At 33.7% G+C, this 251,210-nt stretch overlaps 9 protein-coding genes and 1 long non-coding RNA gene across 15 annotated transcripts; 5 read left to right on the top strand and 5 right to left on the bottom strand.

The window, feature by feature from the left end:
• The first annotated feature begins 8,966 nt into the window (after positions 1-8,966).
• LOC145328033 (uncharacterized) lies at positions 8,967-12,445 on the top strand. The gene is made up of 3 exons (XM_080171584.1): positions 8,967-9,022; positions 9,880-9,960; positions 10,662-12,445. Exons 1-3 carry the CDS (start codon positions 8,981-8,983, stop codon positions 12,117-12,119), a joined length of 1,581 nt encoding a protein of 526 aa, XP_080027710.1. The 5' UTR covers positions 8,967-8,980; the 3' UTR covers positions 12,120-12,445.
• Positions 12,446-18,769: 6,324 nt separating this feature from the next.
• pns (DENN domain containing pinstripe) lies at positions 18,770-118,447 on the bottom strand. Of its 2 annotated transcripts, XM_080171583.1 has the most exons (50): positions 118,299-118,447; positions 117,069-117,229; positions 116,757-116,837; positions 115,279-115,356; positions 114,589-114,646; positions 114,094-114,205; positions 113,356-113,422; positions 112,824-112,864; positions 112,073-112,113; positions 111,357-111,434; positions 110,125-110,182; positions 106,912-106,986; positions 106,241-106,311; positions 105,122-105,214; positions 103,435-103,571; positions 103,013-103,050; positions 102,481-102,548; positions 101,432-101,509; positions 101,214-101,278; positions 100,740-100,804; positions 99,406-99,491; positions 95,050-95,088; positions 94,458-94,523; positions 91,509-91,596; positions 90,379-90,479; positions 88,193-88,230; positions 64,607-64,665; positions 64,096-64,189; positions 63,213-63,336; positions 62,492-62,579; positions 61,751-61,795; positions 60,798-60,900; positions 59,445-59,529; positions 54,324-54,423; positions 51,109-51,180; positions 50,515-50,577; positions 48,217-48,308; positions 47,208-47,312; positions 46,784-46,862; positions 46,200-46,266; positions 39,309-39,381; positions 39,087-39,178; positions 38,279-38,341; positions 34,117-34,210; positions 33,820-33,891; positions 26,544-26,656; positions 21,556-21,644; positions 20,750-20,876; positions 19,394-19,501; positions 18,770-19,177 (listed from the first exon to the last, which is right to left on the bottom strand). In XM_080171583.1, the coding sequence occupies exons 2-49, from the start codon at positions 117,149-117,151 to the stop codon at positions 19,399-19,401; spliced, it is 3,807 nt and encodes a 1,268-aa protein (XP_080027709.1). In that variant the 5' UTR covers positions 117,152-117,229; positions 118,299-118,447; the 3' UTR covers positions 18,770-19,177; positions 19,394-19,398. The 2 variants fall into 2 exon arrangements, with proteins under 2 accessions (XP_080027709.1, XP_080027708.1); XM_080171582.1 differs by lacking the exon at positions 18,770-19,177 and having other exon boundaries at positions 19,387-19,501.
• Positions 118,448-121,716: 3,269 nt separating this feature from the next.
• On the bottom strand, positions 121,717-195,466 carry PolE1 (DNA polymerase epsilon catalytic subunit 1). Its single transcript, XM_080171579.1, has 70 exons — positions 195,340-195,466; positions 194,457-194,539; positions 193,956-194,067; positions 192,935-193,012; positions 192,645-192,701; positions 192,164-192,259; positions 191,721-191,853; positions 190,902-190,989; positions 190,435-190,557; positions 189,855-189,930; positions 189,106-189,192; positions 188,656-188,792; positions 187,788-187,916; positions 187,167-187,227; positions 184,634-184,760; positions 184,229-184,266; positions 183,849-183,920; positions 182,832-182,911; positions 182,410-182,469; positions 181,542-181,617; positions 180,895-180,998; positions 180,370-180,438; positions 178,854-179,004; positions 178,263-178,337; positions 174,800-174,895; positions 174,144-174,310; positions 172,680-172,765; positions 172,302-172,377; positions 171,392-171,501; positions 170,989-171,078; positions 170,536-170,603; positions 170,216-170,372; positions 169,562-169,673; positions 165,669-165,770; positions 165,250-165,348; positions 164,782-164,863; positions 163,401-163,510; positions 162,688-162,831; positions 161,844-161,938; positions 161,280-161,364; positions 160,582-160,687; positions 159,611-159,736; positions 157,898-158,007; positions 157,167-157,250; positions 156,627-156,757; positions 156,318-156,395; positions 155,795-155,906; positions 155,202-155,310; positions 154,908-155,080; positions 154,300-154,384; positions 153,426-153,530; positions 151,803-151,880; positions 151,125-151,241; positions 150,318-150,433; positions 147,707-147,808; positions 147,332-147,396; positions 145,124-145,236; positions 144,724-144,815; positions 144,077-144,211; positions 143,740-143,807; positions 142,807-142,891; positions 141,698-141,754; positions 140,289-140,352; positions 139,283-139,366; positions 138,824-138,958; positions 136,638-136,766; positions 134,710-134,769; positions 123,881-123,956; positions 122,804-122,921; positions 121,717-122,403 (listed from the first exon to the last, which is right to left on the bottom strand). Exons 1-70 carry the CDS (start codon positions 195,415-195,417, stop codon positions 122,358-122,360), a joined length of 6,828 nt encoding a protein of 2,275 aa, XP_080027705.1. The 5' UTR covers positions 195,418-195,466; the 3' UTR covers positions 121,717-122,357.
• Positions 176,483-177,896, top strand: LOC145328031 (uncharacterized). Its single transcript, XR_013882314.1, has 2 exons — positions 176,483-176,687; positions 177,694-177,896. It is a non-coding gene; the product is annotated as an uncharacterized LOC145328031 (long non-coding RNA).
• On the bottom strand, positions 195,466-205,858 carry LOC145328030 (mannose-P-dolichol utilization defect 1 protein-like). The gene is made up of 9 exons (XM_080171581.1): positions 205,764-205,858; positions 204,371-204,407; positions 203,630-203,749; positions 203,079-203,173; positions 198,291-198,348; positions 197,854-197,947; positions 197,192-197,361; positions 196,667-196,759; positions 195,466-196,168 (listed from the first exon to the last, which is right to left on the bottom strand). The coding sequence occupies exons 1-9, from the start codon at positions 205,808-205,810 to the stop codon at positions 196,106-196,108; spliced, it is 777 nt and encodes a 258-aa protein (XP_080027707.1). The 5' UTR covers positions 205,811-205,858; the 3' UTR covers positions 195,466-196,105.
• On the bottom strand, positions 205,827-209,057 carry LOC145328029 (methyltransferase-like protein 22). Its single transcript, XM_080171580.1, has 3 exons — positions 208,920-209,057; positions 208,052-208,181; positions 205,827-206,787 (listed from the first exon to the last, which is right to left on the bottom strand). The coding sequence occupies exons 1-3, from the start codon at positions 209,009-209,011 to the stop codon at positions 206,167-206,169; spliced, it is 843 nt and encodes a 280-aa protein (XP_080027706.1). The 5' UTR covers positions 209,012-209,057; the 3' UTR covers positions 205,827-206,166.
• Positions 209,058-213,033: 3,976 nt separating this feature from the next.
• LOC145328027 (uncharacterized) lies at positions 213,034-216,200 on the top strand. The gene is made up of 4 exons (XM_080171578.1): positions 213,034-213,231; positions 213,774-213,836; positions 214,557-214,658; positions 215,111-216,200. The coding sequence occupies exons 1-4, from the start codon at positions 213,064-213,066 to the stop codon at positions 215,153-215,155; spliced, it is 378 nt and encodes a 125-aa protein (XP_080027704.1). The 5' UTR covers positions 213,034-213,063; the 3' UTR covers positions 215,156-216,200.
• crim (QVR superfamily protein crim) lies at positions 216,173-219,181 on the top strand. Its single transcript, XM_080171577.1, has 5 exons — positions 216,173-216,316; positions 216,813-216,904; positions 217,447-217,516; positions 218,215-218,285; positions 218,739-219,181. The coding sequence occupies exons 1-5, from the start codon at positions 216,205-216,207 to the stop codon at positions 218,874-218,876; spliced, it is 483 nt and encodes a 160-aa protein (XP_080027703.1). The 5' UTR covers positions 216,173-216,204; the 3' UTR covers positions 218,877-219,181.
• Positions 219,182-219,466: 285 nt separating this feature from the next.
• LOC145328025 (stress-induced-phosphoprotein 1-like) lies at positions 219,467-229,255 on the top strand. 3 transcript variants are annotated; one of them, XM_080171576.1, is made up of 13 exons: positions 220,277-220,329; positions 220,453-220,618; positions 221,244-221,324; positions 221,848-221,919; positions 222,361-222,480; positions 223,308-223,393; positions 223,890-224,025; positions 224,649-224,720; positions 225,344-225,433; positions 225,679-225,780; positions 226,246-226,293; positions 227,844-228,290; positions 228,885-229,255. In XM_080171576.1, exons 2-12 carry the CDS (start codon positions 220,460-220,462, stop codon positions 227,931-227,933), a joined length of 1,056 nt encoding a protein of 351 aa, XP_080027702.1. In that variant the 5' UTR covers positions 220,277-220,329; positions 220,453-220,459; the 3' UTR covers positions 227,934-228,290; positions 228,885-229,255. The 3 variants fall into 3 exon arrangements, with proteins under 3 accessions (XP_080027700.1, XP_080027701.1, XP_080027702.1); XM_080171574.1 differs by having other exon boundaries at positions 219,467-220,618; XM_080171575.1 differs by lacking the exon at positions 228,885-229,255 and adding an exon at positions 228,731-228,840 and having other exon boundaries at positions 219,467-220,618.
• Positions 229,256-230,770: 1,515 nt separating this feature from the next.
• Positions 230,771-246,257, bottom strand: LOC145328024 (compound eye opsin BCRH2-like). 3 transcript variants are annotated; one of them, XM_080171571.1, is made up of 14 exons: positions 246,092-246,257; positions 244,881-244,971; positions 244,100-244,174; positions 243,595-243,698; positions 243,124-243,228; positions 241,991-242,094; positions 241,351-241,427; positions 240,793-240,893; positions 240,550-240,635; positions 238,824-238,944; positions 238,148-238,258; positions 237,762-237,850; positions 231,956-232,055; positions 230,771-230,851 (listed from the first exon to the last, which is right to left on the bottom strand). In XM_080171571.1, the coding sequence occupies exons 2-13, from the start codon at positions 244,945-244,947 to the stop codon at positions 231,962-231,964; spliced, it is 1,134 nt and encodes a 377-aa protein (XP_080027697.1). In that variant the 5' UTR covers positions 244,948-244,971; positions 246,092-246,257; the 3' UTR covers positions 230,771-230,851; positions 231,956-231,961. The 3 variants fall into 3 exon arrangements, with proteins under 3 accessions (XP_080027697.1, XP_080027699.1, XP_080027698.1); XM_080171573.1 differs by lacking the exons at positions 244,881-244,971; positions 246,092-246,257 and adding an exon at positions 244,744-244,795; XM_080171572.1 differs by lacking the exons at positions 244,881-244,971; positions 246,092-246,257 and adding an exon at positions 244,522-244,569.
• Positions 246,258-251,210: the final 4,953 nt, after the last annotated feature.

The following is a 251,210-nucleotide window of genomic DNA, read 5'->3' as shown; positions in this document are numbered from 1 at the left end:
ACCATGACGTTAGTATGTAAAATAAAATATCTTGTCTTTTTGGTAAAATCTAAATATTTTTCTCCCTCTCCCCGTTCTCTCCCTTTCTCTCTCTCTGTGTCTCTCTCTCCCCCCGTTCTCTTTCTCTCCCCCCCTCTCTCTCCTTCTTTCTCTCTCTCCCTCTCCCCGTTCTCTCTCTCTCTCTCTCTGTTACACGTAAAGATTTCTACAACTTTAACGTATTATAATATCTGTGAACTGATTTATTCAGTAATATGTTTTATATAACAATGTAACAATACACGATTTAACGTTTTGCTTCATTTTTATATAATTTTTTAAAGATTAAAATCCTAATATTTTTCATTTCAAATTTTCGCCCTGAAAGGGTTAAAATGATTAGTTTAATATCTGACCGCATTACGGGGAGTGTCGCACGAATCAATTTATTATAAAACTAAGTTTTCTTACGTTTACTATATTATAAACTTAAGTTTTTCTGTTTTATAAATACAAATCAAATACATCAATGTTATTTAAATAGCAACATGAATATAAAAAATACATTTATGATGCAAAAAGTAGAATAATGGGTCTTAACGTTCTGGTCAATGAGAATTTAATAGGGATTATTGGAGCACTATGAGTTTTATACACAATAAGCTTGGAAGATTCGAGCTCGATTATAGACGTTTATTTCCTATATAGATCTGTCATGGATCTTGATGCAATACCGCAGGCCGTTTTGTACATGTTAAAAATTGGAAGATTTCATTAAATAAAAGTAATCGCAATTATACTTAGTAAATAACCAGTTTTATTTAATACCACGAAATCTACAGAAAAAAAAGGTGTCAATGAATCATGAATGCCATCAGTTTGACTGATGCCACATAGAATGGCGGGTTTGGCACCAAAAGAATATAAATAAAATAAAAGTAATTTGAATAACATATGCAGCATTTATTAAGAATAATATTTAGAAAATTTGTATTTTACTATTATTAGAGAATATGTTAAACTATTGGTATGTTGTTAATATGAAATTGTATTGCTTTATATCGACAATAAATATGCATTAGAAAGTTTAAATATATAGTATTTGTAACTTTAAAAGCAACAGGATATCTTTAAATGTGTCGGTCTGTATGTAACGAAGGATCTCACTAACCCTGAATGGATAAGGTTTTCGATTATAATGTAGCTCCATATAGGTCATGGGAAGCTTTATTACTATTTTGGGGAAGGGTACCACCGACCTCCCGACCTCTCAAGAGAAAAAATACCCTCCTCCCAAAAAAAATTTGAAAACCTACCTAACCACCCCCCACCTACCTTAAGTGCCTCAGCTGCTAGTTTGAATACAAAATATTTAAGAATTAAATATTGTTAAATTGTCATATGTTTGGCTTAAGTCGAGGATACATAAATTGTTTTATTTTAATTCTATATTATTTAGGAAGGGAGGGGACATTGGACTGTAAATTAAAATTAACTCCGAAATTTTTTACAAATATTAATTTTAATATTTAATAATAATATCATTACAATAAAAAAATTCAGAATGCTGATTTGTAAATTAATATTTATTATAAAAAGATTTTTAAAGAAAAAACAGCAATACAATAATAATAATTGCAAAATGTAAAATATATTTTCTGCTGAGGTTTCTGCTTATTTCAAGGATCAAAGAATTATTCAATAAGCTTTTAAATTATAACTATAGAAATTTGTAGATTATAAAAAAATAACCATCATTTAGTCAACTAATAAAATTACCATAAATTGGGCTTTTGATAAAATGAATATATCAGATTGATATTTTACTAGCGGCTAAGCCCCTAGAGGCCTCTAGGGACACGTAATATTGTTTCTTTTCAATCTATTTTAAATTCAGCTATTTTTTTTGTCGATTTCTCTGGGGAGGGTGGTGGTAATTTTCCCTAAAATAGTTATAAACTTTCCAGGGACCTATGAAAAGCTACCCTGTTTAGGAAAACCCGATCAATTCAGCGGTTAGCGAGATCCTTCGGTACAAACAAACAAACAGACACACAGACAAACAAAAAAACATCCTGTTACTTTAATATAAGAATAGAACTCAATTTTTATAGTAAGATTTAAGGCTTTAGCATCTTAACATTTGCACGCCACTAACCCTTTGATTGCATTACCTTTATCTAAAAGTCCTACCCAGGTAAAAAAGTTATTATGTCAACAAAAAGTAGGTAGTCCTAATGTCATACCATCGATATGTTGATACTATGTCGCCATGACCATATTCATAGTCGACAACTAGTCACAGGTCTAGTCATGTAGGAAGGGAGGAAACAATGGGCTGTTTATTAAATCAGTCCCCCAGGGGCGACCAAGCTTTTTTTTGGGGGGGGGTAAAAAATTTAAGGGGTGGGGGGGTAACTGGCGCGCGAAGCGTGCCGCAGATTCCCCCCCCCCCAAAATTTGTTACCCCGGGGGTAAAATTAGCTTGGGGAGGGTAATTACCCCCCCTGAAATCTGTTGGCAGGGGTAAATTTTGTTTCCCCCCCCAAAAAAATTAACCCCGGGGTAAACATTTTTTTTTGGGAGGGGTAAAAAAAATTTGCGGCACGCTTCGCGCGCCATTTTACCCCCCCCCCCCAAAAAAAAAAAAAAACGAATTACCCCCCCTTAAAATTTGTTTACCCCCCCCCCCCCCCAAAAAAAAAAAAGCTTGGAATTGTTTGGGGGGGGGGGGGTAAATACAAATAGCATTTTTATTTGTTCCTTTATTCCAGACTTATTCTAATAAATAGTAGTATTCATACAATAAAGTTTATTCGAAGGAATTAAAATAAAAAAAGGACAAAACAAATTTATCTATGATATTATTTGCATTAAATCCTTGCATAAAAGTAACAGGTATCTGTTTGTCTGTTTGTACCAAAGGATCTTGATAACTGCTAAACCGATATGGTTCTCCTTTACATTGTAGCTACTCATAGGTCCAGGAAAGCTTTATAATTAATTTGGAGGAGGGTACCATGACGCTCCCAAGAGAAATTGGTCCTAATAATAAATGAACCCCACTATTTTTTTTAAAATAATTTTTTAAAACAAAAATGTTACAACACTTTTCAAATTCAACAATAGTTCATTTACAAAATATATCTAAATTCATTTTAACTCTTTTATATAGTTTGTATAAACTCCTAACAATAATTGCTTATTTTTTTGTTGATCTGCAAATCCCTATTGCTGAATAAAGAGTTACAAATTAGATTTACAATTGTTTAGATTTTCTGCATTGAACGTTGTTTGTCATTCTTGAAATGCAATTCTTTAACCCTTAACAGTGGGGCCCCTTACCGCACCTTTATCCTACCCCTATTCTCTCAGCTCCTAGTAGAGCTAGAGGGCTGAAAGTTTGTGAGCATGTCCCCTGTTTAATAAAAAAATTTCCAACTACTTTCAGTAAAAGTATTTTGCTTCCTTCACCCTTCTATTTAACAACCTATGTTTTCAGGTTCATTTTACTTAATTTTTTTTTAAGCTAGAAAACGGCAGAGGCGGATTTTCATGAAATTGCAGTCACAGAAGCCATTTAAAGATAGCTAGAGACCTGAAGAATTAATACCTCCAGCAACATACCTGGAACCTAAAATTAATTTGAATGCCTATGTTTTAAATGTACTACAATATTACTCTCAGTTATGTGTCATAACCATATTCAAAAAGTAATATAGCCCTCTATCTTTCAAACACAGAAAACCGGTATTTTTTTCAGACCTCAAAAAAGAAGAACAGGTTTAGAGCCACTTGTTTTCAAGTGTCATCAAACATAAGTAGGGGGATTTTCAGTGCTCAATAGGTTCTTTTAAAGAAAGCACCAGTATCTGCGCTAATTTAAAATTTAATCTGCAAGACCAAAATGATTTAAGAATCTAATGTTTTTGCTGATAGGTGGTTTAAATAATAAAAAAAATATTGCTAAAATATCATAAATTAAACATTATATTAATAGTCGGTTATTGAGATAAAGAGATAAAAAATCTCGCATACGGTTATAACACAAATAAATAAAAAAGCTACAAGTTTAAAACATTGTTTCCTGACTCCCTAATAAACTAGAAAGGGAATGAACATTGCGCTGTTTGTTACACTAGTCCACAAAGTTGGCTCAACAACTTTTAGCATTTTAATTAAATTTTGATTAGTTGGTTCATTAAGTTCAGTGTCAAATCGTTTCAAACACTAACTGTAATGTATAGAATGGACATTTTTGTAAATCATCTTTGGAGATGTACATCAATTTATCTGCCTTTTTCTTATCCCTTTAGATCCCTGCAAATAAATCTTGTTTACATGTTCAGGAATTTCAATAACCTCCCTCTTTCTTAATTTTGGGAAAATTCAAATTTGAGAGCACAAAATATATCAATAAATGAGTTCCATGTTAGCAACCTAAATTTACAACAATTTTTCCTTTGTCATAATTACCACATAAATTAGATTTTGTTGGATTTACATATTACATTTTCTCTAGATAAATTTTATATTTTTAAGAGCGAAGCTTTTCTATAGTTAGGGTCGGTCGGTCCGTACGTCCGTGACGGATAGCTTTTTTCATTAACTTTTAGTAACTTTATAATCGTTACCAAAATGTCCGTATGTCCATTTTAATTTTTTTTCTCACTTTTTCAAAAACAAATTTTTAAGTGGCTTAATTATCCGATTGATCCGGTTTTTGGTATCCAGATTCCTGGGACAACAAAGTACAATATTATAAGCAAATCATCTATATAATTAAGTCATAAAAATTTAAGTATGCCATTGTCCATAAACATTATCCTGTATCAAGCAGTTTTTTAATAAATTTACTTGCAATTTGTTTCGATTTTGGACATTTATATTCTGATTATTCATTTCTGACACTCTATAAGTTTTAACGTTCGTTTTTCCTATCAAATCAGAGCTTCGCTTTTATGAATGTTGTCATTCTTGTTATCTTATTCATTATATAATACCATTACTCTCCTATATATTTTTGCCTGTTTGCAATAAAAAAAAATATAAATATTGCAAATTTTTTAGTGCTGATTTTATGGAGAAAAAAAAACTATTTTTATCATTGTTAGAAAAGAAGATTGCATAATCTATTACAAAGCAAATTTCACATAGGTCGTATCAGCTTGAAAAACAACAGTAGTCTGTGTTACTACACCCACCTAAATGTCAAAACTCAATAATTTGATTTAGAGGGGGGGGGGAACATTTCCACACCCTCCTGGCAAAACCCTGTGCACGCTATATAACTAACATTGATATTTTTCAAAGCGAAGCTTTTCTTTCATTAGGGTTGGTCCGTCCGTCCGAAAGGATTAGCTTTTTTCGTTAATTTGGACATGTTAAAATTATCCTATCGATTTCAAACTTTGCATTATGATTCTACTAGCGGCTTCGCCCCAAGAAATTTGGTCAAACTAATTTTTTGTATTTTAGATTTAAAAGAAAATTTTTTTAAAATTTTTTTATAGGGGGGGGGGGGTTAGTCGACCCCACTATTTTAATTTTAGTTTTAAAAAGTTGGCCGGTTGGGGGTGTCCCACCCCCCGAGAAAATAGTTATAAACCTTCCCGGGACCCATGAGAAGCTACCCTGTAAAGGAGAACCCGATCGGTTCAGCGGTTAGCGAGATCCTTCGCTACAAACAAACAGACACACAGACAAACAGACAAACATCGTTCTACTTTGTATTATATATAGATCACTTTGTCCGGGTTTCCATTCAAGTTTTTTTGTGCCTCGCTAATAATGGATGCTGTCAAACTTGTTACTTACTAAATAAATACAAAAAAATTCCAGAAAATTGCGACACTAAGATTCTTTTCAATTTATATACATACTAGCAGCTTTGCCCCATGAGGTTTGATCAAACTAATTTTTCGTGTTTTAGATTTTAAAGAAATTTTTTTTTTTTGGGGGGGGGTTCATTTTTTTGGGGGGTTAGAGGTGTGTCACCCCTTAAGAAAATAGTTATGAACCTTCCCGGGACCTATGAGAAGCACCCTGTAAAAAAGAACCCGATCGGTTCAGCGGTTAGCGAGATCCTTCGCTACAAACAAACAGACAGACAGACATCGTTCTACTTTGTATTATAGATTGTTTAAACACAAATATCACAATCAAGTTTTTAAAATACGACACATGTGGCCTTAAGCAGATTGAGTAAAAATACACACACAATTATTTATTACAGTAACATCAAAAAAGTGAAGAAAAATTTTTTTAAAAATAAACATAAATTTAGTTATTTAGTTAAAATTATTGTGCCATAATTCATTCTAAATAATACAACCACCCAATTTTGGTAAAAAAAATTATTTATAAAATCTTATATGGGGGTGTACTATGTTTTTATGAGAATTTTCGGGTTTAGTTCCTTCGTGACAAGGCCTCTTAAGGGGCGTTTCATCGTATTTTCACATAGTTTTTCTCCTATTTCTAGCCTATGTGGGGGCTCCAACCCTGCAGGGCCAATTGCCTAACCCTGCGGGGCAATCACCTCACCTAACATAAAATAACTATCAAAGGCTACTGTGAAAATACAATGAAACGCCCTTAAAGAGGCGTTGCCATAAAAAAAAATTACTATACCCGAGGTATCCTCATGCATTAAAATAAAATAAAACTTTTGAGAAGCTTCTCTGCAAAGAAGAGCTTTATTTATCCACTGGTTAGCTCGTAAGACTATTTAGTACAAACAATCTTGTTTCTTGTACATAATTAATCTAAAAAGGATGAAAACAATAAATGTTTGAGTATAGATGTATAATCCAGAAAGATTCCTTGCCCAAGTTGTGAAGGCCCCTTTCGTCTGTAAGCAAATTACTTTTTGTTTTTTTTTGTAGGGAATCAGCGATGTTTATATTTCCGACGCTATTAGCTAATTTCAAGACACAATACAAAATCGGGATTTAATATCTAGATAGGGTTGATACAAAAACAAGGATGACAACATCCATAAAAGCAAAGCTCTGAAACGGTAAGACAAACGAACATTAACATTTGTAGATTGTAGACTGTCAGAATTGAATAAAAGGAATATAAATTTGTATAAAAGTCGAACGAAACAAAATTGTAAGTAAATCTGTTGAAAAACTGCTTAAATGCAGGATATTGTTTAAGGACATACTTCACTCATAACATTGTACTTTGTTGTCCTAGGAATCAGTATTTCAAAAATAGGAATCATCATGCAAAGTTTGAAATCAATAGGTCAATTCTAACATGCCTAAATTAACGAAAAGAGCTAACCGTTACGGAGGTATGGACGGACGTACTAACCATAATTATAGAAAAGCTTCGCTTTAAAAAACTCACTATGTTTAGCTACAATATATTACACTAGCGGCTACGCCCCTATAGGCCTCTAGGGCTAATTGAGGAAGGGAGAGTCGAATTTGATAACCCAATTTATTATTTTAGATTTGAAAAGAAAAAGTAAAAGAATTTTTTTTTGTGGGTGGGGGGATTTTTTTTAGGGGCATTTTCTCATTGGAGGGTGGTTGTATCGTTCCCCAAAATAAATATGAGCGAAGCATCTCTATAATAAAGTCCTTAAATTGTAAGTATGTCCTTGAACAATATCCTGTATTTACGCAGTTTTTCAACAAAGAAGGTGTATCAACTTTTTTTTATAGCTAGCCGGTTCTTTTAGTAAGTAGTAGATGTAAAATTTTTCATAGAATTCAGATATGCAATCGGTTTTTTTGTAGACCTCTTATTTTTTAAGTAATTTAAGTTTAAAAAAAAAAAATTAAGTCGATTTTAAGGTACTAAAATGCAACAAAAAAAAGAAAGAAAATGGCCATTATGAACAAAAATAGTAAGATCTTTAATATGACACCTTACTTTTTCAATTCTGTCAAGTAATTATTGAAAAAAATCGATTTTTTTAAACCCACGAGAATAAAAACTTTGAACTTAATTTTATTATTTCACAGATAAAAAAATATGGGTTCATATATACCTTTAGAATCAGAAAAATATTACGAATTCATTGTAAGCAAAATTGAAAAAAAAAGTTTACAATATAGTATATAAACTACAATAAAAGGAATTATATGAAAATATCATATTATATTGTACAGGCAACGTCTTAATTCTTGAATTGAGTATAAAAATGGGAAGGGGGTAAAGAGGGGGTAAAGAGGGGGTAAAAAAGGGAAGACGATAGTGTTGCCTGAACAAAAAATACAATTGGCCATTTGTTTAATTTTTTATTTTTTTACTTTTTTTCAATTTTGCTTACAATGGATTCGTAATATTTTTCTGATTCTAAAGGTATATATGAACCCATGTTTTTTATGTCTGTTTGAGAAAATATTTAGGTCTAAAGTTTTTATTAAACCGAGGTTAAAAAAATAGATTTTTTCAATAATTACTCAACAGAATTTTAAAAGTAAGGTGTCAAATTAAAGATCTTACTATTTTTGTTCTTACTGGCCATTTTCTTCTTTTATTTTGTTGCGTTTTAGAACCTTAAAACCGACTTAATTATTTTTTTTAAAAACTTAAATTACTTAAAAAATAAGAGGTCTACAAAAAAACCGATTGCATATCTGAATTCTATAAAAAAATTTACATCTACTACTTACTAAAAGAACCGGCTAGCTATAAAAAAAAAGTTGATACACCTTCTTTACTTACAATTTTGAAACTACTTTTATACATTTATATCCTTATTAATAAGTTCTGACACTCTACAAGTGTTAATGTTTGTCCTACTGTTTCAGAGCTTCGCTTTTATGGATGTTGTCATCCTTGTTAATATTAATTTCTTTTTAACTGAGCTATTGGTACAAATCCTCAAACAATATCTTCTCATAAGGTTCTGTCTGCATACAAATTACTATGAACTAACTGACTATAAATGTCAAAATATCTTATTTAATTTTTTTTAATGAATGCCATAAAAAAATGTTTTAACAAATCTAAATTATAGTTTAGAAATCTAAAGAAAATGGGGAGTGGAGACACTATAGGTGGTCTGCCTAAGTATAAGGTATTTTATAGACTTTATGGTGGAGGGCTTTTTTTGTTTGGGGGGGGGGGGTAAAATTTTTTTAAGGGGTTGGGTAATTTGGTATTGGGGGGGTAAACCCCCTCCCCAAAAAAAAAAAATTAATCCAGGGGTAAAATTTGCTTGGGGGAGGGGGGGGGAATTACCCCCCCTTCCTGAAATCTGTTGGCAGGGATATATCTTTTTTACACCTCCCAAAATTTACCCCCAGTGTAAATTTTTTCTTTTTTGGGGGGGGGGTTAATTTAATGATTTACCTACCTAATAATGAAATACTATTAAATAATTAGTAGCAAAAATGCGCGCAAAGCGTGCCAAAATTTTTTTTGATAGGTATTTTTTATTTGAGGTGGTGGTATTTACCCCGTCCTAAAAGGTTGGGGTAAATTTTACATAGTGGGGTGGGGGGGGTGAAATAAAAAATAGTTTGGGGGGGGTTAATTACTCATTTACCACCTCCCCTCCTTAGACGTCCTTGGGGTGAGGGTATTTTACATAGGGGGGGGGGGGGTAATCACCCCTTCCCTTCCTTTGGACGTCCTTGGGGTGAGGGTATTTGTGTTATGGTTCAAATATCTGATTTTATATTGGTATATTAGGTAACATTTTTTCAAACAGCGCAAATAGGTTCTCAGCCATAGGGAAAAACTGTCTAGCATCATATTATATCCAGTTTTCTACAAATAAAAAATTATACATTCATGAGATTAAAACCCGATTTTAAAGCCCGTGCCTATGGCATCTCAGGGCTAAAAAATGGTTTTAATCTTATAACTGTACATTTATATATCCGCGGAAAGTTGTTTATAATAAGATTAAAGAAATAACTATTATTTTAGGTTCACCAAGGATTGTTTAGTTTGCAACCAAGAGCATCCATCAAGTTTCTTATGATTGCCATTTTAATGGTAAAGATTCAGGTACATAGGTTATCTATTACTATTTAAATTATCTTATTACACTTATTTTAATTTAAATAAGAATTTATTGATATATTTTCAACAAATATTGTTTAACTCCTATAATTTTTATTGGTAGGAGGTTACAACGTAGGGTTACAATCACCATCAAAATGGGCCTAACCCTCTAATTTAATTTACATTTGAAATATAAAAATAATTTTAGTTATAAAAAAAATAATGACACAATTTTGTCAGTGGGAGGGTGAAAAGTATCAATGGGGGGGGAGGGGGGGTGATGGCATTTGTGTATAAACCACTGAAAAATTTACTTAATTTATATGGAAATTGTATAGAGGAGGTATGCCTGTTTAGTACTTCTGGGTATAGTTGATAACAATATAGAGAAAGTCATTTGAACTAGGTCCAAAGTCCACTAACATCCCCTAAACTATAACAGGCAATCAATACTTTGGTATTCCCAACAGTGTGTAGTGATGATTGTGCCAATTTTTGGCCAATGCATTCTCCTATTTTTACTATTAATATTGCCCATCTGAAATAGTACCAGAATAGATAAAACTTTTAATGTCTTAAAATACAACCCAGATTTGGACCCATTATCAACACCATTATGCTATAATAATAACACAACTATGTAGATTTAGTTGAACATTTTATTCTTTTAAATGAAAACTGTGTAATTGCATACCCTGTTTCAGGAAACAATTGGAGTAACTGTGGGAAATGGAAATGTGTTTACTGGTGAAGTTAGAAATCATGTCCCTTTAGGTAATGGTACCTTTACCATTGACCAGGGAACTAAATTTACAGGTTATTTTGAAGATGGAAAGATGACTGGTCAGTTTGTTGTTGAATATGTTAGTGGGGATGTCTACAGAGGAGATGTAGATGAAGATGGAACAAGAGAAGGAAAGGGTGTTTACAACTATGCTAGTGGAGACAAATATGATGGAGAATGGAGGAATGGTAACAGGACTGGCCAGGGAATCTTTTACTATGCTGATGGAGACAAATATGAAGGACAATACAGAAATAATGAGAAGCATGGTAAAGGCATATTCACCTGGGGTCCTAGATCAAAGTGGGCTGGAGACAAATATGAGGGGGAATGGAGAGGAGGTTACATGACTGGCCAGGGAATCTATTACTATGCTAATGGAGACAAATATGAGGGGGAATGGAGAAGTGGCTATAAGAATGGTCAGGGTGTGCAAACTTGGGGTTCAGAAACAAAGTGGGCTGGAGACAGATATGAGGGGGAATGGAAAAATAATTCCATAACTGGACATGGCATTTACACCTGGGGTCCAGAATCAAAGTGGGCTGGAGACAGATATGAAGGGGAATTTAACCAAAGCAAGATTAATGGCTGGGGGATTCGCACATATAAGAGTTATAAAAACTTTGCAGAATTTGATGGAGAATTTATCAATGAAATTAGAACTGGTTATGGAAAGATGGTTTACACAGATAAAGGTATTTATAATGGCCAATGGAGCAATTTCAAAAGAGAAGGAGAGGGATTGCTGTTATGGCCTAATGGAACCTGCTTCTATGGACAAATGAAGAATGATGAAATTTATCATGGACTGTCAATGACACCAGACCTAATTTTTTCCTTTCCCCCATACAAAAATGCAACTTTCAATAGAAAAGGTTTCAAAGTTGCCAACTTTACTGGTGGTGAAATTGAATGTTTTCAAGAAGATAAATCAACATCTTGTTACAACAAACCTAACAGCACTGACACCATGTACTTTGGTAGTCCTGTTCACTATTATGTAGGGGATACAATCACAATTAGGAGAAGTAGGATAATGGATGGATTTGGAGAATTTGGACTTGATGGTAGCTTCTACATTGGGGAGATGAAGCAAGGAATTCAAACTGGCTTTGGCCTCAAGAGTGAACCTTTCTTACCTACACTGATTGGAACATTTGTAGATGGTAAACTAGAAGGAATAGGAGCTTCCATTTCTTATTCAGCCAAGCATAGAGTTGTATATTTAGGGGGGTACAAAAACGTTAAGCCAGATGGTCCAGGTATTTTATCTATCCAGATGGTGAAAAAGTTCTTGGATACTTTAACAAAGGAAAGCTTGATCATACCAAGAAGCCTATATATCTACATGCTGATGGAACAAGAGATAGTCTGATTACAGTCAACCCTTAAACAAACTGCTTAGTCAGTAGATCATAACCTTCACTATAAAACCCACCACTTGATTCTGATGGCGACCCTGGACCAGAATATGGAATATGAACAGCCAACACAACTACATCATTATACCTTAAGCAATAGAAAAGCAAAATAACTTGAATGAGTTAATTATCAACTTCTATCAAAGAAATAATTTTTACTGTATTTTCAAACATAAAACAATCAAAAGATAAAAAAAATACACCTAATTTAAATTCAAATTTAAAAATGGTTGGTCTTTTTGTCCTATTATGATTATTTTGCTTCTTCATTGCAAGTACTCTAAACATCTAAACATAACTATATAGTAATGAATTTAACTTTTTGATTATTTTGTAATTCATTTTATCATTTTGCATATGATTTAAAATTAATTTCTTAAATTGTTTTTTCATATTAATTCTTTGTCATATAAATATCAACTAAGTTTTGAATCTTTTGTTTTATGCTTTCTAAAATGATGAAAACTAAAATTAATTGGTCTGTCTGATTATGTAAATATTACATTAAACATATAATTTAAATCTTGATTTTTTTCTTGCTTTTGCTTATCATCAAACTTTTTAAGCAACTTATATTTACTTTGCAAATTGTACTAATTTTCTCTATTTTCAGAATATTTACAATGACTGTATGATGTTGTTAATGATTCTATGAAAATGTTACAGTTTAAATGGATAACATGTGAAATAGTATTTAAAAGGTAGGACTATTTCTTGCAATCATTAAAACTTACTCACTATTCAGGAAAGGTTCCTCTATACAAAATATACTATTCTTCTTTTTTATTATCAGGCAATGATATTTTGATTCTTTCATTTTCAGAAATTTTCTTGAAATTACAATTAATGTTCTAAAAATTGATGGATCTTTTTCATCTACATATAAAACAAAGTAGAAAAATGCCTGTCCGTACAACTGTCTGTCTGAAGCTTAAGATCTTGGTAACTACTGAACAAATTGGGCTCTAATCTATGTACTGATACTGATGATTTTTCAGCTATTTTCTTCGGGGTGTTTCACCACCCTCATCTAAATTTTTTTTTTGTCTGTAGCTTAAGATTTTGTTTTCTACCAAGCGTTATTTGTGGAAGCTTCTTATAATAATTATTATATCAAAGTTTGGCACTTGGCTCCTAGATGCTAGAAGCGCAGCCGCTAGTCTATAATACAAAGCAGAAAGATATTTGTCTTTCCGTCTGAAGAATAACCGCTGAACCAATTAGACTCTACTCTTATATACAAACTATTTGTCTTAAATTGATTCATTTATTTATCTTTCAATGTACATTTTCCAATATTTCACTACATATAAATGATTAGTGATAAAATCTAATTAACTAGCGGCTACGTGGCTATTTTAGGTTGATTTTTTTTTTGGGGGGGGGGTCTACCCTCCCCCTTACCATATTTTTATATTTTAAATTTGGGGGGGAAGGTAATTTGTTTCTAGGGGCTATTTCTCTTGGGCGGATGGTGGTAACCTCCCCCCCCCCAAAAAAAAAATATTTATAAACCTTACCGAGACCTATGAGAAGCTACTCTGTTATGGAGAACCCGATCGGTTCAGCGGTTAGCGAGATCCTTCGATACAAACATCCATGCAAATACATAAACAGACAAAATCATCATGTTACTTTATTGTAAGGATCTAATTAATATTTATCTTTCTAGATGTTCTCTGCTTGCTGCATGTGGCTAATTTTATGTCTGTGGATGGATAAATAACAAACATGATAGTCTGGAGGGCACTGTCTATTAATAAGGTAGGATATTGACATTATTTTTAAAGAACATGTCCTAACTTTTGTGATTTTTTAAAAAGTCGGTGCCTTTAGTGAGTAGTAATTGCAAAATGATCCATAGAATTTAGATATGCAATCGATTTTCTATAGACTTTAATTTTGAAGTATTTTAAGTTTTAAAAAAAATTATGTTGGTTTTAAGGTACTAAAACGCAACAAAAAAAGAACAAAATTTCCTTTAGGAACAAAAATAGTAAGATCTTTAATTTGACACCTTACTTTTTTTAAAATTCTGTTGAGTAATTATTGAAAAAAATCCATTTTGTTGAAGCCAGTTGAATCAAAACTTTGGGAGCTTGTCACGAATGGGTTAAAAAATCACAAAAGTTAGGACACGTTCTTTAGTTAGCAATTTGGAAAGCGTAGCAAAATGTATAATCGTTACCAGAAAGTCTGTGCGTCCATTTAAAACATTCTGAATTTTTTTTAACATTTTGACATATTTTTTATATGATGTATCCTATTCATCGGATTTTTGGAATAATGATTCCTAGTCTAGGAATCCTAGAACAAAAAAGTACAATTTTTAATGTAAGGCATCTCTATAATCAAATCTTAAAAATGAAGTATGTCCTTGTACTGTCATTAAGTTATGACACTCTACAAGAGTTATTGTTCGTTTGTACTTCCTTCTGATTTTAGAGCTTCGCTTTTATGGATGTTGTCACCTTTGTTATTGAATAATTTTAGCTGGAAATTAAGAAAAATAATATAAAAGTTGACTTGGCTATTAATTGATCGATAAATTCACAAAATTCAGGAGTGGACATTAGAAGATGAGAGTTTAAGATCTAGTTCCCATGTGGCAACTCGAATTTCTCAGTTGAATACATTCACGCAACTTCCCCTGGTTGTGTAAGAAGGGGATTATTGAGTAAGTTTGGATACTTGATAGTCAAGTACATAATATCAGTACTACCCTTATCCCAAGCTCCTCTGCGGAGAGCGTCATTCATTACGGTGACTTAATTTGGGACACCTGCCATACTCGGCGAGGGTGAGGTAATAATGAGTAGCGGGTCATGGCATAATGTGCTTGAACGTGGAGCTTGATAGACCTAGTGGCTATACAAAAGTGGCTCAGCCTACTCCATGACTACTTAGGTCCAAACCCTAAGAGACTATGGCTAATCAATCAATCAATCGAGAAGATGAAAAACTGGAAAACACATAAAGCGATGCACTATGACAATAAGAATGTAATAATGGAAACACACACACCAAGTCATAGAGCAGCTGAACTGCAAATCAAAAAATAAATTAACATACATTTATTACATATACAATTAATACAAGATAAACACGTACATACATAATATTTCTAAGTATTTTCTACTATTAATTTTATCATTTAATCTAAAGCATTATTGCCCTTTTCAAAATAATTTGATTCATTTATTTTAATGATTTTATTATTGCATTGCAAACTATTGATAAAATTAAAAATATTAAAACACTTCTTTGTAATCTTAAATAATTTGAATAATAAAGGCTGTTTTAAAAGATTAATTTATATTCTTTTTACATTAATATTGAAATAAAAAGACAATAGTTTTTATAAATTTTTGAGATTCAAACAACTCCATAAATGCAAAAAAAACATGATATGAATACTAAAAATACTGTTTATATCATTACAATAAAATAGAATAAGTGAAAAATATCAGTTTAAGGTAATTTAATCTTTTTATAATTGGAGAGGTAGGTTGTGCTAAAATTCCGTAAAGGTGTGAGTTTTAAGGCTAAAACAGTAATAGACGCTAAAATTTATGTTAACTTTAAAAAAAATTTGTCTTTAGTTCTTTTCAATAAGGAATACACATATATAGTTAATATTATCATTCTACTACTGTTTTTAAGCCTTAAAACTCACACCTTTACGGAATTTTAATACAACCTACCTCCCCCTTTATAAGATTTAACGTCTTAAATTTATAAAATAAAGAAGTAGACATTTCGCATTATTGGGTTTCTTAGCCTTTTCAACCTTTTAAACCGTTGAATTAAAACCTGTTCCAAGCCTTACTTAAAATCATGTATTGTTTCGCATTGTAGACAATTTTCCACGTATATTAAAATAAAACTCAAAACCAGTTTAATTGCCCGGGCATTTGGTCCTTCACGGACATCAAATTTAGAATTAATTCATTGATTTTTTTATTTTACTAACCGTGGACAGCTGTACAGTCTTTCACACGACAGGGCAGGAGGGACGGGGAAAATGGGCTGCTTATTACACTGGTCCCCAAAGTTTATAATAAATATTTTTCTTATTCACAGACAACTTTGGGAACTTTTAATGAATTTGATTGGTTAGTTTCTTAAAATAAGTGTCCAAACGTTTCAACCACTAATTATAATCAAAAGAAGTTACAATTTTAGTTATCATTAACCCTTTACAGTCGGGCCCCTTGCCGCACCTTAATCAGTCGGGGGGGGGGCGTTCAACGCCCCCCCCTATTATCTCAGTTCCTATTAGAGCTAGAGGGCTAAAATTTTTTGTGCAAGTCCCCTGTGTTATGATGAATTTTCGACCTTAAGTAAGTCAAGGTCAATTTTCGCTTCCTTCACCCTTTTATTTAACAACCTTTGTTTTTAGGTCCTTTTTTACTTAAAAATTTCAAACGGCTGTAATTTTTTTATTTTTGAAGCTAGAAGAAAATTTTTTTTGCAGAAAATGTTTATTTTTATGTAAATTTTATGTTTGAAATATCAAAACATAAATTTCAGCGGCCGCAGCTGTACTTGGCAGCTGCCAGCCGCCGCAGTCGGCGGTCGGCGGGAAAACGGCGGCGGATCTTTATGAAATTTTACTACATTATGTAGACATGTAAGAAAAGCTTAACTTTAAAATTAGAAGTCTCTAAGTCAAAAATTGCGGCCACAGGAGCCTTTTAAAGATTTCTGGAGACCTGGAGGATCAGGACCTGCAGGATCATACCTGGAACCTAAAATTGACTTGAACACCTGTATTTAATATGAGGATGTACTATTAGAGGATATTTTAGTATTTTGGTAAGATAAAATGCTTTGTTTAAGTCAAAAAAATATTTTTGATCTTTACCTGGATGACCCTGCCAGGTTTGCTGGAATCCTGTGCCCGCCAGGATGGAGATATTCAAAAAATTCCAACTCTCAGTTATGTGTCATACCCAAACTTAAAAAGTCAAGCAGTTTGGGCTCTTTATCTTTCACACACAGAAAATGAGATAGAAAAAACCGGAGGGGGGGGCGTTCAACGCCCCCCCCCCCCGACCGTTAAGGGTTAATGGGGATATACAACTATTAATCCCCATTGACTTATCCATTAAGATCCCTATTCTCAAAACTTTTCAAGGTTTCCATAATAAGAAAAACAATAACACATGAGTATTCAAAAAAAAAAAAACAGTTACATACCAGTTTTCGTCTAAATAGTATAAAAAATACTAGCGGCTACGCCCCTAGAGGCCTCTAGGGACACGCAAAATTGTTTGTTTAAATCTTTTTTTTAAATCAACTATTTACTAAAAATATTTTTTCGCCGATAGATGGTGTTAGTTATGTTGTTAGCTAATTGCAATAACGTCCACAGGGCGGCGTTTTTTAATATTTTTATTTTTGTCAATTTCTCTGGGGAGGGTAGTGTTACCCTTTTCCAAAATAGTTAAAAGCCTTCCCGGGACCTATGAGAAGCTACCCTGTTAAGGAGAACCCGATAGGTTCAAGGGTTAGCGAGATGCTTCGGTACAGACAAACAGACATCCTGTTACTTTATTATAAGGATTTTTAGGAATAAGCTGAAAATAATGCATAAGGAAAAGACATAAAATAACAAAATGAAATAAATCCAGCACAAATACTTAAATATTGTACATTCTATATCCGCAGAAAGCTGTTTATAATACGATGCGAGAAATAACTATTCTTACATCTTTTGAATTAATTGAAATTAATCATAATTGAGACAAAAGTTTAGTTTTTCATATCTTGTCATTCAATATTATTAAATCTTAGGTACAAGAGATAAAACAATCATTTTTTAACTGACTAAAGACTAAAAAACAAAATAGTTTTCTAGAGATGTAAAAATCCCTTATTGGTACGCTTTTGTAAGCATTATTGTCCTTGTTATTTTACTATTATTATTATTATAAATACATAGCAAAATATTCAGAATAATATTCACACAAAAAAATATATTTATAATTTTCCTTGTGATTATTTTTGAAACAAGATATTTTATTTTTGATTGAATATAAATCTAACAAGGACAATTTACTCCAAAAGCAATTATCGCAACAATAAAAAACTAAGAAATGGATAGACGGACATGGCATAAATATATAGCCCTTGCAATTTACGAAATCTTACTTAGATTAAAATATAACCAAGGAAGAGAATATCCAGAATAAGCGTAGATCTTAAACGTAAAGTAAAGCAGCAAAGCAAATGTAAGGAAAGACAGACGGACGGACATTTTTCTTTAGAGTAAGGACAAAAATTTTAGCCGTCTATCTTGAATAGAAGCTTAGAAAATTACGTTTCTCTAAATATAGCTGACAGACGAACCGACAGACATTTTGAAGTAGATTCGTTACTAATAAAAAAAAATAAAGCAAAATTGATAATTTTTCAACATATTCTAAAACATTCTAATCTTAAATTTAACAAATGAAACTTTTTTTAAAGGAGGGAGAGGGTGGGTTTGTCACTTTTAAATAATATCAACACATAATAAAAAGAGTTACTGCCATGTGACTTGGCATGGCAGTTGTTGAACTGTAATGTAAGAAACGTCGGTGTAACAATCGCTGCCACAGAAAGCAGTTATTTATTGAGAAAAAAACTTTCGGCGGTTCAGTACAAGTTAAAGAAACTCCCAAGGAAAATCCCGGGTGCTCTAACTCTCCTTTGGACTTTGTGTTGGTTTTAAAAAGATTCACTTCACCCCCTCCCCCCTTTAACAATTTTCTTCAAATCAGAAAGAAATGTGTTTTAATCAGGGCTCGGCAGCCGCCTGTAAGCCTTAAGGAACCTTTTTCAGTTTTAAAAATCAGCTAGACTCTAAACTTTACCAAAATATGCCAATCCATATTTATAAAAAATTCAAAGCATCCAGACGAGCTTAATTTGAGTCTTAGTCGCGGATGCCGAGTCCTGGTTTTAATGCATTTATAATTAATAGCTTTTTTTTTTACATATTATTGAATAATTTTACATAATAACACTGAGTAAAATATATGACCCTATTGAGCAATTTACTGATTTATTTAAAAATTGCTTCAACTACTTCTATTTCAGGCGCGCGCCATCAATAGAGATAGTCATAGTTGTAACTTAGTTTTCTGATTTTTAACTTTGTTTTTTAAAGTATGTTACCTTTCGTATATTGTAAATCCGTATTAGACACTATTTTACTCAGTGATTTATGGATAATACCTACTTAATTTAATGAGTTTCCAAAGATTTTGTGAGGGCTGGGTCAACAGGAACTTCAACTTCGGTGAGTGCCTCCAGAGCTAGTGTTATTGACTCAGCTAGGGCAGGGGTTCTACAAATATTATAATAATATTATAAACAGCTGTTTTCGTAGAAAACTGAATTTACTACGATGCTAGACATAATTTTTTAGTATGTCTGAGAACCGGTTGTAATCCACCGGAGATTAATCGGTTTTAGATCGATATATACGGGAATAATAGTATATTAACTCAGCTAGGGCAGGGGTTCTACAAATAATATTATCCTTTTATATAAAGGTTTTATTGTCTAAATCTAAAGATCTCGGAAATTACTGGTCAGAATGGGTTGTATTTTTAAGGTGGGCTTTATAAATGTATTATGGGGATGCTAGGATATTTTCATCTTCCGCCCTTCCTCTAGAGACTAGGGGCGAAGAAGCTTTTGCAAGCTAGGAATATCTCTGGGTAGGTTGCGTGATCAAAATTTGACAAATTGCGACAGCATTTCTCAACCAAGTGAAAAGTCTATAGGGGTCTTGAACTTGGTGTTTCCCGACCAAAGCATATATAGTGATCTATTCCAAGGGACACCATCAAGTTCTTAAAAACACTCTGTCCAGAAAAAAATACAATTGCTTTAAAGATTGATTGATTGATCAACCTAAGTAGTCATGGAGTAAGAATATTGTTGATTGATGGTAATTCTAACTTTACTCTATCTTGACAATCTAACGTATTGCGACTCTCTTTGCTGAATGTTGAATTCTATGAATCAGTTTATAAAGTAACAAGAATGAAACCTAGGTTTTCTAATTAGTAATTAGGAATTTTGAGTAGCGAGGCCATCATATAATTTAATTTTTCCGTCTGTCACGCTTGTATGTTTTAATGAATTGCATAATTCATTAATTATAATTATCTAGTAAGTAACAGTATGTCTATATGTCTAAAGACAATCTTTTACTAATTCAACCTTCACCTTTCTATGATAAATAATCTCCCTCAGAAAAAATAATTTCAGCACCCCCCCCCCAAAAAAAAAAAAAATATACCTAATAATTTTTATTAAAATTTAAAATTAGAAGTTGAGGGTCAAGTGTCCCCCTTTCCAGAGGTTCCCAAGAGGGCTCTAGGGGGCATAGCCGCTAGTCTCTATTCATTATTGTATTCAAATAATTACATTATCACTATTTAGTCTTATATTGATAAAAAAAGAACAGCACTAAAATTTGACTTGAAATAAAAATGATCATATTTCATTATGATACAGAAAAATATTAGAAGGTAAAAAAATTTCTTTCTTATCAACCTATCTAAGAATTGTTCAAACTCTTTACCTTAAAAAGCTATGTTCCTCATACAGCTGTATAGCGGCCACAGCTCGCGTCAGATCTGCCACAATCCGCTGGAGCAGGCGGTCATGAACGGCCAGACAGACAAACAGCTGGAACTTGTCGTCTTTGCCTAATAATAATTTGAAATTAAGACCCTCATGTTATATGGAAGTTCTAGACTCGCCTAAGTTGCGTTAAGACATCAAAAATAGGGAACTTGGACAAAGTAGCCTCAGAGAAAGTAGCCTAGGACAAAGTAGCCTCCTTACAAAGTAGCCTCTAGGACAAAGTAGCCTCTGGACATTTACTTAAGAAAAGTAGCCTCCTAAGGAAAATATATAGGTGGTTTTGAATTTTGTGGATTTAACAAAAATTAGTTGGTAGATTTTTACAATTTTAAATTTTGATTTTACAATTTTAAATATTGTTTTTATAATGTTTAGGTTAGGTTAGGTTAGGTTAATTTATTCTAGGCTACTTTGTCTGAGTCTACTTTGTCCATGAGCCAAAATTAATAATTAATACTTTAATAATAAGCTTGTTACATTGGAATTAAGAATAGTGGGCATGCCTTGACCTAAGAAAAAGCGACTTTCAAACAAAGGTTGTGTTGTGAGAGGGCTAGAATTAAGTAAAATCTGCTTTTTAAAATGATTGAGAATGATAAACTTTCATTTTATTAGCCATTAAATAATTTGCTTATTAGAAAGAAAATTGTAGGAACCCTTACGCAATACGCATGACCCTCCGACCCCCCCCCCCCCCCTCCACAATTCAATTAATATAAAGCGAAGCATCACTATAATTACCTAATCTGGAGCAAGTAGTTTCTATTCTAGTGATGAGTCTTGTGTACATTATTCTCAGTTGGGTTGTACGCGGCACCGTGCTTGTATTTCTGAAAAATATCATTTTTTAAAGGTCAGATTCACAAAACTAACTTCTCAATGAATAGGGTATACTAGAATAGTAAGAGGGTCATTTTTTTCGCATATTTTTCTGTAAAATTGTGTGTTAGCGTTTAGTCAAATGTAATTATTAAGTAAATGTTCTTAATTTTAACCAAATGTATGTACATATATATAACAGTGTTCCGGATTGAAAAAAATTTTGTTAAATTTTTGGCCCCCAGCCAAAATATGGTTGATTTATGCAAAAAATTACCCATGCAAAATATTTTTTCTGTAATGCAAAAATTGCGACGGTGCAAGCACTTTTAAATTTTGAGGCCCCCCCTCTGTAATATATATGTATATGAAATAGTAAAAGTTAAGAACAGTTTGACATAATAAGCGCATTTGACTGAATGCTATCACACAACTTTAGCGAAAAAATGTGGAAAAATTAACCTTTTTATCGTATTTTTGTAATATTGATCATGCTGGAATGAGGATTCTAAATATTCTTGCAATGTGTGATCACATGGCAAAACTATAAATTGCTCTTCCCCCTTCATAGACGAAGATGGTAAAAATTAAAAATTTGACATATAATCAATATATTGACACACAGATTTTATTGTTTAGTTTTACTATCCTTAGAAAGCTGTCTGTAATCCGATGTGATAAATAGGTAGGTATTCCAGTATCCCTGTCGAAACTTTCTAAAGTGTTCATTTCATCCCCATTTCTAATTAAAGGGATAGTTGCACGAAGTGCATTTAAACTTAAATTTAGTGAACTGCATATTTTTATTCAGTTCAATAGTTTAAACTACATCTATAGGACATTATATTTAAAAGAATTTAAATTTTCTACCAGGTAGTTTTAAAAATATCAAGACTTGAAAATTATATTTTTTGAATTTATGCAACATAAATGGTTGTCCTGTTTTTACAAAAAAAAACAGCATGATTACTATTTTGTTGGTGCAAAATTGATTTCTATTTATTGTAAAACAGAATTATATATGCTAGATGGTATTCTTGTAACTTGAAATCAAACTTGTTTAATTCACTTCATGCAACTATCCCTTTAATTTATTAAAGACATTTCAAGAATTTGTCCATTTTATTTGATTAAAATATGCTAGTATCAGCACCACTCAAACTTTTTAACAGGTCATCTTCATGAACAAGCTCATTTCTCTACAAACTTTTAACATTCTGGACTTTTCATTTTTATGGGATAAAGGAATTTTGAAATTTAAAGCAAGCAAGATAGCATTCATGAAAAATTATTCCTTTTTGAAATTGAAAAAGAATACCTAGTTGTTTTTCTATTTACCAGAATGGTTTTGTGCTTTTATACTTTTAAATTCAAGTCTTGAAAGGATTTGTTTTACTGCCCCTTAGATTTTAATGGCCCAATCTCTAGTTTTTTTAAACAAAATAATACAGTAAACACCATTTTTTTTAGTATTTTTAGGTGTATTTACATAGGAATTTTTATTTCACCAGTCCCTAAAGTTTTATAATAACATTTTCTTATTTGTTGCCTTAACAACTTAAGGAACTTTATAAAATTTTTATTGATTGATTCATTAAGTTGAGTAATAGTATCCAAACGTTTTAACCAGTAATTGTAATCTACAAAGGTACAATTTTGTGTTTCATCATTGGGGATGTACCTTAATTTATCGGCCATTGTCTTATTCCTTTAGAACCATGGTTTTTATGTCACATTAACATACATGTGCGTTTGGTTATCATATCGAAGCCAGATACTGTATCTCTCCTTAAGAGCCATTTTCTTTATATAGGATCTGTACGTCCATGCTTGCGTAACGGTTAGCACTGTTAGTTAACTTAGGTATGTTAGAATAACCCTTTCAATATCAAACTTTGTCTAATGATTCTTGTAACAGTCAGAAATGATATAGAAAGCTTAGCAAGTCTATATTAGTCACTGCCAAACCTAATCATAGCATTCTAATCCTGTTCTTAGGTCTTAGTACACATTTTATTAAGGGCTCTCAGCAAATTGCCAGTCTAAAATAGTGACTTTTCTCTGAGGGCTTCTTTAAAAGTGGCCAGAGCCACTAGTATAAAATAAAAAGGGTTTTCTGTCTGAAAGCAAAGATTATGTTTTATTTGTCTAGAAACCTTAAGATTAATTAGGATGTTTTTGTCTATTTTTGAACACTTCATCCTCGCCCTCTAGATTGAAGGAGCGAAGCAGCTAGGTATGTATAACGATCACATTGTGTTAATTAACCTGTCAAAAATCATCATGCAAATCTAATTGACGGGTGCTAATCTAAAATCTAATTAGGTTGCTAACATTGTCCTCATTTATTGGTTAGTTTGTTCAGCAAGTAGGAGGGGCAGGGAATGGGGTAAAGGAGAGTGTTGGGGGATATCGTTATTTTAGCCATCTGGGAGTATCATTTCTTTAGAGTTCACGTAAATCTGGTACAAGATCAAAGATTCACAAACTATTCAGCCAAGCAAGGTAAATCCTAAGAAATTATAACTGCCTCATTATATGAATTTATTAAAACTGACCAATCAACCACCAAAGTTTTTAATTCAGCTTCGACAAATCTCAACAAGATCTCATTTAATTCGCTGGATCAGCTGCACCATCGCAGCAACGACCAGCTGCATACTCACCAACATGGCGGCAGTGATCTTGATCAACTGACTGAGTTAGATCAGCTGGCATTGCGCGGGGAGCTGGATAAGCTAGTGCTACGTGGCAGCAACACTAGCGCCACAGAGGATAGCATAGCGGCGAATACCACAACTAATAACACAACAACAACACTACATACTAGTGATACTATCTTATAAACCCAATTATGTGGACGGAACGTTCTTACACTGTGCTCCTATTGGTCAAATTACATGGTTGGGGATCTAGACTTGTTGTATTTATTATTCTACTACGAAATAGAAAAAAACGTAATAATATCAGGGATCTAAGGGGATAAGACAATGGCCAATAAATTGATGTACAACTCCAATGACGATACACAAAACTACCCCTTCTGTAGATTACAAGTTTTTGACACTCAATTTAATGAACCAACCAACTAAAAATCCCCAAAGTTATTAAGCTAACGGATAAAAAAACGTTCATATAAAACTTTGGGGACTAGTCTAGTTTACAGTCCAATGTCCCCTCCCTCCCTGTAATAATATATTTTTGTAATATTTTTGCTGAGTTGAATATTTCTTTTCAATCAGTTTTTTTTCTTTTGATCAGATTAAATTAAAAACAAGGATGACAACATTAGAGTATGGGGCAACCAAAAAGTTTATTAATAATTTAGATTTTCTATGTTGATATAATATGCAATACTTTAGAAGTAAAACTTTTTTTCAAGTCATGATACATGTGTAGTAGGGTGAAGCGTTTCAAACCTACAATCGCGAGTTCGATTCAAACGAGCCCCTTGCCTTAAAGATTCTATCAATAATTAACTAGCAGTAGTTGCTACTAAAAAGATATCTTTTAAACTGAATACATTTACAATAGGATTACTACTATATATACACAATTAGATGATAAAATAGGTTAGGTAGAAGGGGGTGTGGGGAGCTGAGAGCGGAGCCCTGTTTCGGTGAATATCTGTGGGGTAAGCTTCAGCAAGGGGAAGGCAGACATCTCCCGGCAAGATAAGGGACTGGGGCTTGGGGTTGTAGAGGGGCCACGCCCCTCCTACTATCAGAGCTGTCCAATTTGACCGCTGCTTGTGAGGTGTCGGCAAGGCCCCGAAGGGGCCGGGTGAAGTGGTGATAAACTCGGATTAGCGCTGGGTTGTGATTTGATAAGCCGAAGCATAGCAACTCTATGAAAGGCTTGTCCGTATGCTGCCGCCCTACTACACATGTATGTAAAATCGTTATACATTAAGAAAGTTGACTACGCTATTTAAATAGCTGAATGTGTACCTCGTATTCCAAGAAACTGACACACAGTCACGGAGAGTTAAGATATTGGAGCAATGGATAAGACAATGGACAATAAAAATTGAATGTAAATTTCAAAGGTTGACAAACAAAATTACCCCCTTACAATTACAATTAGTGGTTGAAAAGTATTGACACTCAACTTAATGAACCAACCAATCAATATTTAAGTAAAGTCCCCAAAGTTGTTAAGCTAACGAATAAGAAAACGTAATTAACTTTGGGGACTAGGGTAATAAACAGCTTATTCTCCTCTTCCTTCCTGCACTGGAATGGATAGGAAATAATATAATAATTTTGTATTTTGTGGCCCTTATGAAATATATAGCAGTATTTTTCTTATGTATGAAATATAAAAACACAAAAACGTTTTTTATCTTAATAGAAAATGTTTTTTTTTAACCTATTTTATTAAGTAGTAAGGGTTTAAGGGTTTATATCATTAACTACTGAACTGATTGAGTTCTCCTTTTGTGGGAGCTTCACATAGGTCCCGGGATGGTTTTAGGCTATTTTTTTTTAGATACAAACATCGAAATTGAACTAGATTAGATGCTAGGGGCGCAGCCGCTAGTTAAAAGCTGAAGATATGGAAATATGAAACTTTATAAAAAGTAACAATACGGGGAATGCCTTGGCCAAAAAAATTTGCAATTCATCAACCACACTCAATTTTGACTTTAAGATTTTTTGGATAGGCCTCCTGGAGGCCTGGAGCTTAGGAACCTGGAGGCCTATCCAAAAAATCTTAAAGTTACGGGTATTTCATCATATAAGAATGATTTTATCTTTTATTACCTATCCTCTCAGTCCAAAGATAAAGCCTATACTCCAGGTTTACGCAAATGTGTCAAAACTCCCCCCTCCCCCCATGGTTAGTTGTAATATTTAGGATGTTATTTTCTTAGGACTTACTTGTAATTATTTTCCATCTTTAATTACCTGGGGGACTGAGTAGCTGCCGACTGGCGGTCAGAAGTACCAGCTCCAGGTCCAGGAAGACCTCCAGCAGCTGTTCCAGGTGGCTGGTGGAACTGGTTGAAATCATAAGTCACCTAAATACACAGTCCCTTTTAGAGAAAGATATATATAATATATACGTACAATGTACATAACATAACATTTTTTAACTTTAGCAAAGTGATACCTACTCGATAACCATTCGAGCTAAATTGAGCTAATTTCGGATTTAATCTTCTGTAGGGTCAAAGTTACTTTTAAGATTACCGGTGACCGCCGTTCATAGCCGCTGCCAATTTTGTTTACATTTCTCGCCGAATTAGGCAATTTGGAATCATTTGAGACCATGTTTTTTTCTTCAAAACTTAGAGATTTTGATAGTTATTGGTAATGGCTTTTAGATCAAAGTGATATATTAAAAATAAGATAAAAACAACAGTTAAATAATTATCCCTATAATAAAGTAACAGGATGTTTGTTTGTTTATTTGTCTGTACCAAAGGATCTCGCTAACCGCAGAACCGATCGGATACTCCTTAACCTGGTAGCTTTTCATAAGTTACGGGAAGGTTTATAACTATTTTGAGGGAGGGTACCACCCCCCTTAACAGAGAAATTGACAAAAATTAAAAAAAATAAAAAGAAACAAGTTTACGTGTCCCTAGAGGCCTCAAGGGGCGTAGCTCCTTGTAGAAAGAAACACTGATGAGATTTTAATTATGCAAAAATTATAAAATTACTGAAATGGCTTCAACGTATGAATTAGGGGTGTCTACCCGAATCCAAATATCCGCAATTCGGAATTTAAAATGCAGATTCTGATTCTTAATTTTTATGACTTTTGTAGTGCTTAAAATTTTTTCTTTATCTAAAATTTTGGATCTACTGCAGTTCACGGTAAAATATTGCTGGTAACGAATATTGCTAAAAAATTATAGATTTTAAAGGCTGCTAGCTGCCAAACGGCTGAACGTACAGATCATGCCCGCACATAGTTTTAAGCGGCATAAAAAGGCCTACAAATAATCTGGAATAGCCATTAATCAATAATTCATAATTATCTTGCAGTGCAGAGAAATGCGCGAAAAAGACCTATTTTACGCGGTTTTTTTTCAGTAAAGCCTTCCCTGTGCATCATTGGATCTTGGCTATTCCAGATTATTTGTAGGCCTCCTTATGCCGCTTAAAATAGTGTGCGGGTATGATCTGTACGTTCGGCCGTTTGGCAGCTAGCAGCTTTTAAAATTCATAAATTTTTAGCAATATTCGTTACCAGCAATATTTTACCGTGAACTGCAGTAGATCCAAAATTTTAATAATTACTAATATGATGTAAATGTTTTAGTTTTTTTTATTTTCAAAGTAGATTTTTATGCTTAATTTAGGTTAGGTTAGGTTAGGTTAGGTTAGGTTAGGTTAAGCAAGGGCTAGAAATAGGAGAAAAGATACTGTGAAAAAAACGCTACTTTAGATTCTTTCCAGTAACCGGTAAAGAAGAATTCGATCGGTTCAGTGGTTACAGAGATCTTAAGAAACAGACAGACGGACGGACATCAAGCTACTTTGTATTATAGATAAAAAGGCCTTTCACAATATTGCTTGAATCCGCGGATTAATCCGTTTTTTTTGGCGGATTTTGTAAGAATCCAAATCCGACCCAAAAATTCGGCGGATTGACACCCCTATTATGAATTTGAATAAATTATTTAATTAGTTTCTAATTATAACTACAGTAGTAAGAATTTATGTCTAGACTAATTTTAATAATTCAAAACAGTTCAATTTAACCTTATAATTTACATTTATATATTTTAAAACAATAAAACGTTTACATTAATGTTAAACATTTTTTCTCAAAATATTGAGATTGAAAATAGTTGTTGTCATGTCGTATTATAGACAGTTTTCCGTGGAAATAAGAATAAAAAATGTTAAGATTTTAACCAGTTTTATTATCCCCACAGGGCAGAAGGTCAGGGCGTACAAAACTGGTATTATTTTCTGATTTCTTTTTATTATTTGTTAAAAATTGTCTCTAATACGATCATATACAAGATTTTTCAGTATGGCTGAGAACCGGTTCTAGTCCAGCGGATATTAATCAGTTTTTAAGGCATAATGGAAAATTTTTCTTGAAATTATTCTTAGCAAACAAGGATGATAACCTTCTGTGATGCATAAAGATAAAGAGGAGGGGGGGGGGGATAGGTTGTGCTAAAATTCCGTAAAAGTGTGAATTTTAAGACTTAAAAACAGTAGTAGAACGATAATATTCACTTAATATGTGTATTTCTTATTAAGAGAACTATAGACAAAAATAATAGTAAAAAATATCTAGTGAATATTATTGTTCTGCTACTGTTTTTAAGCCTTAAAACTCTCACATTTACGCAATTTTAGCACAACCTACCTCCCCCTTAAAGGATTTGGTGTTATGCCGTAGTTAAATTCAAGGCTCGGCAGTCGCATGTATGCCTCAGGGAAATTTAACCTATTGCAATTTTTAAAATCAGCTCGAAGTCCAGACCTGTCCCAAATATGGAAATCCGGGTATATAGTCCCTTTCGTTGTAACGCCTCTTAAGGGGCCTTCCGTTGTATATTCACAGTAGATTTTGTTAATTTAGGTTAGGTTAAGTAATTGTCCCACAGGGTTAGGCAATAGGGTGGGTTCATATCGGAATTAGACAAAGCGGGGATATGCAACAGATAAAATTAACCTTAAAAACATTGCTGACCGAAAAAGAATTTTAAAAAATTTAGTTTTAGAACACGACCACTTAAAAATACAATTCATTACTTATTAGTATGCAAAGACGACATTCAAAATTTTTTTTGAATCAGAACTATGGCTTCATGGTGCTCCCTGGAAAGGCCTTGAGAAGCTGAATCAGTAACTTTTGTCCGTTTCAAAATATCTCGTTCCTAGCCTTAGAAATCACTAAAAAACCAAAAAATTTTAAGGTTTATTGAGAATTGTCCAATTTGTAGAGGTTTTTTAGATTTTCTCAGGCTAGGAAGAATATTTTTTGAAACGGACAAAAGTTCCTGACTCAGCTCCTCAAGGCATTTCCAGGGAGCACCATGAAGCCATAGTTCTGATTCAATAAATTTTTGACTCCCATTTACAAATAGCTATACAATTGAATGTCTGGTCGTCAGCGGTTTTAAGACTTAGGATAAATTTTAAATCATCCAGAGGTGTATTATATCTATATAAATTGAGTGCAGATCCCCGCTTTGGCCTCAGAAAAAAAATGTCCAAAATCGACCCACCCTATTAGGCAATTGGCCAAGCAGGGTTAGAGCCCCCAGCAGGGGCCGAAATAGGGGAAAGGCTACTGTGAAAATACGACGAAACGCCCCTCATGAGCTATTGCCATGAAAGGGACTATACAAAGCAATTTTTTTTTGAAAAAATGTACATCTCTAAAAATTCAATGGGATAGGTATGCTTCGTTGTAAAAAATATATTCAGGGAACCTAATCTTCAAAAAACACGGTTGGCGCATTTTCAAATACATTGAAATTATATTTTCTTTAATCCTTTCAAAACATTTTATTCGCCTTTCAATAAGTTTTTTTCTTTTACATATTTTTTCTTTAAATTTAACAAGAACAAAAAAACACAAATTTCCAATCCAAATGTATACTAACTAACGGCTATGCCCCTTAGTTGCAAAAAGAAAAGATAAAATCCAACCCCTGCTATTAAACTTTCCCAGGACCTATGAGAAGCTACATTGTAAAGGAGAACTATACCGGTTCAGCGGTTAGCGAGTTCCTTCAGTAGAGACGGATTTACAGAGATACCTTTACTTTAATATAAAGATAATTCGGGTATAGTCCCTTTCGTAACATCGCACCTTATGGGGCGATTCTTCGTATTTTTCACAGTAGCTTTTCTCCTATTTCTAGCCCTTGCGAGGGGCTCTAACCCTGCGGGGCCAATTACCTAACCCTGTTGGACAATCACCTAACCCAATATAACCCCTTAAGAAGCGATGTTACGAAAGGGACTATTCCCGATAATTCACTGTTTCTTAACCTTATTCCTCGAAGAAGGGAGGAAACTTTGACATTCCCACAGATAAAGCAAATCAAATAATTGCTACGCTTTCGAGATATTTCAAAAGAAAAGTTTACAAAGTAATTTAAAAGTTGCCATTTAATTTATTTCTGTTGTAAGTTTTGGGTCGGAATTAAAACGTTAAATTACTTTTGAACCCTGAAAGAAAGGAAAACATAAAAGAAGTAATTTCTGGAGACTAAAACCGATAAGATCAGCTGGATTAGAACCGGTTCTGAGCTAAACTAAAAAATCATGTATATTTTTGACAATTTTCTACTAATAATAAAATAAAAATCATAAAAATAACAGTTTTGTTAGGCCTGAGGTACATTAATCTTATTGGTTTTTCATTTTACTATCCGAAGAAAGATGTCTATAATACGACGCAAAAATAACTTTTTTCTCTGATAATAATGGCTATTATAAAGAAACATATTTTTTTATATCCAGCAGAACAATTAAATGCTGTAGGTATTTGAAAAGCTAAATATGAAATTCCGCCAATTCGATCATCAAAGTATCAGAAATAAGTAAATTAAAAGAGTAAAGTTGCCCAATTTGCGGAAAAGTTTAATCCAATATTTTTTACCAGTTGATACGCTCCTAGAAACCTCTAGGGGCACTAAAAAAGGGAAAGCAGAGATTTAAAAAAAAAAGTAAAAATTTCTTTTTTGTAAGGGGGGGGGGGTCTATTGGGAGGGTGGAGGTAACCTCCCCCAAAATATTTTTAAAAAACCTTCCCTTGAAATATAAGAAGCTTAACTGTAAAGGAAAACCATATCAGTTAAGCGGTTATCAATATCCTTAGCTACAGACAAAAAAGCTTACCACTTTATATAATAGGATGATAATTGAAACTTTTATTACAAAACTTATTGAATAATAAAATTTTTTATTTGTTATACATTCTTTTATCTCTGATTTTAATTTAAAATTTAATTTTAACAGTGTCTCAGTAGTCAAATTGTTTTTTTTTGTTTGTTCCAATGTTTTGATGTTTAACATATTTAGGTATAAATGTTTTATTTAGATTTTTTTTTTAAATCCAAGTTTATATTATAAGATTTGGCAACTTATTTATTGAATGGCCTTGGCCCAAAAGGCGCAACTCATTACCATGCACAGTTAGGACTTCTGAAACAAAGGTCGTGCAATCAAAGGAGTTGGTTGTTGATGGGTGTTACTTAACATAATAAACCCCGGGTGTTTGGACAGAAAAGGAGACATTTTAGCTCCCTTTAGTTATCCTTTGTTGTTAGACCTGGAGTTCACGTCATACCAAAGACATTAAAAATGGTACCTATCTGCTCTGTTCGGCACAGGACATCAAAGAGTTTGAGTAGGGGGAATGCCTTGGCCCCAAACAGGCGCAACTCACTACCATGCACAGTTAGGATCTCCAGACAAAGATTGTGCAATCAAAGAATTGGTTGTCTGTAATGTACTGTACCATGGGTATGAGGTGAAGGACCAAGAGTCTGGCCTTGAGTTGACAAGTTGACTGTTCAGTGTTCAGTCCAGGTGCAACTCACCCACACGAAATTAACATATCATAGACCTGGAGTTTGAGTGTCATGGACAGCATACCTGCATGTATGAGGTTAAGATATATTAAACACTTCAATTTATAATATATTTTCATACGGACGTAGGAAGTTGTAGAATAGAAGCTGTACAGTAGTCATATGAATCTTCACACAAAAAATAAGCATTCTATCTTCGATAACAGCTGAGAAAAGGCATATGTTCTTATTTTATCTTTATCTTATTAAAATCTACATAAAATATAATTAGATGCTTTTATTATAAAAACGTGACGAGACAATTCTAAGGTTTTCTAACAAACAGAAACCTTTACAAATATTCCCTTTTTAATTAAATATATATTTGGAATTTTCTCATAAATGCATTTTAATATTCGTAGCCTAGACAAGGATGACAACATCCATTAAATAAAAGGTCTATAGACGGTGTATTAAAATACAGGATACTGTTTATGGACAAGTTTACATTTTCAAGACTTGACTATGGAAATGCTTCGCTTATAACATAATATTTTGTTGTTCTAGGAATCAATATTCCAAATATGTTTAATATGGACGTACGAAACTTCTGGTAATGATTATTGAGTTGCTACGCTTTCTAAATCGTACTTAACTGTTACAGGAATCATCATGCAACGTTTAAAAACGACAGGACAATTCTAACATGTCTAAATAAATGAAAAGAGCTATCCGTTATGGACGGACCGACCCTAATTATAAGGAAGCTTTGCAAACAAATGAAAAAAACACATAATATTCCTATATTATAAAGTAACATATTGCCTAACAAGATCTCGAATCGGCCGGACTGACCGTCCGAAAATTTTCTGGCATGTTTAGTATTGGTCAAGAGGCCGTTTTCAGGTTATTTGGTGGGGTAAGGTGAGTGCAATGGGGGGTTGGGGGGATGTTAGATATCTCAAATAATATAAGAGGAAACGGCTTAATGTATAAAAATAAACGAATATTAACAAAGAAACAATTTTCTAGATTTTATAAAAAAAAAATAATTAAATATTAAATAAATATTTCAAGATAATGCAAACTGTTTTATTTTAAATATTAACATCTATTTAGTTTTTTTAGTATGACAATATACAAATCTACTCTATATGTTTGGATGTTAGTAATCTTATAATATCGCTATCGCCAGTATATACGTATGTAAACAATCAATGGCAAAACAGCTATTTTTTCCAATAAGCAGCAAGGTGTCGGGTTCGTGTATAGACCACACCACGCCAATTATAAACACTAAAAATGGTACTAACAGCTGATATTTCCGGCTTGTAACAATAAAAGTTAGAGTAGGGTAAATGCCTTGTCCCATAAACAGGTGCCACATATTTCCCTCTACAGTCAGGACTTCCAAACTATAGTCGTTCAATCAAAGGGTTGGTAGTCTGTTGTGCACTACCCAACGTAACTTTAGACGATAGAGCAGCAAACGATTGGTGCACAAAAGCCTCTAAAACAGTGACATGAACAGCGATTCACCAGAGGGGTATGAAAACATTAGTGGGTGTTACACATAACACACCCCTCTACCGCACGCCACTATTAACGATCACTGAAGACAAAGAGGACCTTGCCCTCACAAAGTTAAGGCTCCCTAGCTGAAGCAAGACTGTTAAGTTCCTAACCTTGAGAAAAAAGTCCCAAACGGTAAGATTTCTTCCAAATAGCCTGGCAGACTTGAAACCATAGGAGAACACCTAAAAAAATAATTATATAAGAATTTTAGTGTTTCGATTATATTATTGAAAAAAATTTAAGTATAGATGTGTAATCATATGACCCAAGTTATGGGACCCTTTTCGTCTGCTAGCCAATTGCCTTTTGTTCATTTTTAGGGACTCGGCCGTGTTTGTATTTTCGACGTTATTAGCTGAGTTACATATTATAGCTTATGCCCCCTATATTCTTTAATATCATTGTACCTGGAAAAGTGAATGGACCAGTCCATTTTGACCGCACATCAGCTGGGCCCATGACACACGTTCTTTTAAGCTTCTATGCTGGTGTTTTATTAACCTAAAAATAAAATATTATCAAAATGGAAAGTTTTTTAAATGATTGATTGATTGATTAGCCATAGTTCCTTAGGGTTTGGACCTAAGTAGTCATGGAGTAGGCTGAGACACTTTTGTACAGCCACTAGGGCTATCAAGCTCCACGTTCATGCACATTATGACTTGACCCGCTATCTCATGAGAGCTACTCATTATTACCTCACCCTCGCCGAGTATGGCAGGTGTCCCAAATTAAGTCACCGTAATGAATGACGCTCTCCGCAGAGGAGCTTGGGATAAGGGTAGTACTGATATTATGTACGTGACAATTGTGCATCTAAATGATTAAGAAGCGTGCTATCGATTTCAAACTTTTTCAAAACAGTAATAGTTATTTATAGCATCATATTATAGACAGCTTTCCGCAGATATTAAAATGAGATATTATTAGATTACAACCATTTTTGTTAGCCCCGTAGTAAAATGTCTGTAATACAATGCTATACATAATTTTTCAGTATGACCAACAACCGGCTCTAGTCCAGCGGAATTGTATCGGTTTCAAAAAATTTTAAATAGTCTTTTTTACTAAAGATTGTGATGCACTGAAAACATGTTTAAATAAAAACTTGCATAAAAAAATTGACAAACATGTCACCAACAACATAGTAAGTGACGTAACTTCTTTGTCAAGCAATCTTTGGAATAAATATGTTACTAAAATGTTTCTATATTTTGTTGGGGCCCTTGAGTAGGATGTGGGGTAAAGTCGACCCTCTATTTTAACATTGTCTTATACTTTGAGGGTTTTTTTTATTTTTTTGTGGGGGGGAGGTGTCTTTTTTTCTAGGGGCGATTTATCTTGGGAGGGTGTAGGTATCTTCCTCTAAAATAGTTAAAAACCTTCTCTGCACTTGTAAGAATCTCCAATTAAAAGGAGAACAATATCTGTTAAGCGGTTTTCGAAATCCCTTAATGCTACACACACACACACACACACACCATGACGTTGAGAAATACTGTTACTTGTTAAAGAAGAGTGTGACTTTTTATCTTAACACCCCTCTTGGCTGGGGGTGTACAGGGGCTTAGTGGGGGTGTTTCCACCCCTTAATTTTGCGGATACACCCACTTCTGCATGTGCACGATTCTGTTGACAAACTTTTAAAAATATATGATGAAAAAGCAGCTATGTTGTTTTGCAGTCACACTTGCATAGAATTGGTCCAAAGAATCCAGGAAATTATATTGACGAAATTCTTCCAATATTCTATCTAGGATATTGCAACGGATGATAATTTATTCCTCAAATTTACAAATTGTAAAACAAATATTTTTCTCTACGATCATTGTACATAAGTAACAGGATCTGTGCACTAAAAGATCTCTATAACCACTAAACTGATATAGTTCTCCTTTACAGTGTAGCTCCTCATAGGTCCTGCGAAGGTTTATAATTTTTTGGGGGGAGGGTTACACCATCCTCTCAAAAAAAATCGCCCCAATAAAAAATGACCCCCTAACAAAAATTTAATATCACTTTTCCTTTTAAAAACTAAATTCGAAAGACTTCCCCCCCCCCCTCCATTCACAGATACACCTCAAGGAACCTAGAGGTCTCTAGGGGCGTAGCCAATAGTATAAACAAGGATGACAACATCCATAAGTAGCGAAGCACAAAAAATCGTCGATTGGAATACGTATAAGTAGATTTAAAAGGTTTTTACTAAAATCAAGAATAGATTTATTGGATAAAATAAACATGAAACCTTGTTTTATTTTGCATGATGACGATGGTCAAAGTAAATTATAATGGGAAAATTATTTTGATACAGATATCCCATAAAAGTTTGAAAATTGCATCAAAATATACAAAGATATGGGGAAATATGTAAAACATATAAAAATAGCCAAAAACCTGATAAAAGGCAGTCTGGCCGTCATAGTTGTTTTATTAAAACGACAAAAAAATTAATTTTTAAATCCTTAACTTAAAAGATTTGGAAAATCGGACCATATACACTGAAGATATGGAAAAAAGTGTTAAATATATCAAAATAGCCTAAAACCTGCCAAAAAGGCAGTCTGGCCGTCATGGTTATTTTGTTTAAAAGACGGGAAAATTAATTTTGATATATAAAACTGAAAAATTTTGAAAATCGGACTATAAACACTGAAGATATGGAGAAAAATGTTAAATATATAAAAAACAGCCTAAAACCTGCTAAAAAGGCAGTCTGGCCGTCATGGTTGTTTTCTTTAAAAGACGGAAAATTTAATTTTGATATCTATAACTAAAAAAATTTTGAAAATCGGACCATAAACACTGAAGATATGGAGAAAAATGTGAAAAATATAAAAATAGCCTAAAACCTGCTGAAAAGGCCGTCTGGCCTTCATGGTTGTTCCTTTAAACGACGGGAAATTTAATTTTGATATCTGTAACTGAAAAATTTTTGAAAATCGGACCATAAACACTGAAGATGTGGAGAAAAATGTGAAAAATATAAAAATAGCCTAAAACCTGCTAAAAATCGGTCCGAACGCCAATGATGTTTTATAGTCAATTTTGCTCCTTAATGATGGGAATGTTGTCAAAAAATTTCAGCATTCTATCTTTTATAGGAGCTGAGTAAATCCCATTTCCCCCATAGCGTTACGGACTGACGGACTGACTGACGGACGGACAAAGTGAATTATAGAGTAGCTTCGCTACTAAAAATGTAATATCTATGTATATAAATGCTAACTGTAAGTACAGAAAAAAATTATCCCATTATGTAAGTAGTTAGAATTTTTTGCCTTTAGCTTAAGATCTCAAAAAATGCTGATCCCAGTGGAAAGTACTTTTAAGGAATGCTTTATTAATGTCTTTTCCAACCTTTGTAGAGGCTAGGAGCGAAGCAATAATAGTAGGGTTTTTTTCTTATGCTAAATACGTAGGAAAATAGTTGTCCAACTTTATTGTACAAATCAATGAAGATTTTTAATTTCCTGGGCTGGTTTTAGTCTATTTTTCTGACCATTACCGCCCTCCCTTCAGGCTAGAAGCAAATCAACTAACTATAATATAGTTAAAAAATAAAATCTAAAGATAGGTGCATTTTTTAAACATATGTAGTAATCCTTTTATTCTGCATTGGATTCATTTAAACTCTTTACAAGGTGAACACTTTTAAATATTGATTCGAAATTCGATAGTACGGTTATACAACTATCTAGTTAGAAACAAGGAACAAAATATGAATGCAAGCGAAGCAAAATAATATTATTTTCTCGTATTCATTCGAATCCGGTGGATAGGAACCGGTTCTCATCCATACGAAAAAACTATAATGTCTAGCATCGTATTATATCCAGCTTTCTACGAATATAAAATGTACAATCATAAGATTAAAACTAGTTTTTTTAGCCGGTGCCTTTGGCACCTCGGGGCTAAATTTTGACTGACAGATATTTCAAGGTATTTTATTGTTCAAATTCGGTTGGGGGACAAATTTTTATTTTAGCTACAAATAGACAGACAAACACACACACTCACACACACAGAAAAGAAAAAACGATCTCTTTCATCATCCCCTTTACCCCATCCCCTTCCATACTACTGGATGAACCAATAAATGACTGGGGAAATAGCAAGCAGACATAATATCCACGTACTGTAATTAAAACTAGCGAAACGGCCTAGGGGCACTTGAGTAGTGGGGAGTTGAATTCGATAACCCATTTTTAAGAGGGGAATCTTTTTTAAGGGGCGATGTTCCTTGGGACGGGGGTGGTAATAAACCTTCCAAGGACCTATGAGAAGCTACCCTGTAAAGAAGAACCATATTGGTTCAGCGGTTAGCGAAATCCTTCGGTACACACAGACAGAGATCCTGTTACTTTATTATAAGGATTAGAAGATACGCCCCTAGCATTTGGAGACTTTGTTTTCGAAAGGTCAGTCAAGCGCTCGATAAATAGTTTAAAACAATCCAAAGACTTAAATCTGAACACCACAGCAGAACAAATCAAATCGGTTGAGTAGTTAATGAGATCTTTAGCTTCAGACAAAAAAAAAACTCACTACTTTATATAATAGGATTACCTGTTTATAGATTCCCTGAGTGCCCCCTCAATCTCCATTTCATCTGGTTGCGGACCAACAGATCTAAACAGTAAACAAACATACCTTCAACAGGGTGCACACAGATTTGAAATAAATTAAAAATAAGGGATGGGGTAGTTTTTCATTTATTAAGTCAGGTAAGGTTAGGTTAAATTAAGAACTGGGTATACCCGCAGGGTTAAGGAACCTCAGGATAAGGGCCCCCAACAGGTGTTAGGCATAGAAAATTAAGAAAAAAAATAACCCCTCTTCTTTATATTAATTTTTTTTTAGGTGCAGAAGGGTATCAGTGATTTAATTGCAGGAAAGCACCAAAATATAGTTTAAAATTCTTCCATCGTCATGTAAAAGTTTCTCTGAAAGGCATAACCAATGTCTTGGATCATATGCATAAAACATTTCAATTTCTTAACATTTGGTCAAGATAAAGACAAAGCTTCCTAAAAATTATAACTCAGCTGTTTTCGATATCTTACTGTATGTATATCGACAAACTAACATCCAACTTCTTTAGTATTTAGGCCATAATAATTCTTTTCGCGTCGAATTACAGACAGCTTTTCGCGGATATTAAAATGAAAAATTATAAGGGTTAAACGAGTTTTGATAGTCTTAAGGGACCGCAGGCCATGATAACAAAACTGATATTGATTCTATGATTTTTATTAAAAGAAAATTTTCTGTTAAACTATGCTAACCACGATTTTTAGTATAGCTGAGAACCGGTTCTAATTCAGAGGATATTAATAGGTTTCGAAACCATACTAGAAATTAAATAGGACAATACCTGAAAACAATAGGTGGGGAGGCATACTGAGGGGGGTGAGCACACTCCTTCACTATCTCTCTAACTGCATGGACACTTGGTACCCCTGGTATCTAGATAGATAGATAGATAGATAGATAGCTAGGTGGGGAGACATACTGAGGGGGGTGAGCACACAATTAATCTGTCCTATCTATCTTGTACCTGGGTAGTGACTAGATGACTATCTATCTTTTATTGTACCTGGGTAGCGACTAGATATCTATCTGTACTTCCATCATCAATGCTTTTGCCCAACCACCTTCCACATCCAAATCTAAAAAACAAACAACAAATAATTGGAAAAAAATTACAAGATCTTGTAAACAGTCATCTTCCCTTTTTCCTATTAATGGAAGACATTTTGATCATTATTTCCCCCCACCCCAAATTTTTAGTACCTGTCAATGTACCTTTTATATTATTAGGGATTTTAAGGGATGCGAAAATGCACCTCCAATTATTATAAACAATATTACCCTTTCTGTAATATCATTGGTGAAAAAGTTTGAATACTGCCAGTATGTAACATGCCAATCATTTTTTTAATATATGTATTCAAAGTTTTTAAGGCAAATCAATAAAAAGACGTGCTTATGAAACTTAGGTGACGAGTATTATTTACAGTCAAATGTCCCCTCCCCCCATAAACATTGTCCTAATAATTTTAGCAACACTATTATGCCAGTATTCTAAACAATATCCAAACCTTCATCAGCCCAATAATATATTCAATTAAATATTTTATCTAACATTAAACATTTAAACTATTATTTATTATAGTTTACTTTTTATATTGTTCTATGATCCTAAGGTGATTTGATCTTTTTTTACTACATGTTCAATGTTCATAATGTTATCATTCAATCATAAAAAAAAAGCTTATTATGTTTGAGTTGGATCCTGCCTCTAGGCAACATATATATAATTTTCATTTTAATTAAAAAATATCTTTATTATAAACAGTATTATCTAAATATTCTGATCTTATATATTGTGCTTTAAGGGGGATGGGGGGGGGGGGGGGGGGGGTTAAATGCAACCATCTTGTAATCAATGTGTAAATGGCACTTAGAATTCGAATTTCGATCTGAAATTTTGCATGAGTAATCCTTGGTATGTCTTTTTTTCCTTAAATCGAACAAAAATGAAAAAGTAACGGCTAACAGCTCTGCCGTTTTTTGGCTATTTTTAGGGCAAATAATTTGTCATAAATTACGTAGGAATCAACTTTTTAAAACATATTTTTGCTCTAAATCATGTGAAATGATACAAAAAAAAACATTTTTTTTATATTTCTAGTACCAGCAACTACCGGCTAGAACAGTTTGAAAACGTTTTGGAGCGGCAAAGAGTATTTTGTGGAGATAGGTTTCGTGATGGATTTGCCTTGAAAATAGCAAAAAAAAATGGCTAAACGGCTAAGCCGCCATCCGTTAGCCTTTACTTTTCCCACTTTTTGTTTGATTTAGGGAAAAAAGACTTACCAAGGATTACACATGCAAAATTTCGGATCGAAATTTGAATTTTAAGTGCCATTTACACATTAATTACGAGATGGTTGCATTACCCCCCCCCCCCCTTATGTCGACTAAGAAAAATATTTTGACTTAAATTGATTTTTATCTATAATTTATAATTATGATTATGTACTATTTATTTCCGAATACTATTACATAAAAGGATAAGTTTTTAAGAAGCTTAACTGTGATTGACAATTCAAACACAAAAATATTTTCATCTAGTACAATTTGTTTGTTTGGCTAGAAAGAAAGAAATATATAAAAAGGTTTAATAAAAATTTTTTAGTTATAAAATGGATTTTCTTTTTTGGTTAATATTGAAAAAGTGAGAAATGATGACACTGGACTGTAAAATAAACTATTATCCAAAGTTTTATCCCTTAAGATAATTGGAAAAACGGATTAGGTGAAACTTGTAGCTGGCTAAAATAACGACCCCCCTCCCTCCCATACACCCCATTAACTCGACCCCTCTCGTCCTACTGGATAAACGAACTGACCAATAAATTAAGTCCATGATAGCACCCTAAATTGCCGACCATTTTTATCCTGGCATAATATCCACGTATAAATATATCCATTCTGGAAAAGTGTTTAAAAAAAGAGAGAATAGCAATTTGTTCAAACCTCGTCTAATTTGTAAAGTAGTAACGTCACTTCTTACCAAAAAATATATAAGGCTTCAATTCAAAGAAGATAAAGTATAGAATAGAATCCAGGTAGAAGATTCTGCCTGGCTAGCCTGAAGTAAAATTGGAACTTTTGAAAGATCAAAACGGCTATAAGGCTGTTAGTAAATAACATGATTTCAGTAATTATTCAGAAAAAATATTCAAAATAAATTCCTTTTGCAATAATTTACTAACAGCCATGTAGCCAAGAATCCATCTTTCTCTTCCCTAGTCACAATGGATTAAAATGGAATTTTATGTGCAAAGACTTTTAAAAATTTAATTAAGTAAGAAAATTATTTTTAAAAAATGTACCAAAAATATTGGTCTTAGTATTTTTATTATAGGTTGCGCTCCTATGTTTGATTTCAAAACAGCTGATTATACATACTAGCAACTACATCCATACACGAACTTGAGGTAGGGGGGGGGGGGAGGGTTTGACCCATTAAGCTGACCCTTAAAAATTATAAATGTAGTCAATCATATTTATCAAAATCAAAACAATAGTATGTACATTTACATGTAACATTTCATCTTTGTCTAAAACGACCAAGCATTATCTGCTGCTTTCACCCTCAAATGGTGTGTATCAGACGTGGAACTCTCTTAGTTAGACACTATTTTTTAAGGGTCATTGATTACCTTCCACTCATTGAAACTCGATTCAATATTTTCTAAATATAAACAGATCACGAAATTTAAAAGCATGAAAATAAAACAAACATTTAACAGTATTTATTAGAATTTAAAACAAAATATATAATTCTAGTTTTGTCCAACTAGTCTTTGTGATTTTTACTTTAGCCTTACTTTACTCACTGGTGTCCTGGATAGAAAACAGGTTTTTTTTGACATACGTCTCACAAGACCTATGTAGTCATGACCGGGAGACAATGACGGTTCAGTACATGACTTTCATTAAATCACAGCTGATCATTTTTGTGGATTTTTTTGAAAATTACTTTTTTATCTAAAATTTCATAGTTTTTCCCCAAAAAAATCTCAATTTTCTCACATTTGCTGCTTAGTTAGCCTGAATTTATGCAAGAAAAGTATGATAAGTAACAGCTGTACTGAAGATTGTGCTATCACCTATAACAAGATCTTTCAGAATCAATGGAATAAGATTTGTAGTCCAGAAATTGAGTAAGAGTTAATTATTTTGAATTAATGTTCAACAATAAATTTGCACGTCAGAACTGCTTCTAGCCTCCATAGGCTTTCACCTGGCTTTAACATGATTCAATCTATCTGACTTTGCCTTTGACTCCACAACATAAAGTTATTGCCCTCAAATTTCTTTCACTAAAACATTATCTCCTATCAATCCACATGTTAAACTTCTTGTTTAAAGATGTTAAAGTTACCATCCCTGTCCTTCAACTTTAACAAGTATGCCTCATAATACTTTCCACTAAACAGGGTACCTCTCTCCACCCTGGTATAGCCAGACCTCTATTCTAGCCGGCTGACATGTTTCACCCAGCCTATAAATCTTGATGGAAGTCAGTTTAGAATTCTGACCTTGTTTGTTAATCAACAATTTCACACACTTTTGACTCTTTCTTTATGGCACTTGTTTGCTATTGAACTTGTGGCTTGACTTTTGCCATATAAAGGGATAACCTCAAGATTCAGAATAAACTTTCAAGTATTCTTACTTTTTTCTTCCTTTGGTTTCCTATGAACCAACTACTGTCATGAGAGATCTTTCCATAATTGAAAGCCAAGACATCTAGCCATGCATCTAGCTACATGGTCTTTAAGACTCCCTTGCCTTAGTTATTTCAGCTAAGAGCTCATATCCTCTCATTCTCTATTACTCAGAAATTCACCATGGTTTCCGCCTACTCTGCTGATTGAAAGTCAGGTGGGTCTATGATTCCAAATTTAACACCACTTGATAGACAAACTACCCTTTAATTTTGCTTTGCTAATCCTACATTTTGGTCTTCCTGTTCAACACCTTCCTAGGTCCCTTTACTACTGGTAGCTTTTAGGAAGGGTAGTATTGATCTGCTTAGGACAAAGAACTTGCCTGTGTTTATTTTCAAATTGGATTTCAAAGTCGCCATTAGAAATCACACTTGAATAAAATCCAGTTATGATCATGTAACCAGCATTCACATTCACTCTAGTAATAAGCTACTATTATTTTCTTCAAGCTATGAGCCAAGTGTTTTCCTGTCAGTTAGCTGCTCTTACACTATCATGAATTATTCATCCAGAATCCAATATGTATCTATAATCATTCTGTAGGTTTACCTATGTAAAACCTTCCATGGTTCTCACTATGACATTTAATCAGTAGTAAAGACAAGCTTTAAAAATATTAACCTTCTACTAAGCTCTTTTGTACCAAGGACTGGTTGTATATTCAATTATAGCCTGGTATATATGGTAGTATAGGACTTTAAACATGGCAACTGTAGTTGTGGATATATATGTTATACTCCAAGCAGATATTGTTTTGATGTTGAGACATCAAATCAGCCAGGAACCAATATTGAGCATGATAACTTGTTAATATTTCAAGGAAACTTGTTTTAAAAATATAATATGTCATGAAGCATGCAACAGGGACATGAAATATTTTTCAAAAATTTAATTACAAGAGTTGTTTCGACATCAATTCAAATATTTACTTCAAATAACTCTTATTTCATTTCTAGACTACAAATCTTAGATTATTCAAGATTCTTAAAGATTTTGTTATTAATGATAACACAGTCCTTAGTTCAGCTGTATTTATTATACTGTTCTTGTGTAAATTTAAGTTAACTAAGCTGCAAATGTGAGAAAATTGTAATTTTTGAAGGAAAACTATGAAAATTTGGGTATAAAAGTAATTTTTAAAAAAAGCCACAAAAATGATCAGCTGTGATTTAACGAAAGTCATGTACTAAACCGTCATTGTCTCCCGGTCATGACTACATAGGTCTTGTGAGACGTATGTCAAAAAAAACCTGTTTCCTATCCAGGACACCGGTGTACTGCGCAAGTCAAAGATTCCTTCAAATTTCCCAAAAATATATAGGTTTTTCATTTCTATTCCTCCTTATTCTATGCTTCAATTATTCAAAAATTTTAATATTTGACTTTTTCTTTCAACTTGTCAAAACAACAGATATAAACTTACATAATGCCATTACTTAGATAAGATTATACTCAGTAAAAATAAAAATATTTTGACTGATTCTTAGGGTTCATGAGGCGTAGATTAATGGATTTATTATTACTGGATCATACATCAGATATTCGTAATAAAATGAACCATGCAGCAGGATAAAAAAAAGTATTCGCCCTTCCACCCCATTTACCACTTCCCCCACCCTCCTTCTTCATGAACGATTTGACCAATAAATGACAGGGGAAATAGCAACCTAAATTGACGACAATTTTCCCCTATCATAATATTCACGTATATTCTACATAAATTTTAAGATTTTGTATAAGTTTTTAAGCAAACTAATTTAAAACCGTGTTTATAAAACTTTGGGGACAAGTATAATTTACAGTCCAATGTCTTTTTCTCAACACTCTGCTCGTATAAGATTATTTATACTGCAACTTTAACTGTTTTACATACATAATTTCACTCAAAACCATTGTATAATAGTATGCAGCGTGTCGGAGCCGTTTAATTTTGATGCGGCTCCGGCTCCAGCTACTACCTTAAAATTAATATATTAATCTTTGTTCATTATTGAATTTGATAAAATAAAATAAATTGTATAAAATATTTTGCTTTTATTTGATTAAATCTATATAAAAGTAGAAGGAGTGTCTATTTGTTAGTTTTTCAGTTCATTATATAGAAATAGACCGTTGCCAAATTATAATATTACTTTAAAAAATCATTTTTAGGTAATCTGGAGCCGGAGCCGTTTTTAACGAAAAATACAGCTCCAGCTCCAACAAAAATATTGCGGCTGCGCGGCTCCGGCTCCGAAACGCTGATAGAATGTGTCAGGGAACTAAAGGTAAAAGACAATGGCCGATAAATAGATGTACATCCCCAATGTTAATACACAAAATCTACTCCTTCTTTTAATTATAATTAGTGATTGAAACTTTTGGACACTCAACTTAATGAACCAACCAATCAAGTTCAATAAAAGTCTCAAAATTTCCAGGACAACAAATCAGAAAACGTTATTATTACACATTAGGAACTAGTGTAATAACCTGCCCAATGTCCCCTCCCTCACTGTACTACTTAATAAAAAGGTCCTACCCCAAACGTAAGAGTCCCAAACGTCAGAGTGGACAAACGCAAGAGTCCCAAACGCAAGAGTCCCAAACGCAAGAGTCCCAAACGTCAGAGTGGGACAAACGTCAGAGTGGGAAAAACATCAGAGTGGACATTGCTTAAGTAAAACATCAGAGTCTATGCTATTTTAATTATATGACAAAAAATAGACAGTTAGGCCCCCTAGCCTGCCTAGCCGCGGGCGCTCGGCCCCCTAGCCTATAACCTAACCTAACCTAATCATAAAGAAAATGACTCTGGCTGCAGCACTCAGCACCCAGGCCTACCTAGCCGCAGCGCTCGGCCCCCTAGCCTGCCTAGCCGCGGGCGCTCGGCCCCCTAGCCTATAACCTAACCTAACCTAATCATAAAGAAAATGACTCTGGCTGCAGCACTCAGCACCCTGGCCTACCTAGCCGCAGCGCTTTAATGATTATAAAATCGAGACTCATACGTTTTACTTATAAAATGTCCACTCTGACGTTTGTCCCAAAAATCCTGCGTTTGTCCACTCTGACGTTTGTCCCACTCTGACGTTTGTCCCACTCTGACGTTTGGGACTCTTGCGTTTGTCCACTCTGATGTTTTTCCACTCTGACGTTTGGGACTCTTACGTTTGTCGTGGAACCAATAAAAAAATCCTTACTTGTAATAATGACCAGTAAATTCATTTCTAATCAGGATATGCTCTATTAACCAGTTCGGACTCAAACCTAAATTAAAAACTAATTCAAAACAAGGGTGGTGTTAAGACTCAATAAAGCACTTAAACACCTTTCACCTCCCTTGTACGTTTTTCCCCCAGGTAAAAAATTGTTGCGCTATTTTATCCCTTCCCCCCTTTAGAGATTTTTCACCCACCCCAAAACAAAAAGCTAGGACCTACCTACACCAAAGTGTATATTTAATGCAACCTAAACTATACTAGCGAGTACGCCCTAAAAGCCTTTAGGGCATAGGGGGAAGTGGGGAGGGGGTGGGAGTGGGAGAAAGACGATCTAACCATTTTAAATTGAAGTTTTAAAAAGAATAAGTACAAGATATTTTTTTTCAGGAGGATGGGGGGGTATTTTTTAAAAGGGACGATTTTTACCCACCCCCAAAATTAGTTTGGAAACCTTTCCAGAATCTATGAGGAGCTACATTGTAAAGGAGAACCCTATCGGTTCTGCGGCTAACGAGATCATTCGGTACAGACAAACCTACACATACACATCCTAAAATTTTTACCTGAGCTGTCGTGGCCAATTCTGAGTGAGGTTAAAACTCCAAGATTCCGAGTCCAAAAGGAAAAATGAATAACACCCCTGTTTCAACAATATGATTCATAGAATAACAAGGATGACAACATCCATAAAAGCGAAGCACTGAAACGGTAGGACAAACAGACATTAACACTTGTATAGTGTCAGAACTGAATAATAAGAATAAAAATATAAAAGAGTCGAAGCAAAATTGTAAACAAATTTGATGAAATACTGCTTCATACAAGATAATGTTTATGGACATACTTACATTTTTAGGACTTGATTATAGAGTTGCTTTGCTTATAACATTATACTTTGTTGTCCCAAGGTTTTGTGATTACTTTTGAAAATGAATATCTTACATATTATTTAATTCTTTTATTTTTATTCAATAAATTGTGATTCCTTGGAATATAAAGGTACTCAGATTCAGAATGGCTGCCAACCACGTGGAGCCAGACATTAGCTGTACTCATACCATTACCACCCTTCTGAGACGGGAATATTAAAACCTAGAAAAATAGTTAGTTAAATGGCGCATAGATTTTACGAGCCATGTTAAAAATAGGCTTTTTGCAAAATCAGTTCATAACAGTTTTGGTGACGTTATGTTGTTCAATTTGTTGATACAACAACAAGGAGTCAAGACACTAGCCATACTCATACCATTACCACCCTTCTGAGACGGGAAGATTAACACCTAGAGAAATATATAGTTAAATGGCGAATAGATTTTACGAGCCATGTTATAAAAAGGCTTATTTCAAAATCAATTCATAACAGTTTTCTTTGCAATGATGCGGCGCAATAAGATTATTTAAGATGTGCTGATACAGACACATGGAGTCAGACATTAGCCATACTCATACTATTACCGCACTTAGAGATAGATGACACATACATTTATTTTGTGAGGAAAAAAGCTTACTTCAAAATAATTCATAACATTTCTAACATGGTCACAATCAAGGGGAGGGGGGGGGGGGGGAGTTTTGACACATTTGCGTAAACCTGGTGTATAGGCTTTATCTTTGGACTAAGAGGATAGGTTATTAAAGATAAAATCGTTTTATATGATGAATTTTCACCAGATTTAAGATTTCTTTGGATAGGCCACCAGGTTCTGGAGCTCCAAGCCTCCAGGTGGATTCTGGACAGGTAAAAATTCATCATATAAGAATGATTTTATCTTTAATAACCTATCTTCTCAGTCCAAAGATAATGCCTATACACCAGGTTTACGAAAATGTGTCAAAACTCCCCCCCCCCCTTGCTTCCTTTCAGTAATGGTAATATTGATATTTATCAGCAATGATAATATTTATTGTAAGTTGATAAATACCTACTATAGATAAAACAATATATAAAATATTAATGTGAAGAAGGTCAATTGTACTAACATGAGATGTGACAAACCTGGTATAACATATAGGAATTGAAGTAAGCATTGGTAAAGCATGAGAACTCCACAGCATTTAGATCTTGTAGGTAGTATAAGGTTTGCTCCTATCAGTGCATCAATACAATTACATTATCTGTCAGGGTTCTTAAAGAGAGTCATTTTTATTGCGTAATTCTGTAAAGTTGGATGTTTGGTTGTAGTCGAATGCTCTTATTAAGTCAAAAAGTTCTTAATTGAGGACCATTTCATACATACATTTGGTTATAATTAAGAACACATTGAGCATTTGGCTACAATACCCAACTTTACGAAATTGTGCAAAAAAATTAGCCTCTTTATTCAAATCATATACTGCAAAGCTTTGGATCCCTCAATATGGTTGTCTGCCTGTTTAAAACCAATTCATATTGATTTTACTTTGTAGTTAAATTCTAAATCATTCTAAATATAAGAAACAACTTAAAAACTAATATTTCAAGATTTAAATATTAGTATTACAAAAACCCCTCCCTTTTATCAAATGTGTTTTTGACATTTTCAGGAGCTCCATTTAAGTGGGTTATCTTTGATCTTTTTTTGAGAAGTTGGCATAAAGGATTGTACACTTTCTTGGATTATGTACTTTCCATCAAATTATAAAACAATTTTCTGCACATAATGAAGTGGCTACAAAACAACAAATTTTGGTTTTTCAGATATTTTAAAGCACTAAAACCAAAGCAATGTAATTTTTGAAGTAATAAGGCTATTGGCAGATTTAGCTATTCTTCTATCTTAACTATTTACAATGATAAAGCAACCATTTCATTAAATAAACCATAAATAAAACACAATTTGTGTGAGATACATCCTTGTTTTAATCCTTTTTAGAAAATATTATTATATATATAAATTAGACATTTTTCCCTTCAACTATTTTCCTTATTTCAACTTATAGAACTAGGGATATAGGGTTGGAAAATATCTTAATATTCATTTTACAAATGATTATAATTGAAAAATCTGTTTTAAAATTCTGTGCTGTTGATTTAATATCTGTACTTTAAACACACTAAAAGTTCTATCAAGTTTAATACCCTTTCTGAAACTATGAATTTACTTGGCAAGTAGATTACCTCGTAGGGGCGGGATTACAGTCCAGGACTTTTTCGACTTGGTGTACTGTCTAGGTCCTGGTCCAGCAATCCAGGAGAACTAAGGATGACTTTTACGCACCCTTCTCTGTCCAAAAACCCAAGGATATTAGGTTAAGTAACATCCAACATACAACCAACTCTCTGTAATGTACGACCTTTGTCTGAGAAGTCCCAACTGTGCATGGTAACAAGTTGCGCCTGTTTTGGGCCAAGGCATTCCCCATACTCTAACTATTTATGTCGCGCATCTGACATAGCAGCCGTAGGAACCATTTTTAACGTCTTTAGTTATGACGTGGTGTCGGCCCAAGATTCGAACCTATCACCTTCCCGACGACAAGCGGATGCACTACGTGTTGAGCCACAGTCACGGGTTTTTAACTTGGCAAGTAACTATACATAGTTTACATTGAAAATTTGATTTTATGAAAATTTGATTTTAAGAAATGTTAGGATATGTCTTGAAGTTACCAAGTAAAATTTATAAAGATTATTAAAGGTTTGCATGTATATTTGTGTTGGTGTCTAGAAAGGTTTTATATAATTGAAATGATTTACTTTCATTATTTGTGTGCTTTGAGGTTTTTCAGTCTTGTTTGATTTTAAATATACATATTCCTCTTTTTATGCTACATTTTAAACTGGAACTAATAATAGATTTTTTGCCAGATTTGATAAAAATACTTATATAGAAATAAGATTGAATTATATAACAATCATTCTCAATATAAAGGTATAGAATATTAAATTTTTTTATGAAAGAAAAAATATCATAAATCACTTAAAGTGAGAGCGGGTGAGGTAAGGTTGGTAGGGGTGAGGATAAAAGATCAACCCACATGGTACAGTCTTTATAACTTTAAGGTAGTTTTTTCTTAGTTGATTTATATTCAGAGGGTAAAGTACCCACCCCAAAATTAGATAATGACCTTACCAGGACTTATAGAGTCTTTACTGTAAAGGAAAGCCAAATTGTTACAGAAGGAAGTAAGTCTTTTAAGACAACATACCCAACCACAAGAAGATATCCTGCCTAAAAATGTTCCTAAAAATTAATGTTACTTAAAGCAAACATTGTGAATATCGAACGTTCTTGCACTTTTTGTACTTAAAAACTATAATATATTATAGTACTTTTATGATTAAATTGTAATTAATGTAAATGTATTTTTTCCTTTTCATCTTCACATCTGAGAAAAGCATATCTTCTGTACAGAGTTCTTAATAATGGGACATCCTGAATTTATTTTCAAGTTTTTTATCTGTTTTTTTAGGGTTGGCAATCTGAATCCAAAATCCGCCCAATTTTTGGCCAATTTAGGAATCCAAAATCCGTTTTTTAATAGTGGATTCGGATTCTTAATTGGTAGGCTAAAATTAGCGTCTTGAGTTTTTTCTTTCAACTCCCCCTTTTTGAAAGCAAAGATTATCATCATTATATATAATATCTTTTAAAATCTGGATAGATTCTCGCAAGTGAATTGTAAAGAACACCAAGAACATTAATTTTCAGGACACATGTAGCACTTAAATTTTTTAATTTAAAAAAAAGCCTTTTAAAATATTGCTAGAATTCAGAGTCAGTAGGAATTTGCCATTTTTTGGACGGATTCTTGTAAGAATCCGAATCCGGTCCAAAAAATTTGACAAATTGCCATCCCTGTTTTTTTTCATTTTTTAAATTGATAACCCTATCTATTTCGATTTTTCAGACAGCTGTACTTTCAACATCAATTCTATTTAAAGATAAAAAAAAACTTCAAATTTCCTTAAGCATGGTGGCAAGATGAGGGGCTAGAACCTTTTGCTCCAGAGCTAGTCTTATCCATGCTCTGCTATACCCTAAAATAGATATGTAGGTAGATAAATTTTAATTATGTAGTAAATCAATAAATATCAAACACATCAGCTAAGAAAAATACTCTATAGTGTTGTCATTAATTGATGAACACATCAAGTTAAATATATTTTGAGGTCAAGGGAATCTTGCAAAATTTCAGACAGACATACAGGTAATCTAAGTAAGTCAGTAATAAAATTTTGCTTTTTACAATAAATTTTTTATCAATATAGCTTTTTAAAAACAAGGTATTTATTTTTAAAATATATTTCTACTAACGGCTAAGTCCATAGAGGCCTATAGTAGCGCTGTAATTGTTTGTTTGTTTTTTATTTCATGTCTATGTTGCGTTCAAGTCTCTATGAAATTTTTGATTTTTTGTGATTTCTCTTGTAAGGGTGGTGGTAACTTCCCCAAAATAGTTACAAACCTTCCTGGGACCTTTGAGAAACTACCCTGTTAAGGACAACCCGATCAGTTTAGCAGTTAGCGAGATCTTTAGATAAAAACAGACAGAAATCCTGTTACTTAATTTTAAAAATTGTACACTTTTCTTGAAAAATCCCCAAATTTTGTTTCCATAATTCTAATCCTATAGATATTTGTACACTAAGGAAATTTCTAAAGTACACATAAGATAAACAAGACCAAAACTAATTTAACTTGTCTTGACCTTAGATGTGTGAAGTGTATGGATAGATTTTGATCGTTCATACATTTCTGTATGGGTTAAAATCTATTCTGTCATATTTTTAAACTTTTTTCTTTACAAGCTATAAAAAGCCTTTGACTTTTCTTATTTTACTAGCTTTTTTAGGGAAATCCTAAACCATAAAACCAAAGGTTTTGAGATTTTTCAATAGTTTAAATATTAGATAGGATAAAAAATGATTACAAAATTCAAATTGTTATACTACATTGCAATATTAATAACTTCTATAAAAAGAAACACTTAAATGAAAAAGTAACTGCAAACTTTTGAGTTACAGAAAATAGGAACTCCATATTGTAAGTTTGTATTTGTAATGAACTTATCAGTTATCAATAACTGTCAAAATATTGCAACCTCACCATGCAGGAAGGGGATATTGCACTGTAAGTTACATTATTACCATAAGTTTTAAAGCCACATTATCTTGTTCATTTGATTAAAAACTTGGGGTACTTTAAAGGGGGGGGGCGAAAGTGACACTTTTTGAAACCAAAACTAAGAGTCAACAAAGGAACTGAACTAAAAAAAGGGTTACAGGTCTGAGATTTTGCATGGCAGTTGCTTTATAGGGGTACAATATGGAACTGTGAAGAAACGGCGGCGCAACCGCCGAAAACCGCCGTTTCCCGCCGTAATTTTTGTTGCCTTTTCTCGGCGGTTTTCGGCGGTTGCGCCGCCGTTTTTTCACAGTTCCATATTGTATCCCTATAAAGCAACTGCCATGCAAAATGTCAGACCTGTAACACTTTTTTTAGTTGAGTTCCTTTGACTTTTAGTTTTGGTTTCAAAAAGTGTCACTTTCGCCCCCCCCCCCCCCCCTTTTAATTTGTTGTTTATAAACTCAGTGTCCAAACTTTTAAACAAATAGTTTAGTCTATAGATGGAAAAATTATTTTTATCATCATGGGAATAAGTTAATCGTCTATTGTCTTATCCCTTAAGATCCCTGAACTTCAAACAAGTCATGTAGGGATATTAGAATTGTTAAATATATAGACTAGTTAAACAAGTGCCAAACAAACCACAGTTTTAAACCTATTGGGAGGGTGGAGGAAGTGCAATTTTGAATTAAAACCACGGAATTCATCTAAAAAAATGCAGTTGTTATATTGTTTCATTTTTAAAAAACAGATTTGAACTCGTTACATCGTCCTTTCCTGCAGCAATTCTATTAATAATGGTAATGTCTGTTTTCGACGGCAGCATTTACAATTACACATAAAAGCAACAGCCATTTAAAGCTACATTGCTACATTTATTTTAGGCCCTATATTTCTTTTGTGATGGTTACAAAAATTGAAAATTCATCTCATCCTTCATCCAATGGATAGGATAACTTATATTTATTATTTTGAAGATTTCAAGTTGAGAAAATCTTTCAAGTTTATATAATGCAGACGATATTACGCATTATAAAATATAAAACTCCTATTACTGTACAGACGAACAATTGAACAGACAGACAGACAGCTACTTGTTTTTTATTAATAGCAGCTAAGTAGTTTGGGGGTTCCCTTACCTAAAGTAAAAAAAAACAATTAAACTATGAAAAACTTCACTCTAGCGGAGAGTGGTTAGCGAAATCTTTCCTAACAGACGCAAAACAAAAGACAGAAAAATATATTTTAATTTTTTTTATGTAAGCTAACAAATAAAAAGGAATTAAACGCAGAAATTCATACTTTAAATCTACTCAAGATAGATTTAATTGATATTAACAGCTTTCTAACTTTTAGACGCATACAACTTTTAATTGACTTTTATCAGCGTACAATTGCTACTAGTTTTCCTTTAAAAAATCTTTACCACAATGCCATCGAAGAAAAATAGATTAAATTTTTTTTTTTCCTGTTAAATGAGAAGATGAATTAAAAAAGTCCTTATAAACTGCTAGTTATTTTTGATGAACAACATATTAGAGCTTTGAGATTTTGATTTTAACCCTTTGGAAGTCGTAATATTTTTATTTTACCCTTATTGAACAAAATAAAAAATCGGCTTTTATGGGTTACTTTTTAAACAAAAAATTTGATAAGATTAAGTAACAACAATGATTCTGTATATACACAAAAGGATTTTTTCTTCAGTTGAAAATAGAAGTAGTAATTAAGTAAAAACTGTTTAATTTTCCTCTAAAATTTTCACATAAAATGGTACCTCCTGCAAAAACCGCCGCATTTTAGATTTTATTGAAAAGTGAAATGAAGTTACCTAACCTAGGGTAATGAAATGCACTATGTCCCAATTCAGGTTCTGACACAAAAGTCAAATCACCTTCGATGGCATTGTGTTACAGATTTACGTTTTTTGTATAGTAGCAAACCTACTTTATAATTCACTATGTCTGTCCGTCCGTGAGTCATTCAGTCTGTTAGTTAGTCCTTAACGCTGACTATCGAAATTTAAGGATAGCAAATCAAAATCAAATCTTACCAATTTCTGTCTTAATCTCGTTGATTGTGGAGACGTTATGCATAATAGCCAGAAGGTTCAAGTCTGTAGAATCAGAGTTCAGCGGAGATAGATAGCTAACCTAAATAGATTAATAGATGATGAGGTAATAAGATAGTCGATAAAGAGATACAGTAACCATTACAGCTAACAGGTTAGGGTCCATAGAATCAGAGTTCAACTGAGATAAATAGATAGATAAATAAATGATAAGGTAATAAAAAAATCCACCCCTATTTTTTTACTTTTTCTTTTAGATCTAGAATTTTAAAAAAATTGGTTAGCTATCGGATTAAACTCCCGCCTCCTCAAGTGCCGCTTATAGAAATATATACAAAAAATGAGATAAATACAAAAGAAATTGATAAGTAAACGACAAATAGATGAAAATATAGATAGAGCTAACTTGTTTGTTGGTTGATTAATGGTAGGGGGGAGGGAACATTTGGCTGTTTATTACACTAGTCCCTAAAACTTACAATAACATTTTCTTGTTCGATGGCTCAACAACTTTTAGGACTTTTAGACAAAAAAAAGACGAATACATAAATTGTATAGACGAGATCAATTAATGGATAATATCAAAATGCATAATAAAATGAATAAATCCTAATATTAAACAGAATCGTAAATCTATTGAAATTAAATTATTATAATAAAAGAAAGTTTAAATACAATATGATTAAAATCTATTCAATTTCAGTTAAATCAAATTTGCATCCAACATAACATTCATAAGAGAGGCTTTTCTAGATTAGGGTATTTTGTAAGTATTTTCTTTTTATATTTTGATTAGGGTTGGGCCGGATATCCGGCAAAAAAAGTGACGGCATTTTTCTCTCTCCCTAATATTTATATCAAACCAGAAATCATAAACTCTCAATTTCTCTGTAACTGGACAAAGTGTCTAAAAGATCAGTAATGTGACGTCATAAAAATGAGGTATTATCTTTTTTTAAGGTGTTTTCTATCCCACTTCTCCTCTCATCTCCAAAAATTTTGTTACGTCACATGGCTGATTTTTTAGACACTTTGTCCAGTTACAATTTCTCTAGTATGACACTAGCGCGTACTTGTTTCAAATTTAAAGAATTAATTTTAATGAACAGTACAGTATAATTTGATTTCTAAATAAAAGGGAGGAGTATTTTTGCAGAGATATCGTAATCAATGTTTGAAACTAAATTGGAAAGAAAAGGGTACTACCACCCTCCCAAGAGAAATAAACCATGGAAAAATACCCATTTTTTTTATTGGAGATTTTTTATTTTGGGGGGGGTATTTACCCCCCCAAAATTGTTTGGGGGGGTAAATACCCCCTCCTAAATGGTTGGGGGTGCCTACGGCACCCCCAGGGTAGGGGTAAATTTTGAATGGGGGGGGGTAATCGCCCCATTACCCCCCCCCCCTTGGACGTCTATGCCCCCAAACACTAAAATTTTAAGTTATGAGCTGATTTTTTAAATGGAACTCTTATTACATAGATGAGTTGATTAGCCACCCCATATTTCATTTTTGCACTTTACTTCTAGTGGCTTTTGGGGTAAAACCACACCCCCAAATACAAAATTTAAAAGTTTTGAGCTTAAAAGCCCCTAGAAGTAAAGTGCAAAAATGAAATATGAGATGGCTAATCAACTCATTTATTTAATAAAAGCTTCCATATAAAAAACCAGCTCGATATCTTAAAAAATAAGCTTAAAATTTTAGTGTTTGGGGGGGTCTTTTGCCCCACTAGCCCTTTGAAGGAAAGTCCCAAAATTCAATTTTCAAAGTTTTACAGGTAGATCCAATCATATAAGAGAGTTTACAAAAAGAATTAGGTTGATAACTATAAAAACAAGCTCAAACGGCCAGGGCAAAATTTGATACTGAATTTTCATTTCCTATAACTGTACAAACTTCCCCCCCCCCCCCCCCTTGTAAGTGAAAATTTCGATGACGGGTAATAAAAATCTGAAAATAGAAATGACGCAAATAACGCAAATTCTGACGCAAATTCTGAACGCAATTCTCACGTTTATCTAAAAATGCAACATATAATAATAGCTATTAAAACAATTTTCAAGCATAACTTTTATCTTATTAGGATAACAATTAAATAAGAAAAATATTTTTACCATATGAAATTCGTGATCAAACACCTAATTGAAAAAAAATGCAAGACATAGCTTTTATTCTAAGAAAGACTAGGGGCAACGGACGCCCCCAAGAAGCCTCTAGGTGTTCTTAAGGTGGGAGGTGGATAAGTCAACCGCCCTTCTACTTTTTAATTTGAGTTTTAATAAGAAATATTCAGAAAAAAAATTTGGGGGTGTGATTTTAAATTGGGAGGGTGGAGATACGCTCTCCCAAAATAGTTAAAAACCTTCCCTGTACCTAAAAAAAAGCTTAATTGCAAAGGAAAACCAAACAGATGTCATTTTTTAACAATTTTATAAAAAAAAAACATTGGCGCACTTGTATAAACACCTTATCGCTAACAAGTTTTGGAATAGATAATCCAGAACCGATAAAGGAAGATCTCTATCATAACTATTTTCGGTTCTCTTCAAACTAGAATCACCCCCTCTCTTTCTGCATTCCCTTTGAACTGGATGGTTCTGGATTTTCTATTCCAAAACTTGTTAGCGATAAGGTGTTTATACAAGTGCGCCAATGTTTTTTTTTTATAAAATTGTTAAAAAATGACATCTGTATGGTTTTCCTTTGCAATTAATCTTTTTTTTGGGTACAGGGAAGGTTTTTAACTATTTTGGGAGAGCGTATCTCCACCCTCCCAATTTAAAATCACACCCCTAAATTTTTTTTCTGAATATTTCCTTTTAAAACTCAGTTAAAAAGTAGAAGGGCGGTTGACTTATCCCCCTCCCACCTTAAGAACACCTAGAGGCTTCTTGGGGGCGTCCGTTGCCCCTAGTCTTTCTTAAAATTAAAGCTATGTCTTGCATTTTTTTTCAATTAGGTGTTTGATCACGAATTTCATATGGTAAAAATATTTTTCTTATTTAATTGTTATCCTAATAAGAATAAAGTTATGCTTGAAAATTGTTTTAATAGCTATTATTATATGTTGCATTTTTAGATAAACGTGAGAATTGCGTTCAGAATTTGCGTCATTTGCGTCATTTCAATTTTCAGATTTTTATTACCCGTCATCTCCAGAATCATCCAGTTCAAAGGGAATGCAGAAAGAGAAGGGGTAAATCTAGTTTGAAGACATCCGAAAATAGTTATGATCGAGATCTTCCTTCATCAAAATTTCAACACAACCCTCTTTCTCCCTCCATCCCATGTCTTGCCCACTTCTATCTAGTTACAGCACAAAACAAGTTTTACGCCAATACTACGTCACAAAAATATCCGAATTTCAGCAATTTCATATTAATTTGCTGAATCAGAGTCCCTGTTTTTATATAATACGCATATAATAAAGAATGGTGGCTTAATATAGAAGTAACAAGGATAACAATATACTTAAATATATACGAAACTTAAAAATCAGACAGTAGGACAGACGAACATTAACACTTAATTAGCAATATGCAAATTGATGATTCTATTAAAAGTTGCATGTAAAAGTTGTTGTAAAATTACTTAAACAAATTGTATATTGTTGTCATACGAATTATTCAAAAATAACATGCCTAATATTCAACATAAAAGCTATCTAAACGGGCAATAATTATAGAAAAGCTATGCTAATAAAAAAATATTGTGCCCAAATAGACAAAAAAGACAAAAGACACAATACCTATGAAAATATAAAAGAAATACACACAATTATATAAAAGTACAGATGGACAGATAGATAGATAGATACCTGAACTGGTCTAGAATATATAGACATAAAGATAGACAGATAGATAGATACCTGAACTTGTCTAGAATATATAGATATAAAGATAGACAGATAGATACTGATAGATACCTGAACTTGTCTAGAATATATACACATAAAGATAGACAGATAGATAGATACCTGAACTTGTCTAGAATATATAGATATAAAGATAGACAGATAGATAGATAGATAGATACCTGAACTTGTCTAGAATATATACACATAAAGATAGACAGATAGATAGATACCTGAACTGGTCTAGAATATATACACATAAAGATGGACAGATAGATAGATACCTGAACTGGTCTAGAATATATAGACATAAAGATGGACAGATAGGTAGATACCTGAACTGGACTAGAATATATAGATATAAAGATGTATAGATAGATAGATACCTGAACTTAGACATAAAGATAGACAGATAGATAGATACCTGAACTTGTCTAGAATATATACACATAAAGAAAGACAGATAGATAGATATCTGAACTTGTCTAGAATATATCTACACATAAAGATAGACAGATAGATAGATATCTGAACTTGTCTAGAATATATCTACACATAAAGATAGACAGATAGATAGATACCTGAACTGATCTAGAATATATAGACATAAAGATGGACAGATAGATAGATATCTGAACTTGTCTAGAATATATCTACACATAAAGATAGACAGATAGATAGATATCTGAACTTGTCTAGAATATATCTACACATAAAGATAGACAGATAGATAGATATCTGAACTTGTCTAGAATATATCTACACATAAAGATAGACAGATAGATAGATACCTGAACTGATCTAGAATATATAGACATAAAGATGGACAGATAGATAGATACCTGAACTAGTCTAGAATATATAGACATAAAGATGGACAGATAGATAGATACCTGAACTAGTCTAGAATATATAGACATAAAGATGGACAGATAGATAGATACCTGAACTAGTCTAGAATATATAGACATAAAGATGGACAGATAGATAGATACCTGAACTGGTCTAGAATATAATAGACATAAAGATGGACAGATAGATAGATAACTGAACTAGTCTATAATATATAGACATAAAGATGGACAGATAAATAGATACCTGAACTGAATTATAAAATATAGATATAAAGTTAGATAGATACCTGAACTGGCCTAGAATATATAGACATAAAGATGGACAGATAGATAGATACCTGAATTAAATTATAAAATAAAGATTTTATTATTATAAAGATAGATAGATACCTGAACTGGCCTAGAATGGTCTGGTAAAAGATATGGCTTGCTATTGATCAGAGGAATACAAAAAGCTTGAGACCCAAGAGCTCCTGTAATATTATTTCAAATGTTTTGTACCTACTTTTTAAGGTATTTTCAAGTAGCGCAACTTCTTTGTAAGAAGTAAAAATGCGACAATTTCCCATAATGTGCCTGGTAGAACACTGAACCCCTCACCCTTAATAGTAGCGAAGCTACTCAATAATTTAAAATGTCCGTCTGAAACGTTTTTGGGGAAAAGTGAATTTCTCCTTTTCAAAATAGACGCCTGCAATTTTCTGGGATTAAATAAGTTCCCATTCTTCATATTATCACCAAGTTTCATTAAGATATATCAATTAATTGGGGTGCTAGATCGATTCCTAGACTTTTAAGTTGCCATGATTTTCTCCATTACTATTCAAGATAGAATTTTCAGGGATTAAATGAGTTCAAATTCCGCATACTTCTTAAAGTTTCATTGAGATTTTCTTATTGGTTGGGGTGCTAGATCGATTCCTAGTTTTTTTTTAAAGTGTTCAAGGTCTTTTTCAACTCCTATTCAAGATAGACGGCTGCACTGAAATTGTCAGGGATTCAATAAGTATACATTTTACATATTTCCACAAAGTTTCATTAAAATTTACTTATTGGTTGTAGTGCTAGATCGATTCCTATATTTCCACATTATTAATCGTAAAAGGTTTCGTGATTTATTTTATCTTAATTTTTATTTTGTATTACACTGCTCTATAGTTCATTCCGGATGTCTATCCATAGTTTTTGTCATCCTTGTTTTAAAATAAATTGAAAAGAGGGGGGGGGTAGGATAATTTTCCTAGATTTGTTAAAATTTTAGATAAAGTTATATAAGGTACAGGGAAGGCATAGTAAATCTAAAAAAGAAACACGGGAGGGGGTTTTCAGTACTCTACTACAGGCACTATTAGTGAAAGCACCAAAGTTGCATTGTTAATTTAATAACTAATTATCAATATCTGTAAAATATTTAAATCTTCTTTTTATTGCTGCGCTACTTTAATAAACTTTCTCGTATTCATTCGAATCCGGTGGATAGAAACCGGTTCTCATCCATACAAAAAAAAACTATGTCTAGCATCGTATTATATCCAGCTTTCTACGAATATAAAAATGTACAATCATAAGATTAAAAACAATTTTTTAGTCCGTGCATTCGGCACCTTGGGGTTAAAAAAACTGGTTTTAATCTTATAATTGTACATTCAATATCCGCGGAAAGCGGTTCATAATACGATGAAAGGAATAACTATCATTAAATTAATTTTCTACACCTAGACATAAACAAAACATTTGATTCCTTTATATTTCTGCATGTTCTCACTGTGTCGAATATACTTGGTCAGGAAGAACCACAGCGCGGATTTTCTCTGGCGCGCGTTCAGCCCATGCGCCCATATACGTTCTAGATAGATAGATAGATAAATGATAGAAAAACATTAGGCAGGATTTTCTCTGGCGCGCGTTCAGCCCGTGCGCCCATATACGTTCTAGATAGATAGATAATAATTTAAATATGCATATAGATGGGTTGATTAAGAGATTAATAGATAAATAATGAAAGAAAAACATAAGGCAGGATTTTCTCTGGCGCGCCCTCAGCCCAAGCGCCCATATACGTTCTAGATAGATAGATAATAATTTAAATATGCATATAGATGGGTTGATTAAGAGATTAATAGATAAATAATGAAAGAAAACCATAAGGTAGGATTTTCTCTGGTGCGCGTTCAGCCCAAGCGCCCATATACGTTCTAGATAGATAGACTAATTTAAATATAAATACTATAGATGGCCAAGAGTGGGGTAAAGGGATGTTTACCCTCTTCAAACTTTGAAACCCTACATTTTACCTTCTCAAAATTAAAAATACATTAGATCCCGAAAACCGTTGAACCTCTAATTCCCCCCCCCCCCCTAAAAATAAAAAGCATGGACATCCCTGACTTATAGATGAGATGAAAGGAGATTGATAGATAGATGGATGATAGGAAAGGAAAACATTAAGCCAAATTTGAAGATGTTAGTTATCTAAGCTATGCTATTATATTTCGATTAAAAAGACATATTACTAATACAATCTTGTCTTACCTAAAATAAATAAGCTTCAAAGAAATTTTTTTTTCAATCTAAAAATGCGTTTTTTTTCTCTACAATTCAAGTGAAATTGCTGGTAAACATTGATATAAACACACCGACAAGTAAATTTTAAATAGCTTCTATTCTAAACTGCATAAAATAAATGTATACCATACCTAAGAGATCACACAGTGAACCAACAAGAATATTTTCCTCGGTTCCTAAAAATAGAACAAAAATATAAGAGAAGAAAAGTTTTTAATGTACATAATTTTATATACTTTCTTTTCTTTAAAAATATAAATATTATTTTCGAGATAAGGTTACGTAAGAACTATATAATCTTAGAATGTTAGAAACGGATATTCTCTCAAAGAATCTATGGAGCACTCACACACCCCACCTTATTTTCAAAACAATTAAACAAAATTAAGAAGAGGTAGTTTTTTTTTATATGCCATTGCCTATCCACTGCGAAGCCGAGGGCCTATACTTGTGGTGTCCTAACCATGCCGGGCTATCCATGACCCAATAGATCCTAACCTTATCTGACCTATTAATATTTCCCCAATGATTTTAAGGTTTCAGTGCTCAACTGGCACTTTGGGGGGGGGGGGGGGGAGGCCCGAGGGGGGTGGATACGATATTGTGTTTACATGCTTTAAACTTGAACGATAATATAAATAGATATAAAGAACTTTAATCAGAGGTGAATTCTTAAAAAAACTTTTGCCTCACTAAAATCAGTTTGCCCCACTAAAATTTTAGTGAGGCAAAATTATCCCCTCTAAATTTTTAGTGAGTCTCACTGATTTTAGTGGGGCAAATTGATTTTAGTGAGGATCTTTTTTAAGAACTCACCTCAGATTAGTTTAAAGTTTAATAGACAGATAGATAGAATTAGTAGGTATTAGAACCTGAGGTGCCAGGATTTTTATGTCCCCACTCTACAGACTCAGATCCAAGCTTTTCCAACAAAATTCTTTTCGTCTTCTGCTTTGCCTCCTAAATTAAGTAAGAGAACTAGGATAAGGAAAATATTAAAAGAACGTGTCCTAACTTTTGTGATTTTATTTTAACCCATTCGTGACGAGCAAACAAAGTTCAAAGTTTTGATTCACCGGGCTTCAACAAATTTTATTTTTCAATAATTACTCAACAGAATTCAAAAAGTAAAATTATAGATCGCAATATTTTTGTTCATAATGGCAATTTTCTTCTTTTTTTGTTGCGTTTTTGTATCTTAAAACCAAATTAATTTTAAAAAAACTTAAATAACCTCAAAAATAATAGGTCTACAAAAAAACGATTGCATATCTAATGGATCATTTTACATCTACTACTTACTAAAAACACCGACTAGCTATTTTTTCTAAAAATCACGTTAGGACACGTTATTTCAAAATAAATCAAAGTTATTGGATACTTTTAAGTATAAATGGCGAATCATAACTTCATAATTGTTATTTAACATTCAGAAAGATACATATAGACAGACATAGAAAATAAAACAAGAATGACAACATCCATAAGTAGTTTACATTAGAGTTTTCAAGTTCACTAAAATTTTTGCTAATTAATAAGTTTAAATCAAACTCTTACTACATCTTTTATGAATTACATGATAATTAAATTTACCTTCAGCAATTGATTGACAAATTTCCAGTTTGTTTCAGCAATACTAGCTTGACTAACACTTAGTATAGGAATGTTTAAATTTGGAGCTACATTTACATCCATTACTCGAGATCTTCTATCTCCCCTGTAATATTAATAGATAGATAGATTTGGAGCTACATTCACATCCATTACTCGAGATCTTCTATCTCCCCTGAAATATTAATAGATAGATAGATAGATTTGGAGCTACATTTACATCCATTACTCGCGATCTTCTATCTCCCCTGGAATATTGAATAGATAGATAGAAAGACTGATAAATGGATATTAGCTTTTATTACCATTTCTATCTCTCTGAAAACAGTAATAGATAGATAAACACATTAGATAGACAGACAAACATGTAGAGGATAGATATTTTTTTTTAAATGGATAAAGAATACGTGAAATTGCGACAGGGTAATTTAGGTTGCTTAAATAGTCCTAATATATTGGTTAATATGTTCCTCCATGTTCAGGGGAGGGGATGGGGGATATCGTTATATTAGCCAGCTGAAAGAAACATTTTTTATCGTGGCATGCGAGAATCAAAATATCCACGTATTCTATACCTCAAAATACGTTTAATGTTTATACAGTTAGAAAATTAAAAAGAATAGTTATTTCTCGCATCGTATTATTCACAGCTTTCCGCGGATATAGAATGTACAATTATAAGATAAAAACCATGTTTATAGCTCCTAGGTGCCGAAGGCACGGGTTAAAAAACTGGTTTTAATCTTATGATTGTACATTCTTATATTCGTAGAAAGATGGATAATACTATGCTAGACATAGTTTTTTTCGTATGGATGAGAACCGGTTCCTATCCACCGGATTTAAAGTGTTCAAGTATTCTTACCTAATGAAAATAGCTGTAGAATTGTCAGTTTCTTTAGGGGAAAATTTACCAGGGTCAAATAAAGGAAATACGCCAATATGAACTGTCTGAACCTGGGATTTTTAATATTTATATTATTAATAGTTTTGATACACAGTGGAATGAGCAAAAACGGCAAAATGCACAGGTATAGTTTATTTTGAAAAATCTAAATTTCAGGATAGAGGGATTGGACAAGAGGCCATGAAACATTTTCTGTGCTAATATTTTTGAGAGGCATTCTGGGCTCTAAAAATCCTTATATATAACAGGATTTATAAAATCCGCTAACTGCTTAACCGAATATGGCATTTCTTTACAATGTAGTCTCATTAGTTCCATTATTTAAGGGGAGGGTACTACCACCCTCCCAAGAATGCCTATACAAAAAGTTAGCACCACCTTCAATTTTTTTCAAATTTTCTTTCTCTCTCCCCCTCCCCCCCTACAAATGTACTAAATACAATGTTACTAAAAATATAAATATTTCCCTTTCTATGATCAGCTCTTCTGATAGATTTCTGTGGAGAAACAGTGAGCTCAACTTTGCTGTACACATACAAATTCATTTTTAAATGCGTCGTAGGTAATTTTAAATTCAGTGTACTGTTTCATTTATACTTTTTCTCAGGGATCTAAAGGGATAAGACATTGGCTGATAAAGGGAGGAGTAGGTTGCGCTAAAAATCCGTAAAGGTGCGAGTTTTAAGGCTTAAAAATAGTAGTAGAACGGTAATATTCACTAAATATGTGTATTTCTTATTGAAAAGTACAATAGACAATTTTTTAAAAAGTTAACTTAAATTTTTATCGTTCTACTACTGTTTTCAACTTAAAACTCACAACCTTTATGAATTTTTAGCACAAGCTACTTCTCCCTTTATGTACAATTACATCCCCAATGATATGATGATACCCAAAATTACCCCTTCTGTAGATTACAATTATTGTTTGAAACATTTAGACACTCCTCAAATCCCCAAAGTTTTTAAGCCAACGGTATTGTAAAACTTTGGGATGGGGACTAGTATAATAAACATCCCAATGTACCCTCCCACTCTGACTTTTTTATTTTTACTTTTTCTAGATTTGAAATTTATTTGAAAAACATTTTTTTCCCAATGTTTCATCTTTTCACATTATTTGTGTAAATATCTCCCTTAAATCTAATTAAATGCTTGAATTGGCCTATTATCTTGTGTTGTGATATATTTATCTTTGTATAATCTATCAATCTTTATTCAATCTAGTGTTAGTCATGCAATTTAAATTTATAAATATTATGAAAAATTGTAAAGTACACCTGGTACTAAGCAGTAGCTTGGTGTACTATTGTATGTACTGCTTCGTAAGACGGGGCGTAATCTGTCACTGAATAAATGTTTTTTTTTATGTTTTTATGTAGATTGGTATGTAAATTAAAATTAATTATACTAAGTAAAGCTCTGAAACAAAATATCACTGATTCCCTAATTGGTTTACACTATTCAGAAAAGCTTTATGATAGTAAAGGGGTAATTTTATGTTTCTAATTGGGATGTGATTTATTCTTGTTGGGTTAGAATTCCTTAGAGACCAGCTCTTGACTTCAGTGCAAAAATTCACATTAATCTATTTATGCCTATATCCATCTATTTTTGCATCTATTCAGGAATACTGGCAAGGACGTCCAAGCTTTTTATTGTAGGGGGGGGGGGGGTTAAATTAGGGGTTTTACAGGTTTTTTAAAGTGATTTCCAAAAATTGTTTATCCCCATCCCCCTTTTGACGTCTCTGAATACAGAGTTATGAAATTATGCCTTGTTTACAGATATTGGAAGGAAGAATCAAGTAAACATTCATTTGACTACCTGCTTACGTAGTATCTATCTATTTGATCAGTATATTTATAAGGAAATTGTCAGCTTAACTTTAGTGCACACACTTAAACAAGGAGTATTTCATAAAGATTAGAAATTATAAGTTAACAAAAACAAGGATAATAGCGTAAAGTGTCATGTGTCCGCAATAAACCTACTACCATATTATGAGGAACTTAACGTTGATAGTAAGAGTAAAGAAAACTACATTTGATTGTCTCATAATTGTTGATATATTATTTGTAAATTGTAGCTAAATACAAAAATGTTTACGTGTTAGTTTAAGGTCTAAATTTTCAAATAAGCTTTGCAATGGTCTTTGTCGTGTCTTAGGCTAATATAGGTGACACCTGATAAAATATCTGGTCATTGGAAACACATAACAAAATAACATATGTATTTCATTTTAAAACAAAATAACGGATGTTATCCAATTTTAGCTCTACATAGAGACTACGGTCAAAGCCTGATATGCATCTAAAATCACTTCGGGGGTGATTATAACCTCCCAAAAAAAAGTTAAAACCATCTGAGCTACACTTTATGAAGGAGAACCCGATCGGTTCAGCGGTTAGCAAGATCCTTCGGTACAGACAGACAGACACAGATCCTGTTACTTTTATATAATATTAAAGAAATATATAATCATTATCTAACTTTCTATGTGTAAAATCTTGTATAAATGCATGTTTATTTGTCTTTCTACCAACTTAACTGCAAAGGTCGTACATTCATGTACAGCTAGGTCATTAAATGGATTTATTAGGCTAAGATATTTTTTGATTCACATTGTTATGTAAAACAAGGATGACAACATCCATAAGTAGCGAAGCTCAAAAATTATGGATGGATATCCGGAAAAAAATTTAACTTTATTGCAGTTTCATAAAAAAAACCTAAACTAAAAAATCACGAAACCTTGTACGATTTATAACCTGAAAATCTAGGAATCTATCTAGCACCTCAGCAAATGTGAGGATAAGTAAATTGAAAACTTATTTAATCCTTAAAAATATCAGCCGTCTATCTCAGATAGGACTAAAGAAAATCATGAAAACCTAAAAATCTAGGAAATGAACTAGCACCCCACCCAATAAGCAAATCTCGATAAAACCTAATAAAAGTATGCAGAATATGAAAGTATTCAATCCCTGAAAATTTCAGCCGTCTATGTTGAATGGGAGTTGAAATAATTATGAAAACTTAAAAATGTAGGAATCGATCTAGCACCCCAACCAATTAACGAATCTTAATGAAACTTGGTGAAAATTTGAAGACTGTTAACATAATTAATACCTGAAAATTTCAGCTCTCTATCTTTTATAGGAGCCGAGAAAATCACGTTTTCCCCTTTCTGACTCAGACGGACGGACATTTCGAATTATAGAGTAGCTTCGCTACTAAAAATGTATTCTTCGACCTTTATTTATTTTTAAGTAAAAAGTTTTTGTTCAACTTTAAATTGGTAAACAAATAAAAACTTAGGTATAAAGTTTCAAATTTATATTTACCTTTACTATCTATCTATTATCTACCTTTGTATTCTTAAACCTTCCTGGAAGCGAAACTTTTCTTGTCATTATGATTGTCTTGGTAAGATACAATTTAGAAAGCGTAGCATCTCTATACTTTTTCTTTAAACTTGTTAAAACTTTCAGCCTTTCACCATTTTTTCCATTATTTACTAAGTATATTTGCGATTACTTTTATTTAATGCAATCTTCCAATTTTTAACATTTACAAAACGGCCTGCTTTATTGCATCAAGATCCATGACAGATCTATATAGGAAATAAACGTCTATAAATGAGCTCGAGTCTTCCAATGGTAAAGTGTTTAAAACTCATAGTGCTCCAATAATCCTCATTAAACTCTCATTGACCAAAGCGATAAGACCTTTATTCTATTTGTTTATGGAATGAATTAAGTTTTTCACTTCATGTAGATATTTGATTTACATTGAAGTATTTAATCCTTTTTTCATAAATAAAAAATATACGTTCATAATAGAGTAAATCTAAGAAAACTGTATTTTAAAAGAATTCGATTGTGGCGACACTTCCTTTGTGTTAAAATATTAAAACTAAAATTTTAATCATATTTACCCTTTGGTGATGGTAATGTGAAAAAAATATAATTGAAAAAATATTTTTAAAATCATTTAAATTAATAAATATTTACTTCTTTCTTTTAAATAGTAATGGTAGGGGAGGAAAATTGATTTATTGAGAAATAGATAAATAGATATGTACTTATAGAAAACTAGCCAATAGCGATATATCTAAATTGAGCCAACTCTAGTAATACATATGCAAATATAAATGATTCCTATATTGATTAGAATATTAAAAATAAGTCAAATAAAAAAGGTCAAGCGATTTTTGCCGCTAGATGTTTTTGTTTGGGGTTTTAATATTCTTTTGGTGATTTGTTGGTACACACCCAAAAATAGCTAAAAACCTTCACAGGACCTATGAGAAGATACACTGCAAAGGAGAACCATAACGGTTCAACAAACGCGAGATCCTTTGGAACAAAAAAGACAGACTGACATCCTGTTACTTTATTACTTAAGGATTTAAAATATTAAAACTTTATTTAAAAGATGTATCCATTCATGTATTTTGTCATCATTTATCTATTAAGCAAATGTCTATCTATCTATCTGAGTATAACGAAACTGTCAGCTTAACTTTAGTGCACAAATCACACAAATCCAAAAGTAAACTTTGAGGCAGGGGTTGCCATGTAAGTCAGCAAACTGATAATTTTTTAAGAGGTAAAAAACTTCCCAGATATTTGACCAATCCTTTCTATGACTTGACTTGCAATTACAACTATTTATTGGGTGAGAGATAAATAACAGTTTTAATTTGACTATTTTCTTTAAGAAATAAAGTTAAAAATAGCATAAAAACTCCAAGAAACAATATAAAGCTTCCTTATTTAATAAATTATTTGGTATAAATGTTTTATAGTAACAAAAGGCCAGACAACAGACTACCCGAGAAAATATAATAGTTAGTTAGTAGAATTATAAGTCAACTAAAAGTTCGGAATATTTTCTTTTATAACTTTGAGATAGGAACAATGGAAGATTTTGACCGTAAGTAGCGGAACTCAGAAACAAACTAATAAAAAACATTTGTATAAAAAAGAAGCTGAGTAAATAACATTTCATTAGTCATGTAGCCTTTCTTTAATTAGATTATAGAGAACTAAAGGGGGAGGAGAAATTTCAAAAAAAAAAAAAAAAAAATAATTTTGGGGGTGATTTTTTAGCGGCTATTTCTTTCTAGAGGGTAGAGGTACCCTCCCCAAAACCTTCTCTGGACCATATCTGTTCAGTGGTTAGCAAAATCCTTCGATACATACATAGTAAATCTTACTACCTACTTAATATAATATCGTCATTGATAAAGGAATCTTTAAAAATTCAACATGCCATTTCAAACAGCAGCCAATCATAGCTTATTTACACCATAGCGTTACAAATGTGGTAAGCCGAAGCGTTTCAGCTCACCGGTTGCGAGTTCGAATCCAACGAGCCCTAGCCTTGAAGTATTCTACCAAAACAAACTAGCAGGATTTACTCATACAGAAATTATATATTTAACTGAATACATTTACAATGGGTGGTTACTATATATATACAAATAGATTATAACAATAGGTTAGGTTTGAAGGGGGTGTGGGAGACAAGGGCGTAGCCCGCGGCGGTAGAAATTCTGTGGGGGTAGCTGTGGTAAAGGGGGAGGCACCATCTCCCGGTTGTATAGTTGCCTGAGGGGCGCGTGATTGCTGCGTGTCCGTGCCCCTCCCCTATTTAGCCAGTCCAGTTTGACCGCTGCGCAACAGGGTCATCTGCGGTCATGAGGTGAATGGTGATATAATAGGATTAGTGCAGAAGGCTTGACATGATAAGCCACTGCGTAGCAACTCTGTAAACTACCCGTCCGTCTGTTGCCGTATTACCACAACCTCCCCTTCAAGGGCTGCAGGGCTCCCGAGCCACCAGGCCTTGAACCTGGGGATACGGCAGCCTCTGTCTGCGAACGACAACATCTTCCTGGGGCACAGCTCGGTGCAGGACAGCTCTGGCTATACAGGCTCCGCGGGACACTCGCTGCTCGGTCTGGCTGTGGTTGGATATCAGCATTGTCAACTCCCGGTTGGCTTCCAGCCGCGGGTTGGCGACAGCCAGGCCCCGTCGTTGGAAGTTTGGCCTTGTTTGCAGGACTAGTTCTGTCTCGGCTGGTAACTGAACACGGAGGCCTAGGCTCACTCTAGAGGCTCCCAAGGGGGGAACAACGATGGAGGAAGGCGCTTAGAATTCCATGGGGGCGCCTGCCTGGTCCAGGTTGCTCGGCCTCTTAGCTCCCACTCGGATGGGGACGGCTGTCATCAGTAGGGGACACATCGCTTCAGCTTCACCCTCTGGGGCCGCCACTTCCATCTCAGTGGCCGCTTCTCCTCCTGTAGGCTCGCTGCTGGCCGGCAGGGGCTCCATGTCAGCATCAGGGTTCCAGATTGCATCCCTAGGCGGTTCTGGGGCTGGCGGCGGCAGCGGTGGTTCGTTGGGTTGGTGCTGCAGGTTCTCTTCTACCGGGTCACGATCCTGGCCGCTAGGCTGTGGGGCGGCGGCTGCCGGCTGGTACACTGGAAACTGTCCTGGGTCACTAGCTGGCAGCGCCGCAGCTCCGGCTGGCAGCTCAGTGGCGTCCTTGTTGCCGTCCAGGTCGCCTTGGATGTCTGTTGGAATCTGCTGGGCAGTTACATCTCCGGTGTATTTGCGCAGTCGGCCTACATGCGCGGTGATTTCCGAGATCTTGGCTGTTGGAGAGGCTGGTTTGATGACATAATGGACGTCTGTGGCTTGTCTCACTACCTTCCAAGGGCCAGTCCACCTCTTGGTAATCTTGGCTGACTTCCCTGGCACCAGGCGGGGGGCCAGATACCAGACCAGGTCTCCAACTTCGTACTTGGCCATGCCTTCGTAGGCGGCCGCGCTACTTCGGATGGTTCCCTCCTCTCGCTGCTGGATTGCGTCGTACACGGCATGGTATCGTTGCAGGAGGGCTTGGACGTTGGCTGGGACTGAGGCATATTCAGTGTCTGGCAGCCGGAGTACCATGTCCACCGGAAGCTTGGCCTCTCTCCCAAAGTAGGCCAGGAAAGGGGTCACGCCCGTGGATCTGCAGGCTTTGGTATTGTAGGCGAAGGCAATGGCAGGCAAGTGTGGCTCCCAGTTGTTGTCGTCTCTGTCCAGGAACAGCCGCATGCCTGTGTTGAGCGTCCGATGGAACCTCTCCACCCGGTTGGACTGCGGGTTGTAGGGCAGTGGATGTGTCAGGCCAATCTCAAGCTTGGAGGCCAGTTCCTTGAATACCTGGCCAGTGAACTCCATCCCATTGTCGGAGTGGATCTTCAGGGGACATCCGAACGTGGCCAGGTGGCGGTGCAGTAGGGTTTCAGCCACCGTGAGAGTGCGCTTGTTGGGGATGGCGTAGAGGCTGACAAACCGGCTGAACCCATCCTGACAGGTGAGGATGTAGCGGTTCCCGGCTGGTGTCTCTGGCAGGGGCCCCACCAGGTCAATAAACAGGACTTGCTGTGGGTACCCCTGGCGGGAGGGCACGTGTATTCCTAACTTCAGCCTCTCCTTGGTGACCTTCTGTACACACTCAGGGCAAGTCTGAACCATCAGGCGGACGTCACGGGACAGGTTGGGCCACCAGAAATGCATGGCGACGCGAGCAATAGTGGTGTCCATCCCAAAGTGCCCAGCCATGGGGGTCCCATGGGCCAGGAAAAACGCGTCCTGCTGGAGGGCCGAAGGCAGCAGGTATCTTGTCCTCTCCCCTGTCAGGGTCTGGTCGGTGGTGGTGAGGCAGCCATGCTCGTCGAGTCCCAGGGCTGCGAAGCGGCTGGCATACTGCTGCTCATCCCGGTCCTTGCCTCGCAGCTCAGCCTTAGTTGGGGCCTTTCCGTCGGCCACCCACTGGCGGACACGGAACAGGAGGGGATCCTGTGTCTGTGCTTCTAAGACTCGGGCCGGGTCCAGCCGTGCTGCGGACGGTCTGCCAGCTGCGGGCTCCCCTAGCTGGCAAAGGGTGTGAAGGTATTCAGCCTGTTCTGCTAATTCTTCGGCGGTGGCTGTCGGCATATTATAGTCCTCCCGGCGGCTGAGGGCGTCAGCATTGGTATTCTGGGTGCCAGGACGATGGCAGACAGTGAAATCTAGGGCCGCTAGCTCCTCCTGCCAGCGGGCCACCATCCCTGTGGATGTGTTCAGCGACTTCATCTGTAGCAAGGCTGAGGAATCAGTGTTGATCTGGAAACTACGGTAGGACAAGATGCCGTGAAATTTCCGAATTCCATACATGATGGCGGCCATCTCTCCCTTCCAGGATGGGTAGCGAGTTTCGGGGTCGGTTGTCTTGCGCCCCACGGCGGCAATGAGCCTCTCCTTGCCGTCCTGGCATTGGCTGAGTATGGCAGAGATGGCACGGCTGCTGAAGTCTGTGGTGAGCTGGAACACGGCTGGTAAGTCAAACCTGGGTGGCGCTCGGATGGGGGCTTGGCGAAACTTGTCCTTGAGCTGCACCAGCTGGGCTTCCATCTCGGCCGTCCAAGTCAGTGTCTTGGCCGTTTTCTGCCGGTTCATCTCGTAGGTGAGGTCGGCATACTCGTGGATGAACAAACAGTAGTAGCCAAAGAACCCCAGGAGCGCCAGCAGGTCCTTGGGGGTGATGGGGGCCGGCCAGTCAAGGATGCGGTCAATATAATCCTCTTGCATGGCTATCCCCTCACGGCTGAGGGTGTGGCCCAGGTAGTCTACTTTGGCTCGAAACAGCTTGGTCTTGGCTGGCTTAAGGCGGATTCCTCCCCTGCGGTGGGCTTCCAAGACTTCCCGGAGCCTAGCCAGGTGGGCCCAGGTGTCTTGGTGAAAGGTCAGGACGTCATCAAGATAGGACTGGAGGTTGGCCGTGCCTAATGGGTTCAGGACCCCTGCAATAAATCTGGAGTAGACAGATGGTGCTGTAGCTAGGCCAAAGGGCATCCTTTTCCATTGGTACAAGCCTCTGGGGGTGGTGAAGGTAGACGCGGTGTCCCCCAGCTCATTCTACCAGCTGCTGGATCCTGGGCAAGGGGTAGCTGTCCAGCTCAAGACACTTGTTGAGGGCCCTGTAGTCGACGGCCCAGCGGGTGCTCCCGTCCTTCTTCTTGATGGGCACCAGGGGGCTGCTCCAGACGGAGTCTGAAGGCTCTATGACTCCCTCTTGCAGCCAGGTGTCCAGTTGCTTCTCCAGCTCAGCCTCCTGCCACGGGTTCAGATCCCTAAATCTCTGGCGGATCGGCTGGGTCCCTGGCTTGAGGCGCAGCTGTAACTCTACTACATCAGTGCAGCCGGGGGTAGAGTTTGAGAAGACATCCCTTTCCCTGTACTCTGACAACATGGTCCAGACCTCCTTCTTGAGCAGGGGGTCCTTGCGCAGAAATTCGTTCTCCTCCATCTCAAGGGCTGCCCACAGCTGCTGCATATCTGGGGGCTCAACAGGCTCTTGGAACGAATGGATACGAGGGGGAGGCTTGTCAGAAACCTCCAGAATGTCGGGCTTTACCATCTCCCCAGCCACGGGGAGGCCGGCATTCAGCAGGAGAGGCATCTCCCCCTCATTTACCACCAGCACTCGGAACACGCTGGCGGAGCCAGGCCTGTGTGCATACAGGCCTTCTGGGATGACAAGATACTCCCCAAACCTCTGTTCTGGGGCAGATAGTTGGATGGCATCCTTGGTACGGTGTCCCACTAGCTCAACAGGGACAGCCATGACACCGCGGCCAGGCAAGACCACCCTCTTGGCCGTACGGAGTTGGGGTGGTTGGCCATCGGTTGGAGTGACAGCGCTTAGCCTGTACGTGGCTGGCACGGGGTCAGCTTCAGCTCCGGGAGCCACCAGCCGCGATTTGACGGGCTCGGCGCCGGGAGGGGCTGAGGTGTCGGAGCCATGCATGGCTCCTAAGGCGCCCGGCCACGATTTGACGGGCTCGGCGCTGGGAGAGGCCGGGGTGCCGGGGCCAGCCTTGGCTCCGTGGGCGTTCGGCCGCGACTTGACGGGCTTGGCGCCGGGAGAGGCTGAGGCATCGGAGCCATGCGTGGCTCCGGGGGCGTCCGGCCACGACTTGACGGGCACGGCGCCGGGAGAGACTGGTTCCTGGGGGCTGAGCGTGGCTCCGAGTGCATCAGACCGCGACTTGACGGGCCTGGGCTCGGACTTGGCCGGTTGGATTGCTGGGGGCCCCAGGTAGAGGGGGCCAGGTGGACACGGCTGGCCGTTGATGAAGGTGTCGGCGGAGAAGATAGGCTCTGGAGGGCTGGAAATCTGGGGAAACGTCGTTGGCAGGTTCTCCAGAGGCACCTTGGGTACTGGGGGCAACCCCATGGCTAGCAGGTTGGTCCCCCTGTGGGCGTTCAGCGCAGCATCCACCCAGTGCGTGCCTTTCTCGACTACATGCGGCTGCTCTGGCAGTGGGCCTGGCAGAGGCCCCTCGTAACTCAACTCTCTCTCGGCTGTCTCCCGGTCTATGGGGACGCCACGGAGTGGGATAAACTCCCCACGCACCCACAAGCAGGGGGGTTGCATGTCGAAACAGAGCCTAGTTCCGAACTCCTTGAGAAAGTACCCTCCTAGGTTCAGAGGGTGTGAGAGATTCCGTACCACAGTCACGTGGTACAGATGGAGTATAAGAGTGTGTGAAACTGCCATATATAATTCATATAATTTTCCAATTACCTGAAGGGGTTGCCCTTCCTCATTAGCAGTCAGGATTTGGGTGTTGTCTGGAACCAACATTCGCTGCACGCCCATTGCGTGCATGAGGTGTTCAGAAATGACGGCAGACCCTGGTACACGGTTGCCAGAATCTACCATGGCATCAACCTGTACGTGCTGGGCAGGGTCAGGAGTAGGGAACCTCACCCTGATGTGGCAGGGGAAGTGGAGGTCCTGCCCTTGAGACAAGGGGGCCTCCCGCTCGGCTGGGGTCGGCAGAAACTTCGGCGGTGGCCGAACCGCAGCTATGGTAGTATCGCTTACCATGGTGTGTGCAGACCGCTGGTGGTGGCTTATACTGTAGCTTCGAATCACTAGAGCTTATCAATTATCACTGGGTCAACAATTTTATATTTCTTTTTATCACTTGGTTGACATTTATACACACTTATGTGTAGTTATCACTAGGAGCTCTAGGTGTGATTCTGGAAGCACCGGCAGCAGGGAATGTCCGTCCTGCAAGGGTCAAATGGATGGCGGCGGCAGGGAATGTCCCGTCCTGCAGCGCCGCTGGTTCGAATCCCGAAAGATGGCGGCAGGGAATGGCCCTTCCTGCAGCGCCTCGGGTTCGAATCCTGGGAGGCAACGGCAGGGAATGTCCCGTCCTGCCGTGCCTTTGGCTCAATTTCTGCTATCCGTCGCAGTGGTAGGCCTTACTTGTGTGCTGAAGCTTCGCAGCCACACATTGCCTTTTCAGGGAGACCAGCACACAGCTGTCCGTCTCGTAGATTTGGCCTGGGTGTCCTGGGGCTTGTCCCAGCTACACTTGCCAATCTAGACTCAGTTCTGTAGCCGTCTGAGCTAAATTATCCGATTACCGTGGCTGCGCACCTAGCGCTACTCCCACACGGTACGGAAAAACGCCGTAAACTGGCGCTTTTAGCAGGCTAAATCTGCTTGCCGTAGGCCAGAGGCCTACATAATGCGTTCAAAATGATGGAAAATCGACCTAAAAAGGCCGTCTCGCGGGTCAGTTGGCTTCTCAGTTGGCAGCTGACTGTCCCCTTACTTGCAAAAGGGTCCAATCAGAGGTAGAATTGGCTAGTTTCTGTAGGGCTCGATTGAAACACGCTGACACCAAGATGTGGTAAGCCGAAGCGTTTCAGCTCACCGGTTGCGAGTTCGAATCCAACGAGCCCTAGCCTTGAAGTATTCTACCAAAACAAACTAGCAGGATTTACTCATACAGAAATTATATATTTAACTGAATACATTTACAATGGGTGGTTACTATATATATACAAATAGATTATAACAATAGGTTAGGTTTGAAGGGGGTGTGGGAGACAAGGGCGTAGCCCGCGGCGGTAGACATTCTGTGGGGGTAGCTGTGGTAAAGGGGGAGGCACCATCTCCCGGTTGTATAGTTGCCTGAGGGGCGCGTGATTGCTGCGTGTCCGTGCCCCTCCCCTATTTAGCCAGTCCAGTTTGACCGCTGCGCAACGGGGTCATCTGCGGTCATGAGGTGAATGGTGATATAATAGGATTAGTGCTTAAGGCTTGACATGATAAGCCACTGCGTAGCAACTCTGTAAACTACCCGTCCGTCTGTTGCCGTATTACCACACAAACAGAGAGATGTAAAATGTGAGTTATGGATAAGTTTCGCAACTTATAAATTGGAGGTTATATAAATTCTTTCCTAATCTATATTATCAGATGAACAGTACAAAAAGGATTTTTCAGCTACCCTATAACTCATTTCAATGTCTTTGTGTGAATTTCACTTCCTCCAAAAATTACAATATCCCTAAAATATGCATAAAAACTTAAAAGCTTAGCTCCAAATACTTTTCTATATAAAATACATGAAAACTAATTAGGCTTCAATTAGAATTAAATTAAATTGATTAAATTAATTTTGATTAGATTCATGCTAATAGATTTTAGAAAACAATTACACATTAAACCGAAATAGAAGATATTAAATTCCAATATAATTTTATGATTCAAATTATTATCATTATGGAGAAAATGTTTTTGTTTTGAATTATTTATACAATGGGGGATGCACAATAATGGATGCAGAATATTAACCCTTAACGGTCGTAGGGGCCCGGCTGGTAATTAACTTAACCCCCACTCTCCCCAAATCCGGTTTTTTCTATCTCATTTTCTTTGTGTGAAAGATGGAAGGCTATAACTGAGTGACTTTTTAAATATGGGTGTGACACAAAACTGAGAGTTGGAATTTTTTTGAATATCTCCATCCTGGCGGGCACAGCGGAGACAAACACAAAAACCTTTAGCCCTCAAGCTCTAAAAGGAGCTGAGATAATAGGTGGGAACATTGAACGCCCCACGACCGATAATGGACATTATGACAAGATAAAAATAAATTGTCGTTAATTTAGCTTGCTAACATGTTACTGTAATTAGTTAATTCTTTCATTAGGCGGGGTAAAGGGGGGTTTCGTTATTTTATCCCGCGGTTACTTTCACCTTAGAAAAATGGAAATCTGGTGTAAGACCCAGCCGACAAATTTGCGAAATTTTCGCCAACTTTCGCAAATAAATTGCGAAAAAAATGGCGAATTCGCGAAATATTTGCGATTATCTGTTGCGAAAATTAGCGAAAGTTTGCAAAATCGCATATTTTGCGAAACCTTGCGAAATCGCGAATAAACATGCAAAAAAAAATTAGCGAAAATGTGCAAAAACGCTTTTTTTTGGCGATTTTTTTTGGGTTGCTAAAATATACAAAATCGCAAAAAAAAAGCTGAGATAAAAGTTGCAAATTCGAAATAAATCTTAAAATGTGCTAAAACTTGCTAATTCACTTAAAATGAAAACTTGCAAATTACCTATCTTGCTAATAATTGCTACTGATTGCAATTTAGCACTAATTAGATTTATTCCCAATCTTGCTAATTAGCAAGTTTTAGAAAATTTTGAGATATAGTGCGATTTTGCAACTTTTATCTTAGCTTTATAAGTGCGATTTTGCATATTTTCAAAAAAAATTTTGAAATTTTCAATCTTGCTAATTAGCAAGTTTAGTAAATGAGATTTAGTGCGATTTTGCATATTTTCGCCAAATTTTTAAAAATTTTCAATCTTCCTAATTAGCAAGTTTAGAATATGAGATTTAGTGTGATTTTGCATATTGTTGCAAATTTATTAAAATTTTCAATCTTGCTAATTAGCAAGTTTAGCATATGAGATTTAGTGCGATTTTGCATATTTTTGCCAATTTTTTAAAATTTTCAATCTTGCTAATTAGCAAGTTTAGCATATGAGATTTAGTGCAATTTTGCATATTTTTGCCAATTTTTTAAAATTTTCAATCTTGCTAATTAGCAAGTTTAGTAAATGAGAGCTAGTGCGATTTTGCATATTTTCGCCAAATTTTTAAAATTTTCAATCTTCCTAATTAGCAAGTTTAGCATATGAGATTTGGTGCGATTTTGCATATTTTTGCAAATTTTTTTAAATTTTCAATCTTGCTAATTAGCAAGTTTAGCATATGAGATTTAGTGCGATTTTGCATATTTTTTTTAAATTTACAATTTTGCTAATTAAAAGTTTAACATATGAGATTTAGTGCGATTTTGCATATTTTTGCCAATTTTTAAATTTTCATTCTTGCCAATTAGCAAGTTTAGCAAATGAGATTTAGTGCAATTTTGCATATTTTTGCCAATTTTAAAAAATTTTCAATCTTGCTTATTGGCAAGTTTAGCATATGAGATTTAGTGCGATTTTGCATATTTTTTTAAAATTTACAATTTTGCTAATTAAAAAGTTTAGCATATGAGATTTAGTGCGAATTTGGAATATTTTCGCCAATTTAAAAAAAAAATTTATATTTTCAATCTTGCTGATTAGCAAGTTTGGCAAATGAGATTTAGTGCAATTTTGCATATTTTTGCCAATTATTAAAATTTTTTAATCTTGCTAATTAGCATACATATACATATATAAAAAACGCCTAAAAAATAAAGTTTTTCTAAAAATAAAGAGACACATAACGGCAAATATTTGAACTATATTTGAAGTAAAAATTTGTTTAACTCCATTTTAAATGTGCAATGGAAAAGACAATGGGAGGGACGGGACATTGGGCTGTTTTTTACACTAGTCCCCAAAGTCTTAGTATTGTTCCTTGGCTTAACAACTTTATTGAATTTTCATTGGTTGTGTTATTAAGTTGAGTGTTTAAACATTTCAATCACGAACACTAATCTACAGAAGGGGTAATTTTGTGTGTCACCATTGAGGATATGCAAATCCCTTTCGATTTAATTGAGAACATTTCCCGATAAATAGACAATTGATGTTTTTGGGTATTACTAGACGATGTGAATTGTCTTTCTTATATACCCATTATTTAGTTCAAAGATGAAAACGCACGAGCATTGTCGGTCAAATATGTGCACTACACCAATAGCAGTTACATGAGGTGCATGTGAGAGCATATGAGCGGTCAAACTGGACACGTAATTAACAGGGAGGGATTGGGGATTGGAATTTAAAATATGCTGCTACCCAAATTTTATAAAACGTTTGCTCATTTTGGTTGGCTTTTAAAAGTTGGATACTTTTTTAAAATTTATATAAATATTTATCCCAAACTAAATCAAATACAGGATGCTTAACATTTGAAAATTAAAAAAACAGTGGTGCTTCGCTGATAACTTTGTGTTTGTTCGTTTAGATCTCGGTAATCATTAAACTGATTAAGTAATTCATTTTAGGGAAGCTTCCATAGGTCCGCTTTTAAGCAATTTTAGTTTATCATCTTATCTTGTTTATCAACATTGGGAATGTATGTATATCAATTTATGATCCTCGGCCTCTCAGGGCTAATTAATTTTATCTTATAATTGTACATTATAATATCCGCGAAAAGCTGTTTATAATACGATGTTAGCTTATGAAACAAAATCTTTATGTTTTTTCTTCCAATATGTGAATAATATTCAAAACGATGCTTATTTTGTTTTATAAGTTGACCTCTCACTCATCAAAAAAAAGTTGATTTTTAACTTTCACCTGTACAGAGACCACCTGGAGGCCTGAAGCTCCAGACCTGGAGGACTATCCAAAAAATATTAAAACTTGGGAAATTCATCATATAAGAATGATTTTACGTATGTAACATAAGTTGTGTATAGAGAGAGATAGTTGTGTATGTATATTTATATATTTTTAAAGAGCAATTGAAAATTTAATGCAAACTTAGGGATCTAAAGTGATAAGACATTGAATGATGATACACAAAATTACCCCTTATATTATTAAAATTAGTGGCTGAAACGTTTAAACACTTAACTTAATTAACCAACCAATCAAAATTCTCCAAAGAAAAAAATATTATTATAAATATTATAAAACTTTTGGGACTAGTATATTAAACAGCCCATTGTCCCCTCTTTCTCTTCAAACTTTTCCAACAAATAATCTAATTGTTCATAAGGGGTAATTAATTGTCAAAAAAATCAATCTTTTATAAGAGCCGAGAAAATCACGTTTCCCCCAAACTAAGACAGACGGACATTTCAAATTATAGAGTAGCTTCGCTACTGATAAAAAACAATAAATATCAGAGAGAGAGAAAGGGGACAATGGGTATATTACACTGGTCCCCAAAGTTTTACAATAACGTTTTCTTATTTGTTGACTTAAAAACTTTGGGGACTTTAGTGACTTTTGATTAGTTGGTTTATTAAGTTGAGTGTTCAAACTTTTACACCACAAATTTTTAATCTACAGAAGGGGTAATTTTGTATATCAATTTATCGGCCATTTTCCTATCCCTGTATAAACATACACTTAATCATAGAGTAGTTGTATTTATTCAATTGTTCATTAAAATTTTTCCAGTTTGGCTTAAAAACTGACTATTATCCCCTTGATTAGAACCGGTTCTATGTCCGGAAGCTTAAGATCTCAATAACTACTGGACCGATTGGGCTTTCTATTTCAGGTAAGCTTAATATTTGTCTTGTGATAGTTTTAGGCTATTTTATTTTAAGTCGTGGATTGCTTTTAGGCTATTCTATTTTAAGTCTTGGGAAGGTTTTAACTCTCCCCTTTGAATACAGAGCCACTAGAAGCTAGGGGCGTAACTGCTAGTATTATATAATGGATTATTATTACATGGATTTTACACAAGATTATCATGTACTTTAATAAAGTGAAACTATTAGCTGGCTAAAAGAACAAACGCTCTTATCCACCCACTTTACCCCACCCCTCCCCTCCTACTGGAAGAACAAACTAACAAATAAATGATATTCAAGTTAGTGAACCATTCAATGAAAATTCAATAAAAGTTTTATATAGTTAAAAATTTTGCCGCTAGGTGTCTCTTACCTTTTAGAAAAACTTTATTTTTTGGCGTTTTTAAAATATATATTTTTGTTTAAACATGCAAGAAGTAAGTTCTAATTAAATTTGTTTCTCATATAATTGTTTTTTTTTCTCAATATTTTGAATATTTTAATTTAAAAACTACAAAATCTAAAGGCAACGTAATCAATTTTAGTAAGGTTCTAAGTCAAGCTATAAGTTAGTTCTAACACTAAAATCTTCACCCTACATACATTTTGAAAGAAAAGGATAAGAAGGTCTTTAAAGTATTCTAATTATTATAAAGAGCTAGTATATTCCTTAACTCAATAATATTTAAAATGGACGTACGGACATTCCATTAACGAATATAATATCTGTAAATGATATGTAATATATTTTTCATAACTAAACCCATTTGAAAATAAATCTTATTTAATATAGTTGCTACGCTTTCTAAGTTGTACCTTTCTACTACAGGAATCACCTTGCAAGGTTTTAAACTATTTTGGGAGAGGGTGTCTTCACCCCCTCCCCCCAAAAATATCTTTTTTATCTTTTTGAAACTCAAATTTTAAATGGGATGAGGTCGACTTTTCCTCCTCCTACCTTAAGTAAAGTGCCCCTAGATGCTTCTAGGGGCGTAGCCGCTAGTATACATATATAGCAAAGCTTTCTGTCCCTATAGGTTGAAATCTTTATTTTCATCAAATCCTAAAAGGAATAGATTATTTCAACGTTAGATGGTTGTCCGCGGATAGTAAAATGAAAACTTGTAAGATTAACTCCAGTGTTATTGATTTTATGATTTTATTTTACCATATGCAGAAAAGTGTTTATTGTGATACATGACCCAAGAGCCGGTTCTAATCCAGCATAAATTTATCAGATTCAATGCCATACCGGTTAAATATTTGTCTGTTCTTGTATATGGAAATTTACGGATAATTAAAATTGACATTGAATTTGAAATTTACTAAATATAAGGTGTAGAAAACAGGGATCTAAAGGGATAAGACAATGGCAAATGAATTCATGTACATTCTCAATGATGACACACAAAATTACCCCTTCTGTAGATTAGAATTAGTGATTGAAATGTTTGAACACTTAACTTATTAAGGCAACCAATAAAAGTCCCCAAATTTGTAAAGCCAACGAAAAATACTAAGACTTTGGGGACTAGTGTAAAATACAATGTCCGCTCCCTCCCTGTGTATAAAATTGTGGCGAGCTATCTTTATATTTTTTCCATTAAATTTAATTTTAATAAATTTATACTTTATATAGTTTAAATTTTTGCCGCTAGATGTCTCTAACATTTTAGAAAAATGCATTTTTTTTGGTATTTTTAATATATGTATGGTTGTTTAAAAATTAAATAAGTATATCATATTTATAATGGTTTCCTATTTCATTTTTTTCCGGTATTTTGAAATTTTTTGTAAGAAATAATAACAAAATCTAAACAACAGACAACAGTATACAAAATTTGAATGCTGTCAGCATAGGATGGAAAGGATATTAAATATTGCCCCCTTAAAAAAAAATATATGAGATTCTCATCACTTAACTTTTGAATTAGAAGTTAAAGTAAAGGGTATCTGAAGAACATAATTGTGAATCCGCTAATTTTTACGTAGGCTAGAGCTTGAGAGAAATAGACTAAAGTCGCGAATTAGCAAGAATTAAGAGGGAAAAAAATAGAGAAAAGCCGCGAATTCGGAATGATTTAGAGGAAAAAAGAGAATAGCCGCGAAAATAAATAGATAAAAGTCGCGAATTAGCAAGAATTTAGAGCGGAAAAATAAAGAAAATGTGCGAATTCGCAAGGATTTTTAGAAAAAAAGATAAAAGCCACGAAAATATATAAATAAAAGTCGCGAATTAGCAAGAAATTTTAGGAAATAAATAGAGAAAAGCCGCGAATTTGCAAGAATTTTGAGGGGGAAAAAATAGAGAATATCCGCGAATTTGCAAGGATTTCTTGAAAAAAAGCCGCAAATTCGCTAGTTTTATCTGCGAATTTTTTGCGATTTATAAAAGGCGAATTTATTAAAGGTGATGACTAAGAATCGCAAATATTTTGCGAAAAATGCTAATTCGCGAATTTTCTCTATTTTTTTTCGCTAAAAATTAGCGAATTTGCATATTTTCGTTCTCTCAAAAATCTAATTAACACAGTCGCAATTATTAGCAACTTTTAGCTTGCTAATTTGCAATTTTTAGCAACTTTTAGCTTGCTAATTCGCAATTTTTAGCCTATACATTTCGCAAAATTTTTGCGAATTCGAAATTTTTCGCAAAAAATACAAAAATTTTGCTAAAAACTGCTAATTCGCATTTAATCCCTTGCTAAAGTTCGCGATTTCGCCTGGCGAAATCGCTAAATTGTCCGCTGGGGATCTAGGTAATAATATATGTAATTGCATAATGCATCCATTTATTGTTACTTTGACTTTCACATGGCCTTTGATGGTCAGTTGATAGTGTTCTTCTTGATTATTTAAACAAAAGAGCATTACCGACTAGTGCAGACAAAGTGTCTGAACAAATACAACCAATAATCTACAGAAGGGGTAATTTTGTTTATCTTCAATTTATCGTCAATTATCTTATCCCTTATGATCCCTAAAGATATCGGGAATAGTCCCTTTCGTGGCAACGCCCCTTAAGGAGCGATTCATCGTATTCTTAAAATGTTTATTATTATTTAAGGTTAGTTTAGGTTATATTGGGTTTGGTGATTGTCCCACAGGGGTAGGTAATTGGCCCCGCGGGGTTACAGCCCCCCGTAGGGGAAAAAGGAGAAAACCTACTGTGAAAAATACGAAGAATCTCCCCTTAAGGTGCGTTGCCACGAAAGGGACTATACCCAAGATATCTTACACTCAAGACTACATACTATACACCTTTTGAAATTTTCGGTAAATTAGCCTAAAATTCAGATTCGTACTCATACTTTTATACTCGTGTATAGTCCGTTGCGTGGCGTTACGTAGTATTTTAACAGCAGCTTCCTATTTCTAACCATGCGGGGCTAATTGCATAACCCTGCGGGGCAATCACCTAACCTAACGTAACCTAAAATATCCTATGAAAAGTATATGCGAATATACGACAAAACGCCCCATAAGAGGCGATGCCATGAAAGGGACTGTACCCAAATTTTCAAATTTATTTGAATATAAACTTACTGCTTTAAATCATTTGCTCTGTATTGTTCACAGTCCAATTTCAAAAATGGAATATATTTTAAATATATGTAAATATTTAAATAATTTTCTTGTAATAGGATCAAATTATGATGTATAGTTTAAATATGATATGATTAAATTCTTATTTAAAAATTTTACTAATTGTATTTTAATTTAAGTATTTACAGTACGAAGCTCTTAAATTCTGGAACATTTATTTCTAAAACAATGTCATTGTATATTACTTTGTCGGTGTAACTCAGATATCTAAAGGGATAAGACAATGTCCGATAAAGTGTTGTACATCCCCAATAATGATACACAAAATTGTCCCTTCAGTAGATTAAAATTTCTGGTTGAAACTTTTGGACAATCAACTTAATAACCAACCAATCAAATCTTTTTAGAGTCCCCAAAGTTGTTGAGTCAACTTATAACAATATGTTATTATAAAACTTTGGGGACTAGTGGAATTAACAGCCCAATGTCCCCTACTTCCCTGGTGTAACCGCTAGTAAGAGTAGATTTTTTATTTATGATTCTCCAATAAATTAGAAAGGGGGAGGTAGGTTGTGCTAAAATTCTGTAAAAGTGTGAGTTTAAGGCTTAAAAACAGTAATAGAACAATAATATTCACTATTGTGTATTCCTTATTGAAAAGAAATATAGACAAATTTTTTTTAGATTTGACATAAATTTTATTGTTCTACCACTGTTTTTAAGCCTTTAAACTCACACTTTTACGGAATTTTAGCACAACCTACCTCCCCCTTAAATGCCATTTTTGTCTATTCCCAAATTCACGACTTCATAGAAAACTGACAACTAAATTAGAGAGATAGGAAAAAATAGGCTGTCTATTACACTAGTCCCCAAAGTTTTATATTAACGTTTTCTTATTAATTTTGATTGGTTGGTTTAAAAAAATGGAGTGTTGAAACGTTTCGACTTCTAATTCTAAATACAGTAAGGGTTATTTTGTGTATTAACTTTAGGGTTGTACATCAATTTATCGGCTTTTGCCTTTTCCCTTTATATCCCTGGAACTAAATTCTGTTGTGATTGCAAATTAATTTTAAATCTAAAACAAGTACTCACAGTACAAACTTTATTTATGAAGTGCAAAACGTATAAAAAAACGCACCTATATATGCTCAGGAAGAGTCATAAGTAGTAAGAAAAAAGATAAGCTCTAAACCAGCTTTTTTGATTATCATATATCATTTTATAGGAGTAAAGTTTTTTAAACCGTCATTAATTTAAAAGGATCCAATTCGACGAAAAATTGCAAACACCGTCTGCAGATTTATGGTTGAGAGGCGGATTTTTCCATACTTTTTGCTGAAGAAATTTTAGGCTAACATCATATTTCTTAAGTGGTTTAGAACAGGTAGGGAGGGAACATTGGGCAGTTTATTACACTAGTCCCTCAAGTTTTATAATAACATGTTCTTGTTTAATGGCTTAACGAGTTCAGGTACTTTTATTGAAGTGTTGGTTAATACTAATTATAATCTAAACAAGGGGTAATTTTGTGTAAAATCATTGGGAATGTGCATCAATTTAACGTTCATTGTCTTATCCCTTTAGACGCCTGGGTTTAAGATTAACCTCTCAATTCAACTTCCACCCTCCAAGACATGCCTAACCCTAAACAAATGAATTGGTAAAAGAAAAGGATATTAGAAAGCTATAGCTCCACAGTCAACGTACCTCCATCAAAGGTGTGTGTGTATCCGTTGAAAAGTTTTTAAAAATATTATTTTTTTATAATATTCATACTTGTCACTGAGTAAAAAAGCTGTGTCAAATCCCACCGTAATCCCCTCTCTCTCTCTCAAAGTAAATGTATAAAAAAAAACAAGGATGACAACTTCCTTTTATTGTACATTATTGTAATAGAAATCAGAAATCCAAAATTCAGATCAATCGGATGATTTTATCACATAAAAAATTATTGTTAAAAAGTAAAAGAAATCAACATGTTTAAAATGAACGTACGGACATTCTGGTAACGATTATAGAAATTCTAATACAGGAATCATCATTTAAAGTTTGTAATCGATAGGACAATTCTAACATGCTTAAATTATCGAAAAAAGCTATCCGTTCCGGACGTACCGACCCTAATTGTAGAAAAGCTTCGCTACCAAAAATGGTAAAGATTGCAAAAAAGTTTCCCAATTTTTAAATATTTCCTTCAGTTTGTAGTCTTTGTTTTGGTAGGTATGACATTAATAAAAGTTATAACAACTTAGGAGAGATGTACTTTTAAAGCGTTCGCTAATGCCTCTCCACATTTATTTCATTGACAAATGACGTGGCACCGCATATTGGGAGAAATATACCAATAGAAAATTTTGAGTACACTGGCAATTAAAGATTAAAAGTTATTTATTAAGAGTGCTAATGTTTAAATTATGTCAGTTAAATATAATGAGCTATATGCAAATTTCCCCTCAGGGCTGTATTAGATCTGAAAAAGCTATTGCCGTGAGATGAAAAATGTCGCTGCCACTTGGGGCAGGTACTTGTCTGAATTATACATCTATACTTATTGCTAAAAGCAGGATAATGTAATCAACAAACAATTTAAGTCCTGTAATAACGTTTACATCGTCTCAAAATTTTAAGTGTTTCAGCAAGATATAGTCATTTTCTATAATTTGGAAAATAAAATATTAAATATGTTATGTGATATAGTTTTTTTTTTTAAATATGCATTATAATTAAATTCCTTATTCAAAATAATCTTCAAGACGACCTTTTTTCACACAAACTGGGTTTCTTTTTCCGCAATTCTACAATGTGCTTTTTTCCCCTCCACATGGCTTTTTAGCAGTAGTAACGTGTATTCATTCAAACCTAAAGCAGCCAGGACTATAGCTACTCTCAGATTTTGTTGATAACTTCTAAACAATAAGTCTTTCTTTATTAAAAAAACTTAACTTATACGTTTGAATTTAAGATGTTAATTTAAATATTTTGTCTCAATTATGATCATTAATTTATGTATGTAATTTCAGGAATTTGCAACTGTTTGAATAACCTTTGATCAATGGATTATATCGGCAGTCATTCTGTTTTATGTTGTTTTTTTTATTGCAAAGCTTGTCTATAACTAGCTACCAAAACACCGAAACTAAACCAAAAGTACACAGAGTTTAAAAACTGTATAAATCCTACAGGTCTGAATTACTGTACACTGTTCCGCCGCCGTTTCTTCACAGTTCCATATTGTTCTCCACCAAAGCAACTGCTGTGCCGAATTTTAGAGCTGTAACTCTTTCGTGGGCTGAGATCATGCACGTTTTACTTTTGGTTTCAAAAAGTGGCACATCCGCCTCCCCCCTTTTTCCTAATACTGATTTCTATCCCCGAATGTATTTTTTCCAAACATAGCAGTTTAGAATTCTCAAGAAAAAATTATGAATTTCAGATTTAGCTCTACAGCAGAAAAAAGTACATGTTAAGTACATTAGTTAATAGCGACAAAATAATGGAAAAGACGATTGTGTCCAAAAGAAATAATAATTAAAAAAAAAAACGATAAAAAGAAAAGCAAACTGTAATACCCAGGGAAAACAAATTCTAAAGGAAAATTTCCCCGCAACCCCCTTCCCCTTTCCCCCCCCCTTCTTTCCCACCCCTCTTCACTTACATGACAAAAACAAACTATATCACCAGATACCCAGATAAGGTTTCGTGATTTTTTTTGTAGAACTGTTGCGTTAGACTGGCTACTCCTGGTAATACCTAAAGAAAATATAAATGACATTTTCCTCAAAACTTATATAATTTCTGAACTTTTAATACCTAAAAACTAAGCCCTTTGGCATCTTGATTAATTTTTGTAGAAAAAAAAATGATTTTTAAAATGAATTTGTTTCCTGGTTCGTTTCTTCAACAAGCTTAAAATCTCCTCGTGATTCTAAACAAAAATGAAACAAGGTTAGATTATATGAAAATTGATGCCTTTTTTAACTGAAAAAGGCTACTGTCCTTTCGTGTAAAGACATACAAACAAGAACATATTAACAAAGTAAGAAGTAAGTGAGATTTAATGAAAATTGATGCCTTTTTGAACTGTAACAAGGATGAAAACATCCATAAAAGCGAAGCACTGAAACTGTAGGACAAACGGACATTAACACTTATATATGTTAAAACTTAATTATCATAATATAAATTTATAAGAGTCAAAGCAAAATTGGAAGTAAATTTGTTGAAAAACTGCTTGATACAGGATAATTTTTATGGACATACTTACATTTTTAGGACTTGATTATATAGTTGCTTCGCTTATTACATTATACTTTGTTGTCCCAGGAATCAATATTCCAAAAATCAGATCAATCCGATCACATAAAAATTTGTTGTTAAAATTTTTTAAAAATCAACATGTTTAAAATGGACGTACAGACATTTTGGTAATGATTATAGAGTTGCTAAGCTTTCTAAATCCTACCTAACTACTAAAGGAATCATCATGCAAAATTTGAAATCGATAGGACAATTCTAACATGCCTAAATTAACGGAAAAAGCTATCCGTTACGGACGTACGGACGGACCGACCCTAATTATAGAAAAGCTTCGCTTTTATAAAAGACTACTGTCCTTTCGTGTAAAGACATAGAAACCTAGTGTCCTAGATTGTAATGGGAAAAATGGTTACTGACCGTCCGCCAGACAAACTTATTATAGACCATCGTTTTAGATGTCCCAATGGACATAGAAATAAATTAGTGGAAATAGTGAAAACTGTATGCCATCTTTCAATTAAACTATGACAAGAACTATAACATTTAAAAAAGCAAAGATATTAACAAAGTAAGAAGTAAGTGATATTAACAAAGTAAGTGGGCTCTAAATAGATAAATACTTAAATAGTTATTTATCGCATCGTATTTTAGACCTCTTTTTGCGGGTATTAAAATATCGAGGATAATTGTCTTTAAGACAATGATATACATGATTTTTCAGTATGACCTAAAACCGGTTTAATCCAGCGGATATCAATTGGTTTCGAAGCCATACTTGAATATGATTTACCATGGCTCGGAAGCATCGAAGTAAGCTCAGATGTTTACTCTAAAGCTGTACTTGCCCTATATGACTATTCATGATTTAAATTTGAAAGTAACAAAAGATGTTCTAATTGGCATCTTTTATGCAACTACCGAGCCCTGGAATTCGCAGTAGTGTAGAGATGGAAAATTAAGCTTTTGTTAGGTATCGATTAGGATTCTACCAAATTTTTATTTATTTCTTGCGGATTTTTTATAATTCGCCCACATGAAAATTAAGTAAAATTTAAAACTCTAGGTAAAATATCTAATTACTTCGTTTAAGGAAGATATGATACGTTAAAATATATTTAATAGGTTTAGGTAGAAAGAAAAATTTAAGATTTAATATCTAAGAAGTTTAACTAAAATTAAGTACAATAAGTACCTATTAGTTTTGAAACAAAAAATGTACAAAGAAATAGGTAGTTTTGAAATAATACCAAGTAGCTTGAAGTCTGTCTGTCTCTTAAGATCTTAGTAACCACTGAACCGATTGGATTCTACTCTTCAGGGAATATACCTACTGGTCCTGTGGTGGTTTTAGGCTATTTTCCTGGGGGGTCAGACACCCAAAACCGCCCCAAAAACAAACCTTACCCCCCCCCCATTTTTTTTAAATTTGATGACGTTGTTGCACTGAATTTTTTTTGTTTATTTAAATTACCTCTTGGCGCAAAGCCCGTAGAGGCTAGGGGCGAAGCCGCTAGTTCAAATATAATTTGTGACTTTCACACAAAGTACCAATTAAGCAATTAATCCCAACCCCATTTTCTAAACTCCACATATAGCACTACAAGACGGCTGGATAGTTATTCGTTTGTTTGTTTATTACGTTAGGTCAGGTTAGCTAAGGTTACATTGGATATTTGGTAGCCCCTCAGGGTTTGGGCTACCCGCAGTGGTAGGAAAGAGGAAAAAAACCACCCCACAACACCTTATCTTTGATTTTTTTTAATGCTCAACCGGCACTTCATGTGAAAGCACCTGACAAATATAAAAAAATACAGACCTGAAAAGTATCGTAGGTAGGGGTGTGGACCAGAGATTCTCCAACTTCTGACTTCAAACTATTTAGTCGGTGGTGGAATGGAGTATTCAAAGCAACGCCACCTGTTGAATAAATAATTAACTAAATTGTTTATTTTTGATAAAATAACAAAATGAAAACGGGGGAACATAGCTATTTATCATTGACAAGGGATCACGATTCTGAAAAACAATTCTAGGGTATCTTCCAATCCACTTTATTATTTCACACCTATTCACCCATTTCCATTTAGTCACATCCCAAACCCTGTTTACTCCGATCATATATCCAGATTTTAGAATTTGTTGTTGAAAATAATGATGAATCATGGCATAATAAAAAGAAACAGGCATGCTAAAACTATTATATAAAGCTTATATATTCCTGAATATAATTATCCGGACGAATAGCTTTAAACAAAAGAAAAACATTCCCTTAATCATTATTATGGATATCATCTATATACACGCGAACAATAACAGAGGCTTTTTATATAGCTAAATTAGTAATAGTTATTTCTCGCATCGTATTAAAACAGCTTTACGCGAATATATAATGTACAATTATAAGATTGAAACCACTATTGTTAGCCCCGAGATGCCGAAGGCACGGGCTAACAAAACTGGTTTTAATATTATGATATTTATAATCGTAGAAAACTGCTTATAATACGATTTTTCTGTGTGGCTGAAAACTGGTTCTTATCCATCAGATATTAATTGGTTTCGAAGCCATACTAAAAATACAATCCTTATACTAAAGTAACAGGATGTGTGTCTGTGTGTTTGTTTGTACCGAAGGATCTCGCTAACCGCTGAACCGATCGGGTTCTCCTTAACAGGGTAGCTTCTCATAGGTCCCGGGAAGGTTTATAACTATTTTCTTGGGAGGTGAGACACCCTCAACCCCCCAAAAAAATGAAAAATCCCCCCCCCCCTAATTTATTTTTTTATATTTTTTAACTAAAATTGAAAAAGAGGGAGGGGGGCAATCCCTCAAATAAAAATCAAAAATAAGAAATTATGTTATCAAATTCGAGTCCCCCCTCCTGAAGTGCCACTAGAGGCCTCTAGGGACGCATCCGCTAGTTGTAAATATAGAATTAAACCAACCTGCCACACTCTGAACATAATCATCAATAAACGCAGTGAACATTTGTGTCTCCAGGAAACTGGCCAGAAATCCTATATGACTCTGAACCTGAAAAAGAAAAAATCACATGAAGCATCGTATTACAGACAATTTTCCACGAAAATTAAAATAAAAATTAATACCAGTTGTTTTGTCATCCCGGATCTTCGGGACCTAGGGGGTAACAAAACTGGTTCTAATTTTATAATTTTTTATTTTTCAGATCTCGATTATAAATCCGTCCAAATTTTGGTCAATTTTGGAATCCGAATCCGGAATCCGTTTTTTAATAGCGGATTCGGATTCTTAATTAGTAGGCTAAATTGAGTTTTTTCTTTCAACTACATATCACATCATTACATATAAAATCTTTTAAAATCTGGTTCGATTATCGGAAGTGAATTACAGAGAAGATCAAGAACATTAATTATTAGGACATATGTACTAATGTAGCACTAAATTTTTTAATTTAAAAAAAAGCCTTTAAAAATATTGCTAGAATCCAGAATCCGAAATCCGCCTTTTTTTGGACGGATTCTTTTAAGAATCCGAATCCGGTCCAAAATTTTGACGGATTGCCATCCCTAGGTGTAAGGTAAATTATCAAATATTTTGACAAAAAATGCCCATATAAGCAATTCATATATGCTTTAAAAATGTAATGTTAGATTAAATGCTACTGTGAAGTCTAAAATACCCAAATTGATATCTTCATTAAACAAAACATAAACTTAATTGTTTTAATTAAACGATTAATGAAACTTTATATAAAGGGAATCAATTTATACTAAAAGAAATTTAATTAAAGAGGAAAACAATGAAATGCCCTCCTAACTTTTCTTTTTAAAAAATTAAAAATGTCACGTACATCTAAAACCCTAAGATACATAGTTTACGTTGTGTTTTGTAATTATATCTATAATACATAGTAGCTTGATGTCTGTCCATCCGTCTGTCTGTCCCTTAAGGTCTCGGTAACCACTGAACCGATTGGATTCTACTCTTCAAGGAATATATAATATACTGTTCCTGTGGTGGTTTTACGCTATTTTCTAGGGGGGGTGGGACATCCCCAACCCCATAAAAAAAAAAAAAAAATCCCCCTAATTTTTTTAGGTAGTTTGCATCTGGTGCTGGTTCACCAGAGATACTTAACTTTTTTTGGATCTACTGTAGTTCACGGTAAAATATTGCTGGTAACTAATATTGCCAAAAATCTATGAATTTTAAAGGCTGCTAGCTGCCAAACGGCTAAACGTAAATATCATACCCGCACACCATTTTAAGCGTATAAGAAGGCCTACAAATAATCTGGAATAGCCAAGATCCAATGATGCACAGGGAAAGCTTCACTAAAGAAAAAAACGCATAAAATAGGCCTTCTTCGCGCATTTCTCTGCACTGCGAGATAATTATGCATTATTGATTTATGGCTATTCCAGATTATTTGTAGGCCTTCTTATGCCGCCTAAAACAGCGTGGGCATGATCTGTGCTGTGCGTTCAGCCGTTTGGCAATATTTTATTGAGATTTTGCCGCTTATTAATTTATTTAATATTTAATAAGTCTAAAGAAACATTTAAACTTTTCCTTATTTGAAATTTGACCAGATTAAAATAAAACAATAAGATCTTTTAATTATAAAATAAATAAATTGATCTTCTTAAACAAGCGATCCAAGTTTTCATTTATTTTTTTTTGGGGGGGGAGGGGAGGGAGGTGGGGCGAAGCTTTTCTATAATTAGGATAGGTTCGTCCGTCATTACGTAATGGTTAGCTCTTTTTGTTAATTTAGGCATGTTAGAATTGTCCCATCGATTTCAAACTTTGCATTGTGATTTAGAAAGCGTAGCAACTCTATAATTGTTACCAGAATGTCCGTACGTTCATTTTAAACATGTTGATTTTTTACTTTTGTTAACAGCAAACTTTTATGTGATATAATTCTTCGATTGAATAATAAGTACAATGAAATATGCGCGAAGCATCTCTATAATCAAGTCCTAAAAATGTAAGTAGGTTTGTCCTTAAACATTATCCATAATTTAAGCAGATTTTTAACATAATAACTTAATTTTTTTCCGAATTTCTACATTTATATTATAAAATATCAGTTCTGACACTCTACAAATGTTTGTCCCACTGTTTCAGAGCTACGCTTTTATGGACGTTGTCATCCTTGTTTTATTAAATAATATCTTACTTTTATTTCTGTAGTATAAAAATACTTAATATTTACTGTAAAAATATTTTCCTTTTTAATATAATCATGATTATTTAGAAAATCTATATTTTAAAAAAATAGCAAAAATCAAATATCTAAAAATAATATAAATAGAATATTCATTTAAAAACCTACATTTTGATTCAAATAATAACATCCTTTAAAGACGTCCAATCTTTTTTATTTCGGAGGGGGGTGAGGGGGGATAGGTCACCCATATAATCCCCAATATATACTTATTAAGAAATAATAGAGATAACAAGGAGAAATAACCAATGTAAACTTTACACAGATAATCAGCTGTCTATCTTCAATAACAGCTAAGTAAATGCCTGCCCTTTCCCTACAGAATTCAAATGTACCATAGCTTTACCGATAGACAAACGTACAAAAAAAGCTTACTTGGACGAAGGTTTTTCTATGTACTGGCTAATCTACCAAAAAAAAATATTTGTCAATGTGGCTTCGAAACCGATTGATATCTGCTGGATTCCAACTATGTTCTCAGCCATGCCAAAAAATCATGTATATCATCTTATTACAGACAATTCTCCACGAATATCAAAATAAAAATCATGAAATTAATACCACTTTTTAAGAGCCTAGGCCCTCGAACCCTCGGGGCTAACAAAACTTGTTATAAGCTAATATTATTTGAATATTCGCGGATAGCTGTCTATAATACGATGCGATAAATAACCATTACCTGTTCAGAAAGGAATGATATTTTGTCAAAGTTATCTGGATTATCCGGGTTTTGAACTCCGGGCCTTTGTCATATTCAGTTTACATACAATCATAAATAGATAAAGGGAGGAGTACGTTGCGCTAAAAATCCGTAAAGGTGTGAGTTTTAAGGTTTAAAAATAGCAGTAGAACGGTAATATTCACTAAATATGTGTATTTCTTATTGAAAAGAACTATAGACAAAATTTTTTTTAAAAAGGTAACATAAATTTTTATCGTTCTACTACAGTTCTTAACATAAAACTTACAACCTTTACGGATTTTTAGCGCAACCTACTCCTCCCTTAATTTGGATGGATAGGCAGGCTCCAGGGATCTTAAGGGATAAGAAAATGATGATATACAAAATAACCCCTTTAGTAGATTAGATTTTAGGTTGAGGAGTTTGGGATCAATCAAAATTTAATTTAAATACGTGTCAAAAAAAACTTTGGGTATCAGTGCAAATTACACATCAATGTCCCCTCCCGCCCTTTAGATAGAACACATATAAAAAATACATATATATTAAATAGAGAGATAGATAGATAATGTGAGTGTAAACCGTTCCTGAGATCTTCATCCTCCGGGGTGAAAATGACAAAATGCTGAACAACAAAATTTAATTCTTTTTATGAGCTAACAAATTAAAGGGAATGTGATTCTGACAAACAATTCTAAGTGAAAATTTTCCCTCAACCCCCTTTCCTATTTTTCCCCTTCTTATCCACTTCCCTTTCAGTTACACCAAAAACCACTTTACTCTAACAAAATATTTTATTATCAGCAATTTCAAATGGAATTAATTGGCTGAATAGCAGCCTCTGGCAGCGTTGCGGAGCCGTTTGATTTTGGTGCGGCTCCGGCTCAGACCTAAAATCAAGAGAAAACTCGACATATTTTTTTTCCTGCGTCTATTTTGACTTTTGAAGGTTTTAAAAGTTCAATTTTTGATAAAAATGGACCTGAAAAACTTAATAGGGGCATTTGCACATGACAAAACAGAGTTATCAAATTATAATTTATAAAAAATCTCTTTATTTATCTAGTCAGGAGCCGGAGCCGTTTTTTAACGAAAATTACGGCTCCGACAAATTATGGCGGCTCCGCAACACTGGCCTCTGGTCAGGTTTTTCATACATTAGGAGGGGAGGGAATGGGGTAAAGGAGGTGTATGGGGGGTTTCGTAATTTTAGCCAGCTGGGAATATCATCTTATTAGAGTAAATAAAAATTCTGGTGCAACATCCAAGTATTCATACATAGATTCCCATCAAGAAAACACTTACAGTCTTGAAGTTTAATGGTAAAGCTAAATCTAATCAAAACTTATCTTAAATTTAACTTTTTTTTTATATTTTTGAGATTTGCTACTTATAGATTTTGCAAAGAAATTAAAGTACTTATTCTTTAGTCTGTGAATTTAGTACTTTCATAAAATTTGCGTTTTAAGTTATACTAAAATACCATTTACTGGAAAATGAATCTGATAATCTGATAGATATAAAGTTTCCTTCCTACCGAAAGTGGAGCTTCTTAACCTCCTACATAACTCTAATTATTTAAGATGGTGACAAAAGTTCCATTTTAAACCAACATAGTGAAACATGCCTTAAAATAAATAACAGCTCTAAGAATTTACATTGCAATCGGCAGTTGACCAAGAAACGACGGCGAATCCGTCGCTTCCACCAAAAACTGCAAACTCAACACCCCTGTCCTGGATAAAATGTTTATTTAAAAAAACATGCGCATTCAGTTTTTTTCATTTCCTGATTGATTTTTTCCCCCAATTCCAAAAATATCTTTCCTGAAATCCTAGCTGTTCTATAAGATCTCCAAAAATGGAAATTACTTTGGGCACTGATTTTTCAATATTTTTTCACTAAACTAATAAGAAATTTTGTTAAAAACATGTTTTAGTGAACAGTAAAAAGGGTTTATCACACCTTAGATTATACATTCCTTGAATTCCAACAAAACCTAACAGAATCAAGAAAAAATACCTGCCATTTTGACCTTTAATAACTGTTAAACATAGCCATTTTTGGTTTTAACCAGAAAAGACATTGAAGGAGCAGTTTTTGGGACTTGACGAAGAAAAACAAAGTTGTAGAACTCCTCTAGTAGTAAACCTTATATAAAATATAAGTTTCAAGTCAATTTAGGGTTCCAGGTATGATCCTCCAGGTCTCCAGAAATCTTTAAAAGCCTCCTGTGACCGCAATTTTTGACTTAGAGACTTCAAATTTTAGAATTAAGCTTTTCTTACATGTCTACATAACGTATTAAGATCTGTTTATCCACCAACTGCAGCGGCTGTCAGCTGCCAAGTACAGCTGTGGCCGCCAAAACTTATGTTTTAAGATTTCTAATATAAAATTTACTTATCATTTTCTAAAAAAAATTGTTTTTCTAGCTTCAAAATAAGAAAATGACAGCCTTTTGAAATTATTAAATAATAAAGGACCTAAAAACAAAGGTTGTTAAATAAAAGCAAAAATTGAATTCACCTTACTTATAATCAGAAATTCATTATCAAACAGGGGACATGCACACAAAGTCCTCTATCCCTAATAGGAACTGATAAAATAGGGGGCGGGGGCGTATTTTAAGTCAAGTCTGAAAAACTGCTCCTTCAATGTCTTTTCTGGTCAAAACCAGAAAAGACTATGTTTAACAGTTAATAATGGTAAAAATGACAGGTATTTTTTTATTGATTCTGTTTGGACTTGTTGACATTCAATGAATGTATAATTTCAGGTGTGTTACCCTTTTTTACCCTTTTTACTGTTCACTAAAACATGTTTTGAACAAAATTTCTTATTAGTTAATTTAAAAAATATTGAATAATCAGTCCCAAAAGTAATGTGCCCTATTTTCTTAGCTCCTATCAGGGCTAGAGACTTTGTGTGCATGACCCCTGTTTGATAATGAATTGCCAACTATAAGAAAGACAAATTCAATTTTTGCTTTCTTTGTTCTTTTATTTATTAACGACTTTTGTTTTCAGGTCCTTTTTTACTTAAAAATTCCAAAAGGCTGTCATTTTCTTATTTTTGAAGCTAGAAAAACAACTTTTTCAGAAAATGTATATTTATAGGTAAATTTTATATTAGATATCTTAAAACATGAGTTTTGGCGGCCACAGCTGTACTTGGCAGCTGACAGCCGCTGCAGTTGGTGGATAAACAGATCTTAATACGTTATGTAGACATTTAAGAAAAGCTTAATTTTAAAATTTGAAGTCTCTAAGTCAAAAATTGTGGTCACAGGAGGCTTTTAAAGATTTCTGGAGACCTGGAGGATCATACCTTGAACCTTAAGTTGACTCGAAACCTATATTTTATGTAAGGGTTTTCTACTAGAGGAGTTCTACAACTTTGTTTTTCTTAGTCAAGTCCCAAAAACTGCTCCTTCAATGTCTTTTCTGGTTAAAACCAAAAATGGCTATGTTTAATAGTTAATAAAGGTCAAAATGGCACGTATTTCTTATTGATTCTTTTAGGTCTTGTTGGCATTCAAGGAATGTATAATGTAAGGTGCGATAAACCCTTTTACTGTTCACTAAAACATGTTTTTAACAAAATTTCTTATTAGTTTAGTGAAAAAATATTGAAAAATCAGTGCCAAAAGTAATTTGCATTTTTGGAGATCTTATAGAACAGCTAGGATTTCGGGAAAGATATTTTTAGAATTGGGGGACAAAAATCAATCAGGAAATGAAAAAAACTGAATGCGCATGTTTTTTAAAATAAACATTTTATCCAGGATAGGGGTGTCAAGGAGAATTATTGTCAAATAAAATAAATGTTGAAAATGGCAGTTTTCGGCAGATTCGCCAAATTCAAATTGTACCACTATATTGAGTAACTGCCAAGCTAAACCAAGGTATTTTAACTCTTGATTTTAGCTTAGTTCTATTGTGTTGGTGTCTAAAATACTCCCCCTCCTATTCTCATATTTTATGTTTCTCCAAGGTTGGGTTAAGTAAGGTCCAAGAGGGCAACTCGGGTTTTAGAGACCTCAAAAGGCTAAGAGCTCTAAAATCCCATTCCAAACGGTTAATAAAACAATAAGAAATAGGAAGAGGGGGAAGATCTATTAGATCAATAAGGAATTTTTACCAAATTATCTGTTTTTATTGATGTATTGTTCATTTTTAATAATTATTTTGTTTCTATTGTTCTCAATAGAAACAATAGATTTAACTTGATTGAAAAATTAATTTTATTATGGTTCAAAGAACAATTTCTTTGGTTTAAGTAGTTATGTAACTTGACAGGTTTATTAAAAAAAAAACAAGGATGACAATATCCATAAAAGTGAAGCTCTAAAATGAGAATGAAAGACAAACGAATAATAAAATTTGTAGGGTGTCGGAACTTTATAAGCAGAGCATTTCTTTGTAAGTCTAAACATAAAATGTACAAACAAGTCTAAAGGGGGGGGGGGGGGTTGATACTTTTAGATATCGAAACTAAAAGTCAAAGAAATTCAACAGATTTTAAATTTGGCATTACATTAGCTATAAAGAAACGGCGGTTGCACCCCCCCCCTTTCCGCCGAAATTTTAGCAACAAGTAACTACATAGGTATAAGAATTTTTATCTTGAAATATACAATTCATAAAACCATCACTTTAATTTTATTATTTCTTTATATTAATAGTTATTTCTCGTATCGTATTATAAACGGCTTTCCGCGGATATAGAATCTACAATTATAATATTAAAACTAGTTTTTTTAGCCCCGTGGTGCCGAAGGCACCGGCTAAAAAAACTAGTTTTAATTTTATGATTGTACATTTCTATATTCGTAGAAAACTGGATAAAATACGATGCTAGACATAGTTTTTTCGTATTCATGAGAAACGGTTCCTATCCACCGGATTCAAATGAATACGAGAAAAAGAATTAAATTTTCCTGGAAGCTGTGAAACATGTGAACAAACCGGTTTAGAAAGACTTCACGAAGAACTGCATTCAAGCGTAAATCTCCCTCATGATCATTACCTAAATAAAGACGGCATAATAAGCAGAATGGGTGGATATATCAAGGGTGTTAAAAAAACCGATCGCTTCACTCTTTTCAGTATAAACCCTACAGTTTTGGTCAAACACTAAAAAAAATTACCCAAATCATGTCCAAGCAATGACAATTAGGAAACATTATTGATTTTGATTTCTACTTACCTCTCCTGAACAATACAGCTCGAGTCCTAGCCCTTGTGGAGAATTTTTCCTTACATGGAGATTAAAAATCAACAAATCGTCTTAAATACTATAAATCGTGTAGATAGACCCCATAATGTTCAGAGTTTTTGATGGGGCATGTAAAGACCTTTCTATAGACACCTTAACCAGGTTTCTAACTCAATCCTAGCCAATTTGGCATAAAAAAGACAGACCCATCAAACATTGAGATATGACGGGTCTCTCTAGTTCTTGATGTTTGAAAGATCTTTCTTTTTGATGCCAAAATGGCTAAAATTATGTTAGAAACCTGGTTAAGGCGCTATAGAAAGATTTTGACATGCCCCATCAAAAATTCTAAACATTATGGGGTCTATCTACAAGATTTTAAGTACTAAAGACATTTTGTTCTTTTTTTTAAAAGACAGAGCCGTCATGTCTCAATGTTTAATGGGTTTGTCCTTTTGATGCCAAATTAGCAAGAATTGAGTTAGAAATCTGGTTAAGGCGTCTATGGAAAGATCTTAATATGCCCCATAAAAAAAAACTTTGAATATTTTGGGGTCTATCTTCACGATTTCAAGTACTTTAGACAATTAATTCTTTTTAAAAAAAGACAAAACTGTAAAAATTTGTCATAAAATATGCACTCTCCATGTAAGGAAAAATTCTCCACAAGGGCTAGGAATCGATCTGTAGTGCTCAGGAGAGGTGAGTAGAAATCAAAATTTAATAGTTTTTTCTCATTGTAATTGCTTGGACATGAATTGGGCCATTTTTTGTTAGTTTTTGACCAAAACTTTGGGGTTTATATTGAAAAGAGTGAAGCGATCGTTTTTTTTTAACACCCTTTAATACGTGGATATTATGCCAGAGGAAATTCTGTTTTCAAATTAGGTTGCTAAAAGAGTGTTCACTGTTAATTTATTAGTTGTTCCAGTAGGAGGGGAAGTGATGGAGTAGAGGATATATTAGCCAGCTGCAATATCTGGTGCAATATCCAAGTAATTATATATCTATTGTAAACACTTTTAATAAATGTTTTAAAAAAAGAATTATGCAACTTACTTGAAACAGATTGTTTAGTTGGGGTTCTAAGTGTGGACTCGAGCTGATCAATCATTTGATTTAATCTTAAAAAAAATAATAATAAACAATTAAACATCGTTATTTTATCTTAAACCAGAAGCTACGCCCCTAGAAGACTATTGGGGCACTTGAAGTGGAGGGTTAGTAGCAACCCCACACTTTATATTTTAAATTTAAATAGAAGTAAAAAAAAATGGAGTGTCATTTTTTCCTAGGGACTTTTTATTTATGAGGGCTGTGTTACCCTTCCCCCCATTATAATATGTAGTTAAAATCCTTCCCAGGACTTATGAGAAGCTAAACTAAAAAGTAGAACCATATTGGCTCAGTGGTTAGCGAGATCTCTCGGTACACACAGACAGACCATGTTACTTTTTGTAAGGATTATTTCGCAACAAAATATAAAATTGTGTAGAATATTTTTGTAAGTTTTTTATATTTTTTTTATTATACCTGTCCATAGAGGAATCTAGTCCTCTTCTTTGGTTTAGGTTCCCCTGTTCAAGCTGTTCTGCTGCCTAAAACAAAAAGTTCTTATTTTTTGGACTTTATAAGAATTTACACGCTAAGACTTCTTGGTGTCGAACACAGAAAACCCTTATTTTAACCTAACCTAATCCGATCTAAAGTAGCAACAAAAAGCAAATGGTGAGAAAAAAGAAGATTTTCACCTGAGATTTCAGCATAGAAACACCTTCTCTGCCACCAAATTGTATTATCACAGATTCTATTTCTTGGATTAACTCCTGGATTTTCAAAACAGTCAGTTTGAAAAACATGTAAAAACTTGGCATTTTAATAGTGTAAGTTGACAAATCTTCAAACCAACTATGTTGCATTGAGGGCAGGGGCGTCCAAGCTTTTTTTTTGGGATGGGTAAAATTTTTTTAAGGGGGGGGGAATTCGTTTTTGGGGGGGTAAAATGGCGCGCAAAGCGCGCCGCAAATTTTTTTTACCCCCCACAAAATTTTTACTCTGGGGGATAAAATTTGCTTGGGGGGGGGGGGTAATTACCCCCTCCTAAATGGATGGGGTTGCCTACGGCACCCCCAAGGTAGAGGTAAATTTTAAATGGGGGAGGGGGGGTAATCCCCACTTTACCCCCCCCCCCCTTGGACGTCTATGATTGAGGGACCTTTGATCGGTGGAGGTACAGCTGCTTAACTCTTGCCCCCTCTATTCTTTAACTTTATTAGCCATAAAAAGACAACAATTTATAGGTAATGGAAAGAAAATGAAGTAGCGGGTTTCGTCGAATTTTCACTACAGCTTTTTCAAATTTCTGGAACCTGCGGGGGGGGGGGGGTCTAACCCTGTGGGGCAATCATTAAACATTTTACTAACAACAGATCTATATAGTATAGATGTATGTATATACAGACAACTACCTCCCTTCATTTTTCAAAGACCTCTTTCGTCTGCTTCTAAATCATTTTCTGCTACTTGGCTGTGTTAATATAAGCGACACCATTGGTTGATTTTCAATGACCCAATAGAAAGGTTGCGCAAGGTGATTGCGATTGGGAGATACAGTTATTTAACCCTTTCTCCCTCTAGTGTTTTACTCTAATTACCTAACCTAACCTAAAATAACCTAACAAAAGCTACTGTGAAAATACGATGAAACCCGCTACTTCGTTTCTTTCCATGATAACTATTTCTATGGAATTATTGTAAAATGTCAAATTGCATAGAAAATGATTGACAGTGACTGTTCCTGTTCATAAGGAAATCCAGGTAATTCTTCTGGAAACTCCAGCTCTCCAGAATCTATATCCACAATACACACTGAAAAAGTAATTATAATTGCAGAAAATATCTACTGCGCGGGAACTTAAAGGGTCATCTCAGAAAGCGCCAATATCTAAAAACGCCTATCTCAAAATACGCTTAATGCCAACTAAATTTTTAAAAATAAAGCCTTGTTTTAGTGTTTTACATCTAACTCAAATATTCCATGACCTAAAGTTATGCCCTTACTTTACATTCACTATCCTTTTAATAAAGTAGTAAGGCTTTTTGTCTGTAGCTTAAGATTAGGGTAACTACTGAACCGATTGAGTTCTCCATTTTATTGAAGATTCATAACAGGTATGGTTTAGGCTAATCATCTGATTTTTAGATTTTAGTCTTGGGGTGGTTTTTAGGCTTTTTTGTTTACCCTATTAATTTTATGCAGAGTTGGACCTAGATGCTAGGGGAGAACCAGCGAGTACCTGACCTAAACTCCTTGTAATCTATTCTTTTTTTACCTGCTGCCCGACTGTACAAGTTCATGTCATGTGTTCTCCTAAACAAGAATATTGTTAGATGTAGTGGAAACAGATCTATAATAACGATTTATATACAGATAACTACCTGTCCCCCTTTTTCAAGGACCTTTTTGTCTGCTAGCAAATTGTTTTCTGCTACTTGGCAGTGTTAATATTACCGAAACTATTGGTTGATTTTCAAAGACCCATTTGAGAGTCGGTACAAGGTCCTTGGGATGTTTTTAGTAATTTGAGTTATTATTGGCGGTTATGATGGCTTTTGGTAAAACGATTTCCAGTTATCTTGAAAAACAATTTTTTTAAAAATACATATTTAGATAAAACAGAAATAAATTACAGATCAATAAACATACTGACCAACGCATATACACTGAATATTTATTTTCAACAAAAAATGTTACCTTAGCAATCCCATAATATATGGGACGGGCGCGTCCAGAAAATTCTCCAAATTTGGCGGCAAAATTGGAACATACACGTGGGGCCATTGGAAGGGGGCACACAGCGCCATGATGGATTCACAGACCAACATTAGTTTCTAGATAGATAGATGGATAGACAGATAAATTGACGGACAGATAAACATTGGAAGGGGGCACACAGCGTCATGATGGATTCACATACCAACATTAGTTTGTAGATAGATGAATAAACAGATAAATGGATAGACAGATAAAAAAGGATCTTGGACAAAGTAGCCTCGGACAAAGTAGCTTCGGACAAAGTAGCTTCAGGACAAAGTAGCTTCAGGACAAAGTAGCTTCCGGACACTGTTAATAAAGGACCTAGCCGCGGGCGCTCATCCCTCTAGCCTATAACCTAACCTGCAGCCATTACCTTTATATTACTTAATACAAAGTAGCTTCAGGACAAAGTAGCTTCCGGACATTTACTTAAGAAAAGTAGTCTCCTAAGGAAAGTAGTCTCCACTGTTAATAAAGGTCCTAGCCGCGGGCGCTCGGCCCCCCTAGTCTATTACCTAACCTGCAGCCATGACCTTTATTAACAGTAGAGACTACTTTCCTTAGGAGACTACTTTTCTTAAGTAAATGTCCGGAAGCTACTTTGTCTGAAGCTACTTTGTCTAAGGCTACTTTGTCCAAGATCTCAGATAAACATTGGGAGGGGGCACAGAGGTTCATGGTGGACTAACATACCAACATTAATTTATAGATAGATGAATAAACAGATAAATGGATGGACAGATAAACATTGGTACAGGTAAAATAGTGCCATAAAGAACTAAAATACCAACATTAATTTCTAGATAGATAGATAGATAAACAGATAAACATTTTGCGAGCCGTGAAGGACTAACATAACAAAATCAAAAGCTAGATAGATAATATCTACCTAATAGAAAAAGACATAGAATTATATGCAAGCAAATAGAAAGATATATAGATCGGTAGATAAATGCATAAATATTAAGATTCATTTGAGCAATTTAATGAAAAACATTGTACCTATCAATTTACATTTTAAAATAGAAACTTCTTAGAAGTAAATAAAAAAGAAAAATAACAGCAAATGTATCTTTTTTTGCAAACTTTGATTAAAAATACATTCATTGATTTAAACAATAAAAATATCAATTTGCATCCTTATAATTAAGATTTGGAAATATAATAAATAAACAATAAACGTATCTTATTCACTAACAATAAATCAAATCAAGTTCTTTGGAGGATTTTTTTAATAGCCGGTTCAGACGTTTTCTAGATCTTAACTGGCATACACAACTTACTACGTTATTGTATGGGATCATACCGCTACTTTTTCGATATTGCTAATGATTTCCAGACAAATGGATTTATTATTACTTGGATGTTAAACCAGATTTTCATGTTCTTTTATAATGTGAAACTCAAGGAAGGCTAAAATAACGATACCCCCTATCAATCTCTTTACCCCATCCCCTCCTTATGGATGAACAAACTTACCAATAAATGAGTTCCATGTTAGCAACTTAAATAAAATCCATGTATATTCTACATCCATTATCGGACAAAACCAAAGACGCTGCTTGTTCATCTTACCATGCAAGTTATAACCTGCGGACAAAGATCGTATCATCAAAGGACCTACCTGAGGATCTGAAGAGAAAACAAGGATCTGATGTTCCAAAAGAACGCAGGTCAACAGTTTCACAGAATTTTCTACTCCAAGGACATCAAAAAACTAAATAATAAATATTCAGTTATTGTGGAGTAATAAGAATATCTATCTATCCACTTGCCGCTCATATTTATTACAATGTCGGACAGACGGACAGACAAACTTTTGGCAGACCATCGTTTTAGATATCCAAAGGGACATACAAATGACGAGAAAACAAATGTTTTAAATTGTGGAAGAAATAGGAACTAAATACCTTTTGTTATAAAAAGCATAAAAAAACATGTTGCTACTGAAATGGAAGTCGACAAATTACAAAAACTATCAAGCTCAAAATTAAATGGGGAACAGGTATTTTTGTCCGGGAGGTGCCGGTTTCGTGTCCGAACCACAATGCGTCATACCAGAGACTTTAAACATGATACTTACTGCTGCTTTATCTAGAGCGTAACACGAAAAGGCAATAGGTAGTAATAGCCTGTTGTGTTTTACTATTCCACTACAATCAAAAAGCACTGGTTCTATTGGTGATCAACCCCCTTTACCACATCCCCTCCCTCCTAATTGATGAACGAACTGACCAATAAAAGAGATCAATCATCTTTACCCCATACCCTCCCCCCTCCTACAGGATTAACTAACTGACCAATAAAAGAGGTTCATATTAGCAACCTAAATTAATGACAAATTTTCCCACTGACAATATATCTATTTTATATCCAGTCTTGTTTGTCCTTTTCAAATCTATATATAATATATTAGCGACTACGCCCCCTAGAGGCCTCTAGGGCACTTTTAGATTTAAAGATATTTTTTTTAATTGTGGGGGGTGATTTTTTTTGAGGTAGGGTCGATCGCCCTCCTATACCTATCTAATTTTAGTTTTTAAAAAAATTGAGGGGGGTGGGTAATTTTTTTTCTAGGGGCGTTTCCCTTGAGGGCATGGTGGTACCCTCCTCAAAAAAGTTTTGACCTGTAAGAAGCTACCCTGAAAAGGAGAATCATATCAGTTCAGCGGGAGGCAGATCCTTCGGTACAGACAGACAGACACACACATAAATATCCTGTTACTTTATTATAAGGATTTACCTGTATTAAAGGATAATCAAAAAGCTCTTGTTCATGTGGTAACTTTGGTGTACTTATTGTAGCTACTTGGCCTTAACAAAAACATTAATTTTTATTCATCGCATCGTATTATAGACAGCTTTCCGCAGATATTAAAATGAAAATCCTGATTAATACCAGAGCTGGATCTTTAAAACATTTTAGTGGTGAGCCAGATCGGGGTGGCTCACCTCGATCTGGCTCACCGCTAAATGATTTAAAGATCCAGCTCAGTTTTGTTTAACCCGAGGGTCCGCCTTTAATATTGTAAAGGAGAGTCACATTTTTATGAAATAACAACGGCTATGTCCCAAACTAATAGAAACTATTAAGAAAAGGGGCCCTCCATTTTATTGTTTTTAAAAATAGTAATTTTTTTAGGGGGTTGGTATTATTTAGTGGCGATTTTTCTTGGGAGGGTGGTGACTGGTGGTATCCGCCCCCCAAAAAGTTATAAACATGTGAGAAGCTTCACTGAAAGGCAACCAATATCGGTTTACCTGTTAGAGATATCCTTACACAAACAAACCAGCCATCCTGTTTCTTTTATATTAGTATACAATCAAACACATAATTTTGTTCAGTTCAAATTAAACCATCTTAAATTGACAATTAATAGTTTAAAAATATTATAAAAATTTGTTTTGACTTACCTAAAGACCAGAATCTAATGGAACGTCCAGGTGAGGGTATCGGGATATCATATAACAGATTATAGATGAAGGATTCTAAAATATACACAATACGATGCTTTTTTTTAATCGCAAACCAAAGGATATGTACGATTCAAAAGTTGATAAATACTAAATATAGATGCAAAATAATTACCTAAAATAAGGGAACAAAAAGAAAAAATCGTTCATAAACAATCGGTCGCTTGTAAAGTTGATTCTCTTATAAAAGTAGATATGTTTTGTTTGTATGTTATTTAAGATCTTTGAAACAGCTTGACAGAGGTTTTTTCTTATAATCTTCTCTTAATTCCACTACCTATTGTTAAACAACATTCAATAAAGTTATGAAAATCTGTTTCTACTTTTTGATCCCTCAAAGTCCAAGTCGAAAAAAAGAAATTAAACAAGAGGGATTTTTAGTTTGTACTTTTTATTAAGGCTAGGTTATCCAGGGTTAGCTCAGCGCATGTATAGTCCCCGAAGGGGTTGGCAATATAAATTTCGTTATTTTAAATTTATATTTAAAACTAGGAGCGAGGTTTCTGCGCTCGCTATCAACTTTGAGGAAAACCACCAGAGGTTTAAATTAATTCAAATAATGAGAATGAAATGGACAAAAGATTATAAAAAATAATTAGTACAGGATGTACAAAAATATTGAATCCATTGTTATTTAAAATTAACGATTTCCAGGGAATAAAACAGTTCCATTCAAAACATTTTTACTTAGGTAATACATATTTATGGACCTTTAGGGATATGACAATGACCTATAAACTTGAGTAGATTAAAATTGTGGGTTGAAAATTTTAGACCCTAGGTACTAATAAGATTTAATAATAATTATCCAGTTTTCAGACAGCAAATGAGAGAATTGTTTATGATGTATTATAATTTACAGTCCAATATCCCCTCCTTCTCTAGTTTATATCACAAATTATCATATCAAGGATGACAGCATCAATAAAAGCGAAGCTCTGAAACGGTATGACAGACGAACATTAACTCTTGTAGAATGTCAGAACTGAATATACAAAATTTGAATATAAGTTTTGACAAAATTATACGTAAATTTGTTACAAAACTTCTTAATTACAGAATTCTGTTTAAGGACATACTGACATTTTTAGGACTTGATTATAGAGATGCTTCGCTAAAAATATTGTACCTTGTTGTAGTAGGAATCAGTAATCCAAAAAATAAGATCAATCGGGTGATTTTATCACATAGAAAATTGTTGTTAAAAGTAAAAAAGCAACATGTTTAAAATGGACGTACGGACATTCTAATGACGATTATAGAGTTGCTACGCTTTCTAAATCGTACCTAACTACTTCAGGAATCACCATGCAAAGTTTGAAATCGATAGGACAATTCTAATATGCCTAGATTAACGAAAAAAGCTATCCGTTACGGAAGGACGGACAGACTGACTGACTGACCGCCCCTAATTATAGAAAAACTTCGCTTTTAAAAAGACTGATAGACAAAGAATATAACAAATCGTCAAACGTACTAGGGGGACATATAGGTATCTTAGATGAAACTAAAGGCTTATTTAGAAATTAGTAGGTTTTGTCCTTACTAGCGGCTTTGCCCCTAGCCTCTAGGGGCTTTGCCCCAAGAGGTAATTAAAAAAAAATTGCAGGTGCCCACACAAATTTCGAACTTTTTGGGAAAAAATGGGGGAGAATTTTTTCAGTTTTGGGGGGGTTGGAGGTGACCCTACTCCCAAAAAATAGCCTAAAACCGCCACAGGGCCTGTAGGTATATTTCCTGAAGAGTAGAATCCGATCGGTTCAGTTTTTACCGAGATCTTAAGGGACACATGGACGGACGGACGGACGGACGGACAGAGAGACTACTTTGTATTATAAATAACTTGGAGATTATTTTTTGGTATAAAATTAATTTTGGATAAAAACTACCTAATATATAAAACAAATATCTATTTAATTAAATCTTGTAAAATATGTAATAAAATCTTTAATTAAACAAGGATGACAACATCCATAAGTAAAGTAGCGAAGCTCAAAAATTATGGATGGATATCTGGAAAAAATTAACTGCATTGGAGTTTCATAAAAAACTTTAAACTAAAAAATCACGTAACCTTGTAGGTATGATTTATAATGTGAAAATCTAGGAATCGATCTAGCACCTCAGCAAGTTAGCAAATCCTAATAAAACTTTGTGGGGATAAGTAAATTGTGAACTTATTTAATCCCTATAAATATCAGCCGTCTATCTCAGATATAAGTAAAGAAAATCATGAAAACCTAAAATCTAGGAATCGAACTAGCACCCCAACCAATAAGCAAATCTCGATAAAACTTAATAAAGGTATGCAGAAAGTATTTAATCCCTGAAAATTTCAGCCGTCTATGTTGAATAGGAGTTGAGAAAATTATGAAAACTTAAAAATGTAGGCATCGATCTAGCACTCCAACCAACTGACAAACCTTATGAAACTTGGTGAAAATATGAAGACTGTTAGCATATTTAATCCCTAAAAATTTCCCTCTCTATCTTTAATAGGAGCCGAGAAAATCACGTTTCCCCCTTTCTGTCTCAGACGGGACGGACGGACGGACATTTCAAATTATTGAGTAGCTTCGCTACTAAAAAACAATAAGGATCTAATTTTTACTGTAGACCATGCTTAGAAAATTTAAAGATCCGTTTTGATCCTAGATGGTTTGTCCTCCTATTACGTTATAAAGGTAAAGCAAAGCTAATATAAAACTTAGGGTTGGCAATCCGAATCCGGGATCCAAAATCCGGCCAATTTATGGACAATTTTTGAATCCAGAATCCGAATCCGGAATTTCGTTATTTTAATAGCGGATTTGTTAGGCTAAAATTAGCGTCTTGAGTTTTTTGGTCCGAATATATATTTTATTTTTTAACAAAGTCATTTTGGCCGCTGTAGGGACTAGAATTGGAGAAAAGCTAAAGTGAAAATATAAAGAAAAAAAAAACGCAGATTTAAATTCTTCCCAGTACCCGATAAAATTTAATCCCTTAAATTATTTTTAAAAAGGCCTTTTAAAATATTGCTAGAATCATCCGGAATCCGTCAAAAAATAAAAATCCGGAATCCACGGATTAATCCGTTTCATCTTTGAATTTTTGTAAAACTCCGAATCCGGTGCAAAAATTGGACGGATTGCCAACCCTAATAAAACTTACCTAGCACTGAAGTATCAAAGTCTGTTTTATTGATGAACCGATATATTGAATTCAGAACCTGGATCAATCAATTTTATAAAACAAAGCCATCAGCAGGGTTCGGCCGGATATCCGGATATTGAAAATACCATACCAGATATCCAGCTGATTTCTAAGGCCGGATATGCTGAGTTGGCCAGATATCCGGCATTATAAATCAGCCGGATATTCGATATCCGGCCAAAAAAAGTATCCGACTACACCCTAGTCATCAGCAAAGTTAATAATCTATTTAAGAAAGGCACGTATTTGTTTTCAATAAACAAGAATGAAAACAGCCATAGAAAACGAAATGATTCTATATAACTGAAAGACGTACCAAGTCAAATATAAATCAAAAGCTTTTCTAAAGTCTAACTAACATAAAGGGGGAGGGGGTTGACACAATTGCGTAAACAGTGAGTATAGGCTTTATCTTTGGACTGAGAGGATAGGTTATTAGGGATAAAATCATTCTTATATGATGGATTTTCCCAAGTTTAAAGATTTTTTGGATAGGCCTCCAAGTTCAGGAGCTGCGGACCTCCAGGTCCTCTCTGTACAGGTTAAAAATAAAAAAAATAAATTTTTTTTGAAGAGTTAGAAGTCAACGTATGAAACAAAATATGTATTTTTTTCTTCAAATATGTGAATAACATTCAAAAATATGCATATTTTGTTAATAGGTTGACTTCTAACTCTTCAAAAAAAATTTATTTTTTTAATTTTTACCTGTACAAAGAGATAAAATCATTCATCATATACGAATGATTTTATCCCTAATAACCTATCCTCTCAGTCCAAAGATAAAGCCTATACTCACTGTTTACGCAATTGTGTCAAAACTCCCCCCCCCCCCCCTTGTTGCCGGGCAAGTACTATTAGGCTCGACTCTCGGCCAAACACTGCGTCATAAAAGTGGTTAGTTCTGCTGCTATGTCAGGTACGCGACATAAATAGTTAAGAGTAGAGAGAATGCCTTGGCCGAAACAGACGCATTTAATTACCATGGACAGTTAGGACTTCCTAACAAAGGTCGTGCAATCAAAGAGTTGGTTTTCTAAAGGGCGTGTGACCATGAATACTAGGGTAGGGCCGGATACTTTTTTGGCCGGGTACCGGATATCCGGCTGATTTCTTATGCCGGATATCAGTTATATCAGTTGTGTATCCCGTCCTCATATCAGCCTACCATAAATTGTTGTATAAAATGCCTGATTAGCCGCGTAGATGAAGGGTAGACTACAAATCATAGCTATAGATCTAGTTCCATACAAAGTATCTTTCCTGTACAAATATCAACTTTTTAAAATTTATTTTAGTAAATTATAGACTGATTTTAGATAAATGGACTACAGCTTTGTTTTTGTCAGCTTATTTAAATTTCTAACTTATTAAATTAATGCTCGCAGCGGGCTAAAATAACGATACCCCTCATCCACAGCTTTTACCCCATCTTCTCCTACTGAATGAACACTTACCAATAAATGAGGTCCATTTTGGCAATCTAAATTGACGACAAATTTTCCCCTGTCAATATATCCTATATTCATTGTTTTATTTATCACACACATTATGTATCAGAATTAATTTAAACGAAGTAATATTCTCCCATTATTAGAGTAAAACACCAAAGGGAGAAAGAGTTAACTAACTGTATCTCCACATCGCTAACATCTTGTGGTGCAACATTTCTATTAGGTCATTGAAAATCAACCAATGGTGTCGCTTATGTTAACAAAGCCAAGTAGAAGAAAATAATTTAAAGCAGACGAAAGGGGTCTTTGAAAAAGGAAGGGAGGTAGTTGTCTGTATATACGTCTATACTATAGATCTGTTCTCCCATTGCTGATTTTGATCCAATTTTTCGTAGGTATACTTTTGATCAATTTTATCATTTAATCAAAATTTTTCAAAAGTTTTTCCTGTAGTCATAAGTTGACCCACCGCCAGACAAATCAAGATTAGATCCTGAAAACAAAACAATAGAACAGAGCATAGACGTCCAAGGGGGGGGGAAGTGGGGATTACCCCCCTTAACGAATTTGGGGGTGCCGTAGGCACTCCAAATTTTTTTTTCATTTTACCCCCCCCCCCCCCTCCCATTTAAAATCTACCCCTATTATTTAGCAGGGGGTATTTACCTCCCCAAACAATTTTGGGGGGTAAATACCCCCCCCCCCCCAAAAAAAAAAATAAAAAATCTCTAACAAAAAATTTTTTTTGCGTTATTCTCTCAATTTTTGAAAATTTGAGTACCAAACGTTATCAAACGGTTCAAGCCGGTAGCTGTTGGTACTAGAAATTTTAAAAATGGTTATTGCTATCATTTAACAAAATTAAACCAAAAATATGTTTTAAAAAGTTGATTCCTACGTATTTATTGATGAATTTGCCCGGAAAATAGGCAAAAACCAGCTAAACGGCTGAGCCGCCAGTCGTAACTTTTTCAACTTTTTGTTCGATTTAGGGAAAATAGACCTACCAAGGAGTACTCATGCAAAATTTCAGATCGAAATTCGAATTATAAGTGCCATTTACTCATTGATTACGAGATGGTTGCATTAAAAAAAACCTTATATTCAAACAAGAATAATTATGCCCGGAAGACCATCAAACTTGTAAGTAAAAATTAAAAAATAGGCTATAGTCCATATAGTGGCAAGACAGACTATTTTTACCTGATAATCTAGTTGTATAATGCCTTGGTAGGGATCTAGATCTAAAAATTAAAAATAAATCAATAAAGTAAACATTGGTAAAAGAAACATAGATGAAATAAGAGATGTCCATGCTTTTATTTAAGGGGTTTCAAAGGTTTGAGGTGTAAGGGGTTTTCATTTTTTTTTATTCTGAGGGGGATAAAATGAGTGGTTTCAAAATTTTAGTGGGGGTAAACAAACACCCATTTACTGTCACTCTTAGACGTCTATGGATGAAATATAATTATAAGACTTAGATGAAAATCTACTTAACTAATACGCCCCTAGAGGCCTCTATCAACACTTTGTTATTATTAATTTTCTAGGGTTAATTTCTCTTGGGAGGATGGTGGTACACTAACCCAAAATAGTTATAAACCTTACCAGTACCTATGAGAAGCTACATTGTGAAGGGGAACCATTTCAAATCCAAGGTCAGCGAGATCCTTCGGTACAAACAAACAGACAGACATACGGACATCCTATTTCTTTTATGTAAAGATTAACCTACCTAGCTGTAGACGGACGTCCAACGGAGCTGGGTCTTATTCTTTCATTCTTCTTTATTGTGTCACAATCTAAATCAGAATGTAAACAATAAAAACTTAAAACACAGATTTTTTTTACAAAAACATTCGAAGATTTTTGTTGTTGTTGTAAATTGGAAGATTTTTATTATGTGGGTTGTTCAGTTTTATATTTCTTAAATAGAGCACAAGTGGCTACTTCAATAAAATAGGAACGGGGTAAATCATCATTTCCAAATAAACACTCCCTAAATTTGTAGTTAATAAATTCATCTCTTAACTGGAAGATTTTTAAAATTTTCAATCTGTCAGGAGAAAAAGTGTAACTATTTAGATGAAAGAAAAACTTTTAAAAAGTTTATTAGCATAAAAAAGAACTTTTTGTTTATATAGGAATTTTATTTCAAAACACTACCATGATGGCAAGAAATAAAAAATAAGGTATAGCCAACAAGCGAAATAGATCTAAAATAACATTTGGGGGGGGGGGGGGGGGCAGGTAAAAAGTTCGTCAATTCTAGTGTTGCCTCCCCACCCAACGACAGCTGAAAATCACGCATAGGTTTCGCGACTATTTTTCGAATGAATTTCGTTGTTGACAAGAGCTGTCAAGAAATTAATATTTTTGCCATTGCTTGCCATGGTGGTAATTGAAAATAATATATTTTTAGATATGACAATTACCTATTTAAATTTAAGATTTGAGAATTTTCTACAATTACCTTTTCCCGTCGACTGTTTCATTTGGGCGGAATGCATTGCATGGCAAATATTCATATCCTTCACTTCTTCAAGATAAACAAGACTGAAGCCACACAGCCTACTTCCATCCTCCTACAAAATTAGGGAGGTTAGGTAGTTCATTTTAAAAATAAAATAGTCATTCTAATATAAGAGGGGGAAGGGGTTAAATAACTGTATGTCCCGGCCCCGAGGACTCTGTTTCGAATTTTGATCGCGATGGGGTCTTTGAAAATCAACCAATAGCATTGGAAATATTAAAAACCAAGTCGCAACAAAAAAGCAGAAGCCAATTTGCTGGCAGATACTAAAAGGTCCCCAACAGGGGAACAGGTAGTTGTCTGGTTATACATCTTTATTTATAGATTTATTATTCAAATAAATCTGCTGGACCGATATGATTCTCCTTTTTAGGAAAGCTTCACATATTTCCCTGGAAGGTTTTAGGCTATTTTATTTCTAGATTATTACATTACCTTGGTTAGACTGAAAGGATGACAGGCGGGTGGGTAGCGAGATCTATCACTGGTGAATCTAAATTAAAAACAATGATTATACATCTATAAAAGCTTAACATTGAAAATAGTTTAAAACGATAGATGACTTTTCATCTACAGCAGGGAAAAGGGAATGTGATTCTGACAAACTATTCTAAAGAAAAATTTCCCCTTCCCCTTTTCCTCTCCTTCTTATCCACCCCTCTTCAGTTACATGAAAAAACAAGATAAACCCCCACCTCCATTCCAAAGGTTTCGTGATTTTTTGTATAATTGATTGTTAGAATAGCTAGGCCTGATCTACAGAAGTACAAACACGAAGATTATATGATTCAATCCCATAATACAGTAAATTTGAGAAATTCAGCCATTAACCGGTAACTTGTTTTACAAATTAAATGAAAAATTAACTGCATTTTTAACCAAAATTTGTACACTTTCTAACCAATAATGTGGTCAAATTATTCTGAAACTGTTTTGCTGTTGGTCCAATTAAGGAATTGACCATCTAGACTTTTTATATTGGTTATATAATGTATTTTTTAGGGTATGCAGCCCATGTTTCTTGATGATTTAACAAACGCAATTGTTATTGTTCTCTATTCATTTAAACACCAGAATATGTAAAAATGCGTCTTACATTATATCTGATCTAAATCAATGTCATACCTTAACCCCGCGGGCAAACAAAGCCTAGAAAGTGCTTCTGGATTGAAATGATTCTGTTGCGACGTGTCAGGATAATGTCTAAAATATTCATGGATATGTCAATGCAAGATACACTCTATTTTATAAAACTTTTAATTTATGGCACGAGATTTTTCTTTCACAGTTAAAATTTCTCGTAGTGGAAATAACTAGGAAAAAATGTTTTATTAAATATAAAAAGCCTAATATAATATACTTAACCCCTTACAGTCGGGCCCCTTGCCGCACCTTAATCGGTCGGGGGGGGGGGGCGTTCAACGCCCCCCCCCCTTATTATCTCAGTTCCTATTAGAGCTAGAGGGCTAAATTTTTTTGTACAAGTCCATGGTTTGATAATGAATTTCCGACCTTTTATAAGTCTAAGTCAATTTTCGCTTCCTTCACCCTTTTATTTAACAACCTTTGTTTTTAGGTCTTTTTTACTTAAAAATTTCAAACGGCTTTAACTTTCTTATTTTTGAAGCTAGAAGAAAATTTTTTTTCCAGAAAATGTTTATTTTTATGTAAATTTTACATTAGAAATTTCAAAAATAAGTTTCAGCGGCTGCAGCTGTACTTGGCAGCTGCCAGCCGCCGCAGTCGGCGGTCGGCGGGAAAACGGCGGCGGATCTTTATGAAATTTTAATACGTTATGTAGACATGTAAGAAAAGCTTAATTTAAAATTTGAAGTCTCTAAGTCAAAAATTACGGCCACAGGAGCTTTTTAAAGATTTCTGGAGACCTGGAGGATCAGGACCTGCAGGATCATACCTGGAACCTGAAAGTGACTTGAACACCTGTATTTTATATAAGGATGTACTACTAGAGGATTTTTTAGTATTTTGGTATGATAAAATGCTTTGTTTTAGTCAAAAAAATATTTTTGCTCTTTACCTGGATGACCCTGCCAGGTTTGCTGGCATCCTGTGCCCGCCAGGATGGAGATATTCAAAAAAATTCCAACTCTCAGTTATGTGTCATACCCATACTTAAAAAGTCAAGCAGATTTGGCTCTTTATCTTTCACACACAGAAAATGAGATAGAAAAAACCGGATGGGGGGGCGTTCGACGCCCCCCCCCCCCCGACCGTTAAGGGTTAAATTTTTTATAAATGGGGTGGGTGTGGTGACTCGTAACACGACTCACATACCAGGAATTTTATTTTGGGTGACACTCCTTAATTATCAAGATAATTGGGTAATATGTTTTTAGTTATGTCACTAATAACCCCATGTTTTGGTCTCTTTAAAATAAAAACGCCGGCGGGACTGCCGCTCCCGCCGTTAACCGCCATTTTCCACATGCGCCAAAAAAATATTTTATTGCATTTCTCGGGGGGACATAGTATTTTTTCAAATTCTTGTTGATGAAGGTATGTCGTGCTATGAGTCACCACATTACCCCCCCCCCCCCTTTTAAACAAGGACAAAAATAGACAAATCATGGAAAGTTCTATACCTGACAATACTTGGTTTATAAGATCTGTCTAACGGCGAAGTATCCTCGCTAGCAAAATCAAGGGAAGCATGAAGCTCATCTAGACCAATGCCAAAATAGTTTTAGAAGCGAAGCTACTGTATTAATTTACTATGTCTGTAAGTCTTTACATATTTTCTCAACAAACAAGCACAGGCTTGTTATTGCAAGACTTGTAACAAAAAGATATGTTTTACTTTGTGTTCTTTTAGCCTTTATTAAAGTTATTGATAAATACGGATAATTCTAGTTATAGAGTAACTGCGCATATTCAAAATATATTTTGGCATCCCTGGTTCTAGTCCAATATTGACATCAAGTCCGGCCACCAGAAAGTATTGGACAACCCTGTTAGACACGTGGGTGTCACCCGCCATTTTGAATCAGCTGTTTGGAAGTACCCGTACACTTGTATTAGTTTGGCGCCATTTTGATATTTACTTTATACCCGTATTCTAAATTAGGCAAAGGTAAAGATATAATAGGGTAGGTACAAAGCTTAAAGTTAAAGGGGATGGGTTTAATTAATCAATGTGCATATTAAGAAATTTTTGTGCAGTGGAATGTTCACAAGAATCATCTAATCAGGAGGAGAACTTAAGATTACCCTCACCCTTTATTGGAAATACAATAGATTTGCCTACTTTTAAAATTATGCCCGACACCCAAAAAAAATTTTTGCTGGGGACGTAACCCCCTCCCCCCTTAAACCCTTTGAAATTCTAAGGTTATTTTTATTGGATCTTGGACAAAGTAGCTTCGCGCCAAGATTCTAAGCCCTTGCTATTGAAAATTAAATGTTTTACCACTCATCAGAACAATTTAATTAATGTTATTTGTACACCTACGGAAAAATAGCTTGAACGTCCATCTTAAGTTATTGGCATCTTAATTTAGACAGTTTTAATCAGGGTGTCGGAGCCGTATAATTTTGATGCGGCTCCGGCTCCGCGGAGCCGTATCTGGAAATACGGCTCCGGCTCCTACCTTAAAATTAATAAATCAATTTTTGTTCATTATTTAATTTGATAAAATAAAATACCTAAATAATATAAAATATTAAGAGTTTACAAAAGGAATTAGGTTGATAACCAGGGTGTCGGAGCCGTTTAATTTTGATGCGGCTCCGGCTCCTACCTTAAAATAAATATATCAATTTTTGTTCATTATTGAATTTGATAAAAAAAAATACCTAAATAATATAAAATATTTTGCTTTTATTTGATTAAAGCAGGCTATATAAAAGTAGAAGGATGTGTGTCTTTTTGTTAAGTAACAATAGTTTTTCAGTTTATTATATGGAAATAGACCGTTGCCAAATTATGATATTACTTTAAAAAATAATTTTTAGCTTATCTGGAGCCGGAGCCGTTTTTAACGAAAAATACGGCTCCGGATCCGGCTCCACCAAAAATGTTGCTGCTCTCGGCTCCGAAACACTGGTTTTAATAGCCAGAAGTTTCTTTAATATCCAATAAATAATCAAATATTTTTCTTTACATCCACCTCCTATATCTTTTTTGCCTGAAATGTTGAAAATTCTTGGTTACGGTTCACACATTTTAGACCATTTTCAATTTTTATTTTTATTTGATATATTTGTTTAATGTTATTGTAACAACTTGCATTTTACATTCTAGATTACTCTGAAAGAAAAGTAAAGGTGTTAATTATAAGATGTTATACCTGTTTCATAGAAGAATAAGCTAAAGTGGCTATCTAACCAAACAATGAATATGAAATACACGTTGATATTATGACGGGGGGGAAATTGTCAATTTAACTTGCTAACATGGACATCACTTATTGGTCAGTTCGTTCGTCCCGTAGTAGGGGAGGTAATTGGGTAAAGCTATATATAGCCAGATATGAGTTTCACTTTATTAAAGTACATGATAATCTGGTGAATGATCCAGATTTTAAATCCATTAACCAAAGCAACATTATTTTGGTGAATTGACGTCACCTTGATGTTAACAAAGCGTTTGATACCACATTTCTACTACTAGAAGTAATCAGGAAGGGAGGGAGGGGACAATAAGCTGTTTATTTCACTAGTCCCCAAAGTTTTATACGACATTTTATGATTCGTTAGCTTAACATCTTTGGTTGGTTCATTAAGTTGAGTGTCCAAACTTACCTAGAGTTAACTTTGTTTAACATCATTGGGGGATGTACATCAATTCATAGGCCATTATCTGATCCTTTTAGATCCATGAGATGTAGTGAACATTAAGAAAAAACTGGAAATCTTAAAACAAATGTAATGCTTACCATTAAACAAATATTAAAATATATTGTTTTTTTTTCAACGTGTAAAGTTTTTAAAAAGGGGGGAGGGTAGGTTGTTTTAAAAATCCGTAAAAAGTGTGAGTAAGCTTCAAATTAAAAGCGATTATTAAGTCTAACTGTTATTAAATATGCGTTTAATTATACTATGAGTTTTGAAAATATTAAGAAGTTAGACTTAATAATTGCTTTTGACTGGAAGCTTACTCACACTCTTACGGATTTTTAACACAACCTACCTCCCCCTTTATTCAAATGAATTAACACCTGTTGCTAGGAATCTATAATTCTTACCTAGCTTTTCTAAAAGTACAAGACACCGGGTTTTACGGAATCCTTTAAATAACCCATTATCAAACAGCATCGTTAAGGTAGGTCTAAATCATTTTAGATTTAATCCAAATGATTTGAGGTCTTTTACACCCTACTTCTCTATTTCTTACACTTCTACTCTTAAGGGATCTTAAGGGATAAGACAATGAACGATATCCCCGTTGATAAAACACAGACTATCCCTAATTTTGGTTGAAAATTCAGTATAAGTACCCAAATTTTTTGAGCCAGCATAAAAGATAACGTGTAATAGAACTTATTTTAGTGGATGGAACCACTACCCTCTCAAGAGAAATCGCCCATAGAAAAAAATTACCCCCCAAAATTTTTTTAAAACTAAAATTAAAAATGAGTGGGCTTCCCCCCCCCACAAAAAAATCATCCCCACCCCTAAAAAAAATTATTTTTTACTTTTTCTTTTAAAATCTGAAGTAACAAATTGGGTTATTAAATTTGACTCTCCCCTCCTCAAGTGCCCCTAGAGGCCTCTAGGGGGCGTAACCGCTAGTCCTTCTAATAGAGTAACAGGATGTTTGTGTATTTTATGTTTGTACTGAAGGATCTCGCTAACCGCTGAATCGATCGGGTTCTCGTTAACAGGGTAGCTTTTTATAGGTCCCGGGAAGGTTTTTAACTATTTTAGGGGAGGGTACCACCACCCTCCCCAGAGAAATCGACAAAAAAATACGCCGCCTTTAAACATTTTTTGCAATTAGCTAAAAACATAACTAACACAATCTATCGGCCAAAATATATTTTTGGTAATTAGCTGATTTTTAAATAGATTGAAAATAAATAATTTTACGTGCCCCTAGAGGCCTCTAGGAGCGTATCCGCTAGTTAGGATACTCTAAATATTAAGATCTTGTAATGTATCCCTTATTAACTCGAGGTTATAAACACTAAAATAAAAGTTGTGCTAAAATTCCATAAAGGTGCGAGTTTTATGGCTTAAAAACAGTAGTAGAAAATAATATCACTAAATATGTGTATTCCTTATTAAAAAGAACTATACATAGACAATTTTTTTTTTAAGTTAACATAAATTTTATCGTTCTACTACTGTTTTCAAGCCATAAAACTCTCACCTTTACGGAATATTAGCACAACCTACCTCCCCCTTGGTATTGCGCATGTAGAAAGTAATATGAACTAAAATATTTGATTAAATTTGGTATCTTCTATTAAATTAATAAAATCTTTCCATTATAACATTTTTAATTCCAAATAATCTTAATTAAATCTTTTACTATTTTTCCTCAAATCTAGTAAATCAAATTAAGAAAATATTTGATGCAGGGGTCATAGGGGATAAGACAAAGAACATTCAATTGATATACAACACCAAATAAGACAAATGGATCCCTCCTGCCCCACTAATCGCTTAGTGGGGCAAAATTGTCATCGTGAAAAATCCCCTAAAATCACATAATAAATCTACAAAAATTAAATAAAATCTTATGTTCATAACCCTGATATGGTTTTGTTTATTTTTTTGTTGTAGATTTTTAATGTGATTTTGGTGGATTTATCACGAAAACAATTTTGCGATTAGTGGGGCAAACTTTTTTTAAGAATCCACCTCTGTAGATTAAAAGTTAAAAGCTGTTGGTTTGTACAACTACAACCTAATCAAGCTTTTATAAATACCACAAAGTTTTTTAGCCAATTAATCAGGAATTATTTATAGGCAATAGTTTGGGGACTTATATAATTTACAGTCTAATGATGTACCCTCTCTCCGGGGATAAGAAAATGGCCGTTAAATTAATGTACATCCCCAATTATGACATTCAATATTACTCATTCTCTAGATTGCAATTAGTGGTTGAAACGTTTGGACACTCAACTTAATGAACCAACCAATAACGTTTCATTAAGAGTATCAAGGTTGTGAAGTCAACAAATAAGAAAAGGTTATTATAAAACTGTCCCAAAGTACTACTAATGTCGGATGCATAATATCTCAGTTATTAATAATATTAATACCAGTTTTGTTAGCCCGTACATTCGGCCCCTCGGGGCTAAACAATCTGTTTTTATTTTATTTTAATATCCGCGGAAAGCTTTCAACAATACGATTCGACAAATAACTTTTATAATTCTGTTTCCATTCTTAGCTTGTTAAATGTTTATGAAATTTACAAAGGTGAAACACTGAATGGTAAACAATCTGACCGACCAACAAACCAAACTTGTACAGTAGCTACGAATTTCAAAAGGTGCATACTAGCTAAAAATAAGACAAAACATATGTACAAAACAAAAATTAAAGGAACAAAATTAATAGGTACAACGAAAGAAATAAACAAACAAAAAATGAAAATAAAAGATGTTATTTAAACTAAAATAATGAAGCAAAATAAAATTAATAATTAGAATCACAAAGTTACAAAAATAAAATAATTCTAAAATCTAAAATATGATTTAAAAGCGTATTGGTTACATAATCAGCTGATTTTCTAGGGATTAAAAGTAAGTAAAAGCAATCATTGCAGCAATTACAAGAAAACTTTACCTATTTCTATCCTTTAAAATTATTCATGCATAATACATAAAAATACATCTATCGTGCATTATTTAATCAAATCAAGAGCATTTTAATTGAAGTTTTATTTCAATCAAATCAGCTAAACACTGTCAAATGCTCTGCTTAGATCCAAGGAATTTCAAATACTCTTGAATTGATTATTTAGGTAAATTAAAATAATATTTAAGCGTAACGGGTTAAATTTTGTGCTAATATAGGTAATAATAAGCGTATTCAGATTTTTTTTTTAGAATGCCTTGTTAATTTCAGATACTCATCAAATTTGACTTATTGCGCAGTTTTGTCAAGCCCCCTAATTCCCATTTTTATAATTGATTGATAGTGACTTATTTAGGCAGGAATAATAATAAGATATGATAGCGGCATTTTTGTTAGTTGTGCGCTTTTTTAGTCTACATCTTCCTACCATTTCACTTGATTTGAACTCCATACTTTTGAGTTAGATCAGAATTCATCCTACAATAAAAGACTATTAAACAACCTTAATTCGTTATATTTTATTAATTATGAAGTAGTAAGGTTTTTTGTTTGTCCCATAAGATCTCGCCAACAGATTTATTTCTCAACTTTAAGAAATGTTTCGGGATCGTTTTTGAATATTTTTAGATTTAGGTTCCTTGGATGGTTTTAGGTTATCAAACTCAACTTAAATACCCCTTCCCCCCTAATCATCGCGTATTTTTGAAAATGTAATGACATTCAATTTAACCGCTATTATGATTGTAGGCTCTCTCATGGCTTCACCCATAGCCACAAGGGACATTAAGACTTTGAAAAGGTCTTTTTTATTCTCGAGGATTGAGGAAAAGGGTAAAAGTATACGCCTTATTTATGTAAAAAAAATGCGTTTAAATACCTGAAAATGAACTCTACTTGTTGTTTGAGTAGAGCCATGTTGTAATGTTTGGCCACCCCAAGGAAGGTTTTCAACAATTGGCCAATCTTGAACAAATCAACTGTGGTCTTGAAGTCACCTAAACATTTAAAAAGGGGTAGTTTCACGAAAGGCATTTAAAAATTTAGGTTTGTTAACCATCAGGAAAAAGGGAATGTGATTCTGACAAACAATTCTAAGTGAAAATTTCCCCTCGAACCCCTTCCCTTTTTTCTCCTCTTCTTACCCACTTCTCTTTCAATTACACCAAAAAACAACTTTTATTCCAACTTTACTCCAACAAAATAGTTAACATTGGCAATTTTAAATGGAATTAATTGACTGAATAGCAGACCCTGGTTAATGTAACAGTGGGCTTGATATATTTACAATTTAATCACATCTATCTACATACCCAATCTGTCCATCTAATCATCTATTTGTTTATCAATAAATCTATTTGTTTATCAATAAATCTATTTGTCTATCCCTAAATCTATGTGTCTAACAATCGATATATATTTACTAGGATGTTGCACCAGATTTTCATGTACACTAATAAAGTGATAATTCCAAGCTGGCTAAAATAACGATACCCCCCCACCTCCTAAAATAATGATAGATTTTCCTCTGTCAATATATCCACGTATTCTATATCATTATCCATGTGTCTCTCAGTAATTCTTTCTATCTATCAGCGTTGTGGAGCCGCCATATTTTGCTGGAGCCGGAGCCGTTATTTTCGTTAAAAAACAACTCCGGCTCCGGGTTAACTAAAATAAAGAGATTTTTTATCAATTATAATTTTGTAACTCTGTTGCGTCGTGTGCAAATGCCCCTTTAAAGTTTTTCAAGTACATTTTTATCAAAAATTGAACTTTTAAAACCTTCAAAAGTCAAATAGGTATACACTTGGCCAAAAATATATGATGAGTTTTTCTTGATTTTGGGTCGGAGCCGGAGCCAAATCCGGAGCCGTTATCTTCACAGGCGGCTCCGCGGAACCGGAGCCGCACCAAAATCAAACGGCTCCGCATCGCTGCTATCTATCCATAATACCTGCACAAAACTTATTTCTACATCTGTCAGCCAAGTTGTATTGAGTAACCTCCCCGCATCTTGTACAAGATAAATCCTTAAATAAAATTAAAAAATCTTTTAAAACTTAGATAATAGGGTTGGCAATCCGAATCCGCCGAATTTTGAATCCAGAATCTGAATTCGGAATCCTTTATTTTAATAGCGGATTCGGATTCTTAATTGTTAGGCTAAAATTAGCGTCTTTCCTATCACTAATGGCAGTCCAATAAATACATAGTAATACCATTACCGACGCGCAGCATAATGAACAGACATACGTACAAGGATTAGATGTTCATTAGTCGTAGAAATTTTTTTAAAAAGTAAGACAAATATCATATTATCCACACGAGTAAATTCCTTTTTTCCTAGAGTTAAGAAGAGAATTAATAAAACTAACGGATTGTACAAATTTCAAGTAGATATGAAACCTGTGACGTACATACAGGCACTTGAACATTTTGGATACCATTGTTTTAGAGGTCCTTAGAAATATAAAAACGTAAACCCTTTTTTTCATCAAAACTACAAATATTTTATTGTAATAAAAATTGGCAACAATATAAATAAACATCTTTTGTTTTGTAAGAGTTTACTTTCAAATTAAAAGGATTTTTTTCATAATTTTGTATTACCTAATGAAAATTAGCATAAAATTGCTTATTATCAAGTATTTACAATAAAAGAGAAGCTTAATAATTCAAACAAAGAACAAAGAATTACATTAAAAATATAAACAAGAAATATATTGGAGACATCTCTCTATAAAAAAAGACAGTTTTATACCTATAATAGGCGTTTTAAATTAAAACGGGAAGGGGTTAAATAACTGTATGTCCCCACCCCGTGGACCCTGTACCGACTTTCAATTAGGTCTTTGAAATATTAAGCTAAAAGCTAAACGCGTCGGAAATATTAAAACAGCCAAGTAGCTACAAAAGAGCAGAACGCAATTTGTTAGCAGATAAAAAAGGTCTCCAATACTGGATCCAGGTAGTTATCTGGATTATATATCCGATCTAAACTTTTATTATATATAGATGTGAAAAAAACTTATTTCTGTAAAATGGAAAATAATCCTCTTGTGAACAAAAACAAAAATCTTGTCAAATCTTAAGAAGATTAAATAAAATGAATAAGTTTTAAATTTTTCAAAAGTTGTGTAACTGGCTTCTTACACAACCAAATTAATTTTGGTTTTAGATAACAAAAATCTTTAATTAAGATTTATTTTAGTTCGGGATATTTAATAGGACATTCGTGGATTTTAAGGAATCCTTATAATGAAGTAACAGGATGTATGTGTTGTGTACCAGAGGATCTTGCTAACTAACATTGATACTGAACCGATATGGTTCTCATTTACAGAGAAGCTTCTCATACGTCCTGGAAAGGTTTATGATTATTAAAGGTGAGGGTACCACCACCCACCCAAGAGAAATCGCCAAAAAAAACTTAAAATTTGCCGCTAGGCGGCGCCAGTGTCGTAAAACATTAATAAACATAAAACAGCTTAACTGAACATATGCAAATTATTTCTCAAATTAGATATTAAAAAAAACATTTTAAGTGTTATTTTAGGCCTCTAGGGCATTAAACGCTTGTAATTCATACTGGAATAAACTATTCTGCATCAAATATTGCTGTAGGCACAAAATGCAGTATGTAAATTACTAAACATATAATCTTTACTTAACAAGGATGACAACATCCATAAAAGCGAAGCTCTGAAATGGTAGGACAAACGGACATTAACACTTGTATAATGTCAGAACTGAATAATCAGAATGCGAATGTATAAGAGTCAAAGCAAAATTGTAAGTTAATTTGTTGAAAAACTGCTTGATACAGGATAATGATTATGGACATACTTACATTTTTAGGACTTGATTATAGAGTTGTTTCGCTTATAATATTGTACTTTGTTGTCTCAGGAATCAGTATACCAAAAATCAGACAAATCGGATAATTAGGTCACATACAAATTTGTTGTTAAAAATGTAAAAAATCAACATGTTTAAAATGAACGTACGGACATTCTGGTAATGATTATAGAGTTGCTACGCTTTCTAACTTGTACCTAACTATTACAGGAATCACCATGCAAAATTTGAAATCGATAGGACAATTCTAACATGCCTAAATTAACGAAAAAAGCTACTTAAAAAAGTAAAAAAATCAACATGTTTAAAATGGACGTACGGACATTTTGGTAATTATTATAGAGTTGCTACGCTTTCTAAATCGTACCTAACTACTTAAGGAATCACCATGCAAAATTTGAAATCGATAGGACAATTCTAACATGTCTAAATTAACGAAAAAAGCTATCCGTGACGGACGGACGGACGTACGGACGGACGGACGGACCGACCCTAATTATAGAAAAGCTTCGCTTTTAAAAACAATGCCTTTTTTAAGTAGCTCAGCAATAAAATAAGGGAGGGAGTGGACTTAAAAATCCGCCAATAAAACTATTTTAGTGAGTTTCTCTTTAAAGTTATCTAAGCTTTTATCTTTAAATTTAAACTTCAAAATAAATGAAAAAATAGGTATGAAAGAACATTCTTTCACATTGGATTATTTTATAATTTCAAGTACCTAATGGTACTAATGCATGAATTCACGACTAAAATTATCCTAATATCAAGTAATTAGAAACCTAATATTTAATTTTTATCATATTAGTACATAAGTTACCTAAAGATTCATTAAGTAAGGGGGGAGGCGGAAGTGACACTTTTTGAAACCAAAAATAAAAGTCAAAGGAACTCAACTGCCATGTCAAATCTCAGAGCTGTAACTCTTTATTTAGTTGAGTTCCTTTGACTTTTAGTTTTGGTTTCAAAAAGAGTCACTTCCGCCCCCTCCCTTTAATCTTTAATACAAAGTAGAACGATGTTTGTTTGTCTGTCTGTTTGTTTGTAGCGAAGGATCTCGCTAACCGCTGAACCGATCGGGTTCCCCTTAACAATTAGCTTTTTATAGGTCCCGGGAAGGTTTTTAACTATTTTCTTGGGGGCTGGGACAATCCTAACCCCCCGCCCAAAAAAGAAAGAAAAATACCCTCCCCCCCAAAACAATGTCTTTTTAAAACTTAAATTAAAATAGTGGGGTCGACTACCCCCACCCCCCCCCCAAAGAATTTTTTTTTTCATTTTTCTTTTAAATCTAAAATACGAAAAATTGGTTTGATCAATTCTCTTGAAGCAAAGCCCCTAGAGGCTAGGGGCGAAGCCGCTAGTTATACAAATAGTAATGCTTGTATTCTGAACTAAAATTCCCTTAATATAAATAATTTAGAAACTCAATATTTAAGTATTTAAGGGGGGGGTTTTTAATGCAACCATCTCGTAATCAGTGAGCAAATGGCACTTAGAATTCGAATTTCGATCTGAAATTTTGCATGAGTAATCCTTGATAGGTCTATTTTCCCTAAATCGAACAAAAAGTTGGAAAAGTAACGGCTGGCGGCTGGCAGCTCAGCCGTTTAGCCGTTTTTGCCTATTTTTAGGGCAAATTCATCATTAATTACGTAGGAATCAACTTTTTAAAACATATTTCTGGTTTAATTCATAATAATTGATAACAATAACCATTTTTTAATATTTTTAGTACCAGCTGCTAAACGGCTAGAACCGGCTGAAAACGGCTGGGAGCCGCCAAGAGTATAAAGGGTAGATAGGGCTTGTGACATGTCTAGGGATAGGTTTCTATGGGTGCTGAGCTCAAAAATGCTACTAAAAATAGTGACGGCCAATCCATATGGCAGCTGGGTAACAGCTGCAGCTCAGATGCGAGCGGCCAAGAGTAGAATGAGTAGATAGGGCTTGTGACGTGTCTAGGGGTAGGTTTTTATAGGTGCTGAGCTCAAAAATGCTAACAAAAATAGTGGAGGCCCATCCACATGGCAGCCGGGTAATGAACGCAGCTCAGCTGGGTAACGGCCGCAGCTCAGACGAGATAGGCCAAGAGTAGAATGAGTACATGAGGCATGTGACGTGTCCAGGATTAGGTTTTTATGGGTGCTGAACTCTAAAATGCTACTAAAAATAGTTTCGGCCAATCCCTATGGCAGTTAAGTAATAGCTGCTGCTCAGCTGCGAGCGGCTAAGAGTAGAATGATTACATAGGGCTTGTGACGTGTCTAGAGGTAGGTTTTTATGGGTGCCGAGCTCAAAAATGGTACCAAAAATAGTGCACTATGTGCCCAGCCAATGCAAAAACTCCAAGATTCCAAAAAATGTATTTTTGAATATTGACCAATTTTAAAGTTTTAGATTAATCTTTGTCATATTTGAGAAGGATTCCCAAAGCTAGAGGTGAAAATATCAATTACTTATCATTTTACAGCTTCGAGAAGTAGCCTACAGGGTGACCACTATGTACGTTATGTTCAATATGTTCATATTGAACACCACTTTTAGGTTTTTTGGTACGTTTTTGTTCGTTATTGATTTTTGTGTACAATATGAACATTTCAGCATACGTTATTATACGTTTTTCTGTAATGTATGGTTAGTATTAGTAATCATTAATGTATTTGTATTTCATAAAAGTATTTAATTGCAGTTTTAAAAGAATTTTTTTTAAGGGGGGTATTTTTCATTTTTTTTTTTTTGGGGGGGGGGAGTCCCACCCACATAGAAAATAGCTTTAAACCATCCATGACCAGTGGGTATATTCCCTGAAGAGTAGATCCCAATCTGTTTAGTGGTTACTGAGATCTTAAGCTTCAGACAGACATCGTACTACTTTGTATTATAGATGTATATGTGCTTTATGGTACGTTATTGTACGTTATTTTTTCAAAAAATGTACGTTATTGTGTTCATTGTAATTTTTTTGTAGTACGTTATTTTCAATATTAATATCAAAAAGGCGGTGGTCGCTCTGAGCCTACCTAGATATTTAGGATTTTGTAATAAAAGCCTGACTATTGAAATTACATTTTATATGCAAACTTTAAATTATCGTCAATCTACCAAAAATTGAGCTATAGTAATACGTTATACCTTTTTTGAAAGCTTATTGAATATACTATACGATTTTCAATTAGTTTTTATACGTTTACTTATAAAACTTATGAAAAAATTGATGTCAAAGCATTCCCCCTTAAAGAATCAGGAATTATAATATTTTGTAATGATACTCTCAACTTCAAATAGTTTGATCTTTTTTCAGCTAACGATGCCGCATATCAGACCTTTACACATGTCTAACCAAGGCACTCAGTGAATGAATCCCGTTGGTTTCAATGGCGGCATCGTTAGCTGAAATTTTTTTTTCGCATTTTTGTAGGAGCGGTCGGACCCATTTTATAGCAATTTTTACAAAAAAAAGACAAATTAAAATACTTTTTTTTACAAATCATTTTATCGTGATATTTATAGTTCTCAATGCAATTTTTTGATACAATCCCTTATTCTTATTGCTTAAAGTCTTTAAAGGATATTCTCGCCCCCCCCCCCACCCCCGGAGTGTGGGGGGAGGCCCCCCATGCACACGCCTAGGAATATTCATTTAAGCTATATAATCGAACCTGTTGCTTCTAATCAATTACCATTCTTTTTAAATCAAATGAATAATATCTTAAATGTTTCAATTTGATAAAACTAAAACCTATTCCACTCCATATGCACGCCCTAAAGAATTTTAAGAGTTAAGCAAACATGTAAAAAAACTAAAAGATTTAAGCAAATTTGTAAATAAATGTATGAAAGCCTAGGGATCTAAAGGGATAAGAAAATGGCAGATAGATTGATGTACATTACCAATAATGATACACAAACTTACCCTTCTGTAGATTACAATTATTAGTTGAAAAGTTATGACACTCAACTTAATAAACAAACAAGAAAATGTTATTATGAAACTTTGGGGACTAGAGTGATAAACAGCCCAATGTCCTCTACCTTCCTGATAAAGGCCCTATTACCCTATTCCTTTGATTGCAAGGCCTTTGGATTAAAATTTTAGTGCTTTTGGGGTGATTTGTGATATATTTGCTTTTATTTTTAAAACAAGGATTGTTTTGTCTATAAGTAGCGCAGCAATAATAACAGGTCAATTTTTTAATGAAAAAGTACAGAAAAATGGGTTATGGGAAAATAGAAAATTATTTTACAAAATGTTATTAACATGTTTCCTTGTTTATAGTTATTGATGTCAACAAATCCAGGTATCTAAAGGGATAAGTTAATGGCCGATAAATTGATGAACTTATCCAACAATGATACACAAAATTATCCCTTCTGTATATTACAATTAGTGGTTTAAACGTTTGGACACTCAACATTTGAAAAAAAAAACTAGAATTCAGTAAAAGCCCCTAAAGTTGCTAAACCAATGGATAATAAAACGTTATTATAAAGCTTTGAGGACTAGTGTAATAAACAGCCCAATTTCCCCTCCCTCCCTGAAACAAATCAATTGATATATAAGTATTTCATTGATTATTTATGTAAAGTGTGGTGACTTGTCACACGACATACCAGCAATTTTATTTTGGGCGCTACTCCATTAGTTTTAGAGATAATTGGGTAAAATCTTTTGGGTTGTGTCACCAATCACCCCAAGTTTTGGTATCTTTAAAAAATAAATTCGGCAGAACCGCCGTTCACGGCCGATTTCAGCCACCACCAAAATTTTTTTATATTGCATTTCTCGCTGAATTAGGCAATTTGGAATCATTTAAGACCGTGTTATTTTTTCAAAAATTTTTCCTTCATAACCAACCCTGTGGGGGACTTCATTTTCAAATTATCATATATTAAGGTATATCTTAAATTCAGTGCTTCTCCTGTGCTTTTAAGATATTGGATCCAAATCGTTTTAGGGTGTCACTAATCAGCATAAGTTTTGGTATCTTTGGAAAAAACGGCGGCGGGTCCGCCGCTCCCGTCGTTTTCAGCAGCCGCCGCCAAAATTTTTTTTTTCATTTCTCGCCAAATTAGGCAACTTGGAATCATTTGAGATAATGTTGTTTTTTTGGCGGCGGAAAATTACGGTTAACGGCGGGAGCGGCAATCCCGCCGCCGTTTTTTTTGAAAGATACCAAAACTTGGGGTAATTAGTGACCCAACCCAAAAGATTTTACCCAATTTGAAGCAAAATTACCAGAACTATGAGTTTTTGTTTTATATTGGAATTCTGGGCACATAGTGTAGTGGCAGCCAATACATATGGCAGCTGGGTAACAGCTGCTGCTCAGCTGCGAGCGGTCAAGAGTAGAATGAGTAGATGGGGCTTATGACATGTCTAGGGGTAGGTTTTTATGGGTGCTGAGCTCAAAAATGCTACCAAAATAGTGATGGCCAATCCATGTGGCAGTTGAGTAATAGCTGCTGCTCAGTAGTGGCGGTCCATCAATATGGCAGCTGGGTAACGGCCGAAGCTCAGCTGGTAGAGGCCAAGAGTAGAATGAGTACATAGGGCATGTGACATGTAGGTTTTTATGGGTGCTGAGCTCAAAATTGCTACCAAAATAGTGATGGCCAATCCATGTGGCAGTTGAGTAATAGCTGCTGCTCAGTAGTGGCGACCCATCCATATGGTAGCTGAGTAACAGCTGCAGCTCAGCTGCGAGTGGCCAAGAGTAGAATGAGTAGATAAGGCTTGTGATGTGTCTAGGGGTAGGTTTTCATGGGTGCTGAGCTCAAAAATGGTACCAAAAATAGTGGCGACCCATCCACATTGCAGCTGGGTAACAGCTGCAGCTCAGCTGCGCGCCACCAAGAGTATAATGAGTAGATAGAGCTTGTGACGTGTCTCGGGGTAGGTTTTTATGGGTGCTGAGCTCAAAATGCTACCAAAAATAGTGGTGACCCATCCATGTGGCAGCTGGGTAAAGGCGGCAGCTCAGCTGGGAGCAGCCAAGAGTAAAATGAGTAGATAGGGCTTGTGATGTGTCTTAGGGTAGGTTTTATGAGTGCTGAGCTCAAAATGCTACCAAAAATAGTGGTGAACCATCCATGTGGCAGCTGGGTAAAGGCGGCAGCTCAGCTGGGAGCGGCCGAAAGTAGAATGAGTACATAGGTATTTATGAGCTCAAAAATACTACCAATAATAGTGGCGGCTCATCCATATGGCAGCTGGGTAACAGCTACAGCCCACAAGCCCTATCTACTCATTCTACTCTTAGCCTCCCCCAGCTGAGCTGCAGCCAGCTGCCATATGGATGGGTTGCCACTATTTTTGGGAGCTTTTTTGAGCTCAGTACTCATAAAAACCTACCCCTAGACACGTCACAAGCCCTATCTACTCATTCTACTCTTGTCCGCTCGCAGCTGAGCAGCAGCTATTACTCAACTGCCACATGGATTGGCCATCACTATTTTTGGTAGTATTTTTGAGCTCAGCACCCATAAAAAACCTAAAAACCTAAAAACCTGGACATGTCACATGCCCTATGTACTCATTCTACTCTTGGCCTCTCCCAGCTGAGCTGCCGCCGTTACCCAGCTGCCACATGGATGGGCCGCCACTATTTTTGGTAGCATTTTTGAGCTCAGCACCCATAAAAACCTACCCCTAGACACGTCACAAGCCCTATCTACTCATTCTACTCTTGGCCGCTCGCAGCTGAGCTGCGGCCGTTACCCAGCTGCCATATGGATGGACCGCCACTATTTTTGGTAGCATTTTTGAGCTCAGCACCCATAAAAACCTACCCCTAGACACGTCATAAGCCCCATCTACTCATTCTACTCTTGACCGCTCGCAGCTGAGCAGCAGCTTATACCCAGCTGCTTTATGTATTGGCCGCCACTATTTTTGGTACCATTTTTCAGCTCAGCACCCATAAAAACCTACCCCTAGACACGCCACAAGCCCTATCTACTCATTCTACTCTTGGCTGCTCGCAGCTGAGCTGCAGCTGTTACCCAGCTGCCATATGGATGAACAACCACTACTGAGCAGCAGCTATTACTCAACTGCCACATGGATTGGCCATCACTATTTTTGGTAGTATTTTTGAGCTCAGCACCCATAGAAACCTAACCCTGGACATGTCACAAGCCCTATGTACTCATTCTACTCTTAGCCTCTCCCAGCTGAGCTGCCGCCGTTACCCAGCTTCCACATGGATGGGCCACTTCTATTTTTGGTAGCATTTTTGAGCTCAGCACCCATAAAAACCTACCCCTAGGCACGTCACAAGCCCTATCTACTCATTCTACTCTTGGCCGCTCGCATCTGAGCTGCAGCTGTTACCCAGCTGCCATATGGATTGGCCGTCACTATTTTTAGTAGTATTTTTGAGCTCAGCACCCATAAAAACCTACCCCTAGACATGTCACAAGCCCTATCTACTCTTCATACTCTTGGCCGCTCCCAGCCGTTTTCAGCCGGTTCTAGCCGTTTAGCCGCTGTTACTAGAAATTTAAAAAATGGTTATTGCTATCATTTAATATGAATTTAACCAAAAATATGTTTTAAAAAGTTGATTCCTACGTAAATAATGATGAATTTGCCCTAAAAATAGGCCAAAAACGGCTAAACGGCTGAGCTGCCAGCCGCCAGCCGTTACTTTTCCAACTTTTTGTTCGATTTAGGGAAAATAGACCTACCAAGGATTACCCATGCAAAATTTCAGCACGAAATTCTAATTCTAAGTGCCATTTGCTCACTGATTACGAGATGGTTGCATTAAAAACCCCCCCCTTTTTATCATATTAGTACATAAGTTAACAAAAGATTCATTAAGTAATATAATTATACAAATGTAAATAGTAATGCATGATTTCTTAACTAAAATTCCCTTAATATCAATAATTTAGAAACTCAATATTTAAGTATTTAATTTTTATCATATTAGTACATAAGTTAACAAAAGATTCATTGAGTACATTAATTATACAAGTGTAAATTGTAATGCATGATTTCTTAGCTAAAATTCTCTTAATAGCAAATATTTAGAAACTCAATATTTAAGTATCAAATTTTTATCATATTAGTACATAGGTTACCTAAAGATTAATTTTGCAAATATCATTTTATTATAAAACCAAAGGTTGGCCATCGAAACCAATCAGATAAGAATGAGATTTAAACAGACAGACTTTCTGCTTCTGTTACAGGGTTTGTTAAGAGTCGAGCGCCCCTAATTTTTTAGGTTACATAAAAGAAATTTAAAAAAAAATAATTTAGCGGGGGGATTGTTTTTTTTTTATAGACGGTTTCTCTTGAGAGGATGGTAGTACCATAACCCAAAATAGCTAACGTAAACTTCTTCCCAGGATATATAAGAAGCTTCATTGTTAAGAAGAAACAAATCGGTTTAGCGGTTCAAAAGATCCTTCGGCACAAAGACATCTTATTACTTTAATCTAAGGATTATCGATATTTTGTTTAGAACAACCTTTCCCTCAAAAAATATAAATTTCCGGATTTTATTTTAAAAAAACACTAGGTTGAATTATTATAAAAACTGATTTTTTCCCCAACTTGGAGATGGGTTTTTGAAAGATGAATGCCGCGTTTTTTCGATTATTTATAGACATTGATTGATTGAACAAAGACGATAGGATTTCAACAGAGTATACAACTTAAGAATTCAAAATTTTAAATTATTATTTTAACCATTTGTATAATGTATAATACAGCTCTAAAAAGATGCATATATTAATATGCAGCAAAAATGGATTGAAGATAATTTTTTCTTCTTCTTTGAAGGCCGTACCAACAAAAGCGAAATAATTAAATAAATAGTTGTATACTCTGTTTAAATTTCGCGAATCGAAAAAACGCGGCATTCATCTTTCAAAAACCCATCTCTGTTCTGTCAGATATGTTATTATTCTAACCTGTAAAATGTAGGTCATGACCTTCCTTTGAACACAGTCCAACAACATGCTCTCAATCTCCTACAAATACCAGAATACTTATCAATCGCATCGTATTATAGACAGCTTTCCGCGGATTTTAATGTGGAAAATTGCAAGATTAAACCTGGTTTCTTAGTCTCGAGGGTCTGAAGCTAACAAAACTAGTAGGTATTAATTTTATGATTTTTATTTTAATATTCTTGGGAAATTTCTATATTAAGATTTTTTTAGTATGTGTGAATATTGGTTCTAATCCAGCGGAAATTATTCGGTTTCTAAGCTTCTGAATATATTAATAACTAATAATATTCATAAGGTGCAAAGCTTTAAAGATTTAATTTAAAAAGGCCAGATTTGACAATTGCGTCCATGTAAAGCCCAGCGCTAATTAACTGATAACAGGATTTTCGATTGTAACATTTAACTGTATAACAGAAAACAATGTCAATATTTTATGGCCAACTCATAGGTACAAGTTTAAATGACAGCAAGCTGCAGGCACTGGGCAAACCGACAGATCATAATCATAGAGAAGCCACGCTTCTGAAAAAAGCTTTCAATTAGAACTTTATAAAATTTCTTCTATTCATTATTTTGATTATGAAAATTTGCAGTAATGAAATTATGAAATAAAATATTAAATAACGCATTAGCTAGCATTAAATTATTAATAAATTATCAGTTTTATAAAAATGATATAATTTAATGAATATAAACAAAATGCATAGGTAGAGAGAATGAATTTTTAATTTTTTTTATAAGAGGGGGGGGGGGGAAATTTAACACAGTTGCATAAACAGTAAGTATAGGCTTTATCTTTAGGCTGAAAGGATAGGTTAATAGGGATTAAATCATTCTTATATGATAAATTTTCCCAAGTGTCAAAACTCCTACCCCCCCCCTTACTTTATTTTTAACTTATCTTAAAAAAATTAACAGTTAAATTTGTCTATAAAATAGATAGATATATATATATTAGGTATATAACCAAAATCAAACATTAAGCCCCTAAAAAATATAGATAGGCGTATTGATGCTTTAAAATAGGTTAATAGGTGTAGAATTTGAAAGATTGGAATATTATCAGGTATCCATACATTTATAAAGATAGATGATATACCTAAGTATCATAAGGAGCTTGGCATGAGGCATTAGAACACGGCCAAACTTAATTTAGATATATTGACAAATATTATATAATTAGAAAGATAGGTATATGATAGGGTAGGCCTACATTTATGACGAAAGGTATACCTGTGTATCATAAGGAGCTTGGCAGGAGGCATTGAGACACAACCAAACTGGATTATTATCAATACAGATAGTAGAGTATATAATTAGAAAGATAGGTAAATTATTAGGTATCCAATCCATACATTTATAAAGATAGAAATACCTGGGTATCATAAGGAGCTTGGCAGGAGGCATTGGGACACAGCTAAACTTAATTTAGATACTTATATAGAATATGCCAATATTTATAAAGATAGATATACCTGGGTATCATAAGGAGCCTGGCAGGAGGCATTAGGACACAACCAAAACTTGATTTAGATACTTAGATACATACAAAGATATTTACAGACACACTTGCAGATACAATATAATTAGAAAGATAGGTATACCTGTGTATCATAAGGAGCTTGGCAGGAGGCATTATGACACGGCCATACTTGGTTAAACATATAATTACAGATATACTTACAAATACTATAGGTATATTATAGAATACGCCTACACATTTATCAAGATAGGTATACCTGTGTATCATAAGGAGCTTGGCAGGAGGCATTAGGACACGGCCATACATGGTTAAACATATAATTACAGATATACTTACAAATACTATATAATTAGAAAGATAGGTATATTATAGAATACGCCTATATTTATTAAAATAGAAATACCTGTGTATCATAAGGAGCTTGGCAGGAGGCATTAGGACACAACCAAACTTGCGTGCCAGCAACCTCTCCTTGATGAGAATCCTTGCACAGGTCCAAGTCCCGACAATAGTTGCAGGACTTGCATATAACCTGAAAAAATATATGCATTAATGTGTCTTTTAAAATCTTGTTAACATTACTGAGGAGAGCAGGTTTCAGGCCAATATGCAATTATCTATTGCTTTGGTTTTTTTTTTTCATCATCATCATTGCCTTTTAGTTCTCGGCAGAACGTAGGCCATGCACAATGGTTCTCCAATCTTCCTTTGTTTCGGCACGTTTTGAGGCATTGCTGAAAGATGGAATTTCCTTAGCTTTCAGTTCACTTAAGAGTTCCCTCCTCCAGGTTGTTTTTGGTCTACCTGGTTTCCTCTTTCCTATGTGGGGGTTCCAAGTCAAGGCTTGATTGGTTATATCATCATGCCCTTTCCTTAGAGTGTGCCCCAACCATCTCCATTTTCTCTGTTTTATTGTCAGTTTAATGTCTGACATATCACTGCGCTCTAGAAGCTCAGCATTTGTGATCTTATTTGGCCAAAAGATCTTGTGGATTCTCCTGAGACATTTATTGACATATGTCTGTAGCTTGGAGACCACTGCTGTGTTTAGGAACCAAGTTTCAGCCCCATACAGCAAAACAGAGAGAACATTTGACTTGAACAGTCTTAACTTAGTCTTTATGGAGATGTTGTTGGAATTCCAAATTTTGTTCAGGCTGGCAAAGGCTGTCCTAGATTTGTTAATTCTAGCTTTAACATCTGTTAAAGTGCCTCCAGCTTCATCAATTTTACTTCCAAGATACTCAAAACAATCTACATCCTCAAGAATTGTTTTTTTTGGTATTGTCTATTTTATTGATTAATTTCCAGGGCCGGGGTGTAAATTACACTAGTTCCACAAGTTTCTTAACACGTTCTCTCATTTGCAGTCTTAAAACTTTCTTATTTTCATAGTAGAGGGTCTATATAATTTTATCTTCCATTGTCTTATCCCTTAAGATCCCTGATAATTTCATAAATCTTGTCTGGAATTTTCTATTACTTATTGCGTCCAAAACATCTAAATATATAAAAATTCATATTTATATTTATTGTAAAATTAAAATCCATGTTTTCTCAACCTAACTTGAATGCATTTAATCTGTTTTTACTAAATTAATTTTATATTTGCTAAATAGTGATTTTGCTTTGAAGCTTTCAAAATTAAGTGTACTTATGGATTTATTATTACTTGGATCATACACCAAATTATCATGTACTCACAGAAGTGAACCTTGCATCGGGCTAAAATTAATATCCACCCTGGCCTATCATCCCTCTTTTACTGGATAAACAAACTGACAAATAAATTAAAGGAGAAATTGCAACATAAATTGACAATAATATTTCCCCTGTCATAATATCAACGTACATTGTACACATCCATTGCATTAGTGTACCTTATATATGTATATACACATTTAATAAATGCAACTTGTACCTTTAGAATCTATTTATATAAGTGTAAAAGCACCATTTATCTATTTTAATCTATTTACAATTTAAAAAGGTAGCTTAGGTTTTTGCCCAACACATACAATGTTTATTCAAGGAATGGTTTACCTCCAATATTTTAAATCAACTTAAAAATTCAATTTCCTATTTATTGACCGACCACCCCTTATTTAACGCATACCATTACCCAGTTCTATCCCAAGTTTTTTTTTAATAGAGAGGGAGGAGACATTGGAATGAAAATTACATTGTTACAAAACTTTTATAGATGGAGAGGTACACCAATTTACCTTCTTGTCTTATTCTATAAGATTTCAGGTTTTTGAACAACATATATGTATGTAATTTAATTTCAATTTTTCTTTCTTTTTTCTAGTTATCTATCCGTCTATATTTTTATCTGTCTATCTATTTATCCATCTATCTATCTGAATGTATGTTTCTGCTATACCTCTGGAAATACGAATGAAATTATAATACAAGGATCCTGCCACTCTGTCTTGTCTGTCTATCTAATCTGTCTATCAATCTGTCTGTCTGTCTGTCTGTCTATCTATCTATCCTATACCTCTGGAAGTACGAATGATATACAAGGATACTGCCACTCTCTGTTTGTCTATCTATTTATCTATCTATCTATATATCTATCTATACCTCTGGAAGTACGAAGGAGATACAAGGATCCTGCCACTCTGCAGCAGGCGCAAACTCTCCAACATTGATCAGCTTCAGCAAGTTTCTTCGCAGTTTCGTCACTGTGGGCTTGATTCCAGAATCAAGGTCCAATACCTGAAAAAAAGGATAAAGGGATATGTTAATGAGAGTTAAGAAAAATCCCACCACAACCTCAAATTTTATCTTCGGGTAATCTAAACGGATAAGACAACGGCCGATAAATTTATGTACATCCCCAATGATGTTGATACACAAAATTACACAAAAAGGCCCCAAAATTGTTAAGCCAATGAATAAGAAAACATTATTATAAAACTTTAGGGACTAGTGTAAAAAAACAGCTCAATGTCTTGTCCTCTCCCTCCGTGGAAAAAAAGATCATGGCTTTAAGTATTTTTAGTACATTTGCAAAATAAAATTAAATCATAATATTTTTACCTTACACAAAGCCTTGATAAATTCAAGCGCAGGATTGTTCATTTTCAGATGGGATCCAGGCAGAATTGGGAACATACTCTCACTCTAAAAAAATTAAATATTTTTCTCGTATTCATTCGAATCCGGTGGATAGGAACCGGTTCTCATCCATACAAAAAAACTACGTCTAGCATCGTATTATATCCAGCTTCTACGAATATGAAAATGTACAATCATAAGATTAAAGCCAGTTTTTTTTAGCCAGTGCGGAAAGCTGTTTATAATACGATGCGAGAAATAACTATTCTAGTTTCGCTTCAAAACCGATAAATATCCGGTGGATTAAAATTATGTCTACCATCGTATTATATCCAGTTTTCTACGAATATAAAAATGTACAATAATTTAAAACCAGTGTTTTAGCCTGTGCTATTGGCATCCCGGGACTGAAAAAATTTTTCAATCTTATAATTGTACATTTCATATCCGCGGAAACCTGCTTATAATACGATGCGAGAAATAACCATTATCGATATTTTAAAAAGGGGGATAAGGTAAGCAGCCACCTAAAACATAACGCGGGTATTTTGTTTTGACGGATGAGTAGGTAGGCCTTTACAGAGTCGGCTGTGGACGGTTAAATGCAAAAAAAGAACAATGTATAAAAAAAATAACATAATAAGGAAATATGAAGAAACTTCAATCTTTGTATTTATCTATCTATTAACTAGTCAATTAACTTATCTATTGGACTATCTATCCACAAATCTACTCCAAACAATCTTTGTATTTTAATATTTCTATTCATTCCCCTATTTACAACTTGTGTCTATATTCATTTATCTATCCACCTAAATCTGTATCTAAGTAAAATTACCCCAGGGCCTCTAGTTTCTGGGAACTTTTTATTGATCTTTTCAACAATATTTGTATCATTCTATCTATAGTATTATCTATTCCCCTATCTACTTGTAGTTTTATCCATCTATCTATCCACCTAACTCTGTATCTATCAATGAAAAATTACCTCAGGGCCTCTAGTTTCTGGAAACTTCTTATTGATCTTTTCAACTACTCCAAACAATCTTTGACTAAAATAAAATTTGAAGATTTATTTCATATAAATTTGTGAATAAATCTACCCTACTTGATACTTAAATATTTTTCCAAAAATCATTGATTTATAATAATGGATTTATTATTTCTTGGATCTTACACCAGATTATCATGTACTCTAATAAAGTGAAACTTGCAGCTGGCCGAAATAAAGAGCTCCCCCGCCCCAATCAACCCTAAACCCTTCCCTCCTACTGGATGAACGAACCGACCAATAAATGATGTCCATGTTTGCAACCTAAATTGACGACAATTTTTCCCTTGTCATAATATCCATGTATATTCTATACAGTATGACCCTCGAAAAAGTATCTTTAAGGGTATACAGCCCTTATTTCTTAATGTATCATAAAAAATAGCATATGTCCTTGTTCTCTGTACATTTCCACACAAGCATATATAAAAAAATTAATTTTACCTCCATTAACACTGGAGATTTTTAGAGCTAAAGTTTTGAAAAAGTGACTGAGCAAAAAGTAACTTTTAACATAAATTGACTTTTTTGGCAAAATTAAGATAGAAATCCTATTATTTTTGTTACTAGCAGAAACTTTATACAAAAATGAAACAAAAAATTTAGGATCTAAGTTAAAAGTCTTTTTTTACACATATTTTTGAGTCTTTCTTGTGTAATGATATTTTGAAAAACTTACTTATGAGGCAAAATTATTTTAGATTAAAAAACCAAATAAATCTTTATGAATATAGCAGGAATATTGTTTTTGTTTCATAATCATAACTTTAATAACAAAAAAGTTATAAGGAAAATAAAATTACATTATAATGATTTTTTAGTCTAAAAAGCTTAATTAACCCCTTATTAAGTGATTGAGATGTCAAAAAAGGGGGCGGAGCAACTGTCATAATTAATCCTTTTCTTAAATAAGGGTAAGTAAATAGCCTGAAATTTGCAAATAATCAATTCATTCAGTAGTATTTTTTGCCTTTAAAAATTTATATTTTTTGGTGGAATAAAAAGAAATAATTAGTTACCATGTTTTTCTTTGTTTATCATTCTTCAGTTACCAGAAAGACATAATGTAACCATCCAAAAATAGTGGGAAACAAAAAAAAATTATTTTTCTCAGTCACTTTTTCAAAACTTTAGCTCTAAAAATCTCCGGTGTTAATGGAGGTAAAATAAAATTTTTTATATATGTTTGTGTGGAAATGTACAGAGAACAAGGACATATGCTATTTTTTGTGATACATTAAGAAATAGAGACTGTATACCCTTAAAGATACTTTTTCGAGGGTCATACTGTATACATTTTGTACTACAGAAAAGTTATATTATTACAATGATTTTTTAAAACTAACCTTAATTCACCCCCTACTAATTCAGCGCAGTATTCTTCACACGTCTGCCCGTCAGTCCTGAAAAGAGAAATAGTCATTACTTTAATCCAAAACCTGTCGAACAGCTCCTATCTGTATTTTGGAAAGTTTGTTTTTACATGTGCTTGATGGTGACTGTATAACCATAACCTTTTTAGAAATTAACTCTTGAATGAGTTTGAGTGCTTATCTCCGTTTTTCCATCTATATATCTATTTATTATATTTCTGGAACCATCATGTGAGTGAATGTCTATATTCATTATCCATTAAGTTTTATTACTGTCAGGTGTTAGAATATATAAATGTCTGTATATCATTATCTAATCTATTCATCTATAACTTTTACATTACACGTCCAAAATCCAATCCTTACAGGTTTTAGACTATATGAATGTCTGTCTATCTATCCATCTCCATATATATTTTACATATTAGGTACAGAGGTACTTTGAATTTCAATCCTATCTTCTTTTTTATTTTTCCTAACATGATATAAATTCAAGCGTTGTTTAATACAAATATTATACTATATGAATGTCTATCTATCCATCTATATTCTTTACATTTCAGGTCCAGTCCTACCAAAAATCCAATCCTTAAGGGTTTGAGACTATATGAATGTCTGTTTGTCTATCCATCTATATTCTAAATATCCATAAAAATCTTTTTCATTTATGTTAGAGGTAGATTTGAAATCTGCAACAAATTTTAAGGATTTTTTTGTAGGTATAATTCTAAAAGCGGAAATAAAATTTAAGTTAATTAATTTTGACATCTGTGATTGGTGGATTGAAAACTATCTGCGCTCTGATTTGAGAAGATTAAGTGTCGTACATCATTCAACCAATTAGAGCGCAGGTAGTTTTCAATCCACCTATCACGGATGTCAAAATTAATTAACTTAAATTGAATTTACGCCTTAAATCCTAAAGAATTATACAAAAAACGAAGTTTATATAAAATCTTTAAAATTTGATGCAGATTTCAAATCTATCTCTAACATTAAAATTCTTTATGAAAACTTATATATATAACCTTACTGTCTATAACATCTATCTATAATATTTTTATCTATCTATCACTGTATACCTGGAACCATCAGGACCAGGGGTACCCGGCGTACCAATCCTTGCTGGAGTTTGACTTATCTTCTTCTTCCTTACGGGAGTTTCACCTGCAAAGAATAATGCTTATAATACAAAGGAACTTATTTTGGCTTAAAATTTTTTTTCACAAAAGGACATACCTAGGGTATTCAAAATCCAACAAAATTTTTATCAGAAGGCTGTACTAGGTAGTGTCATATATTCAAGTTGCAGACAAGTTTAAGTTTTTACTCTTAATTACTCTTTATTTACTCTCAATTATTCTGGAAGAGTAAAGAGAACATGTATTAAGACAGTTGCAATTGAGAGTCCTTACACAGAACACTATCTGGTTTGGGGTCCAGTCTTATTAGACCAATTCAGCTATTTACAGACATCCTACTACTTCAACGAGTTTGCACAGGCAGATATTCCACCCCTTCAAAGTGCATAGTTAATTAATACATTTGTATTAATTAAACAGACAGCCATCCTACTGCTTTGGTGTCCTGACATACAAACAGACATCCCGCTACTTCAGAACTTTCCAGCTTAAATAATCAATAGTTTGAATTATTAATATATTTAACCATATAACCATTGCTAAATAAAGTATACATATTTAATCTTATTTACCCAAAAACTGCATTTAATCCAATATAAATAAATACTTAAAAAACTGTTTGTATTTTGAATTAAATATTGAATCTACTCTATCATTAACTTATGCAAGTCTGTCTACATTTCAGTAGGTATATATTTTAAAATTATCTTTATAAATTCTAAAGTTATTATCTTATCAGTGTAAGTTTATGTTCTGTTAGTAAACCCCCTTTCCTAACTCTAGCATTTTGAGTTCTCACTCAAATGTGCATTGCCTACAGAATAACAAATAGAAACTATAGAGTAGCTTAGCTTCTAGAAACATGTTCAGTACCTGGATGTACCCGTTCTTTCTCTTTCTCCAGGAAACTATGCACAGCTGTTAGATAACCGATAACAACCCTTAAATAGAGAAAAATTTACAATAAAAGTTATTCCACAATTTCAAGTGTCAGTGATAATGGTTAGTGTTACCTTTTTTTTGCCAGTTATCGGTCTGTCGGTAATATGTTGGTTAACATTAGATTTATATTTTGTAAATATGATTTGCATGGCTGTTATTTAGGATAAATTGCTGTAATTTACAGTGAAGATTCTTAATGATTTGTTTTTATTAATGATTTCAATTACAATTTAAATTAATAGTATTTTTAATTCTTGAAAAGACAGACCTGCTAAAGTTAGCTCTGATATTTCCTTCCTCTGGCAGATAGTTGGCCATGTTCCATGCCATGACAACCTCCGGAGGTTCCTCCTCCGGCTCTTCATCCGCCAGGGTTCTCTCATCATCATCCTCGGGTTCAGGCCTATCATTGATGGGAGGTGAAACATGAAAATTTTTAATCTATATTTATTTCAGAGTAATGTCTTTCTAGATGTAAACCGAAGAACATTTGTTGAACATATTACTTAAAGAATATAAATAATTTAGGTTTTTAAAACGCAAAAAAAACATGCAATAAAACGCATAGACTGGAACACCCTAATTATACAGTAGCTAAATGAACTTTTTTATGACTCCAAAAAAGTGCCACCAGTTCGTTCCTCGAATTCTCTAGGCTAATGTTTTACTCCGGAAAAGTTAGCGGCATCCGCCCACAGCATTATGTCTCAAGCATTTACAAGAATAAACGTACAAACTCACATACCCTACCTACAGAGTAGCTGCGCTACTAACAAATAAACTTACCTGGATTTTACTCCGGAAAAGTTAGCGGCATCCGCCCACAGCATGATGTCCCAAGCATTTACAAGAATAAACGTACAAACTGGCATACCCTATTTATAAAGTAGCTGCACTACTAATAAATAAACTTACTTAGATTTGACTCCGGAAAAGTTAGCAGCATCCGCCCACAGCATTATGTCCCAAGCATTTGCCAGACTAATGTTTATACAGTGAAATATCTCCTAAAATTGTTAGAAAATAAATAGTTAATATTTCTTGATACTTAATACAACTTTATTTAATAGACATTAAAGTAAAGGAATATAGGGGGCCTTAGCTCTATGTAACTCTGCCCACAGGGCGGGGAACCTGTCCCGATTTCGTATTGGGTCTATGTATTCTGCTAATGGCGTCGGAAATATAAACACAGCCGAGACAGTGTGCCATTCTTTAGTTTGTATGTCTATCCATCTGTTTATCTACTAATATGCATGTATGATAGGTGTTTTTTTTTAGATAGGCTTTTCTTGAGATGATCGGTATGACTGACCTTATTGCGGATATGACTAGCAATATAGTCCACATAAGCACTAGCATCACTCAATTGTCTCTTCTTCGTGTTGATGATAATACGGTTGAAATCAGCGAAAATAATGATAGCACCTAAAATTAACAAAAGTAACAGGATGTGTGTTTGTCTGTGTGTATGTCTGTCTGTACCGAAGGATCTCGCTAACCGCTGAACCGATCGGGTTCTCCTTAACAGGGTCCCGGAAAGGTTTATAACTATTTTGGGGGAGGGTACCATCACCCTACCAAGATAAATTAAGGGCGTAGCCGTTAGTAAATAATATAGTTATTACCTAAAAGTTTTAGAGTAATTAGAGTAATACAATAGAAATCCTTATACTAAAGTAACAGGATGTCTGTGTGTTTGTTTGTATGTGTGTTTGTGTGTTTGTACCGAAGGATCTCGCTTACCGCTGAACCGATCGGGTTCTCCTTAACAGGGTAGCTTCTCATAGGTCCCGGGAAGATTCATAACGACTTTGTGGGAGGGTACCACCACCCTTCCAAGATAAATCGCAAAATTTTTAAATATTTAAAAACATTTAAAGTGCCACTAGAGGCCTTTAGGGGCGTAGCCGCTAGTAAATAATATAAAGGGTGTTTAAAAAAAAAACAATCGCTTCACTCTTTTCATTATAAATCCTACAGTTTTGGTCAAAAACTAACAAAAAATGACCGAAATCATGTCCAAGCAATGACAATGAGAAAACACTAATGAATTTTGATTTTACTCACCTCTCCTGAGCACTACAGTTCGAGTCCTAGCCCTTGTGGAAAATTTTTCTTTACATCAAAAGTGCATATTTTATCACAAATTAAGACAGTTTTGTCTGTTTTAAAAAAGAATAAACTGTCTTAAAGTACTTGAAATCTTTTAGATAGACCCCATAATGTTTTGAGTTTTTGATGGGGCATATAAAGACCTTTCTATAGACGTCTTAACCAGATTTCTGACTCAATCCTTGCCAATTGGGCATCAAAAAGACAGACCCATCAAACATTAAGATATGACTGCACTGTCTTTTTAAAAAAAGAACAAACAGTCTTAAGTACTTAAAATCTTGTAGTTAGAACCCATAATGTTTAGAATTTTTCATGGGGCATGTCAAGAGCTTCCTATAGACACCTTAATCAGGTTTCTAACACAATCCTAGCCATTTTGACATCAAAAAGAAAGATCTGTCAAACATCAAGAACTAGAGAGACCTGTCATGTCTAAATGTTTGATGGGTCTGTCTTTTTAATGCCAAATTGGCTAGGATTGAGTTAGAAACCTGGTTAAAGTGTCTATAAAAAGCTCTTGACATGCCCAATCAAAAATTCTAAACATTATGGGTTCTAACTACAAGATTTTAAGTACTTAAGACTGTTTGTTGATATTTGATCTCCATGTAAGGAAAAATTCTTCACAAGGGCTAGGACTCGAGCTGTAGTGCTCAGAAGAGGTTAGTAGAAATCAAAATTCAATAGTGCTTTCTCATTGTCATTACTTGGACATGATTTGGGTCATTTTATGTTAGTTTTTGACTAAAACTGTAGGGTTTATATTGAAAAGAGTGAAGCGATTGGTTTTTTTTTAAACACCCTTTAGTTATTACCCAAAAGTTTTTTTGAGTAAAACAATAGAAATTAATCTATTGTATGAAAGGATTTAGGATAACGTGGATATATTGCCAGTGGAATTTGGGTATTTTTTTCGCGTATTTTCCATAAAGTTGTGTGTTAGCGTTTAGTCAAATGCGTTTATTAAGTCAAAGTGTTTTTAATTATTGCTATTTCATATAGTATATACATTTGGTTATAAATAAGAACAGCTTGACTTAATAAGCATATTTGACTAAACGGTAATACATAACTATACGAGAAAATACGCGTAAAAAACGCCCTTTGTCGTAAATTTAGCTTAATGTGGACCCCTTTTCTAAATCAATTCGTTTATCCAGAAAGAGGGATGGAGATGGAGAAGAGAAATGTATCGTTATTTTAGCCAGAGTACAACAAAGTCTAGTGCAATATCCAAGTAATAATATATCGATTATTGTATGTTATTATATACTGTAGTAACTAATGTATTTGTCTGCAGCTAAAGATCTCGGAAAATGCTGGTCCGAATAGTTTGCACTTAACAAGGATGCTTTATAAATGACATAGGGAGGTTTTAGGCTATTTTTAAAATCAAATAAATTACCTAATCTTTTAAATTCAGCAACCAAATGTAGAAGCAACTTTTTCATCAGTTGAACCAGAGTTTTCCTAAATAATAAGAATAAGTCAGCTTGCTCATCATTATCTCGAAAACGGTTTAGTTTTTAGTGCTTTGAAAAATCTGAGGACATGCAATGAGAAAGTTACCATGTAAATTAGGCCACAATAACCAAGGACAAGGGAATTATATTCTGACAAACAACTCTAAAGGAAAATTTCCCCACAACCCCCTTCCCCTTTTCCTGCTTTTTCACTAAGTATTAACTGAAATAAAAATTAGGGGGAGAAGGTGAGTTAACCTCACCCCTCCCCCCACACCTTTATGGGCCGCTAATACAAACAGTGTAATAAATCTCACCTGAGAGCTGGATCATACAGAAGACTTTTTGGAGTCCTGAGCCATCTGTAGAAATGAACAATCTGGTAATCAGCAAACACGTTCTTATGCTGACTTACATCCCTAAAAACGATTATTTTATTTAGGACGTCTAAGCATTTCCATTTATAAGGGGGAAGGGGTGAGGGTTGAAAAATGTTTTTGAATTGGAAGAACCGAAAACAAGATGATTTTTTTTCTCAAAACCCCACCCCCTAGACGTCCTAGATTTTGATAATACATACAATAATTTTAGGATTACTGACAAGATTTTGAAAAAAAATATGCTGAAGGGCTTGATTTTAGATACAGAGCAGCTTTGAAGCTAATTCCACATGGCCTCGAAGAAAAAAGAAATTGATTCACATAAACTCTCAGATACAATTTCAATGTTGGTTCTAAATTTCTAGGAATTTTTCATGTTGTATAATACCCAGGGATCTTAAGGAACAAACAGTGCAAGATTAATAGTTGCACACTTCCAATTATGGTTAACAAAATTACCCTGTAGTTTAAAAATATGAATGGAAACGTTTGGAAACTGCTAGTTTAAGCAACCAAATCAAGAATTTAATTGAAATTTTGGGTATAGTCCTTTCCACGACATATCTCCATAAGAAGCGATTCTTCGTATTTTTCACAGTAGCTTTTCTCCTATTTCTGCCGGGCCAATTACCTAACCCTGTGGGGCAATCACCTAACACAATATAACCTAACCTAACCTAAAATAACCTATAAAAAGCCATTTTAAAAATACAAAGAATCGCTCCTTATGGAGGGATGTCGTGGAAAGGACTATACCCGAAATTTTCAGTTAAACAAATTAAAAAAAAAAACTTAAACTATGCCTCTAAGAAAAATCTTTTTTTGGGGGGGTGTCATATTTTCTATGGCCGTTTTCTCTTTAGACGGTGGAGGTGCTCTCCCCCAAAATATTATAAGCCTACTCAGGACCTATGAGAAGCTACACTGTAAAAGAGAACTATATCGGTTTAGCGGTTAGCGAGATCCTTTGGTACAAACAGACCGACATAGATCAGGTTACTACATTTAATATTATAATGGCAATCCTTTACATCTCTACAAAACAAGGTTGACAACATTAACACGGACATTAACACTTGTGTAGTGTCTGAACTGAATATCAGAATATAAAAGTATATAAGAGTCAAACAAAATTGTAAGTAAATTTGTTGAAAAACTGCTTGATACAGGATAATGTTTATGGACATACTAACATTTTTAAGACTTGATTACAGAGTTGCTTCGCTTATAGTATTGTTCTTTGTTGCCCCAGGAATGAATATACCAAAAATCAAATCAAACGGATAATTAGATCACATAAAAATTTGTTGTTAAAAAAGTAGAAAAATCGAAATATTTAAAATGGACGTACGGACATTCTGGTAATTCTAACATGCCTAAATTAAAGCTATCTATCTCGGACGGACGGACCTATCCTAATTATTGAAAAGCTTCGCTTTAAAAAACCTTCGCTTTTGAAAACCTTCATTTTATCTTACACGGAAATTTTCTTTTGAAATATCAAACCAAAAAAAAACTGTTCTACAAATGTTCAATATTAAAATTGTTTTTCTAGAAACAGGATATTCAAAGCTTTACACTGAGATAACATTCAGGGGTCTAAATGGATAAGGCAATGGCCGATAAATTGATTTTCATATCCAATGATGATACACAAAATTATCCCATCTATAGATTATAATTAAGAGTTGGAACGATAGGACATTCAACTTAATGAACCAACCAATCAAAATTCAATGAAGTACCTAATGTGGCTAATAATAATAAATATTTTTTAGGTCAGGAAGAACAAATGAAGCAAAATAAATTTGTTTGCTTTTTATTTACAATGTACATATATCTATCTATAAATTTACTTATTAATCTATCGAACTATGTGTCATTAGTCTATATGTATATTTTAAGATTTATTTTTTTTCTTGGCTGCTGGGTCAACATATATATCTATAGAGGTATTACCAAGACAACTACATAGCCCAAGTTATCGGGACCTTTTTCGTCTGCTAATGAATTTTCTGCTCTTTTGTGGCGACTTGGCTGTGTTTAAATTTTTGGCACAGGGTCCACACCTCATGGGTAGCTCGTGCTCCCTCTATTTTTTCACATTAACGGTTAACTCTTCAAACTATATATCCATCTATTTACCGAAACCTAGTGGTTAATATGAATCTGAGCACTATCAGCCGTGAATCTGGAGCCGTATTAATAAATCTATCAATCTATTTTACTATTTTATGCCTGACAGTCTATCTTTCTGTCTGACAATCTTTCTTTTTATCCAATAATCTTTCTATCCAGCTATCTGTCTATCGTTTTTTTTCAAGCCAAGTGGCATCCAGGGTAGAGAGCACCCTAAAAGCTGGATCCTTGAGAATTGATATATGAATCTATTTTAATATCCAACTATCTATCTATCTAACATTATATCTATCCAATTATCTACCTATTAATTTAACTAAGACTACAAGAAAATTAGGTCATGAGAACTTGTAAACAAACCTATCAATCTATTTTATTATCTATACAACTATCTATCTATCTTATTTACCTGAGCCAAGTAGCTACCATTGTCCTGAGCACCCTGAAAGCTGGAGCCGCAAGAGCCGTTTCATCGTAGCTGGCTAATCCGCCCCCTCCTCCAGTCAACATCTCTTCTAGATTGGCCTAAAACATGATTAATTCGCATGTCTGATATTGCAGTACTTAAAAAAATTTTAAACGTATTTCAGTAGTTGCTCCGTTAATAACATCCTGCAAGTAATAACTAGGGTTGGTAATCCGAATTCGAATCCACCAAATTTTTGTTAATTTTATGACTTTTGTATCACTTAAAAAATTTCATTTAATACTTAAGTGTCTTTCTTTATTTACTAGAAGACTTTAAAATTATTGCTAGAATCCACAATCCGCAGATTAATCCGCTATTTTTTTGGGCAGATTTATTGTAAGACCTTGAATCCGAATCCGATCCAAAAATTGGGCGGATTGCCAACCCTAGTAATAACAATATGGAAGCTCTAGTTAATGGGACATTCATTTTATAAAAAATATTTGGTGTCATCAAATATCAAGTCAAGTGTAGAAATGCTGCGTTTTAATAGAAAATACGCGACGGTGAAATTTGAAGCTAATTAAAAATAAGGGGAAGGTAGTTTATTTTACGTATGACTAGCCCTTAACCCCTGCAGGGCTACATTTCTTCTAAAATATGGGTGGGATTGGGTTGGGGGGGAGGTAGTTAAAATGTGCTCAACAAGGTACTTTGTGTTAAATCGCCAACAATACAAAAACAGAAAAAAATTATCAGGGTGCGAGTAGCAAGACAAGTTTAAAGATCCAGCTCAGGATAATTTACCTGCGGGGCCGCGTCAAAAGCAATAGCGCCAGCAGTACCCTCCAGGTCCAGGATGGATTGTGACTGGAGCAAAGTATTCACTGCTACTGCGTCAAGGTCCAGTTCAACACAAACATTCTGTAGAAATAAATATGTTATATGTACATATCATAAAAATTCGATAATAAACAAAATAATAATAAAAAAATATTTTTTTGCGCCATTTCTTGATGAAAATGCATTTTCAATTAACCTAGAATGAACATTGAACAAAATAGCAATTAAAAATAAAAACGAATCCTATTCATCAAACATAAAAACAATATAGTAACTCCTATAATTCATGCCGAAGACTAGGTTGATTTGAGCTTACTACGTAAAATTTTAAAAATTATGTAAGCTTTGTTTTAAAACTTTCTAAAAATTATTTCGTGGATTTTATTTTAAAAACATGTTTGTTTATCATTTTTATTTGAAAAACAATAAGATTAATTAATTTACCTAAAAACAATCTTACATAACCGTTTCTAATTAGAAAAGAAATATGATTTAAATCAAAAGATTTTTTATATGAAAAAATATTTATGATTAAATGTAAATTGATGTTTCCAACTTTTAGTAAAGCTTCGTTTTTAAAAATATCAGAATAAAATATTGACTTATGTAATTGTCGAGAAGCTACGCTGCTAAAATTATTACCTTATAGAATCCTTCATTGTTGATAACTAGGCCAAAACCTTCGTCTTGATCGGTTTGCAAACGACTATCATCTGCTTCCTACAAAGTTAAAATCGGTCAAAAAATAAATAGTTAGTTAACTTATATTGACATCTAAAGAAAAACTATCTTTAATACAAGTTTTCTACCTGTGTCAGGGGTCAGTTTTTCCTATGCCCAACTCCTGTAGGGGTTCTAACCCAACATAGCCTATACCTGTTGTGACTTAACCATGTGACGTGAGGCTACCTTGTACCCAACCTAACCTGACCAAAGTAATAAACAAACAAAGGAAAAACTAACCCCACCCCCTTGTTTTGATTTATTTTAAAATAAAGGAGGGTGCTCGACTACGCACATTGATTGAAACCTCAAAAGGTAGATTCCTCTTAGTATTATTTTTAGCGATTTCGAAAATTTGAGTAGCCCCCCCCCCCCCCCCCGACAACAAAATAATAATTTAAGTAAACTATTATTAGGTTGGACAGGAGGAAGGGAGGGAGGGTATATAAGGCGAGACACGAGCCTTGCCTTGCCTTGCCTCAGGCTCCTTAGTCAACCATGCCAACCAGTTTAGGATCGCAGTCCCTCACTACAAGGCATATTGTAGTCGACTAACAAACAGCTACAAGCTTTCAGTCTATTTATAGCAGAATTCTTACTGTATTTTTTACCCCTTTCCCCTCCCATCTGACCAACAACCCCCTTTTCCCCACCCCCTTAATGTTCTCCCTCACATCATGCGAGCACTCCATGTCCGCTACGTGTCCGCGTTTTTTTACTGTATTGTTTGCCCCTTTCCTCTCCCATCTGACCAACAACCCCCTTTTCCCAGTCCCCTTTATGTTCTCCCTCTCGTCCGCGTTTTTTTAGCAAGAACAATTTTATTTGTGGGTTGCGTAGCAATATTTAAAAGAAATAGCCGACAACGAACATCTGTGGCCGCAGCGCTCGGCTCCCTAGCCTATAACCTAACCTAACCTAACCTAAAATAGTTTTTTGAAATTTAGAAAATTAAAGTACCCCAGACAACGAACATCCGTGGCCGCAGCGCTCGGCTCCCTAGCCTATAACCTAACCTAACCTAACCTAAAATAGTTTTTTGAAATTTAGAAAATTAAAGTACCCCAGACAACGAACATCCGTGGCCGCAGCGCTCGGCTCCCTAGCCTATAACCTAACCTAACCTAACCTAAAATAGTTTTTTGAAATTTAGAAAATTAAAGTACCCCAGACAACGAACATCCGTGGCCGCAGCGCTCGGCTCCCTAGCCTATAACCTAACCTAACCTAACCTAAAATAGTTTTTGAAATTTAGAAAATTAGAGTACCCCGACATCAAGTTGTGGACACAGGAAAAAGGCAAGCTTCAATTTAATTCAATAACGTGCTGTGGAGAAGCCTCGCTTCGCTCGGCTTCCCCACACAGCACGTTATTGAATTAAATTGAAGCTTGCCTTTTTCCTGTGTCCAAATCTTTTCCTCCTCCCGCAGACTATCCAGACTGTCGGGGGGGGGGGGGGGGGTGGGGGGGGGGGTACTCAAATTTTCAAATTGATAAAAAATTTTGTAACAGGAAAACGCCCCTCAAAAAAACAATGTTACCTTTCCGCCAAAATCTGGGGTATCCGCAGGGCTGGCCCACAGCACAAAGTTTTGCTTTCTCAGGAACCTGGCATAAAACAGGTCTGCTCCAAATAGGGTTGTGTCCTGGGATATTTAAATATATGAAATGGCTGCATTAAGTAAAATATATTTAGCTTAAAAGCATAAATTAATCCGGAAGGATAAGATGTGGGGCCGGGGACTTTTAAAATGCATTAATGCATCCAATTTTTAGCCATTCAAAATAAATTTTCGTTTGTAAAATTATTTCAGGGGTGTTGTATATTCTGCACAAGATTTATTTTTTTCCCCGTCTACAATTTTTTTTATTTCCCCCCCCCCCCCCTAGTTTTTTCTCACCAAGTAGGGGGGAAAATGGAAAAATATTTAAAGAACTATATATTTTATTTATTTTATCCCTCCTACCACACATTATTTTAGTTTTTTTTCACCAAGGAGAGGGGGGGGGAAATGGAAAAAATGTTTTCAGTTTTCTTAATTTTTACAATTTTTTTCCATCCACCCACGTATTTTTTTTTTTTTTTTCCCTCCAACCACTTATTTTTTATCCCCCCCCCCCCCCTGAGCAGGGTCAATTTTGAAAATATACACCCCTGGATTCTATTTGCATCAAACATTGCATCCTTTTGTACAATAAAATGTACAGCACGTTTTATTTTGAATCATTATCATACTTAACTTTTATTCAGATGCAATTTTATTATACGAATAGTAAGCAACTAGATTTAATAAAAAAAAATGGCTATAAAATTAGAATTCAAGCCTGCCCATAAACAAATTACAAAAAATGTCGCAGTTTTTCAGATATTTATCACAAAACCGGTTAGTGAAAAAAATCATAGATAAATATTACCTTCGGTAGATTTCCAGCAGGTACGTGGAAGTATCTGCAATGTTCTATGGTACTGGCAATATACAAATCAGACTTCAGGTAGTGTCTAAACGAAAAGATATAATATGTTAAATAATAAAATGATTATGCTAACTTATTGATTACACAATCTTTGTCTAGAAGTCGTAACTGTGAATGGCAATAAATTGCATTTGTTATAGGCCAAAGACATTTCCATTCCTATAACTATGTATGTTTCGATTCTGACATAGCAGCAGTATGAAACTTTTTAACGTCTTTTAAGTAATGACGAGATATTGTACTGAACATCGAACCCATCACCTACCATAAACTTATTAATCACACGACCTTAGTCTAGAAGATCTAACTGTGAATGGCAATAATTTTCGTCTGTTATGGGCCAAAGACTTTTCCATTATCATAACTATATTGCGCTTCTGACATAGCAGCAGAAGGAAACTTTTTAACGTCCTTTAAGTTCTGACGAAATATGGTAAAAATACTAAAAATCGAACCAATTACCTAACCAGCAACGAGCGGATGCGCTATGGGGTTATGACTAAAGTCGCGGCGGGTACTATAGAAATGAAAATAATGGATATAAGCACCTAAACATGGTTCTCGCGCCAATTTTCTGCCACTCCAGCTGTGAGTAGAGGTTGTCCGAGTCCATGACGTGGATGGGGATGATGGGCATGTCCGCCAGCTTGGGGATATTGGCCACCAGGCTGCCCAGGTCTAACTGACTTTGCAGACCAATCACTGTTGGCCCTCGCTTCTCCTTGAATATAATAGAAATAAGTTTGATGAATGAACTATGACTTGTTAACTGTTTGTAAAATACTAGTGGCTACGCCCCTAGGGGACCTTCAAAGTAGATAATAGATAGATTAACAACGCACCTGTAAATATCCAGTCAACACTTTAGTGATGTTCTTATAAACTTTTCTAATATCTGTTTCAAAGTATACTTCCCAGCTATGGTCTGATCCTGGGACAACACATGTTGCTCTGAAAACAAAATAGACAAATTTAAAAGAATGAAACAGGGCAAAAACAGGGAAATATTGATAAAAAGACATCTCATGCTTTTTATAGCCAACATAATCCTAGCAGTCATACTACAGCTGAATGAAAGATAAATAAGGCCTTCAAAAGTCCAGGAATACACTTATACATTATAAAGAAATACAATGTTGGTTAATAAATTAAACTAAATCTTTTGTAAACTTAAATAAAACCTCTGGGACTCGACGGTTAATAATTGCGTAGAGCCTAACTTTTATAGTGGGTCCCAAGGCACGAAAATTCCAACTATTCAAATTCTAACTAGGTAATTCTATCCAATATATGACTGTTAACACAAAAAAGGATCCCTTCGAACTTGAAACGGCCTACATTGTATTATTTTGCGTCTTTCGTAAAGACTATTAGGACGGACGGCATATTAAAAATGTATAGTAGACACAATACTTTAAAAATCAGAAAATGTTACCTATCTGGCTTGTTTAAGAAGGCGGCCCTTTCAGAATTAAACATCGGATTTAGAGGAGGCATCTGGTTGGAAGATACAGTATCTACCACAAATAGGAATCCCTTCTTCTGGCCTAAACATAGAAGATTTTATTTTATATCTTTGTTTTGAAGCATAAAAAATGAGTAGCAAAGAAACTTATAGTAAAATTGAATAGCTTTGACACGTGATTAGTTATGATTTGCAATGATACTGAAAAAAAAATATTTCACATTACACTTTCAAAATGACATAGGACAGTTACAACAAAAAATATTGCATGCTTTTGTGAAATAGAATCAGAAAAACATAAGGTACATTTTTCTTAAAATCAAACATTTTTTACTGTAAGGACCAGTTGGAAAAAATGGTGGTTCTACAGATGCTATATACATTCCCTGAATCAATAAAAGGAACTAACGGATGTAGATAACCACTAAATAAATAATGAAATATATTTAGAAATAGAAATTAAATGCAGCTTCTCTTGAATTCTTGTTTTTACCTGGAACGCAAATGCTCCAAATCTGCTTAGAATTAGTTCTATGTTGGTAGAAGTAGATATACTTGTAGCTTCCATGCTCTAAAATAATAAACTGTGTATAATTAAATCCTATTTACTGAGGTAACAGGACGCGACGTCTGTCTGTCTGTAAGTCTTACACGTCTGTTTGTATACACTGATTGTCTGCTAAGATCTTGTAAACGGCTGAAATGCCTTTTTTTAAACAGGTATTAAGGTAACAAATATTGCAAATTAACATTGAAATGAAATATCTATTTTGTTTGTTATTACTAAACCGATTTAACTCACCCATATACTTAAAGCTTGTGACAGGTTTGAACTGTAGCCAGTCCAGGTCAAAGGTATCAATATCCTGACCGGTCAGCTGCTTGGCCTTCCCCTTCTCAACCATTGCCACGCATCCAATATCACATAAGGCTCTAAATAACGATAGATATTTCAGGAAATCACTACTAGCTCCATTACAACTACGATAAGAAAAATACCAACTGAACATAATCTTCTTTTTGTCTCCTACATTTTATAACAGATTTTCTTTATTTTACATTATGTTTTTAGGGTTTCCAGCCCTTTAATATTCGTGTATCATAAAAGAAGCATTAGTACCTAATATTCCGTCCTTCTTGAGCTCTATTCTTAAAATGTTAACAACAAAACACCTAATATTTTAATTAAAGCAATACATTTTTCTCCATAGTAGGTATTATATTTTACTGACGAAAATCTTCAAGATAGAAAATAGTTGTTTTAATTTCAAAGCTCCTCGATAAAGTACAGCGTTGTTCTGTTTGTCCGTCAGTACGTCCAACTGTGCTCGACAAACCTTACCTGAATTCTAAAGGCATCTGCAGCTCATAGATTCCTTCAATATCTGGCTTATACAGATCAGACATCAGCTGGGAGTAATGGCTCCTAAAATAAAGTAACAAGATCTCAAAAATGGATTTGATGCCTTTATGGTAAAAGGTTTCAATTGAAAAAATAATCAACAAATCAAGAGGTTATTATTCTGCACAAAGTTGATATTTCCCCGATTGCAAAAGGGGTAGTTTAACGAAATGCATTTGAACTTAATTTAGTTAACCGCATATTTTTTGCTAGTTAATAGGCTAAACTATATTTATATGGCATATGTTTGAAAGAATTTCAATTTTCTACCATGTAGTTTTGAAAATATCAAAACTTGAAAATTGTCTTTTTGTGATATGTGCAATTTAAAAAGACGATTTTCAAGTCTTGATATTTTAAAAACTACGTGGTAGAAAATTGAAATTCTTTCAAATATTATGCCATATAAATGTAGTTTAACCAATTAACCAGGAAAAAATATGCAGTTCACTAAATTAAGTTCAAATGCCTTTCGTGAAACTACCCCTTTCTTTTTAAGTGAGACAGATCAAAATCTACATTTTTCATGGCTTAGCCCTCATATTCAGGGACGACCAACAAAAACTAAGTGTATCAAAGGGTTTGTTAGCAGAACATATCAAATGACCATCTAAAGACGAAAACCAGTTTAAAATAGTATTACTTGCCAATAAATAAAATTATGATCTTACCTAAAAATCTGCTCTGGAACCTTATACTCGTACAGATTATAGACTGGATGTGAGCGTGGCAAGGTTTTCTGGCACCTGCGGTACATCTGTCCCTCCATATCACTTTCATCCTACAATTTTATTATTACATGAAGCGATTTCATTTTTTTCAAATGATTATAATAAGAATGAAAACATCCATATGAAGCGGAACAATATTTACAAAAATCGAGGAAAATTACACTTTCCATGGAAAAATGTGACCGACAAACGGGAAAATAAGAAAGGGAGAGGGCGGAAGTGACATCTTATGAAACCAAAACTAAAAATCAAAGAAACTCTGCCAAAAAAAATGTAACGTGTCAAGTACCTAAAAAAATACTTAAGGAAAAAGGCAAACTTTTTTTTGAAGGGAAACAGCGGTTCCGCCGCCGTTTCTTCACATTTCCATATATTGTACCTCATATGCAACTGCCCTGCCAAATCTCAGAGCTGTAACTCTTTGTTTAGTTAAGTTCCTTTGACTTTTAATTTTGGTTTTTAAAAAGTGTCACTTTCGCCTCCCCCCTTTAAAAACAGGATGCTAAATGGTAAGAAAGAAAATTTCAGCCATCTATCTTAAATAGTGATGTAAAAATTCAAAAATCACGTTTTCTCTGAACAAATCCAATGACAAAAAAAACATTTTTTAGACTGGATAAATTCCAGTGGTCTGCAGAATCTTTTCATCTGGCAGTTCATGCTCATTTGCCGAGAGTCGGAGAAAGTAAGTTATAGAGTAGCTGGATACAATACAGGAGGAATATTTTTAATTAAGTAAGAACCAAGGGGGGGGGGGAAGTTTGTACAGTTATAGGAAATGAAAATTCAGTATCAAATTTTGGCCTGGCCGTTTGGGCTTGTTTTTATAGTTATCAACCTAATTCTTTTTGTAAACTCTCTTATATGATTGGATCTACCTGTAAAACTTTGAAAATTGAATTTTGGGACTTTCCTTCTAGGGGCTAGTGGTGCAAAAGACCCCCCGAAACACTAAAATTTTAAGTTATGAGCTTATTTTAAAAGATATCGAGCTGATTTTTTAAATGGAAGCTTTTACTGCATAAATGAGTTGATTAGCCATCCCATATTTCATTTTTGCACCTTACCTCTAGGGGCATGTAAGCTCAAAACTTATAAATTTTGTATTTGGGGGGGTTGTTTTACTCCAAAAGCCCCTAGAAGTAAAGTGCAAAAATGAAATATGGGGTGGCTAATCAACTCATCTATATAATAAAAGGTTCCATTTAAAAAATCAGCTCGATATCTTTAAAAATAAGCTCATAACTTAAAATTTTAGTGTTTCGGGGGGTCTTTTGCCCAACTAGCCCCTAGAGGGAAAATCCCAAAATTCAATTTACAAAATATTACAGGTAGATCCAATCATACAAGAGAGCTTACAAAAAGAATTAGGTTGATAACTATAAAAATAAGCCCAAACGGCCAGGGCAAAATTTGTTACCGAATTTTCATTTCCTATAACTGTACAAACTTCCCCCCCCCCCCATTAAAGAGAAAGAAAAAAATTAAATAAAAATAATAATTTCTTCTTAGCCATTATTTTCTTAAGAGCAAACTGTTGCAGTCTTGTTTTGACATAAAATCAAACAGTGAATTCATTTTACTATAGGCCATTAAAGACTATTCCTTACTTATATCAAATAATTCTTAATGGGTCAATCCTTAAAAACAAACCTTTGGAGTCTTGTGGTTGACATAGAATACCCTGGGAATATTAATCTTGATGCAGTGAAGATCAGCACCAACCAGAGCCCAGGCCTTAAACATTCCAGGTGTTCCTGTCTCAGCCAGTTGGATTATCTAAACAAAACAAAAAATGCTAATGACAGGAATCTAATGGGATAAGACAATGACCGATAAATATATAAATTTAACATTAAGGGGGGGGGGGGAGTTCTGACACATTTGCGTAAACCTGGTATATAGGCTTTATCTTTGGACTGAGAGGATAGGTTTTAAGAGATAAAATCATTCTTTTATGATGAATTTTCCCAAGTTTTAAGATTTTTTGGATAGGCCTCCAGGTTCCAGAGCTCCAGGCCTCCAGGTGGTCTCTGTACAGGTAAAAATGAAAAAAAAATTTTTTAAAGAGTTAGAGGTCAACTAATAAAACAAAATATGCATCTTTTTGAATGTTATTCACATATTTGAAGAAAAAACATGCTTATTTTGTTTCATTAGCTGACCTAAAACTCTTTAAAAAAATGTTTTTTTTTTTCATTTTTACCTGTACAGAGACCACCTGGAGGCCTGGAGCTCCGGAACCTGGAGGCCTATCTAAAAAATCTTAAAACTTGGAAAAAATCATCATATAAGAATGATTTTCTTTTTAATAACCTATCCTCTCAGTCCAAAGATAAAGCCTATATACCAGGTTTACGCAAATGTGTCAGAACTCCCCCCCCCCCCCTATTATACATAAAATTTTCTTTATTTGTAGATTACAAAAGTATTTAAAAGGTTTACCCACTCAACCCAACCAATCGAAATTCAACGTCCAAAAAAATTGTTGAGCCAACTAATAAGAACACAATATTATAAAACTTTGGTGACTTGTGTAATAAACAGCCCAATGTCCCCTCCTCCTTCCCTGTGCTAAAGATAATCCTTTCTATTTTTTTTTTTAGAATGTTTAATATTCTTACCTGCCATGGTGTATCAAGCAGAGTTCTCTGTGCACGCTTCAAAAATCCTCCAATAGTGACTGGACCACTTCGTACAACACCTCCGGAATACGCCTCTGTGCGACTCCTAAAACATATCAAAATTATATAGATTTGGAGATTTAGAGCTAAAATCCTGTTGTTGTTGTTATAGCCCGGATTCTCTGAAGTTAGGATTCAGATGCACACGGAGATTGTGAGAATCTTTTTGGCCAATCGCTGGATTGGTAAGCTTCGCGCACAGCTGTGTGTAATGTGTATTCAAACCTACATTTCAAGCTGACCAGCAATTCTCGTAGAGCTACTCAATTATTACATCACCCTGGCCTTGTTGCGCTTAAATCATGCATATAACTTTAAGACGGATGCTTTTGCTAAACACTATACCAGTTACCTAATTAGTTTCCTAATTAGTTTAAGGAGGCTTAATATATCTATCGAGATTAGTACTTATTTCTGAATTAAAGTTTTGCGGTAGAGTTTTGGCTATTTTTCTGGCCTCTTTCTCCCGACTGAATATAAGAGTACTTAATGCTAGTGGCGAAGCCACTAGTTTTTCAAGAGGAAGCATGGTTATTTAAATACAGAAGTATAAAAAATCATCTGCTAAGCCTAACTTTTTAAGCTCCAGGGATTTTTGTGGACCATCTATATTGATAAATGTACTGATTTAGAATTACCTTTTGTTTGAGTTTTGTCCTTGTTCAGCTCGCCTCTGCTTGGCCTGGAACTGCCATTTCTTCTTTTGAAATTTGATCCACTCCTGCAGTCAGGTTTACAACATACATATTTTAACTTTTTTGCTATTTCTTCAAGAAATGTAATAGTACAAATATGGTCTACGTATTTATTTAATAACCCAAATTTTCAACAGATTTCTTTTTTCCCTGGCAACGGTGGTTTCTTCTTTCACAAACTGTTATGATACCAATACACACCTACTTTACCATATACCAGTTCTGTACTATTTGAAGTTTTAACAAATAAATAAGGGGGTAAGGGCGTTTAGTTATTAATATAGAGAGTGGGGACCCCGCAGGGTTAGGTCCCCACTCCCCACCTACAACTAAGGTTGGGTATAAGAAGAAAAACCCACTCCTCATTATTTTACAAAAATAGGCAGTATGGTGTTAAGCTCGCTAGGCAATTTGAGGGAAAGCAATAATTTTTAAGAAATCCATATAATTATAGAATATAAATATTAAATAGATTTTTTAAAAATAAGTTAAAACATGTAATTTCCTTTAGTCCATCCGAACGTTTTGGAGGATCTCCCAGGACTTGGCGCCAATTTTTAGATAAATCTTCTTCATCTTGAGATGAGGCTTTGCGCTTGGAGCTAAAAAAATAATAAACCTAAAATTTTCTTGATCATTAGGTATATCTTTATAAGTGTTTATTTTTGAAAAATGTGTTTCTAAAACATGCGGTAATTCCTAATTTCTTAATTAACCTAATCTAATACAAGCAATAAAAATTACTACAAACAACCTTTAAATTTCCCATAAAGATTGTTTGTAGTCAACTTTATTTAGTTTAATTGACTTGATTAAAAGCACTGCCATTCCCTTTGATTTTGTTTTTATAAAAAAAAATTCATCAAATCTGAGCTAATCTTAGATAAACCATAAATGACGATCAAAGGCATTGAGAAAGTCTAAGTAACAATAAATGGATAATATATAATATTAATAAGTCACGTAACCCTTACAGAGCCTATCTGCAAATAAAAAGACACACAAAACCTACACATTAGTATAGCGCTCATTTCTCTTCTTTGTCTATTGAATGCATGAACTGATGCATCTTATACCAATAACGAAATTAATTCGAAAAAATCACGAAAACTGTAAGTGATTTTCAGCTGTCGTTGTGGGGCAACATATAGTAAAATTGACGACCTCTCCATTTGCCCATCAAATATTATTTTAGATTTATTTCACTTGTTGATTATACCTTATACCAGGAACTGAAGTATTATAAAGATCTCAAATTTGTTGAAGCTTTAGAACAAGCTTTTGTAATGAGTTTTTGTCTTATTTATACTATATGAACTAAGGTGCCTTTGGCTTGATTAATTATAAATACCTGATTGCCATATTCTTTGGACCAAGAGGTTGTCTGTTGCCGCCTCCAACACCGTCTTCAATATCAGGAACATCACCTCCATTCTCATCCACATCGCCAGAGGGTGGAACATTCTCCTTGGCACTTATAGGTTTCTTTGGAGCCCTAAAGTACAAATATTTATATATACTAAAGTATATTTGCTAGTTCATCTATCCGTTTATTTAATAAGATATCTTAAACTTAATGTACTAAAGAAATTGGATGTGTGTGTTTATCAAAGAGTTAACGAATATTGCATTTTAATAGATAAAAATCAAACGTTTAATAAAAAAGTATGAAAAAGTTATATGCATTATAAAAAGTACTTTTTAATTATTTTAACTTTTTATGTATCATTTAACATGAATTAAAGCTAAAATATTACAAAAAAAAACAGTTGGTTCCTACGCAGTTAATGTTGGATTTACCCTGAAAATAGGCTAAGCCGCCAGCCGTTACTTATTTTTTGTTCAATTTAGGAAAAATAGATATACCAAGGATTACTCATGGCAAGTTTCATAACGAAATTATGATCTAAAGTGCCATTTGTGCATTGATTACGAGATGGTTGCATTAACCCCTCCTCTTTATTTGTACAATTACATACAGTAATGGGTATAAATAAAGAAAATAACTAATAATGAAAAAAATCTAATATTCAATTAAGGATATATATTAGAATAAAAATATACCTTTGAAACATTTGGTTGATTTTTCTCTGTTTGAATGTGTCCGTTTTCTCCATAACTCTTTTATGGAGCCAGTCTGGATGTTGTACTCGCGGTACAGGGTTAGATATTCCCTAAAAAGACAACATTCTTTTTTTTTTGAAAATTTCCGCATCAAAGCCTTTTATAACAAACTAGCGACTACGCCCCTAGAGGCTTCTAGTGGCACTTTAAATGTTTTTTTTTTATTTCAAACGATATTATACATGTTAACATATTTTGTCAGATTATTTCTATGTTGCGTTGAAGTCTCCAAAAATATTTTTAAAATTTTGATTTTTTTGTGATTTCTGTTGGGAGGGTGGTGGTACTCTCCCATAAAATATCTATAAACCTTCCCGGGACCTATGAGAAGCTACACTGTTAAGGAGAACCCGATCGCTTCAGAGGTTAGCGAGATCCTTCGGTACAAATAGACAGACAGACATCGTTCTACTTTGCATTAAAGATTGACCGCCTATATCTGACCTAAGGGCCATATTAAAACTGTGGGGCTTTCAAGATACCGGTCCTTAAAACATTTTACAAATACAAACTATTAAAAGTATTCTAAAGGGTGTTTAAAAAAAAACCAATCGCTCACAATTTGAACCACCATAAGTACTTCAAATCTTGGAGATAGACCCCATAATGTTTAGAGTTTTTGATGGGGCATGTAAAAACCTTTCTTTAGACACCTTAAACAGGTTTCTACCTCAATCCTAGCCGATTTGGGATAAAAAAGTCAGACCCATCCAACATTGAGGCATGGCGGCTCTGTTTAAATCTAGTTCTTGATGTTTGTCAGGTCTTTCTTTTTGATGCCAAATTGGCTAGGATTATGTTAGAAACCTTGTTAAGGTGTCTAGAGAAAGGTCTTTACATGCCCCATCAAAAACCCCAACCATTATGGGGTCTATCTACAAGATTTCAAGTACTTAAGACAGTTTGTTCTTTTTTTAAAGAGACAAATTTGTCTTAATTCTATTATAAAATATGCACTTTCGGCGTAGGGCAAATTTCTCTGCAAGGGCTAGGTTTCGAGCTCTAGTGCTCTGGAAGGGTGTGTAGATTTAAAATTCAATATTGTTTTATTATTGTCATTGCTTGGGCATGAATTGTACTATTTTTTATTAGTTTTGGACCAAAACTGTAAGGTTTATATTGAAAAAAGTGAAGCGATTGGTTTTTATTTAAACACCCTTTATATAACTTTTTTTTTATTGGCTACTCATAAAATGAAATCCTTATAAAAAAAAGTAAAAGGGTGTTTATGTGTCTGTATGTGTCTGTGGACCGGTGAAATACAAATATGCATTATTTTGTTTGATTGATTATGGAAGTTCTCTAGTTAAAATTAGTTTACCTGTAAAGCAGCCGGGATAGTGATAATCTTCATGATTGTACCACTCAAACGTTCAATATAGTAGTCCCAATCCAAGACAGTCCTACAGCGAAATAAAAAAAACCTTAACTAATTCTAAGTTTAAAACAATAAACATGTATACCTAACATTGTTGTCATTTCTTTGGTTTAATTACTATGAGTTTTATTACATAATTATACCTTTTCCAATTGAAATTCTACATATTCCACATATCATAACAATTTAAATAAAGTTTATATCGCCCATGTATGCATAGTTGGGCTTTCGGAACAAAAGTGGAATCCAACTTATGTCCTCCTTATGAAGGGCCACCCAATAAAAATGAGAGGCCAACCCCTAAAAAGGAGGGGCCACCCCAAAATGCAGAAATATAAGAGAATTTATATATGACCAAAAGGATGAGAGGCGGAACTGAGGGGCTGAAAATTACTGAATGTAAGATCTCACCTGATATCAAAGTCTGTCATACTGTTGTCCTTTAACCATCTTCTTAGGTAATGCTGACGGATGGACGGCTCTGACTCAAAAATTGCTAATGGAACGGCCCTGGAAAACACAAGGTAAAAATCAGTGATATAAAGGAATAAGTCGATGGCCTAAATATTGATAATACACAAAATTACCCAGTCTGTAGATTATAATTTGCACTGGTACCATTTTAGAGAATATTTTTGTTTTATTTGATTCTTTGGAACCTTTCAAAAGACTATTACAGAAAAAAACTCTATACCCACGGGTCACACCTGTACATTAACATGCCTAAATTAACAATCAGAGCTATCCATTAAGGACGATCAACTACAAACTTTAATCCTAATTTTAAAAAAAGCTTCTGTTACAATCAAGTAATAAATGATAATTCCTACCTTTCAGTGACAGGGGCGCCTTCTGGTTTCTTGCTGATGATAAACTGACATGACAAACCAGCATCTTTTACCATCTGGTCACCAAGAAACTCAGCCAAACGCCTGAGAAACATTTATGATTATTGCTCAATAAAAATAAGAACATGTCCGTCTGTATTTGTAACGAGGGATCTCACTATCCGCTAAACAGATATGATTCTCCTGTACTGTGAAATCTCATAGTTTAGGGAAGGTTTATAACTACTTGGGAGAGGGTACCTAAACGCTCGAATAAGAAATCGCCTCTAGAATAAATTAACCCAAACTTAGTTTTAAATCATATAAATAATAGTTAGGTATAAAGAAAAAAAATTCTGGTAGGGTAGTGCGGGGTAATTCCGGTCAATTTTTTGCTTCAACTTAAAAAAAAACATTCATACTTCCCAAAAACTTTTTCCGGTTTTTAAGAGTGCAAATGAACGATATGGCAATAACGAAGAAGCCTGTCTTGGTCCCATTAAGATCTCGCAACTAGAAGTCGGTCAAAAATCGGTTTAAAGGGCGGCGGTTGGCCTATACCGGAATAACCCCACCGGTGGGGCTATTTCGGTCAGTTGACTTTGGGGGGGGGGGGGGGGGGTGGAACACCCCCTTAAAATATTTTTTTTTTACATTTTAAACTATGAGTAGAAAGCTGAGGTCATTAGCTTTCTAACGGTACTAGTCGCATGCAGATCAGACAATTTTTTGACAACATTTTCCCCATTTTAAAAAAGTCGGTAAAATCGCAAAAAAAAACATCATTTTTTTTCATGCAAACTTTTTATCAACAAATCATACTTTTTATTATATGATAAGGTTTTTTTAAGCTTTATACATAAATTAGAGGCAATTTCTGATTCGGAGGTCTTTGAATTTCTTGAAAAAAGTGATATTTTCCCAAAAAAATTTTAATTTTAAAAATCCTGCCAGTTTTGACAGCAGTTTTTGATACATTTTTTCTTGTCTCAAATTGGCTAGGATTGACCTACAAGGGTGGTTAAGGTGTCTTAACTCGAAATGATATGGGGTCTAACTCTAATATTTCAACACATTTTATGCAACAGGAATTTTGAAAATGCAAAATCTTGAATATGTACTCTAAATCTTGGAGATAGAACCCATATCCTGGGGAGTTTTTGTTAGGACATGCAAAGAGCTTTCTATAGACACCTTAAACACCTTTCTAGCTTAATCCTAGCCGATTAGACATAAAAAATCCAAACCGCGCAAAAATCGCGAACACCCTCTTATACGAAAAAGATGCAAGGGTTTCATATGGAATTTTAAATCTTCTAGCGGTCTTTCTAATAGACATACCCCTTCTTACATGAGCCAATGCAGCTGATACATCTTCAGGCAAATATTTAAGGCGTTCCTTTGGGTGATATACTCTTCCCATTACTATAAAAATGTGTCTGAAAAATTTTTAATGTCTTTACAAATTGAAAAGCTTAGGCAACAAAACATGACATAATACAAGCAGTAAAATGACTAGTAATGTACATCACACAACAGGCAAGGCAATGATTAAAGCTTAGGTCATGCATTTAGGTTGTTTATGCTTCCAGATCACCTAAATTAAACATTAGGGTATTATACAGTTATAAATACAGTAATAAAAAAAAGTAAAAAAAGTGACCGGAATAGACCATTTTTTTTAGACGAAAAAAAAATTATGAAAAAATCAAGTTAGAACAACGCCTCCAATTGCAAACGATAAATGAATGCCATATCTTTCATTTTACAAGAACCCGGGGGTCGATAGGACTTAGGGTAGTGCGGGGTTAATGCGGTAGGGGGGTCTAATTCCGGTCACTCGACCAACTTTTTTAAAACCGTTTTTTAACGGTGTTCTAAACGTTCTGCGAGAGATCTTCAGAAAAGCAAAGTTGTAGTTTATTGCCTATACTTTCATTTCTTACTTCAACAAATTTTTGTCAGATCACTCCTTCTATGATTTTTTTGCCCTCAAAAAGTTGCAAAAAATTTGCAAAAAAAACATTTCAAAATAGGCCATGTTCAATCTAAAATTGTGAAAAAATGGTAAGTCCTATTGACCCCCGGGTTTTTGTAAAATGAAAGATATGGCATTCATTTATCGTTTGCAATTGGAGGCGTTGTTCTAACTTGATTTTTTCATAATTTTTTTTTCGTCTCAAAAAAAGGGTCTATTCCGGTCACTTTTTTTACTTTTTTTTATTACTGTATTTATAAATTTATAATACCCTAATGTTTAATTTAGGTGATCTGGAAGCATAAACAACCCAAATGCATGACCTAAGCTTTAATCATTGCCTTGCCTGTTGTGTGATGTACATTACTAGTTATTTTACTGCTTGTATTATGTCATGTATTGTTGCCTAAGCTTTTCAATTTGTAAAGACATTAAAAATTTTTCAGACACATTTTTATAGTAATGGGAAGAGTATATCACTCAAAGGAACGCCTTAAATATTTGCCTGAAGATGTATCAGCTGCATTGGCTTATGTAAGAAGGGGTATGTCTATCTAGAAAGACCGCTAGAAGATTTAAAATTCCATATGAAACCCTTGCATCTTTTTCGTGTTCGCGATTTTTGCGCGGTTTGGATTTTTTATGTCAAATCGGCTAGGATTAAGCTAGAAAGGTGTTTAAGGTGTCTATAGAAAGCTCTTTGCATGTCCTAACAAAAACTCCCCAGGATATGGGTTCTATCTCCAAGATTTAGAGTACATATTCAAGATTTTGCATTTTCAAAATTCCTGTTGCATAAAATGTGTTGAAATATTAGAGTTAGACCCCATATAATTTCGAGTTAATTGTCAGGCATGTAATTTTGCATCTTAACCACCCTTGTAGGTCAATCCTGGCCAATTTGAGACAAGAAAAAATGTATCAAAAACTGCTGTCAAAACTGGCAGGATTTTTAAAATTAAAAATTTTTGGGGAAAAAATCACTTTTTTCAAGAAATTCCAAGACCTGCGAATCAGAAATTGCCTCTAATTTATGTATAAAGCTTAAAAAACCTAATCATATAATAAAAAGTATGATTTTTTAAAAAAGTTTGCATGAAAAAAATTGATGTTTTTTTTTGCGATTTTACCGACTTTTTTAAAATGGGCAAAATGTGGTCAAAAAATTTTCTGATCTGCATGCGACTAGTACCGTTAGAAAGCTAATGACCTCAGCTTTCTACTCATAGTTTAAAATGTTAAAAAAAAATATTTTAAGGGGGTGTTCCACCCCCCAAAGTCAACTGACCGAAATAGCCCCACCGGTGGGGTTATTCCGGTATAGGCCAACCGCCGCCCTTAAAACCGATTTTTGACCGACTTCTAGTTGCGAGATCTTAACGGGACCAAGACAGGCTTCTTCGTTATTGCCATATCGTTCATTTGCACTCTTAAAAACCGGAAAAAGTTTTTGGGAAGTATGTTTTTTTTAAAGTTGAAGCAAAAAATTGACCGGAATAACCCCGCACTACCCTACCATTTTTTCACAATTTTAGATTGAACATGGCCTATTTTGAAATTTTTTTTTTGCAAATTTTTTGCAACTTTTTGAGGGCAAAAAAATCATAGAAGGAGTGATCTGATAAAAATTTGCTAAGTAAGAAATGAAAGTATAGGCAATAAACTACAATTTTGCTTTTCTGAAGATCTCTCGCAAACGTTTAGAACACCGGTAAAAAACGGTTTTTAAAAAGTTGGTCGTTTGACCGGAATTGACCCGATGACCGCATTAACCCCGCACTACCCTATTGATTTAATGATTGTTATTTTAGTATTCGTAGAAAATCATCTAAAATACGATACTATAATACATAGTTTTTCAGTATGACTGAAAACCGGATATTAAACGGTTTCAAAGTTATACTGGAAAGATACTTACTTAGCGGTAGAGATACTGGTAGATTTTTGTCCCTCATACTCAGCCAGAGTTTTGCTCATACTTTTATTCTCACTAATCAGCTCAAACAACTCCGAGTCTGGCATGTTTGCTCCTGAATTAATGAATATATTTATTATTACTTTGATCTTACATCAGATTTTAATGTTCTCTAATGTTCTCACGCAGCGGGCTAAAATAAACGATTACCCCTTCCAATCCACTTTACCCTATCCTATCCCATCCTACTGGATGAACGAACAAACCAATAAATGAGTGAATACAAAATTCTGCCTATCATAGTCAACTAGTGTTTGTGAAAAACATTGAACTCAAGGAGGAAAAAAATGCGGGTTTGAAATTATAGGATGATAGATTAGTCCCTTCCAACAAAAAAAGAACCTACAGCTAATGTGAAAAGTAAAAAAGAAAACTTGAATATGCCTTTCATGGGTCATCAAATGATATGTTTGGGTCTAAAGTACACTATTATAGTTTATTTTACATATTCAAAATATTTTTATGTGTCCGTTACTACCGATTAATTTCTCCATTTAAGGGAAGCTGGATGTTTTTATGCTAATAAAATTTTAGATTTAAGTCTTGGAGGTTTAGTACATATCAAAAATTCTCTTTTCCAAAACAATAAAAGAATACCTTTGCTGTATAATACATCAAGCCAATAATCCGCAACTTTAGCGACGGCATCATAACATGTCTCCAAGGAGTCACCCTTGAGGAACGCCTCAAACACTGTGGACTGGAAGATCTTGATAATCTGCAACTCCCCGCGCCTCTTCACCTCAAATCCCTTCAGACGCATTTAGGGTAAACTTATTTTTAAAACCAGAAAAGTATAAAAGTACAAAATTAACTTATTACTCCTAAACTTATGATTTGCAATTTATTCATTTTCCATTAATAAATCTCTGCCAAGTAAATGAAATAAAATGTTTAATAAGTTTATCTCATTCCTTGAGTTCAGCAAGACTCTTATCAAAGTTGAATACAGCATACCGTTTCTTCAGCTTTTTTCCCTCCTCCTGTTTTTTTATCATAATTCAGTTTAGCTGGGTTAATGCTATTTTGACAAGAATAAGTATTTTCAGGAAAACTTTGCATTGTTCCTGGTAAACATGTCTAGACCTACAGTGGGAATCTCAATTTTCCCTTCCCCTAAAAAATATTTATATAACCTTACATTAAGATTTAAAAAATAAGTATAATAGCCATTATTTTTGGTTAATATGGTATTGTTCACTTAACAAATGATTATATTGAAGTCACCTGTGTACACATTTTTATAAATGTAAATAATTGCCTCGCTCAATTCATAAACGTAATCTAACAATATAATTTTCACACATATTAATTTTTTGGAGATTTTTTATTGTTGATTTGAAGAATACTAATTGTGAATTCTGATTCCTTTGAGGCAGGTAGAATCATGGACAGGTAAGGACCATCAACCTCGAAGAAGATTGAGTTCTCATTTCTAATCTCATACTTTAGGTTCTCCTGGATTTTTAATAACTTTTAAATTAGTTTCATTGACGGTTAATTTACATTCTTGAACTGAAAATGTTTACAGATATTATATTAATAATCATCATAAAAGAAATAGTTGACTTTTGAAAGGGAAAAAATTAGTTTCTAAGAATTTTCTTTTGATAGAGTATCTTTTACTGGCTTATCCTTGCAAACTTGAAAATGCAATTGAATAGTATTATTCAGTTTTATGAAACAATAGTTTTTTTTAACATTAAATTAAAACGTGGTATATCAAAATAAGTTGAATAATAAGAAAATATTTTTAGAAAGTTATTAATTCCTTGTCGACTAACTCATGGTACTGGTCGTTAGTATTGTTGTCCTGTACCATGATGTTCAACACGGCACCTGGGTACGAGATTGTCACCTTAGACTTCTTCGGATTGGTGGTCCTGACATCAAAAAGAAATGATCATGGAAAGAAAACAAAGTAGCGGGTTTCGACGAAATTTCACAGCAGTTTTTGTTAAATTAGGTTAGGTGAATGTTAATGATTGATCATTTGAGACAAACTTTTTTTTCTCAAAAAAATTTCCCCTATATTTTCTCATGACACTTAAAAGATTCAAAATTGTGTAATTTAGCGAGAAAAAACAAAAGCGGGATATACCGGTTTTCGGCGGTAGAGGCGGTTTTGCAGCTGTTTCTTCATAGTTCTATATTGTATCTTATTAGTGCAACTGCCATACCAAATTTTAGAGTTATACCCTTATTTTAAAGTCTTAAACTCACACATCTACGGAATTCTGCGAATGCTACCCTCCCCCCCCCCCCTTTATCGTACAAATTTCTAGTAGATGAAGATTTTGTTTACACTTATTTAAATCACATATTATATACCTAGTTCAATCCCACAATACAAGAGACGAAAGTTTTGGACAAAATTATTAAACTATGCAAAGAGAGCCAATTGCTAATATTATATCTGAGTTGTTATTTGGATGAAGTGATATAATAACAGTCATTTCGTAAAAAATTTTTTACACTTTCTAACTAATAATGTGGTCTGATTGTTCTTACACTGTTCCTATTAGCCAAATTTAAGGGAATGATTATCTAATATTTTATATTTTTTGTCTTCAAGTAGAACTGTTAAGGAATTAAAATTGTCAAGGAGACATCTTCAATGTGCTACAATATGAACTTCAAATTTTCTTAATCAAGGCATAATATCATAAAACGTAATATTTACCTAATATCATAATTTTCAGGGAAGCTTGCTGGCATAATACACCAAATACCGTCAGTATCCAACTCAAGAGGTCGTCCTAAATTCATACAAACGTTTAGAATACAAAAAATCGTGGAAAAAATACAAATAAAATTCCAAATGTCATTTAATTTTCTCAAAAATAACATCAATTCGTATTATAGACAGCTTTCCTCGGATACTAAAATGAAAAATTATAAGATTTAAACCAGTTTTGTTAGCCAAGAGCCTAATTTTATATCTTATATATTTTATTATTCGTGAAAGATTGTCTGTAATACGATGCTACACATGTTTTTTAGTATGGCTGAAAACCGGTTCTAATAATCAGTTTCTAAGCCATACTGGAAAGATGATTACCTATTTGTTCAATTAGCTCTCTAGCACATTTGATAATACCAGCTCCGGTATAACACACAATTCCAGCCATTTCCATTGAGTACCATCTAAACAGCAGATATTTACAATTTTTTCTCTCTAATTTAGTTCAAAATCCAATTATAATAAAATACATTTATGTATTAATTAAAAATTTCCGTGAACTAAAAAGACATTTATTATGTTAAAATTGTGAATAACTAAAATATTTGTTTAGGTTATTTGTTGCAAATTATTTGTGAATGAAAAGATTACCTAAATCAGAGATAATGATTAATATCAAAGTTTATATTTTGTAATTTCAATATTATAGAATTATATTAATTTTCTTTATACAAAAGCTTTTATATTTGAAATTCTTTATTAAAGACATAATTTTATTTTCAGAGTATTCGCCATTTTTAAAGCACACCTATTATAGGAAATGTATGTAAAATATCCAGTAATATAAAAGGTTGTGAAGAGGAAAATGTACTGTTAAGTGAAAAAAAATAACTTAATAAAAATATACCTTTCCTTTATTCCGTTAATTGCAAGGATTGCATACCAAAAGTAGCTTTTATTTGGGACAATCACTACTCGTTAAAGTGAAGTTCTTTCAAGTAATTGGGCAATTATTTCATTGGCTTGTGAATATAAGTTTTAGGCGCCACAGTTTATTCATCTGACAATTAGACACAAAGCATAGGTAGCATCTCTAGAATCAAGTAAAAAATAGCTTCATAAATTAAAGTTATTTGTTGTCAAAAAATTTTAAAATAAATTATCTGGTAATGATCAAAATTCGTGCCTAACTGATAGAGAAATTATCAATTTATCATACAAAGTTTGAAATCGATAGGACAATTTTAGGGTATAGTCCCTTTCGTAACATCGCACCTTATGAGGTGATTCTTCGTATTTTTCACAGTTGCTTTTCTCCTATTTCTAACCTTGCGCGGCCAATTACCTAACCCTGTGGGGAAATCACCTAACCCAATATAACCTAACCTAACATAAAATAACCTATAAAAGACATTACAAAAATACGACGAATCGCCCCTTATTGGGCGATGTTACGAAAGGGACTATTCCCCAATTTTAACATACTCAAATTATCAATAAGTTTACCTGGCTCCTTTTCTCATGAATATTAAAATTTGTTTCTAAACAATACTTTTTTGGATGTTGTCACCCTTGTTAGAAAATAAATGTTATCTTCAATGCAAACATGGATAACCACATCCATCATAAAAGCGAAGCTCTAAATTCAGACCTTAGAACAAACGAACATAAACACTTGTTGAGTGTCAAAAAGAAATAAAAAAATAGATGAATAGGATTTTTTTATCATACAGAAAATTTATGTCAAAAAAGTTAAAATCAGGAATTATTATACACAGTTTGTAATCGATAGGACAATTTTAACATGCCCAAATTAAAACTAATAATGAATGATTTTTTTACCTAGCTCCTTTTCTCATGACATATCCATAGAAAGAGTTGAGAATACACTTGTGGGCCAGCTGCAGAGAATCGTACAGAACTTCCTTGTTTTTCGCGGATTTCAGCCAGGCCGCGTCACCGCTTTTCGCTGCTTCAGTTACCTCCTTCTTGGCGGTTTTACATAATCCCTATATTATAAAAAAAATACATATATTTTTTGAAGAATCTTAGTACTTTTAAACTTTTCATTCAAAAATTATTTTTAAAACTATTTTAATTTTTACCATCTAAAGCTTAAATTTTAAAGTCTTTAGAAACCAAATCTTGTAAAAATTTTAATAATAAAGGATAAAGATTTTTGAAGGTTTATAATCTAAAATCTATTGTCTTTTATACCATGTGATTTGGATTATTACTAGCAAAATAGTGTAAAGCAAGGGGAAAGGAACAGTTTGTGCATATATTCATCTGGACAATTTAAAATCTATACAAGTGTACAAAATCATCCTTGTTTATTCTGAATACAAATCAGAAAAAGGTAACTATACCTAGTCAACAAACGAAAAATCTAAAGAAATAATTGGGGGTGAGATATAAAAATTCCCATTACTACTTAATGCAATGTTGTCTCCAAAATACGCGAAACTTTACTAATATTTGTAGTTGAATACACATACCTTGTAGGTATATCTCCTATCTCTGAAAGCTCTGACAGTATCAACATAGAAACTGTTCTCCTTCTGACAGATGGTGGTGTATCTTTCTTCCATTCTAACAGGTAAACCAGTTTAAATCCATATGTAAAAGGATAGAATCAACCTACCAATTTTAAACTTAAATGGAACAAAATGAAAAGTACAAAATAAATTGTCCTTCAAATTTTCTACATATATTGATCATACATTTTTTGCTTTTTAATTTGCTATGTGCCAAAAAGCAACAGTTAAGAAATTTTTATTCATTGCATCGTATTACAGACAGCTTAACGCGGATATTAAAATAAAAAAATATAAGATCAAAACCAGTTTTGATGATTTCGTGATGCCGAATGCTTAAACTAACAAACCTGCTATCAATTTTATGATTTTTATTTTTATAATCGTGGAAAATTGACTGTCATACGAGGATATGCATTCAGTATGGCTGAGAACCGGTTCTAATCCTACGGATATTAATCGATTTCGAAGGCATATTGGAAAAATAAAATATTCTAATCTCTTTCATCTATAAAACATATGTTTATATTTCTTTTGTTTCATTCAAAAATATTTTATCAATGAAATCCCATTTACACTTTCTATTGTCTATGTATTTTTATTTTCATCTGTTATATGATGATAAAACAAAATATTGTTCTATTCAATAAAGAGACAATATAAAGTACATTTTTGCACTCTAAAAATTCAAAAAAAATATGTAAACAAGAACTATCATCTTGGAAAGTGGCGCAGCAATAACAATATTATATCCTATAAAATAAAGTAGTAAGCGTTTTTTGTCTGTCCCGAAGGATCTCGCTAACCGCTGAACCGATATTGTTCTCCTTTGCAGTGAAGCTTCTTATAGGTCCTGGGAAGGTATCTTCACTCCCCTCCCCTCCCCCCCCCCAAAAAAAAAAATTGTTTACTCTTTTGAAACTCAAAGTTAAATGGAATGAGGTCGACTTTTCCCCCTCCTACCTTAAGTGCCCCTAGAGGCTTATAGCGTAGCCGCTAGTACTAAACATAGGAAGTAAAAGAAAACAAATGAGGATCCTCTCTCAGGGATAAGAAGACAATGGACGATAAAAATTTATATACATTCCCAATGATGATAAACAAAATTACCCCCTTTGTAGGATAGAATTATGGTTGAAAATTTTGGGCACTGCTGGTTATCCAACCAACGAATCATAATTTACCAGATTTTCGGCCAAAAAATGAGTGTTATTCATAAAGCTTTGGCAACCTTATTAACATTGACAGCAAAAATGACGTGTACGTATCTACTCTGAAAATGAATTTCTAGTATTCATTCGAATACGGTGGACAGGAACCGGTTCTCATCCATACGAAAAAACTTTGTCTAGCATAGTATTATATTTAGCTTTATAAGAATATAAAAATGTACAATCATAAGATTAAAGCCAGTTTTTTTAACTGGTTTAAATCTTATAATTGTAATTTCTATATCCGCGGAAAGCTGTTTATAATACGATGCGAGAAATAACTATTACTTTCTATATGTTTGACTGTTCTTCAAGTTTCAATTATATATGTTCTTTTTTCTTTGCTTAGATTTTGTCTTTCTTGATGTGATATTTTTTACAGTGCATATTGATATAGTAAACAATTGACACAACACGACGTATATATGATAGATTTGGGTTTAGTAGAGTAAATATGCTTTAACATTGCACATCAACATAATATAGCAAACATACCAATAGTATCTTTTGTGACTAAAACACAACTTTTATTCATTGTAATTTCAAAGAAAAAATATAATTGTTTGAATTATTGTTGATGTGCAATGTTAAAGAAATTTACCTACTCTTTTTATTTTGCAAATATTTTACTGTTCATGGTAAGTTTTATTAATATCTTTAGTAGCCAAGCTATAGTACCCCTCAGAATGCCTGTCTGTATATCCTTTTATATAAAGTAACAGGATGTGTGTTTGTTTGTCTGTCTGTTTGTTTGTACCGAATGATCTCGGTAATCGCTGAACCGATCGGGTTCTCCTTAACAGGGTAGCTTCTCATTGGTCCCGGGAAGGTTTATAACTATTTTGGAGGAGGGTACCACCACCCTCCAAAGAGAAAACGCCCCGAGGAAAAAATTACTCCCCCCTCAAAAAAATAGAATAGATATAGAATACGTGGATATTATATATTCACGGGGGAAAATTTGTCTTCAATTTTAGTCTCTTATATAGACCTAATTTATTTGTCAGTTCGCTCATCAAGTATTAGTAGGGGAAGGGATGGAGTAAATAGGGTATATGGAGGGTATCGTTAATTTAGCCAACTGAAAGTATCATTTTATAAGAGAAAATGAAAATCTGTTGCAACATCTAAAAAATTATAAATCAATTTTCTGTTCGTATTTTGAAGAAGTGGTTATCTCTGCATTGATATAGAACTTACTTATGTTAATATTCCTTTGACTATTAAGCATCTTCTCTATAACTCAATTTGTTAATCCATAACCTCATGAGTAACCTTTCAGATTTAAAAAAATTCCTTGTGAATATTATAAATAATATTTTTGACACCAATCAATCTACCTATCCTATTGGAAAAATGAGTAATATATTCAAAATCAATATTCTAAGTAAAAGAATAAAGGTGGCAAGAGCAATGTATAACTGTCCACACAGGACATGGTTCCTGCCCCGATTTTGTATTGGATCTTTGAAATCAGCTATCAGCGTTGGGAATAAAAAACACAGCCAAATCCCTACAAAAAAAGCAATATGCTAGCAGACGAATAGTGTCTCTGCCACTTGGGGCCTGGATTGTACATCTATTATTTCTTATACATTTATTTAAAGGACAACTGAACATGTATATAATCTAATTCCTATTTAGGCTGATTTGAATGATGAAAAAGTGTCAAGAAACAGACAACCAACCAAGAACAATCCTAGTTTTAAGTCATTATGTGTATGTAGTAGATTTTTTTGTGTATTATTATGGGAATAATGTAATATTAATATTGTAATGTCAGTACTTGTTTAAATCATATTCAGATTAACGATATTTTGAGCTTTAATAAATGTGTCTTCGTGTTATTTGTAATTTGTATCAATAGAATAGATGTATTAACCTAGATGGTGAATCAGACAACAATCCGTTTCAAAATTTCGACAATATATAAGCTTATTTCTAAGATTTATGATAGCAAAACTGATAAAGAAGAAACTGATAAAATAACGTTTTCTCATTCGTTAAATTAATAACATTGAGGACTTTTATTGAATTTTGATTGATTGATTCATTAATTAAGTGTCAAAACGTTTTAACCACTAATTGTAATCATAAGAAAGAGTAGTTTTAGATTATGTACATCAATTTATTGGCTATTGTTTATCCCTTTAGAATCATGAGTCTTTTGAACTAACATATTTTAATATTGATTTAAACTGGTTTAAATTCCTGGTAACATGGGTCTTCTTGTAAGCTTTCCTACAATATTCAGCCAATCTTTTCTTCTCGTGCATTGCTTGCTCTTCCTGAGTATAAAAAGCATTGTGAAGAAAATGTAAAAATCATGAAAATACAATTACAAAAACAAAACAAGTGTCTACGTTTTAGTTGTTTCAAGTGAGAGGGAGGTTGAAACTAAAAAAATCTAATACTCAAAAAGATACTTTGTAAGTGGAAACATTTTAGTGTAAAAATCCTTAAAATAAAGTAACAGGATGTCTATCTGTTTGTTTGTTTGTATGTTTGTACCGAAGGATCTCTCTAACCGCTAAACCGATCGGGTTCTCCTTTACAGGGTACCTTATCATAGGTCCCTGGAAGGTTTATAACTATTTTAGAGAAGGGTACCACCACCCTCCCAAGAGAAATCACAAAAAATCGAAACTTTATTCTACGTTGAGCCTCAAACACTTTATAGAAATTTTTTTCTTCTCAAAACATTTGAAGTGCAACTAGAGGCCTCTAGGGGCGTAGCCGCTAGTAAGTTAAATATACTATCAAGGAACACCTACAGAATAGCTTTGCCAATTATGTTTTCTTACCTTGTTCAATTTATGGAAGGGTCTGTTAGGTTCACCCGGAAATCTTCCCGGGAACTTTTCAGTTTCCAGCTGTTGTTGGATCCGGTGGTACTCAGACCTGGAGGCGGGCATCACCTCGCCGCGCCACATCCACGGCATCCGCCGCTGGCACCTATGTAGTTAGTAGGGTTGTCAATCCGTATCTGAATTCTGGATCCGGAATCCGCCTAATTTTTAGTCAATTTTGGAATCCGAATCCGGAATCTGTTTTTAAATAGCGGATTTGGATTCTTAATTGGTAGGCTAAAATTAGCGTCTTTGGTTTTTTCTTTCAACTACCGCTTTTTTTAAGGCAAAGATTATCATCATTACATATAAAATCTTTTAAAATCTGGTTCAGAAGTTTGTCGGAAGTGAATTATAGAGAACACCAAGAACATTAATTTTTAGGACATATGTAGCACTTTATTTAAAAAAAGCCTTTTAAAATATTGCTAGAATCAGGAATCCGAATCCAGAATCCGCCAAAAATAAGAATACGGAATCCGCCATTTTTTTGACGGATTCTTGTAAGAATCCGAATCCGCTCCAAAAATTTGACGGATTGCCATCACTAGTAGTTAGTATCATAAAAGGATGGCAAAGGAAGATATCAAATTAATATTATTATAGTCAGACAGATAGCAGGAAAGCGTGATAGTTAGTGGATAGCAAGGACGATAATAGGATAGCAATATAGATAGAGATATATAATAGGATAGCAAGATAGATAGCAGGAAAGCTTGATAGTTAGTGGATAGCAAGGACGATAATAGGAAAGCAATATAGATAGAGATAGATAATAGGATAGCAAGGCAGATGACAGGAAAGCACGATAGAAAGTATATTAGAAAAATAGATAGTAGGAAAGCAAGATAGATAGAGATAGATAATAGGATAGCAAGACAGATGGTAGGAAAGCATGTAGATAGTATATTAGCAATATATTGGCAGGAAAGCAAGATAGATAGAGAGATAGGTAATAGAATAGCAAGACAGATGACATGAAAGCACGATAGATAGTATTTTAGCAAAATAGATAGTAGGATAACAAGATAGATAGAAGGAGAGCAAGATAAATGATATAATATTAAGATATTTAATAGGACAAACAAGATAGATAGATAGATAGATAATAGCATAGCAAAAGCGATGACAGAAAAGAATGATTAAAATAGTATTATAAGAAACATAGGATAGCAAGATAGATAGCAGAAAAGTATGATAGATAGTAAGATAACACTATACTATAAAGAGTATGATAGCAAGATAAAAGCTAGGAATGCATGGTAGATAGAATGGTACCAAGAAAGATAATAAAATCAATATAATATACTTTGCCAGACAGGTAAAGTTGTCAGAACTGAATTTAATTGACATTACTTTGCCTTTAATGATGGCATCTAGAAAGATGAATAGATAAACGATAAATATCAAGAAATAAAATACTGACGTAAAATAGTTCTTAAATGCATTGGTAACTTTAAAATATACTTACTTTGCCCCAGGACGATTATAGTCGCAGGCAGCGCAGGTTGATTCGTCTACCATAGCTGAGGGCTGTAGCCTGTTGCAGTCAAGGTTTCCGTAAAATATTGTAATAGATTTATTGCCCTAAATGGTCAGTCAGATCCAATAGTCCGACCAAATCAAAAAGGAATTTATATCAGACGAAGATTGTTTTCAAATTTGCTTTAATTACAATGAACGAGAGACAAAATTTTATAGAATAAACCTACTATTATTCTAAGAAAGTTGACTTTAAATAGAGGACTTAGCACATGGATGAAATGAAAAAATAACTGCTTTTATAACTAAATGTATACACTTTCTAACCAATAATATAGTCAGATTGTTCCTACACTGATTTCATTTTCTCCAAATTATGGGATTTGGGATATATACTTCCAATATTTAATGTAAAAATTTAAAGGAGACTACTTTTATAACCCTGCGTGCACAGAGTTTATGGCACAAACAACCAAATAATTGAAAATAACAATAATATTCATGGCAACCCTGCCTGTTTGTGAGAATAATATTGGGGTACATGGCACCCACGTCCAAATGGTAGATAATAGGATTCTCCAAACGATTAGGTACATCTCTCAGATCACACAGTTTCTCCTAAACAAAAAAGCAATAGGTAATCAATGTATAAAACTAAATGCAACAGCAAAATGCATGTCAATAAAATATATAAAACGGCTGAAATATTTGGATATGCAGTTAGGGAACTTCGTATTGATCCTACGTCTATGAAGTTTTTTAATGTTGTGTATATATATTGTGGACTTAATGTGTTAGTTAATGGATTTATTATTACTTGGATCTTCCACCATATTTTCATGTTCACTATTACGCAGCGGGCTAAAATGACGATATCCCCCATCCACTACCTATACCTCATCTCCTTCCCTCCTACTGGATGAAAGAACTAACCAATAACGAGTTACATGTTAGCAAGCTAAAGGGGTAGTTCCACGAAATGCATTTCATAGATGTAGCTTAACCCATTAACTAGAAAAAATATGCGGTTCACTAAATTAAGTTTAAATGCATTTCGTGAAACTATCCCTTTACGAAAATTTTCCCCCTGCCACAATATCCCTGTATATTCTACAAATATTTGTATAATAATCATCAGTCAATGAGGAAATGCATGCTTACCCTGATATCGTCAAGAACCTCTTGAAAGTTGGTAACTTGATCCAGGGGTATCCCTTCCTCCACCTCAATGGCACGTCTAAACAAATATCCTTATATAAAATTGAAAGGAGTCAAATTAATAGCTAAACGCTGAACCGATATGGTTCTCCTTACAGTGAGGCTTCCCATAGGTTAGAGAGTTTTTAAATTCAAAAGGAACAGTTGCAATTATTATACCTTTTGGTGAAAAAACACTTGTGTAAAAATTTTAACCATTTTGAACAAGTATTATGCCCAGTAATTTCACTTTGAAATTTTGAGGCCCCCCTTATTGGGGTCTGAGGTCAAAAAATCATTGCATCAGAACTATGGCTTCATATGGTACTCCCTGAATAGGTCTTGAGGAGTAGAATCAGGAACTTTTGAAAATTTTCACAATATCTATGTAGTTCCTAGCCTTAGAAAATCTCAAAAACCTCTAAAAAATGGCCAATTTTCAAAAACCCTAAAAATAGCGTTTTTTTACGAAAAGGCATAATAATTGCAACTGCACTACTTGAATTTTTAAAAAATCCGGGAACAAATCCTCTACTATAGGTCAAGGAAAAGTTTATAACATTTTTGGGGGGAGGGTGCTTTCACCCATCCAAGAAAAATCGTCTTTAGAAAGAGGGTTATCCCCCCTCAAAAAATTTTGTTACTTGTTACTTTTTCTTTTTTAACTTTAATTAAATGTTGAAGCTCAGTTATCATCCACCCCCCCCCCCCCCCCTCCTTACTTATTTTGTCCCTACAGGTTTCTAGTTATTTCTAGACAATCATAAACACGACTTGACCTTAAGAAGAATTTTACAAAGGAAACCAACGCTGCTAAAAAGTGTAAACTTACTTTAAACAACGTTCAGCATCGTCATGAAGCATTTGGAAAGCAGCTGGTACCATTCGGAACCTTAAAAAGAATTTTTTTAAATAATAAGTTTAAACTAAATAGGTAACAATACAAGAACGTGATTATTTAGTAATTAGGTAGGTATACACGAAAAGCATTCGAACTTAAATTCAGTAAACCTGATAGTTTTTGTGTTTCAATAAAAACTATATGTATATTTATTTAAGAAATAAATACCCCATGCGAAAGAAATTCATTTTTCTACAGCGTAGTTTCAAAACTATCAGACTTGAAAATCATACTTTTTGTGACATTTGTAACATAATATACATAACAGAGAAACGAACCACTAATCTCTCCATAGGTTGTAATATGACAGATACATGTAATGAGAAGCTGCGCTACTAAAATCATCAACAAACCTGCACGGAATATCTGCCCTGAAGACTCCAGACTCAATGGCCTCCACGTGACCTCCAACATAGGTCTCCGACTCCATAACCTAGAAATAAAATTCGTGATTTTTGTATTCTATACCTATAAAGTGGTCATTTTTCGCGTATTTTCCGTAAAATTGCGAGTAATCTTTTAGTCAAATGCGCGTATTAAGAACAGTTTGACTTAATACGCGCATTTGACTAAAAGCTTACAAACAACTTTACGGAAAATATACAAAAAATGAAAGACAAGTTAGTTTTACAAGTTTTAGAATTCCATATATCTAAGATCTTTTTGTGGTTATTTGTTTGCTAAAAGTGTCCTAATGAATAATGGTATTTATCTTTAATAAAAAGTATCAAGTATTAGTCTGTCCGTCTAAAGCTTAAGATTTTGGTAACCGCGAACCGATTGGGCTCTACTTGAGAGACAATATTTAGTAATAGTTATTTAACAAATACTGCGCAGTTCATAACACACAGAATAACAATAGGGAGGGGCGGCTTAACTTCCCTTCGCATCTTGGGGTGATACCCCTAGAGGCCAAGGGTGCAGCAACTTGTAGGTAACAAACTGATATTTAATCAAATGTGTGACTGTGCCTTAACTACAACTGTAGATCAAAATAGAAATATTTACTAGAGTTGGGCCGGATATTGAAAATGGCCCGATATCTAGCAAATTACCGAATATCCGGATATTGAAAATGGCCCGATATCTGGCAAATTACCGAATATCCGGATATTGAAAATGGCCGAATATCCGGTATCCGGATATTTAAAATGACCAAACGTCCGATATCCGGATACTAAAAATGGCCGGATATTCGGTATCCAGATATTGAAAATGGCCGGAAATCCGACCCAACTCTTATATTTACCTTTCTATCCTCCGTCATCTTGTTGAGAATAGTTTCATATATCCGGCATTGCAAATCAGCCGCATATCCGGTATCCGGATATTGAAAATGGCCGGATATCCGACTCAACTCTAATATTTACCTTTCCATCCTCCGTCATCTTGTTGAGAATAGTCTCATGCTTGTTTGGAAACACAATGTTGGCTTCAAATGCCTAAATAATCAATTTGAAAAAATATATAGGTATCCCATTATTATATAACAGAATAGCGTTTTTTGCTGTAGTTTAAGATCTCGATATCTATGTAACCGATGGAGGAGTTCTCCATTTTATGATCCCAGGATGGTTTTAGGCTTTTCCTACCCCTTCCAATACAGATCTCCTAGATGCTAGAGGCGCATCCGCTAGTATGTACCAAAATAAGTAACAAGGTTTTAATGTTGTACATTATATAAAAGTGCGTAAAACAGATCAATATTTGTCCAACTCTAGACTTAAAGGTCATAAGAAATAGACTTTACCTGGACACATAAAAGAGCTTCACATAAAGTTCCAGAACCTAAAAATAAAAAATGTAAGTAAAATTATCAATAATAAACGAGTCATTAAAAAATAGTTAAATATCGCATCTAATTATGGAGAGCTTTCCGCGGATATTAAGACGAAAATATATACGATTAAAAACAGTTTTGTTAGCCCCGAGAGACTAACAAAACTGGTATTAATTGTATGCTTTTATTTAGGAAAATATTCCTGTGAAATTGTTTATAGGACGATGCTATGCATGATTTTTCAGAATGGCTGAGAACCGGTTCTAATCAAGCGGATATTTAGAAAATAATTTCAAACAAGCTATACAGTTACATACGTTAAAGTACTGACTTGCGAATAAAATCATGTTAAATAGTAGTTGTGCTTATACATACCTTTTCTCAAGACCTCATCCGGCTCCATGGGAATAATGGTGCACAGGGCATACGTGAAGGGGTGGACGTACTTCATGTACAGATAGTACGTGGCCACAGCATCTGAGACGGAGTAATTGGCCAAAACCTAAAATATTTGTTTATTGTATCGTATTATAGACAGCTTTCCGCGTATATTTAGATGAAAAATTATAAATTTAAATCCAGTTTTGTTAGTCCGTGCTAACTAGGTAATTTCAAAAAAAAAAATTTTGGGTCGCGGTTCAAATACCTGTTCTATGCATGAAAATAAGCAATAATATGAATTTTTTTGGTTCTATCTTGATTCTAAGTGGTAGAAGGTGAAATCAAGTTTATTTGAAAATACGCGAAATGAGTCTCTAAACCTGAACATTAAGGTTATTGGTTACCGGTCTTTAGGCTGTCCTGAGGGCACTCTTATATCATTTTAGACTATAAGTTCAAACGGTAACTGCCTTTTATTTGCCTTGCCATTTCTAAAAAGAAAAAGAACGTCTTTCTGGCCCATTTGTGGGCTGAGATCTAAAAAAGTAAAACCAAGGATCCCTTTCTACTCTAAAATCATATATAGAGAACGGAAAAATTTCGACCTTTCAACCTAGTTTTTAAGACAATAACTCTAAAATTGGCCACAGATGAGCTAGAAAAATGTTCTTTAGCATTTTGAAAATGGCATTGGATTCTACTAGGAGGTACCATTTGAACATATATTATGAAACAACATCAAAGGTGACATTAAAGTCGAGAACTGAGAAAATTTAAAGATTCTTGGATTTTGGTAATTATTGTGTTAGTGTGGCCATAGAATCAGTTCTAGGTGTCCAAATCACTTCCAAAGGTGTCAGGGTAATATGCCGGGTCAGATATTTTACCTAAGACCACTAACACTGACCCTCTAATGACTTGACTTGGCGACATGGTATGACCTCCCTGTAAGAGATAGAATATGACAGTTAGTATGTACTAAGACATTTATCCATTAGTATCTGTATTCCTTTTTTAAAGATATTTCAATTTTGAAGCGTTTTACAGCAATTCTTACAAAAGACCCGAAAATAGCCTATTATGGCAAATTTTCATCAAACAAGGATTACAACAACCATAAAAGCGAAGCTCCAAACTGGTAGGACAAACAAACATTAACACTTGTTGAGTGTCAGAATTGAATAAGCAGAATACAAATGTATAAGTTGAAAAAAAAAATAGTAAGTAAATTGTTGTAAAACTGCTTAAATACAAGATACTGTTTAAGGACATACTTACATTTTTAGAACTTGATTATAAACATGTTTTACTTATAGAATTGTACCTTGTTGTAATAGGAATCAGTATTCCAAAAATCAGATAAAAAGGATATTTACATCACATAAAAATGGATATACGGACATTCTGGTAACATTTATAGAGTTGCTACGCTTTCTAAATCATACTTTACTGTTATATAAATAATTATGTCTAAATTAACTGTCTTGGAAAGATGATAATAGCTCTCTATAGTCACATTAACATCAAAGATTGGTCTACTTTAGCTCCCCTGGCAGACCTGGCAAAGTCAAAACTTGGATTTTGAAGGCGAAGGTGAAACATTGAATTTTTTTGTTACCTGTCTTCAGGGTGCGAACTCTAAAGTGTTTTTTTATACTAGGCATCCTTTAATGTTATCTCCTACTCACAATAAGACCTTTCTCAAACACCTTGAACACCATTCTAGCCCAACTGTAGCGGGATTAAGAGCTCCTGTGCCAGCAGGCAGGTTGAAAGATGGACTATTCGAGCTCTCTATACATAGTTTTAATCCTTCAATGATGCCTCGGTTCCACTTTTGTCAGATCTCAATTCACAGAAGGGCTAGATGGAAGCTCTTTATCTTTTTAGAAATAGCAAGAAGAATAAAAGGCAGTTACCATTTGAACTTATAGTCTATAATGACATAAGACTGCATTTAGGGCAGCCCAAAGACGGGTAACCAAGAACCTCGATGTTTTAGATAATTCGCGTATTGGCACAAAAATGCAAAATCACCTTCTAACACTAAGAATGCTTCTAGAAAGCTAAAATTGCATATTTAAGCTTATATCTATGCATAGAACAGGTATTTGTACCGCGACCTATTATTTTCTTTATTTGGTTACATTATGAAATTACCTAGTGCTAACAAAACTGATAAATATTATCATTATAATCTTTATTCTAATATTGATGGAAAGTTGTCTATAATACGATGCTAAACATGATTTTATAACTGAAAACCGGTTCTAATCCGGCGGAAATCTATCGGTTTTGAAGCAATACTTTAAAAATATTCATAATCTATACTGATCATTTGGAAGAATTTAAATTCTCATCATAAAATGTTTTATGAGAAAGTGATTTTTTCTGAAATTATTTTTATCAAATATATTTTTCTTTTCCGCTGTAAAAGGTAAAAATAGCGCAAAATTCAAGATTTTAAGGTATACCACTGGTGGATCCTTTTACCACTAGCTGGCAAAAATGACTAGACTATGAATACCTGTGGCTGTTCCTTGGCCATTTTACACATCTCTTCAGGATCCAACTCAACAGGATCATACCTGGCAACAAGTATAATAATTGACGACAATTTTCCCCTGTCATGATATCCACATATATTCTACTTCCATTAGTTATAAGTCACGAAGTTACCCCCCCCCCCCCCCACGTTCGTACATTTTCAATGTCAGATTTTTAATGATGAAATCACATCTTTTATTTTTTAAACATAAATAAATAGAGCAGAGCTGGATTTTTAAATATGTAGCCATAGCCGTGGCCGTAGCCGTAGCCGTCGCCACTGCAAGTGCTGCCAATAAAACATGGATTTTTAAATGTTTGAAGTATTTTTATTATTATTTTTCATATTTTTACTGAAAATTCAAAAAGCGGTTGTGATTTAAAGATTTAAAGCCGTGGCCACGCGTAGCCAATTTGAATTAAAGATCGCTATTAAATATCGAGCAGATAAATGGGTAAGAAATACAAACAAGCTTTGAATAAATAAAAAATAAGATAATTCAATATTTCTAGGCAAGGTTTCAATCAATATTTGCAATATTTGCAGAGCTTTGAAATTAACATAGCAAATCCATTAACATCCAATCACTGTGAAGTTTACCTTAATTTAGCCTTGGCAGCAGCTTTAAGATTCTGAGCACCCACAGGTAGGTAGGAGTCACGCTTTACCCAGCAAAAGGCATCCATATGGCTGGCAGGACGGGAACAGTATACTCCCTCCCGATTTTTACTAAATAAACAGATATTTTATAGATAGATAACTTTTGATAAAATGGCATTTTATCAGGGATCTGAAATTAAGTTCGATAAAATTGATTTACATCCCTTATGATGATACACAAAATTATCCTTCTGTAAATTACAATAATTGGTTAAAACGTTTGAGCATTCAACCTAATGAACCAACCAATGAAAATTCATTAAAAGTCCCCAAAGTTGTTAAACCGACGATTAAAAAACGTTATTAAAAAACTTTGATGACTATAGTGTGATAAACAGCCCAAAATGTCTCCTCCCTCCCTGCATTTTATAGATAGATATTTTAATTTATTTTTAACAAAATGCTTCCTTATTAATTAATTTATTATTAATTAAAGAAAAAACTTATCATTATATGAAAAGAGCTCAAAGCATGGTGCGGTGCATAAAAATATCGAAAATTGAAAATATTTAAGGGTTCTGAGGTAAAGAAATAAGTTTGAGTGAAGGCACCATAAAGGGAATAATAGCTTTCGCAATATTTCGTAAAATTGTGAGCAAGCTTCCAGTCAAATGCGCTTTTTAAGTCTAACTGTTCTTAATGTTCACCAAACGCATTGTATAATTAAACGCGTATTTAAAAACAGTTCGACCTAATAAGCGCATTTGACTGGAATCTTACTCAAAACTTTATGGAATTTTTCGAAAGCTACTATTCCTTTTAAGAATTAAAAAAGCATGTTTGCATGGCTCTATCTAACCTATCCTACCTGAAACCAATGGCTCTAGCCATATCAATGCCATGGACGGATGCCCTAGCCTCAACAAACGGCCAGTCAAAGAAGTCTCCGTTGTAGGTGACAAATATATGCGGCTTCACGTCAAGAATATGGTCAAAGAACCTCTGCAATCATTTTAATTCAGAATTTTGGAAGATTTTCTAAAATGTTAAATACAATATTCTTCTCATTATTTTCAAGTATATAAAGAGCATATTTCACCCTAAAAAAAAACATTTTTGCCTTTAACTATTCCGCTAGTTATTTGATTCAGCTTTTTACTAATTTGCGAGGTATATACTTTGGGCTTATTTTTTTGTGGAGTGAATTATTTTTATATCTTTCTCTATCTTAAAAAAAACCTTTTCAAAATAAATTGGATAAGTTATTAGTAGTTCAATGTTCTTATAATTTAAAATCATTGGAATAAAATGATTCCTGAATAAGTTCACATTCGTTAGCCTCATTGTAGATGGTGAAGGGGCCTTCAAACTCGGGCTTGGGCGTGTATTCAAAATCCTCAACATCCTGATATAAAAAAATAGGCATAATATTTTAACCCTTAATTTTACATGAATTCTACATTTTCGAGTTCAAGTAAAGATGAAGATAATTACATTTTCTAATGACCAAAAACTACAAGGTGTACTTTGAAGAAAAAAGAACAATCAGAGTAATTTTTCTCGGACGTACAGACAATATCTCAGCACATATTTTAAGATATATGAAGGTCTTCTTGTCCGTTACAGGTATGGTCCAGCTCAATTCTGGTTTTGAGCAGGCGGTTTTGGGCCGCCTTAGACCAAACCCTCTTTTGGGCAGTTTTGGGCACTTCCATTTTTTGGGGGGAGAGGGGGTGAACAAAAGGAAGGGGAGGCTGATAATCCGTTATAGTCGGAAAGGTAAACAATTATGTAAATTATAATATAGAGTAACTATACTTCTAGAAAAATTCATCAGAAATATATTACAAAATTGTAATGTTAGTGGGAAGCTTCATAAATATGGTAGAGGAAAATTTTTACTATAAAAGATGGATACTAAACATTCAAACAACATATAAAATAAAATAGATTACAAACCTCTGAAATAATCTTTCTATTACAGATAAGATATCCCTGTCCATCAATCATGTAGGAAATCATCATTATCTATCTATCTATCTATCTATCTATCTATCTATTACAAACCTCTGAAATAATCTCTCTATTACAGATAAGATATCCCTGTCCATCAATCATGTAGGAAATCATCATGATTTGATCTGATTTTATTTTCATTATTAACATTTTATCTTCATTATTGAGAGGACATAATGGCTGATAAATGTATTAGTATAAAATTACTAGGTATTAAAATCTCACAGCTTGTAACAATTAGAAAATATTAATCTACCTCTTTCTTTGCAGGTAAGATTTATAGGGATAAGACAATGGCCGATAAATTGATGTACTTCCCCAATGAAGATAAACAAAATTTCCCCTTATGTAGATTACAATTAGTGGTTGAAAGTTTAAACACTCAACTTAATCAAAATTCAATAAAGTCCCAAAGTTGTTAAGCAAATGAATAAGAAAACGTTATCCTAAAACTTTGGGGACTAGTGAAATAAACAACCCAATGTACCCTTCCTCCATACTTTAATTGTCATCTACATACCCGTTGTTTATATACCTATTACGCTGTTTTCCTTTATTGTAAAGAAACGGGACATTTGTAGAACCTTAAAAAATAGATTAAATTGATAATAAATAGTTAAAAATGATTCCTATTGCGGCATCGGGAAACTTGAGTGGTAGCTTAGTAGTTTCAATATCATAGGCTAGCACAATACAGTCAGGTCTCTCTATAAGATCATCTCTCTTGGTGATGACTGGTGGCTCTGTTGATCCCCTGAAAAATTAAATATTCAGGGATACATGGATTTATTATTTATCTTACACCAGATTATCATGTACTCTAATAAAGTGAAACTTGTAGCTGGCTAAAATTACGATACCCCTTCTACCCCATCCCCCTCCTACTGGATGTACGCAGGAATTGACCCAAAAATGATGTCCATGTTAGCAACCTAAATTGACGACAATTTTTCCCTTGTCATAATATCCACGTATATTCTACGTCAAATTTATGAAGGGATTTTTGGAAAATCATTAGAAAAACCACTTCCCCCCCAAAAAATTGGAAAACCATAATTCTCCCCCCCCCCCCCCTATAAAAACCTTGGACGTAATTACCTGGATTTAACTTGATACCAGGATCCAACATAGATGGATTTATCAATGCTGACTCGTACATGGTAGGGCACATCATGTTCTCGAATATCTATACATTAGGATAAGATTAGAAATCTTGATTGGTTGGTACAAACTAACAGTGTCCAAACATTTTGAATATACAAAAGGTTTTTCTTTATCATTATTGGGGATATTTATCAATTTATCGTCCACTTTTTTTTATCTCTTATAATCACTAGGTATGTATATCTATCTCCCTCGTTTATTTAAGAACTAGAGGCTACGCCCCTAGAGGCCTCTAGTGACACTTTAAATGTTTTTTTTTGTATTTAAAATAATTTCTATGTTGCGTTTGACGTTTATGTTAGCGTTGAACTCTCTTTCTAAAATCAAGTAAGTAAAAAAAATTCGTTTTTTTGTGATTTTTCTTGGGAGGGTGGTGGTACCCTCCCCCAAAATACTTATAAACCTTCCCGGGACTTATGGGAATCTACCCTGTTAAGGAGAACCCAATCAGTTCAACGGTTAGCGAGATCCTTCGGTACAGACACACAGATAAACAAACAGACAAACATCCTGTTACTTTAGTATAAGGATAATATTGCAATATTTTCGGGTCATGTGAAGGAAACGAAGTTAAGGGTTTCGTCGTATTTTCACAGTAGCTTTTGAAAGGTTATTTAGACTAGGTTATGTGATAGCAACGCAGGGTTAGGCAATTGGCCCCGCAGGGGCTATAAATAGGAGAAAACTCCTGTGAAAATATGACGAAACCCGCAACTTCGTTTCCTTCACATGAACCTTATTTTCAATTCATACCTACTAGCAAATCCATAGGGTTAGCTTTCGCGTTGATAGAATCGCCCGACTGAACTTCTTCCATGGTAAAAACCGAAGCATTCTTTTCTCTTTCTCGGTTGCGTCTCACGGCAGAAACTAAGTCTTTTCTCACCTAAACATTAAAAAAAAAGTTTAATGGATTTTAGTTCTCAAATTCGAAGATTTATTCAATAATATTATATCGAACATAAGGCAGTTAAAATATCCTTTTTCCAGAGAAGCTTTTCTATAGTACGAGATATAGATTGTTTTGATTAATCTATGTAATTTGTGGAAAGATGACCCAGTTCGATCGTAAATACATATTTTTACTACTTTGCTATATACTTTCACCTAAATAACATCCAAAGTTCACTTTAAGGTACAATATAGGACGTACAGACTGACAAACAGATGATTATAGAGTAACTACGCTACTTTACCTTAGTAAGATCGTTGACAGTGAGAAATTCCAACTTTAGGTACAACTGTTTCAATCCGACCAAATGATTCTTCAGATCCAAATCTTCTTTGTACACCTTGACAAAAATTATAATTAAAGTTTTTTTCATTGACGTAGAATAAAAATTCTATCATAAACAAGGATGACAACATACTCGTATCTGAAGCTGGACAAATCGAATAATCGAACGGATGGACTGACTATAACTAAAGTAAAAGAGCTACGCTTCTAGTGAAGTTTCAGTATCACTCCAGCTGCATTATGCTAGAGATGCTAGAATAATATTATCTACTCTGCTATGTCATGATATCATAACCATTTTTTAGGTAAAACTTTAAATATCTTAAGATATATCTATTAAATGTGAGATTTATCAATCTTTCCAAAATTCGAATTATTGGGTTAGTTTTAAATTAATCTTTACTGGCTATTAACTTTAACTATCCCTGCATCATATTTACCTGATTTAGAGTTTTAATATAGCTACCATACTTCTTAGTCAGATAAGAGGACACTTCCTGAAACAAAACAAAAAATAGTTTCGTGGATTTTCAGCACAAAAATAACTTTATTAACTTTTTTTAAGTGTCCACACTTTATACAACGAATAATTAAGGGTAAATTGTTTATCAATTGGAGATGTACATCAATTTATCGTCTATTTCTATTTCATAAAGTGTAAATTTTCTCTATAATAATATTCAATATCAATCACTAAAAAAGTAAAAAAAAAAAATGTTTGAATACTTACCGGGGCAGCTTCCTTTTTGACTTGCAGGTAAAGATATGGCTTGAATGGCAGAGATACTTTGAATCTTGATCCATCCTCCTGTAGATAAACAATTTGGAATATCAATAATAACAAGGATGACAACATCCATAAGTAGCGAATCACAAAAATTCGTGGATGGGACTAACCGTCATTGTTGTTTTCTTCAAACGACGGGAAATTTAATTTTGATATATTTAACTGAAAAAAAATTAAAAATCGTACTTAAAAACACTTAAGATATGGGGAAAAATGTGGAGAAAAAAAAGACCCTAAAACCTGCTAAAAAGCCGTCCGACCGCCATTTATTTTTTATAGTTAATTGTGCTCTTTAATGATATGAATGTTGTCAAAAAATTCAGCATTCTATCTTTTATAGGAGCTAAGTAAATCTTATTTCCCCCATAGCGTTACGGACGGACTGATGGATTGAAAAACTACTCTTTCTAATACTTTTTAAGATTTTTGTACTTTAATAGGTACTAGTTGCTTCGACCCTAGCATTTAGTGGAAGGCGAGGTAGGTCATGAAAATAGCCTAAGACCACCCAAAGAAGTTTTTAAGGCTTCCCTGAAAATTACAAGCCAATTAGACCAGTAATTTCCGAGATCTTAAGCTTCAGACAAAATAAACCTACTACTTTATATTATAGGATAAAGTAGATAAAAAGGTTTTGTTGTCTGAAGATTAAAATCTCAGGAAATAGTTGTACGAATTGTTTAAACTATTCAGGGAAGCTAAAAAAAACAATGTCATGGAACGGTCAAACTACGAATTTTCTGGGGAGTTTGTCAGTTAATATCTTGATTTTCATTGAACCGATTGAGTTATCCATTTTAGGGATGCTTTGCTTGTAGGTCCTGGAATGGTTTAAGTCTATTTTATTTTAAATAATAGTCTTCGGATGGTTTTAGGCTGTGTTACTGCTCTACCTTTATCCTTCAATAGGTAGACGCTATGAGCACACCGCTGTTATAAAAAATAAAAAAAAAATAAAAAAAACCTGAATAAAGAAGTAATCCACACAAGCCAGCAACCTCTTATCCTCATCTTGGATAAGTTCCGAAGAATGCATGTTGATCAGATACCCAACCCGTTCGTCAGTATCAGTTACTCTGAAGTAAAACAAGGATGACATCATCCATAAGTAGCTAAGACTAAAAAAACATGGAATGGACAAACGGAAAACGTGAGTTATAGAGCATATGTTTAAAGAAAAGATAGATAATATTAAAAAACAATCACAAAACCTTTTAAACTTAATACAATTTTATATCTTTTGAAATATTGACAAACAGTGGGAAAAAACCATGTATAGGCTAGATGCGTGTATGTCATAAAAATCTTCCCCAAAAATTTCAGTTGTCTTATCGTTAGTAGTTTACGAGAAAATAAGATAGCATTTTAAGTCTTTAGTAAAATGAAGTTTGGTCAAAACACCCCCCAGAGAATCAACTTACGCCAAGTTGTTGGTAAATAAATAAAAAAATCATAATAAACGTACCTATCAAATCCATATTTGGAGTCGATTATATCATTGTCCAGAGCCTCTTTGACTCGCAAATCCGTACGGTCTTCATCCGTGTTCTAAACGTATTAAGATTGGAAGCAAAGTATCCAGTGGTGTATATTCTGTAAAGGGGGGGGGGGGTAAAAAATATGAGGTTGGGGAAAAAAATTAAAAATATGTGGTTTGGGGAAAAAAATGTAAAAATTAATAGAACTGAAAACATTTTTTTAAATCCCCCCCCATCATTGGTGAAAAAAAAAATAAAAAAATATGTTGGAGGGGGGAATAAAATATAGAGTTCTTCAAATATTTTTCCATAAAAAACTAGGAGGGAAAAATAAAAATTTTGTAGCAGGGAAAAAAATGATCTTGTGCATAACATACAATACACCCCTAAAAGTCTCTTCATTGAAAAATGATTTAAAGTAAAAAGACCTTAGGTAGTTATTTATAGGAGTATGGAAAGATCATTAATTTTGAGAATCAAAAGTCCCTACTTGAGAGGGATCAATCAAGAAACAAGTATGACAACATCCAAAAGTAGCAAAGCACAAAACGTAAAAATATGTCTAGAAAACAAACATAATAACAAAGTAACATTTCGCGTGAATGGTAATAAGCTACAGGTTCTTACCGACGGAAGGACAGATGGACAATCTATAATACAAAGTAGAACGATGTCTGTCTGTCTGTTTGTTTGTTTGAAGCGAAGGATCTCGCTACCGCTGAACCGATCGGGTTCTCCTTTACAGGGTAGCTTCTCATAGGTCCCGGTAAGGTTTATAACTATTTTCTTGGGGGGTGAACACCAAGAACATCAAACTTCTAGCCGCTAGTTTGAATTATAAAGTAGATTCGCTATTGAAAAAATACAAACCTGATTCGATTTTTCCGACACATATCTTCCGGTATTCTGGGGCATATTCCCGCCGCCTCTTTTATTTCGCCACGCCATTTTTTTGTGTCAAGTTTTTATCATAAAACAGATAAAATCATTAAAATGCTGAAAATAATCATTTTATTTATTTTGATAAAAATGCAGCTAAAATAAGGTTATGTTTAATGGTAGTTTTTTCTCTCTCTAAGATATCCTTCTCAAATAAGGTTTTATGTGATGTTAATAATTTTTATTCTACCGTGAACATGACCTTTTCTAAAAATGTAACTATAAATAACTATAGAGTAGAAAAATATAAAATAATAAATAACCAGTTTCTTTTTCCATATATAACAGCAATAAATAACATTAATGATGATTTTATAAAAGCTCTTTGTCACTATTAATCTCATAAAAAAAATCAACAGTAATTTTTGTCAACAACAAATTGAGCAATGGTAAAAATGTTTCTTATTACAGCCAAAATGATTATTTCTAACAACTAAAACAAGATAATTTGAGGATAAAACAAAGATTTTAACATTTAAAAGAAATTAAAAATAAGTATACCTATTTGGTAAAAATTAATTATTAGGTTCGAGCCCGACCTAGCAGGCCTTAGCAGACAGGGGTAAAAACAAATAGTAGAACACGACAGACAAAAATGTAAAAAATATTGTTTAAAACATTGTCTGATGTATTTATATTCATTTTTGTAAGTATTCCCCTGACCAAGGATGCATAATGGATTGGATAAATTGATTGTCTACTCTTTCTTGGTCTTCTTTTTGGCCAGAGCCTTGTTGGTCGCGGACCAGTACCACATCACCTGAAACAATGAATTTATTGTTACATGGATTAGGGTTGGGCCGGATATCCGGTTGGGCCGCTTATTCGGCCATTTTCAATATCCGGCCGGATATTAAAATTATCCGGTTACAGGATATCCAGCTGATTTTAGACGCCGGATATCCGGTAATTTGCCGGATATCGAACGTTGGCCAGATATCCGGCCAGAACCGGATATCCGGCATTATAAATCAGCCGGGTATCCAGCCAAAAAAGTATCCGGCCCAACCCTAACATGGATCCTTCACCAGATTATCATGTACTCACTGATAAAGTGACACTTGTAGCTGGCTAAAATAATGATATCCCATCCATACCCTTTACCCTATTTCCTCTTTTTTTCTATGAAACTTACAAGCTGAAAAGATTTTTAATCCCAAGAAAAAAGGCAAAGATACGCAAAATAACATTTAGACCGACACACATACATCCTATCACTTTGGCAGATACTTTTTCTAAAATGAGAACTAAAACCAACCTGCAGGGCAATGATACAATTGACAGTGCTTGACACAATATATGTGGCAATAATGGTTTGGTCTCCAGTCTCCTTGATGCTAGTGAAAATCCTGTAGCCAATAAAAAACATTTGTGTTATTTCAGTAACGCAGCTAATGTATCAACTAAGTGGCCACTTCTATTTGTAAGAAAATAATGAAATAAATCCTCCTTGCATAGATAAGAATTAAAAACACAATTTTGGTGATAAGAAAATTAACTTGATTATATCTTTGCTTGTCTCTTTTATAATCTTCATAAAAAAAAGGCATGTTAGGTTTTGATCAGGCCTAGCTATTCTAACAATCAATTCTATTAAAATGTGGACGAAAAATCACAAAACCTTGTAGAGTAAGGTTTGAGTATAACTTGTTTTTTATGTATCTAAAGAGGGGTGGGTAAGAAAGGGAGAAATTGTTCGTCAGAATCTTATTCCCTTTTCACTGGGTTTTCATTATATATTTTATTTTTAAACAGGAGACATAAATTGCGCAAATGCATTCCTAGCAATGGCCCCGAGGGCCAACAGGAAGGTTGTGATGGCAGACAGCTGACCGGTGTGGCCGTTGCTAAAGTTGGCCCAAATCTGCATAAACTTGCCCACAACAATCATGGGGATGTTGATGGCTTGTCCGTACCATAATACTTCCACAGGGCACAGCTTGGGATCAAGACCTACGGTAGATAGATAGATATTGTGTTGACTATCAGGGATCTAAAGGGATAAGACAATGGCCGATAAATTTATGTACATCCCCAATGATACACAAAATTATCCCTACATTAGTGGTACATTAGTATATTAGTGGACACTCAATTTAATGAACCAACCAATCAAATTCAATCAAAGTGGTTAAGCCAACGAATAAGAAAAAGATATTATAAAACTTTGGGTACTAGTGTAATAAACAGCCCAAAGTCCCCTTCCTCCCTTGTTGATTATAGTATTCTCCTGTAAAGGGAAAAGATACAACCATGTCAGGGAATGTTCTTATTCACGTCTTGGGACCGGAGTGTTGTGGAACTTGCCCCAAAATTAATCAAAAATCACCCATATGTAACTTGTAAAGGAGAGTTATATCAGTCCAGTGCTTGGCGAGATCTTTAAGTACAAACACATTCACAAACAGACAAACATCCTGTTACTTTTAAATAGGGTTAGCCTACCTAGGAAGACACCAGCGCCATAAACAGCCAGAAAAACAATGGAGGCCAATTTTCCAGTTGAAAACCATAGAACCATCATAGCAATCAGGGAAGTCTATAACAGGATAGAACGATTAGATCTAATACTTTTAGATGTTACATTTCATGTTCTAACTAAAATCAATGTACCTATCTCTTTAAAAATTCGCCTTACTAAATTAATATCTAAAGAGAGATGTAGGTATGTTTTTTGCAAATCAAATACCTAATCTTTTAATTTTTAATTTTTTAGGTAGGTATCTCATTTAGTAAATAAAAATGCAAAAGGATTTGAAAGCTGTAGTTGTTTAATGTGAGCTATATCAATCCTCTCAAATACACTCTGATGGGAGTATGTGCGACGTACGTACAGAAATATCCTAATTACAGAGTAGCTAATCTATAATTATGAAACATACCTGGGCAGCAAGGAAAACTGATTCACCGTAGGCCGAGAAGGGAAACTTCATGGCATAACTGAAGTAAAAAATAAATCAGAAACACGCGACAATTTTTAAGATAAAGAAAAAAAACAAGAACATCCATAAGCAGCGAAACACAGATATAAAACCATTTCGCAAAATATTAAGTAAATATAAAAAATAGGTGTTCAAAAATTAACGTAATCTTCACTAAAAATATCAGCTTTATAGCTTTAATAGAAGTCAAGCTAATTATGTTAACCCCTAAAAGGAGGATGTGCTTAAGGACCATTTGGGCAGGGGGGGGGGGGTTTACTCGAGAACCCTTAGAGCTAGAGGGAGCTAATTTTGGTTTTAAGCTTCTATGGGGCCAAAGTTACTTTTAAAATTATCGTTGACCCCCCACCCCCCCCAAAAAAAAAAATTTTTTGGGGGGGGGTAAAAAATTTTTTTATTGCATTTCTCGCCGAATTAGGCAATTTGGAATCATTTGAGACCATGTTATTTTTTTCAAAAATTTTTCGCCTTACAAGCAACCCTGCGGGGGGACTTGGTCATTTTTTTCAAATTCTCGTTTATGAAGGTATATCTTAAATACAGTATGCTACTCTCTTAGTTTTAAAGATAATTGGATGAAATCTTTTTGATTGTGTCACTAATTACCCCAAGTTTTGGTATCTTTAAAAAAAAACGGCGGCGGGACCGCCACTCCCGCTGTCCGCCGCCGTTTTCCGCCGCCACCAAAAAAGAAATTTTTTATTGCATTTCTCGCCGAATTAGGCAATTTGGAATCATTTGAGACCATGTTATTTTTTTCAAAAATTTTTCGCCTTACAAGCAACCCTGCGGGGGGACTTAGTCATTTTTTTCAAATTCTCGTTTATGAAGGTATATCTTAAATACAATATGCTACTCTCTTAGTTTTAGAGATAATTGGATGAAATCTTTTGGGCTGGGTCACTAAGGGAGGGGGAAGTTTGTACAGTTATAGGAAATGAAATTCAGTACTAAAGTTTGGGAGGGCCGTATGGGCTTGTTTTTAGAGTTATCAACCTAATTCTTTTTGTGAGCTCTCTTATATGACTGGATCTACACATAAAACTTTGAAAATTGAATTTTGGGACTTTCCCTCTAGGGGCTAGTGGAGCAAAAGACCCCCCAAAACACTAAAAATTTAAGTTCTGAGCTTATTTTTAGAGATATTGAGATGATTTTTTTTCAGAAACCTTTTTTAACAAAACCAAACTAAGTAATCATTGCAGATTTCATTTTGGGACTTTCCTTCTAGGGGCTAGTGGAGCAAAAGACCCCCCCAAACACTAAAAATTTAAGTTCTGAGCTTATTTTTAGAGATATTGAGATGATTTTTTTTTCAGAAACCTTTTTTAACATAACCAACCTAAGTAATCATTGCAGTTATAGGAAATGAAATTCAGTACTAAAGTTTGGGAGGGCCGTATGGGCTTGTTTTTAGAGTTATCAACCTAATTCTTTTTGTGAGCTCTCTTATATGACTGGATCTACACATAAAACTTTGAAAATTGAATTTTGGGACTTTCCCTCTAGGGGCTAGTGGAGCAAAAGACCCCCAAAACACTAAAAATTTAAGTTCTGAGCTTATTTTTAGAGATATTGAGATGATTTTTTTTTCAGAAACCTTTTTTAACAAAACCAAACTAAGTAATCATTGCAGATTTCATTTTGGGACTTTCCTTCTAGGGGCTTGTGGAGCAACAGACCCCCAAAAACACGAAAAATATGCGTTCTGAGCTTATTTTTAAAGATATCAACCTGATTTTTTTTAAATAATACTTTTTTAACATAACTAGATCAACGAACCATTACTGATTTCATTTTGGGACTTTCCTTCTAGGGGCTAGTGGAGCAAAAGACCCCCCCAAACACTAAAAATTTAAGTTCTGAGCTTATTTTTAGAGATATTGAGATGATTTTTTTTTTCAGAAACCTTTTTTAACATAACCAACCTAAGTAATCATTGCAGTTATAGGAAATGAAATTCAGTACTAAAGTTTGGGAGGGCCGTATGGGCTTGTTTTTAGAGTTATCAACCTAATTCTTTTTGTGAGCTCTCTTATACGACTGGATCTACACATAAAACTTTGAAAATTGAATTTTGGGACTTTCCCTCTAGGGGCTAGTGGAGCAAAAGACCCCCCAAAACACTAAAAATTTAAGTTCTGAGCTTATTTTTAGAGATATTGAGATGATTTTTTTTTCAGAAACCTTTTTTAACATAACCAAACTAAGTAATCATTGCAGATTTCATTTTGGGACTTCCCTTCTTGGGGCTAGTGGAGCAAAAGACCCCCAAACACTAAACATTTAGGTTCTGAGCTTATTTTTAGAGATATTGAGATGATTTTTTTTTCAGAAACCTTTTTTAACATAACCAACCTAAGTAATCATTGCAGTTATAGGAAATGAAATTCAGTACTAAAGTTTGGGAGGGCCGTATGGGCTTGTTTTTAGAGTTATCAACCTAATTCTTTTTGTGAGCTCTCTTATATGACTGGATCTACACATAAAACTTTGAAAATTGAATTTTGGGACTTTCCCTCTAGGGGCTAGTGGAGCAAAAGACCCCCCCAAACACTAAAAATTTAAGTTCTGAGCTTATTTTTAGAGATATTGAGATGATTTTTTTTTCAGAAACCTTTTTTAACAAAACCAAACTAAGTAATCATTGCAGATTTCATTTTGGGACTTTCCTTCTTGGGGCTAGTGGAGCAAAAGACCCCCCCAAACACTAAAAATTTAAGTTCTGAGCTTATTTTTAGAGATATTGAGATGATTTTTTTTTCAGAAACCTTTTTTAACATAACCAACCTAAGTAATCATTGCAGTTATAGGAAATGAAATTCAGTACTACAGTTTGGGAGGGCCGTATGGGCTTGTTTTTAGAGTTATCAACCTAATTCTTTTTGTGAGCTCTCTTATACGACTGGATCTACACATAAAACTTTGAAAATTGAATTTTGGGACTTTCCCTCTAGGGGCTAGTGGAGCAAAAGACCCCCCAAAACACTAAAAATTTAAGTTCTGAGCTTATTTTTAGAGATATTGAGATAATTTTTTTTTTCAGAAACCTTTTTTAACATAACCAAACTAAGTAATCATTGCAGATTTCATTTTGGGACTTCCCTTCTTGGGGCTAGTGGAGCAAAAGACCCCCAAACACTAAACATTTAGGTTCTGAGCTTATTTTTAGAGATATTGAGATGATTTTTTTTTTTCATTTCCTATAACTGCAATGATTACTTAGGTTGGTTATGTTAAAAAAGGTTTCTGAAAAAAAAATCATCTCAATATCTCTAAAAATAAGCTCAGAACTTAAATTTTTAGTGTTTGGGGGGGTCTTTTGCTCCACTAGCCCCTAGAAGGAAAGTCCCAAAATGAAATCAGTAATGGTTCGTTGATCTAGTTATGTTAAAAAAGTATTATTTAAAAAAAATCAGGTTGATATCTTTAAAAATAAGCTCAGAACGCATATTTTTAGTGTTTTTGGGGGTCTGTTGCTCCACAAGCCCCTAGAAGGAAAGTCCCAAAATGAAATCTGCAATGATTACTTAGTTTGGTTTTGTTAAAAAAGGTTTCTGAAAAAAAAATCATCTCAATATCTCTAAAAATAAGCTCAGAACTTAAATTTTTAGTGTTTGGGGGGGTCTTTTGCTCCACTAGCCCCTAGAGGGAAAGTCCCAAAATTCAATTTTCAAAGTTTTATGTGTAGATCCAGTCATATAAGAGAGCTCACAAAAAGAATTAGGTTGATAACTCTAAAAACAAGCCCATACGGCCCTCCCAAACTTTAGTACTGAATTTCATTTCCTATAACTGTACAAACTTCCCCCCCCCCTTAGTGACCCAGCCCAAAAGATTTCATCCAATTATCTCTAAAACTAAGAGAGTAGCATATTGTATTTAAGATATACCTTCATAAACGAGAATTTGAAAAAAATGACTAAGTCCCCCCGCAGGGTTGCTTGTAAGGCGAAAAATTTTTGAAAAAAATAACATGGTCTCAAATGATTCCAAATTGCCTAATTCGGCGAGAAATGCAATAAAAAATTTCTTTTTTGGTGGCGGCGGAAAACGGCGGCGGACGGCGGGAGCGGCGGTCCCGCCGCCGTTTTTTTTTAAAGATACCAAAACTTGTGGTAATTAGTGACACAATCAAAAAGATTTCATCCAATTATCTTTAAAACTAAGAGAGTAGCATACTGTATTTAAGATATACCTTCATAAACGAGAATTTGAAAAAAATGACTAAGTCCCCCGGCAGGGTTGCTTGTAAGGCGAAAAATTTTTGAAAAAAATAACATGGTCTCAAATGATTCCAAATTGCCTAATTCGGCGAGAAATGCAATAAAAAATATTTTTACCCCCCCCCCAAAAAAAAAAATTTTGGGGGGGGGGGGGTGGGGGGTCAACGATAATTTTAAAAGTAACTTTGGCCCCATAGAAGCTTAAATCCAAAATTAGCTCCCTCTAGCTCTAAGGGTTCTCGAGTAAACCCCCCCCCCCCCCTGCCCAAATGGTCCTTAAGCACATCCTCCTTTAACGCTGAAAGCCTTACTAACAGACCGACAGACATAACAATGTATACATTCCATGCGCAAAGGTCATAGCAATTTTTACAAAAAAATATTCTGATTTATATCAGGTTTCCCCCCAAGCCGTACAGACAGAGGCTAATGTGAGTTATTGAATTGCCTTGTTGCTTTATAAGTTTTAGATGTGTATACAGGAGACTAGAAAGATAAATACCTGTAAAGACCAGCAAAAGTGATGGCAAGTAACTCTAACAGGACAGACATGAAACTAATTCCCTCTGCGCTGCCTCCAAACATGATCTTGAACACCTACAACAAAAGATTATATAAAAATTTTCCTTGACAAATATGAAATTGTCAATTCATATCATATTTTTTAGGGGGGGGGGGGGGGGGGGTATTTTATCTATGAGCAATTTATTTTTAAAGGGTGGTGGTACCCTCCCCCAAACCTTCAACGTACCCGTGAGAAGCTAGATTGTAATTGAGAACCATATCGGTTCAGTGGTTAGAGTTATTTTGGTACATAAAGACAGACATTCCGTTACTTATATATAAAAATAAGCAGTTAAAATGCAGTTATACAGTAGTTAAAATAAATTTTTTTATAATTTCTATTAGTTGTTTGAAAATGTTACTCCTTATGAGTCAAAATAGAGTTAACATTATCGGAAAAAGGTACACATAAAAAAATGAATTTTTTTGGTATTTTATTTGTTTTTTATGCCAACCCTGGGAATAATACAAGGAGAGTTAATTTTCTACCTGAGGTAGCTTAACCAGGCTGCTGCCGACAACAATTCCCAGTCCCAGCACCTTGCTGATGAAAGAGGTCAGACAGTCCATGTTACCAAGGTCACCCTTCACAACCAAGCTCTCGAAACACTGAAAGTAATAATTTTAGAGTAGCTGAGATCTTAAATCAATAACAAACCTATCATTAAGTAGACCCGCTTTAATTCATGTGAACAGTCAAACATAATCCTTTTAAACTATAAAAGAACTAGCGGTTTCGCCCCTAGAGAACTCTAGGGGCACTTGAAGAGGGGAGAGTTGAATCTCAAAACCCATGTTTTTTAAATTAGATTTAAAAAAAAAATTTTTAAATATTTTTTTTTTGGGGGGGGGGGGTGGGGGTCGCCCATTTAACCCCATTTTTTATTTTAGTTTTTTAAAACTATAATCTTTTTAGGGGAGGGGGCGATTTCTCTTGGGAGGGTGGTGGTAGCCTCCCCCAAAATAGTAAGACCTTCCCGGGACCTATAAGAAGTTACCCCGTTAAGGACAACCCGATCGGTTCAGTAGTTAGCGAGATCCATCGATACAAACAAAAAATAAAACAGACAGACATCGTTCTACTTTATATTATAGATAGGTAAAAAAACATCTATGAAAACAATTACAAAATAGTAAAAAGCGAGTGCATATTAAAAATCAATTTGAAAGATCTTTTAAAACAAACATGTTTTCTTGTTATGTAATAAAAATAAATGTTTTCAAAAGTACCTTCGGTGTCATAAGGTTGTATTGCTTGACTCCATCTCTGTAAAAAAAAAAAACATATTTATTACCTAATGGATATAAAACATATTAATGGTACTAATAAATATACAACTTTAATATTTAAGTGGCGAGGCTCCTCTATATTTAAAACTAGCGGCTACGCCCCTAGAGCCTCTAGGGGCACTTGAGGAGGGGGGAGTCGAATTTGATAACCCAATTTCTTATTTTAAATTTTAAAAAAGTAAAAAAAAAATTTGGGGGGGGGGGTGCCCCCACCTCATTTTTGATTTTAGTTAAAAAAATAGGTAATTTTTTTTTTGGGGGGGGGTTGGAGGTGACCTATGAGAATCTACCTTGTTAAGGAGAACCCGAGCGGTTCAGCGGTTAGCGAGATCCTTCGGTACAGACACACACACAGACATCCTGTTACTTTAGTATAAGGATATAACCATTTGTCATATTGTCCGAGTTAGATAATGCATTTTACAAGGTCTTTCTTGATATTTTAACACTTAAAATCTTAAAGAATACAGTTAATGAGATATTAGATATCTAGGTAATACTATCCATCTAAATATGCTACAATTTCAAACATAGATTTTGAGTTTGTTACTGCTTCGCTAACTATGGCCATAACTATCCTTGTTACATTTGCGATGCTGACTGGATTTTTATGGTTTCTTTCAATAAAACTAGTCCATCCATAGATACGCATTTCAATTATCTTTCCTGGCCCTATCTCTAAGAACAAAATATGTTAAATCAAATTACTATTGCAATGTCTTTAAATATTTGAACATATCATATTTCTCCACGGAACAAATCCTATATCTTCTTAAATTAAACTATGATGACAAAGGAGGGGGGGGGGGGGGGGGGGTTAATGCAAACATCTCGTAATCAATATATAAATGGCACTTAGAATTCGAATTACGATCTGAAATTTTGCATGAGTAATCATTGGTAGGTCTATTTTCCCTAAATCGGACAAAAACTTGAAAAAGTAACGGCCAACGGCTCAGCCGTTTACTCATACAAAATTTCAGATCGAAATTCGAATTTTAAGTGCCATTTATACATTGATTACGAGATGGTTGCATTAACAAAACAATATCCATAAAAGTAAACCTAAATTAATATTGACTAGGTATCATAGCATTAATACTATTAAAGAAAAAAATATTGAAGAATTGCCTAAAATACAGGATACTCAATAATTGGTAATATTTATGGCATTTTAAATCAAATCAAATCTTTCTTGAAATCAACACAGTTAAAAAATCAAGTTGATAACCAATAGAACAATTCTAACCTTTCTTAGCGTAAATGAACATTACGGACGTACATACATACAAACCATTGTTTATAAAATAGCTGCGATACTTTCATATCTTACCTTATGAGCTCAATAATATCGTTCTTTTCCAAAAGTTTTCCAGTCATTTTGGATTATAGATAATCTGAAACTTTATTTTATAAAAATAAAGAACAATTTCATTTCTATATAAAAAAAAATGAGGTAGGATTTTCATAATGATCAAGTAAATAACAAGCTTTTGCTAAAAATATTCTTAAAAAAAAAACAATATAACAGTGATAAGAATAAGGTAAAACAAAAAGGCAAACTAATTTTTTAAGACTAGAACGGTTTTATTTCACAATTTAAAAGTATTAGAAAAATATTACCTATAGTTAAGTTGTTTTTTGTTTTAATTAAAAAGTTTAAAGACAATAGGTACCTATACTTTAATAAAGTCATAACCTTAACTTGCTGAAGAAAAGAAATAGATTCAAAATAATTAACCATAAGAAATTTTCCAAAGTGTAAGCTCAGCGACGCGTGTATACACAAAATATTTGGGAAAATCTATGCTGAGTTGCTCAACTAAAACCTTCTTGTCATTAATTTCAGCATTGTGCAACTCTTGGACACAACTCTCAAAGAATTCAAACATAGGTGCTATTATTTCACCTCCTTTCTTTGCCTCACAGCGCTTTTCTATTGCTATGTAACAAACTTTGGATTTCGAACTTATTTGGAATATTTGTCGTAAGGTTTTGACAAAGTTTCTTGTTACCGACTCAATATAAACAACATCTGCTGCTAGAATAATATCACTGTCTTGAAGATTTTTGAATAGTTCATTAGAATAGTTATCCCAAAAGAAGTCAAGCTCACAAACTTTAACCTTATCACATGTTTTGTTTTCATCACAGGCTGAATTTTTCTTTATATTTGACTCAAGCAATGGCAATATATTGCCACGGTTAACATCAGTGGCAACAACTTGTTTTGCCACTTTGCTGGCAACTATGGAGGTGAGACCAACCCCTGAGGCAAGTTCTACAACATTTTTATCTTTGAATTGTTGAACATGGTGGAGAATAAAGTCGCCAAGAAGAAAAGCTCCACGCCAAACCTTAAAAGGAAAGGGATAGTTCTATGAAGTGTATTTAAAGAGTTAAGGTACTTAGAGTAGTGAACTTTTATATGTCTTAGTAGAATATATTAGGCATTGGATAGATATGATTATATGTTAAAGAATTTTTAACATTGACCAGACCAAACTTTTTTTATTTGACAATATCGAAAAAAGTTAAAGAGATTTGCCACATAAATTACATGAGAATGGTCTATTTTTTTCCAAATATGTATAGCCAAAACACCAATTCTAGATGATCTTTTTCCACATAATTCACAAGAGTTATAAAAAAATTGAACAGGGGTTCCCCTTGGGACAAGTTACTTAAAAAACATAAAAAATAACGTCCGGTTCACTATAGGACATGTTTTCTATAGATTCTTTTTAAAAAAATAAAGAAAACCGTCTGGTTTACTTACAATATACACATTATCTCACGCGGAAATACCAACTAACCATACAACATATACATATAAAAAGACCATTCTCATGTAATTTATGTTGCAAATCACTAACTCTTTTAGATATTGTCAAATAAAAAAAGTTTGGTCAGGTCAATGTTAAAATTCTTTATCACAATCATATCTATCAAATGCCTAATATATTCTACTAAGACATATAAAAAGATCACTACTCTAAGTACCATACTGAATATTTTATTGGTCATTCTTTGTTGTTATGTGTATTTTGTTGTATAAAAAGTTTAAAGTTCTATTAACTAGTAAAAGCTATCTAAAGTTGTATTTATGACAAAAAAGTTTTTGCCATATATAACACGCAACGAAGTTGAAAATAAAAATGAAAAACTCATTTTTTAAGGAAAATCCCTGGTAAAATCTCTTAATTTTAATCAATAACTTTATATTATGCACTACTACGTTATTTAAAATAGAAAAAACTTACAGTTCACTATTTTTTTTTAAATGCACTTCGTGAAACTATCCCTTTTGATTTAACAACTTTAAAACAAACTAAGGTTATGATTCAAGTTATAATAAGTAATTTTATTTACCTGATTTGAACTAAATAATATCAAAAGGCATAATAAAGAATGATTGCTTAAAATAAAATGATTTCTTTTTGTTTTAGAATAAGAATTTTTATATTTACCTATTTTATGTGAGGGGGCCTTTCAAAAGCCATGCAACAACGCAGAGGCTTCAGACAATTTTTTTCGGCACCCTTCGCGCCCCAGATCCTTGTCTTGGCAGGATCTTTGTGGCACTATCATCTAAATGAATATATACTTACTACACCTTACCTGCAAGCCAACAAGCTCTCTGGAGGTCGAAGTCAGATGTTGAATAACAATTTTGTTATTATCAGAGTAATTTTCCAGAGTAGGATTAGATTTATATTCAAATTCAGATTCTAAATAATCTTCCTCGCTGAAAATATACCATTGCAATAGATTAGGAGAAAGGTAGCTTGATTGTACCCTTAGAGGACCAGGTTTGTTGGCCCCTGTCGCCTTACAGGGGCCTAAACTTACAGGGAAAGAGGAAAGCATGTGAAGCATACATGCACTCATACATCTAACATCTAACAGAAAACAATTCTTTGATTGTACGACCGTTACGTGTAAGTCCTAACTGACCCATGTTAATTTTATCCATTTTTTTGGTGTAAATATAAGGTAAAATATGAGGCAAATAAAACATAGGATCTACTGCAGTTCATGGTAAAATATTGCTGGTAACGAATATTGCTAAAAATCTATGAATTTTAAAGGCTGCTAGCTGCCAAACGGCTGAACGTACAGATCATACCCACACACCATTTAAAGCGGTATAAGAAGGCCTACAAATAATCTGGAATAGCCAAGATCCAATGATGCACAGGGAAAGCTTCACGGAAGAAAAAACGCGTAAAATAGGCCTTTTTCGCGAATTTCTCTGCACTGCGAGATAATTATGCATTATTGATTTATGGCTATTCCAGATTATTTGTAGGCCTTCTTATGCCGCTTAAAACAGTGTGCGGGCATGATCTGTACGTTCAGACGTTTGGCAGCTAGCAGCCTTTAAAATTCATAGATTTTTAGCAATATTCGCTACCAGCAATATTTTACCGTGAACTGCAGTAGATCCAAAACTTATTTTAGGATAGTTTGCAATGATATATCCCTATCGCTATTGGAATCTTCATAATCTGAAGTAAAAATGTTGGGTACAATCGTCCGTATAAATATATCATCTTTTACTTCGGAAGAAATGCCCATTATGAAATTTAGTTGTCTGAAAAAGAAAGTATTTTAATAAAATGGAATATATTTATTGTTACTTGGGTCTTACACCAGATTATCATCTATAATACAAAGTAGAACGATGTCTGTCTTTCTGTCTGTCCGTCCATCCGTCTGTCTCTTAAGATCTCGGTAACCACTGAACCGATCGGATTCTACTCTTCAGGGTATATACCTATTGGTCCTGTGGTGGTTTTAAGCTATTTTCTTGGGGGATAGGACACCCCCAACCCCTCAAAAAAATAAAAATTCCCCCCCCCCCAAAAAAAAAAATCACCTCATGGGGCAAAGCCCCTAGAGGCTAGGGGCAAAGCCGCTAGTGTACTCTAACAAAATGAAACTTGAACCAGCCCCCCCCCCCCCCCCCAAATTCTCCCATTCCCTTACATCCTACTGGATGAACAAACGGACCAATAAATGAAGTCCAAAAGTTGGCAACCTCTATCGAAAAATTTACCTAACCCTAAAAAGTAGTCGGCTTATTCTATTTGTCTGTATACTAAGATCTTACCAACCATATTACATCTTTGAAGTAAGCTTTTACATCCGTTCTAAGAATGGTTTTAGGATATTATTCTTTAAAAGTCTACCGTGTGGTTTGAATCAATTTTAATAATTTTGACTTATTATTTATTCTTTTTTTACTTTCAAGAACTGTCATATAGTTCTGGAATTAATAAATGTAAAATTATTTCTTTGGTCATTAAGATTCCAACAAGGGCTCTATGCTTAATTTTCATATCTGAGAAGAAAGTTTTAGTTTAGAAATTAAACTTTTGATAAAATATAACTTTTTTTTATCAAACCTTTAATTAGTCTAATATACGGTTAAAAACTATCATACTTTAAAATATAAACAAACTTCATTTCTAAACAAGTTGGAAAATGCGCAAAATTTCGCCAAAAAATATTTGCAACATAATAGTAAATTCACGGTAGTTTAACATTTATTTGACTTCATAAACTTTTCATTATATTTGTTTTGAAGAGTTTTGGGAGACCGCGGCAGAAAATTACACAATTAATATTTCTACAGCCTTAAAAATCCTACAAATACACTTTGAGTTTGGCCACTAAATATACTTTTCTGCTGTGATTTATGTCAAAATTGCGCATTTTAGAAACCACGGAACCTCTTAGAGGAGAGAAGGACTTGGGGGGGAAGGAGTTTTCAGTCAGCTGTTCATATAAAAAGTGGATTCTTAAAAATACTTTCATATTTTCATGTGCAAATAGTTTACTTTTTTTCAGAAAATTTTAAGAAAATACCGTTTATTGGTCAAAAAACGTAAAATCTAGAGCTTTTTGTTTTTATGTTTTTTTTTAGATATAATTTGATTTTAAGGATTAGTCTAACTCTACAACAAAAGTCCGCCAAATCATACGGATAACGGACTAAAACTATATGATCTTTTTATAGTTTTATGGTTTAGTTCAATATGGATTTCTGTGTTTAGTTTTAAAAAAAAATAAGCAGCAAAAATATTGATCTTATTAACAACTGGTTTTAGAGAAAAAAAGAATTAAAATTTTTTGTCTCTATCATTTATATATAGTTAGGGGAAAAAAGGTCCAGTGAAATAAATTGCTTTCTGCTATTTCATCAAACTCTTGAAATCTTACGAACAATTTACATAGGGGTTTTATACTATTATACAGAGATCTAAGGGGATAAGGGGGTGCTAGGGATGAGACAATAGACAATGAATTTTTGCACATTCCCAATGATGATAGAAAAAATTACCCCGTGATGACTATTACCCTATTTGTTGATTAAAAGTTGGAAAGTGTGGACACTTCTAGTTTTAAAGTAACCAATCAAAATTTTTAAAAAAGAACCAAAGGTTTTGAGTCAATAAATAAGATAAGATGATTAAAAACTTTGGATATCAGTGTAATTTACAGTAAAATATCCCCTCCGTCCCTAAATGTAACCTGTGTTCTGAAGAAATCCAAGACACAGGAAGAAAAATTCCTCCGAACACAATTCGTAAGACTACACCCAGGTAATAATTGTGTTCTGAAGTTTATATGAAAACCGGTGTGCTAGGGCACTCACGCTCCAAGGAAAATTCTAGTAATAACAGAGTCGCCATAATATTTGTTTTTTTTTAGCACATATTAAATTTTAAATATTTCAATTAATTAACATTATAATTATTTGAGAAATGAAGAAAATTAAATTGTAATTTAATCTTCATTTTTAAAAATATAGCAAATAATTTTATAAAAATTAAAAACAGTAATATCCGGCTATTCTGTTTACAAGTATAAATACTTTTGTGAATCAAAATTCAAAAATATGATTTTATTAATGAATTTTTAACATAATTTCGTATTGTTATTAAAGTTAATGTAAATAGGTATATATAGTATTTTTCGCTATTTTATTTTATATTTGTAGTTAAATATCAATTTTAAGCTTTAAAAAGAAATTTCTAGAACTTAAGTCAGGTAAAAAAGAAATACATAACAAAAAGTTCTAGAAAATATTGTGTAATCAATTTATTTACTTTTTCCAGTAATTTTATAAATCTTAGTTAGTTTGAAATTGTAATTAGAGGTGAAAATTAATGATTTATACGTATCGTGTAAATTAGTTAGGTTAAATTACATTTTTCTGAAATACTTGAAATCCTAATTGGTTAGTTTTTTTTTAAAATCTTGTGCTTTTTATAAGATTGACCAGTTGCTTCGCCCCTGTTAGCCTCAGGATGGGAAGGTTGAGATAAGTAGCCTAAAACCGCGTCATAAGATATTCTTAAAGCCTCTGCTGCAAATTGAGTACAACCCTGCATTAGGATCCACAGATGCTTTGTTTGCACAAGTAGAACGAAAACAGAGTTCGCCGATAATAAAATTAGTAGATATTATTGTCATACCATATAATTCTAAAGTCCCTTGATTTAAAATAATTACACAACATTTAATCCTAAATTGACTGTAAACCTGGTGTTGCACGTGTGGACATCGAACCCGGTTATTATCGTGCGCGCTAATGCCGCGTACACGCGTACAGTTTTGTCAAAACCAGGTTGCCACTTAAATTTTTTTTATAAAAATTTTAAAAATGAATAAATTGCTTTTAACATTGAAATTATAGTGGTACTTACTAGTAAAAGTATAGTATACTTAAAAATTATTTTTTTAATATATTTACAGGGTTGCCGTAAAACTTTAACTTCAAAATATATTCCAGAAAATTATATTTTCACTTTTTCAATATTTTTGAAGAATAAGAATGTATTTGACAAGAATATTTATTTCTATTATGATTTAAAAGGAAAAAACTAAAAATCGTTAGAAAATTATTATATTAAAAAATTATAGTTTTTTTTAATGCATATTTATGCTAGTTTAGAGTTATTTGTTTGAAATAAAAATTTCAAATCTAGGTTTATTATTCTCTTTTCTTTGGCTGGAAAAATAATATAAACTTTGATTTCCATTGTGAAGGTATTAATTTTAACGTTAAAGTTTGTAATATTAAGGCCCATAAAAATTATACTTTTACTTAATAAAATTTTTTTTTTATTTCAGAAAATATTAATTTCATTAAGAACAAAGACGTTTGTGAAAAAAAAATGTAAAAATGCTTAAATAAGAGCAATAAATATATATCTTATTATATCCTTTATAGCATATGTTTTGTTTTGGTTGCGGCATTTTTATGCGTTCTGCTGAGCTATCATCAGCTGTGCAAAGTTATTAGTTAACAAAGTTAGTGTGGATCAGTAATTTTCTAGATCGTTAGCTTCTGACAAAAAGAACCTCCATATACACAATACACATTTTAAATTTAGTTTTTTTGTCAGCTATCAAAGGCTTAATATGTACCTAATATCTGCGGAAAACTTTTCATATCAATATCTTTTAACTGCTCTTCTTCTAAACCCTTTATTTTTCTATCCCTCGCGCGATAAACTTTAATTGAATGACATTTACTTTCTGTTTTATTTTAGAGATGTATAAACCTTTTTTAGCTTTATTAATCCAAATTTCAGAATCATAAATAATAAAAGCCAAACATGAATTGTTGTTTTTGTTTCAGACAAAAACCCAGCAACGACGAGTCCAATATGTCTAAAGGAAAGGCTTTAGTCCAGGAGTTGATTAAGACCAAGAAGGTTTTGATGATCTCCAAGGAGTATTGCCCGTTCTGTGTTAAGGCCAAAGATGCTCTGAAAAACTACAAGGTATTTTTACATGGAGGGAGGGTACAATGGACTAAATCATACTTGAATTACCTATACTTTGTGTTTATTTATTAAAGTTCAATATTAGGTACAATAAGCTAGCAGTATTCATATTTTCCCCAAAATGTTTAATTTACAGAAAGGGTAATTTTGTTAATTGTAATAAGGGATATACATTGCTAAAAGAGATATTTATTATTTACTTTAAGTATAACCTAGGTATTTTTACCTTTTTAAAATTAGGTAGGTATTAAAATACTTACAATTTCGTTCAAACATTGATATTAAAACGTGACGTTTTTTTCAAGAAAGGCTATATTTGACTCTTCAAGAAGGAAAGAAGATAAACATTTTATTTTCAATTTCTTGGTATAACAAGTCAAAATTTTAACTGAACCTTTCATAAAATTCTCTCAAAATGCTTACATTTGATTTTGCGAAGTAATATAACAGCGAGAAAATGGAACTATTGGGAGAGTTTTTTTCAGCTGTAGAGTAGCTGTCATACATTATAGAATAAGTTCTTATTTCTATCTTTTCAGATCAATCCCGCGGTTTACGAAATCCTTGAAATCGAAAACAGAGACGACTGTTCTGAAATCCAGGTATTATTTATTCCAGTATGGCTTCGAAACCGATTGATATCCGCTGAAATAAGACCGCTTCTCAGCCATTCTGAAAAATCATGTATAGCATTGTATTATAGACAACTTTCCACGAATATTAACTTAAAACTCATAGTATTAAAACCAGTTTTATTAGACCCGAATTTCATATAATTTTTAATTTCTCATTTTGATATCAGCGGAAAGCTGTCTGAAATACTTTTGACTGTTGACAGCTTAAGAATGGAAGAGGAGGTTCCATGTTTTGAAGCTTTTAACCTCCCTTCCCCCTTAATAGAATGTTTTGTGCACCATTGCTAATAAGGCCGGTTTATAATTCATCGGAATGCCAGCTTTCTTCATTATATATCTTGTTTATTGTGAAATCTTGCTTACCTTTTACCTACAACAACATAAACATTAATATTTCATCAATATATCAAATGTATTTGACTCCTAAAAGAAAAAACCCAATAAAACCAAAAAAAAACATAAGAAACCCAGGGTTTTAAGGGTTTTTACGGGTTGGGTTGGGCTTTTTAAAAAAAAACCTGGGTTTTTCCCCACCCTGTTAGGGACAGGGTGCTTATTTTGTATTTTCTATCTAACTATCTGTCTTGATAAATATGACTAAATAGTAAATACGGCATCTACCCAATTATTATTGTACTTAACTGATTATTCAGATTTTTGTCTAACTATCTTATTCTTGATGTCTAGGATTATATGAAACAGCTAACTGGAGCCAGAAGTGTACCAAGAGTGTTTATTGATGGAAAATGCATTGGAGGTGGAGATGAAACTATGGCCGCCCACAGGAATTTTATCAACCATATTTACAGCTATAAGATCTAGGTATTTAACTTGTAGTTCCGTGAATTTCTTTAACGTTAAAGGTATTTTTATAGGTTAATATAGTTTTCAGCTTTTTTAACTTCTCTAATGCAGACCTATTTCAAACTGAAACTAATTGACGAATTTTTGTTTTATGAAATTGCCAATAAGATGGATAAGGAAACTATTCTGAGTTTCCGTATACCATGTTTTTAGGAATCTATTTTTCATGAATTTTTAGATGCCTTGGATGTTTCCAAATCTACCAAAAAATATATTTTACACGTATTTTGAACAGTTTGATTAATTGTAGACTTAGGTTGTTATTTTTAAAAATGTAAGTTTTTAAAGATATATATTAAGCAAAATATTTCCTTTTTTATCTTATACCTTAAAAAAGTTTATGATTGGTTGATAAATATATTTTGAAAAATAGGAATAAGACTCTGGGACCTATGCTAGAGGCGGCTGGAGCTCTATTGTAAATGAAGAATTTACAGTCTGATCGGTGATTGGGACAATTTTAATCAGAAATAAATAGTGGAATTGGGCATATATTTGTTTCATTCATACCTCAGTATAAACCGATTCTACACTGAATTTATCCAAGTTACCCATGATTTTTTTTTCTTATCCACGGGCAACTGTCTTTAATTTCATACTAAAAACATTTTGTGTTTATTCTTGAATTTTTGTTTGCCCTCTTCTGCTATTTTATTTTTACTCCCACACTGTGCCTATCGCTTCTAATACAAATATTCACGCATTTCAGTATTTCTTAATAATCACCTTTTTATACCTAATCCTTCCAATTTTAGTCATAAAAGATCTAATAATATGAACTTTAAAAACATCTTTACTACTTTAGTCACGATTAAGAATCTAGGGTTGGGCCGGATATCCAGCCATTTTTCAATATCTGGCCGGATACCGTTTTTTTTAACCTATCCGGATACCGTATATCCGGCTGATTTTTTAATGCTGTATATCTGGTAATTTGCCGGATATCCGGCGTTGGCCAGATATCCACCCGGATACCAGATATCCGGCATTATAAATCAGTCGGATGTCCGGTATCCGGCCCAACCCTATAAAAAAACTTATATTTTTGAATCTCTGTAATTGAAAGAGACTGATATTACATAAAGATATTAAAGATTAGGAAGGGCTACTTCATTTGAAGAAAATAATTCTCTGTCAAAAATAGTGCATGTTACCTAGAACATGTTAATAAACAAACTTTATCTGTTCATTTTTTTATTTGCATAATATAATATAAATATATACTCCGACGAGCCCCGTTTAGGGCCATAAAGGAGGTGCTAACATAAAAGTTGGATATTAGAGGTTTCTTTAAATGACATACCCTACCTGTAAAATATACCTACCATACAATGTTCATGTTTACTTTTTTTCTTATATAAAAAGAAATTTACAATCCAAAAGACAAGAATATAAGAGAATCTACATCTACACAAAATGACAAAATATTGTTAATGCAAAAAAAAGAAAGATATATATTTTTTCAGATGAAATGTTGATATTGTTGTATTTGTGCATTGTTCTTCTTGCCGGCCTGGCCACCGGTTTTAAAACTGGTTTGGAAGAGGGGCTTATCTGCAATGTTTGTGTTGGCACGCATCCAGGTAAAGCTTCCCTGTAAAAATATCACTTTATCAGCGCGGATATTCAATATTATATTATTTCAGTGTTTTATATTTTTCATATACATTCATTTTTCCCCTGCTGTAAAAATATTCCAACATTCTAAGGGATTTTTGCGTCTCCAGATGAGAGGACAAGTGGCTTTTTGCTACTTTTTTGCTATTTTTCATTCATTTTTATGAGCTACCAGCGGTTATCCATTACTTTCCCAACTTTTTGTTCGATTTTGGGAAAAAAGACCTACCAAGGATTACTCATGCAAAATTTCAGATCGAAATTCGAATTCTAAGTGCTACTTATACATTGATAGTCAGATGGTAGCATTAAAAAAACCTTCCTTATACAAAAATGAAAGTGTGAACTAATGTTGCGAGTGGGGGGGGGGGGGGGTAAGGAACTCTCCGCAAGCTCAAATACCAAAAGCCTATGCATCCCTTTTTAGTGGTTATTTAAAAATATTTTACTTTTTTGGCCTAGGTTGTGGCCTGTATGATTTTGATCAACGTTGGTACTGGGGCAAAATGTGTTCCAGATATAATGATAAATGCGTCAAATTGATTGAAAGAAAGGCAAGGATTATTCTAATATATTTTCATTTTAGAACTGAACTATGTAGAAGACTTGAAAAAAAAACTTTTCTTCAACTTCGCACCTTATAGTTAGATTGTCAATAGAGATAATGTAGACGCAACAGTAATTTGTTTGACCCGCATAAAGATTACAATAGATTTAAAGACCTCCTCTGTTTGTGTTAAGAATATTTTTTTTAGATTTTCAAAACTTTTGTTTTCTCGAAGATTTCCCTCAAAGCCCCATCTATCCCACCCCCCCCCCTCTCCCTATTTTTATAATAAATTAAAAATATGGGGGGGGGGTACTTGTTTATCCTATGCCTAACCCTTTCTATAGTTCCTCTCCCTGCGGAGTACCCTAAACCGAATAAAAACATACATTTACTGACATAACTACTACAACCTCCCCCCCCCCTTATTTTTTTTTACTTTATTTCAGAATAATTTTGTAGGGGGGGGGGTATCTTTGCTCGACTTGAAACTTTGAGGGAAACCGCGTAGGTATTTTCTAGTTAATAATAAATAATCCATGGAACCAGGGCTCCGAGGTGATGGTGACACGAGATTGTTTGTCCAACTTGGAGAACTTTAGAGTAGATATTCCCGCAGGTAAATATTTATTCAGGGGTGTATATTCTACATGGGATCCCCTGCTCAGGGGGGGGGGGGGGAAATAAAAAATAAGTGGTTGGAGGGAAAAAAAATGTAAAAAATAAGAAAACTGAAAAAAAAATCCATTTCCCCCCCTCCTTGGTGAAAAAAAACTAAAAAAATGTGTGGTAGGAGGGATAAAATAAATAAAATATAGAGTTCTTTAAATATTTTTCCATTTTCCCCCTACTTGGTGAGAAAAAACTAGGGGGGGGAAAAAAAAAAAAATTGTAGCAGGGGAAAAAAAATAAATCTTGTGCAGAATATACACCCCTCTATTTATTTCTGGCAAAGCTTCCCTAGAAAGGAGAATTCAATTAGTTAAGCAGTTTATGAAATCTTAAGCTACAGACAAAACAACTTTGCCCACAGGATGAGGACGTTGTCCCGATTTTATACTGGTTCTTCGAAAACAGCTAGTAACGTCGAATATATAAACACTGCCGTGTCCCTAAAATGATATTTACTAGCAGACTAAAAGGGTCTTCACCATTTCGGGCAGTTAGCTGACTGAATTATACATCTACACATATACATTTGTTGTGTAATGTACACGGGTAATTTTGTTTTTCAGTATTGGATAACATGTATATTGTCTTGTCCTTTAAAATCCAAACTTTTGTACCTACTAATTGTGGTATTTCTTATTATTTTAGATAAATACGAAGGGTGTAGACCAGCATCGAATGATGTCAAACTTGGACAGTATGTATTTGAAGCTATAGATGTAAGTTATACTTTTAGTAACATATATTGCTACTCTATAACTAGAGCACGATGACCTTCTGTTCGTTGTTTAGTGCGTTAGTCCAAGTAACTGAACAAAAATCAAATCTTTTCAGCTGCTATAAATCTTTTTTTTGTATATTTCCTTCATTGTGACTAACGTCCTACAACAAGAATAATAATTAAAAACATCCATAAAAGCGAAGCTATCAAAGCAGTTAAAAATCCTTTGAATTGAAATCGATGTACGGACTTCAAACAATTATAGAGTTTCTGCGTTTTTTAAATCGTACTTAAAACTTAAAAGGATCAGTATGCAAAGTCTGAAATCGATTGGACAATGCTAACATGTCTTAACGATAAGAACTAACCGTTACATAGGACGGACTGGCCATAATTATAGAAAAGCTTCGCTTTTAAAAAATGTTCCTTTAAGTATTAATTTTATTTTTAGGAAATCGATGTACGTAGAAACTACTATGACAACACAACATACTGTTTCTGTGATTTTGATCACTGGTGCAATAGTGCGCCTAGCCTTTCTCCAGCTTTCATACTCGCCACCTTGGCATTAGTGGCTCTTGTTTTGTAATGTACAAGAATTGGGAGTCTTAAGTAGCAATATGGTTTGCCTCTAATAGTTCTTATATTCAATAAATCGATATAAATTACCTGGATGTTGCAACAGATTTTCATGCACTCTGATTCAGTGATACTCCCAGCTGGCTAAAATAACGACACCCCTATCCAATTCTTTTACCCCATCCTCTCCCCTCCTTCTGGATGAACTAACTGACCAATAAATGGGACCATATTAGCAATCTAAATTTAAAACATATTTTTACCCGTCAATATATCCACGTATTCTATATCCATTATAAATGATAAAAGAAAATAGTCATTGATTACAAGATATATATTTTTTTTTACTAATAGTCCATGGGATTAAGAAGAAATATATAGCAATACAAATTGAATTTGAAAAACAATTCTCCATAAAAGAAATCCAAAATTTTTACCTTAACAATAATATTATTTAGAAAATATTTTTAAACGTACCTATGACAATATGTAATATTTAGCTATTAGTGCCTTATTGTATAATCTAGTAAACAAATATGATATTATCTCATCTAGTATTTGATTTTATGACATTATTATTGTAGAGCAATATTTTAGCCTTATTTTATTATTGCATTTTTGACAGTTTTAATCCTTTTTGATAAAACATGTTTTTAGCATAAAAAGACCTAAAAGTGGCATTTAGCATTGTTAAAATCAAATGATATTAAACTATTTTCAATTTTGTATTAAATTCATTGTTATGAAAAAATGTAAATAATTGTGACACTTTTAGGAATATGTAACATTCCATTTTTAGTGTAAAAAAATCAGTATTATATACCGTCCACCAGTTATGATATTTTATGTTTACATTTAAACAACTTATGTAAAATATTTTATTGTTTTATTTTTATCAATATTTTATTGTTTTTCATCAAGGGACTATTTTTACTTTAGGGAACGTCTAAGCTTTTTATTTTTATTTGTGAGATGATGAGCGTTTCAAAGGTGGGAGGCGGAAGTGACATTTTTTTAAATCAAAACTAGAAGTCAAAGAAACTCAACTAAATAAAGAGTTACAGCTCTCAGATATGGCTTGGCAGTTGCTTTAAATAGGTACAATATGAACAGTGAAAAAAGTGTCACTTCCGACCCTCCCTTTTTTGGGTGAGAAATCTAATGTATTTCAAAAATATAATGGGGGGGGGGGGTAAAAATTTTAGCATTGTTTGTTATAAATTCCCCTCCCCCCCCCCCCTTTTTTTAATATTTGTAGATCTGCAAAAGAAAAGCCAAAAATTTGAATCTTAATTTAGAAAATAGTGTTTATGCATGTATATACGCTGAAATGATATTTTATGTACATTTTTATAACGTTTACACTTAATTTTTATATGTATTATTATTGTAATTTACATTTAGAAAAAAATATTTTTATATTACTGTATTGTACAAAATAAAGTATATGTGGTCGCTTTTAGGTTTCTTATGCATTTTGGATTTAAACTTCTAAGACTTAACTTTTAAACTATTAATTTTTATATTCAGTTCATTTTGATTTATATTTTTATATTTAAACGTCATTAAGAAACCTTTAAAAAAAGCCGCCAAATGCACAAAAATAAAATACTCCAATATTTCTACATTTTTAGATTCAAACTTTTTAAAACAAGCACGAAAATGAGCGAAGGAGCACTAAAAGAGAAGGAGCTGGGAAACGCAGCCTATAAAAAGAAAGATTTTGATAATGCAATTCTTCATTATAGTAAGGTAATATTTAGTTTTTAGTAGCGTAGCTACTCTCTGATAGTAGTTTGTTTGGTTGTAGTCAAACAGAAACCGTACAGTATTTGGCATAAAACTATTAATTTCTTTGCAAGTGATATTTCATATGAGGAATAACGATGTTGTCGCCAATATTTCCTTTTCATATCTTAAAGTTTTAGGTAGTTATTCCTTCTATGAACTTTTCTTTTATGTTCACAAAATTATGACAAATTATTTTTTCACTAGTTTCGTAGTCGGTATTATCCTCTTAGAAATTTTTTTTTCAATATTGAAAATTTGAGTACCCCCCCCCCCCCCCCTTTCCCCCCGACAGAGAACTATGAACTCTGGCCGCAGCGCTCGGCTCCCTAGCCTGCCTAGCCGCAGCGCTCGGCCCCCATTGCCTAGCCGCAGCGCTCGGCTCCCTTGCCTGCCTAGCCTAAAACCTAACCTAACCTAAAATAGTTGTTCGTCGGTAGTCGGGGGGGGGGGGGGGGGGGGGGGTACAAAATTGAAAAAAAAATTTCTAAGAGGATAACGCCAAAAAACCTTACTTCTCTATATAAGATGATTTCCATTATTATAGTTTTATCTAACAGCTGATTGATTGTATTTTATATTCTTTTAGGCTATTGAATTAGACCCCACAAACCTAATCTTCCACACAAATTTGGCCGCTGTTTATTTTGAAATGAAAAAGTACGACGAGGTAAAAAAATTAACCATTACGGGGGGGGGGGGGGTGTTATATGTGTCAATCTTACCAGATCAAAAAAAAGGAACTAAACCAAAATAGTTATTTCTCGCATCGTATTATAAACAGCTTTCCGCGGATATAGAATTGTACATTGTACAGAATGATTGTACATTTTTATTTTCGTAGAAAGCTGGATATAATACAATGCTAGACATAGTTTTATCGTATGGATGAGAAAGATTTACAGCACTGTGATTTGGCATTGCAGTTGTAATGTGAAACTGTGAAGAAACGTTAGCGGATAATTTAAAAATAACAAGATATTTTATTGCTTTTCTATTAAGTAACACTAGTTGCTTCGACCCTAGCCTCTCGGTTAGGATGATGTAGGTAAAGAAAATAGCTTAAAACCACCCCATCATCTATAAAGCTTCCTTTAGAAGTACAATCCTGTTGCGCGGTTCAGCAATTTCATAGATCTTTAGCTTCAAGCAAAAAAGCTTACTACCTTATGGATAAACATATTTGTTTTTAGAGTATTGAAGAGTGTAAAAAGGCTGTAGATGTTGGTAGAGAACAAAGAGCTGATTTTAAACTTATTGCTAAGGTATAATTGATATTTGATGTATTTCAATGAAGGATTGATTGGCTAATGCTATAGCGTAGATTCTGATAGGCAGTAAATACAAAGTAGTTAGGTGGACGTAGTATATCAAAATTTGATAATAATTTTTAGAATTTACTTATTTTTCATTGGCTCACTGTTCTTTAAAAGGTGTTATTATACTTGTTTTACTTGTAGTACAGCTACTAATTTAATAGATCACTTGATAAATGCATAAAATACTAGTTTTATGAAGCAAGGAGACAAATTTAAGAATTAACCGTCATATTTTAAAATATTTTTAATAATGTCGTTTAGCTATGATATATTCTTACATTAAATCATATAACAGTTTGTATTTTAATTGATTATCCTAGAAAGAAATGTTTTCATATTGTACAAATGTACAGGTAGCGCAGCAACTCTATAAATCCTTCTATTTAGGCATATAACAGAATGGGTACCGCCCACAGGAAGAAGGGAGAGTTGGAGCTAGCTAAAACTGCCTATGAGAAAGCTTTAACGGAACACAGAACGCCGGACTACAGACAGAACCTTTCTGAGGTACGTACGTCATGATAGTATTAAGTAGCGAAGCTACTACAGTTTAATTTGTGATCTGGTTGATTATTGGTTATGCTTTTGTTTTTAAGTTGCGAAATATTGGCATAATGATATTTATGAAGATATTAGATCGCTATCTGTTAATTACTATGTTATATGTTTGTCCTGTTAATTTTTGCGGTTTAAAATATAGCCATTTTTCATCTGTCAAAAGTAATAGGTATATTTTCCAGTCATTCTATAGGGTTTGTACGTTTGTGTCGAATGGACAGTTACTTTTTTCATTTTAAGATGTAATGGATATATTATTACTTACATCTTACAACATAATTTATATTATCTAATAAAGTGAAACACGCAGCTGGCTAAAATAACGATTCCCCCCTTTCACCCAATCTTTCCCCTCCTACTGGAAGAACGAAATGACCAATAATCGAGTTCCATATTAGCAAGTAAACTTGATGATAATTTCCCGCTGTCATAATATCCTTATAATAAAGTAACAGGATGCGTGTTTGTCTGTGTGCCTGTACCGAAGGATCTCGATAACCGCTGAACCGATCGGGTTCTCCTTTACAGGGTAGCTTCTCATAGGTCCCGGGAAGGTTTATAAATATTTTAGGGTAGGGTACTACCTCCCTCCCAAGAGAAATCGCCCTTAGAAAAAAATTACCCTCCCCCCCTCAAAAAAAAATATATATTTTAAGCTAAAATAAAAAAAACAAGTTTTGAGATTTAACTCCCCCGCTCTTCAAGTGCCCCTAGAGGCCTCTAGGGGCGTAGCCTCTAGTCCACGTATATTCTACATCTATTTGTTTTGTAAACAGGTTGAGAGTGCTATTAAGAAGGCGGCCGAGGAGGCTTATATTAATCCTGAGATTGCGGAACAAGAAAAACAGAAAGGAAACGACTGGTACGCACTTTTTATTTGTTAAACCTTTGTCTGTATGTTTTATTTTAAGAGTTTTGATATTTTCCAATAAGTTTTTAAATTACTTATTAGATAGAGTAAAAAATGCTTTTATTTGTTATGACTGTTACCATTACGGAAGTAAAAAAGAAAATTAATGAATAAAATACTTAGGTATTACTAAAAGTTTAATCGTTATTTTTAAACCTTACGCTAAAAACGTTGATTAGGTACCTACCTAATATATTATGTAACAGGACAGGGGTGTATATATTCTGCAAAATTGACCCTGTTAAAGGAGGGGTAAAAAAATATGTTTTTTTTTGGGGGGGGGGGTAATGTAAAAATAAGAAGAACTCATAACATTTTTTTCCATTTTCTCCCCTCCTTGGTGTAAAAATTAAAAGAATATGCAAAAGGGGGATAATATGAATAAAAAATGTTCATTTGTTTTACCTAGGTAGGTATTTGTTTGATTAAATATGTTTTTATTTTTCAGTTTTAAGAAGGGAGAATTTGCTGACGCGGTGAAATTTTACTCCGAGGCTGTGAAGAGGAACCCGCGGGACGCCAAAATCTATTCCAACAGGGCTGCCTGCTATACCAAGCTTACAGCTTTTGATTTAGCACTCAAAGTAAGCTATTCAAATACTATATATTCAAAGAATGGTATTGGTCAGTTATTTTAATACTGGTTGTGTAAGAAGAAAGATTATGGAGTAAATTTTATTACTTAATACACGGGTGTATATTCTGCCAATTTGACCCGGCTGAGGAGTGGGGGGGGGGGGGGGGGTAAAAAAAATAAGAATATGTGGTTGGGGGAAAAAATGTAATAATTAAGAGGACTAAAAGCATTTTTTTCTATTTTTCTCCCCTCTTTGGTGAAAAAAAAACTAAAAAAATATGTTGAAGGGGGCATAATATGAATAAAATAAAGAGTTCTGAAAATATTTTTCCATTTTATCCCCTTCCTTGCTGGAAAAAAAGTAGGAGGGGAAAAAAATTAAAATATTTGCAGTAGGGGGAAAAATGAATCTTGTGTAGAATATACACCCCTGTCCCCTTAGTTTACCTTGAATTTTATTATATTATTTTTTTTATTTATGATTAGGCAATTTAATGTAATCTCTAGCTAACTTCAAAATAATGGAATCATTCAATCAAGTTATGGAAGGAATATTTAGAAAAATACTTCGCTTTTCATTCCACCAAAGTATTATTGCTTCACCATCTCTTATAATTGAAATTATTTTAGGATTGTGATAAGAGTATTGAACTAGATCCAAGTTTTGTTAAGGCATATCTCAGAAAAGGCAATGCACTCAAGGTGAGAGTTTAATTCTAATCGTGTTGCAATGCAATGCATGTTATTTATTCACGCAACCTCTTCTTTCTTACAATATTTTTTTTTTATGATTTAGTAGTTTGGATACTTATTAATGAATCATATTAAATTAAACATCCCAATTATACCTGGGTCCTCTTGGGAAAAGAAAAGGATATTGTGCCATAGTGTAGGACACCTGACATACATAAATTTAGATTTTATATAAGTCTTCTCATATTGCAATGCAGCAATTTTCCCTTTTATTACTTCAGGAGGGAGAATATTTAGTTTAGATGTTTATCAATAACTTAATTTAGAAAAACTTGCTTAATCAACATAATTTTGATAATTTAAAGAAACCTTTGATAAACTAGACTCTAGGATTGGGCCGGATACCGGATATCCGAATGATTTATTATGCCGGATATCCGATACCTACCTAGTGAAATAATCATTTGTTTAATCATATTTTTACTTAGGTTTTGCAAACAAAAAGTCCTTGTGGATCACATTTTTCTCTCAATATTTTGATTTTTCTATATGTTTATTATGTAGGTAAAATAAGTCAAAAATACGACTAGATAATGAAACAAACAATGGAATAATCCTATTTATTTGTCTAGGTTATGGGACAAACACAGAAGGCAATGGACGTGTACGAGAAAGCCATGGAGATTGACCCCAACAATGCAGAAGCTAAGCAAGGATACAAGGTATTATTGAGGGGTTTGGATACTTAATAGTCACGTACATAATATATGTACATTCAACCCTTATCCCAAGCTCCTCTGCGGAGAGCTTCATTCATTACGAAAAAATAAATTGAGACACCTGCCATACCTTTACCTCAACTTAACTTAAAATAACAGGTTTTCTTTAATAAATTCATTTGTGGTCCAGATGCAAACTGCCAAGTTTCTTTTTCTTTCCAATTACATATATCTATCTATTTACCTAGGACTGTGCAGTGAAGCAGTATTCAACTGGAGGAGGCAGCAGCGACCCCGAGGAGGTCAGGAAGAGGGCTATGAACGACCCAGAAGTCCAGGCCATTATGGCGGTAAGTGTATTTTGGGTAACAATAAAGAGAGGTAGGCTTGAAAGAAGAAAAGTATTTATTAAAGTAATTACGATTCATAAAAGAGAAAAAAATATATTAAAATACCTAAAATTTCAAGCAAAACCAAATCTTTTAGACGATCAGAAATGAATAAAACGGCAAGGAGTGAGGAGACATAGGGCTGTTTATTATTCAAGTACCCAAAGTCTTATAATAATATTTTCTTCAACGTTGGCTTTACAACTTTGGGCCTTAGATTGAATTTTGATTGATTGGTCCAACGTTAAAACCACGATTTGTAATCTACAGAAAGGGTAATTTTGTGTATCATTATTAGGAATATAATCAATTTATTGGCCATTGTCTTATCCCTTAAGATCCCAAATACAATGTTGGTGCTACAAAATGGTTGGTTGTCCGTTGTGTTAGGTATGCTACAGTTTCTAAAATGTTTTAATAATTTAGGATCCGGCCATGAGAATGATTTTGGAACAGATGCAGAGCGATCCTCAGGTTAGTAATTCTATTATGAAAAGGGAATGGATGTTAGTATTATTAATTGGATCTTACATCAGATGTTCATGTTCTTTAATAAAGTAATCTCTGTAGCGGGCTAAAATAACGATATCCCCCATGCCTTCCCTTTATCCCGCTCTCTTTCCTTCTACTGGATAAAAGGCCCGACCAATAAATGCGGGGGAAATTGCAACCTACATAGACGACAATTTTTCTCTTGTTGTATCATCCACGTGTAATCTACATCCATTGGAAAGGAGACTAAGCACAAACGAGAGCAAAGTGATAATTTAGCACATTCCAGAAGTTTTGTTATACATTGGTTTTTTTTAATATTCTTGTTTTTGTTGAACGATTGTATTATTTTTAACAGAAATCTAGTATATTCACAAAAAATATGCTTAACATCACTACAAAGGTGTATATTCTGCAATTTTAGCCCGGCTGAGGTGGGGGTAATAAAAAAAAAATAAGTGGTTGAGGGGAAAAAAATGTAAAAATTAAGAGGACTGAAAGCATTTTTTTTTTATTTTTCTCCCCTCTGGTGAAAAAAAAAAAAAATATGTGGAAGGGGGCATAATATGAATAAAATAAAGATTTTTGAAAATATTCCATTTTATCCCCTTCCTTGCTGGAAAAAACTAGGCGGGGAAAAAATATAAAAATTTGCAGCAGGGTAAAAAAATTAATCTTGTGCAGAATATACACCCCTGCATCACTACTGGAAGGTGCTAAATTATCACTTTGCTCTCGTTCGTGCATAGTCCCTTTCATTGTTGTTTTGACCAAAGTGTTCACATGTATAATATGATACATCACTGAAATGGCACTCAAGGACGTCCAAGCTTAATTTTATAATGAGGGTTTGATTGGGCGTATTATGTAAAAAAAATTTAAGGGGGGGGGCATTGATTCAAAGTTTTCATGTGGTAAAATCCCCTTATAACCCCTTCCCCCCCTTTTTGAAAGTGTGCTACAAGTGGACGAAGGATGTTATTGAATATTAGCTCAGCGTTTTAAAAGCAGATAGAAAATAAAAAGTATAATCATCAAATTCGGACCTGCTTTCCTTTCTGAACCTAAGTATTAACTTGAAGAAGGGAAGTTGCATTTACCTTACCTTTAGTACATTTATGTTAAGTTAAATATTACGTACTTGCGGCTACGCGGCGCGCCCCTAGAGGCCTCTAGGGACACGTAAAATTGTTTCTTTTCGATCTATTTTAAATTAGGTATGCTATTATAATTTACCAAAATTATTTTTTTCGTCGCTAGAAAGGTAGGTAGTGTTAATTATGTTTAGAGCTAATGTCCGCAGGGCGGCGTATTTCTTATTTTTTTAATTTTGTCGATTTTTCTGGGGAGGGTGGTGGTACCCTCTCCTAAATAGTTTTAAACCTTCCCAGGACGTATGAGAAGCTACCCTGTTAAGGAGTACCCGATCTGTTCAGTGGTTAGCGACATCCTTCGGTACAGACACACAGACAGATAAACACACATCCTGTTACTTTATTATAAGGATATTTTCAAAAATATGTTGTTTTCAGGCTGTCAGCGAACATCTGAAGAACCCGGAGATAATGAGAAAAATAATGAAATTGAAGGACTCTGGCCTCATCTCTATGCAGTACAGATAAACAGACCTCTCCAGTCAGTCAGTCCATTATCAAAATATCCTGGTTCATGTTTCTTGTCATATTTAACTGATCTACCATCGTTGCTGAGATAAAACATCCATTATAGAATAACATCGAGATAAGGGTGTTTTCAGTCGATAAAACAACCTAAATTCAAAAAAAAAACCTTTAGAACAATAGTTTAATTTTAAAAGATCTTTTAAACGGCTGAACACACACACTCTACAAAACAGCTTAATTTACAAAGCTGCTAATGGCATTAATAAGCAGCTGAAATTTTTCACGGCAGTTTTTATAATCTGTTACCTTTTAATATAGTTTGAAATAAATGCGCAAATCAGGAATATGTCACTCGAGGTAAATTATGTTGCTTCTGTAAATTTGAATAACTTCACTGGCGGAAAATTTGGAGGCAAACTAATTTTTCTCCTGTGGCATAACCCTGCCTTTGCTGGTTTGAATCCTCACATAATATTACCAAGCTTCACATTGTTAACTTTTGGGCATTCTCAATTTTTTTCACACCAACAACCACGGAAACACAAATTTTCTAGAATTTTGAAATATTAGAATATGACAAATATTTTATTTATGTGGATTTTAATCAGTTTTTTTCTCAAAGGTAAATCTTAGTTAGATTAAAATCACTGAAACTTTGTATATTTCAACATATTTTAGAAAATTTAATTTCCATGTGACCAACACAATCTGGTGAATTTATATATCTTTTCGATTCATATGAAAAGATAAACATGGCAATTAATAAACACGAATGCCTTATTTTTACTCAATTTAAGCATTGATAAAATATGATTAAATTCGTTTTTTAAACCACCTACAAATCAATAATATGATATTATCAAAATAATCCATGATTTCAATGCTCTAAAACACTGCAAAAAAACAATTTGGAGGATTTTTTTAACCAATAAATTTTTTTTTTAGAAACAGTGTTTTCCCATTACAACTATTGTATTACCTTTTTTACTTTTATTGCTTAATCGTAGTCATACAAAAACAAATCGAGTTAAAACGTGCTCTAGTTATTTTATGCTTGTATTTTGTGAATTATCACTTAAAATTATTTAAATCTTTATGTTCCTTTATAAAAATATCTTTTTCATTTTCGATGATTCTATTTAATATTTATTTAAGCATTTTTAGGATAGGTTTCATCTAATATAATTTTTTTCGGAATCACCAAAAAACTTTTATGTAATTTTTTTAATCTTAATGAAAATTGTGATTTTAATATGTAATTTCTCTAGGTTTATAAGTGATATTCGCCAATTCATTCATAAATAAAGTTTTTTTTTGTCAATTTGTGTTTTTGGTTATTTTATATTCATATTCTTATTCTTAGCCACTCTATAATTCGAAATGTCCCGTCTGTCTCTCCGTCTGCAACGATTTTGGGGGAAATGATTTTCTCGGCTTCCATTAATGATAGACTGCTAAAACTTCTTATCAATATTCTCATTTAGTATGGAGCATAATTATGAAATTAAGTAGGTATATAAAACACTTCATAGCTTTTGCCTTTTGCAATTTTTTTTCTCTGCTCCTACAAAAGTTAGATGGCTGAAGCCTGAAACTTCTTGTAAACATTTCCATCATTATAGGGCACTGCATTCGGACTGCTTTTATTTTCTAAAGCGAAGCTTTTCTATAATTAGGGGTTCTCCGTCAGGAATAAGGTATAACCAACAAGCGAAAAAAATCTAAAATAATATTTGGGGGGCAAATGGAGAGGTCGTCAATTTTACGATGTGTTGCCCCCCAACGACAGCTGAAAAAGACGTATAAGTTTCGTGATTTTTTTCCCCGAATTTATTTCGTTATTGGTATAAGCTGGTTCTCCGTCTGTTACAGTTGGCTCTTTTCGTTAGTTTAAATAGGTTAGAATTGTCCCATCGATTTCAAACTTTGTTTGCTGATTCCTATAAAAGTTATGTATGACTTAGAAAGCGAAGCAACTCTATAACTACTACCAGAAAGTCCTTACGGACATTTAAAACAAGCTGATTTTTAAAATTTTTACTCTTTTTGACAACAAATTTTTGTATGTTAATATTATCCTTGTCATCTGATTCTTTGAATTACAATTTCATTACATCAAGGTACAATGTGATAAGCGAAGCATCTCTAAATATGTCAGTATGTCCTTAAACAGTATCATGTATTTAATCAGTTTTGCAACAAATTTACTAACAATTTTGTACATATTATCCATTAATATTTAGTTCTGACACTCTACAAGTGTTAATGTTCGTTTGTCCTTCCATATCAGAGCTTCGCTTTTATATATGTTGTCATCCTTGTTTATAATACTGAAAGATATTAGCTTACGGGTCAATCTGTTCTTTTAGGAGAAGTTAAATCTTTAATAATCTCTCCCGTCCCCTCTCTCCTTTAGGTCAGATTGAATTTAGTAGGTTATCCCCGAAGGGGTTAGGAATCAGGTATAAGGTATAACCAACAAACGAAATATATCTAAAATAAAATTTGGGGGACAAATGGAGATGTCGTCAATTTTACGATGTGTTGCCCAACGACAGCTGAAAAACACGTATAGGTTTCGTGAATTTTTTCCGAATTAATTTCATTATTGGTTAGGAATGCTTAGAATATAGGAAGCTATCCCTATTATCTTTGATTTATTTTTAAAAATAAGGAAAGGGAGGGTTCAATGCCAGATAAGGGAACAGCACCTATGTTATTAACCCTCGAGTCTTCAGGGGCGTAATAATAATAAAATGTGACGTTTGAGACAGCCCCTGACACGAATAATCAGTAGAGTAGCTACGTTGTGAAACACAAAAGAAAACAATATAAATAAAGTCTTTATTTAATTAGTTTCTCATGATATTCAAATATAAATCTCTTAGAAAGACTGGAATAAACTGACCTCCGAACATCTAAAAATAAAAAAATCAAATAGTAAGTCTTTCCAGGGAGTAAGGGAGGGGACAATGGATCGAATATTCAATTTTTAGGAGTCTCAGACTTTGGGGACTGGCTTAAAGGGAATGTGCAAGAATTTAGCAGTTTCTGACTGAGTTTGGGGACTTGCGCATAGAATGCCGCTACTCGTTATGTATGTTTTGAATATTGCAGACGGGGAGAGGGGATAAGGGAAGTAGGGGGAAGGGAAATAAACACTCGTTGTGTTAGTTTGGAATGTAGCAGACGGGGAGAAGGGAGAGGGGAGGTGGGGGCAAGGGAAAATAACAGAATAAAAAGGGGCAGTCATATTCTTGCTAGCAGCTGGCCGGGTCCAATAATCTTTTAATATAAAAATCACACCAAAAAACCTCAATATATTTCATCAAAAACAAGTTGTGATTTCACTTTACATGAGGCTATGGAAATCTATTATTCAATTAACAATCCCTTTATAATTTCCTACAAATTTATTGGATTAAACTGGATTTCATGCCCTTTCTTTGATAACTGTTATATTGAATTAATTGCCCATTGTCCCCTCCCTTACTCCCTGAAGTCTTTCTGTTAAATAATCGATATATAATTACTTGGATGTTGCACCAGATTTTAATGTACTCAAATTAAGTAATAATCCCAGTTGGCTAAAATAACTATACCCCCCTCACCTCCTACTGAAAGAACGAACTGGATAATAGGTCCATATTAACGACCTAAATTGACGACAAATTTTCCACTGTGAATATATCCACATATTCTATAACTACTGCACTGTATGAGGACGAGGTCCTTACATATTGGGGGCTTTCAATGCTAATAACACGGCGAAAGCGCCATTTTTGACCAAGGAACTTTCCGCAGGAATCAGGCAATGGACTATAAATTGTACACCCCCCATGATTATCAACAAATTAACCTTTTCTGTAGATTAAAATTATAGGTTGAAAAGTTAGGACACCAAATCCAGATCAAGTTTTTAAGCCTACAAATAAGAAAACTAAAACTTTAAAATAGTGTAACACATATTCTCAAAAATCTTACTTTGTCAATAACAATAACGTCACGCGTCCGATAGTTACCTGAACCTATGCTTTGGTTTGGACACTTTCTTCGCCTCCATTGTCTGTGCCATTGCTCCCTGCTTTTCTCTCCTCTCTGATGCCCAGACAGGGAACTTCCCTGAAAAGGACGCACTTTAGTTAAAATTTATTTGTTGAAAATTTCTATTATTGCAATAATGGTGTGAGACTTGTATGCCCTAATCATTCCTTCCTATTATCATTCTTTCCTCTCCAATATGATTTTATCTATTGCTTGTTATGTTTTTTTTAAATTTGTCTTACTTTTATGGCCTGTATGAAAACAATGTGTGAATACACATTACTGCATACTTCCTACTTTTTAGGAAACTGCCATTTGGGAGGAATTTTTTTTTTATAAATTAACCATATCAATAAAATTTGACTGTATATATAAATGTATATAATACTCATTTAATTCATTTATTATTGTTGTTTTTTTCTATGTATGTACGTACAGTGTACACCAAAGAATAATAAATCTAATCTAATCTACTTTCAAAATTCCGATTAGTTTTTAGCGAAGATTTTCTATGGTTCAAATCTTAAGCCTTCCTTCAGACGGACACGCTGACATTGTTCTAGATTGTTTTATAGGTCACCTTCGGCTTTGCTTCTAGGGGTGGTGATTGCATTTCATGAGGTGTGTTATGAAAATAGCCTGAAACCATCTCATAGAATATGAATCTTTCCTTGTAAATTAAACACAATTGTTTACTAGTTTCCGAGATCTTTTGTTTCAAACAAAAAGAACTTCACAGGAAAGACTTTGAGATGAACAAGGATGACAACATCCATAAAAGCGAAGCTCTGAAACGGTAGGACAGTATTTTTAGGACTTGATTATAGAGATGCTTTGCTTATAACATTGTACTTTGGTGTCCTAGGAATCAGTATTCAAAAAATCAGATCAATCGGATAATAATATCACATACAACTTTCGTTTTTTAAAAATGGACGTACGGACATTCTGGTATGGATTATAGAGTTGCTATGCTTTCTAAATTGTACCTGTATACTATAGAAATCACCATGTAAAGTTTAAAAGCGGAAGGATAACTTTAACATGCCTAAATGAACGAAAAAGCTATCCGTTCCTAACGAACGAACCGACCCTAACTATTGAAAAGCTTCGCTTTAAAAAAAAAATAATAATGTTTTGTAATGTAGAATTGTATAATATGGAAAGAGATTTAAATGGGATATAACTAACTACATTAGTAAAATTTATGTCTTTTTCAAACATAGATTAATATAATAGAATCTCATGCAGTTAATAGAATTTTAACAAAAACATGTAAAGGACAGAAAAAACAATGAAAAAAATTATTAAGAATAAAGAATTTCAACTCAGGAAGGAACTGTAAATTGCACTGGTACCCAAAGTTTTACAACCACATTATCTCACTCAATGACTTGCTACTTTTAACAAAGAACGTGTCCTAACTTTTGTGATTTAAAAAAAATAGCCATTCGATGTTTTTAGTAAGTAGTAGATGTAAAATGATTCATAGAATTTAGATAGCAATAGGTTTTTTTGTAGACCTCTTATTCTTAAAGTAATTGAAATATTTTTTAAAAATTAAGTTGATTTTAAGTTACTAAAACGCAACAAAAACAGAAGAAAATTGCTATTATAAACCAAAATAGTAAAATCTTTAATTATTTTGAATTCTGAGTAATTATATAAAAAAATCTACTTTGTTTAAACCTTGTTGAATCAAAATTTCGTACTTTGGGAGCTCGTCACGAATGGGTTAAAATAAAAGCACAAAAGTTAGGACACGTTCTTTTAATTAGTTCGTTCAAAACTAGTATTCTACAAAACGGTAATTTGTATATCAATTTTTTGTCCATTGTCTTATCCCATAAAATCCCTGGTTTCCTCTGTAAAAATCTAAAATAACGGTCAGCTAAATTCTAGTTTCCTATTGTGTACATAGCACCCGCATCCTATCTCACTATTTACTACTACCTAAAAAAGCTTTAAACTTAAAAAAAAAATTTAAATAAAAAATTTTAATGTATTGTATAATGTATAGATAGTTTATACATTATATCGCTTTTCCCATTTACCGGAGTAGCTGAAAATAGCTTTTGCAATAATTGGGTTATCTGCTGTACAACTTCGGAAATTAGAGAATAATTGGGCAATCAATTTTCAGTTGATCACAATAACACATAAACTAGAATTGTAAAAAGTTTAATTGTAATAAGAATTTTAAAAACAACCGCTCTAGGCTAAACAGCATCAACGCATTTCCGTTATTTACAAAAGTATAGGAAAGACGGACAACTAAATTTATATATCAGCTTTGCTTCGGAAAAAAGTTAGTTTGAATTCCACAAAGCATTTGATTTATATAAAACTGTACAATTTCTTTTTCTATGTTAATAGTTATTTCTCGTATCGTATTATAAACGGCTTTCCGCGGATATAGAATGTACAATTATAAGATTAAAACTAGTTTTTTTTAGCGCCGAGGTGCCGGAGGCACCGGCAAAAAAACTGGTTTTTATCTTATGATTGTACATTTCTATATTCGTAGAAAACTGGATATAATACGATGCTAGACATAGTTTTTTCGTATGGATGAGAACCGGTTCCTATCCACCGGATTCGAATGAATACGAGAAAATTTATTATGGGCATACTTTAGATTACAGTGGCGTGCACAGGGATTTGCCAGGGGGTCCTAAAAATTTGTAGACCCCCCTTAACGGGAATGGTTCCAAGGGTAGTGTTACCACCCCCCTTAATTTTGGTAGGGGGTGGATATATACCCACCTTGGTTGTAGAATAGTAGCGCCAAGGACGTCCAAGGGGGGAGGGTAAAGGGATGATTACCGTCCCTCCATTTCAAATTTACCCCTACCTTGGGGGTGCAGTATGCACCCCCAACTATTTAGGAGGGGGTATTTACCCCCAAAACAATTAGGGGGGGGGGGGGTAAAATACCCTCCCAAAATAAAAAAACCCTAACAAAAAAAATTTTTGGCGCGCTTCGCACGCATTTTTACAACTAAATATTTAATAGTACTTCATTATTGGGTAGGTACCTTTTTACATTATCAAATTAGCCCCCCCCCCTCCAAAAAAAAAAGGATTTGGACGCCCCTGAGTAGCGCTACTAAAAATTTATCATATTATATTAAATATTAAGGTTTTTTGTCTGAAGCAAAAGATTTCAATAACTACTAAACTGATTTTAAGCTTCACATAGGTCACGGGATGGTTTAAAGCTATTTTTATGACCCCTTTGAAAAGCCCTTAGATGCTATAACATTAAATTGTAAGCAAAGGCAGGTATTATATCTAAATCCCTGGCCTAAGTACATTATACTATAATATGTTTTGTTAAAGTACATTTGTAACAAGATTTATTGCTCTAACTATTTTATTACATAAGTTTTTTTTAAAATAATAACTACTAAACCTATTGAGTTCTTCATTTCTTATCCCTTTTAAAAACAAGGATGACAACATCCATAAAAGCGAAGCACTGAAACGGTAGGACAAACGGACATTAACACTTGTATAGTATCTGAACTGAAAAATCGGAACATAAATGTATAAATGTCGAATCAAAATTGTAGGTAAATTTGTTGAAAAACTGCTTAAAAACAGAATAATGTTTATGGACATACTTACATTTTTGGACTTGATTATAGAGTTGCTTCGCTTATAATATTGTTCTTTGTTGTCCCAGGAATCAATATGCCAAAAATCAGATCAAACGGATAATTAAAACACTTGAAAATTTGTTGTTAAAAACGTAGAAAAATCAACATGTTTAGAATGGACGTACGGACATTCTGGTAATGATTATAGAGTTGCTAAGCTTTCTAAATCGTACCCAACTACTACAGGAATCATCATGCAAAGTTTGAAATCGATAGGACAATTCTAACATGCCTAAATTAACGAATAAAAGCTATCTATCTCGGACGGACGGACGTACGGACCGACCCTAATTATAGAAAAGCTTCGCTTTTAAAAAGCCCCTATATCCCCTAGTAGTATTTTAATTCTAATTCAAAATTCAATCTTGTTAATAAGCCCGAAAAGCAGGGCTTGTTGTCCACTTGTAAGTCTCAGGAAAATCAACCTTCCACAATCCTTATAATAAAGTAACAGGATGTTTGTCTGTCTATCTGTCTGTACCGAAGGATCTCGCTAACCACTGAACCGAGCGTGTTCTCCTTTACAGGGTAGCATCTCATAGGTCCCAGGAAGGTTTATAACTATTTTGTGGGAGGGTACCACCACCCTCCCAAGAGAAATCGCCCATAGAAAAAAATTATCCACCCCCCGCACTAATTTTTATTTTTCTTTTAAAATCTAAAATAATAGATTTAGTTATTAAATTCGACTCTTCCCTCTTCAAGGACCCCTAGAGGCCTCTAGGGGCGTAGCCGCTAGTTTTTTTTAAAAATCAGCTGGAAGTCTAATCCTGATCCAAATATTACAATTCCTTCTTCTCAAAATTCTTCCCCCCAAAGCACCCAAACGGGTTTAAATTTGAGGCTTTGTTGCTACTGCCGAGCCCTGCCGAAAGGGCTACTGGCAAAGCTACAAGTAAACTAAACAGTAAGGGCATGATTATCTTTTTGTTTCTGAACAAATTTAGTTTGAAACTCAGAAGGAAAACTTTTAATTAGATTTTCTTGATCAACTGCAGTTCACGGTAAAATATTCCTGGTAATGAATATTTCCAAAAATCTATAAATTTCAAAGACTGCTAGCTGCCAAGCGGCTGAACGGACAGATCATACCCGCACACTATTTTAAGCGGCATAAGAAGGCCTACAAATAATCTGGAATAGCCAATTATGCACAGGGAATGCTTTACTGAAGAAAAAATGCGTAAAATAGGTATTTCTCTGCACTATGAGAAAATTATGCATTATTGATTTATGGCTATTTTAGATTATTTGTAGGCCTTCTTATGCCGCTTAAAACAGTGTGCGGGCATGATCTGTACGTTCAGCCGTTTGGAATATATATTCGTTACCAGGAATATTTTACCGTGAACTGCAGTTGATCCGATTTTCTTTGGACAGTTAAACAGAGATAGACAGATACAATCTCTAATGTGTAAGTAAATACAAAAAGGAAAAGGAGAGGAAAAAGTTTTTATAGTCTTTTAAACATTATACATTTTTTTTGTTGTCTACAGCAAGGAATTTCGATAACTACTGAACTGATAGAGTTCTCCCTTTTGGGGAAGTTTCACGTAGGTTCCGGGGTGGTTTTAAGCTACTTTATTTCTAGATTCTAGTGTCTTATATTCTTGTGGTATGGAAATAAAAATATAATAAGAACAGATCAATCTATATTTTTCTACTTGATATAAGGCAACATCCCGTTACTACCCTCTTTTGGAGAGGCGTCTAGAGGCTAGGAACAAAAGTTTAAGATACTGATTGTTTTATTAAAAATTTACTGGTTCTTAAAGGAAGAGGGGGGGAGGAGGTGTTAATACCATCTTAAGTATCCGTCAATTGTGAAAGATTCATCCCCAATGGATAGTAAATAAGGGGGGACGCATTCGCTATTTTACACCCCCCCCCTGATTTTTTTTTTGAAATAAATTGAAAAAAAGGGATGGGGTTAATTTTTTGTTTGTTCATTAATTTTGCTCAGATGAGAGTCGGTTATATTAGGTAATTTGTAGCCCCGCATGGGGTGGGAATAGGAGAAAAAGTAACCCCTTTTTATTTTGATTTATTTAAAAATATGGAAGTAGGTTAACAGTGCTCAACCGGCTTCTTGCGGGGAAATCACCTAGTGTTTAGTGTTTACCTGCTCAAAGCTTCTCTATACTTGGGATGACTGATGGCATATACAACAGGATTTAAACAACTGGCTGTTTTAGCACAGAAAGCCGGAATCTAATAGAGAAATGGATACATAAATTAATCTATTTATGTATATTCAAATCACTTACCTCTCTATTTATCTAACATCTACATTAAAAATATATATACTATACTCTTCTTTCTATCCATCAAAAAATCCCTTTTTCATTCTATCTCTATAAATTGAATGTATATAATATATATTTCAATCTGTAGTTACATTCAAATTTACATATGTTCATGTATAAATCAACCCATCTTTGCATGCATCAGTCTGTCTATCCATCCTTTTAATCATCTAATGCATATAACATTCTATAATTTCCTTGCCTGAGAAACCATAGGTGTGACAATGGCCTGATTTCCAAAAACAGCAATCATATTCACAAAAGCATAGGGGGTCCAAATGCATATCCATAGCATTACATTGGTTATAGCAACCTATAATAATGTACAGTTGGGATAGGTAAATAAAAAATAAGATAATTATAACTAGATACAAAGATAGATGGATTGAGATGAATAGATTGGGCATCTCGGGGCTGAAAAATTGGTTTTAATCTTGTATAATTGTATATCTTATATCCGCGGAAAGCTGTCTATAATACGATGTGAGAAATAACTAATCTTATGTATTACACTATAAAATATAGCAACTAAGATAATTTCATTGATTCATCTTTAGAATGGTGGATGAATAGATACTTATAAAGAGGGTCATTTTTTTTCGCAGCATAATTCCGTAAAGTTGGGTGTTGGGTTGTAGTCAAATGCCTTTATTAAGTCAAAGTGTTCTTAATTTTTATGAAATGTATGAATATGAAATGGTCCACAATTAAGAACAGTTTGACTCAATAAGAACATCTGACTAACAACAAAAAATTACTCAATAAAATTTGTAAATGCACAGAGAAAGGAAAGGTGGAGAATGAAAGTAAAAAGGAAGAATATAGAAAGATTTAGAGTTTAAAAATATTATTGACAAGAGATTTATTTATGAAGATACCTTTGCAATCCTGACTTCAGCACTTTCATTATCATCAGTGTTAGATCTCAAACTGTCAACATTCATCTTCTTGGCTTGAGCCTTCAGGGCTGCCTCATGCATCACTACTGCCTTTACTATCCTAGATAGATAGATAGACCTATTAGTATTTTTTAAAAAAGACTTGCAAAAAAAGTATATTGATAGAGGAAAAGTTAGATAAACTAAGAAGCTGTTTATTGTGCCTATAAAAGAAACACCAAATCCTTAGATAAATTTAAAATCACCACTTTATAGATATAATATTGGATGGGTAAATAGATAATAGTTTGATAAATATGTTGTTAGTTGAAATATATAATAGATATAGTAAATAATAGCTAACTTCGATATTAAAAAGCTTTTTTCACAATAACTTTCTAAAAAATTGTTTTTTTGATTATCAATAATAATGTATAAATAGTTTGACTTTTAAATACTAATTCTATTCTACAGTATCTATGCAGCATATTAAGATCTAACAAGCTAACTTAATTCTAACAACTTTTTCAATAAAAGTAGACTTTGATTTTGAAAGATAATTTAATGAAAAAGAAAATAGTTTTTTTCATATAAAAATGTTGAATATTTAAATTTATGTATATTTCTGTATTTTTAAAACACCATTTACATTTAACATCCTGCTAAACTACAAGGTTGATCATATTATCAAAAAATATTTCCTTTACAAGCAACATTTTCTGCCTTTATAGTTTTACAAATTTCTTTATTTTTAATTATCTTTTTAGTATGTAAATTAAATTCATATGATTTATGTCATTTAGACTGAAAAGGGTGCCATGTTCACAGAAATATATTACAATAAATAACTAAGAAGTATCAAAGACTTTTTCACTTAGTGAATTTTTCAATAGATGGATAGTTTATTGAATACAAAGACTCTCTTGTTATAGAAGAAAGCATTAAAGATAAGTTGAATACAAAGACTTACTTGGTATAGAAGAAAGCATTGTAGATAAGAGGAACAATAAAGTTGAATACAAAGTCTTACTTGGTATAGAAGAAAGAATTGAAGATAAGAAGAATAATAAAGTTGAATACAAAGACTTACTTGGTATAGAAGTAAACATTGAAGTTAAGAAGAACAATGAAGTTGAATACAAAGACTTACTTGGTATAGAAGAAAGCATTGTAGATAAGAGGAACAATGAAGTTGAATACAAAGACTTACTTGGTATAGAAGAAAGCATTGAAGATAAGTTGAATACAATGACTTACTTGGTATAGAAGAAAGCATTGAAGATAAGAGGAATAATAAAGTTGAATACAAAGACTTACTTGGTATTGAAGAAAGCATTGAAGATAAGAGGAATAATAAAGTTTAATGCAAAGACTTACTTGGTATAGAAGAAAGTATTGAAGATAAGAAGAATAATAAAGTTGAATATAAAGACTTACTTGGTATAGAAGAAAACATTGAAGATAAGATGAATAATTAAGTTAAATACAAAGACTTACTTGGTATAGAAGAAAGCATTGAAGATAAGAAGAATAATAAAGTCGAATACAAAGACTTACTTGGTATAGAAGAAAGCATTGAAGATAAGAAGAAAATAAAGTTGAATACAAAGACTTACTTGGTATAAAAGAATTAATCATTGAAGATAAGTTGAATACAAAGACTTACTTAGTATAAAAGAAAGCATTGAAGATAAGCAGAATAATAAAGTTGAATATAAAGACTTACTTGGTGTAGAAGAAAGCATTGAAGATGAGAGGAACAATGAAGTTGAATACAAAAGCAAACCACATGTAAGACTTCTTGTTCCAATCCTAAAATAGATAAAGGTTGTCTTTAAAGAAGAGAATATTACTAAGATGTCTTAGATTGCAAGTAAGAGCCACAGGCCTTTTTTTCTTTCAGTTCAAATGGATGATTTTGCCAAGAATTCTATTATATTTTGACAAAACTTGCTGAAATGTAATTTACCTGAGAGAGATAATCATATCCACATGTCATAAGACCTCCCTCAGTCATGTAACCTCCCCATCCAAAGAAGGGCATAGCTGATACAACAATTGAGTAGCCCCTGAGGGGTGGATACTTTTATTATCAAATTTAATGTACTCAAAAATCTTCATTGTAGAAGTATGTTTATGTTATTGTTAATTGTAGTATAAGCTTTGATAATTAATTATTATTATCTAATATTTTTTGCTATGTGTAGTCCTTTTGAAAAAAATATATAGCCTACTTCCATGATTGTTAAGTGATATGGAAGGGTAGAAAAATAGCCTCAAACCATACTTATTTACAAAAAGTAGCCGAAAACCATCTTAGTACCTATAAGAAGCTTCACTGTAAAGGAGTAACATATTGTTTTCAGAGGTTAGTGAGATCATTTGCTAGACCTATAAGAAGCTTCATTGTAAAGGAGAACCATATCGGTTCAGCGGTTAGTAAGATTCTTCGCTACAGACAAAAAAGCTTACTACTTTATATAATAGGATATAGTTTTAACCAGTGGTTATCAAAGTTATCCTTCCCAGATAGCTGCCAGCATGATGAAAGCCTTTCCAGGGGTGATCTTGACTCCGCTAAATCCTTTCACAATCACATTGTACCTATAGAGAAAAATGATAGTTAGGCTTGTCTAATAAATTTGTAAAAGCGAAGCTTTTCTATAATTAGGGTACGTAACGGATAGCTCTTTTCGTTAATTTAGGCATGTTAGAATTGTCCTATCGATTTCAAACTTTGCATGATGATTCTTATAGGAGTTTGGTACGAGTTAGAAAGCGAAGCAACTCTTTAATCGTTAGCAGAAAGTCCGTTTATTTTAAACATCAAATTATCCGATTGGTCTGATTTTTGGAATACTGATTCCTAGGACAACAAAGTACATTGTTATAAGCGAGGCATTTCTATAATCAATTCCTAAAAATGTAAGTATGTCCTTAAAAAATATATGCATTTTATGGTTTACCCCTTATCATGATAATTCAATTATAGAATGAAACACACTTTATTTAGCGCTTAAATATCAGTAAATCATGCAGATATACACCAAAACCTGTTTGATTTTACAATACTTCCCTTTATTCCTGATTTAAAAGTTTGAATTAATGTTTAATCTTTCAATTTTTCATTTTTATACCCGCGGAAAGCTGTATTAAATATAATGAACCTGTCATAACCAATGACGACCATAGTAAGGAGAGAAGCTGTTCCACAGATGGCTCCAATACAGGCATACAGTTGGCACGCAAATGCTCCGTACATCCAGTATCTCTGAAAGTCTCATCATACAATTTAAAGGGATAAGACAATGGCCGATAAGTTAATGCACATCTCCAATGATGATACACAAAATTATTACTTCTGTAGATTAAAATTAGTTGTTGAATCAAATACCTACCTTTTACCCCTTTTACAATGACCTTTTTCGTCTGCAAGCAAATTGCTTTCTGCTACTTGGCTGTACTAATATTCTCGTTACCGTGTTTGATTTTCAAAGACACAATTGAGAGTCGGCACTAGATCATTGCGATAGAGAAAATACAGTTATTTGTCCCTTTTCTCTCAAGTGTTTTACTATAATGTTAAAAAGTTTAATTATTGAGTTGCTATACTATACATGAATCCCAATGTATAGTCTGAAATCAATAGGACTATTCTAATATTTTAGGATCAAAACTATGAACCTAGTAAAAGTAGCTGACTCAGATTATGACGTAAAAAAATTAACCAATGAGAGGCCAGTATACACTTTAATTGACCAATGGTAAAATTTTTAGTGGCCTCTCATTGGTTAATTTTTTTGACGTCATAGTCTGAGTCAGCCACTTTTACTAGGTTCAAAACTATCCAATAAAGACAGACAGATGGTAGGACCCTAATTGCATGCAGAACAAATATATAACTTTATGGATAGATACAAAAAACAAATGTATAACCCATCATAAACTACCTTCTGCAAGTGGTGAAGACCCCTTTAGTCTGCTAGCAAATTGCTTTCTGTTCTTTTTTGGGGGGACCTGTCTGATTTAAAAGCACTAGTGCAAATTTGGTACAGGGTCTTCACCCCATGGGCAGAATTACCTATAGCTCATCCCCCCCCCCCTATTCTTTTACTTTAATGATACTGTATCAGAAAGGAAGCGTTCCTTAAGTCTCTTGTGTCGTGTACTAAATGAAAATTCCAATAACCGTTAATCCTTATCCTAAAAATCTCCTACGACGACATTTTCCTTCCAGATACCTCCCAGAGTGCGGCATTCTTATTGAGATGTTTTCTCAGATACAAAGCTAGATAGATACCTGGACAAAGGCATTGATGGTAACCGGAGGCCCCATGCAGAACATCATACAGGCATCCGAGAGGGCTAGATTCACTACAAACATGTTTGTTGGGGTCCGCAAACTGTTTCAGAGATACACTTCATTTGTAGGACTAAATTCAGGATCTAAAGGGATAAGACAATGGACGATAAAATAATGTACATCTCTAATTATGATAAACAAAATTACACTTTCTGTAGATTAAAATCATTGGTAGAAAAGTTAGGAAACATCTAGTTAGTACTAACGAAGTCACATTTGAAGCTAACCAATACTATAGTATGCAAAAAATTGGTTGATAATTATACCATAAAAAAGTTTATGTTAAAATGACTTGTTTAAAATTGACCAACGTTACGTTATAGTCGGATTGGTGGACTGACAAACCTTAAATATAGGGATGCTTTGTTTTAAAAAATAATCTTAAAAAAACAAATGAAATGTATCCCTTTTAGTCTTGAGAAAAATAAATATAACCAGACCATTTCCAAAGAAATTAACCAGCCATAGGACAAAAAATAGGATACCAAAAATATGGCTGACAAGTGGGTGCTACAAACAGTTCAATCCTTCAAAATTTGTACAAATATTTAACATTTTATTAAACAACCAGCGGCTACGCCCCGAGAAGCCTCTATGAGCACTTAACTTCGGAGGGGAACAATTAAGTTTCAAAAAGTATAAAAATATTTTTTTGTGGTGGGGTCATTTTTTACTTTGAGTGTGGAGATACCCTCTCCCAAATTTCTAAAAAATCTTCCCTAGACCTATAAAAAGCTTCACTGTAAATTGGAACCATATCGGTTCAGAGGTTAGGATTAACGTTTAAACATTAATCAAAATAGTCACCAAATACATAACTTCTTGATTCAAAGTCATTATTAAAACGTAAAAAAATATCTTTGAATGTATGAATATTGATATCAGAATAATGATATTTAAGGATCGGACTCCTGTGGCGGGAACTGGCCCCAGTGTTCGCTGACAACAGATTTTAAATCCTCGGGAAGGTCGTACAGCTGATTGTAACCTAAATAACAGATCTATAGTATAGATGTATATACAGACAACTACCTTCCTTATTTTTTCAAAGACCTCTTTCGTCTGCTTCTAAATTATTTTCTGCTACTTGGCTGTGTTAATATAAGCGACATTGGTTGATTTTCAATGACCCAATAGAAAGGTTGCACAAGGTGGTTGCGATGGGGAGATACAGTTATTTAACCCTTTCTCCCTCTAGTGTTATACACTAATACCTAAATAGATACTTAGTCATTCTTCTATATATGTTTTGAATATAACTATCAATCTAACTATCTGTTTGTCCATCTATCTATCTATCTATCTATCTGTCTATATATCTATCTACCCATCTACCTTTAGGATAGTAAAGGCTAAATGAAGCATCCATATAGATACCAGCACTACCAGATTAGAATATAACTATCAATTTATCTATGTGTCTATCTATCTATCTATCTATCTTTTTATCTATATATCTATAGGATAGTATAGGTTAAAGAAAACATAGGTACAAGTATTTCTAGGCTTGATTATAACAATCTATCTATCTGTATCTCCATCTATCTATCTATCTACCTTTAGGATAGTAAAGGTTAAATGAGGCATCCATATAGATACCATCACTACCGGCTTTGAACAGAACTAATATCTATCTATGTGCCTGTCTATCTATCTGTCTATCTATATGTCTCTCCATCTATCTATCTATCTACCTTTAGGATAGTAGAGGTTAAATGAAGCATCCATATAGATACCATCACTGCCGGCGGCTTGAACCATCTTAAAGCAGTTGTATTCTTAATCCTAGAATAAAGATTTTCATTAACTTTTGTAGTTATTTGAGGTTGGTGGCAATTGCCAAATTTTCTATTAAGAAGACAAAATCAAAAAGTAGCTTATAGTGTCTGCAAGAAAGTGGACAAAATTACCAATGATTGACCTCATATTGCCTTCCTAATATGACGTCAATCGGAATAGTTCAGCCAAGCATTGTAACATTTGTCCACATTTTTTTTAAGACACTAAATATAAGCTGCTTCATGATTCAAATTAAAAAATCTTCTTTAGAGTGTTTCAGCATTCAAAGACATTATTTCACTCGAAGAAAATGAGGGTAATATTTTTTCAGTATGGCCGATTAATATCCGATGGATTAGAACCGGTTCTCAGCCATACTGAAAAATCATGTATGCATTGTATTATAGATATTTTTAAATTCCGTAAAAGTGTGAGTTTTTAGGCTTAAAAACAGTAGTAGATCGATAATATTCACTAAATAATTTTCATTGATATTTTGTCTATAGTTCTTTTCAATAAGGAATACACATATTTAGTGAATATTGTCGTTCTACTACTGTTTTTAAGCCTTAAAACTCACACTTTTACGGAATTTTAGCACAACCTACCTCCCCCTTTATTACTTATGATTATTTTACTTTTATCAAGAATGGTTATTTATCACATCTTATTAGAGTCAGGTTTCCGCAGATATTAAAAGAAGAAATATAAGATTAAAACTGGTATATTATTTTTTTATGATTTTAATTTCAATATTCGTGGAAAATTTCTGTAATTCGATGCTATACATGATTTTTCAGTATGGCTGAGAACCAGCAGAGAGAAAAAGATTTATGCAAAATATGTAAATTTTATTAGATTTTTGTCATCGCCCTATAGGACAATACCACTTTTCTTAAAAGAGTGATTTTTTAGTGGTTTGATAGAAAATCTAAAATCATACAGGCGATACAGATAGATGGAAGGACATGAACGCTTTAAGAGTAGCTTTGCTGCTAAAAAAGTGTTAAATAACAACATTAAAAGTAAGATTATTTTTAAGAATGACAATTCCTTTTTCGTGTGTGTATATACAGACTAAGGTTAACTATCTAGCAGCTGCACTTCAATCTGAAGGATATATCACCTTTCAATAATGGTAAACAACTGTAGGTATGTTAGAACCAGCGACACCACTCTACTATATGCTGACTGTATAGTATATTGTGTAGGTATGTTAGAACCAGCGATACCACACTACTATATGCTGACTGTATAGTATATTGTGTAGGCTTATAGAAGGTGATAATACAATAAGCAAATATATAAGTAAAGCATTTACTTTTATACCTACTTGATAATTATTTAGAGAAAAGCTACTATAGGATTTTTTATTCACACATTATTTTAACATTGATTCTAATTTGCGTATCAAACAAAAATCTGTAGATTTTTTTTTCTTGGCTAGAGTTTAAAAAAGAATGAGTTTGAATAGGCAATCAACGTTTACTAAATATTATACTGTAAGTAGTTTACGTTTGTGGCTTCGCTCTTAAAGGTAATGATAGATTCTCCAAAATCAATTTATGTTAAGAAAAAGACTAAAATTTTTTATGTCCAGATTCCAGAAGGTATAACTTCTAAATTTCTTTTGTCCAATTGGTCCAGCGATTAGGGAGCTCTTAAGCTTTATCCGGAATTACCGACAAATAGACCGGCAGAAATCATTCTACTTTATTACATACTAGAACCCCGTTTCAAAAAGAAAAGGTAAAAGAATTTTAGAGGGGAAACAAAATTTTCTTGGTGTGGTGGTGGTACCTCTCCCAAAAATAGTTAAAAACCTTCCCAGGACCTATGAGAAGCTACACTGTAAAGGAGAACCGTTTCGGTTCATTGATTAGCGGGATCCTTCGCCACAGACAAAAACACCTTACTACTTTATATTATAGGATATGTAGATAGAAAGGATTTTAATTATATGTTATATTTATAATTCAGGGACAATTAACTAGCACCAAAACAAGTATTTTTTTCTTTTAATCATTTGATGTTGAATTTTCCTATGAATGTTATCATCCTTGTTTTTACTGGAATTAAATTGTAAGGTTTCAATAACCACCAAGCATAGTAACAAGAATAAAGGAATAATTAAATAAGTTATTAAATCAAACAAAATTTAGCATAAAAGAATCTTTAAATCCCAAGGTAATAAATGATCGAGCGATAGCTCATCACAATGTTTGAAAAAGGCTAGATAAATGAATATTTACTTAAACCAAATATCGCGTTTTTTTGCAAAGGAATGGTTGTTTTTATACACAAGCAGCCCCAATTGGTACTTAAAATATTTTCTTTTAAAATATCTAACTTTTGATATGATTTCTCTATGTTAATATCATAAGAGGGTGTTTTTACCCTCCCCCAAAATAGATATAAACCTACCCAGGACCTATAACAAATTCCATTGAACAGGAGAACCACATTATTGTTTCAGTGTTTGTGAGATCCTTCGGTACAGACAAACAGACACACACAGAGATCCTGCTATCTGTCCATATGAACATTTTTATCAAATTGGAATGTTAGAATCATTCTATTAATCTTAATTAATTAAATAACATTCTATTGCAACAAAAAGGTGATTTTAGCAAATAATTTCTTGAATAAAATCATAAAACGTTTTTTCATTTAATTTTCATTTTTTTCACTGTTGTGTTTTTATTTGACATTAAAAATAAAAATCATAAAAAATCTTCCAAATCAAAGAGAAAAAATCTTTGAATTATTGGTCTATTTAAGTTCAAAGATTTTTTTATTGTAAAAAGTTAATTTTTAAAAAATATTTTAGAAAAAAAATCTTCTAACAAAAAAAAATATCATAATCCAAGATGGCGTCAATACATGTAAAATAATATTTTCAAAACAAAAAATTAAAACTTAAATATTTTTTTTCACAGATTGAATTTCAAAAATCGGTCTGACAGTTTTTCCAAAGTCAGTATGATCTATCGAATAAAAAAGGTTTGAAACTGATAAAACATTTCTTTATACTAAAACATACTTTTTCTCCCGTTTTTTCCCACACTTCCAAAAAATGAAATTCAATGAAAATTAAATGGTTCTCACGTTAAAAAAATTTTCTCACGGGTCTAAAAAATGAATTTAAATGAAAATCATATGTACCATTTAAATCAAAATAAATGGTTCTCACATTCTAAAAATTTTCCCACGCTTGACGTTGTTGAAAAATGCTAAATAAATGGACATTTAAACAAACCAAAGATCGCGTTTTTTGCAATGAAATGGGGATTTCTGTAGCAACGAGGAATATTAGTGAATGGAATACTCAATAATCATTAACATACAATATTTTTATTCCATCCATGTCAAGCATGGGCGAAAATGTACACCAATTAAAAAGGGTGCCAAAAAATTTTAAAAACTTAAATCATCCCTTTTCCTCTGAATGTTAAAGAGATTAAATGTATTAGGTTATTTGGTTGTGGAATATTTTTAAAAGAAGGTGTCCTAAATTTTGTGAGTTTTAAAAAAAATAGCTTGTCGGTATTTTTAGTAAGTAGTAGATGTAAAATGATCCATATAATTTAGATATGCAATCATTTTTTTTGTAGACCTCTTATTTTTAAAGAACTTTAATTTAAAAAAAATTAAGTTGGTTTTAAGGTACTAAAAGGCAACAAAAAAAGAAGAAAATTGCCATTATAAACAAAAATAGTAAGATCTTTAATTTGACACCGTACTTTTTAAATTCTGTTGAGTAATTATTGTAAAAATCTATTTTGTTGAGCCCCTTTTAATCAATACTTTGAACTTTGGGAGCTCGTGACGAATGGGTTAAGAAAATAAACAAAAGTTAGGACACGTTCTTTATCTACCTCTTTTATACCCTTGTCCTAAGAATTTGCCAAGTCAAGTACCTAAACCCCCCCCCACATTTAAAAATAATTTGAAAATATGGGGTTAGTTTTTCTTGTGCGTGTGTGTTTTTTTTATGTCAGAACAGGTAGGGTTAGGGTATTACCGGTATAGGGCCTACATAATTAGGATCGCCGCAGGGTTAAAAAAATTGGTAGTGTTTTTATGATTTTTATTTTAATACCCGTGGAAAATTGTCTGACATTGGAAGCAAATTTTTGAGTGTGGCTGTGAACCGGTTCTTATTGTTTCTCATGTTCTAGGTATTATTTGTATCACACATAAAGTGCGAAATTAATAATTACTGACAGAAAAAAAAACGTGTAACATATTATTTAGAGAAAAAAAGAATAATCAACGGTATTCTTATTATTTTGATTTTTATAACATTTACTGAAAATCTTAATAAAACGGTACTTTAAAAAAGTCTTGAAATAAAATCAATAAAAACTATTTCATTTGTTATCGCTTTTATGCTAATCAATAAGACATCTGAATTTTAGGATAGGTAGCGAGATGTTTTATTTTTGCACTTCAGCATTAAGATAGTTTTAGGCTATTTTACTGACCTTCTTCTCCTATAAGGTAGGGGTGACGCTGGTAGAACTCTAAAATTGGAATTTTCCTCTCTCTTTTATAATCATCATCCTAACCACTGAATTGATATGGTTCTCCTTTACAGTAAAGCTTCTTATAGTTTTATTTTTATTAAAGGACTGTACCTCAAACCTTTAAAGATAAATCACCACTAGAAAAAATGACGAAGATGATTAAATTCCCTCCACAGAATATGACGTCATACGATAGAATAGCCAATGAGAGGCCAGTATACACTGTAATTGACCGATGGTAAAATCTATGCTGGCCTCTCATTGGTTATTTTATCGTATGACGTCATAATCTGTGGAGGGACTTTAATCATCTTCAAAATGACCCACGAAAAGTTAATGGTTTACTTACCCATCCCCTTCCTTAACTCTACTGCTCCTAGATACCTCTAGGGGCGTACCCACCAGTAGCAAGTAAAGAGATTAAAGAGCAATTCTAATCCTTCAATGAATATAATCCACATACACACGTCACAGTAATTTATATTTTTTCTCAAGACAGGGCTGGTCCTATGGTCTATTAACGGTTTTAATGTCACATTAAAATATTATACACTAGCGACACTTGAGGAGAGGAGAGTCGAATTTAGTTCTTAACCCAATTGATCCCCACTATTTTTATTTTTAGTTTAAAAATTGAAGAAAAAAATTTGGAGGGGGGTAATTTTTTTTCTCTTGGGAGGGTGTTGGTACCCTCCCCCAAAATAGTTATAAACCATTCCGGGACCTATGAGAAGCTAGCCTGTTAAGGAGAACCTGATCGGTTTAGCAGTAAGCAAGATCCTTTGGTACACACAAACAGACAGACAGACAAACGGACATCCGGATCATATGAAGGAAATGAAGTCATTCCTAAAAAGGACAGAAATTCCCTTCCAAAAAGGACAGAAATCATCTTCCTTTTTCTCAGATATCTCAAATATGGACAAAAATCACTCTCCTTTTTCTTACATATCTGAAAAAGAGGATAAAAATCACCTTCCTAAATCTCACTTATTCTTCCTAATTCTAAGAAAATTAACCCAATACCTCCATGTTCTTCCTTATTCTCAGATAATCTACCTTATTCTAAGAAATTCTTCCTTGTCCTTACAAATTATCCCTTATTCTCAGATAACCTACCTTATTCTAAGAAATTCTTCCTTATCCTAAGAAAATCTACCTTATTCTAAGACATTCTTCCTTATTCTAAGAAAATCTACCTTATTCTAAGACATTCTTCCTTATTCTAAGAAATTCTTAGTTATTATAATAAGATCTACCTTATTCTAAGAAATACTTCCTAATTCTATAAAAATCTACATTATTATAAGACATTCTTCCTTATTCTAAGAAAATCTACCTTATTCTAAGACATTCTTCCTTATTCTAAGAAAATCTACCTTATTCTAAGACATTCTTCCTTATTCTAAGAATTTCTTAGTTATTCTAATAAGATCTACCTTATTCTAAGAAATACTTCCTAATTCTATGAAAATCTACCTTATTATAAGACATTCTTCCTTATTCTAATAAGATCTACCTTATTCTAAGAAAAACTTCCTAATTCTATGAAAATCTACCTTATTATAAGACATTCTTCCTTATTCTGAGAAAATCTACCTTATTCCTAAAAATTCTTCCTTATTCTAAGAAATACTTCCTATTTCTATGAAAATCTACCTTATTATAAGACATTCTTCCTTATTCTAAGAAAATCTACCTTATTCTAAGGCATTC

This window comes from Acartia tonsa, chromosome 9 (assembly GCF_053477335.1).
Source record: "Acartia tonsa isolate MP-2025a chromosome 9, ASM5347733v1, whole genome shotgun sequence".
NCBI classification, from domain to species: domain Eukaryota; kingdom Metazoa; phylum Arthropoda; class Copepoda; order Calanoida; family Acartiidae; genus Acartia; species Acartia tonsa.
This window is presented reverse-complemented; position numbering and strand designations above follow the sequence as displayed.

Coding starts and splice junctions, on each gene's coding strand:
- LOC145328029 (XM_080171580.1), bottom strand. CDS start 209,011: ATGGGCATTTCTTCCGAAGTAAAAGATGATATATTTATACGGACGATT. Junction 208,182..208,919: donor TATGAAGATTCCAATAGCGA/TAGGGATATATC, acceptor ATGGTATATTTT/CAGCGAGGAAGATTATTTAG. Junction 206,788..208,051: donor GAGAGCTTGTTGGCTTGCAG/GTAAGGTGTAGT, acceptor TTTCCTTTTAAG/GTTTGGCGTGGAGCTTTTCT.
- PolE1 (XM_080171579.1), bottom strand. CDS start 195,417: ATGGCGTGGCGAAATAAAAGAGGCGGCGGGAATATGCCCCAGAATACC. Junction 194,068..194,456: donor TCCAAATATGGATTTGATAG/GTACGTTTATTA, acceptor GTTTTACTTCAG/AGTAACTGATACTGACGAAC. Junction 158,008..159,610: donor TCAACCACAAGACTCCAAAG/GTTTGTTTTTAA, acceptor ATAAAATTGTAG/GATGAAAGTGATATGGAGGG.
- crim (XM_080171577.1), top strand. CDS start 216,205: ATGTTGATATTGTTGTATTTGTGCATTGTTCTTCTTGCCGGCCTGGCC. Junction 216,905..217,446: donor TCAAATTGATTGAAAGAAAG/GCAAGGATTATT, acceptor CCATGGAACCAG/GGCTCCGAGGTGATGGTGAC. Junction 218,286..218,738: donor ATGTATTTGAAGCTATAGAT/GTAAGTTATACT, acceptor TTTTATTTTTAG/GAAATCGATGTACGTAGAAA.
- LOC145328027 (XM_080171578.1), top strand. CDS start 213,064: ATGAATTGTTGTTTTTGTTTCAGACAAAAACCCAGCAACGACGAGTCC. Junction 213,837..214,556: donor ACGACTGTTCTGAAATCCAG/GTATTATTTATT, acceptor CTTGATGTCTAG/GATTATATGAAACAGCTAAC. Junction 214,659..215,110: donor CTATGGCCGCCCACAGGAAT/TTTATCAACCAT, acceptor AAAAATAGGAAT/AAGACTCTGGGACCTATGCT.
- LOC145328025 (XM_080171574.1), top strand. CDS start 220,460: ATGCACAAAAATAAAATACTCCAATATTTCTACATTTTTAGATTCAAA. Junction 221,920..222,360: donor ATTTTAAACTTATTGCTAAG/GTATAATTGATA, acceptor CCTTCTATTTAG/GCATATAACAGAATGGGTAC. Junction 224,721..225,343: donor GAAAAGGCAATGCACTCAAG/GTGAGAGTTTAA, acceptor TTATTTGTCTAG/GTTATGGGACAAACACAGAA.
- LOC145328033 (XM_080171584.1), top strand. CDS start 8,981: ATGGGGAGTGGAGACACTATAGGTGGTCTGCCTAAGTATAAG. Junction 9,023..9,879: donor GTGGTCTGCCTAAGTATAAG/GTATTTTATAGA, acceptor CTATTATTTTAG/GTTCACCAAGGATTGTTTAG. Junction 9,961..10,661: donor TTTTAATGGTAAAGATTCAG/GTACATAGGTTA, acceptor ACCCTGTTTCAG/GAAACAATTGGAGTAACTGT.
- LOC145328030 (XM_080171581.1), bottom strand. CDS start 205,810: ATGACTGGAAAACTTTTGGAAAAGAACGATATTATTGAGCTCATAAG. Junction 203,750..204,370: donor ACAACCTTATGACACCGAAG/GTACTTTTGAAA, acceptor TATTACTTTCAG/TGTTTCGAGAGCTTGGTTGT. Junction 203,174..203,629: donor GCCTGGTTAAGCTACCTCAG/GTAGAAAATTAA, acceptor CTTTTGTTGTAG/GTGTTCAAGATCATGTTTGG.
- pns (XM_080171583.1), bottom strand. CDS start 117,151: ATGGCGGGTGACACCCACGTGTCTAACAGGGTTGTCCAATACTTTCTG. Junction 103,572..105,121: donor TTTTCTCTTCAGATCCTCAG/GTAGGTCCTTTG, acceptor CTATCTATCTAG/AAACTAATGTTGGTCTGTGA. Junction 95,089..99,405: donor TTCACATGTTTCACAGCTTC/CAGGAAAATTTA, acceptor AATTTTGTTGTT/CAGCATTTTGTCATTTTCAC.
- LOC145328024 (XM_080171571.1), bottom strand. CDS start 244,947: ATGGTTCAAGCCGCCGGCAGTGATGGTATCTATATGGATGCTTCATTT. Junction 244,175..244,880: donor TAACCTCTACTATCCTAAAG/GTAGATAGATAG, acceptor TCTGTTATTTAG/GTTACAATCAGCTGTACGAC. Junction 243,229..243,594: donor TTATTTTTCTCAAGACTAAA/AGGGATACATTT, acceptor TATCTCTGAAAC/AGTTTGCGGACCCCAACAAA.